General features: G+C 42.6%; 8 protein-coding genes and 1 long non-coding RNA gene across 23 annotated transcripts; 5 read left to right on the top strand and 4 right to left on the bottom strand.

The window, feature by feature from the left end:
- The first annotated feature begins 444 nt into the window (after positions 1-444).
- Positions 445-8,501, top strand: LOC118516473 (protein krueppel-like). Its single transcript, XM_036062391.1, has 2 exons — positions 445-902; positions 2,961-8,501. The coding sequence occupies exons 1-2, from the start codon at positions 863-865 to the stop codon at positions 4,625-4,627; spliced, it is 1,707 nt and encodes a 568-aa protein (XP_035918284.1). The 5' UTR covers positions 445-862; the 3' UTR covers positions 4,628-8,501.
- A 69,641-nt stretch (positions 8,502-78,142) lies between these two features.
- Positions 78,143-79,363, top strand: LOC118516466 (probable E3 ubiquitin-protein ligase makorin-2). Its single transcript, XM_036062369.1, has 2 exons — positions 78,143-78,230; positions 78,316-79,363. The coding sequence occupies exon 2, from the start codon at positions 78,336-78,338 to the stop codon at positions 79,218-79,220; it is 885 nt and encodes a 294-aa protein (XP_035918262.1). The 5' UTR covers positions 78,143-78,230; positions 78,316-78,335; the 3' UTR covers positions 79,221-79,363.
- A 15,380-nt stretch (positions 79,364-94,743) lies between these two features.
- Positions 94,744-102,439, bottom strand: LOC118516468. The gene is made up of 6 exons (XM_036062372.1): positions 101,950-102,439; positions 99,662-101,880; positions 98,730-99,169; positions 98,323-98,601; positions 97,475-98,158; positions 94,744-96,986 (listed from the first exon to the last, which is right to left on the bottom strand). Exons 1-6 carry the CDS (start codon positions 102,275-102,277, stop codon positions 96,878-96,880), a joined length of 4,059 nt encoding a protein of 1,352 aa, XP_035918265.1. The 5' UTR covers positions 102,278-102,439; the 3' UTR covers positions 94,744-96,877.
- A 314-nt stretch (positions 102,440-102,753) lies between these two features.
- On the top strand, positions 102,754-107,459 carry LOC118516469 (possible lysine-specific histone demethylase 1-like). The gene is made up of 2 exons (XM_036062373.1): positions 102,754-104,434; positions 105,676-107,459. The coding sequence occupies exons 1-2, from the start codon at positions 103,075-103,077 to the stop codon at positions 106,968-106,970; spliced, it is 2,655 nt and encodes an 884-aa protein (XP_035918266.1). The 5' UTR covers positions 102,754-103,074; the 3' UTR covers positions 106,971-107,459.
- A 1,871-nt stretch (positions 107,460-109,330) lies between these two features.
- Positions 109,331-142,411, bottom strand: LOC118516470 (sarcolemmal membrane-associated protein-like). Of its 15 annotated transcripts, none has more exons than XM_036062389.1 (12): positions 142,203-142,411; positions 139,712-140,330; positions 133,988-134,016; positions 114,962-115,357; positions 114,721-114,876; positions 114,284-114,633; positions 113,887-114,199; positions 113,658-113,795; positions 113,430-113,582; positions 113,241-113,358; positions 112,640-113,160; positions 109,331-112,564 (listed from the first exon to the last, which is right to left on the bottom strand). In XM_036062389.1, the coding sequence occupies exons 4-12, from the start codon at positions 115,352-115,354 to the stop codon at positions 111,461-111,463; spliced, it is 3,246 nt and encodes a 1,081-aa protein (XP_035918282.1). In that variant the 5' UTR covers positions 115,355-115,357; positions 133,988-134,016; positions 139,712-140,330; positions 142,203-142,411; the 3' UTR covers positions 109,331-111,460. The 15 variants fall into 15 exon arrangements, with proteins under 15 accessions (XP_035918282.1, XP_035918280.1, XP_035918281.1 ...); XM_036062387.1 differs by lacking the exon at positions 142,203-142,411 and adding an exon at positions 141,939-142,190 and having other exon boundaries at positions 139,712-140,335; XM_036062388.1 differs by lacking the exons at positions 133,988-134,016; positions 142,203-142,411 and adding exons at positions 121,380-121,452; positions 141,939-142,190 and having other exon boundaries at positions 139,712-140,335.
- Positions 142,412-143,282: 871 nt separating this feature from the next.
- On the top strand, positions 143,283-145,555 carry LOC118516475. The gene is made up of 6 exons (XR_004907894.1): positions 143,283-143,583; positions 144,108-144,180; positions 144,388-144,501; positions 144,710-144,777; positions 144,998-145,077; positions 145,276-145,555. It is a non-coding gene; the product is annotated as an uncharacterized LOC118516475 (long non-coding RNA).
- Positions 145,543-147,653, bottom strand: LOC118516474 (ATPase WRNIP1-like). Its single transcript, XM_036062392.1, has 3 exons — positions 147,516-147,653; positions 146,370-147,443; positions 145,543-146,306 (listed from the first exon to the last, which is right to left on the bottom strand). The coding sequence occupies exons 2-3, from the start codon at positions 147,434-147,436 to the stop codon at positions 145,598-145,600; spliced, it is 1,776 nt and encodes a 591-aa protein (XP_035918285.1). The 5' UTR covers positions 147,437-147,443; positions 147,516-147,653; the 3' UTR covers positions 145,543-145,597.
- Positions 147,654-150,259: 2,606 nt separating this feature from the next.
- Positions 150,260-151,545, top strand: LOC118516467. Its single transcript, XM_036062371.1, has 2 exons — positions 150,260-150,616; positions 150,680-151,545. Exons 1-2 carry the CDS (start codon positions 150,407-150,409, stop codon positions 151,268-151,270), a joined length of 801 nt encoding a protein of 266 aa, XP_035918264.1. The 5' UTR covers positions 150,260-150,406; the 3' UTR covers positions 151,271-151,545.
- Positions 151,546-163,852: 12,307 nt separating this feature from the next.
- LOC118516472 lies at positions 163,853-220,175 on the bottom strand. Its single transcript, XM_036062390.1, has 7 exons — positions 219,121-220,175; positions 202,215-203,114; positions 191,981-192,116; positions 180,042-180,184; positions 170,814-171,144; positions 167,795-167,909; positions 163,853-165,551 (listed from the first exon to the last, which is right to left on the bottom strand). The coding sequence occupies exons 2-7, from the start codon at positions 202,282-202,284 to the stop codon at positions 165,384-165,386; spliced, it is 963 nt and encodes a 320-aa protein (XP_035918283.1). The 5' UTR covers positions 202,285-203,114; positions 219,121-220,175; the 3' UTR covers positions 163,853-165,383.
- Positions 220,176-242,907: the final 22,732 nt, after the last annotated feature.

Below are 242,907 nucleotides of genomic sequence, written 5' to 3'. Positions count from 1 at the left end.
GGTGTGTGCGTGCACTGTTGCTGGCACCACCGTTTGCTAACGTTCTGATTTCTATTATTTTTCAAAGATCACTCGCGTGCCGCCACTCAAAGCCGACGGTTGCTGTGTGCCGTTTGTGCTTCGATCTCCTACTGGAACAAACGAAAAAACGAACCCACACGCACAAGGGGGCGCCTTTTGCTACCCTTCGTATCCCTTTCGGAGGCATTTTTTTTTTTGCTTCTCCTGTTGTTTGCGGTTCCCGCGAAGGAGCCCATTCTCGAGTGGACAATTGTGTCACATTCCGGCGTGCTCCCGAACGCACCAGCACCAGCAGCATCGTCAGTCGTTCGGTGTCCATCCGCGAATCCGGTCGCACAAATCAGTCGCAGCAGCAGCCACAACAATTCAGGAAGTTGAATGGCCAAGTGTATGCAAATCGTTTGAGCGAATTATGCAGTGAAATAATAGTACAGTGAACGAATTATGCGAACAAATCGAGCGTTTTGTGGTGTGTTAGCTAGGAGCTGAATTCTTGAATTGAATTTTTCACACCGGAACCGAATGTGTCCCTATCCCTGCAAACATTCTAACGATAGTTCCTGCCGCAAGTGACTCAGTGTTTACGTGTTCGGGTGTGTGTGTGTCTGCCGTGTAGTGGTAGCTTTATACGTGGAACGATACTACTTTAGTGTGAAGTTATCAACCCAACCTCAAACAGTGCAGTGTGCAGCGAAGAATTTACCTTGGTGAAGCTTTATGTCGAAGAAGAGCAGCGCGTGATACGAGCAATTCGAAGCATCAGGAAGTGCAGTGCTTGCCACGGGCACATCATACACCGGCAACGGTACACTACGGAACCAGCAAGTGACAAGGCAGTGTTATGGCTTTGTCGCTTCTGCAGGACGCTCAAACAGCAAGAGGTAAGGATCGCCGCACAGTTAACGAGTTAATTTAAAACGCTAGTGAAACACGCGCCCGAAGGGTTAGAATTGCTTTAATTGATTCAATTTAAAGAACCTTGGGAGGTCTGGTGAGATCCGGGGCAGACGGGTTGAATGAAAGTGAAACTTTCGCTTTTGCCCCGTGAATAGGACACATACACACAGCTGAGCCGTTTCCCGCGGCCAGCAGGTTCCCTTTTTTGCCCATAAGACGTTCGCTTATCGCCAGCACACAAACAACCCTGTGTGGCTGCATGCGCAGTACACCGAGGTCCTTCGATTCGGTTCGGTTTATGTAGTATATAAGGGTACACGGTTAGAAGGACATCATCCAGCCGGATCGCTTTCACTTTTCATTCACACTCCGGGAGGTGTTTTTTCACTCTTTTACTTTAAAGTACAACGGGAGAGGAGATCCTTTTAATGTTTTCGTGGTAGACGTCTTTGAAGGACCAAGGATTTTCTTGAACGAAACTTAAGTATAAAGAATTTAATTAAAATTTTTAATTAATAAGCCAAACTCTCTTAAGATTAAAAAGTTCTAAAAAGCTCCTTATAATTTAATGAAAAGCTTTTTTCAGAAGAATTAAATATTTAAAATACATCCTCTGAATAGCTAATAACTTTCATTTTTTAAATTATTTTCTTAACATTGTCTGATTCTTTATAAAGAATATCAACCTGCTTTCACTCTTAAGTGATATAATATTTTACCAGAACTTTTCCTGCTTCGTCCGAATTGTGTCACAACTCTTTCCCAAACACCGACGGCATTTTGGCACGGGTGAAAATTTAATCAAGCACACCCACTGACGCTCGCCCATTCTTTTCTGCTCTCCCAAAAACGATGAAAATGGCAAATAAATAAAACCAGCCCACACTTAGAAACAGGCAACAATGTAAACAAGAATTAATTTCACTTCCTGATCCTGAGTAAATGAAAACGAAAAATGAAGCGAAACAGGAAACTCAATCAAGTAGCGCCACACGTCCAAAAACGAAAGTCGCAACCAGCAAATCCTTCCCGCGAAAGGGGTTTTGTGGCAGTAGAAACCTCATGTTCCTTCACATGTGTGACGGAAGAAGCAAAAAAGTAAATAAAACGGGAAGTTCTCTAATTTTGACGAATGAATGGCGAATGACAAACAAACAAACAAAAAAACGCAAACGTAAACAATCAATACAAGCTTTTCCATTGATGTGAGAGCGAGAGAGAATAAAAGGAGTGTAACCATAAATAAAGGATTAAGTGTAGAAAATAGGTAGCGCGCCAAAAAACCGCCTCCCAAACAAACATACACGCAAACATCAACATGTGTGTGAGCGAAAAATAATAATAATAATCAGGCAACACGACATCCAGCGCCTACTACTTACCAATACTACTCTACTCGCAAGGATATTCCGGGCATGTGCCACGTGAGTGTGCGTATGTGGTTTTGTTGTTACCGGAGCAACACTGCCAACACGCACGCATATTCGCGCGTTTTGCGGCACCCTTTACTCCAGCGAGGGAGCGAGGTGGAGCTTGGGAGCGGAATATTGGGTGGGAAAAACCCATTCAATCCGTCTCGCCACGGGCTCGACGGTGTAGACGACGCAAGGACGAGGACCGCCCCGACGTCGTCAGTGTGTCGTGCGGTGGAGCTTTGTTTTGTTGCTCCACACACATGGTGTCGGTGTGTTATCGTGCTTCCTGCTACGACGGTGTGTGGTTGTATAGGTGTGCTAGTGGAACCAGCGTACGAGTTAAACGCAACTCGTTTCGGTGAGAAGAGAGCGCGAGAGCAAAAGGACCCTTGTGTGTTTTCGGTACGGCAAGCAGGATACGTGCTCACATGGAGCAGCCGGCTTTCGCTTTCATTTGCCGGCGTTTGTCTTACGGGCTAGGAATAGAACTGCGTACTATTTTTAGACGAATTGCGTTTTGGGCGCCTAAAAGTAGACTACACATACCTTATGTTAAGAAACTCCTTTTTTTTTGTTCCATTTTATTTATGGATTTCCATTTCTTTTCTATTACTTTCTCCATCGCAGGATTAGCCGCCGTCCGTACGTTGCAAGGTATGAACCGTGACGAGGAGCGCAGCCTGTCGGTCTCACCGCCCCTCACTGGCCAACGCCAGCAGCACCATCTCAGTATGAACTTCCAGCACACGCCCTCCCTGTACGGTGGGTTCCACCCAGCCACCGCATCCGCCATGGGTATGCTTGCCCCCCAACTGCTGGCCGCCAACCAGACGGCTGCCGCCGCTCTAATGGCCGCCGGACTGCCAATGTCCCTGCGGGCATCGCTCGCTACCGGGCTCTTCCCACCGCATGCCGCACTGTTCGGTGCGTGGGCACCACCAACACCGACCAGCAATAACAGCAGCCCTCCACCACCACAGAGTCCAATCTCGCCCGCGCTCAGCCACAAAAGCTCCAAGTCGCTGAAGCTTAGTGCCGCCGCCGCCAACAACAACAACAACAGCAGTAGCACGAACAACAATCACATCGTGTCCACCACCTCCGAGATAGTGCCACAGACGAAGAAGCTTACCAAGCGGAAGCATCAGGCCGCATCCCGCAAAGAATCGTCCGCCGCCCACCATCACCATCACCTGCACCATCTGATGCGATCGCCGAGCCATACGCACCCGCACCATCTCTCGATCCCGGTCGACATACCGGTAAGTCCGGGACCGATCTCACCACCAACGTCCGGGTCTTCGCCACAGTCGAACGGTAGCGTGGAGCTTCCGACCACGATCACGACCACCAGCACCACCTCGAACAGCATCAACAATTCCTCCTCATCGACGTCCTGCTCCTCGGTTGCGTCACGTGACCCGTCGCGCGATAAGGTGTTCACGTGCAAGATCTGTAGCCGCTCGTTCGGGTACAAGCACGTCCTGCAGAACCACGAGCGAACGCACACCGGCGAGAAACCGTTCGAGTGTCCCGAGTGTCACAAGCGCTTCACGCGCGACCATCACCTCAAGACGCACATGCGGCTGCATACGGGCGAGAAACCGTACTCCTGCACGCACTGCGACCGGCAGTTCGTGCAGGTCGCTAACCTGCGCCGGCATCTGCGCGTGCACACCGGCGAGAAGCCGTACGAGTGCGAGATGTGCGACCAGAAGTTCAGCGACTCGAACCAGCTGAAGGCGCACATGCTTAGCCACAGCGGCCAGAAACCGTTCCACTGTGATAGGTGCAACTCGAGCTACCGGCGGCGGCACCATCTGCTGCACCACAAGTGCGGTCTGCCGAGTCCACCGACACCGGCCGTGAGTCCTGCCGCCAGCGGCGATCACCTGTCCGATCACGCGAAATCGGTGTGCGGTGGGTCCGAGTCGAGTGATCTGTCGTTGGACGGGCTGACGAAGATTCCGACCACACCGGGCATGTTGTTGCACCAGAAGTTCCCTGGGTTAACGCTTCCGCTTAACTTCGGTCCACTGCCGACGGAGGTGACGTCCGATGCGGGTACGGCCGCGATGGATCTGCGTGCATCTAGCAGATCGCGAACACCGCAGCAGATCGCTCACATCAAGAGTGAACTGCCGGAGCAGACGGAACCGGAAGATCTTAGCATGCATTCGCCCCGCTCGCCGGTGTCCATGGAGGAGCTGGACGAGTTGGACGATGCGGCGACACTCTACCTCAAGCAGCGCCAACAGCTGCTCCAGCAGCAACACCACGGGATGGAGCTGTAAGCTAGAGACGGAGATGTACAAGAAAACCACCAAAAAAACACAAACACACAGACAGTCAGACACAACCTCAAGATGCCAATCTATTAAGTAACTAAAGAATTACTGTTAAGCGTCACCTGGTACTACTGCTGGTAGAGCGGTACGGATGGGGTGGCGGTCGCTATACAGCAAACAAGGTTAATATAGGAGAATTTATATTATATACACACCTCCCGAAACCGTAACTGGGAGGGGGAGAATTGAAAATCAAAGTATGTGTGTGTGTGTGTGCGTGTGAGAGAAAGAGGGTGCGAGAGAGAGAGAGAAATGGAGGGAGATCCTTTAAAACCGTACCCCCTTCTAGAGCATTGTATATATAAATGTATGAGCCTTTGAAATCTCGATGTACAAAGTAATCTTAAAACAAGTGTTATACTTTCTCGCGATCACTCCTCAAGATGATCCTCTCTCTCCCACACTCTCTATCTCCCTCTTTCTCTCGAGGATCAACGAGGAACATCACCATTTTTCCAAGTCACAAATCGTTCAGGGAGCTTAACACTAGAGCCAGAGCGGCTCTACGTAAGCGAATTGTTTTATGTTAAATGTGTTAGAGAGGCGAGTGTGTTGGTGTGTAACGAAAAAAAAACACACACAAACTCACAAACAAACAATTGAAAAAAAAACAAACAAAACACATTTGCTCATATTAGTTTCGTTTCGATCAAACCGGACCCCAGACGCACGGTGCTCGTGATCCGTCACGGGGCTACTGTGCAAGGGTACGCGGTTTGTTTTGGTATACAAGTTCCTCCTCAATAGTCGCGCTGAAACAAAGCAAAAGAAGAAAGGACGAATCGTAAGGATGTCCCCCATTATCCCCTCCCCCACCACTCCCACTTTCTTCCCCAAAAACCCACCCCGTTCCCGTTCACACACAGTCCCAAACATTCTTAGCCATACCATCGCTTCTTCGCGTGCGATCGTGATCGCGTGGATCGATCTGGGATCGTTCTCCGAGTGCGTGTCCAAAATGCAGTGCCAAAAACTCCTTTCGCGTTTCGTTGTAGGGCAAACACACGTTAAATGTTTAGGTCAAAGCAAATCGTTTACTTTTTTTCAAAAATGATGGCAGCAAAATCAAAATTCGTTTTTTAGTTGAAATATTTTAGTTATAGTAGATGGGTTCTTTGTGGGGAATTTATATTCTAATTTTGGGGGGGGGGGGGGAGGGGGGGGAGAGAATGAAAAGGTCCGTTTTAGGTTTAGCTAAGTCTAGTGCTAGGCGTGATTAGGCGGGCGGGCGGGGAGTTTTTTTTTATTATTTTGTAACAATGGTCTCCAAAGGTGTTAGTGGGGGTTTAAACAAAACAAGGGTCCAGCAACATTGGTGCGGTTATACTATTAATATTATTTTTATTTCTTTATTTTGAAAATAAAACAAACATATTTAAACGTTTTTTTGTTTCGCTGAAAATCAAGAAAAACGGATATTGAAGACTACTTTGTGTTGTATTATTTTATTTTACCCTTTCAAGGTTTAAGTTTATTTATTTGTCTCCCTTGACCACGGAAGGGTTACCGATAAGCATCAACAGTTGTCCGCCCCACGATTGATCTCGTCCCTCTCGACTGTTTATCCCTCGATTAAGAACACATTTTGTGTTGTTCACTTCCGGAACTTCAGCCGACATTCCCTTTTTTTTGCTGCCGGACATTATAAACAACCCATCCGGACATTCCGAACCCTTCCTAGTCTGTTCGCTAGAAGTTGAGGTGGGGTGGACAAAAAAAAGGACGAGAAAGCCCATAAAATTCCTTGCCAAACCCACCGCCATCGGTCACAGGGTCGATTAGGGACATGTTTTACATACATGCTTGACCTAAACCTTCCCTCGAGGGAGTCTGTCCGTCCGAAGTTTTTTTTTGCCTCGATATTTCAAGTTCCGGCTTTCGGCTAAAGACAGCACAATAAATCCCTTTCGGCCTCGCTCAACCCCGGACTGCAGTGATTTTCATTCAATAAAATAACAATTTGCTGTGGATTTTCGTGAGTGGGACGAAAAAAGGGGTTTTTCACACCAAAAAATATTTCCTCACACCGCATGGAAAGGGTTTTAGCTGGCAGGATGATTTCTTGATAAGGGTGTTGAATTGGGCAACAAGCGGGGCGTAATTTACACCCTTTTCCCGAGCTCGGACACATTCGCACGATTGAATGCAATTAAGCGAGTGGAATTGGAATGTCTTCCTGTCTGGATGGGATATTCATCATAGGAAGAAGGTTTGCAAGCTCGAGGAGCGTGTTGATAAAGGTTAATAATCGTTCAGGATTGATTTTCGATCAACAAGAGCCAGCTTTTTGGTTTTTCAAAATTCTTTCCAGGGACATTGGACTGAGTGTTCTCAGCATGTTTTAGCCAAACACAAAAAGGGCATTACCACTGCCCTTGCAAAATTGTTGCAAACCAAGGCCAGCCTGCCGGCAGACCGTGAACCGATCGACCAAACTAACCTTTCGCATTTGCCAAAAACCCCTGCGAACGCTCCAATTGTGGCCATAAATATCGACAAAATAAACCATAAACCAATCCGTTTTCCCTTCGCCACGCTGGCAATCTTTGGTTGCCAATTTTACTTTCCGTTTTTACAATCCATTGTGAGGCCCCCGTCCTTGAGCCGGTTCTCGTCCCTTTTCTTTTTTTTTGCTTCAGGGTGGTGTAAATAATTACATGCATTTAAACTGGACCGAACGGCCGCACAATTGGTTGCCGGGTTTGGTCACTTGGTGTTGTGTCATCCCACCGGTTCGGGTTGTCCGGTTCAGTTCCCGGGCAGGTAGTGCTGCCGAGTAAGGAAGCGTTGTTTAAATTGTGTTTCTTTTCCGATTCGATCCCGCCGAGGTTTGCGATGGTTTTGCGATGGAGCGCTCCTGTGCTAAGTGCTGTAAATAGGTGTTGCAAAAATTTGAACAAAAACCACATCCTGCTTCATACGTGTCGATGGTATTTTGGTATGGAAAAGAAGAAAGTATCCAGCAAACAACTCAAAACCTCCTTCAGTCACAAAACCGTGTGGGTACAATTTAAGGCTAGATGTGTTGTCAGTGTCCAAAAAGGTCAACGATTTGGAACGGATTATAATTGTTAATGTTAGTATGTAACGCTACTAGGCACAGGCTAGTTCAGTCAGTAAACGAAACAGTAAATGCCAAAAAAACGAAATGAAAACTGTGTCCCTCCTGATGAGAAAATCATTCTACCCGAAGAGATAGATGGAATCGAAAAAGGATGTTAGGTCGGTAAGGAAGGAGTAGGATAAAAATGTGCAATTTTTAACTCTGTTTCTTCCTTCTTTTTCATTTAAACTCAATAATCAAAAATGTAGTAGCTTGTTTTAGTTTTATCTAAGTTGTTGTTAACTTGAACCGATGTAGTAAAAGCTAATTAGGAAAAGAGAAACTTTAAATTTTAATTTAAAAACAAATATTCTAAAGAAGAAAAATTTCCTCGAAAGACCTCACTTCGAAAGCACAAAAACATAGTAAAGAGAAAAGCGGAAGGAGAAAAACAAATTTCCCGTCATATATAAATGTGTATCGTCTTGTATGATTAGGTGTGTTGGTTAGCGATGTTCTTAAGAAAGCATCGAAACTGTTACAAAACATTACACTTACAAAACGAAAGAGGAAAAAATGAAAGCAAAACAACAAAGAAGAAAAATAAGCGAACTCTCCTTTGACCATAGTACAAATTTTTGCTCTAGTGAAAAATGAACGAAAATACTGGAAGGAAAAAAACACTAGATAACCCCAGTAAAGCTCAGCAAAAGCAACAGTGTCATTGTCCTTATCACCGTAAGCCAATTAAATACCTTTTATGCACTTTATGCAAAATGAAACGAAAAAAAAAGACAACCCACAAAACTGATGAAGAAATTGTAACTACCTCAACCACAAAGGAAATCCCACTTGGAACAAGGATAATGTAACTAGGTAAAAGAAAAAGGAAAGAAAGTCACATGTAAAACTATGCAAAACAAAATGTTAAGAGAAGGAACAATATACAGAAAATAAAACTGAAAGTAAATAATTAAATGAATTTTAACAAACGTGAAGAACAAAATAAAACCGTACTCTATAACATATAAAACGGAACAGGGTTTTGATACAAGAAGGAGGAAATTAATTGAGAAAAGAAGTAAAAGTCGTAGAAGCAAATGAGAAAATATGATTCTAAAGTAGCAAATGGACAACGTAATCTTATTAAATCTAAAGAAAAACTCAGAAGAAAAAAATACTTTTCTTTTGCAGCTTTTCATCAAAGACTTCCTATGACTTGCCAGGAGAAAACCCGTATTTAAAGTTCCGGAAGCTGTAACCCCCTTATCACATGGCTGCGAGTGAAGAACAGCCTATCACAGCAAAACTGAGTGTGATTAAAAGCCTGAAAACAAAGAGTGAGCAAAAGGATAATGCCAAAAACACGTCCGTAAATAGGACGAGAAGAAAACGAGGACGAAAAACAAATGCGCGAGCGCGCATTCCAACCGAGTGGCAGCCATTTAATTTTAATGACTGACTGCTCACGCACACCACATCGCCCACCTACCTGTGTGCGTGTCTGTGTTCGCGTTGCAGTGTAAAAGCAAAGGGTCCTTCTTTACATTATCCCTTTTCGTCCTTGCTTGTGGGGGAGTTTTCCGATGCTTTGTATGCCGCTTGTTTCAAATTCCCTTTGTTTACCCGTTGTACCCGTCGTCCTCTTCATTAGTGTGTTGGATAGGACGTACAAACACGCACACCGACACAGCTGCAACCACCGCCGCGACTACGTCAGCGGAATAAAAACAGGATCCAAGCAGGCATTTTCCGAACCGTGGTGAGCAAGTGAAAGTGAAACAGTGTGAGAGTGCCGTTAATGAGATTAACGTTAAGGGGTTTCGGTTGCTCTCAAGTCTCTCGCCTTTCTCACTCACTCGCACGCACGTTGCGAGCATGCTCGTTCCCGCTTCCGTTCTCACGCGCTCGTCATCCTTGCCCGATTATCATCCCTCTGTCTGGTGGCGCGGATGTACGCGTGGTTCTTCGCGCCTTTCCAACTGTCCTTCGCGTGCCATCCTTTGCCGGACTTTTGCAACCGGTTGTTGTACATAAACGAGAGTCCAAGAAACAGCAACGAAAGCAAAAAAATAACATGCCAACCACAACCACTCAATAGCATGTCCGGCACACAAACACACCGACCGAGGGAAATTTATCAATTTCGCGCGCGCACACACAGCGACAGCGCCGCACCACGAAACACAAAGTGAAGGAATTAAAATTGGGCAATCTGTTACATCTTGTTGCCTGTTTTTTTTCGCAACTCTTCTTGTTACATTGCGGCCTTCCTTTCGCTCAATATCCTTCTGCTCTCGTGCCTGTGTGTTGGTGTTTTATCGTCTGTTTTACATTTTAAATGAAAAACTCTTTCTCTTTCACTCGTACTCGCTCGTTTCCCACTTTTTCCTTCATACTTGCTGATAAAATGATACGAAAAAGGCTCCCCTTCTTTACGGGCTTTTTTTCTGGGAAATAGGCGCAGTTTCATCGCTGGCTAATGAAAAGTAAATACACCCCTTTTTCCTGGGGCACAAAGGCCCGACCCACGGCCAGGCACGGTATGGCTCAATTCCCGCGGATATTCGGCGTAATAAAACTCGCGCCACACAGCCACACGCACATAGAGACACGCGTACATAAACAGGACTACGAAAGGAAGAAGGCGACGAGGCCGAAGTGTTACACTACTACTCGCGCAATTACTCGCCGCGCGCTACTTTTGCCATTACGACGGCGGCGGCGGCGGCCCAAGATGTAAATGAGATGAAAACTCTTTCCCGCTTTTCCGGCACCACCTCACCCACCCTTCTTTCCCATCCGCCGCGCTCCCTTCCTATCAACAAAAAAGGAAGGAAAGAAAAGGATGCTTTTGGACGACCATCTTTCTTTCTGAATTCTTTTCTTGCTGTGTTTGTGCGTTGCGAACGGTATCCTTTTGATTTTCCACCCCATCTCCCCTTACCAATTCCACTTCCCCGCTTCCTCCCACCCTCTCCACCACCTACGGGATGCTGCCCCGGCTGTTTTCCGTTTTAAGTCGTTCGTTGTTTCTCCACCTTTCTGCGGGAGCGCGGAATTAAGAAAAGGTTTTTCCTCTGCTGTCGTTTTTCCCCTTTCGAGCGGGTTTTTTTTTTTTTGTTGTCGGTTGCTTTCACTTTGTTTGTGCAACGTTTTCGCTGCCCACCGTAGATGAATACCTTCCCTCATTATGCTGGGTAGTGAGTCTCGTTCCACGGGCGTGTAAGACGCCGGTTTTCTGTCATTGAAACAGTTGGGCCCCGGTTTCGTTCTTTTCCTCCGGGTTCCTGGTTTGGTGAAAAGGTAAAAGGGAAAAACCCGACTGATAGCACAGAGCAGCATATTCAAATTCTTTTCTATCATCCCTCCTGCTTATTCTTTTTTTTTTTTTTTGTTGCCCTGCTTAACTTTCTAGCACCGTATTTTCCTGTGTTTTCCACTCTCCACGTAGCACACCTAGATGGCTTCCCCGAGGAAAGCTCCCCGCTCATTTATACTCCTTTTCCTTCTTTTTTGTATGCACCGTTTTCCCCCGTGAGAGGCTTTAACATGGGGAATCACTAGAAATTACACTCATTAAAACCCTCGTCCCCACCCCGAAGCGCATGGTACACGGAGCAAAGTAACAATTTTCCCTCTTTTCGTATCATTTTTTTTGATTGTCTATTTTGGTGGAGTTGCAGGAAAAATCGATTGCCTTGGAAACGCAAGCACGCCCTTAGTAAACGGGTAAAGCCGCCATTAAGTGAAGAAAGCTGCGTCCCCGAACGGAAGGAGGATAATCCGGAACCCGGTGGACCCGGTAGAAAATTCAATCGTAACGGTGAAACGTTATGTAGAACCGCTTCAGGTGAAAGTGGTGGCAAATTAATCAACGACACGTGAGTGAGTGGGACGAAATGGAGAATTGATGGAATGCAAGCATGGAAGTCATTTAAAGAGAAATTTTAGAGTTTAAAATAGTATTCTGTTCTGATACAACTTTCTACCAAATTTTGAAAACATTTTAAAGTATTGCCTAGATTCGGGCGTTTAATTGATTTAAAACTTTTAAAATTTATTGATTGCCGCTTAATTATTATTACGAAAAAATGATATACTATTTTGAGGGGATTTAAAAGCCTTCAGTAACAATTGAAAACAGAAACAAATTTTCTAATTTCAAATGTTTTTAGATAAATCACTATCTACTTCAAAACAATACCTTTCTTGGAAAAAAATTCTTTATTCAGTTGATAATAGTGTTTTATATTTTTGAATTATTTTTCTTGCTACAAAGAGCTACAAAACCGTTCTTAAACTCAAAATTAATATTTTAACATCGAAACTGTGTATAGACGAAAAAATAAAATGCAATTTTTGCACTTTAAACAATCTTAAGTACAGTGATGGACAAAAGAATAAGACCACTCAGTTAAATCAATTTATAAACGTCAGCTTACATTCATTTTATTGCATCAATCAACGCAATTTTTATACAAAATTTATCAAAAGTAGAAGTAAGCACTTATAAATTCGTCAAAATTAATTTCAGTAATTCCAATGATTTTATTTGAATTGCTTTGAGCATATGCTCTTTACATGTTAATGTCTTAAAACATTTTTGTATTAAGTCATTTTTAAATTTATTTTTTCAGGCTTTTTTAATGCAAACATTAAACATTTCAGAAAAGATGTAATAAAAAGATAGGCTGTTCCTTATGCTTATACATTACAATCCCCATGTTAAGTACTTCCTTACGTTCTTATCCTCAGGTTTTGTTTTTTTTTCGAGTGGTCTTATTTCTATAGAAGCTTTAAAAAAATACATATTGAGCTAGTCTTATTGTTTTGTCGGTCACTGTACATCTTGACCATTTTTTAAGCTTTTGACTTATTTTTTTTTTTTTTTTGATTGACGGTTCAACTGGAAGTTTGAAACAGGATTTCAAAACAAAATTTAAGACTTTTTCCTTGGGACTACAACCTCGGGAGGGTTTACTCCTCAAAGCTCCCTTGATCCATGCCTAATTAGTCAGTCCTTGGTTTCAGGGATTTGAGGCCGATTCTTACCTTAGTCCTTAGACCTTATTTCTAATTACAGAAATTATTATTTACTTCAAATGTACATCAAAACATACATTCCTCGATTATTTATAAAAACAAATACAATTATTATACTGCCCAGCTGTAATAATGTATAAAGTAAATAATAAATACCATTTACTACACAAAATCGAAAAGCATCACAAGATTGCATACATTTAGGCGCTTTAGCGTACATTTTAAATTATTTAAATTATTCCTCAAAACAATTTAGAGCTTGAAAAATCGCTACTCATCATCGTAAAAAAAACCCATTCGTAAATATTTTTCCCCTTCTATGTTGGCACCCATACGGCTAGATACAACCGTCCCTCTTTGATGCTGGATGCTCTCGCGAAACACAACGCATTACCGCGACACCGACAAACGCTTCGCCAAGCAGCGACAGCCTTCCCCCCGAAGGCACCAAACAAAATCTAATCACGCATTCACGTGGAAGCATTAAAAATTTAAATTAAAGAAGTGTGCAAGAGAGAGAGCGAGGTACAGAAGAGCTGTGGCACTAACGAAAAAGAAGGAAACTTCCCAAAAATTACCACCCATTCCCGTGTTGGGTTGTGTGTGCAGGGGGGGGTATCTCTTCGTCCTGTGTCGTCCTATGTCTGTATTAGTTCGGCCCCAGTTTTTTTAGCAGCGCGCGTAATTTGGGCACTGAGCTTGCGGGCACCCGACAGGAAGCTACCGAAAGGGATGAACGACGTTTGATGACGCCGAGCACGGCATTTTACACCCACGGTACCGTCAACCCATTGCCCCCGGTGGCCGTCCTCTTTTATATCTCTGTTCCGCAGGAAGCAGCACCCAGCGCTCCCTGAGGGAAGTTCCACAACACGTCGGCACGAGTCCTGTTCGTTCCATTAGCATCCTTTTTCCAGGGATACTACAAGGGATACTACACACACACACGTACAGTCAACGGTGGAACTCTTTGCAGGCTCCGTTCCTTTCTCTTTCTTTTAATTCGTCTTATCGCGTTTCATTTTTATTAGAATTTTTAATGTATTTCCTACATAAATTAAGGATAACAAAACCGTACCGAACGGGTGGTGCGTCATCATTCCCGGGTGCCGCTCTCCTGAAGTGGTGTCCTTGTTTCGGGCTCTTGCTTCTTCCCTTTTTTCTCGCTACGTTCCAACTTCGAAGCGATTATGTACTTGCACGTTTTAAACCTTCTACGAGGTGCGTTTTTCTGTTTTGCCAACCGCCAAGACAGGGAAAAAAAACTGCACATAGAAAATGCCTAAGAGGGAGGGAGACAGCAAAAAAACAAGAAGCGCGAACATCCAATTTGGAGCTACGCATACCGACGCAGTTTCGCCCGTTTTTTTTCTATGTGGGGTTTACTTCTTCCTCAAACTGGGAGGTGGATGGCTTTTAACTCCGGTTAACAGCAAAGTACATAAGCCTCATCGGAAACATGGCGCTGACGAACCGGCAGAGGGGGGGAGGAAGGTGCGAGGAAAACGCACGGAACTTAAAAGTAACTGCCGAAGAAGAGGTAAGCACGAACGAGGTTGGTGCAAAATAATAAAAGAGAATAAAAGGGGAAGAGGACAGAAAATTAAGCACCCTCAAGGACGGGAAGCTGGCCAGCGAAAGGAACCAAAGAAAACAAAACAAAAAAAAAGTCCCGTTTTTCGCGTGTTGCGCGTTGTGCCCGCTAAGTGTATTGGTCGAACATTTGCTGGCTTAGTAATAGGATCCGGTTCGCGTCTTCAACCAACCCATTTTAGCGCTTAAAAAGTGTTAGCACTAAGGCATAAGCCATGAGCTTTTGTTAACTTTATTTTATCTAAATTATTGCTCAGCTAGATTTACTCATAAACCATAAAAAATTAATATTACTAAAAAAGTCATTTTATAGCATCTTTTTATAGCAAAAATACAAAATTTCTTTATGTACAATATTCACGGTAAAATAGCCCCCTAATACAAGCCGCCCAGTTCATCCTTTCGTTCTAGTCAAGGACTTTTGCCGCACCGCAACCCTCTGTCCATCTCGATCCTGCCGCCAACCGAAAAAACAACATTCCTCAACGTTAAAAACATAACAATTCCAACACAGACCAACAACAACAACATTCACTGGTGTATGTGTGCGTGTGCGTACCACTTACTACCGGACAGTTAAAATGGCAAATGAAAAACTCACAGCGCACACTTTCAACATGGAATTACGCGAAAAGCATCAGCGCCAGCAACAACCCCTTATTTTCCCGGCTTTCGCCGTTTGCCCTCTTCTTCTTGTACACGCCGCTGCCGTTGAATAGCGAGTTGAAGTGCGCAGCATCCGCGAAAATGAAAGCGAAGTGACTGAAATTAAAAGAAAAACCCGTCCCGGCCCGGCCTCACAAAAAAACCCGGACCCGAACGGAGAGATAAATTTGTGCTTTTCCGTTTCATTCGTACGCGTGTGCAGGGTGTAGGAGCAAAGGGATGAAACCACCACCACCAACACCAGCGTCGAAAGGACAAAAAGGGGTGGAAAACGGGTATGCAAATGAGAGGTGGCACATGGCCGAAAAACGCGGAGCGAAGAATAATGCTTGCTGGCCGAACATTTTCGGCCGTAGGGTTCGGATCGCGTTTCTTGCTCAAGATAGCGATGGGAAGGAAAGAGGGGCTGGAGGAAAGGTGGTGAGGAAGGGAGGCCCTTGCCTTTTCCCTCGCGCTTCCCAACCTTTCCCAACCAGGGGAATAAAATTCTACCATCGCGTTGTGATTTGACGTTTAGAGGACACGGCCAGCCGCGGAAAAGCATGGCTCGGAAAATAATTTCATTAAACAAAGCTAAACATGCTTCAAAGTCTAGTGCTACTAATACTACTACCCTTACTACTACTACTGCTACTACTACTTCTACACAACCACCAAAAACAGCAAGAACTTTTTAACACTCCTATTGTAGTGCCTTTTTTCCTGATGCTCTTCTAGTCCGCAACTCTCATGCTATGCGCGAAACGCAACGGAACGCATTCGGAAGAGTGCTGGCCATTTCCGTTTCCTATTGTCTGCCACCGGTCTGTGGGCCACCCTTAGCTCCCTTCCACTCCTCCCATGCTGTCGTCTTTTGTCACCGATCACGAACGAAAACAACTCTCGGAAACCAATTTCGTGTTTTCATTGCTTTTTATTGCTCTCTTCGAATTGGTGTGAATCTTTACCGATTTTTTTTCTATTCGCAGCAGTTATTTTATTTCTTCTCTTTTTGTTTCGCTCCTTTTGTTGCTGTAACGTGGTTGCGACAGTGGCGCGATACGGCAGCTTCACATGCAACAGCGTCATTAAATTGGACGAAGACAATCGAACCCGCAGCCTCCCGCGGGTCTTAACCGGCGTTGCACTGTCGTTTTGATTTTGCACTTGAAAGGAATTCTGTGTTCGCGGGTACCGGGGATGGTCAGGAATCGCCGGAAACAAGCCGATGCGTAGGGCAATGGTTTTTTTAACCATAAAACACAACAGCGTGCAGCAGAGCGTGGCTGTGAGAAAGATGAAAAAGCGTTTTTACGGAAGCATTTTATTAAGATTTGTTCTAGTTTTGCTGTGCGTATTGCATACTTTAAGGATGTATTTAATTTATTTATTCAATATGGTTGAATGTAAGAACGATTAGACGAATGCATAAGTAACTGAGTGATAACGCCTAAAAGTATGCAATAACATACAGTGAGGGACAATAGAGTACTAACAGAGGTTCTTCTTCTGTTCTTGACCTAACGACCGTCTAAGTCACCCAGTAACATAAGTAAGTTTATGGTACAGTTTTTTTTGTTTTGTAAATCGGAGAACAAAGGCTTGGGAAGAAGAGGTTATAATTAAACAAATATAGGAATAAATCTGATTTATTTTTTTGTCATTTGACAATGTTGTACAAAGCAACAGTTTAAATTAGGTTATTTAGGCATTGTATCTAAAACTTTAAATAATTAACACGGGCCAGCTCGGATGGTCTTCACACGGCAAGACCGGTGTTCAAATCCCTTTCGGATCGTCTACCAATACGCAGCGCTGACTACCTTGCTACGTGTAAGTGACAGAAAGCCAGAAATGACAGACCGACACCTTTCGAGGTTGTAGTGTCACCGAAGAAGAAGAAGAAGGACAGATGTAACACAACTTTGTTCGAAAGAGGAAAATATCATTGGAAAAAGAATTTCTCCTGTTTGAAATATTTTATTCGTAGATTGGGTTCTAAACCAGAACTTAATGAAAAGTATTCGGCAATTTTGAAATCTGTTAAGGGTGTAAATCTGGCTCGATCTTTCCTAAATCGGTAAAAGACTCTTTATCTTTTAGAAATCTTTATCGCTCCAGTCATTCGGTACATCTCACCAAGCGAATGATGTCTATGAGACTCATAGCCTCTATAGGTAAATGAAAATAAAAGATACATCTCGCCAACAACGGTCAGGAACTCACATTTCATGGAATAGCTCAAATATCTATGATAATTTAAGCTCTACAGCAGGACCTTTGAATATACGTTGCTTAATGAATGAAAGGTTGTTCGTTAGGATGAGTGTTCTAACCTGACGGGTCAATAATTTATTAACAAAAACAAAACTGATAAAGAAAGTTTGGATGTTGCTTATGATTTTACCATATGCTGGAACGTTTTTACCCCTTATAGGCATCGACAGCATTAGCTTCAGAATTAACTAATATGGTGGTCTTATAACTTTGTCCGTTACTGTAAGTGTAAGAAAGCTATAACGCCTTAAAGTATGCATAAAACGCTTATAATTCGAATTATTTCATAGTTTCAGTGAAAAATTTACGGCACCACCTTCACACGGCAGGACCGGGGCTTAAATCCCATCCAGACCGCCTCCCCGTAAGTAGGACTGACTACTTTACTACGTGTTAAATTAAGTCATAGAAATGACAGGCCAACACCTGACGAGGTTGTTGGTGCCAAGGAAGAAGAAGTTCAAATGTCCATCTGTAGCTAGCTAACTAACTCGTTATCCAAAGATTTTCCCTTTTTTACATATATTCTGCAGTTTTCTTACTCTTTACACCAAATAATTATAATTTCAACTTATTTACATTACTTTTCAAATTTTTCTCTTTATTCCTGCACTTCCAGATTTTATTTAAAAATTACCCATCTTCAAAAAAATCACCACACATAATTACCATGAAGAACAGCGTCCTTCCTATTTCTGGCTCAATGAGTTCCTGATGCTGTTTTCCAAATCTTTTCCCTTAAATACCGCTCCAGAGTCTTCCAGATCCCGCAGTCTATTGATTAAATTTCTCCCTTCGCAAAAAAAACATTTAGCTGGATCTTAATCCTTCAATCCCTCTGTTCCTCGCTCTCCTTTTTCTCCTTCCCTGCCCCTAGCAATACGTTTTGCATATACCAAAACAACGCCAACCTGTCGGGAAGGATTTCGCACCACCACCACCGGCGATGGGCGATGTTTCATTTTGTCTAAATAAACATCGATTTATGCTGCCACCGTGCATGTCACCCGTGTGTTGGGTGGCCCCCGCCAACCAACGATCCATCTCAATCCCTGCGTCAGAGCCTTCCCGGCGGTGTGCGAGAGTACGAGTAAGTCTGCACTGCTTCCTGGTGTTTTCTCTGGTTTTTCCCTGTTTTCCTCCCCGATGTGTGTCTTCTCTTCCGTCTCCGTAACGGGTTCTCTTCTCGCGTTCGCGGCCACAGATAGGCGCAATGGCAAATAACAACTCCTCACCGTCGGTGTACGTCTGCGAGTTGCGTGCCACGGACTGGTTTCGCTCTTCGTTTTTTTTTCTTTATTTAACTGGCAAAATTAATAACCATAAATCTTACTTTTGAAACATTTCAGCATTTCGGCTCCCATGGGGCGGGATGGGACAGGGCTAGTGGTGGTAGTAGCACTCAAGTCAACCGACGTGCCTCCAAAAAAGCGGGGAATATTCTCGCGTGTATGCAAAGTATCACCGAAAGGACGACGATGCTGCTACTTATATTCCACACAAAAAACCCCTTTTTTGGTTGGGCGATGGCAAACGATTTTCTTCTTTTTCCACTCTGTTTCCTCTTGTTTTCCTCTTGTCCTGCATACTTCCAGGCGGTGGAACACTTTTAGCATCATTTAAACGTAAACGTAATCATTCCTTCTGGGCTCTGGAGTCACCGCTCACCGCTCGGTATGCCGTCGGTATGGCAACAGCTTGGAATCTGTACATGTGTGTGTGTGTGTGTTTAAGAAGGCGGCCGTTTTCTTTATTCCGCATCTGGTGTTCTTCATCATCGTCATCTTGGGCGTCATTTATACCCCTTTTGATGTTGGCCCCATTGAGGTAGCCGAGCGCACGGCAATGGATCTGCCTTGATATTTTTATTGTAAAGATATGGTGGTGTTGGTGTAAAATTTGGATACTACACTGAATTTTTCCCCATTTTGTTGAAATAAATTAATGTTTGATGATAGTCTAATAAATTTCTTCCTGTTCTTAACCACATTTTTGCTTAAGTTTTAAATTATTATTTATACAATTTTTTATAGAACTTTTTTCAATATTTTTTTCTTCGATTTTGATTTCTCAAAATTAATTATCTTACTTTACAATTCCTTTTTGTTTCCTGTATTTTTAACCTGCTTGTTTCATTTTGTAACAATTAATAACAATTTTTAAATTATACATACATTCATTCTTATAAATTACTATTTGTTTGTAAATACAAGCTAAAAGGATTGATTAGACTTTCAATTGAAATTTCCTCTTCCTCCTTGGCACTACAACCTCGAAAGGTTTTGCTCTGCGTACGGGGAGATGGTCCGGATAGGATTTGAACCCCGGTCCTGCCGTGTGAAGACCGACTCCGCTTTCTTTTCCCCTACTATACTGCCTCTATTGAAATTTCAGCATATTAAAATATTTTTAAATTATGTTAACAGCAACTTGGCCAAGCCAGTTCATACGAATAAAAAAATACAATATTTTTATCTTAAAAAAAAAGTTTATAACTGTTCTTCATCGATCAATACTACTATCTTCAGCTTTTATAAAGCCCTTTTTTATATTGTACCACAAAAATGAGATAAAAACATTCCTTTTTGTTATTTTGCTTCAATCAATCCCGCACCGTTACCATCACAAGGTGCAAAGCTTACACTTTCTTGCCTAACCTAACGGAATGCATTCGACCATCGTTTCCGGTTTATTTGTTTCCAGCCCGAATGTTCGCAGTTACCCGTTTTACTATAACAAAAATCATCCAATACCACAAAAAATCAAAAATATTTGCTGCGCTAATCCTTCATATCCTGAAACCCAATGACCCGTTGCAGATATATCCCACTAGTTCGGATTGCACACAGAAGGATTAATATTACACCGTGCGTGAACTGCACCCGTCCCGCTCTGTACCAAACAAACATACGAATGTTTGTTGTAAGATGTTCATTTTTTTACCCCTCTTTTAACCACACCACTGTAAGGTACGATCCCGCTCGCTGTTTCCTATCCAACGGTTAACAACAGTTTCCATTCGCTTCTTAAAGGAATTGCTGTTCGAGAGAGAGAAAAAAAAAGGGATTCAACAGATTCCCGTTCATTTTGCATCATGCTCAAACGATAGAGCAAAAAAAAAACGGACGAGAAGAAAAGGATGTTTACGGCACCAGGAGGCATTCAGCCTTCGAACATGTGTTTTGTGCCGAGAGGGAGACTATCACGCTACCGATCATCGCGGCTCGTCGAACGAAAGGTGTCTGTTTGATTTGTGGTTGATTGATTGTCTATCATGGAAGGGATAAGGGAGGATGGAACCTTTTTTTTTGTGTGTGTGCCATTGCCATCGTGGGCTTCGGAAGGATTTGTTAAGGAATAAGGACACGAAACCGGAAAGTGTAAAGAACGGTGGCGGCAAAGTGTTGCAGAACGAAAAAGGGAAGGTTTCTTTTTAACCTCTTTTCTCAAATTTTGTGTGAAATATTATAAAAACATTACACAAACGAGGATGAAAATTTTATAAATCTTTTGTATAAATTTTGCAGTTTGTTTTAGATAAGAAAATAAAACTAAAGCTTTCTCAATTGTTATGACTTCGTTACAAGTATATTGGTTTTATAAATCAAAAGAATGTTTCTATGACCAGTCTTGGTAAGAACGATCCTGTGGACGAGACGATAGTGGTGTTGGTCTCTACACGACATGTCCGAGGTTTAAATCCCATCCAGACCACCTCCCGGTAAGCAGTACTAGCACTCAGGTGATATCAAGTCAGAAAAGACAGGCTGGAAGAAGGCTAAGAGAAAAAAGAAAGATTAAAAACTATATTAACCCCTATTTGTAAAGTTAACATGTGGATCTTACAGTTAGAAAATAATTTAAAGCCGAGAATCAAAACAAAACGGCACAGGCTAAACAATTTACTTTGTTTGATCGATTCAAACTTTGCTATGCCATATTGATATTCAGAATGTCGAATTATTGTTTTGCGGTGGTGAGTTGCATTACGATGATTTGTCAATATTTATTTGTAAAAATCCATTTCAAAAAGGAACAATCACAACAACAGATAAAAAATCTAAAATAAAAAAGAAAAGCAAGCTAATAAAAAATGGTAAGAAGCAATAAAAATAAGTCAAAAAAGTGATCATAAAAAAATCTATAAACAAAACCCAAAAACCATTAAAGCAGTAATCACATTAAAAAGAGCATCAATTCAACAAAAAAACTACTCCCAAGAGCTAAGCTTCATCAACACGCGCCCCAACATCGTTAAACGCTCAAAGCAATGATCATAAATTAATCAAACAGAGTGTCAGATAAAGTTGTTAACCGAGCGTCAACCCTTCGTTTAACCTTTCCCAAAACTAAATAAACACCTCAAAACGCACCCAAAACATGCACCTTAATAGCACCGAATTGCTGGTAGAGAAAAAAAACACAGGCATCACAACCTTTTAAAAAAATCCTCCAGCAATAAAGCTAATCCTAGCGCGTCGATAGCTTTGGCGCGTGGCAAACCCCATTCCTACTTGAAGACGTTCCCATAAATAAAAGGAGCCACACAATCCGATGGCGCCTCAGAAAATTGAAGTAAAAAAATTCTATTACACACGTAAGTGAACTGAGCACCCTTTCGTTCGTTCGTTCGGACCCCTTTCCCAGTTCCGATCCGGACCCACAGCAGAAGGGATAAGAAACAGGAAACATTTCTTCAGATGCATCCGTAAGGAAGGAACCACGAAAAAAGTATCGCCTCATGTAGTTAACCCGACCCGAGACACGAGGGTTAAGGATACCTTTTACCCGGGGGCTGAATGAAAAAAAAAAACCGACTCTTAGATTATAAAAAAGAGGTATCGTAAGAAAAGGGGTCCCAGCGTTAAGCAAAACCCCTGCCGAAGACCCCTGTCGGAAGCGCACCAACGTATGGTAACATAATATCTGTGTAAAGTAACCGCTTAAGTGGCTTTTAAGATGCGGTCGTATACGACCGGCATAATCAACTGGCTAAGGGTTGAGCCTTGGCAAACAATAAACATGACTCCCGGCTGGGGAAGTTGAATGCATTCTTCGCTCACGCTGGAAGAAGAGTTGCATCACGCGGCGGCACGCGACAACCGCGAGGCATCTCTTCGGGCTTAACCGGTGCACGCTGCACCCTTCACGATTCAGACGATCTTCACGATCCCCGAGAAACCCTTACGCCAGATGGTTGATCGCGAGCGTGCGTGATTTGTAGCTTCCCTACTCCGGATCGGTTGGGTGAGTGAGTGATGCGGTTAATTTTACGCTCCACAAGACGCGCCAGGAATTGCGTCAATGCCGAGGGGGGGTTATGGTACAATTTTTCAACCCCGACGTGCGCCACGGTTAATTAGGCGTCACCGCGGTGTACCGAAAAATAAGGTGAAGTGCATCTGGCGTGGGTGCTGCGGGTGATCGTAACCGCGATCACAACTGTCAACATTGTCAGCTTTGGTAGTGTAGTCGAGGGGGAGGTGGAACAGTTTGTCGCTGTCAAAGGGCTTGTTAAGACAATGTTTGTGTCTTTACGTCAAACGTCTAAATAGACTGAGACGGGGGTTTTGTGCTTTAAGTGGATGGGAAAATATTGACGACGGTGTGATTGATTGAATGAAAGGATCGTACGGGAACAACTTTTCCTTGTTGTATATTGAACATGTTAAACTCCTTTTTTTTGTAGGTACTGCAAAATCGTTATGCTGCTCTCTGGTACGATCACTAATGGAATATGCAAATACAGTGTGGTGGGCTTCCTCGATCCGTTCTTTAGCCTGGCTCGAGTCTATTCAACGTAGAGATACGCGCTTCTCCCTACGCTTCTGGGCCCGGTGTCTGCTACTCAGGATGCCACAGCTCGACGAGCGCATTCAACGTGCCTGATTTGCCTTTAATGTTGGAATCCTCAACAGTTTCATAGATTTTCCAGCGCTCCTCTCGTCGGTGGGACTACACGTGTCAGCCAGGTTGCTCAAGACTCGGGCAATGACCCATCCATCTGTATGTGTCGTCTCCTGAACTCATTCGGTGAGGCTTTTGAATCGAGAATGTCTACGGGAGAGACACTGTAGCGAGTAAACGTTCTGAGACAAAACCTTTCTGTTGTGCATGTAAATGTATGTTCCCCCGTTTTTAACTTAAATAAACAAATAAACTACATCATCGTAAAATACCCCTAAAATTAAATAGAATTCGTGATCCTCTTTCAAATACTCCTGCTATCAGTACAACATGGTCGACTACTAAAGCATTCCTAGCCGGTAAGCTAGATAGTACGGTCGGGATACGCACGGCACAACATCACGCTCGTTTCAAGTTCAAATCTTAACTGGACCAGTTTATCTCGCAGAAGCAAAATTGATTATTAGGGTTTCTTCAATACAAGCCAAGATTAAGAATAACCGTAGAACCTTTTTTTTAGGAAAAATGTAAAAAAAAAATAAATAAATAAAAAATAAATAAAGTTTTAAAGGATATCATAATATATCGTTAAAGTTGAAGCTGTTGATTGCTTTACATGCCATATCCAGGTTATAATATGATCATCATCATATTTGAGTCGTCAAAAAAAAGCTCTTGCAAAAGGGATATAACTCTATTCATTATTCTTTTTAACCAGTTTTCCTTAACTCCATTCAATTTTGCTGTCCTGTCTTTTTCGGTCTCATCCTTACCGATGCCACCCAGGACGGTGGACGGTGGTTCACCAAGCCGTGCTGTTTTGTTGCTAATTAGCAAAAGGATTAAGCCTCTTAAAACCCGTCCATGCGTAGCTTGAACTTAACCCTGTCCAGGATTACGTTACCTGCAATCCATAACTGATCCGTTGTGTCTTGTGAGCATTCGACCACGCCATAGACAAGATTTTCGAAATGAAAAAAGAAAATCGTCGAGTAAAAAAAAGGAATAACGGTTGTCTCAGGGAATCTATTCATCAGGCATTTCCAGAAAGTTTTTTTAATGTTGTCAAGAAGTAAAAAATGAAACGCAACCGAAATTGGAAAAGATTCTACCGACACCTGAATCCTTGAAGATTTTTTGCTTCAGACATGCATCCTGTTACTGGATCCTTCCCAGGTAATGCAGCTCAAGGACTCATCGTGAGTTTTCAATGCACAATAAAAAATGAATAGTTTTTTATTGTCGAAATATGGTTTAAACATTTATTTGAGCTAGTGATTGACCACCTGTACTTCGCGCCAGTTTTGTTAGGAATAGCACCTAGCACCAATTTAAGTAACAATATTTGTGACAAACCAAACATTCTCTAAAAACATGTAAAAACTACAACCATTTAACCTTCCAAGCGTTACCCTCCAAATGCACACTAATGGACTCCTAATGGAACGTCATAAACGAGACAGGTAACGCTTCAGACCGGTCAGAAAAGATGTCCTCCAAGTCCTACAATTTACAAAAAAAAACCCACACCACGCGCTCTATCAACGTCACCGTTTATCAGCTTACCCTAAGTGACCGCGCGCGTGAAAAATAAAACCCCACCCGGCCCGGCCAAAATGAACGTTTAAATCGTTGCTAAATTCCTTTCGGGACAAGGAATGGTAAAATCACACAAAACACTCATACCGCACCGTTTTACGGTTGCTTAACGCCCAAACCAAGCTTACTGTCTTTCACACCGCGTGTTAACAACCCGAAAGACATTCATTTTTACAACCCATTAAAGAGGAACGTTTCGGGCTCATCCGGCAGCTGTAGTCGCCGATGTCCTTCACTCCAGTCACTTGAGCAGGAGCTAGAGCAAATGCAAACGAGTTACCGGTTTTACCTTAACTCTTCCGAACGACCAGTCGGGGACCGATTGCATGGGACCGATGGGACCGATGGGTAGTCCTAGCACACCCACAACAACCTCTTCCAAGTGCCAATCGAAACCGGCATCGAATCGGGAACATTGAACCACCAATCTATAAGTTATTGTTGCTCAATTGTAGCGCCCAATCCCTGCAATCGGCTCGCGGGAGGATGCATTCCCCGAGTGGTGGAATGGTGTAACCGATATCGGCAGACGTTGGTTTTTCAAGGGTGAGTCTGCGAGCGCCCAAAAGTGTGTGGCATCCATCGCTGTGGTCGATCATAACCGTAACAGGCGTTTTCTCCAGACGAACATATTTTGCATTCGAGCCGGATCCACCTATGAGGATGTGTTTAGAGGTTTTTTTAAATCTTAAATCTGAATTTCTTTATCGATTTGTTTAAAACAATAATTCCAATCAATTATTTAAATTATCTCGGCACAAATTTAAAGATTCTGTCACATCGCAGTTATCGCATTATGTTATCACATCGTCTTCTCTGCTTCGATAACATTCAAGCGATACTTGCCGAATGTTTGAGATTATTTTATTTGTTTATTTGTTAAATGTGACAGACTTTTATTAAATACAATTTATTCCACTTCAGACTTATTATTTTTCTCCTTACTTCGACTAAGTGTGTCTGACTCTACGACTCTTAGACTTATTCTTTCGCACTGTTGGACATAAACTTTCTTGACTAGGATTTAATAATGAGGCTGGATTTAATTATGTGTCGCACTTCTTCACGGATCACCGGTAGCCTTTTTCATAGAGATGACCTGTTACGAAGTTACATGAGCTCTTATTAATTTTCCTTATTAAGCTACAGGATATGCTATCTTCAATTGACTGCTGTTAATACTTTGCGTTTCTTCTTCTTCCTTGACACTAAAACCTTGAGAGGTTTTTGTTTTAGTTCAACGAGCCGTCAGTGGCCCCTTTGAAGCAAGATTTCACGTTACAAAAACAGAATCTCAAGCTCGGATTGTGTAATTGAAATGGTAACAGGACGCACTGAAGGAATACAATTTTGGAACTGTGGTACAAGACATGGCAGGTTCAAAACGATCACAAACGGCATTAAACTCACGTGAAAATAAACAGATCATAGGAGGAGTTGTTGAGTGTGTCAACTCCAAGAAGTACAGTGCGTCCGGCATAATCCAGCGGCACACTCCAGAATCGCAGCGCAAAGCAGGAGAGTTGTTAATTGTTTATTGTTTATTAACATTATAATTCAACGGGCTATACAGGGCCTCTTCAAGCCTAATTGCTAAGACACTTAACAGTTAAGAGGACGGACGGTTCGAATACAATTTAAAAGCGCTGCGCATAGCATGTCCGGTTGGTGAGGATTACTGGTACAATTATATTTACGGCACATACGGAGAAAGGGATCAAAGGCGCCAAAACCGTTTCGGCGATCCTCTAAGTCAAGCAGCGTCCTTGGGCGAAGCGGCCTGGTTGGCACGTACAGGTTGAGCCCAAAGAGGAGCAAATTGACGCTGTTCGGACTGAAAGTGCACCAACGAGCAAGCAACCAATGACCACCATTCCACACCGGCATATTCCATTACGGAACGCACCATCAAGAACAGTACAGCATTTTGATACAGGCCCGGTCGTTGAAGTCGCTGTCGATTTGCTTCGTCAAGCCAATAAGTTGATTCCCCTTTAGTGAAAACATGCTCCAGCCGGTCGTGGAAGCTCAACTTAGAATCAAGGAGCACTCCAAGCTCTCTGATACAGTTTTTGAGCTCCAGGAAAGTACCGTTTAACGCATAATTGTATGCTTCCTCTCCAATAACTATGCAAATCAATTGTCGCGTTTTTTCTATAGAACTATAAAGTGTTTAAATGAACTTTAACGTCACCCTTGTCCAACAATTCTTCTGTTGTTGGATTCAACGATAAGATTTCAATACTTTTCCTCCAAACGTAACGCAGCGCAACCTTCTTCACATAAGCATCTTTAACACATCATTACGGCAACACCCTCAACATCAATTCAAATAAAGCCACCGCGAAAGGTACCGAACGCGACACCGGCATTTCCACCCAGGAAAAAGGCACACAGAACAAAAAAAAACCACTCACAGCCACGAGATAACGTATGGCACGGTGGTTACACATTTGGGTGGAAAAACTGGGCGAATGTGTAGCAAAATAACCAAATTCGTTCGTCTCGTTCCCCGTTCAACTGGTGTAGGTTGTTTTTTTTCTCTTTGTGGGCTTCGGTTATCCTTCCCACTCTTTCGCGTTTTTTTTTTGAGGACAACCCCCGTTTTCCAGCCCACCATCACCAGGACGTAACGATGCGTCCCATATCAGCATCAAATTTTACGATATCGCTATATAATTTCATCATTCTTGTTTTCCGCCCGCATGGAGATATGTGTCTGTGTGTGTTTTGTTGTCGTTTTGGGGTTTTATTTTCCGGGTGCGGGGTGTGGTGAGCATGCAGTTTGTTTTGTTGCTAAATAAGGTATTTTGAAAACGAAATTTGTTCACTTGAATAAATATTGGCCTTGAAATGAAGGTTAACAACAAATTCCGATCTTAATAAAATAAAATAAACATTCTTTTTAACCGTACAGAAAGGTGAGCCCTTTAATTGTTCACTCGCTTCAATTATCCTTTCAGATTATCCCGTTTGCGATAGTTTCTTCCGGGTTTTTTTTTATCTCGAGTTCCTTTCCGCAAAGGAGGACATCATTGGCTTTGAGACACTTCTTTGCGCTTCTTTGAACGTGAATAGTTTTTGTCAAGCGTAATGCTACCTTGCTTAAGGCTTTAACCTGGATCGTGTCCTGTTCACCTGCATCACAAAAAATGGCTTCGTTTCGGGAGCGATTTTGACAACTGTCAAGCCTTGGGCAGCTTTCTCCCATCTGTCTGCCACGTGCAACAGTCGACTTTTTTTTGCAATGCACAAATAGCTTAAATATAGAAAGTCGAGTGAAAAAGGAAAAACCAGAGCATTCAACATTTTCAATAATGAATGCAAAAGCTGAGTTATAAATTTTATACTAGCCTTGAATACATACAAGTAGCTCGTCACGTTTCTAAGATGTTATTGTCCGCAGTAATTTGGTTTCAAAGTCACTACAGAATAGTGTCAAGGTACGAAAGTTGAGAATTTGAGGTCCAAAAACCTCTATTTGATCGTTCCAAAAGTGTGTTTTAAGCCTTGGTTCCAGAGCATCTCAGGAGATAGTACATTCATTCGAAGGATTTCTAGACTTATGTCTTACCATTTCGCATTGGGTGCTCATCTCGAGCGTGAAGAACAGCTCAACTCCAAAGTATGTTGCTGCGGCCTCAGATACGATGACATAGATTAGCGACCCGCCTTCTTAAACGCAGTGCAAGGCATTGAATGATCCCGAACATTTCAGAATGCTCGGGACCTGCTGAGAGACGCGTATGAGGCCTACCTGCTTGTCCTTCTCTTCCGTAAACTCCTTTTGCTTGTCTTTCTGTTATGTGTAATATCTCGCTTGTACGATTGATAACCAAATAATTGATGAGTGAAAAAAGTATGAATGACTATACGATAAGGCACAGAGGAAATAGCGGCGATTGAGCCTAGTGACGGACAGGTCGGCAAGAAGGGATAATAAGGCCGCGATCGAACAGCGAACTTCAGGATCAAACGCAATCGAAATGGAAAACGGATAAGACCCTCGCAATGTTCCGAACCTCAAAAATGGATTACGGAGCTCTTTGCAATGAAGCGTCCGAATATACCGGCGATAAGGAAACGGTTCGGAGAAATAAACGTCTCCCAACTCAAAAGCACGGACAACTATTTGTATTTGTAGGCATTACGGCTAGGTCATTCGACCAGAATAAAATAAAACTCCTAGGGGCGCTATTTTCCATCAGGAAACATGCAAAGGAGCATGTCATGTCATAGAAACTTGAGGATGGTCCTGGTAGGATGACGTTAAGTTTTAAACTTAAGCTTGGTAGTTCAGGAAAGATTGAAAATGAAGCCTTTTTATTTGCAGTTGTAATTAATGGAAATTGTTGTTGACAATACGGCGTCAATCCGTCATCTTAAAAATATAAATAATGGGAATTTGGGTTTAAAAGGACGACATATTATGCTAAGCGAACACCAACTTCTCTGAAAATCAACGAATCAAGCGCCACATGCACATATCAAATCAAACACAAAAATGAATGATGAGAAACATAACCTTCTTAACTAAAACTTTGTGGTCTCCTTGCTCTCTTAGCCTTTTAAATTAATCTATTTGGTCGTAATGTCAAGACTAAGAATCATCTCACTTTCCCTGAAAACCCCTGTAATCTATTGCAAAACGCAGGTCGATGTCGGTGATCTTACTTTTAAAAACGTGCTCTTGATTAAGGCCCCTTTATATGTAAAAAGCGTTCAAAAACGTTTAAAATTTTAGAAACAATTCTTAACTCTTTCAAATTTTACTTTATTGAAATAAAAAAAAAAACCAATCCCTTTCTTCGCTGCACCAAACAAAAGCTTCCCACAATCGCTATCAGCTTACGGTTCCGGTGCTGCCAAAAATTGTCAACAGCTGCTATTGCCTAATCCAATTTTACCGTTGCGCAGCCACGCTTCCATAATTTCCTTACCGGAAAAATCTTCCAATTGACGCAGCAAAAAACTCAAATTCTACAAAAAAAAAACCATTAAAAAATTTATACAAACAGGCACACACGCTGTTCCAAATCTCCTCTAAGGTCAATTTCTGTTCCCAAAGCTGAAACCAAAAAAACGGGTTGAACATGACTCCGGAAGGACAGCAAGACAAAAAAATCCCCCCACGTTTACAGAAGCAGCAAACTGAGGTGGTTTCGACCAACAACAAAAAAAAACCTAAACCCAACCCCCAGCCAGCATCCAAACAAAGCCAATTCCAATATTTAAACCGTGCCACAGGTTTGGCTCAACTGCACTTAATTAAGCGAAAGCTAACCAAACTCGGATCATCTGTGCTAACAGTGAGCAGCAGCAACAAAAAATACTAAAACCAATAAAAACACAGTCCGTTTGTCACTCGCCTCCGTTTGCTTTATTTCGCCTAATAATTCTTATCCAACTCCTAATGAAGCGGTCGGTCGGTTTGCTTGCTGCGAATAGCTTTCAAGCTTTTCAATGCGACAAATACATCAAAACTGTTGAAAGCAAAAAAAATCGTATTATAAAAAAAGATTAAGTGAGTTTTTATGCACGAGCACCGTTTTTCTTTTTTGCTTCCCTTCATCTGTTAACAATCCCAAACAAGAACCCTTTCAATTCACCCTCCCAGGAAGCGACGAAACGTGAGACTGAGCAAAGTACAGTAAACCGAGTAAACGGGTTAAAAAACGTCCCTAAACTACCCCCCTCGGTTAGGAACATTTTTTTTTTTCATTCATCATAGCAACCGACGGTCGATGTTCCACGTGCCGTGAAATAAATTGAAGCCAAAAAAAAGTCACCCCTTTCGTTGGGTGCAAGTTGACGGTCGGCAAAGATGCATTAAGAACACAGACGCCAGAAGAAACTCAACACACACAGACACACCAAAAAAATAAAAACACCCTTAAAGTGAGGGGTGTAATTTTTTTCTATCCCTTCGAAAATTTCCATTTCAAGGCCTACCGCGGTTTTTATCCTTTCAGGGAGTTTGTGTGTGTGTGTGTGTGCACTGTTTAAAAAAAACCCCAGCATCATTGTGTTTGTGTGTGTTTTTTGTCGGAATATTTGAGCAGAGAAGATGGATTAGCGTGAACGAGCTGAAGTTGAATTTCCAAAAAATGTAAAATGCATCATCCGGTGACACAATGCGACACACACACGGGAGCTTGTTTGCCAGCGAAACACACAAACGAATGCCGGAAAGGATAAAATATGATATCGTTTCGAGGCCGACAATATTTGCACAACAGATGCACTTGTTGTTTGCAGCGGCTTGCAGGAGCTATGGAGATGGAACGCACGTTAAAGGGAAGCAATGTTTGCTTTGCTAAAATACTATCAAATGTTCTGTGCAAACGGGACGCAAAAAGGGTCACAAGAGAGGCGAGATTAATTGAATTGACGGTAGTGGGAAGTGTTTTGTTACAGTTAAAATTTTTTTAAACAAATAACAAAAACTGTCTCTGTTAAAGTTCGGCCTTTTATTGCTCCAAATATTCTTTATGAGTCCTGCAAGTTGATGGTAATATAGATTACGTTTATTTAATGCAATTTTATATGGTCTGTTGAAATTATAGTCGCATCCGAATTTAAAAAGGTCTATCTAGTTAGATGTTACTAAGCTTTAAGAACATTACTGAGAATAATTGCATACTCACAGGCGTTATAATTTTCATCACAACCCAACACAAAATACAAAATTATTGCGATGGCATGATCATCAATCTATTTGCTGGAATCTTGGCTCATTGCTATTTTTCTTCACCCACGGCTTCATCTCATCTCCAACAAGTTCGATCCACTTGGTCCAGCCAACTAGATCGCTGTGCTCCTTTATATCTTAGCTATTAGTCACTAGCGGAAGTAACAACCGTACTTAGGAGGCAGCACTCCTTTACTACATCGAGAACCTGGACATCAACTGATACTCTGCTTCCCTGTTTGGCTCTGTCACGGTCAAGATCTCCGTCATGTGAGATCTCGCTCGCACGCCACTGCTGATATCGGGACCAATTATTTCGATCGCGACCAAAGGTGTAGGAGTAACGGAGAGATTGTGCTGCAGATCACATAACGCCTGCCAGAGCAATGTTTAACAGCAAACCAAAGACAGCCTCGCTGTTCAAAGATTTGTTTCATATCGATTGTTTGACATCACTGATAACATGATCCCTGGATGGCAGGAGAGCCTCGTCATTGCGATGATGGCTGTTATAGTGATACTCATCACTACTTTATACATCTAATTCGGTTTGTTTTGTAACTGCCTATAGCGCCATTTTAGAATATGATCTAACTATAAACTGGTCATCTAATGCTGACCTAATACATAAAGATAACTGACAGAGATGTACCAAAACAGGAGAGTACTATTTTTTTACATTTATCAATAAAAACCTATTCTAGCACAAAATATGTTTAAATGAAACTGAAAACACTGCAACTGAACAACACAATAGATAAAATACTCAGTAAATGACAATAGCAAAAAAATCATCTCCGTACATGAAAACTGCTCAGCTAGTCTAAGTACTTGCATACATGCAGGCGTTTTAAATTTACTGTTTTTATTTATCACAAATAGAAAGCGTTGTTACTCGATTCGCTTTCCAGGATGAATTATAACTCCCCTTCAGGCTTGGTGCCACATCGGGAGATAATTTTCCTACTTTGGATGCAATTCTGAGACGATAGAAAGCAAAACCCAAAACAAATGCTTTATTAATTGAATTAAGATGCTTTCGTTTGCACACACACACACACACACACACACAAAACACCAACGGGCGATATAAATATACAACTAATTAAAAGATGCAACGAAATCACTCCACACACTTTTTGGCCAATCGCAAAGCATTCGACGGACCAATTAAAAGCGAAAACGTTTGCCCAATCTTCGTTCAACTTCCCGGGGGGCAACTCTTCTCGCCAGCAGGATTTTGCGTTTTAATTAGCCAATTTCAGTTTCAGTCCAGCCCTGGCTTCGGCTTTCATGTTTCACCATCATCGCTCGAGTGCAACAAATACAAACAAACGGGGAAAAGCAAAAACAAAACATCATAAGACCCATCCAATCAGTCCGAATCGTCCGAAAAGCGAGTGATTTGAACTGGGGAAAGAGAGAGAGAGAGAGAGAGAGAAAGAGAGAGAGACCAAACTTCTTACCAGCTTTGAGCCCGGGATTTTTTTCGTTTCGCGAAACGTTAAACACCACTAGAAATCGAACGGAGGTTCGACACAGAGTTGAAGAAGTCGAAACAAAATAAACACTACCCCGAAGGCGTGCGCCTTCCATCCTTGCGAAAGGTGAAATCCTCTCAAGTAGGATGTTATTATGCCGAATCGGCCAAAGTGCGAGGTGAACCCACACCAGCCAGCTACGTTCACCAGCTGCACCAGCGCACGAAACGAACCCAATAAGGGAGGCAGCAAACAAAAAGTGAACACCAACACGTAACAGATAAAATAAACCGGGCAAGCTTTTCGAGTTCGGGTGTGCTTGGGCCAAAAAATTCCGTTTTAATTTTCCACGATTTCATTTCAACTTTGTATTAAATGGCCCGACGAAACGCATGGCCAGCGGGCAACTCGGCGAAGGCGGGGGCACCGTTTCCCGGCGATTTCGAGTTAACTTCGGGTTGTGACCTTTACTGCCAGTGAAAAACAACTTCAATGAGTTTTGCTCAGCCCAGTCCACCCGTAGGACCCTACTGCCATTGCCTGATTCCCCTGTCTGTGCCATTACTTGAATCAGGGAATTATAATACTTTTCTTTGACTGTAAAGTCCTACTTTTTTATACCACTCTTTGCCTGTATCGAACGTTCGACAAAATCGTTCGAAATGCGTCCGCGAATCGAAAGTGTGCAGTTTGTGCGTTTTGTAACTGCTTTGCTACGTACCCACCCGGCTCCTGGCAACGGGTGACTTCCGGTGTCCGATTCCAATGCCGCTCCACACACACACACACACACACACACACACACACACACACACACACACACACACACAATCCCATCCCAATGCGTCGCACGACTCTAAGAAGCCACCGCCACCAATACAAACACACACACACAGTGAGTGAGACAAAGTTAAATTACAAAAGTTTTTTAATAGCCAATCAAAGCCCTGTGTGCCGGTGTGGTTCGATTTTCCTTTGAAATATTTTCTATTTTTCCAACCCATTCCCGGGCGCGGTTTTTTTTTGGGCGCGGGTGCGCTATTGCAACTGCGGCACCGGACACGAAGTAGCCTTCTGCCTCATCTTGGAGCTTTGCTTTTTGCTTTTCTTTTAAACAACGCACTCCGTTTTGTCGTCCATGTCCACGTCTCAGGCTCACCAAACACACTTTGATATTTGTCGCCTCCTTACTTAGCGCAAATTTGCTGCTCTGCTTTTGCTCTTGATTTGCTTATTGCAGAGAAGGGGGAGAGCGCACCGAATGATAGTGAGCTAGATGGGAAGTTGAAGGACTTTTTGCTTCTGATGCCGCCTCCGGGCGCGTTGCTTTCAAGTGAAAACGGAAATCGAAACGCCAGAAAAGTGAACGATTCTTCGGGCAATTCTTTAAGCCTTAGCAACAAGACACGGGCACGGTACGAGTGGAAGCGGTAGAATCGGACGGTAATGTGATACGGGAATGATATTTAAAACTATGGCCATGTTTTGCGATCATGGAAGCCGTGAAACATATCATTATAGAGTTGGAATAGTTGATTGAAATTGTGACAATTTCATGTGCGGTGTGTAAATGGAGACGCCTGGTGTTTTGTACAGATTGTACGCAGTGCAACCCTTTGAGCGTTTGAATCGTGAGTTTACCTCGTAATCTTGATCTAAAATCCCTTCCAAAATACATTTACATTTATAATTCAAACAGTGGAATACGTGTCTTATTACTTATACTGAGTATGAGTATCTGCTAATGATTAATATGATAACGCCTGAAAGTATGCAATTCAATACAATTGTTGAGAAGCTCTTCAAAGGACACTAAAATATTTAAAAATTAAAATTTATTGAAAAGATTTAGATCTTAACATAAACAATAGTTTTAATAAAATTTAAAACTAAAATTTAAATTATGTTTTAAAAAACACATATTGATGGCTTGACCCAATTTCATGCATTTGCCGACTGCTTTTGTCTTTAAAAAACTGTAAAATATTAAGCCTTTTTTCTATTTACTTTTCATCATTTTTATTATGGATATTCGAACAGTTTCATATTTACTTTTCTTATGTAATACTCAATCAAACAATAACTTTGTATAAAATTGCATACCTTCAGGCGTTATGATTCGAACTTAATTCAGTGTTGCATTTAAATCTAATTTACTTATAAAACAGCACAATCAAAGTAAAGTAAGCAACAAATCTTAGTAGTTTAAAATTCTATTTTAAACAAATTAAAGGTAAAGTAATTTTTAAATTGCTCAAAAAACCCCTCTGCTCTATAAAGTAATGAACAAAAAGCTTAACTTGAACTGAAAACAGTAAATTTCATCAGTGACTTCAATGATGAAATGATGAAGGCTTTTTTCATCTATTGTTGAACATATTTTCTACTTCTAAGCCCCAGCTTGCCAAACCAAACTACTCCAAAACTTTCTCCACGCACACAGCCCAGTGCATTAAAAACGGTAATAAATCACATCCCCGATCCCGAACCGTTCCACCCGTACCACCCGTACCATGAATCATCGGGGACAAAATCCTTACCTTCAAGCAGGAATCCTGCGCGATAAATTGCTAAGTCCCACTCATCGCCCGGCAAAAAGCTTCAACCCTTTTCACCGTGCCCTGTGCGTTCCATTCCTTCCACGGTTCAGCATAATCTTCCTATCTGTCACCTTACCATGGGGACCGTGAGCACGAGCTAGAGAACGCGACACAAAAAATCTAAATACACCGGTCCGTGACACACACTGGAGAGCCAAAAAAACCGCTTTAGGGTCAGACAGATGTGCACGAAAGAAGCCTGACAGTCAACGACGCATTATTGAGAAGGAACTAGGAAGGAAAAAAAACTACCCCTTTCGTTGTTTTTTGTTCCTACTTTGCCTGCCCTCGATTCTAGACATTCATCTGCCCTTACGGTCAATGTGAAGCGTGCCGTGTTGTTTCGCTGTCAGGAAACTTTCTTCCGATGTGTCCTCGCGCATGGTTTTTTGTACCCTTTTTTTCTGCTTCCTCATCAAATCCTTTCCCGCTCGCACGCGATCCTCCTCATCGGGATAGAAATTTAATTGCAATTATTGTAATTTATAACATCACAGCATAGAAATTTCAATTCCAAACGGTTGGCTTTTATAACAGCTGGGTGAGCGCCGGGGACCGCGACACAGGAAGGCTGGAAAGTGAAGCCGGAATCCGAAACCCAAGTACACACGCACACACACAAAGCACCGGCACATTCCCTGATACCAGATTCCCGAGTGGCACGGATGCAAATAAACCTTCAGGCAATTCCCGAGTACCAAAAGGCATCATGGTTTTAAATTCGTTCGAATTCATTCGAATGTTTTTCCTCTTTTTTTCTCTCTCCGTACATCCTTGTACCGGTTTCCTACTTCTATAATTTATTTTTTTCTTGTTCAACCCCCAGTGTGCCTCACCGTGATAACGAACGTTCGTTTGTAGTACTGGAAAGAATATTAAACGCATCGAACGGGAACCAGAAAAAAATCGCTTCATTCGCGAGGGTAAGCACGTATCTGTGGATGAGAAAACGGTTGAATAGGGCCAGCACAAAAAAAAGCAGGCCCAACTTCACCCTGTCATTTGCATATCGTTTTTTTTTCTCGAATCCTTTCCCTAACTACCACCCCTTTCCAAGCGCCACTTCTTTCCCGTGGGGATTGAGCTGGAAATAAAAAAACGAAGACTTTAAAACATTCCCAGTACTACCACGAGGGATGCAGACAACACACATACGCACCGAAAATCCGGAAAAAAAATCGTACCATCCAGCATCCTGTGTCTGGGTTGCTATCGTTACCCCTATCCGTTTTTTTCTCTCTCGATTTCATTCCACGCACGGTTAAAGGGTTGAAAAGGGGTTGAATGAATGGAAAAAACGCACCCCTCACATTTTTTTTATACTTCGTTCAACCGAACTGACTGCATTGATTCAGTCAGATGCTTGCTGGAAGAGGATTGTTTCGTTCTTTTTAGAGTTTTGAAATCATGTGCTTCTTCTTCGATCGGAAAACACTGCTTGGAAAACGCAAATGATTCTACCCAACAGCCAGGGCAATCCGCTTGTACGGTGACGGTGATAAATGGCATGAGGTTTTCCAGTTAATTTTACAGCATTTGTTCTGGAAGGAATTTTATTTTAAAATTAGACTAATATTTCAAAGAATATGCTTTACCCACCTTTCGGAATTTATTGACTAAGGAACAAGAATACCGCTAATTGAAAAGTAAAACACAAAGAGAAGATTACAATTAACAAAATCTACTTCCAAAGAATTCAGAGAAAGGTTAAAAAGGTAGATAGGGGAACAAAAAAAGTGATAGTGATAAAACAAGTGATAAATCAAAATGATAACTAAAGAAGAAAATTACATAAAAACTCTTTAACAAATCTTGCGAAAATTACGGTGATCAATTCAACCATTTAAAATTAATAGGAACAAAAGCCGAATGCAAATTGTTTCACCAAACAGTATGATCATGCTTTCAATATCGAACAAATATTGCATGGATTTAAAACAAACCTTGTAATAAAAAAGAAGGAAAGAAAAGCCGAGTATATTTAAGCTAGAAATGAAACTTTTTCAATAAATAAGGGAAGAAAAACCATTGAAACCAGCAAAAAACATTTGTAATGTGAGAAAAATAAGGAAAATGATTGTTACATGACATAAAAACCACAAATTGTACAATAATTGTATAAAAAATATTTTTATCAAAAATCACTTTAACTTTGGAAAATAACTATAATTTTTATTTGAAGATAGCAACATTCTATTGCAAGCAATCAAGTATTTATTTATTTAGAGTATGACGGCTCGACGCCGTTTAGTCAACTAGTCGTTTAGTATGTTGACGAACTACAATTTCACAAAAAAAATACAGAAAACAACAGTTAACAAGGAATTTCCTCCCTGTTATTTGCCTTATCCCGGACATACTCGGCTTTGGATGTGTGGCGATTGCGACGTGGTTGTCCAGGTCTATTGTCCAGGGGGGTTGTATTGAAGAGCTATTGGAAAATGTTCGATATTTTGATCCGGTTCTATTGCTCCGGTCTGTGGGTGTGATGGTGGTGCTGTGTATGAAACATACAACATCCTTCCGTGTTCGGTCTGACAAAAGAGAAACAAAAAGAAAACAGTAATGTGGACAGTACAAAAATTTACCTGCGTAAAGCGCTCCTCAAACTGCCCAGCATTGATAGCCCGTGCTCAACCAGGCCAGCACCGAATTCAGGAACTACCGGCGAGATTCATCTCGTAACAGCAGGTTCTCTGCTAATCACGAGGCTGCACTCGCCGACCACCTCCGAACCCAACGCCAATCAATCAAGTAATTACAACTAGAAAAAAATAAACTAATGCAAATGTTACAATATTAATGGAACACATAATTTATTTCTCATAACATGGGATGGTGATGATCAGAAAATAATGAAAGGTTGGATGGAAAAATATAGAGAAAAAACGTTAAGAAGTTAAGTTATATAACAAAGAAAAATAAAAATAAATCAAAGGAATTAACTGAAGAAGGTTTCACGCCTTGGACAAGAAGAACAAAAAATATGGAAACAAAAGTTATGACTAAAATGAATTTGATTACTGTTAAAGGATGAGAAAACATCATGCGTTAAATAGTAAAGAATGTTAAAATTACTCATTTCTTCAACATTTACTAAAATTTGCATTAAAAGAAACGTTATTTCGCAACGTTAAAACACCATTTTCAAAACAGCACTCCACCATCATTGATCGCTCGTTGTGTCTCGTCTAATGGCAACAGCACACACCCAGCAAAAGAGTTAATATTGATCCAAGACGCTCACGAACAGTTCGCTCATCCCCCGCGATGGTTTTATTTTACATTTTAGCCTCACCACGCCAACAGCCACCCACCCACCCGTTTCTTTTTTTTTTATTACACCATCTTACTTTGCATCTTGTTCGATTTTAAGAGGGTGAATTATGTACATAAGAACCGAGCCAACCCATCCATCGACGACTAGAGGGAGGAGGAAGCAGAGGACGGTGTCCTGATGAGAAGGAGAACATACCAAACTCCAAAAGCCAAAAAGACAAGAAACGGCAGAGTGTGGATGCAGGGTAGAAGAAAAAACATCCCAACCACGACACGATGTCGGGTGCTTCCGGTTCTGGCTCTTATTATGTACAGCCATTCCCTCCCACTTTCATCCCCTAGTCAACACTCACCTCATCCCACACCACCACCCGTGATGATGAAGAATGTTTGCGTAGACTTCTTGCGCGTAGTCAAAAATACGCCAAAAAGGAAACCTGTACCGTGCCGCCGTAAACGCAAGACGCAAAGGAAACCCTGGGTAATTTATCCTTAAGAATAATGAGTTACCATGGTAACCCGGGGTACGGTGGCGATGGCTCGGATGTTCGGATGTACGTTTCATTCTTTCTCCGCCGCGCGCTTAACTAGCTGTTTATTACCCACGGTTGCTTTCTACGGGGCTCGTGTTGCCGCTTCAACACTTTCTTTCCGTTCCTTTCGCTCAATCGCATTCTTGTTCGCTCACTTTCGTTTTCCCTGCTCGGCGCAAAGAGTGTCAGGTGAAGGATTGATCCATTTCCTACCTCAGGTGTGCACGTTCCATCCTGTCCCTCGTGCCTTTCCCTTCTTTCCCAAGAAACAGTTCAAAGAATCCTTTCGGCACGCGAGCTCGGAGCTCGAATTTCTGCAGAAGAGTTCTGCTTTTACCAGTGCTTTGTCCCGAAGGCGAAACCATTTGAGATGAGTTTCAGGTGGTCTAAAACTTAAGCAATGGTGCTTTTTTTGGGTGTTTAAAACATTTTCGTGCTACGTGTAATATCGATCGAATACTGTTGGCTGAACTTCGGTGTCGGTAATTTTTAAGGGTAATTCGAAACTGATTTACTCATTTTAATTTAAAATATGCCACAATTTTGATCGGGGATTGTGGTTTTGGCTTTTTATTTTCTTCGGATAAATTTTAAGTAAAATAAAATAAATAGACATTTTTTTCATACTACGCACTTATCGAATCTCCTGGAAGGTATGCAATAATCAGAACAGTTAACTAAATAAATAAGTTTCCCAAAAGAATTAGCTGAATAATTATTACTTCTTTGTTTTATATGAGCTATAAATCGATCAATTCAAAGTAACCGAAAAGTAATTAAAATAGAAAGAAATAAGCAATCAGCAATAAAGCAATCATACTAAGAAATACTCATTTCCCCTAAAGTGTATGCTACGCGCATCACATACAAATTCAAAATTTTAACAAAAATTAATATTTTCAACAAAACGGTTGTTTTAAATTTCTTTATATGATGCAAAACGGGTAAAATACTACTTTCTCCACTTTTTGCGAAAAAAATCTGCACCGTAGAAAGGATTCTCATTAATATTCAAAAATATGCACACGAACGTGTTCGATTCCTCACATCATCACCATCATTATCGTAACCCATACGAACATTACACACTTCAGCGCACACACGCACAAAAAAAAACCCACAGCAATGACTCGTCGTAACTCCAGTTCAATAAAAAAAAATCTCGGCACGGTATGGGACAAGCATGAATAAAAAACGATTCTCGAGTCTAAATGCACCAAGCTCGTCACACACGTCGCATTTCTCTCTCTCTTTTTTTTTTTTGCTTTAGACCGAGCACGAGGTAAAAAATACAGTTATCCCTCATAAAGAAAAAAAACACATACTCACACAAACCTCTTCCATCCAGCAACCCCGTCGTTAAACCCTTTTTTTGAGCTCTCGTTTTAAATATTGTTCGGTCTGTGCGGTGATGATTTCGATTGCGGAACGCGGTTCCGGTATTTCGATTTTTGTCTTCAACCCCTTCGTTTTGACTATGAGTAGAAAAAACCCGATTCAATCCATGGGTACACATGCACGCAACCCGACGGTGCCGAGGTTGAAATGAAAATAATAAAAAATCACCCCTACAACGCTTGCCGACGGGACGCAAAAAAAAGTAAAAACGGCATGAAACAGGATCATAGCTGGCGTAGAAAAAAACCCTTTCCATCCGGTTATGACTCGGTTCTGTGTGCGTCTCCGAATTCTTTTCATGCATATTAAAGAACTTTACCCAAACCGAACTCCACGCGGCACGTGCTCGATCTCGGCCGATCAAGCAAAGACGTCACGGTTGAACACACTGCACACCCCCCAGGAGAAGTCTCGGCGGAACAGGAGGCAAACGGAGTGGAAAAGAATGTAAACATTCCAAAACCATATCAACCGTACCACGTGGTGCTGCTACATGTGCCCGGTGTCTGCACACATGTTACACTCGACAGCTCGTCCACTTTCTTCTCTTGGCTCTCGCTCTCAAGAAAAAGCTCATGCAACAAGCTTACTACTCACACTCACACACACACACAAGCGAAAAACGAATCCTTTCGCCCGCAAACCGACACCCGAAGTGAAAGCCCTGTTTCGGGTCTGTTTTGCTCACACTCACGACCGGGGGCGCTTCACCCGTTCGAGCGAGCCACGTGCCATGCCAGAAAGCCGCGAAAGCCTTCGTCACATATGGTGCGCTTGTGCCTTCAGCGACTTTCCATCCCGCGAAGTCATCCTTTACCGCGTGGCGGGGAGAGAGTGATATGTGCACACTGACAACCTGTACATATGTGTGTGTGTGCGTGTGTTCAAAAGGAAAGGAGAAAAAATCGATGAAAACAAGCTCTCCGCCAAACAGCTGATCGTTTGTTTACACCGCGATGCTGCGGTGTCAGCTGGGGAAGATGTGGGAAAAAAACAGCTCCGGCGCAATCAGCAACACATGTGCAATCCTTCCACCTATATGTGTGCACAAACAAACACATACATGCTGTGTTGAGTTTTTCTCATTCATTCAACATAACGCGCGGGCCGCGTTCGGGAAGAGCAGAGTATATGAACCGAGAGGGAAAAATAAGGAAACTAGGCAAATTAACTCAAGGAAGTTCATTACTTTTATGGGGAAAAAATGCAATAAATTTTTAACTAAAATAAAACAATACATAAAAGAAAAGAGTTTCAATTTCAGTTGAACACTGCCAGAAAAAAACAAAGATGAGATTTACAAAAAATACACTAAAAATAAGCTTCAAAGACAAGTAGAAAAAATATGCAAAAACTTGCTATAATCAATTTAGAATAAAAATAAAATAAAATTAATCCTCCTAAAACACATAGGTGCAAAGTTATAAAACATTAAGCACGAAGTAAAGTGCTAAGAGGTAAACAATTTACATTAAAATATAGTCTGGGCAGCAGCTCTGGGCAAATGCATCAAAATGAATATAATAAAGAATTAAAACTGCAAGCCATATTTTTAGCCAACTTCATGCTTCAAAAAAAAACTTTTTGATAGGTGAAATCGTTTAAAAACGTTGTAAACCATTAAAACAATAATTAAATATAAAATAGCAGAGCAGATAAGCTAGTCGTAGAAAAGGCTAAAAGATGTCAAAACATTAATCTTCTATTTTATTGCACGATAGAAAAATTTAAGTAAAGAGGTTGTACCAAAATTCTATTTTAAAAGATAATAATTAAAAAAAGGATTTACTGCAATAGAAAACCTTGTTAATGCTAAACATAAAAATGATAAGAAATATATAAACACACAACAAAATATAGGAAAGAATAACGTAATCTTTGACAAAGCAATAAGAAAACAGATAAACATGATTAAAAAACAAAACTTAAAAAATGATACATGAAAGCGATAAAATTTTATCTTAGAACAAAGAAGCAGAATGAAATATAGGACCTAACTAAAACATAAACATTAAGAAAGAGGGCTAAGATGATCCGCTGAACAATAATATGAAAACGAAAGGCCAAAATAAAGTAAAAAGCAATTATATTTTAGACAAACTAAACTTTTAAATAATTTATTCTAAAACACTAGCCTAAAAACTTCCCCTCTCTCAATCTGTTTGTGGGAGCTGAAAAATATTGTTTTTTATGAGTTGTTGCTAAACCGATATAGTTGAGTTGGCAGATGCGTTGTAACTTTACAAATTTTTACTTAATTAAGAATTTATGCGGAAATTCGTAGTTACATTCAAATGATTTTTTTTCGTTCAGTATTTGTACAGTAAAGGCTTAATTTTGGGCTTATCGTTCAATACGTTCAGCATGTTTTGGATTAATTGAGCAAATCCACGAAATAAAAGAAAAAGAAACCCCTTTCTCCCTCACTGAGGGTGGTCCAATCGTACCGTTGCGGGAAAACTCACACAATAAATGCCCGATGCACCCTATCGATACCGTGAGATCGGTGCATCAGTTTCAATACGCCTTTTTTCGCCCTTCTTTCCTCCAGTCGAACAGATAAATCGAGGTTCGAACAACAGCTTTCGTTCGGACACAATATTAATGGCTATTAATTATTTATCGATTGTTTCGACGACTAGACAAGCAAGGGAGCTCGGGTAAAGTAAAACAGGAGAAACAGTTAAAACCCTTTTTTGAGGTTTTTATTCGATGAGGTCTAGGAAAAAAAAACACACATGCGATTGAAGGGATCGAAAGCACAAAGGATCATATGGGCGCAGTTGGACAGCTAGAAAGGGGTTCCGGGTGCATCGAACCACAAAGGCAATTGTTTGATTAGCGCTTGGTTTGATGGTAAATTAATTGGAGAATTTATTTGCTGCGGACATTGCTTCCATTTTATTAGATCCTTTTAAAATGAAAAAAGGAATTCGTTTTATTTTATTGAATCTGAAAAAGAGTCTCCATAGCGAAGAGCAATCCTTTTGGATTGTCAAATAAAAAGCATCCAGTTTTGATTTTCGGTCAAAGCACCTTTCAATAACTCAATAAACACCTCCATTAAAAGATCCACCAGTACAGATCACCTTTCAAAACATCCCGACAGCAAACAGCGTGGAAGGATGGTTGTTGCAAAATGTCTTCTAACCGAAAGAATGAAACTCAACTCGTATCACACAGACACAATAAAAGGCAAAGATCAAAAGGGAAACCAGAAAATTGGTTGAATTAAGAAACCTTTTTACCCTTTATCGAACCAACCCCCAAGAAAAGAAAGAATCGTCTTTTGCTCGGTGGGTGCGTGTGTTTTTATGCTCCTTTTACTTGACATCATAAACACGTCCTGCTACACGCCCACCACATTAAGGACGTTCCCCGTGCGGTACCGGGCCGAAACCGAAAAACTCAATTGATCTCACTCGCATCACATGTTGGTCGTGGAAGGGAAAACGATGTTACCGCCGCTTCTCGATGGGGTTGTTGTGATATCGATATATCAAAGGATTGCCCTCTTTAGAGCATCGGAAACGTTGTAGCAGCATCGGTTGCACTGTTGACATTGAAACAAGCGGTGATGGAAGCTTTTGTTTTTGTTATGTCGTAAGAGACAAGTGTAAAGAAAAGACAAGATATGAGAGAACAGTTGTTTTGGCATATTATTGTGTTGAAGAGCGTATCTTATTGTGCTAAAAAAAGACAAAATTAGTTAGTTAGCTATGCGCAGTTCATATCATTCCTTGTTTTATTTGATTTTTTTGCGTTCTCAAATTTTGTTCAATCATCAGTGAATCTACATAACATTTAGTGCTGAACTATGTCTTACCTCTACCTGTAAATATTCCACTTCATCTATCATTATTTTGATTTTATTATACCATATTAGATCTTATTTTGCACCTTCTCCTTACACGCCTTCCAAAATTCTGCCCTATCCCTGTCCCTGTATATTGGACCCTCAGGAGGATGTCTTTCTAGTTCTCAGTTTGAGTTTATGGCTTTTTGTTAAAGCTTTAAGGTGGGCATAGTAATACAAATAAAGATAAAAATGAAGGTAAAGATCAAGTGGAGTCTTAAATCAAATGAAACATTACCATTGTATTTCTTAGTGTCTGTATATTGGGAACAATATATCTAAAAACTTTAACTACAAAAGCTGTTTGCTTAAAGCTTTTTTTGGTACAATAAACCCTTGTCCTTGAAAATGAAGCTCGTTCTGACCACTATTTTGTAGCCTATTCCGCTTCCTTCTATGTGAACAACAAATGGAGATCACCCGAAAGTATCTTCATCTCCCTCACCTAACAACATCTTACTGTCATGACTATCATTTCTGGCTTACAATACTTAGTGATACTACGTAGTTGAATAGTCAGTCCTCACTACGGGGGGAACTCCACACCACTTCCGGCAATATGTGTCGTTGACAACATAGGTAGTAGGGATAAAGTAGAAGATTGCATAATTTTAGGAGTAAACAGGAATACGTAGCTTAACAATCGCTATAAGATCATGCGGCACAACAAAGTACACCTTTAGATAATAACGAAAAAAAGCAAGGTAAACTTCTCTAGAGGAACTTAAAACGGCCTTTCTTTCTTTCTTTCAAACTCCGGGCGCGACAGTATGTAAGATAGTAAAATGCACCAAGTGCTGAAGAAGATATAGGCTTTCCGATCCTTGGATCAAATGCTCAGAGCATATAGTTATGCATACATGGGCACCAGAACCAGCCGAGTACGCAGGTCATTCACTTCCATCGAACCAACCGAACCAACCGAACCGAACCGAATCGATCGACTTCTTTCAGCTGGGTCAGCAGTTTAACTATTTAAAAGTAGGGACGACCAGATAGTTAGGGTCAGTCAGTTTAGGGAATAAGCGAACATTTAGTGTAAATCCTGAATAGAGTTCGTTTTTTTTTTAATTAAACTGCTCTCCAACCTATTATTAAATGTTCATATCGTTAAGAAGATCCTGGACCAAAAAGCGACATCGCTATACAAAGGGTTCCGCAGTGGAACACGTCTGTGACTGTGCAACAGATCATTACCCGGAATGAACTGCTGATAGCACTCGTGAACAATACTTCTCCGAAAATGAGCGCGTCGTCGATCCTTTAAATTCTAAACTCCTCTCAGTTACCCTTTCTTTGTTCCTTCAACGCCGTCAGCGACGTCTTTGAGCCGGAGATTTCAGCAGAAGCATCATATGATGACGATGCATCTAAATCAATCTTTAAACAAATAATCAAGAGTGCTTACTTATACCTTAATAGCTCAATAAATAAACATTTATAGTATCCAATTTTTTTGATAATTTGTTGTAAACCTTCTATGGTTTTTTTTTCCATACCAATTCGACACAAAAATTTATTTTATACTGGATCCTTTATCTTGACGTTACTTGATCTTTAGTATCAGATTGTTAAGTACCAACATAATTTAAGCAATTGCTGTATTTAGAATTGGAATGACAACAAAACTGCAAAAGCAAATAAAATATTGATATGATAATATGTGTTCCAAAAGCTGCCTCTTAAAGACAAGCTACGCCCTGTATCTTTTGAACGCACCGATTCGGTGCCTCAACGATCGTACTGTATTACGCCTAAATGTATGCAACGCAGCAAACATCTCATATTTCAATAGCTTCTTCAACAATTAACACATCTATTTTTCCACTGGCCTATCAATTTGTTTAAAGATTTATCACACGCAGACAATCGAGCAAAAAAAACTGCCGCAGTGCATACGATTATCCCCAAGCGTTTCTGTCACAGAAGCAATCAACCTTGAACCCGGAACCATATTGCACTTGTTCCCGTGCAGCTTGTGCCGGCAGGGTTTCGAAGCGTGCAATTAATTTCTGTCAATGACAAATTTCCCTTTTTCCATCCGAATGAGCATTGCCGGGGAGAATTTGTTTTTCTTCTTTCCAATATGATAGTAGATGGGGAATGGTTGCGTGTTTGAATATATTTTTTTGCACTTATTTCTTAGTACACCATCTTCCTATCTGCTAAGCGACCATCAACAATGTATAGCTGGTTAGAAGTAAGCAAGAGCTAGGAAGCGAACGAAGAAAACGCGTCCTCATTCCACCCTATCCAAACCGCTAACCAATTAAAGCGAGGATAAAAGGAACGCTCAACAAAAACAAGCGAAGAAAGCAGTAAATCGTGTAAATAGATAGCAAAAATTCAGCGTCCAGTGGTTCATTCCGGGGGCCGAGGGAGCAGTACTCGGTAGCCGGCCTACACCTCCCTGTGTGCTGTCATGTGCGTCGATTGAATGCCGATAGTGACAAGGACAGTGGCATGAATTCATTAATTTCCCTTCAAGTAACGCGCGCGTCACCGGCTCATTATCAGTTTGTCAGCAGCAGATTGTTGCAGTGGCCGGTGTATCCTTTTTGTTTCCTTCTTGCTATTTTCCTTGAAGAGCATTTTGCGCTCTTTTGCTCTGACAGACGCGTGACAGGTTTTGCTGAAGAGTGTTTTAATTAATGTAAATTTTCCGATACATTGTTACGCTACATTGTTCGACGGTCCGCGGGACGATAGATGAGTCCTGCCGATTCGGTAAGGGAGCAGGACATAAAAAAAAATTGAACTATCAGTACCGGCACATTAACTCATTTCTCATTATACTTCTCACAAGAAGGCGATTTTTCGTTCGAAAGTGCTTTTTGGAAAATGATCCTCAAAACTGAAGCACTTCAGCACCGTTAAGGTTTTGCGCCTCCAACGGCGCACAGTTCTCCGTTTGCTAAGCTCAAAGCCTGCGGCCACTCATTTCATCCATTTTTGCGGAAACTTTAACGCTTATCTCTTTCGCTTTTTCTCTGTGTTTGTGAGTGTAGGTTTATACCTTTCTCTTTCAAATTTTCCTATTTTTCGTCTCTTTTAACCAACGCTCGAAAAAAAAGATGAAGATTTGCTCTTCAAAAAACATTGATAAACACCTTCGGGCGACCGGTGCCAAGCGCACGAAATTACTTCATCGTCGGCTTCCTGCCAAAGTTCAGACCCTCCACGTCTGGTTATTTGCGTTATTTGCTCCTTTTCAACCACACCCAACTCCCAGGAAGCCGACCACCCAGGAAAGCAAAGTACCTAGTTGGGGAAATTTTAATTTTATTCATCTCTGAATTTTAAACAGCTCTCGACCCAACCCAACGCCGCCAGGTTTTGGGGCCAAAAATGTCGACCAAATATTGCGCTCCAGTTACTAACTGATAAGCTAGCTCCCGTCATAACCTCATCTTCGGGCAGCACGTTTGATGGAATTTCAAACAAGTTAAGGTAAGTGGTGAGTGGAAGAAGCAAAAGAAAAGTCTTAGATGGTCCGAAATGGAGAAACAATCGTGTTTATTTACCCATGGGACTTTGTTTCAATCCCGAGTTGCATTATCTTATCCTTACATTTTATTTTATTTGTGTTTTTTTTATTATTTCTTCTGTGTAATATTTTGTTTCTTTTTCATTAATATTTTTATTTTCTTTAAGTCTACTTTCAGTTCTGTAAGCTTGTACTTTTATTTTAATATATCTTCATGCATCAACTCCACTTTTCTCCATCTTTCTTGCGAGGTTTAAAATGAGAAAAGAGGATGTATAAAATGAGAGCGTCTGTCCTTTTTGAGTTCTTGTGTCTTCTTCATCTTATTCTTCTTTTTCCATAGCACTACAACCTTGAAAAGTCTCGGTCTGCTATTTCTGGCTTTCTGTGAGTTGCTTTTACTCGTAGCATAGTAGGCAGCCCGGTCCGGAAGCCGAGAGGATAACGGCGCCGGTCTTCACACGGCAGGACTGGGGTTCAAATCTCATTCGGACAGCTTCCCTGTACGTAGGGCTGCCTACTTTACTAACGTATAACATCAAGTCACAGAAGAAAGCTAGAAATGGCAGACCGAGACCTCTCGAGGTTGTACTGCCAAGAAAGAAGAATCAGCCCTGCGTGGGATTTGAACCCCGGTCTGGATGTGATTTGAGCCCCGGTCCTGCCACCGGACCACCCCAATCTCTAATTATAAAATGTGTTCTTTAATCATTTTAAATTCTGACCCCAAATTCATAGGTTACTTTCCAGTTTTGGGGCTTTATTATTTTATTTTTTCTATTAACCTATTTAAGCTCTTAATTTTTTACGATTTATGTGTTTTTTTTAATTTGTTTTCTTCCTTGTTCGTTGGTTACTGTTTTTTCTTTTTTTTTCCTATTAATTGATTTAGCTTCCTTGCGTGTTATGATGTATGTATTGATTTAAATTTCTCTCTCTTAATAGTTTCAAAATAATCCAAAATAGACACTTAAACTAGGTTAATATTTCCTCAAGGCGAATTGGCATTAATAATTTAGTTATTTTATATAAAAATTATTTATAGTTTTCTTCCATTTTTTGCTGAGGAGGTCTTCATACGGCAGGTCTGGAGTTCAAGTCCCATCTGAACCGATCTCCTGTACCGTGGAATGTCTTTCCAACTACGAGGTATTATAAAGTCTTGTAAGCTAGAAATGCCAGGCATGCCTTCTAAAACTCAAGTTCTTGAAGCTCCTAACGTTTTGTATGTTTGATGACAACTTTATCAATTATTTCTCTAATTCTTCTTCGACCTATTGACTTCTTAGGTCTGCCATTTCTGGCTAACTTGACTTATTGATTCCACAGTTCGATAGTCAGTACACACTATGGGGGGAACGGCCCAGATAGAATTTGAACCCCGGTCCTAGCGTGTGAAGACCGGCGGTCTACTGTGAAAATCCAGTATCTATCTATTTAGTATTTCATTCTGCTTCGTTTATTTGTTGTTTTTCTCAATTATTTTCATCGTTTATTATACTAGCTTTTTTCATTACATTTTTCCTGTTTTTCCTGCTTTTGTAATTTTTTTTAATAATCCCAGGTCTTCTTACATACTTTAGTACATTAAATTTATTTTATTATCTTGTTTCAAATGATTGTATAATAGATGTTTCACTTGGCTTTCAGTTTAAGAATTTATAATATTTTAAATTTGCAAAAATACGAAGCATAAACAAACCTATCATACAACCATTCCAATAGAACACACACACACACACATTCATTCTCGCTCTTTAACTGTTGGCACATCCTTTAAAACATCAAGAGATGATCTTGCCGGGGCTTCTCTTTTCGCTTTAGAAGAGCAGTGAAACAGAAAACCAGTAAACGCTACGACGCTAAAAACCCCAAAAATGAAAAACGAATATTTGCTCCCCGTCCAAACGGATAAAAAAAGATAACAGGCAGTCGAAATGAATTAGAAATTTATGATTGCTGGAAGAAAAATTGTAAGATTAAATATTTCGCCGCCACCGGCCACCCAGCATTCTCCCTTCGCTTCCCGTACCCTTAGGAAGAAGATGTAGGCTTTCCGATAAAATAATGGCGCTGGTCTTGGGTTTCGAAGCCGTTTCGGTTGCTGCTCCGAAAGAAGGATGGCCACACGGCTAACTGATGCAAAACCCCAACCAACCCTGCGGCTTGGATGGTTTTGTTCTCTGGACGGGTGTAGCTTCTTCCACTGCTGCCGTACCGTTTGACCTCTCTGCACTACCGAGGAAGGGCTGTTGAAGTTAGTGAAACAAAACAACGAATTTACATTTTTGCAGTTAAACATTTCTCTGCTGCGTTTGTCTTTCGCTTTTGCAGACCAAAAAAGAGCTGCCACAACCAACTCATTCCTTTTGGCATCACTAAACAAAGAAATGGGAGGGTAACGAAAAAAAAACGAAAGCCTGTGGAACATTCCACTGCGCTTCCACGCCAAATTCCACGCGGTCAAAGCTAAGCTTCCGAAGTAATTTCACCTTTCACCCGAGGCATTCCCACCCACACGCACACGCACACACACACTCCCGACTGACCAAACGCACTTTACATTCGCGTGTCCTTTCGGTTCTGATTAAAATGGATAATGTCTGTTTTGTTCCCTTTCTCCATCAAAAGCCAGTCCTCCCGTTACGATTGAGGACAAAACCCCAGCTGCAGCACAGCAACCAAAAAAAAAGGAACGAAATCCTTCGCTTTGGGTTAAGGGACCACAAATTCACCGGAGGTTTTTTTTTCCTTTGCCTTACGACTGGGATTAAACAAAGGCCACACCGAGCCCTAAACCAGTGTTTCATGCGACAGTGTTCTGGGCTAAAAATCCCTTTTTTCTCTCTCTTAAATGCTATCCCCCTGCGAATGGTGGATGGAGCGATGCTTTATGGGGTTCCTATATCTGCGTATCGTTCCCGTACCGTTTTCCATGTGTCACACCCGAGCTTACCCCAGTGGCGTTCTGACTAATGGGATCAGGTATGCAGAAAATGTCCGACCGACTGAAATGCAAATTTTTACGGTACGATTTTTTTCCCCTTTCATAAATTTTTGCCGGCCTAGTAGTATTTGCTGCTAGTTTGGTCTGGAATCGGGTCACTTTGCCTGCGAGAAGTTATTTGTGATCGAGATTTAAACAACAAATTTCGAACGGCTAACGGATTAAGCTGAGCATAATTGTGTGTGACCTTGTGGGTGATACACAATCTAGAATTTGCGTTGTGATCTAAAGCAGTATTTATTTGCGTTATCCAAAATAGGCTGAAGCTGGAGATGGTAGGCCAAGGCTACTTGAGCTTGTACTGACAAAGCCGAAGAAGGAAATAATAATAACTAAAAATTGCAATTTAAATATTAAGCCATTTATATCAAGATAAGGAAAAAACAGTGCGTCTAACAATCTTAAGCAACTCCTTGAAGACCCTCCAAATCTCATATGAATAAAATTGAGTAAAAACTACCTGAGTGTGGAAAACATCCTTTGAGTACTATTTTTATAGTTCGTTATAATTACTGTCTACACAGAATTTTTCACTCTGATATTCGCATTCAAACTGGCGGGGCAGCAGCTTCATTTCTACCATCTCTTCATTGATACTAAAGCCACATATGACAGCATAGCCAGGATAAAACTGTACGACGCAATGAGCTCTTTTGGAAGCCCGGCCAAGCTTACCAGGCTTGTAAGAATGACAATGGCCAACATCAGGTGAAGGTGGATGGAAAACTCTCAGGGCCCTTTGCTACCACCAGGCGCCAAGAAGATGGGCTTGCCTGTCTCCTTTTCAATCTGGCGCTAGAGAGAGAGAGAAACTTCGGGGACCATCTTCTATAACTCAATCCAGATCCTGGCATACGTTGATGACATAGACATCATTGATTTTAGACTTTCCTATGACCAAAGAACGAGACGAAACCCAAAATGATGGTGGCACCACCAGCGGCCCTGCTAACAAACACTGATTTACGCAGGGATGATATACAGATAGGTGACCGCACATTCGTAGTCGTCCAAAACTTCACCTATCTGGGGTCAAAAGTCAGCACCGACAACAACATTGATGTTGAGTTACGCGCAAGGGTGCTGGCTGCCAACCGGTCATACAACAGCCTGAGGAAACTTCTCCACTCAAAGTACCTGAGGCGACGGACGAAGCTGGCATTGTATAGAATATTGATAGCCGCAGTACTCACATACGCCTTTGAGACATGGACTCTGTCCAAGACTGACGAAGCCCTCTTAGCCGCGTTCGAGAGGAAGAAGCTCAGAAGGATTTTTGGCCCCGTATGTGTGGAAGGAGGATGGAGGAGCCACTACAATGACGAGCTCTACGAGCTGTTCGATGATCTCACCATCGTGCAGTGAATTAGACTCGCCAGGCTCCGGTGGGCTGGTCATGTCATGGGAATGACGCCGTACGAATTCAAGAAAATAGTTTGAATTCTTAGAGGTGCAAGAAGAAAAATCTAAAATCTCCTTAACACAAGCTAATATATTCAATGATTTATTAAAAAGTCAATTAACCCAAAAAGAGGTTCTTTTCGATGTTCATTCTCATTCATTCAAGCAAAACTATTTCCAAATTAAACTTGAGCCTTGCAGAGCTAAATACTTATACACGTTTACTAGCCTTAAAAGCTACCTAATAAAGGTTCAACATGTGTTTTTATTCGATAGAACTGTCTGAACAGCTTGCATTGTGAGCAACAAAAACCTAACCCTACGTACTGTTCACAAATAAAGGGATAGATTTAAGTCAACATTTCATTTGAACCATAAGTTATATTTTTCTTTAAAAAAAATCTAGAAAACCTCCACAAGAAAAGATATGAAGTAGTTCAACAAAATTGTTAAACAGTCATATTCAATAAATAAATAGATAAATAAATCAATAAAATAGTCGAACAAACATTTCCAAAACTCTTCTCTTTTATCATACCAAATAGGTGTACAGCTCTTCATTACAAATACATTCTCTATTCTACTCAACGGATATACCAAAATGTTGTATCAAGCTGCAGAATCCAAACACCAACCAGATAAATCAGCCACTAATAAACCATCCCATCGGACCAATGGTTGACTCTACCGACGGTTGACAGTTAGGGAAGCAAATATTACATTCCTCCATTAAGCGTCCGCATGATGAAAGTGCGAAAGATGATGAAGGTGCGAAACAATGCACTCATCGCAACCGAAATCCGTACCAGCAAACACCATAAAAACCGGTAGGAAACGGAGAACTTTTCTACCCAAAACAAAAGAAGCAAACTTTTTCCTTCCCAAACGCATCCTTTCCCAGATAAATCCCCACAACATTTGGCTCGCAGTACGGTGCGAAAAGGGCAATAAAAACTTTCACTTTCTTCCACCAGCAACGCGAGCGGTAAAGATTTGTACGCCTGAAACGTATGCAACCGGTCGAACAAAACCGGGGAACCGGCGAACGTATGAATCGGGTTTCTGTCTTTACGTTTTACGTTTCGTTTTATCGAGGTGTTTTGCTGTGTGGCAAACGTCATTCAACCGCACACACACACACACACACGCAGAGAGGCAAGAAGACTTCTTTTTAAAGGAGCTGAGGCAGTACATGTCCTTTTCTCTGCGCTTCCGTTTGCTTCCATCTATTAAGTCATAGAAAGCACTGAACGTTGGTTTATTAGCATACAAATGTGAAAAATTTGTACGTCCTTCACCGGCACGCACTCACACACACCCACACCAGGCCGGTGCTTGTCACCTTCTTTTACTTTGACACTCTCGAACACTCGTCATGAGCTCCGGTTTCCTGGTGGAACATGGTCCGGGGGGTTTTGCAAGGATTTCTCCTCTCCGTGCGGTGGCTATAGGCTTATCAGAAAGCGAAACACTTCATGCCTTTCATGCGGCACTGATTATGACAACAAGGCAAGCGTTGCGAGAGTGCGGTTGCACCGTGTAAGCACTCGTCCGCCCTCCACGGCCAGCCAGCCAAAAGCCCAAAACCATGTTCCTTTCGTAGTGAGTCGCCAACAAAAAAAAAACACACAGAAAACAAAACATGAGATCATAAAATATTTACTACTCGAATCTGGCGCACACTCTGGGAAGCGCACGGCGTTTTGTACCTTGCAGCGGTATCGGTCGTATCCGCTTCGGCCCTGCGCTAATGTAATAATAAAGTTGACTTCTCGCTCGGAAGTGGTGGGCATTATTTTTCGCGTGTGCTCCGTGTAGTGTCTTACCCAACAGTCACCCCGTAAACCTCGTGGTAATGGTTGAACCGTCCCTGCCGTTCCCTGGTAAGCGGAACGCCTCTCATTGGTAATTCCGTGCTCGCTAACACTTTGTCACATTTGGCTCATTTTCCATCCATTTTCAAAAACACATTGCGCCCGGGGGATGGAAGGAATGGAAACGGGGGGGGTAGGTGTAGGCCTTTTTTATGTTCCCGCGTACACCGAGTACAGTGTCATTAAATTTTTAAAAACACCTACCAACACCTTCCCGGGGCGTTGAAACAAAACGTGACAACCAAACGCGTGTGCATTCCGACCGCTTGCCGAAGACTGTAGACTGTGGCTAAAAAGGGCCACGGGCGAGCCTAATGACGTGACTGCAATACTGAGTCCGACCGGCGTCTCGTTACGCGGGTTTGCGGTTCATGTGGGAAGTTTTAAAATGAGTATCCCCATTTTTAAACGACAAGTTACCGATGGAGTGGAGCACGGTTGAAGAAGGTTTTAAGTTTTTGGAATGTATGCGCCTGGAAGGAATACTACACGCACGACACGTTTGTGAGTTTTAGCACCAGTCGCTTGAGTGCGACTGATTAGCGTAACCGGCAAATTGGGTTGGAATTTTCATATTTAGAGCTATGGTTACATTCGATCGTTATGGGAGCGTTTTGGAACTATGGGCAACTGAGGTTGATTGGGTTAATTTTGGTAAGAATTCGAAAAACTCAGATCCTAAAATAATTTTCGCATTTGCGTAGTAAGAAGACTTCATTGTTATACGCTTGGAAGAAGCGGTGTGATCTGTATGGAGAGAAGTCCTCTTTGTTTTTCGTTACAAATGCTTGTCAGAGTGATTTTCAACTTTCTTAAAAAAAAACGAACATTGAATTGAACAAAAATCAAGTGGATATGTTCAACATTTAACTCCATATGGAAAGTTTAAAATTATATTGCAAGCGTCCTGTTCTTAACAGAAAAAACGGATAACAAACCCTCAGTAATTTAATACTAAATAAGAATATATATTCCATACCTATAATCGTTTCAAAACGTTCATCAATATCAGCAAGGAAGTATCTCTGCTTGTTTCTTTACTTCATACATTTCACATTGTTTTGGTAGATTTATTTTCTTGGATTTTTACACAGTATTTTCTTGATTTTTTTATAAAAACTACATAAAAAAGTAAATGAAAGTTATATTACACGTACAATAAGAGATACTGGTTCCAAAACCATCTGTTTATGCTTTTTTTATTCTGATAGAACGGCCTCTATTGATATCTGTTTATGCTTAACAAAACCAATTTTTTTTATATTTCAATGGAAGTTATACAGACACACACTTAGTTTCAAATCAATAAATAACACACACACACCCATGCAAAACATTCAACATTTTGCCAATGAACGGTACGACGTTTGAAGATTTGTCCAATAAGCGCCTGGAAGGTATACTACACGCATGACACGTTTATGTATTTTACCATCAGGGCGCTACGATTTAATTTCTTCCATGAACTACCGTTAATTTGCTAATAAATTAACAAATTTTTACGTGAAATTCAACACTTTTGATAGCTTTTCATAATGTTCACGTTTTGAGGATAAACTAACAATTGTTTTAAATGACGATAAAACGTTTACGCATTATATTTTATACAGGACGAAACCATTTACAAGCAACCGTCGATACGAAACGGTCACGTCTAACCTCAGACACTTGCTTTTTCTCCTGTTACCTCATTTGCTGCTGCTGTTCCTGTGGCTGTTCGGGCAGATGGGTGGATTTAAAATCCCTCCAGGAAGGACTCAACGCTACGCTCGAGTGATGAAACCAATTTTTGAGTTGAAATTAAAAGTGAAACGATAAAGGTAGGCCGGTAAACGGAGGCGGGCCAAGAATTGGACTGCCCGCAGGATGTGTACCATTTCTACGCTTGATGGCCGACATTTGAATACGACGATTCCGCGAAACCGTACCCGTGGTTCGAAGAAGCCGAAGATAACCGATAGATTTACAAACGCGACAAGCAACAGCAGCAAAACATAGGAAACGCCGGGTTGTTTAAGAATCCTGTCCATGTACTTGGCACGGCACGAATATTGTTTTCCCCCTTTTTCTGGAAAGAGCTATGGGAAGAGTAGGAAGAGTGCTGTCTTTAAATTTTAGCACCGTCCAAGCTCGGCGAAAGAAAGGCTCCGATGAAACGGGGACACAAGGGCTTAGAAAGTAGTGTACGGTGCCCTATGTAAGGGGCGATTTTTCTGAAACAATTTTCTCTTCCAGCAAGCTTTTCTTCGGTAGGCAGATTCTCGACTAACGTCTCGCGGGACGGGTGAAGACTTTCCCTTTTTTCCGCTTTTCTTGCAAATGAACAGAGGTGAAAAGCAACAAGAAATGCGAAGGAGATGGTGGTGGTACCGGAATGGAACAGAGAAAATGAGCGTCATCTTGTCGGAAGGGCGCACCGATTGTAAAAAGAAGTTAAAGGAAAGCGAGCAAAGCAAAACTGCACGGACTTTAGCACGCACTGGTCGGGGTGGCCAGTGGGCTCGGGCTGATTGTGAAAGGAAATAAGCGGAAAGAACAACAACAGCTTCTAGCACAAACGAACAGAAGATTGATTTTACGATGGAACGGTTGGGGATGAGCGGAAAGGGTGCAACGGTGGGAAGTAATTTGCTTTAAAACAGTAAAGCGAAGTGATTTAAAATTTTAAAGAAGATCAAAAATATGTTTAATTGGTTTTAAGCAATGAAGAGGAGAAAAATATAAAAATTCTTTAAGAAAGATTTTCAAAAAAGATAAAAATGTCCATAAACTTATGAAAATAATTAAAATAAAGCAATGAAGTTAAAGGAAACTGATATAAAACAAGAAAGGAAACATAAAAATACTAACGGTTTATACAGGCATTTAAAACTGACAACTATTGTAAAAGACCAAATAGAAGACGTGTTCAAAAAAGGAACCAAATGAACGAACACTAATTAAATCAATTTAACAATATGAAATTTAAAAAGAGTAAATCAAACATAAAACAATGAATGAAATAAACAAATAAAAAAATTACAAACAAAGCCATGCAAAGTCAACAAAAGAAATATAAAAATGAGTTGAAAACATAGTAATTATGATAAACTTTTTCAAAAACTCATTATTCCCTTGGTGGATTGGCCGATTGCTTCGACGTCACTGCCTTACAGCCTCCATACCATCGGACGAAAAACATTCATTTCTAATGGCTTCAGTTTAGAGCAACAACCCTTAGCGAATCCGCGGATTCGCCCTCCTTCCATTCCTTCCTTCCCCACCCCAAACCGTCCACCTCTTGCGCCTCCGTCATCGAAGAAAGTAAAATTTTATGTACAATCGGGCCAACAAAAAAAGGGTGGGCTTCGCTAATGGAATCGCTACGCACCGCTTCTCTCGCGCGCTACATCCTGCGCCCCTTCAGTTCCCACCCACATCCCTTTCTTTCACAAACCTTCAACCTTTTCATTTAAAGCATCACATCGTGTCTTCCGAACCCGGTGGTTTTGCATAGCCGCTCCGGCAACTCATTTACGATCGAAGGACGGAAGTAATCTTAGTAGCCCAAGCGAATCGACTAAAATCCGATCCCAGCACCGGTGGGATAGCCGCTGGGATGTCGGGTACGTTTCGGGTTATTTCCTAAAATTCGCTTTAAAAAAACACATCCAAACCATCGCCTCACCGCCTCGGTTCCTGCGCTGCTTGCGAGATAAGCAATACGCGGCCCATTTACTAAAAGCGAGCCGAAAACAAATAGAAAGCCTTCTTCCATCAAACGGGACGCGGAATTAAGCGGAAGCGAGAAAGGGGCAAACGAAAGAGTGCGTATTTATACATAAAGAAGAAAACGCAGGCCCTTTCCTTTTGTGCTTTCCCTTGGGTTTCCTGGAGAGCCGAAAGAAGGCTTCAAATTCGAAATAAACGTCCGCTTGCGGATCACCTCCGCTTCCCTGCACGCGGTACCGTCACGAAGGAGTTGGTCAGCACGGATGGGATCCCATTCCAACTGCTGCAACAGCTTCCTGCGCCTGCTAGCCACACGCAGTACGCCCCGCAAGGTAGGCTACACGCACCACACGCAGCCAAAAATAAAAATCGATTACGCTGGGAAAGTGCGCACAGGCCGTACGGTAACGCAAGCACAACCCATTAATGAGAGAATCTTGCGTATTTAACAAACGAAAATGAAAGAAAAACGGGGGAAAACCGCCAAGGAAGCAGCTATCCCGAGCTCTCGCCTCACCCCCCATCCAACCGTCGTTTAACCCATCCCATCATAACGGTCGTTTGTTTCGCTTCCTTCTAGCGAGATTTTCACTGCTTGCCGAGCCTTACCGGGCACTATTGGGCGGGTGCGGTCAGAAATTCAAAGCAGTCAACTGTTCTGGACAATTTTGTGTCTTATTTATGTTTAACGTTGCAGATTATTGTTAATGATAGTCTTGTTTTTAAAACACAATCCAGCAAAGTAATTAAAGTTATTCGAAATGCATAGTTTTCAGGCGCATTAATCATTGTTAAAAAACTATAGCACTGACAGTTTTTAATAGAACTCGAACCGCGTCTAATTTGAAGGGTTTCCATGTATTTTCGCGAAAAAAATAAATAAAATATAGGACAAAACTAGCAAAATTACGCTATAACTGGAAAGCGGTTTACTTTTTGCACTTCTTATATGAAACACCCTAGAGAGCCAAGACTAGAGAAGGCACTGTGATCTGTTTATTTGTGATGAAAACAATTCGTCAGAAGGTCTTCTTGAATCCTTTGCCCTGACTAGAGTTATTTAAACAGCGTAAAGAAATAATCAGTTCTGCAGACTGGGAAAACTGATCTAAGATTTGATGCCCCGCTAAGGCCGGGCCTCCCGTATCTAATTTTATCTTATAGCGAGAATGCCAAAATATAGCTTTTTATACACCAGCTTTTTATTATTAAACATATGAATTACTTAAATAATAAAAAAATGGAGAACTGGCTGAGAAAGCTCCAAGCATGAATTCGTTCCAAATCACGAGATTGATCTCTAAACTTCCTTATAAAGCTAAAAATAGCCATATAATAAAATAAATAATAATAGCCTGTTCAGTTTGTTTGTTTGATTAAATCTTCTTGTTTGAAAATTAACAGCTTTTAAGCTCAGAGAGCTAGTTCATGATACAAGTGAACGATCTGGGTGGGATTTAAACCAGGTACAAACTAAATACACTTGCTGAAAACTGGCCGCATTGTTATTTAAATTACTTTTTTTTTTGTTATTCATAAGGAACGGTCTGGCCGTATTGCTATTTAAATTACTTTTATTATATATATATATATATATATATATATATATATATATATATATATATATATATATATATATATATATATATATATATAATAACCTTCATAGTCTCAATGTAAAGTCGCAATAATTGTAAAATTAAACTGAACATTTTCATTCGTACAATTTGTCCTACGCCACCCCCATAGTGCTGAGGTTTTTAATGGGCGCAACGGGGGAAAAAAAATAAGCGGAAGCTTAAACGAAAAACCTTTCCCCTTTCTTTCCCAACCACCTCACCTCATTCTTTCTTTTTATCCAAGAGCTTCCCAGCCAACAACCACCCACAAAAATACACGGTAGGCGGACATGCGCTTTCCAGCCAAAGGACCAACAGCAACCGTCGCCGGTTGCGTTAATGTCGCTGTGTTTCTTTCCCGTCTGATTAAAAAACAACGGTTGAAGGGGGTTAAAAGAACACACACACACCAGTACAACGGACGCAGCTGGGATGACTAGCGGTGTCCTCTCATTTGCATACGCACGCGTCGACCCTTCGGTCGAAATGGAAAGCATAGCCCCGGTTTCCTCGGTGCTGCGATGGTAATCCTTTCGTTGTTGCCGAACACACCGGAACACCGGGCACCGAACGGGTTAAACTGGTTTCGTTTTTGTGTTGTTTCTCGCTCGACCAATTAATGAAGGAGTGGAAGGTTATGTGACGGCCATGTTTTTGGAGGAGCATTTTTTGTGATCATTTTTAAAGCGTTCCGATAGGCGTACATCTCCGAGCGTTGGAAAGGGTTACACTATGGTTAACCCTTTTTTGCAAGGTGTTTTATGACGGTCAAGCGCAGTACGGACCGCTGACATCGGTGAAAGAAAATGGCCGGTTTTAATTAATCATTCGGAACGATTGCTTCTACAAAATGGTAGCAGCTCTTTGCGCTTTGAGGAAATAATTTTAAAAATAAATTGTATTTTAAATTATTTTCCTCACAAAGGGAAACACGGAGAAGAATCTAATTTATATTTATCTTTAAAATTAATAATAAAATATTCATGCCATTTCATCCTGAGTGAGTCCCACTCGAGTCCCTTCAACAGGCCGCCCCATCCCATAGTAATCCATCAGCTCGCTAATTCTGTGCTTTGGTCCCCCTCTTCCACACTGTCTTTTAAACCAATCATTTTGTTTTAAACAAAAGAAAAACGCAACCAACATTTCTCCTCGCAAAAACCAAAATAAAAGCAGCAGCCGAGTGTTTTCGTTAATCCTTCAAATTAAGGCCAAATTACAGAAGTGCATAACAAATCGGTCCGTCCTATCGGCGTTGGAAGATGCTGTAATTTCTTTTCACCCAAAACCATCCATATTTCTTCCCAAATTTTTTACCAGCCAACACTCACACTCACTGGCTCGCTCGCTCGTTTTGGCTTTTGTTTCCAGCGCTCTGGATGGGGTATTTGGTAATTTCGTTTTATTCTCGCTTAATCTTCCGTAGCCAACGGCACACGGGCATGCAAACGAGTGCGAGGATGTGCGTTATCTTACAGTAATGTTCAACGAAAAATAGGTGGCAGAAGAAGAAGAAGAAAAAAAACAGGGGAAGAAATTTCAAATAAAGCTTACGAGAAGGATGTAAGTGTAAATTAAAATTTTTGTTGAGAAAAATATTACACGCTAAAGCTAGAAAGAAGAAGGGTGAAAATGAGATTGTTCAACCAAAGCCTAAAAAGTAGGAAAAACTAAATGGAGAAACAGTGTAATGAAAAATCGCGCTCTCCCCAGCCGCGGTTAGGGAAGCGTGTGATGTGCGCTATCTACTCGGGTGAAAAATCACAAGGCGCGCAATAAATCCTAGACACACAAACGAATTACATTACACCAGCCAGCCTCACGATTACAAGGGGTTAATAAGAAGAACGGCGCGAACCGAGTCACTCTCGTTAGGTGTCACGCTTCAAAAGGGCGCCCGATATGGATCGTCAGCGGCTTCCCAAATGCCTTTAACCCAGCCGGGAAAAACTCGGGCAAATGACACAAACTCACACACGCAGCCTGGCTACTGGCAGCCACCGCGAACGCCCGACCCGGTGCTGAATGAGGGTATAAAAAATTTGCATAATGTAACCCCCTCATTTTTTTTTCTTGTTGGTGTCCCTCGGTTCTATCCCGTGTGTGTGTGTGTTTTTGTGTTGCCCTTGCGTCCTTCCACCGGTGCCAGCTGCCTACACCGGAACCGGGCCGTGTGCACGGTTCATTGCCTCGCGAATTGTCTCGGTTTTGCTATTACGTTCCCATTACTGCACTAGCAAACTCCCCCCTCGGGTTTTGAGTTATTTTTTCATTGCCTTCTATCCTTTGCTTCGTTTTTTTTTTTTTTTGTTGTCTCATTTGATTCTGTCGCAAGATGGTGCTATCCTGCGATGAGATGCAAATAAATTTTTAAAAGATCTCTTAAAAACATCGAAACGGTCTTATTATGGAATTGGAATGGGTTAGTTGGGATGAAAGCGGCACATGGTGTTGGTGTGCTACCAATCCCTCGGTAGGACACCAACACCATGTGCCGCTCTGGCTTGCGTTTGCAATGCTACGCAGCACTTGTCATATTTAAAACGAAAAATTAGTTTTCATACTGTGTTTCTAGTTGAGAACAACATGAAGCGTAAAATAGATAATTAAAAATCATATACCAGCATCAAATTGCATACATTTAGGCGCGTTTTTTATTAATATGCAATCCGAGTAAATTTTATCCTACGAGTTGACAGAATCGTAAGGCAATATTTGTCTTCTAAATTTCTTTTAGCTTAGCATTTAGCTCGCGGTCCGGTGGCCGAGGTTCAAATCCCATCCAGACCGCCTCCCCGTTCGAAGAAGTACTGACTATTTTACTTCGGGTAAAATTAAGTCGCAGAAAACCAGAAATGGCAGGCCGAGACCTCTCGAGCGTTGTGTAGTGCCAAGGAAGAAGAAGAAGTTAGCTCAGCAGATTATTTTTATTTTTTTAAAAGTGGTATCTGTAATTATAAATAACGCTAGATTTTCACTGCTTACAAGACTATTGCTATGATCAATTTGACTCGGCTATTTATTCAACTTTATTCGGCTTAATACATTAGTCTTATATCAGAAAATGATTACAAATACACGCAGTAGCACGATAGTGCCTAGACATGTTCACGATAACATGCAAACGTTTACTATATGTCGTATCTTCCATCTGAGCCATATAAATTAAACATTATTCGATAGCTGGAGATGATCCAGAAACCATAACAGATTTCCGATTGGAATGTCCCGATAATATACAAGAAGTGACATCAATTGCGGCCTCGAAAGGTCTCGGCCTGACATTTCTGGCTTTCTGTGACTTGATTTACACGTAGCAACGTAGTGAATCCTGCGTACGGGGAGAAGGTCTCGATGGGATTTGTACCTCAGTCCTGCCGTGTGAAGACCGGCACCGCTGTCACCTCGAAAGACCGATTGGAAATGCTTTGGTAATTTTTTTGTGAATTTTTTGTTTTTTTTTGACATTTGTATTTCGTCAGCACTTGCGGTGCTGACAATACGGCTTCAAGCCGTCATAATTAATAAAAAATAAAACCACTTTTAGCTCCTAGTCAACTTCACAGACGTCCAACAAAAAACCGGCCTCCACTTGAATTATTTCATAGACTATAAAAGAAAAAATAATACTGCAAAAGCCTTCGCTCTGCATCGATCTTCCATTATTTTTAAACATAATTCTCCTTAAAACAAGCTGCTTCATAAACGCTGGACAAAAGAGGAAAGGTTTCCTTTGAAATCTATGTCTTCATAATCCATTCCCAAAACAACAAATCGCTAAAGGATCAGCTTGAAAGCAATCTTACACACAACGCTACTTTACGCCCTTTTTGTTTGTCACGGCTTATCACACAATTGTCTGAACCACTTGAAATTTGCATCGAATTTTATGCCAGCGTTCCAAAGGTAATTTTACAACGGTCTGTTGCGGTCATGAAAGGCTCACAAAACGTCCCGCACGATACTAACGCACATACTGCTCAAAGCTGACGCCCCGGAGCCCGAAATCCTTCTCACGTACGGAGAACAATCTGTCCGCCTGTGTACGAGAAATGTAAAAATGAAACCAACTTCAAACATGTTTTATACGCGAGCCATTCAAATATTTTATGACACACACACACACAAGCATCGTGTGCAAATGGTGGTGCAAATTCCTACCTGTCCTGTTACGCCGCGAAAAGTACTCCCAGCTACATTTGCAAACGCATCAAAAATATCGCATCGACAAGCCGGATGGACTTTGAGCATGAAAGCGTCCGATCGAAATATTCCTCCTGGTCCTGGTATAAGCTTCGAATGAGCAACACGAAACTGTTGGGATTCCGAGTTTTTGAATTTTCGAAGTCAGTGAGGATTTTTTTAAGCATGGCGCGACACGTGGTACGTCCACATATTGCACTTCAATGTCACCATGGTTTACTTACGCGGTATGGAAATGGCGCGATACGTGGACCAAAACACCACATACTTTCACTTACTTTCACCGTTTTCAAACACTCACTTTTCATGATCTCGTTCCTTGGTGTGGTTCCATGATTTCCCCAAGGAACCGGCTAGCCGTTAGAAAGTGTGCGCATTAGTGCGTTATTGCTAACTTGAAAATGGCAAACCAAACAAGACAAAAAAAAGCGGGAATCCTTGACGTCCAATGGGATAGAAACGGTAGGTTGGCTTCAGGGTCCGTCCGTACATACGTTCTCGAGAAACGTAAGTCCGGCGGGAACCATTGGAACCGGACGAACCCATATCGCTACCGGTGACAGTGAGCTCTCGCGAGAAATCTTCTTTCCCGGGGAACGCCGGTCTACCGAGTTTCGACCGTTGATGATGCTGTCAATAAGTCAGAATTAACGCCTTCTTTATATGCATATGTTTCGGGCGCGTAAAAAGGGAGCGACAGAAGAAAAAAAACCCCCCTGCTGACGGCGTACATTGACGAGCACGACACATGGCCGCGCGAAAGTGGCCTTTACATCCCCTACGAGTGATTTGGGTTGAATGACGTCGACGATTGGTAGCGAGTGTCACAAAAAAAAAACAAAATTGATCCAATATTGTGGTTTAATGCATAATGTGCTGAATGTTGGTAGAGCATGGATTGCGATTGAACAGGATAAAAACAATAGCACGTTGAAAACATGTATTGCTTAAACTTGTTCTTTGCTCATTACTGGAATATGAGTTGCTATTATTTTCCTCAATCAAACACCCCACTTCAAATTGACAAGCTTCCCTTCATTTCTTCCAATTATGATCGCTTTGATCTGTCAACGAGAAACCTCAATCGGCTCATTAAAAAGTGTAAGGTTAGACCAAGGGTTAGACAACCTCAAACAACAAACCAAGAGCACTAATAACTAGAATCTATCTATACGAATATTTGGTATTAAATATCGTAAACAGAATTGCAGTTTAAAGAGAATGATCGAATTTACGATAACAGTAACGAAACGTTTTTATATTGCCGTCTTGCAGGGGTAGTTCCACTTGATTTCCTACTATTTAAAATATATATTTTTAGCTATAAATAAGAAGCAAAAAAGAATAAAATTTTTAGGTAAAAATCCTTCTTTCTAAAGGTAAAATTATAAAATTTACTACCTAAAGCAAGACGACCCCAAATCTTTATAAATAACAACATTAAATAATTGGTCTATTTCTGACAGGACGCCGTTCAATCAAAGCATTTCTATTCTATTAATCGGAATTAAATCTTCAATCGACAAACTAATAAAATTTAATCATGAAAATATACAAAAAATTTAAATTAAATAAAATAATATGTAGTATCAACCAAGAAAGAAAATCATTCACGTGTATAAAAGACAACTATTTGCTTCTTCGATTGAGAACAGTGATTTTGTTTTATTTCCCTGTTTCAAAAACCCCTCTATGAGTAAATTAATTATTTGGATTTACCGATCTCTAAACCTAACTAATTGACTAACTTAAATCTTCAGAAGCTTTAAAAAAAATCAAACACAAATAGCATTATGAACTGATTATACCAAGTTAAGGAAAATTAAACCAATCTGTTGTCATTTTTGTTTGATTGCCGTCTTGTAGGCGTAATAATTTTATTAGAAATATGGACCATTTAGGGACTCTAAAAAGGAGCTTTAAAATTTTTAGAATATTTTTCACTAAAACATAACACAATATCAATCGCCAGAGCAATACACTACCTTACACAAAAGCAACCTAAAGTATTTCGATTGCCGTCTTGCAGGGGTAATACTTGCCTGACAGTTTTACACCATAGGGCACAAACTTTTTTTTTTCTTCAAAATAACATTTTAAACTAGGAGTTGGGAAAAGTCTAAACCTACACAAAAAAAACCTGTCAAACTTTTTATCGGTCCAATATAAATGACACACCATTGTTCTAGTCACATTCCCCGGATCCCTTGGAAATCACACCCAACCTGTCAACACCGACATCGGACCAGTTCATTAACCATCAATTGATGCGTGTTCGATTGGAGTGTGAGAGCGATGCGATGGTCGCACACTTATCGCACACCTCGGCGCAATTACCATTGTGTTAGCAACAACTCGCTGTCAACCGTACCGTGTGCCTTCGTCAAAAAGCCATTTAGCCCCTCGATAACTGGCCAAAAAAACACACACACACACACACACACACACACACACACTTTGCGGATGGACATTGGCGGTTCGCGCACGTTGTTTGCTTTTGACGCCCGTTGGCAACAAGAATTATAATAAATTCGCTCCACTCCAACTAAAACAGTGCTTGTGCGCCGTGCCCTATAAACTGCCCACACGTTTACTGCCGAAAATGGCACTTTGGCGGACGATCCCCACCACTCGCTGGATAAGACGAGTCAAGTGACGAGGAAGTGAATGATAAAAGGTAAATTTCTCGCACAAATCCTGCCACTCTCATACGTGGCGTTGGTACTCCGGTGTATGGTCGCCTGGTGAAGAGATATTAAAATTTAAATTTTCATTAAAATATCCTACCCGCCGGGCCCCCCCCCCCTTCACTCCCCCTTATCCCGGCGTCCCACATTGACCGGATCCATTTGATACCTTTCCGGTGCCCGACCAAACGATTAGGGAACGACGACCCACCATCAACTCACCCACTTACTGGAGGCGATTATCCTTGACAAAAAGACCGGGCGGCGACGGTTGAGATGTTTGATCTAGAATGAGTATATCCTGTCAGGGGCCATTTTCGTCGGCCAACAAAACGTCAAAACGGCTGCTGCTTACCGGTTGGAAAATAAAATGAAACAAAACACCGCTCCAAAAAACGCTAAATGGACCATTTAAGCGAATGACTCCACTTCAGCCCATGGACGATGGTGGGTACTTGGCACCAGGTACTCACCATCGCCTTTGTCCATCAGCCAGCACAGCAAGAAGCGGCTACAATGTAAGCAAGAAAACACACACACACAGCACGTTAAAAAGCAACAATTAATATCGTTAAATTTCTCAAATTACGTACGCACCTTACGCAAACACATTCCCGTAAGAGAGAGAGACAGAGGCGAAGAGAAAGCAGATTTTTGGTGTGTTTGTGATTGCACCGCGTCTCATCCGGGCAAAGAGGCAAATTGTTTGCATTTTTATAGATAGTCTAATATCGTCAGCCGTCGGTAAAAACCGAAATGTGCGCTGGCCCAGCCCGGAAGGAAAGATTTCGAACGGTTTTCGCCTCTTTTTTTGTTCTTCTTTCTTTTCGTACGGTCTTATCTGACCGTCGGCTTGGTCACTTTGTTTTTATTTTACGAATACTTATTAAATTACACTCATTAATTATGTTGTTTTCCGGCGCCACCCTACGGCATTAGCGGGAATGGGCGGGGTGTTTGTAGGTGGATCGCGGGAGGATAAGGATGTTTTTTTTTTTGAGCCGGATTGGAAAATGGGCCAAAAATGCTTTTAAAAAGTGGTTTATACCACCAGAATGGAATATTTCGGGGAAATATATGGTTGATGGCTTACTAAAAACTGTTGTAAAAATGTTATTGGTTATTTCGGTGATGCTGTAAAAATACGCTTTACGAGAACAAAATGTGACCTAAAATTAACGCAATTTTATAAATATTTGAGCTAAATAAATATTTGAGATTTCGGTGAACTAAGAGAAATCTGCCATTTAAGCTGTCGAAATGGTTCCAAGAAACAATTACAATAAACACAAAAACAAAAACAGAGTCTCCATCACAAATGAGAGCAGAAATAAAGAAATAAATTAAAATAAATTAAAAATAAATTTAATTTGCAGCTGGCTAAATTTTTTAAACTAACAGAATGAAGAAAAGAGGGATATTAAATAAAAACATAAAGATTACACAATTATAACCAACCAAGCCAACAGAACCAACTTGAAGCGGGTCGATGGCAGGGGCGATAACGGCACCAGTCTTCATACGGCAAAACCGGGGCTCAAATCCCATCCAGACCGCGCCTCCCCGTACGTAGGGCCGACTGACTACTTTACTAAGGGTAAAATTAAGTCACAGAAAAGCCAGAAATGGCTGGCCAAGACCTCTCGAGGTTGTAGTGCCAAGGAACCCAACAGAACATGGTCAACAAAACGTAGTAACGAAAGTGTTTGGACGTATTAAGAAATATTTTATTTATTTATTTTTCAACACGGAATGTGCTAGCGAATAAGAAATTTACAAATTATTACAACAAAATTAACAAAAAAGTAATAATATATTGCCTCCCTGTTGTTTGCCTTATCCCGGGCATGCTCGGCTGTGGATGTGTGGAGAATGCGGTATGGTTGTCCAGGTTTATTGTGGAGTTTGCATTGGAGTAGTTCTTTTTTTTTTGTACGGACGGACTTGAAACAGAGCATCGTCCTTCCGTGTAACAATATAAATAGAAAACAATAATCAGGACAGCACAAACATTACACAGCATACGTACAGTGTTCCTCAATCCGCCCAGCAGTGATAGCCCAGACTCGATCAGGCCAGCACCGAACTCAGAAACTATCGGCGAGTTCCATCGCGTAATAGCAGGGTCTCTGTTTAACACGAGGTTGGACTCGCCGATCACCTACGTTTCAACACAACGCCAGCAAGGCCTTCTACAAGCACAGACAGCCATGCTCTATTTATATTGCCGAGCTGGCTGCTATCTTTTATGCACTTCTAATTGTAAGCGCCCTCCGGATCAGTATTTTATATTAAATTGACAGCTTAAGCGCTGTCGAAGCACTTAAATGCGTAGAGGCATTAAAGAGCTCTGATTACTTTATCCAAAAAATATTGAATATTCTTAGCTCTCTATTCGACAAAGCAGTCAGAATATCGCTTATATGGCTGCCTTCTGGTATTTCCGGTAATGAAAAGGCAGACTCCTTGGCCAAACGAGGTGCCTCCGAAGGCAACTTTTTTGAGAGGTCGATTCCCCCTCACGAGCTCCTCCTTACCCCACAAAAGCTTTGCATGGCCCGCTGGTAGGGCCAGTGGGATGAGGATGAACTTGGGAGGTTCAATCTCACCACAGGTATCTCTGCGACCCTGGTGTCACTGGCTCCCGGTGGATTGTGCGTTTATTTGCATGATGTCTATGTGGCGCATCTTCATCGTGTAAGCAGTGCCGACGGCAAGGTTTGTAGCTGTAGCAACGGCCCACATTGACCACATCCTCTGGTCATGCGTGGAATTCGATGCGGCAAGACCCGGGCTACTGTCAGCCGTTCGGGCATCAGGAAAATTCCCCCGGCGGTGCCAATACGCGACATCCCGGGTCAGAATGACTACGAATACGCGCGGATCCTGTTCGGCTTCGGCAAAGAGATGGGAATCACCCTCTGATTCCTTCCCGCTTCCTTTTGGCCTAAGCTGGTGTCAAAGCTACTCAAAAGACCTGAGGTCGCTATTGGCGGCCATGCTGCCGGCGGACAGTGTGTGTGTCTACTGCCACGATGGTTCAACTAAGCTGTTGTGGTCCTCGAACCCAGACATTCAGCCAGCGGCATGGTCGTCAGTGACGACATCAGCAGGCAATCCGGAACAAACGGTTAGGAGATTCTCAGCTTCATCGAGGTAGTTCGACGCAGAGGACGGTGTCAACAAATTCCCGAAGCGCCAAACCACAAGACTCCCCATCCTCTCCCGAGTTCACCCGCGATAAGGTGCATTCCAACGGCAGGAGAAGAAAATGTCTCCTACGCAAATAACATACATCCATGAATTATTTTGTTAGTATTAAGTATAGTCGATTAGATATACGGCCTGACCGAAACCAAGTAAAATAAAAAAAACTACAGACTTGGGACCACCCTAAACGGTTTGTCTTATCCAGTTCACAGTGGAAGTGACAGCTTAAAATACTTCATATTTAGCTGGGTTCAGTCCAACTACATTTTGTTTCCTCCTTTCATACTCAATCGCCCCGTTCTCATACAATTTCCTTAAAATTTCCAAGAAATCGAAAATTCAAATCGTTTCCCACTATCGGCACAAAAGGTTAAATGGTGAGCCGAAAACCCCCGTATTTCCCATTCAACTACAAAGTGTGTTATCATCGTCAAAAAAAAAGCGGAAGGTAGGGTAACGCACACTAGTCAGTGGTCTGCTTCTGTTCGTGATGTCCAAGTGGACGCAATTCGCACGGGCGCTTTTTTTTGACAAACACAATTCACATCCAATCGGTCGAAAGGATACGCAACAGGAAGTCCGTGCAAAGGCCACACAAAGCGGGAAACATATTAACCCAAAATGAAAAATATTAACCGGCACAACATACAACACACACAAACAAAAAAAGGAAGCGAAAACCGGACGATTTCCATTCGGTCGAATGTCCGTTGCAAAGATCAATTGTCATTTTTGTCGGGGTGAATGATAAGGGATAGAGCGACGGGGAGCAAGGGACGGCTCGAGAGCCTATTTTCTGGACCGGATTATCCTTCGACCCGAGGATGCTTTATCCCGCCACATCATCATCATCATCCTCATCGTTCTCATGTGTGGAAGCAATCGAACCCTGAGAAGGATTTCAATGACCGAACGAAAAGGACACGGCACCCGTTTTGCTTTTTTGAATACCGCTCGTCCGTTATGCCTTCGACAGAAACACCGTGGGCTTTAAGTTCCTGTCGGAAGATACCGGAAGGAAGCGAGAAAGGGGCGCTAACAAAACGAACGAACTTCTTCACGTTTACGGCGTGAGTAGGTGAGAAGTTTGCGGGCTGTTCCTTGCGGCAGTTTCACAACAAACTTCACCGAACGACAAGGATCAAGAGGCTGTGCGTGTCGTTGCGGAGTGCCAAAGGAGAAGGGAATTGAATTTGATTTCGTTTTGATTTGATGACAATCGATTCAGTGATTTAGCGCCAGTTCATGCAAACATCTGTTTGTCAAACGGTTCGACCTAACGTACGGAGGGAAACCCCCCCCCCCCCCCCCCTCGGAAGAACCGTTCTTAGGCATAGCTTTCGTGTCCGGAAACAGATTTCGGTCAGTTTAGATCGGTAGCAGCCGATAAGCATCAAGTGGCGCATTCTATATGTGGTCTGCTTTTGCGTGTGCAATTTTTGTCCTTGTCCCTTATTTTGCTGGGCAATGGTAATGAGGTTTGTAGTTGGTGTGAGTTGGCCGGTAGTTTTGCATGTCCTTACACGTCAGAATCGAGGCTTAAGTCCACTTGAGGTTAATTGTGTTATCAGTGATGCGAAACGCAGGACGGATTACTCTAGGGGAATATTTTAACACATTCCTTGGGATATTTGGTGCAACATTATAAACAGAAAAACTATGCAGTTTAGTATAAAAATCTACCATCTGCCTAGTACAAATCAACTTCTTTCTATTCTTTGAGACTACATCCTAGAGAGGCCTTTGCTGGCTCCCTTGGCCTAAATTACCCGTTGCTATCCATTCAGTTCAGCATCCTGGCTAAACACTCTGCTGCTCAATTAGAATACATTTTACACTTCAACAGGTCGAAAAAATGATGCTCCATCAGCTACCTAATTGGCTTAGCATAAAGGTTTGCAAGGTGTTGTCACACGAAAAGCTGCCAACTCTCATCCGGATATTTGGGAGTCCAGCTGATTATCTAATTTTAGTTAAATTAACCCACTTTACTATACCTAAGCAAACCAGACCATCAGATGATCAGAACGAATCAAATAAACTTTTTAAAAAAACTTAAAAACCTGCCTTGGGCAAATCTGGAAAGCAAATAACAGCATTTTAGTCATGTTTTAATTATGATTTTGAATAATTTTTGATATAATTTAATACATTAATATGGCCAGACTATTTTATCAGAATGAAAAGAATGCTCAGTTTTTGCGCCCAGATTTATGCAATTCATGATACATATCCAAACTTAGGTTCGTAACTTGATTATTACTCAGTTATATCAGTTAAGCTTCTTTTGTTCTTAATAAACTATCATATGTAATGTAATTTATTTAATTTAATATTCATATTGATAGAAATTCGGCCAGGACATGCCTAGTGAATAAAAAGAAATATTCATATTGAAGGCTCCTTTAACATTTTAAATGTTCTTAACATTAAGTATAATTGGTTGACAAATTATTACTTCATAATGGAATAGCTTCGGTATTTTTGTTCAACTTTTAGTTAATTATCCATCCTTCATTCAGATGTTTTCCGTACGTCAACAGTAATTTCATTGCTTCAATTATAATTAAGATTTCACGATGTATCCTTAATTGCATACATTAAGGCGCATTTTTGTGTATGTTTTAGGAAGTGTTGTATGGCCATGGTGACGCAAATTAATAGAACAAGAAAGTTTACAACCAAAAAGTACATTTTTATAAATTCTCACATATTTTTCCTGCATAATTAAATTACCAGGAGAAAAAACATTTTTGAATCCACTTTTTTCTTTTTCTTTAGAAATTTTAGTACACGAGCCTAAAATAAAGATGAATATTATAAATGAAAGATGAAATCTTCTTATATTTTCAAATTAGAAGTTTTAGTGATTTAAAGCATAACTAAAAAGATACAATCTTAAATTTGATTATGCAGCTCGAATTGCATAAATCTGGGCGCATCAAATTAGTACCTTTTCTTCTGTGATAGAACGGCGTGGCCGTAATGCTAAAACAAGCATTTTAAAAATATAAAAAAAATCAAACTAAATACTCTTCATGTGTGTATAAATTGCTCTTTTATCTTAAAAAATGTTTGCATTGAATGACCCACTCATAAAAAAACACTTAACAAATCATTCAGCAACAATTTCCCAACAAACACCTCCCACAGCTGCAAACGGACGCAGGAAAACTTGTTAATAACTTCCAATTGATGGATGCCAATTTGCCATTCAGCGATTTCGAAATGATTTCATCGGCCCAAAATTTCCACCAGCATTCCCCCCTCCCTCAGGATATCATACCGACCCGATCGCAAAAGATCGTTTTGCGGAACGGACCTCATTAAAATTTCTTTGACGTTTTCATCTCCATACCATCGCATCCAATTATTAAAACGGTTGGGAAAATGGACCAAATTTATGAATTTCCGCCTGTGCTTTACATTTTTTTGTTGCTTTCCTGTATCTCATCAAACCAAACACATCCCGGACAAACATATTCCGTCCGGTCCCCGCCGTTGGACGCGCGGAGATGAAACGCAACGTGTTTAAAAGTGATGGGAAATTAATAAACAAAAAAACACCAACAAACACCGTTCGGCCCCCTGCCTCAGGTTCAAGTGCCACTCGCCTGCTTGGTGCTATAATTGTTCGGACAAGAAGCTCCTAACGCCCATCGTCCGGCGCTTCGGTGAGAGAATATTTGTGAAATTTCATAAACATGCCTTCGGAATAAAAAAGAGAAGATAATTTAAAAAAAAAAGTTCAAACAAATGCCCACTCTCACCTTGCTGTAATGGCTCGATCGGAATGCTGCATATTCATTATCTTTCGCGTGTTGGCGAATCAGTCATGGTCTGGATGGACAAAATTCCGTTCGACGGTTTAATGGGATGATAATTAACACCGGCCTCGCGCTCCATGGCGAACGAACTTGTCGGATGATCCAGCACACACGCTGCAGGGTGAGATGCGGAGAGAAGGAGAGGGCAATGAATTTTATTAATTTCGAATAAATAATTTCATCCTGGCCATAGGTTGCGCTTCTCACCGGCGTGTGTAGGGTGCAAAATTTGGAAAATGATCCTTACGCAATGTGACGTGCCGAGAGTGTTTGTTGGTGAGGGGCTGCGATTAAAATGCCAAACAAACTCGGACCCACGGTACGTGGCACTCGACGAACGGAGGTTTTAAGATGAATTAAACATTTTCATAATTATGTCACAGGAAGGAAGAAAAAAGAAACGTTGAACCTCTAACCGAAGTGGGCTGTCAGTTGTGGTTTTTGTACTTCCGGATGCGATAATTTGATTCGAGTGGAAAAGTACTTAGCAATCGCCTAGAATCACGTCCGCTTTGTGAGATAATTATGCGTCGAAAGATATTGAAGTCTTGCAGCGATTATACAATTTATAATCGAACAGATCAAACGCTGATCATGCTGTAACAGGTAAATTAATAGGCCAAATCAACTATCCATTTTGTTGTACCAGAAACGGCTCTAAATACTTTCAAAGCCATTAGTAACAAATTCACAAATAAATCTATGTTGACAAGATAGGAAGGGAGTTCAGGAGGAATGGGCACACCCAGCTAGCATCAAGAGACGAAAACGAATCTTCTCACGATTCGTTTGCAACCGACAGTGTTTATCAAACAAGCAATTGCATACATTTAGGCTCCATTCAAAAAGGATGCAATTCAATCTGCGGTAAAAGACTCGAGAAGGCCCCCCCCTGACAAAATTTGTTAGGCGCTGTAGGATTTACGCCTAAAGGTATGCAATCCGCAGTACACGTTGCGAGAGCTTCACAGTGAGCTTTCAGTGTGCTTTCAGTGTGGTCAAAATTGGTTGAAGAAAGTCGAATAAAATATTGTTATTATTTGATTAAAATCCCCTCTCCGCTAACCCTACCATTCATTTTGGGTTACAGGGGCTTCGCACTTGTTTTCAGTCGCACTAGGGTTGAACAATCGGGCCTAAAACATGCACGGCGTTCTCGGACGGTAACGGAACAGTAATTCGATGATTACTTGTTACATTGCATTGATATTCAGCAAAGGAGGAAACATAAGAATATCATAATCTCAAACCACTTGTTACAATGTATTGTATCAAGTTCTACTCGCTGTCTATTAACAGTATTAAGGAACAATGCACAATGTTTACATCAAATGGGTTTTGACCATACAGAAATCCCACTGTACAACAAAAATGACAGGCCACAGTGCTGCACACAAAAGATTCTAGGGGGGGCCTTCTCGAGTCTTTTACCCAATCTGCTTCTTGTAGTCAATTCAACCTATTCTTATACTAATCAGGCTCAGATTCAAACTCCTTCTAGAATATTTTGGTAGCGCGCAAATAGCTTTACATTTTATTTCTACTCTTAACAAATACTGTTTTGAAATCGTTTTTCGTATTGTACTGCGTTTTGCCTACTTTTAGGCGGTTTTTTCGGTGCTGAACCGAATTTTACTTAAGACCCATTCCATTTCTATATGATACTTTTTTTTATTCATTCAGATGAGTATTCCATACCTCGTGAGATGATCTTATCTTGTTTAATCCTTCAGAAATGGATTAGGTTAAATTTAAAGGACTAGAGAATAATCACGATATCGAAAACGGTCGTGAATAAGGTTTTATAACCGTAACCGTTACATTCTGTCTCATGTTTAAAAGGAAAGGCTATTCTCCCAAATCCAAATCCAAATCTTTCTTCTTCTTTCTGGCTTTCTGTGCCTTCATTTTACCCGTAACAAGGTAGTCAGTCCTGCGTACGAAGAGCTGTATGGGATTCGAGCCCTGGTTCTGCCGTGTGAAGATTAGTGAAGAGCACTTCGGAATTAATTAGGCAGGTTCGTTCCGATTCTCAAAAGGAACGATCGTAAATAAGTTCGACATTTTGAACAGGTCCAGGTCCATAGAAAACAGTACCTGGATTGGACTGGAATCAGCTGGCCAGTTCCGTCCCGTGCCCTTACCTCAACAACCTAGTTCCGCTTCGTTCCTTCTTTACCCGAAACTTCCCAACACTAGTGAAATCCGGCGCCACTATCGTCTTGACCACTGGATCGATCAGTCCTCACGACGGGGGAACGGTCCGGATGGGATTTTAACCTCGATTCTGTCGTATGAAGACCGGCTACGTTATCGCCCCGGCCATCGGACAGCCCCAACTTCAGATGATACCGTGCGATTTGTCTACCCCCAAAAGATATAAAATAATCATCAAAATGAAGCTATTTTATAACCAAAATACAAAACAATTGTGGTGGTTGATCGCAATCAATGTCCAAATATATGTATAGCAATAACAGTAAAAGGTGCTGATTGTGTCCTTCATTCAATATGTTTCTGGATGGCAAGCACCAGTCGTATTGGTTTCAAATTCACTGCTTTCAGCTGACGATCGCATTGTTCTTTAGTGATTTCTTTGCCAGTTTTGCCTAAATGTGATAGCAAATGCTACGAGAACTGTGGAGCAATCATCTTGTGCGATGATCACGTTTCAAGCGTCGTTAGCATTTCCACCAGCGAACCAGCGACTGCTCCTGTCTTCGTTCGAGTGGCCCTTCTAGCGAAGCGTCGTTGAACACGATCGTCTGACTAGCTTCCGGTACTGTCGCTATCCGGTTGGTCTAAATTCTTTAAGCCTTCTGCCAACGATTAGATTGCACGAACTCCTGCTGCATTTATTAACATTGAAATAGTTTCTCGCTTCCGTTGCCAAAGGAAGGAGGGCCTTCACACCTTCTACCCCCGTGTCAAGGCTGTCACACTACCAGAGTAAAGATTTAAAAATATTTTATACTGCGCCAATGTGCCACTTTCATCACATCGGGCAAGCAATTGACCAATGCGGTCATTTCGTTACCCGGGCCCGGTTTTACTGCATCCGTTTTGTGATGCTACTCGTCGGGTCGTAAAATCACCTCCTTCCGCCAAGTGCGCACGTACTTTAGTGGACGGTTCCAAGCGGGAAACCGGACTCGGTAGGAATCTAATTTTCTTTCCACCAAGCGTAAGAATCGCTAGTGAAAGTCTTGAAGCCTTGCTTGTGGCTTCCAACGGTTAAAGGGAGGTCGCATTAAACGTGCAGGGAAATAAAGCCGATAACCCGCGGTCACTGACGGCTACGGTCACGGTGTGGAAATAAAGTTTTTCTTTTCTGTCTTTGTTCACACCTAAAAAAAAAGTGAAGAGAAAATCGACAACCTTCAAACTATGCTTATTCGCAGGGGAGGAGATTTTTGAAAGTGAAAGCACTTTTGGTACTTTGGAGAAAGAAGTGTGATGGTAAGAACTTTATTATCGAGTGCTCGAAGCTAGAAGCAGATCGAGAATCGTACAGAGATGGAATATTGACCTAAAAGAGAAAAAATCACTATTCAATGCTAACTCAAGAGAAAATACAAATGATAAAAGTACAAATATTGGTCCATAAGCTGATTTAATAAAATATAAGCCTTCAATAAGAACAAAAAATTAAAAAAAATCAATTTTAATTTCATTTCTTCTTAGAAAATAAATAAATTTACTCGTCTCGTAGAAAAAGTAAATAAATAAATTGTTTAAAAAGGAAATGAAAATAGCTAAACCGATCGTGTTCCGCTACTCACACACACACACACTTAAACAAACCGCACTAAAATGCCCTTGCGAAGAAGAAACCTAAAGTCTACACCACATTCTACACCACTACCCACCCATACACATGTATCCATCGTAGTCGTCGTTTGTCCTTGAAATGGGGGGGGGGAGGGGAGCGAGCCCTTTAGAGCGATGATGCATGGTGGTCCACACTCACACATTCATTGCGCATCCGTTTGCGACTAAATTTCGTACGGCTAGACCGTGCCGTCCGTAGCCGCAGTTTACTGAGACACCAAATCTACAAAAATTGGCCACACAACGTGCGGCGTTTCAAAAGAAAAAGGAAAAAAACATCATCCACAAGAATCACCCCGCGCAAGGGCTTCACTTTTTTTAAATTGTCAAAGGTAATGTCAATACCGCGCTTATCAAGGCGCCATGTTTGGTTGTCAGTTTGACAACTGGTGTGCAGATTTATTTCGAACCCCAATCAAAATACTCTGATCAAGTGATTGTGAGTAGAATTTGAGTTATTTATAACAAAACATTAATTTTAGATAATTTTGGGTGATTAAAACGAGTAATAAAACCTTTAAACCACGCATTTAAAGCTCTCTTCAAGCTGACGGCAGTTGTCATTTTGCGATCGTACTTGATTCAACTCCCTTTGCCCATGTTTGTCGTTCTGTATGGTCATACCCTTCTTACACTAGATAGGAAGTAGCGTTTTCATCTACGACACACAAGAAAACGGTGATCAGTTGCGGCACGCTTTAGCTACGAATTTTGTGCGTGGCTCGTGATAATCAAGCATTCCTGGTAAGATGTGGAGACGCTGACGCATTTTACTTCCCAAACACAGTGCAGTGTGATTTACTTTCTCCCTTGTGGCACCTTTTCCCAGAAAGTGCTATACGCTAGTGCATGATGGAGGACACAGATGAATCAGCCGGGCCATCGGGTGTTACTAGCAACGAACAAATCAAAGATACGCCTCATCAGGAAGATGATGACTGTGTTTTGGACACGAGCCGCGCACCACCGGAGCCCAGCGGTCCTGATCAACGGGATGATGAAGAAGGGCTTAACACGGACACACTAGAAGATTCCAACGGTATCGAACAAGAAAATAGGACCGACGAAGAAGATCAGGAAGAGGACGATGAAGAAGGCGCGTTTGGCATCAGTTTATCCTCATCTTCATCTTCATCGTTCGTATCATACCTTTGCGAAGATGACGTAGAGTACGAGCCAGGCGATTTGCGTCCCTGTAGCGTGGACGACCCAGATTGCCCTTATGCCGAATGTGACGTGCACAAGGAGCTGTGCGATATCTGCCACACCTACTGCCTCGAACCGGACGACAGTGAGCAGCGTCGATTTCATCGCATCAGATGTAAAAAGGACAACTTCTTCGAAAGACAGTACGCGATCGCAGTGGAACAATCGTGCGACAAGGTGTGCGGCATCTGCATGGAACTTGTCATGGATAAGCGACCGCGCGAACAACGCTTCGGCATACTGCCCAAGTGTATGCACGTGTTCTGTCTGAAGTGCATTCGCAACTGGCGCAAGGTGAGCACGCTGAATCCAGCCGTGCGGCGGGGGTGTCCGATGTGCCGCGTCGTGTCGTACTTTGTCTGTCCGAGCTTCGTGTGGGTGGAGAACAAGAAGGCAAAACGGAAGCTTATCGCCGACTATAAACGATCCTGCCGTTCCATCCCCTGCAAGTATTTGCAGGAGTGCCGCGGTCCCTGTCCATTTGGCAGGGGTTGCTTTTACCAGCATACACGCAATGGGACGAATTGAACCGGGCCACGATCATCAATCTAACGTGGAAACGATAACAATTTATAGTCGATGTTTTATCTCTTAACATCAATCAATCAATCTCTTAATGTTTTTGTTTGGTATTGGTTTTGATAAAGAAATTTGTTATAGAAAAACATTAATCATTTTGTGTATCTTTTGTAGTTTTATAATATTTTTATATTTTTATCTGATTATTAAGTTTCAAGGATGTACCTTAAATTATTATTAATTATTCTCTCGGCATTGTAGCGCCTACTCCATTTGTCCTTCCACACATACGGGGACAAAAATCCTTCTGAGCATCTTCCTCTCGCACGCGGCTAAGAGAGTTTCGTCAGTTTTGGACAGAGTCCATGTCTCGGAAGACGTATGTGAGTATTGGGACTATAATTTCTTTTTAGGATATGATAATTACTTTTTCAGCCTCACAGAACAAAAGATTTAGTTTGCGTTAAATGATTGTGCATATTGCATGAAATCTAACAATAGAAATCAAACAGAAAAATTATGAGCTTTAATATGAGTGATGTCTGCAACCCATGGGTACTCTGTAACGACTACTTACTTTACAAAAAGTGTCCATTAAGCTTTGAGCTTCCGGTAGCAAGAACAGTATCCTCGGATCTTCATCTAAGTTAATGTAGCACTCAATTTAGCTGTTGAAAAGATTAACCCTCCATCTTGAACAGCTCTGTCATCTAGTTAGCTGTTCTGCCAGCTAATCTTAAAAGGGCGGTACGTCATCGAGATGGGTTTCCAGATTTTACTCTACTCTCCGTGGAGACTCTGCAATGCCTTCCAAAATAACCAAAAATAATGAAATCGAACTATCGTGCTGCTCGAGAAAAAACGTACCGCCGCCGAACTTTGAGGCAAGTTAAAAAAATCTTGAACCTTGATGGGACTATGAAGCTTTTCTCCTTGCACTCGGAACTCGATGGAACTATCGGGCTTATTTAAAAACCATGCATAGTGTTCATCCGAACTATACGGCTTATTAGGAAGCATGCGGTACTTCATGGAACTTTATGCCCATTTAAGAGTGAAAGATGTCCCTTCAAGTTGTTTGTTTACAGCATTATCTCAATAGGACATTGCTATCTGCCATGCGTCGTCATAAAAAAAAATTGTGGAAAGATGTGTTGAAAGTGTGTACAAAAATTGGGAAATTGTTTTATAAAGCGCACTTAAATTATGAAAATAAATAGCACATTAACAGCTCGATTTACGTAAGCTGCTTTGGGCCCTGTTAAGAGTACGAGGAACTATGACGCTGCTTATCTACTGCAAAACACGTATTCGATCAGCGATCTTTAGCGTGCTGAAATTGTGGCTGCTTAAGATGATTTGGCTATTTGGATTGAGCCGTTCGTGAGAAGTGTCCTAATTTCCTTTCTAAGTCACTTTGTATTATAGTTCGAACAACCGAGCCTTTTCAACGGCACGCCGATGAAAGCTTTCCACTGCGTTAGAAGTATGCAACACGCATTACAAAGCACCTAAAGTTAAGTAGTTGGCGTAGCAAAATTGGCTCTAGAAATTAATTCTTTTCAGATTTTACCTTCAGAAACCTTCTTTTAGCAAGTTTATTGTTTGCATTTAGCAACATTTTAGATTAACTATCTTTTAGTATTTTTTTGCAACCGTCTCGAAACAAACATGTGCTTTTTTACTACAAGCATTCTCGATGGCAATAAAAAAAAACATTCTGATGCAATCTAATAGCTCCAGCTTGCCATCACCCTACAGAGAGCAAATTAAAATTCATAATTCATTACAAATAAATCATTACACAAAAAAGCTGTATCCCTTTTTTAGCTTCTCCTCAGAGTCACGTTTTTGTTCCTGTTTTCCATTCATTTTCCCCTTTTGCCAGAAAAAAAAACGAAAAGAATTATTCAAAAGTTAATTACAATCAATTAAAGCAAGTGGCAATAAACATTCCAACATTAATTAAAGACATTTCCATCTGCAGTATTTCTCTGCTTGCAAGATCTTGGCTTTTTTTTTTGTTTGTTTGTCTGTTTTCATCCAACTTTTCTTTTGGCCCTTTAAACAACGAGGGACGAGAGGCTATGCTTGTGATTTTTTTTTCTTCTGCTCGATCTCTTTTTTTATCCCAAATCTGCCTATTTTGATTGTCATTTCTTTCGGGGTGAGTGTTTTTTTTTTCGTGTTGAGCTGGTTCTCTGCTCTTCTTAACACCCGTGTCTTTCCTCTTATTAATTCTGGCTCGCGCTCCCTGTTTTTCTTTTTCTCTTCCTCTTTGCTCTCTGTCTTCCCATTTGGCCCACCTCGCACGACGAAAAATCCTTCCAAACAAACTACCGTCATTAAAAATGAACGTAAATTTATGCTATCTTAGCGGCAACTCTTCGACCTGCAGCATCGAGGCAGCAGCCAGCCGCCACACAACCAGGGAGAACACACGGGGGTACACAACCGAATACTCCAAAAAACTTTCCTTTAAAATGCAAATTTCATTTTCCTCCCCCGTTCACCGCTCTTCATCAGCTCGTTGCTCTGAGGCACCCTGGGTGCCCCTGTTGGGGTGACCAAAAAATCCTGTTGCCGGGCCTGGTCGTTTTCCAGTACACACACACACACTCTTTTTATTTTAAGCCATGGGCAACAACTCTCAGAAAGAGGGATAGATGTAAGGAGAGAAGCAACAAAAAAAAAACGCTCGCTCGTCTCCTGATGAAGAGTCCTGTGAAGTGAAAGACAACACAAGCAACTAACACACACACAAACGCAGCCAAAAGCGATAAGCAAAAAGAAGGAAAAGAAAGAATAAAAAACGCCAAGTACAAGGGACACTGGTGCAAACGGTAGCCTTCTAGAAAAAAAGGACTAAAAAGTCGCTGAAAAACCCCCACAAGAAAAAGAGGAAAAACGTGTTGGTGTGCGAGCGGGGTTAAAAAACAGTACAAGGCGTAAAGTACAAAAAATCAACCCCCTCACGGTTAAATATTCTGGAAATTATTTTTCACGTCCCCCCGGCTCTTTTCGCCCCATACACCCCCCCCCCCCTGCCATTTCTTCCCCCTTACCCATGGAGCACCGTCAACCCCACAGCATCTTCGACGCTTACACTTTCGATGCCATCGTCCCTTCCGGTTGTTATCCTTTTTGCTTGCTCCCCCCGACTACAACCCCCCAAGACCCCAACCCCCCTACGACGTTGGAAAATTTGCCATCCTAGCCAGCCGTCAGCCGGAGGGGGCCCAGTTTGCCATTTAATCGCCGACACACGCACCAATACAAGGGCAACACTTTTCCGACGCTGCGACGTCCACCCCGTTGGCAGCCCCAATTTAGACTCCCTTCCCCCTTTCTCGCCCACCTGCTTTTCCACCATCTTCTGAGCCATCGTTTGTTTCTAAGGTTGCCTTCTTTACTCTCTATCTCTCTCTCACTCTTTCACTCGTTCATTCCACTTCCATTTGGCGCTTCGGTTTTAATGTCCCGCCGGCCATGGAGAGTTTTTAAGTGAGAGTGCTTAAAAAGCGGACACAAAAAGTGAGGGGGTGCAAAAAAGCAAGGGAACGCATGGGAGACCACAGGGCAGGGAACTAACAACGGAAAGCCTCTCTAAAATGAAAGCCCCAAAAAATGGCTGAAAGGCTTCGGGCTTGCTTTAGCGAGCAAGAGAGGAAAAAAAAAACACCCCGCCCAAAAGAAGGGTGGTGGGTGGAGATGATTTTTCGCGAACCAAGTGAAAGTGGGGCAGGAAAATCTACCCCTAATTTATCAGGGTCCCCCATACCATCTCCACCCCTCCTCCCCTCCTCCCCCTCCGCGCTTTCCGGTCATGGTTTGGGTGGTTGGGTTTTGCGCTATTGGACGCACCACCTCGCTTCTCGCTCGCTTGCTTTCCCTTTTATGTGTGTTTGTGAGCGAGAGATAGCAATTTGGTATTAAAATGAAATGAAAATCGTTCCCGCGCCGACCTCCACTTCTTGCGCTACCTTCCCCCCCAAAACGTTCGCCTCCTATGTACAGAAAGGAAAGGATGTTTCGGCTTCTCGGGGATGGCAGAAGTCTTCGCGCGTCGGCTTGGCAAAACAGAGACAGAACGAGACCCTTTCGGCCTGAATGAGTTCTCATTTAAAAAGACCAAAAGCCACCTGAGCATATCTTTCGCTTGGATAATGGTTAAATTTTCGGCTAGCATGGGAAGATGGAGAACGGGAAACAGGGAAAAACGAAAGAAGTTGTTTAGAAGATTTGTAGCCTACGGGTGAGGTAAACGGGACGAGCTAGGGAATTGTAATTAAAAGTGGTAGAAAATTTAAAACATTCTTTAAAAATGTGTAAAATGCGGTTAAAAAGCGAATAATATATTAAAAAGAAACAGTTCAGCTAAACTTATGAAACAAAGCGACGGAGAAAAAAAAGATCAATACAACAGATTTGTGTGACTAGTATAAAAAAAAATTGAAAGAAATTAAATGACAAACCGTAAATAGAAGAAACTAAATCAGAAGAAGCAAAACATGAATGAAAAAGATATGAAAAATAAAGAAAAATTAATGCTTCAATGAAGAATCAAATATCCATAAATAAATTAAAAAAGGTAAGACGGTAATCAAAGGTAAAAAAAAATATTACAGGGTTTTTCAGTTTATAAGGCAATAGTATCCATTTTTATGGCAGGCTTCTTAGATGGAATAGCAAACAAAGCTAGTTGATATGGTGATCCTCAGATGATATTCTCATAGTAGCCGTTGATATTGCACGCACCCGAGCGCTGGAAGGACGTGTGCAATATCAACGGCTACTATGACCATATCATCGGAGGATATCGCAATAAAAGGTATTTGATTTCCCTGTCATCTGAAGCCGTTTCCATATCAACTAGCTTTGTTTGCCATTCCATCTAAGAAGCCTGCCACAAAAATGGATGCTACTGCCTTATCAACAGAAAAACCCTGTAACTTCCTACCATTCTCATTTCTTTATTTAATTTATTCGTACCTAATATAGTGCTTTTATTTTATTATAAGAAGCATTCTGGGGGTTGCCCTAGTGTTGGATTGTGCTAGCGATGTATTACAATCAAGTCTATTAAAAAAATATTGCAAGAAACAGTTGACCATTTCGATTTCTCAGCTTTTTGAAGTTTGTTTTTTTCTTTTTTAATAAATTAAAAATCACTTTTCAATCATTTATTTAACTATGTTTTGTATGTATGTTTTTTACTTTATTTTTTGTGTTACATATTTGTTACTTTCTCTTCCTTTTATTACATACTTTCTTACTTAGTTACTATCGTTCTTCCTTATTTTCTTTCTTTCTTTAATGCTTCCCGACTAACTTCCTTCCTTCTTACATTATAGAAAAATGGTTTTTATTATATTGTAAGAAGCACGCTTTTTCATAGAACAGCCTCTCTCAACTGCTTCCAAAACAAATGTAGCGTGAAATTAAATACTGGCTACCATTTACCATCGCCACCCAACAATTGGTTGGTTAAACCAGCTCGTTGTAAATAGACCGAGAAAAAAACCTTCCCACTTCCGTTTCGATCGACAGCCACCATCGCCGATCACCGGGAGCGGCTTACTGGACAAATTTGTACCATTGGTCATGAAGTGGGATCTTTTTAACCATTTTATCTGTCTAGCCTGCCGGCAGTGGCCAGCAGTGTACAGCACTGGAAAAATGTTGTCCACAGTGTAACCGCACAACCGCCACCATTTAATGAATCGCGAACGGCAAATGTGCCGTAACGGGGTGCTGCCACACCGGCGACAATGGCCACCACCACGGTCGAACCGCGACGAGGTGTAATAAATTTGAAGATTTTTCATCAGTCGCTCGACCGAGAAGACCACTGGCCGGTTGCTTGTTCGCCCTCCCTTTGATTGGCGCTGCTGCAAAGCACTTGGATGCTGCGGAGAAGCAAAAAATGATCCCAGAAAAGATTTCATGGCCGGCCTTAGCATTAGCCTGAGATGACATAAATTATTGAATCCTCCCTTGAGCGCGTGGCCAAGCTCCTCCTCCCAACAAGATCCACGCTTATGCACGGAAAGAAGCAAGGCGAAGAATTTGCCCGCCAGAATTTTCTTATCACAGTGTTGTTCGTATTTCTTTATACTTTACACGAGTATCTACCAAACAAAGCAAAAAAAAAGAAGAAAACACGGACACACTTTACATTTCGTAAAAGGGAACCAGAAAAGGTCAACCCCGTTACAGGGTCGCCTCCGGTATGCTGCGCGAGCGCTAGCCGTCGGTTTTGCGTAATTTTATAATTTTTTAATCCCAAAGTAAATAAAACCCGGTCCTCGTTGGTCGAGGTTTGGGAGACCAAAAAAAAATGGGATTTTTATTCATTCGCGTTTCCGTTTGCCCAACGGAACGGCTACAGTCGGTCGGTAGGTTGGTCCGTGTGGCCAAGGGTTGGAATGGGATTTGCTCCGTTTGGATGGGATGCGTTCGCCACACGCTCCTCGCTCAGAGGGGAAAAGGATAAGTACATAACCATAGCAGAAAGGGAGGACAGGTTGAGGTGGTATGTACTGTGCGTTCCCCGATGCACATGGGGAGACAACGGCCAAAATTAAGCAAAAGTAGGCCGAATGAAATGGATGCCCCCTGATGCTTTCCCGAGCAGCTTAGTGGAATGAGTTTAAAATTCGTGGAAAAGGAGGGAAACCGGATTCATTTAAGATGGAAGTCATAATTACGCGGTGAATGTCATCTGAAGTTGAGTTATTTGAATTTTGCGTTGAAATATGTGCCTACGGAATGGTATTCATAATAATGCCTTGTTTGAAATCCAGCTAGAAGGAATTAATTAAATTAAACTCTTTGGCGGTCCGGTGGCCGAAGCGACAGCGGTGCCGGTCTTCGCACGACAGAACCGGAGCTCAAATCCCATTCAGACCACTCTCCCGTTCGCATGGTAAACTACTTTGCTACGGGTAAGATACAGAAAGCAAGTTATGGCAAGTCGAAACCTTTCAAGGTTTAAGTGCCAACGAAGAAGAAGAAAAAACTCTTTCGCTGATTAAGTGCTGCTTAAGTCCCGCAAATAATAGCATTTCATGAAATTTCAAAGTGACTTTACTGCATTGGCTAGGTGAACTAACTTGGACCTGAAGAAGCTGCCAGATCCCCGATAGAATACAACGGCATGTTCAAAACACAACCAAACTTCAAGGAACTTCAAGAGAAGTACAAAAAAATACAGCCTGTTGCATAAAATTTTGTTTGTTTAATTCATTCCATACATCTATTTTAATACATACGTTGTGTGTTGTTCGTCTTTATAAACAACTTTGAACAATTAAATGTTCTAATGAAATAGAAAACAAATGAAGAAGTCTCCAAAGGTGCTTAAAAATAGGCTAGTGTAAAAACATAATTTAATACGCATGCCATACCCGAGTACCTAACCGTACAGTGTTGCTTCTTAAATACTCAGACGATCTTAATACTTCACTGACTTGGGTTGAAGATATATGCTGCCCATTGAAAAAAGGCGAAAATATTAATTTTGACTCATCCGGCGCCAAGAAGCTGCTTAAAAGCTGTTTAGCAGCTCCTTCAATTTATAAGCTGCTTATCTACTGTGAAATACCAACTAATGCTGCGCTTTTCATTACGTTTGGTCGTTGGAGGTCGCCTAAGATGTTTTGAGTATTAAAAACACATTCATCTATAATAATGGACACCAAAAAAAACCCCTCATAAAAGTAAAAAAAAATTCATTTTTAATTGATTTTGCCACCTCCCAACGCATCAAACGTGAAACGTTTGCAAATTTAAATAAGTTTAGAGCACAATCTCTCATAAAACCATACTTGCACCTTCCAAAGAGACATCGATGCGAACTTTATCACCGACCGACTAAAAGCCCTTTAATGCACGGTCAGCAGCAGACTTTTTAATGGCGTGCAACAAATTCCAACCAAAGGATGGTTTTATTACCGCAAAATTTTTCACTTTGCCCATTTCCATACAAACTTACACACTTTCCAAAAAAAAAAAAGAAAAGAAAAACACCCGTTAATGACGTTTTGCAGCACGGGAAAAAAGAAACAACCATTTACCAGTACTACTCCCCCCTTCCAGCTCAAGTGAGATCAGCCGCTCTCCCCGAAAGAAGAAGAAAAAAAGAACAGGAACAACCAAACTTCGGCTGTGGGCAAGGGGCGAGTTAAAACGATAATGGAACCGAAATGATGCCGGTCCTGTGCCAGCTGAGCCACTTCGCCGCCCAGCGCGTGGACTAATTTTTGTAATTTTCCTATCGCAGCCGCCGGTCATATGATGCCAATTTTAATGTTCCATTTGCTTTTATGATCGGATTCTTTTCTTTTCTTTTTTCCAGCTCGAGCTGATTTTGTTCCCAACTTGAACGCTTTCCTTCAGGAGCTAAAAATAAAGGGAATTTTCAGTTTCATAAAGAAAAGGCCACGTCGACAAAGAAAAAAACACAAAATGTTAAACAAATAATGCCATCATCCTTATCCATCCGGTCAGCGTTTGTGAAAGATAATGTGTATCACAGTCCGGGAAGTTGCATCTTTTGACGTACTCAGGTGTAGAGAGCTCAATTGGGCAAATTTTGAATTAAAATGGTCCTTTAAAGCAACTCCTATTGGCCAACCTTCAACAAATCACTTCAATGCTGATTAAAGGGTCACTTAAAGCTCTAGATCAGCTTAAGAGAAAATTGTGCTAGTAGGTTGATATAAAAATTACTTAAATTAACAATTAAACTTTTTTTAAGCTTACTAAATTCCAAAATAAAGGAAGAACACTTCAAATCACACTCGTTTGAACGACACGAGCCATAAAGCACCATCGTTGCTACTACCAACAGTCCCAAGAAATCGCTTCCAAAGATTTACTTTTCTCTTCCCCATTATCCTTACTCCCCCACCGCAAACGTGCGCCGGTGAGAGGATAATTTGCATTTAAGATTTTTGATTTGTTTATTTCATTATTATCTCGAGAGACAGGTGCATCGATGGGCGTCCGAGCTTCATCTCCCTACCCATCGAGGCTACCCATCGCAAGTTGAAAAGATAAGCTGAGCAAATTAACGAATAGAATGTTTGGACGAAATGGCACCGAGAAACAGAGGCCAACGACGACGACAAAAACAGCGTCGAAAATGTATGTCGATACGCGTCGGACATGCTAAAGCAATTGCGAGATCGTTTAACGATGGACGCACAGCAGCAGCAGCAGCAGCAGCAGCAGCAGCAAGCACTTGAGTGGCAGGAAGTATGGCCGATTGCACTGATTGGACATGGCAGGCCAGTAATTTTAGCTGCAAGCCCCTAAAACCGTTCCCATCCGACGGTGGCCAACGCCCAGCCAGGAGAAGCAATTTTAATTTTTGATTACAATCAAAACAAACCGTTAACGGAGGGCTGTGAAATCATGCGTTAAACCGATAGATATGGAGCCCCGGATTCCCGGCGGTGGAGCTGGCTTGAATCGAATTATTCAAAACAGTACAATGATGACGGATAAGTGATCGACAAACATAGAGTGGAGGAAAAACTTTCACTTCCTGCTGAGAGCAGTGAAGGCAAGGTGTAGAGCGACTTTAAGATACAGATCAGACAAAGTAAAGGTGTTGTTAAAATATGAATCAAAAGTTTAAGATGGTACAATGTCTTCAGGATCACATATATTTAGCCATTTTTAAATAGCAAAGGCGTTAAGTTTTTCCTTTCCTTCCGTCGAAGTTATCCAATTAAGTAATTTCTTAGCAATTATTGTCAGACAGAAGCAGCACATTACGTTCAATTAACTCAACGATTCTTGATTCTTGTTAGATTCTTGATATGATCGGAGAACGATAAAGCACAATGATCTTTACTTACTTACTTACTTACTAACTTAACTGGCCTGCTGCAACAATCCTCGATACCGCTCACGGTTTAGCGCCGTCGTCTGCCAATCCGTTATCCCGGCCGTTCTGGCGGACGCATCAACGCCATCACTCCGTCCGTGTGGAAGGCCTAAAAGGACTTTCCGGGCTGGGTGGACCGGTGTCATTTTCATGACATGACCAGCTCACAGGAGACTGGCGAGTCTAATGCGCTGCACGATGGTGATATCATCGAACAGCTCGTAGAGCTCGTCATTGTAGAGGCTACTTCATTGTCCTTCCACACATACGGGGCCAAAACTCCTTCTGAGCATCTTCCTTCAGCATCGTCCGTCGCGACAGGTATTTAGAGTGGAGAAGTTCCCTCCGGCTGTAGTATGAAACCGGTTGGCAGCCAGCACCCTTGCGCGTAACTCAACATCAATGTTGTTGTCGGTGCTGACTTTTGACCCGAGATAGATGAAGTTTTGGACGACTTCGAAGGTGCGGTCACCTATCTGTACACAACCCTGCGTAAATCAGTGTTTGTTAGCAGGGCTGCTTGTGGTGTCACCATCATTTTGGTTTTCGCCTCGTTAATCTCCAACCCGAGGTTCTGTGCCGCACGCACGATCCTTTGATAAGCTTCTTCTACATAGGAGAACCTCAAACCCAATGATGTCTATGTCATCAGCGTATGCTTGGAGCTGGATTGACTTTTAGAAGATGGTCCCCGAAGGTTCCACCTCCGAAGTCGCGGTTAGCTCTCTCTAGCGCCAGGTTGAAAAGGAGACAGGTAAGCCCATTGCTCTGGCGCCTGGTGGTAGCAAAGGCTATATATATGTTGGCCGTTGTCATATTTACAAGCCTGGTAAGCTTAGTCTCTAAATCCTGTTATCATATCTGGCGTGACTATAGTTTTTTTTTTAGACAGATACTGCACACCTGTGTGGCGGATCAAGCTAAGAGCGAAAGGTGCGGCCGCTCGGGGCCTCGCCCGTGAGAAAAATCCTGTTGGTTTTACTCACAAACCAGGTATAATTAGAGGGGCCACAACTGCCGTACCGCTCGGGGCCTCCAAAGAACTTGATCCGCCACTGACCATACTTAATCTCTAGATGAGTTAGCCTCTACAGCCTGAGGAAACTTCTCTACTCAACATACGTGTAGCAACGGACGAAGCAGGGACTCTACAGAACATTTATATTATTTATTTATTATTTATTTAAATATGTTTGCCACTATGGGTACAGTAATGTTTATCTTATTACTAAGGCAGAAGGAGAAAACATTAGGATATAACATATCATAGGGGGGTTAACAAGGATTGTAGAGTCTGGAACGGCAGTGGGAGATAGTCCCAGCACTCACATACGCCTCTGAGACAAGGACTCTGTCTCTTGGTCCCCGTATATGTGCAAGGGCAATAGAGAAATCGCTATAATGGCGGGCTCTACGAACTGTACGGTGATCTCGCCATTGTAAGGCGAATTAAACTCGTCAGGCTTCGGTGGGCTGGTCACGTCATGAGAATGGTACCGGACGACCCTGGCCATAAAGTCCTTTTAGGCCGTCCACATGGACAGAGAAGGCGTGGTTGGCCAACATTGAGATAGAGTGATGGCGTTGATGCGTCCGCCAGAACAGCCGCGATCCGTTTGCAGTGCCCGTTAAGTAAGTAAGCAAGTAAATGTTACAGTCGTTATTCTTGTATTGCTCATCATAGACCGCAGTTCAAGACTCTGTTTCAGTGATGGATGGCAAAGAATTGCAATCAGCTTTGCTCAGAAGATCACATCATAAGATCTTAAAGGTCAAGGGGAATTCTGTGACAATATGTTCTTTAAAATCAAATTACATTCTTAGAACATCCATTTCCGACACATCATCGTCCTTAGGTTCCTTGGATCCGATTCATTGTACCATTACGATGGTAGTAAATCGCGATTCTAGCATATGTTACAGTGTCAACAGAAGTGATGTACTCTGATGTACTCGATAAAGAGGTCATCGTATTAGCAACTCAATATCCTGATGATTCTCCCGTATCGGTCAAAACAGCAGAGAGTCTACCTTGAAGAAACAAGGATCCCTACTCGATACAGGAAGCAGGGATACTTGAAGATATTCAACATCACATAAGGCATGCTAAACTAGTCAGTTCTCAGACAATAATTAATCCAATAATAAGAAGAAAACATAAAATACCCTAAATTAATTTCACCCCAACAAATCTCTCCCGGGGACACAATTATCGGTTACCTCCACACAACACAACACCTTCTGAAAGCACCATCGTTACCATCATCCTTCTTCACTCTTTGCATATCAATCAAACGATTTTCCCGCGAATCCGTAAACAATGCTCTTCACGCTTCGCCACACTTCACTGGAAAACTCCACTGTCTTTCGAGGCGGATTTTACCGAAAACTTTCGGCACCGGCACAAATTTTTGCTGCTATGCACCGCTGATTAGGTTAGGGAACTTGCCATCGTGTGGTCCGAGCGCGCGGGATAAGTTTAAAGCTTGTCGTCCATTTTTTTGACGCCAACAAAAACCGTCACCGGCAGCAGCAGACCCACGCATGCATGCGGCGGGAGGAAACAAATCGAACAACCGACCGGCCAGTGGCCCGTTTCCGGTTGGATGCACCCATCAAAAAACTTCGCCACTGGTTGGCCCGTCAGGAACGTTTGTGCAAATAACCTCCTCAGCGCCATGAGATGAGATGTCAGCTCCAAAAAACCCCGAAAAATGCCCTTCGGATTGGAAAGGATCGCACAGCAATCCCCCTGTATGGGAGGCAGCAACCGTTCGCTTTGCAGGACCGAAAGGATCTGCCGAGGGGAGGAGGGCGAGGTGCTTGAAGCGGCCGGCGCGGGGTGAACACACAGTGAACACACAAAATTGGCCGGTGTAAATAAATTTGTTGTTTACCGAAATCAATTCAAACAGAATTTTTTTTCCCACTGACCGGGTGCCGACGAAACTTTTCCCACCCGAAGCTCTTTTAATTTTCTCTTCCTCGCGCTTAACAACGCGCTCCCGGTGGTTTCTCATCTTGGCACGGATGATTCGGTTCGGCCATTGCGGGTAAGTTTTATTTTTCTGTTATTGCCCCCACCGTGGAAAACGAAAACAGTTCCAACCCCCTTTCTTCAGTCTGCATCATGGTCACCTTCAACACACACACACACGCGCACTTTTCTACAGCCCAGTGGCCAGTGGCAACGGTGAAAAACTTTTCCATTTTCTATCCGCCATTTTTTAACAAACAGCCTACTACGACTGCCAGGGCAATCTCAGCAACACAGCAACCACTCAAAGTGAAGCTTTGGTTGCTATACTAAAGAGGAATTTTTATCCATTCTCTCGTTCCATCTCACTCTCTCTCTCTCCTTCCTTACTTTGCAAATGTTTCGTGAGGGTTGTTGTTTTCCTTTTCTACATCTTCATCCCCATCTTTTTTCTTTTCTTTTTACTTAGACTTTCGCATTTTGTTGCTTACTTTTAACTTTTCGTTGTGCCCGTGCGCTTACTTTACCTTTTGCTGCGTTTTTCTTTCACTCAGTTTCCCTTTGCTTTCTAACCATCAATCTCACCGTACCAACTCATACTACTGCTTCAAGATCAGATTCAGTCTTCTGTGTGTGTGTGTGTTTTTTTTTCTTTCTTTTGCTCTATCTCTCGCTTCAGTTCATAAATCAAATATTTTGATAAGAACTCATTAATTTCTGCTTGCGCAAACTTTCAAGTTTGTTCCTGCAAATGCCAACAACGAGTCTTGGCTGTTTTGCGTGGGACGTTTTCGACCCATTCCATCCTCCCCATAGCTACACGGACTGCGACACGGATAGGTACTGGAGGGTGTTTTTCGGGAGGAAGATTTATTCAAACCATTTCATCATTGCAACACGATCGTATCGTCGCGGTGATCGTGGACATTTAGACACATGTTTGGGACAGTTTTGTGATAAGTAGTTAATACTGCATGGTTGGGTACTCTTTTGGCTTAATATTGAAGTTATCTTTACCTCGACATATTTTAATTTTGAAGGATCCTTTAGGATTTTTAACTAGGATAAGTTTTTATATAATTTTTGATATTTTGCTTAAGAGAGCTTAAATGGTTTCTTAAATGGCTTAAATGTTCGATTGTGTAATGCAGATAAGATCGAGTGTTAAAACTTCCACTTGACTTTCCATAAAAAAACTATCTATAAGGAAAGATATTCCTAGAATTAGCCAGCCTTTATTATTATTCATCTTCTTCCTTGGCACTACAACCTCGAGAGGTATCGGTCTGCCATTTCTGGCTTTCTGTGACTTGATTTCGCCCGTCGCGAAGTGGAACGATCCGAATGGGATTTGAGCACCGGTCCTGCCGTGTGAAGACCGTCGTCGCTGTCGCCTCTGCCACCGGACCGCCCCAAATCACTATTATTATTTACTATTTATTTTTTTACTACAGGTTACCTCGAGGGCTTTACAGTAGCGTCTGATACAATATAATTTTAAAAAAGTTAATAAAATGATCAAGAAAGATACGAGACACATTAGGACAAGGTAGACAAAACACAGGAGCAGAAGCAGCACTGGAGTCGTTTAGGAAGCACCTGATGGCGATTCTTGTTAACTTCCGCTATACCCTCCCCAACCTATCCATAGAGGTGACACCTGCTGGAGACCAAACAACGCTAGTTTAGTCCAAAATAGGACGGACCCAGCAGTAATACAGCGGATCACATGGACCTCAGACGCCATTCGAGTGATGAGGCCCAATAATTTGTTGGCCCACTCGAATACAGAGTTGATATGTGACTCAAAAGACAGTTTGTCATAGAGCCACACACCAAGGTCCTTTACCAGATGGACTCGTGGGATTGGTGAGCTGCAGAGCTGGTAGCTATATAGCTGCTTATCATGAGAGCGGTCGAACGAGATTGCGCAGCATTTTTCTACACAAAGGATGAGCCCGTTAGAGGAACACAAATCCGTAAATGCATCAGCTTTGAAGTAAAAAGGAAGTCTTAAGACGAGCAAACAGGAAGATAGAACTTGACCACGTCGGCATACAACAGACAGACTTTAGTCGAAAAAAGAGTGAAACCGAGACCCTGATGATCGCTTTTGGACTCAGTTCAACACAAACGTAACCAGTTTATGGTTACAGTTTATGGCAGTTATTATGGTCCAGTTGTGATCAGTCTTAAGTTCTTGTTGGTCTTCAATTGCTCTGTCTCGTTAAGTCTTAAGTCGATATGATATTATACGAGATACTCGCTGTTTGAGATTTTCTCACCTAAATTTACAATGCTAAAGAATCTGGCCTAGGTTAACCATTTATTGTACCTAATTCAACTTAAACGACCTGACCGTATTGTTAGTTTAACCAGTTACATATTGACCAGCAGCGGATCAAGGACTTTGGAGGCCCCGAACGGAATGGTAGTTGAGGTCTCCAACAGGATTTCCATCGACGAACAGGCTCTCCTAACCGATGAGGACCTTCGTGATCTTCCTTCCGTTCCTAAGATGATCCACCACCGATATTGACGTTATAGGGACATCTTTCTTTCCACCAAATACTGGAATAGAAGCTTCCTGGCATTTTGAGATAGGCTAGCGCTTCAATACGTATCCTTATAGTTAGATAAATTAAGTACTCAATTCACTGTCAATCTCTTCTTCACATCTCGTACATGTATTTCTTCATCGCTTGGGCACTTACTCTTACTTCTCAAACTCTTCCTGATCATTCCTTATCGTCCGATGGCTGGTTTAGGAAAACTATAGTAATCCTCGAGAAATGATAGCGATTTAAAGAGCGGTTTTTTTAAATGTTGAATCCTTGGTATTCTTGCCATACAAAGCTTGCTTCCTTTTCTTTTGACGTTGGCGACGTATGCGTTTTCAGAACTCCTTACCCTTTTCCAGGAAAAAAAACTAAATCTATTGGAAATATATCCCTTGCTTGATTTCTTTCAATCCGATTCATTGATCACGCTCTTTTCTCAATACCTTCACCGCAATAAACTCAGCCGCACAACAAACGCATCGATCTATTTTACCGTCATCTTCCTTACATGATTTTATTCTTTTTTCTTCGTCTTCATTTTGATTCAGTCTCAACAACAAAAAAAAATAAATCTTCTCCTCTAGTTTTAGTTCGTTCGTTTCGATTTTTGTTCGATTTTTCACTTTGTATCACTTTGTACTGGTTCCCGCAACGTACCGCTCGGAGAGAAGATCCATCCCAAACGGAAGAAGAAGAAAAATAAAAAGTACTACGCACTAGAGCACACCTTAACATAAAGGGAAAGATAGAAATTTTGTACTACACCGAAGAGTACTTAAAGACTTAAAGAGAAGAGTTAAAAACAAAACAAAAGGAATCCGTTCAGAGCAACGGTAGTATCAGCAGTTCGAAATATATGTACACAACGGTCGCTGCTCCAAAACTAGTGTGTGTGTGTTCACACACAACAAACCAAACAAAAACAGAAGTGTTTGAAAGTAATGAAAACCCCAGAAGTTAGATCAATCAACGGCATAATTTAAGTTCATAAATACTCGCTCGCGTTACAAGAGCTCTAGTAAAACAATAGAGAAGTAAACTATAATAAAAGGGAACAGTGAATAATAGACAAAATATATAAACACTCACACACAAACACACTCACACAACAAACACACAAACACCGTTTGAGTTTGCCGTGGTGAATTTCAACGTTTAATTCAAGTGTACTTGGTAGTAAAAGAAAATGAAACAATTTTTCGTGAAGAAACCAAAGCAACAAAAAAGTAAACAATTTAGATTCAAAAATTCTAGAAAAAAGAATTGATTCAAAAATTCATATCCGAAACTCGTGTCTGCTCCAAGTTTCGAATTTCCCCCTACCAAGCTGATGATCGCCCACGTGGGCGATGAAGAAGCATCGGGAAGGACACACACCGGTGCGCAACGACCCACACGAAGTAGTCATAAGAGGCAGCTGGCAGGTTGGTACGTTCTTCTGCGCACCGACTCGGCAGCAGGATCGATCATGCTAAAACTCCTGTAGCAAAACGACACGCGGAACTGTTTTCCCGCACATTGTTTTGCCCCGCGTATTCTCCGACTTTTGCTTTTCACTCGCGTGAACTTTTTAATTGCACCACTAAACTAAACTTCTTCTATGCTTACAGCGTGGCGTGTGTGCTGCCTTGGCGTTGAAAGCTGGTTTCCACTTCGATTGTCCGATTGCACGGCACTATAATCACACGATCGCTCGCCTGCGCTCCACCGCAACAACCCCGACCCGATCGATGGTTTCGACAGTGAACAAACCGAAAACAGAATATCGGAGGGATATCTGGTATAACAACAACTTACCCAATGTGGAACACGACGTTCCATCTCGTACCCGGTCGGTCCGGGAGCCCAACCACCGCTAACAAGCCGCCGTCCGTGTGTGTGTCGCTTCATCATCGGAAGCTTCCTGTGATGCTCGATTCCCCAGGCCATTCGATCTTCTTGCACTTCTTCCACAGGGAACACCAGGGTGTGGGGAGCGGGGCCGGTAGACGTGGAACCAACATACGGGAATCATTTAATGTACACTTTAAACGGTAACTCAACGCAAAACAGGGCATGGCAAACCTACTCTGGAGATGGTTAGCGTCGGGACAGAAACTTGAGTGCGCGAGAAAAAAATGGATTGGGGGGGGGGGGGGTGGGGGCGGGAGAAAAATGCAGGATTCAGGACGAAATCGAAACAAAATGGCGATGGCACTCAGGTTAAGAATCACATAGCAACGCAACGCCGTTACGCCACCGTACGACGCTCACTAAAGTGCTCGTACTTGCAGTCCCGATCAACGCATTGACCTCCGAGCTCAAAGGGACAAAGGATACCGGTGGGAATGTTCTGTGCACTGTTGGAAAGTAGAGAGAGAGAGAGAGAGAGAGAGAGAGAGAGAAAGAAAACAGAATGGAGGAGAAAGGTGGGGAAAGGGACAATGTACGGGGACAGCGTGTGTATGGGTATGGTGATGATGATATTACACAAAACGGCACATCATTTCGTCGCGAGGTAATGTGTTTGAGGGCGGAACACAGGATCATGATGTGTTGGAAAACATAAATGCAGGATCTCATCACGTGCGGGAGCAACAGTCACACCAGTAAAATGATGGAATAATTAGTAATCGACACGATTCGACAAATGATTTTGTAAATGAGTCAGTCATCGGAAGGGTAGGAAAGACACACAAAAAAAGGGGGGGGGGGGGAAGGAAAGAGGGGGAAAAATGGAAAAAGGATATTGAGTTCAATTTTTATCGTTGCTGAATTGAAGTAAGGACCGATTGCTGATCAAGCGCGATCATCATCCAAATGAGATGGTGTTTAAACTTTAACTTACCCTTGCTTCAAGGACATCAGCGGTGACGTGTACTTTTCTATTCGGAACGTTTCGCCTGGAACGATTCCTTCTTCGCCGCACTGCATCGAGCCAGTGTCTTCCGGTCGGATCAAACCCGGTGACGGGTCTTGCATTGGCATTGGCTCAACATCATTTGGTATCTCCTGCTCCTGCACGATGACGTCAGCCGCAATCGAAGCCTCATCCGTCTGCGCTACAGTATGTACAGTTGCTGCTGGCTCAGTTTCGGCCACACGCTCATCCTCCTCACACGTCGGATGAGGTTCACCCTCTTCTACAACTTGTTCTGATTGCTCTTTCACAGCAGGAGCCTCCACGGGAAGACAGGACTCCTCAGGAACTGGTTCCTCGTCCCGATTAATCGCTTCACACGTATTCATCTGCTCGCGCTCGGCTACAGCGTCTCCGTCCTCGTCCTCACGCTGAGCTCCCACCTCATTCGATCGCCCCTCGTCACACTCCTCATTGTCGTACGTGACCGTTTTCCAGTAACCGGGCTGATCGTCCGTGCTGCTCGCCGCCAACCGTCGCCTGTGGTTGGCGATCATCTCATCCTTAAACTCTTGCAGCGTCGGTTTGCGAATGTTGCGCAGCTCCCGCGTTTCGGCGATCAAAATGCGCAACTGTTGCTGCACCACGGTTCCGCTCGACGTTGCCGGCAGTCTGGAAGAAAGCGTTAGTGTGACTAAGACCCTGTTTCCAACCCGCTGTTTGGCGGCCAACTTGCGCGGGACACTCTTCCGTCAAATCTGCCCCCGTATTCCCCCTCTCCACTTCTTGTGCTGTGTCTACTGTGTGTCTGTGTGTGTTCAACAATTCCAACTTACTGATACGTTTCCCCCTTAATGGTACGCCCGATCTGGTAGCACATGCGTTCCAGCTCACCGGAACGCTTGCGACTGAGCAGGATCTTCTTGCGCGTCGCCTGCAGGCTGCTAATCGTGTCGTACGATCGGTGCCGCCGCTTTTCGTACACGCTCTCGAGCAGCGCCAGCTTTTCCTTCAGCAGCTCGATGCGACTCTCGAGATGGAACAGCTCCCGGCGTGCCTGCTGTGCCTCCAGTATCGTCGCGTTATGCCGCTCGAGCTCACTCATAAACGCACCGCTGCAGGAGTTTGTACGAGGTTTCGTCGGATCGAACAAGAAGAAGAATATGTGGTGAAACGTGGGTTGTGGGGACGCTGGGCGAAACAATGAGGCCAAGGGCCAAACGTGCCTCTGGTGCTGCTTTACCTGTGCTTTTCGAGCTGTTTCTCCGCGGTCAGAAGCAACCGGTTACGGGACGCTTCCGATAGGTTCGGCAAACTTGATCGTATCTGTTGCAACTTTCGTTCGATCGGATCTTGCGTGGCAGTGGCGGCCAGCTGCTCCTCTATAGCTTCTGCTGTGGTGGCGGTAGTGGCCGTTGTTAGCTGGGAAGCGGCAATACTTAACGATTGCTTCCGTTTGCCAGGACTGCGGGCAGGTCTTGGTTCGGCCGACTTTTGCTCTACGACTGAACCACTGTTGGCTACTTTTTGGGTGTCTGGTTTAGGAACTGAGTTATCTTTCGCGGTGCTGCTAGGAGCCTGTGCGGAATTTTGGCGTGCAAGCTTATCGCGCTCTAATTGTGCCATACGGGCAACCAGTCTCATGTACTCCATCTGTGCCGATTTCGAAAGGTGTCTCACAGCCTGCAGAGCAAAGGGTAAATAAGTGACACAAAGGTTGAACGTATGTATCAAACAAAATGGACTGATTTCAGCGATTGTTTAAGCAAAAGCCCCTGCCGATTCGACCAACGAATGCATCAGGACCACTGGTGGTGTGTACAGCCAGAACGTTTGACTGCGTTATCAGCTGATTGGAAACCGTGTTTGACAAACTAGCCAAAGGAACTACGCTCGCAGGTTCGTGGTCGCGTTATCAGTTCCAGGCTGTGAGCAAAGTAGGTGCAAATCGAGAGTTGCCATGGCAACGATTGGCTATATCGGATTCAGCTTTCAGTCTTCAGGAAGGGCATGAAGCCTTCTCTCCCATAGTGAGGACTGACTATTCAACTATACGGTATCAACATGTCTAGTAAGCCAGAAATGACAGACATGACCTAAGATGTCGTTAGGCCAAAGAGAAAGAAGAGCAAGAAAGATATGCAATAATAAAATAGAAATAAAACAAACTCTCACCGTCGGCGTCGCCACAGCATTACTACCACCACCACCACTACTGCTCGTTGGAAGTTTCTTTGCCGCATTTCTTGACTGCTGATGCTGCCTCGTTCCCGATAAGCTCTTCTCGCTGGAAGCCACGCGCTCGCCAACATTCCCGGAATGTTCCGCCAACTCTTTGGCACCATCTTCTTGGTTGGTTGTCGGTGCGGTCGTGCTTTTGCTTCGTACACTTTTCAAAAACTTATCCAACTGCTCCTCAAACCGTACCGCCGTCGTCGTCGTCGTGCCTGACGCCACAACGGGCACCACCGGACCGACACCACTGTCCGCCGCATCATCCTTTTTCTCCGGAGACGAAGCGCTGAAATCTACTTCCGAATCAGAATCGGAATGGCCAAGCTGTATCACGAGCTTCGCTACTGGTCGTGAAACAAACGTATCGACGGTAGTTAGTTCCTTGGGTGATTCTGTCCTGGTCACGGTCGTAAGATGCAGCGGAGGCGATGGTGCAGACACAGCAGTTCGATTCAGATTGATCAGCTTGTTCGGGTTGTTGACGAGCTTTTGCGTGTGAACGACGGAAGCCGGTTTGGCCGGTTCTTGTTGCTGTGGTTGGTGCGGCCGGACCTCAGGTGGCAGTTGAATGGCAGGGGTAACGTCTGTGGCGGTTGGTTGCTCCACCGGAACATTAGCACTATTCGAGAGTGATTTTTTCTTTCGCTTTCGCTGTGTTCTCCGATCGAGGATGGTAATCAAGTTGGTGTTTTCGTTGCTCGTCGGATAGATAGCATCCGTTTCCTGTTCTAGTTCTTGCGCCCGCGCCGGTAACTCTTGCTCTTTCTCTTCACACTGCACCACGGGGTCATGTTCGTTCTGGACGGTTTCCATCGGTTCCTGCTCTTTCGGTTCCACCACCTTCTTCGATGGTGGGTCAACCACTTCCTGCTGTTTGCTTTGCTTTTGGCGCATTTTCGTTAGCAGCAGATGGCGCAACGCTTCCGCTTCCGCTTCCTCCATCGAGTCGGGTGTAACGGAAGGGCTTGCCGGTGCCAAATCTCCCCTCCGATGGAACAGTGCAGAATCGCAAGAATCGGTCCCCGCGAGAAGCAACCTTTGCTCGATCGCATTACCACTGTACGCAGGCGATGGGGCACTCCCGATACTGTCGCTACTGGCCAGCTCCATATCGATGGGTTGCTGCGAATCTTCCTCCATATCATCCGGCCCGTTAGCACCCCGTTCGGACGTCGGACTGCCCAGTGGGCTAATCTCCATATCGTTTCCATTATCGTCCGAATCGACAAGGTCGATCTGTACGTATTGTGGTTCCACGATCTGCACATCGTCCGCATCGTCCTCGATCATTTCCACCGAATCGTGCCCATCGCTGTACACACCATTGTCGTAAACGGGAGGTACCTCCCGGACGGGCGAAAGCATGATATCGTCGCTCGGCGAGTACGGTTGCTCATTGTCCAGCTCGCGGCGCTTCTTTCGCGATGCGTGCTTCTTCAGTACGGCCGTTTTAAGCGCGATCAGGCGCAACTCTTGCTCTTCCGCTGATACCGCGTCGGACACACGATCTTCCGCCTGGTTTATCGTGGGCGGTGGCGGCGGTGATGGTATCTGAAATTCGGAAATAATCTCTCCAAGTCCCGCTTCCCGCACGATCGGCTTCGTGCTGAGTGCTAGCAACCGGAGCTGCAACTCTTCTTCCTCTTCCTCCTCGTCCGCATCGTCCTCTATCACGACCGCATCGGATTCGTCCGACTCTTCCACCACTGGTGTCTTCTTAACCTCGGATTTTCTTTTTCGCTTCGCGGTTTGCAGCAAAAGTTTCTTTTTTAGCGGGTTCCTCGTACTGGAATGCCGCTGGCTTCTGCCATTGCCAATACCCAACGCAAGCTTCAGATACTCCCGATCGACGGCCGCTTCCGGTTCGGAATCCGACGAGTGTGGATGCCGTTCGGCGGGTGCCGGCGACCGGGAAGCGTACCGTCGCCTTTTATGGCGTGAACGGTGCGAGGACCGTTTCGAACCTTTTTCTTTTGTCTTTTCAGCGTTCCGTTTCGTTGCAACCGAGCGCGTATGTTTGCCGTCGGCGTAGCGATTGTCCTCTTTGCTTGTGGTGCTTGCTTTGTATGGCTTATGGGTACGATGTGGCGGGTGCTGATGTTGCGGGTAGTAATAATAATTTTCCTTCCCGTTCATAACCTCCTCGACGTCTAGGTAGTCTGTAAAAACAAGAGTCTCGATGTAAGCAATTGTTTCTGCATCGTAAAACTAGCACACCGCTTCCGTACCGTATTTGCTGTGCTTGGCAAATTTGCGCTTCATCATGCCAACCTTCTTGTCCATCGCTTCCAGCGCTGCCATGCGCTCCCGGATAGTTGATTCCTCCTCCGAGCTGATGTCCTCGAGCTCTTGCTGCTGGCCCTCGTCATCTTCGTCCTGTATTTCGCCCTCCTCATGATCCTCATCCTCGTCCGGACCTTCGCTTCCACTGCTCACCAGCACCAAGCCTTCCGGAAGGTCACCGCTTACGGGCGACGGCAGTTGTTGCTTCTCGTCGTCCGCCGGATTCTCCATGGTGCATGGGGAAAGCGTGCCCTCGACCAACGATGCAGGCATGCACGGTGGAGCGCATTCGACGGTGTGGCTCTCTGGTGCTAGTGCGGATGCTTCTGTCCCTGAAAAAACACTGTTAAAAACTCCCTACACTTGCGGTACGCTTGTGAAATTCTTTGTAAAACACAGCTGAATTCCTTCCTTTCATAACTTGCTGTTTTCGCGTTTACTGCGACTGAAAAACTCATGTGACAGTTGTCAAGCAGCTGCAAGACGCACAAGGTTGCTAGAGCGAGATGGCTCATCCTGTGCATGCAATTTTATTTTTGATACCTTAAAAAATATGTTTTTTTGTTTCTTAATTTTTGAGGTGAAAAATCGCATAAAACCATTGCTGCTGATTACCGAAACGAATCGTGCAAATTTGTTTTTCATTCAATTTGCAACACAGCTTCCTCGCAAAAGCTAATAACCACCCTGTGCGCAGCTGAAAATTTGTGCTTTGGGGCAGTTCATGTTTTTCCAAACAAATCGGTATCTGTCAAATCCCAAAACCAAAAAAGGAGGACAAACAGTTTTTCTGTGCATGCAACAACGAAAAAAAAAAGTTGTATTCGCGCTCCTCGATGACCCTCTGGTGACCTGCTGGAGTATTCGGGTTTGAATCAAACAGTAGAACGGCAAGCACAAGCCACCAAAACCCCGCCAGCAAGCCAGCAGAAAAAGGAAAGTCTCAAGCACAAGGGTCATCAGGTTTCCCGGGCGTTTTTCGCTGGTAAAACAATAAGAAAATGGTGCCATAGACAGAAGGGCAGGAGAGAAGCGGTGAATCTTATTGGAACGGCGCGGCGAAGGCGAATATGAACGGTACGGCGGCCGCAGGACAAACGCGGGACGATACCGGACCGACCATGGATGCGGTCGAAACGGTAACGCTGATCAGCGACGATTCGGACGTAGAAATGACCGACATCTCCGTGAAGCGTCCTAGCAAATCCGAATCCGACGAAGGACGACGTACGAGCCGCCGGAAAAAGGTGAAGGTAGAGTACGGGGATAATGGTGCAAAAACGAACGCTGGCGCTGGCCGTCCCGGGAGTGCCTGTGAGGGAGCCGATGCGACCGGCGATCGTAAGCACGAGCCGGGACCGAAACCGGATCCTCCCACGCCGAAATCGAAGAAACGTGAGCTGGAAGAAAAATCAGCTACCGGCCCGGATCCGAACCCGTACCAGGAGTTGATGACGGGGTTGGAGGGTGCCGCCTTTCAGTCGCGACTTCCGGTCGATAAGATGACGGCTGCGGAAGCGGTCTGCTTTCCACACATCATCAAACACGGACTGGTTACGCAGCGCATGTTTCTGAACGTGCGCAACCGCATCCTGCAGATGTGGATCGAGGAACCGACGGTACAGCTAACGCCCGAGAACGCCCTGAAGAAGATGGAATCACCGTTCGACAGTGATCCGGCGCTCGTGCGCAAGGTGCACGCCTTTCTCGAGCGGCATGGGTTCATAAATTTCGGCATTTTCGAGCGGCTTAAACCACTGCCGGTGAAAAAGCACGCGAAGGTGATCGTCATCGGGGCGGGCATTTCGGGCCTGGCCGCCGCCCGCCAGTTGCAGCAGTTTGGGTTCGATGTGATCGTGCTGGAGGCAAGGGATCGTGTTGGCGGGCGTATTGCGACCTTCCGGAAGAATGCTTACACGGCGGACCTTGGTGCGATGGTAGTGACCGGCATCTGGGGCAACCCGCTAACGATACTGAGCAAACAGACCGGCATGGAGATGTGTCCAATCAAGAGCACGTGTCCGCTGTACGGGGCGGGCGGGAAACCGGTGCCGAAGCACAAGGACGATATGGTGGAGCGGGAGTTTAACCGACTGCTGGAAGCCACCAGCTACCTTTCGCACCAGCTGGACTTTAACTACGCCGGCAATCATCCGGTTTCGCTCGGTCAGGCGCTCGAATGGATTATCAAGCTGCAGGAGAAGCACGTGAAGGAGAAACAGGTTCAGCATCTGGGCGGCATCATCGGCTGGCAGCAGAAGCTGCTGGCGAATCAGCAGCAGCTCGTGGAAACGCTTGCCAGGATAAGGGATCTGAAGGCGAAAGCGCAACATTTGAACGATACCAAGCCACCGAAACCACCGCCACCGGTCAAGGAGGGTAGTGGTGGAGGTAGTGGTGGCGGAGGAGCGACACACGATGCCTCAGGAGGTAAGTCAACACTAAAAATCCTTTTCTTGCTCAAGAAGTTCCTTCAGCTGTGCTTACGATCGAGCGCCTGTCGGGCTTCAACAACCGCATCCGCAACCGCGAACAAGCTTGTTAATGACTCCTGTTAATTTGTCAGCTTCAACACAATTTTTGGGTCGTCTGGTGTCATTTTCTGTACATGATCGGGACTCCGTTTCGCTGCACAATATTAAGGCACCTCATTCGAGAACCTCGGATCAAAGTTGCCAACGGATAGGTGGTGCACCCCGCATATGAAAAGCTGATTCCTGAAACCTCAGCCCCAATAACCGAGGCTCTTCTTCTTCTTCTTTCTTGGTTCAACGACCTCTTAGGTCATGCCTGCCATTTTTGGCTTACTTCTTCTATCTTGGCCTGCTCCTATGGAGGAGCACGTCTAAAAGACATGGCCTGATGTCCAATTCGTTTTCAAGAAATTCGGTCTATGGCTGCACTCCTCCATCCCCCGCTTGTTACTGATCTCCCTCAAGCCTGACTCCATTTGATCCTGCCAACGAGCTCGCTGTGCTCCTTTTTGTCTCGTTCCGAACGAGCCACTGGTCAGCACTTTCCTGGTACGGCATGAGTCCGGCGTCCTTCCAACGTGCCCTAAGCAGCGTATCCTTCCGACTTTGGTCAGACCATCAGAATGTCTGCAATGAAAACCGGCTCAGCTAGCTCGTGGTTCATGCTTCCTCTCCACACGCCCCGCTCGCACACACCACCAAAGATAGTCCGTAACACTCGCCACTCGAAAATGACGAGTGCATTGGAATCCTCCGCCAGCATAGTCCAGGAGTCGGGCCCGTAGAGGACACCACCGGCCGTATCAGTGTACGATATATTTCGCATTTCGAGCGTTGTAGTAAAAGTTTGGCTTACTAGACTTATTGATACCGCATAGTTGGAAAGTCAGTCCTCACTATGGGGGAACGACCCAGATGAGACTTGAACCCCGGTCCTGCCGTGTGAAGGTCGGCGCCGTTATCGCCTCGGCCACAGGACCGCGATTAGGTTAACCCAGGCTCTTATGTACTATTATTTCCCAAGTCTTTTCCGTCACTTTCAGACACATTCCTCAAAGACTCCAAGTTTAAGGTCCTTTTAGGTCCTAAACCAGTATTTTGACCAAAACCAATTTTACAATTACCGGCTAATACCTATCTGCAATTATAATTGTAATCATTGGCTGTAATAAATTTTTACCTTTTGTACACCTTCAGGTGACAGCGCAGCAACAAAGTACTTCGAGGTCGAGTTTCAGCTGCGTGTGACCGCGCGCGAGGAGCAACTGGCCTGGAAAGAGGTGGAACGGTTACAGGCGTACCAGACCGAGCTAGAGACAAAAGTGCGCGAGCTAGAAAACGAACAAGTGTCCGAGGTGTACCTTTCCTCCAAGGATCGCCAGATCCTCGACTGGCACTTTGCGAACCTGGAGTTTGCGAACGCAACTCCGCTCAGCAATCTTTCCCTGAAGCACTGGGACCAGGACGATGATTTCGAGTTTATCGGTAGCCACACGACGGTAAAGAATGGATACTCCTGCGTACCGATCGCGCTCACCGAGAATCTGGACGTGCGAGTCAACACGGCCGTCACCTGCATCCGGTACCGGCCCGGCGGTGTCGAAGTGACGGCGGATCTCAAATCAAACAACTCCACCGTTTGCTATCGGGCGGATCTCGTTCTCTGCACGCTCACGCTCGGCATCCTAAAGCTTGCCATCGCCGACGAATCGAAGCAGCTGAACACGGTCCGGTTCGATCCACCACTGCCCGAGTGGAAGCAGTCCGCCATCCGGCGGCTTGGCTTCGGCAACCTCAACAAGGTCGTGCTCTGTTTCGACCGCATCTTCTGGGATCCGAACACGAACCTGTTCGGGCACGTCGGCAGTACCACGGCCAGCCGCGGCGAGCTGTTCCTGTTCTGGAACATCTCGCAATCGCCAGTACTGCTGGCGCTAGTCGCCGGTCAATCGGCTGCCATCATGGAGAACGTATCGGACGACGTAATCGTGGGCAGGTGCATCGCGGTGCTGAAAGGTATCTTCGGCAATTCGGCCGTCCCACAGCCGAAGGAGACGGTCGTCACGCGATGGCGAGCGGATCCTTGGGCCCGTGGGTCGTACAGCTTCGTATCGGTCGGATCGTCGGGCAGCGACTACGATCTGCTGGCCGCGCCGGTCACACCGAAAGCCCCCGAAGGAGAGGCACGTGCGAAACAACCTCCTCCACCTCCACCTCCTCCGCCACAGCAACAACAACAACAGCAACAAGCACAGCAACGCCATGACAAAAACGGTGAAAAGAACGAGCCTGAGGACGATGATGACGTCGACAGCAATCCGATTGACATTCCACGGCTATTCTTTGCCGGCGAGCACACGATCCGCAACTATCCGGCCACGGTGCACGGTGCACTGCTGAGCGGGTTGCGGGAGGCGGGCCGGATTGCCGATTACTATCTCGGCTTTCCCAACTGCTACCCGGAAGCGCCCAAGGAAGAAACGAAAAAGTGATCCTCGTCGCAGTAAAAGACGCTCTTGCCGCACAAAAAGCACACACAGCAAAGGGGGTGGCGGAGAGGGGGGGGGGGAGTTCGGCCATTTTTTTTCTTACTCAGTGCACCTTGAGACACATTTACATATTACACAACACCACACATTCTCTCAAACATGCGTACACATCACCATTTATCCCACCCCTCCGTTCGTGAAAGCTCCCAACCAAATCTCCATACCAATGCTCCTCCTCCTCTCTCCAGGCAATCCTGCCGAGTTTTTTTGTTGTAGAAATTAACACCGGAACAATTTTAGTAAATATTGGCAATCACGATCACAACATTCGCTGCTCTGTGTGTTTGTATTGCGTGTGTGTAATGTGTGACCGAATTGTTTAAGTGCACTCCCGGAGTACAACGGTATTACACCTAGTATGGTTCATTATTTCCGTCTGCCATGTTCAATAATGTAGATAAATAAAAATCGACAAATCGCAACGTAATGTAACTTTTGTGTGTTTTTCTTTGTCGCCATGTTCTTCTTCTTCTTCCTTGGCACTACAAGCTCGAGGGGTCTCGTGGCCTGCCATTTCTGGCTTTCTGTGACCTTAATTTTACCCGTAGTTAAGTAGCCTTACGTACGGGAAGGCGGTCTGGATGGGATTTGAACCCTGGTGCTGCCGTGTGAAGACCGGCGCCGCTATCGCAACTGCCGTCGGACCGCCCCGCCATGTTCAGTGCCCAATAAAATGACGTGATGTACGATCCTTGCTGAAGAGGTCGAACGTCTTAAGAAGAGCTTATAGTGTCATGGAAGTCCTGCAGAACTGTATATGATATGTTGATCCATCCACTTCCGAGAGCGTTATGAGACAACTCACTCATCTTCGAAACAGGAACTCTCTAAAATGCTTTGAAGAGTTGTGAACATGAAAGGGCCTTCCATATGAAATCCCATCCTCGGAGACCTAACTATCTAACTCCGAGTAAACTAAGGCAGGTTTGTAGTTGCCGAGAAATGTGACGAAGGACAACGGAAGAGCTCAATTTTGATGCGCCGGACTAATGGTGGGAAACAGGAATCCCAGTGGGGATTCAGATCTTCGAATCCCAGTCTTAATAGATATTCGAATCTCAAAATCTGAACCCGAATCTCTCCCAGCAAACGAAAGCAAACGACAGTATTATTCCAAACCAGTTTCCCTTATCCAATGTCTATCAAATCCCGGGTAAAAGACTCGAGAAGGCCCCCCCTAGAATCATTTGTGTGCAGCACTGTGGCCTGTCATTTTTGTTGTACAGTGGGATTTCTGTATGGCCAAAACCCATTTGATGTAAACATTGTGCATTGTTCTATTAATAGACAGCGAGTAGAACTTGATACAATACATTTTAACAAGTGGTTTGAGATTATGATATTCTTATGTTTCCTCCTTTGCTGAATATCAATGCAAGGTAACAAGTATTCATTGAATTACTGTTCCGTTACCGTCCGAGAACGCCGTGCATGTTTTAGGCCAGATTGTTCACCCCTAGTGCGACTGAAAACTAGTACGAAGCTCCTGTAACCCAAAATGAATGGTAGAGTTAGCGGAGAGGGGATTTTAATCAAATAATAACAATATTTTATTCGACTTTCTTCAACCAATTTTGACCACACTGAAAGCACACTAAAAGCTCACTGTGAAGCTCTCGCAACGTGTACTGCGGATTGCATACCTTTAGGCGTAAATCCTACAGCGCCTAACAAATTTTGTCAGGGGGGGGGCCTTCTCGAGTCTCGACGGCCCAAATCCGAAACGAATTCGAATCCGTCATTTAGGATTCTATCCGATTCGAATCTTTCTGGGGATTGAATCTTCGAATCAGTCTCCCTTATCCAATGTCTATCAAATCCCGATCAAAACCCAATTGAATCCTTATTGAATCTTAATCGAATCCCAATCGACACCCTATCGAATCCCAATGAAATCGTAAACGAATCCCAATCGATTGAATTCGAATCGGATTCGCATCCCTATGGAATCAGAATCAGTTTCAGACCCCTATCAAATCCGAAACGAATACGAATCTGTCATTTAGGATTCTATCCGATTCGAATCTTTCTGGGGATTGAATCTTCGAATCTTTCGATTACCGAATCTCCCACCACTGCCCACTGGACATAAGAGACAAGACATCTCTCGATAATAAGTTGCTCGTTAGTCACATGATCTTTGTGAAAATTTACAAATTCATATCGGTGTGGAACACTTCTTCAAAAAGGAACTGCGGTGGGGATGAACTGCAGCACTTGGATCATCCGATATGATCCTTTCCAGTTTTCTGTTCGTGATATTATAGCACTCCCGCCCGTGCACTTCAAACTTCGTCCATATATTATTATATTATAATTATATCGCTTTTTTTCATCTTTATTATTTACGTTCTTATTCGTCGTCAGCTTCTTTGCCTTGCTGTTCCTCTACATCAGGCTTTCTCGTTCTACTGCCCATCGTCTTCGAGTTTCGACAGTTTTGCGATCCACCCCACTCCTTTTTGTTCGCACACTTTCAATATAATACACACTATAAACTCAAGCGTTACTGTGTCCTCCAAATGAGAGAGAGAGAGAGAGAGAGAGAGAGAGAGAGAGAATGTGTGTGCCGTTCAAATCGAAATCTCGAATCTGCGTAGTATTATATCAATATTTCCTAGTCAGCTACTACCTTCCAGGACCTCGTCGATCGGTGCTCACAATCACTATGTTCCTTCGTCGTTTGCCCCTCGAACCGTTCGAAAACTCCTCAAGCTGCTACTGTACTGTGGCGACTATTGATTTATTGCATTTCTTAGCCCTGCTTTTTGTGCCCTTTTCGATACCACCAACAGGATAAAACACCATCAAAGCCATTTTCCCGCATTCACGACACTGTGCTGCTCTGTTGCACATTCGTTTATGCAGTTATTTTTCGTTTTTGTACTTTGCATTTCCAATGGCCACAGCAACCCAAACCATGCTTTTTTCAATCTCTCCCTCTCTCTCTCTCTCTCTCTCTCTCTCTCTCTCTGTCTCTTTATTTGCCACCAATAATTCTACTCTTCAGAGAAATGCATCCAGTCAAGTAGTAGTGCCTCCTGTTCGATTGCTTCGTAAATGTCCATATTTATATATATATGTGTGTGTGTGTAGTGTTGTGTGTGTGGTAGTTGAGTCTCTCACTAGTAGCAGCGGTAGTAGTAATAGTAGTAGTATTAGTAGGTGTGGTAGCGTATTGAACGTACTGTTACGGTCTATATAGATTCTTACAAAAGCTAGCCTATTCCGAACGATCGTGTACGAGTTAGTAGAAGACTAAATATCGATGATCCTCATCGCTTGTTGTGGCTACTAACCTCCACCGCCGGAAGGTGATACATTTGGCCTTGCGGGACTTCAAGCATTTTCAACGGGGAACAAGACAAAATGAAGCCCTACAAGGGAGACAGAGTGCAGCGCGGCACTACTTACCCAAAGCGACGACACCCGCACTCTTCACTACCAAATTCGTTCGTAAGCTGACACACAAACACACACGTTCATCATTCGGGACCAAGTGGACATCGCTGGACATCGAATGTGCAATCATACAGGCTTCTTCCATACACACACACTCACACACGCACAGTTTTCCTACACCACACTCCTATTGCTCATCGTAACATCCGGTATTACCACCATTCGGACTCCTTCAGCTCGTTCTCCTCTTCTCATCCGCCATAATGCTATTGATATACGCACACACTCGCAGCCCCCCCCCCCCCCCCACCTTTCACTATTAGTGCATTAAACCTTATGATTATAATTATTGATTTTTCTTCAGTATTCAGTGTTCTGTAGGCGGCTGCTGGTGTCAATAAAATTAGCATCAGATTAATCGGTTAATAAATACAGTGCTGTAGCGATTATATGAATGTACAGCCGAACATGATCTCGGTTTGTGGTGTGTGAGTGAGTGAGTGTCGCGATTTGTGAGATTTTTTCGTTTGGAACTCGCTTTCAGCAGGAACACATGATGCACAGCGGAGCCGAGACAAACACACACACACACACTTGTGCTGGGGTGGACAGGATTCGCAATAAAACAAAAAATTATAATAATAAATAATATCCATAAACAACAGTAAAGTGAGAAGAAAACGAAAAACACAAACCTATACCTTCGTTGCGTTTCCTTCGCTTTCCGTTTTCTACACAAACACTACACGGTACGGTGTGATAACGAGATAATTTTTTGTCCCTTTTCGCTTCGCCTTACAAGACTTGGTTGCACATCAACAAAATATAGTATTAATAAAAAAAATAATAGAATTAAAGAACATTACTAAGCAACACTTCCGTTTCCACAAATTTCCCTACACATCTCGCTTGCTTGCTCCCTCTCTCGCTCTCTCTCTCTGTCTCTGCTTCCTGGCCAGGCGCGGCTAGCAACGACCGACGATCGCTAATGCCCTCTTGCTGCAGTCGGCAACCGGGAACCGCAGGTCCCATTACGAGCGTGCACCTGTCAGCATGTAGAAGAAGATGGCCATCACCGGAACGATGCAGGCGGCGATCTGGAGTGCGAACCACTGCCGCGATTGGCTCATATCGTTCGTCAGCTGCTGTAGCTTCTGGTTGAGCCGTACGTTTTCCTCGCTCAGATGGGAGTACTTCTCCTTGAAGGCAACCAATTCCTCCTCACGCTGCACATCCGGATGGTTGATCATGGCCAGCTCATAGTCGATGGTGGTGGTGGCCGTCCCGGACAGGACCGCTCCATTGCCGGTGGTATCGTCCAGGGTCGTGAGGAGTGAAGTACCACCATTATTACTACTATTACCGTTGCTACCGTCACACAGTTTATCGTCGTCCTCTACGCTACTAACACCGCTCGGTGCACCGATCGTGTTCCGCAACAGGTCCAGCGCAGGATGGTCCGCATTGTACATTGCGGTCGTTTCAATGGTTTCCGTCTTCTCGTCATCGTCGTCGTCGTCGTCATCCAGATCGTCCAGATTGGAGCAGATCGACATATCGCCACCATCGCTCGTATCGGTGGTGCTGGATGTGACGGCTAGAGGTAGAACTGGTACTGGCATACAAGCTGACGACGGCTCCTCCCCAACAGCAGGCACATCCGGAAGTGTATCGGTTTGCGTTTCCACGTCCACCATCGGCACGGTGGGTATTAGCACCGGCGAGGGCATTTCCGCCATCGGAGCACTGTCCGTCACAACCAGCAACGTCGTCGGCATCATCATCAGCTCCTGTTGCGTTTGCCGCTCGACCTCGCCACCCTTGGCCGTCGTTTCCGTTTCCGTCGGTTCTTGCTCCTCCTTACCCACGATCGAAACGTTTTCGGTGGACTCCTCCTCAGCAGCGGCGGCCGCCGCCATTGCACTGATCTTTTCGTTCTCGATGTTTTTCTGCTTCAGCAGCTCAACCTCCATACGCTCCATCTCGAGCTGGCAGCGATCGTTCAGCGTACGCAGCTCGTCCACCTCGTGCCGTAGATGGGAAAGACTTTCGGTGAGGCTATCGCACAGCTGCTGCTTCTGGTCCAGCTCATCCTGCTTCGGTCGGCTTTCGAGTTCCGCCTTAAATGCCAACAGCTGCGAAAGACATGAAGTTTGTTCGCACCAGTCGTTCCTCTGTAGCGCGTTGGTCCCCGTTTCCCCGTTACTTACCTCCGTTTCCAGCTCTTCATACTTCGCCTTCTGGATAATTTGCTCCGATTGCTTCTGCGCTATCGTACGCTCGACTTGCCGCAGCAGCGTCGTACAGTCGTTCTTGATCAACCGAAGATTACGCTTGAGCACGTTCTTGTTCATCTGATCCGTTGCTCCTTGGCCGTACGGTGGTGCAGCATTGGAAGCCGGTACCGTGCCGCTATCTCCGTCCGACGTTTGCTGCTGCGAATCCTGATCAACGCCGGCGCGCACTTCCATCGGTATAGTGCCGTTGTCTTCGCTACCATCTCCACCACCGTTGCGATTCATGGGCGTAGTGGTGCTGTTTACATCGTTCTGATTGCCATCGCATTCTACCTGCAGCGTTGGTGGTCCATTCTCGTCTCCTTCTGCAGCGCTAGCGTCCCCGACGAGCTCATCCATTTTGGATTGTGCACCGGCGGTTGTCGTTGTTACGTTGTTGGCTGTGCTCGTCAGCACGATCGGTACCGTGGCATCGTTATCTAGATCGTCCGTTTCTACGGCGAGACAGAGTAGCAGAGGGAACAATTTAAACAACGATTCGTTGCCCAATGTCGCTGTGTGCGAGTGTGCTTACCATTTTCCGATTTCAGATCTGCTCCGAACAACAGGGTGAAATTTTTCTCAAACGTATTGATACGTCGTTGAAGCTTTGTCAGTCCTTCCGTGTAATCACTACCGGTAATCTCGTTTTCCTATTGCATGAAAAGTAGCAAAAAAGGACAGTTAGAATTGTTCATACCATTACTTCGAACACAGTACTTACAGTATCATTACAAATGGCCTTAATTATGTCTTCAGATCCTTCCAGTTTCTTAATATCTGAGTTCTTCAGCCAGTTTGACATGGCCGAACTGTGTATGTGGTGTTGCTGTTGCTGCTGCTGCTGCTGCTGCTGTTCGTCATCAGATGATCCAATCTGGGAACAATCGAATATAAGCCATGGTTAGTATCTGCGACCACTAAACACTCCTCCCAAGGCAAACACACTTACAGCATACACGTCAACAAAATGATCCAGCTTGTGCGTGAGACTCGTAATTTCGGACTCCTTTGCCTTCAGCTGCTCTTCGCTCGAAGCGACCTTCTCATCGTACTGATTCTTCAGCGTATCCATACAGATGGTCATTTCCTGTAGTTAGGACATTAAGCACCACCATTAAGATACCACCAACCGCTAAATGCCAATCCGGTAAAATATGAATCATTTATCATTTCCCTACCTGTAACTGTTGTTTCGTTTTGTTAAGCTGCTCCCGCAACAACGAACATTCGTCCTCGCTGGTGCAGAGCGCCTTCTCGAGCGAAATCTGCTTGTGCACCGCTTCGTGCCGCTCCTGGTACAGTTTGTACATAGCCTCTTTGGCCGCGTTCTGATACTCTTCCTTTTCCTGCACCAGCTTCATCAGCTCGTCGTGCAGCTTGTCCGCGGTGATGTTTTTCTGGCAGTACTGTAGCTTCTTTTCCAGCATTTCGATACGGCTGAGCAATCGATCCTCGTCGATCATTGCCTGCCAGCCGAGGAAGGAATTTTGCCTGTAAACCGAAACGGAAACGACACATCACGTTACTGTGTTTCCCTTTTTTCATCTCTCATCTAATATCTCCCGGGGGACTCACTTTGTCGATTCGACCATCTTCTGGAGACTAATCAGCTTCGTTTCGAGTATCTGCTCCCGTTGGTTCGCCTCCTGGATGTACTGATTCAATCGGTACAGATCGACCGGCGGTATGATGGCGCTCTGCCCTCCAATGCCCACCTTCTGGCTGGCCTTCGTTTCCCGACCGTCCGGCAGGAAGAGCTTGAGCGTGGCCGTAATGCAACCGTGCGTTTCGCGCCGCGTATTCTCCATAACGTCCACGCCGAACTGCACGATATCGCCGGAGCTGATTTCGTACGGTTCCGACTCGGAACACGTCTGACTGAGGCGAAAGTTGTTGATGAACGTGCCATTACTGCTGCCCGTATCCTTAAAAAAAACGCAAAAGAAGAAGAAAACCATTCAACTTCCCTCTGTCCAAGAGAGGCGCACCATCCTCCAGCGCTCGTTCCATACCTTGATGAAGAAACGGCCATCTTTGTACCACAGCACGGCATGGTTCCGAGACAGGACCTTGCAGTCGAAAATTGCATTGTTTTCCGACACGCGAATCCTCGCAACCGACCGTCCTACCTTAGCTTGGGCACCCGGCTCAAGGTAAAGTGTCCGGTTCTGGAATGTGTGGAGCACGGGAAGAGATAGTTAACTCTAGCTCGAATACCTGCATGGCATGTACAGTGCCTTCCACGATACTCACGTTAAAGGGATGCGAGTTTGGACGACAGATGAGCAGTGCCCGGGCAACTTGCGGCTGACCATTGTTGTTGATGCTGTTGTTGTTGTTTATGTTGTTGTTAACATTCAGTGTCCCGCAGGACCCGCTCACGCTGATGCTGTTGTTGTTGATGAGGGTGTTGTTGTTGTTATTGTTAGTGGTGGTGTTGTTATTGTTAACGTTGCCAAGCTGCTGTTGTTGTTGCTGCTGTTGCTGCTGCTGCTGCTGTTGTTGTTGCTGCTGCACCTGTGCGGCAACGTCTCGAGTGAGTGTCGTAGTGTTCGTCGTCACGTTGTTAACCAAAGGAGTTTGCATTCTTACTCCTGGCGCTTTCAGGAATGGTAAATACTCATCTCTGTTATTTATAAAAACCATGACCTGCGCGAGAAATTAAAGTAGGCAGAAAGAAGGAACAGTTTTAACAAACGATCGTAATAGGACGCCATCTTTAGATCGCATCTCTCATCGCCATCTTCCACTGCTGTTTGACGGCTGGCGTGTTTGGCAATACAGCGGATAAATAGTAGTATAAATTAAGAGCAACGAACCGGTTCGCCAAGGTTGCAACCAATACACACACACCCTCATCCTCAACTTGAACGTACTAACTCATCCTTCCTTCCGTTTCTCTCATGCCGGGTCAGCATCGTTTAAACCACGTTTTACATTGGCTTCTTCGTTGCGTTTTCTCTGGGAAGTTTAGTACTCCACATCTCATACGTACGTTTGAAAGGAAGGCGAATATGAAGTAAGCCACAGATGAGCAACAGACTTCCGCCGTAGAAGGAAACCGGACCGAACCGACGCGCCCTTAACCCAGTGAGCTTTTTGAGTCATAACGACGCTTGATGTGCAGAGGAATCATTAAAACGGCACCGAAACTCATTACGGAAAGTGAGTTGCATACATTACGTAGTGAGATTGTAGCTAAATGGTTAACCTACACGTTTTGAGTTTTCACTTTGTCCAGAAAAGGAGCTACCAAACGGTTACACAAGTAGAGAATATTTAACAAAAAGTCGAATGAATATGTTGGGTTGCTCCAGCAGCTTCCAAAACATGAAACCTTACAGCATGAAATATGAATACACTATCGTTCTACATCTTAGGTGTGCATTGTCAAGGTAATGGAGAACTCTTCAAGAAGAGTGCACGCACCGGTGCACTCGCACACGTAAAACTATATTCTGAAGCTAACGGATCATGCAAGTAGCAGCCCGCAAGCTTTACCACGTGTCTTCCATCCATCGTAGCCGGGGCGAAGAAGTAACGCACGTACTCTCTAGCCCAGAATGTTCATCGAATACGATATGAAACATTCCATTGACCCCACCTTAAAACGGGCGGACGGTAGATCTGCATTACATGCATGAAGGGGTTGGCAAGAATCGTTAGAACTTCCTGGAATTAGCTCCAGCACCTTCTCCTCATTTCTTTACCCCTTTACCTTCACATTCGAAGGGTCGCGTCTTGGAACATAGCTCACCGATATGCAACTTCAACTTTAAGAACTTGGTGAGGTAAAATCGGCTTTAAGTTGATTGCTTTTTGATTAGTATTTTCCATACACAGGCGCTCACACACGTTTAGCCCTTTATATTGTCCAAAAAAGGGAGAGAAGATCGCACCACAGGGTGAGTGATAAAAACGGGAGAAACGAATATGGACAATCGACCAGATGCGTGCGGTAGATTATCTCCCCAAAAACAGAGCTTAAATATTTCCGCATGAACTGTATGCTTTTGACTTTACCGACAGCGGACGACGGTGACAACGATTTAGCCGCCATGCGATTAAGCCCGGCTGATTTATATTTAAAGACACACACTCGTGGATGGCGTTCTGAAGTTCAGTTATGGACTTGTGATGGGTGTGGAGAATAATATAAACATCTAGATTCAACGACCACCCCCTACCGCTCTATTTTATTGTGCGATGTCGTCTTCACCAAGTTATCTTTGTCTTTCAGACCACACGATCGAATAAGTTCCGCTTGGAAGCATTACCGCTATATCGGAACGCTTAGACAACGCAGCAGACATCAAAATATCACAAAAAGTAGAGAGAAAAAAAAAACGGTAACAGTATGTACTTGAAAAGAAGGCGAGGTCTAGAGACGAAAAACAACGTTTGCTCTCCTGTTAACGTTATCGACCGTACCATAACCTCCTAGTTCGTATGCCACGACGGTACTCTTCGGTTCCCGGTGATCAACCGGATAATGATGGCCATAGCTATGGCGATGAAGTGTTGCATTCCTTTCATGCTTCCTTTGCACTACCAGCGTTGGATTTTTTCTTCTTTCCATTTGGGGGATGAAATTGTGGACAAGAAGTACAAACGCTCCACTTTTGCCAGAGACACAATCAACACAAGAAACATGAGGCTCCGGAGCAACAAACAGCACGCTAATAATTAGCAGTGCACCGGGTTGGAGTGAAAAACAGATTAATTTCAAAAGTACGCGCGGGACTTGCGCAGCCAGTTATCAAAGGCATCACTACCAACCGTAGACCACACTAATTAACATGTTATGGCACACTCTTATTAAGACGTATATTTCTTCTGCTGATGCTACTAATTGTTGTTTTGCCAGATAGTGGGTTAGGCCATATAGCGACAAAAATGCCGAGTAAGGCGAAAAGAACAATTAGGCGATTCATTTGTAACGCCTTGTAACGCTTTGTAACGCATATTTGGATATAGTCCTGTGTGAGACGAAATATGTTTGTTTACTTAATCAAATTAGTTTTAGGGGATAAATTAGGGCGATTTTTTTGCAATACAAAAAAACGCAAAAAAGCAAGAAAAAAAAGAGTATCACCAATGACAATTTTTGATCAATTTTCTTCTATCGTTTTTTACCATCTAGCTATGGTCTTGATCTTTAAAACCCCACTGCCAACAATCCATCAGTACCAGATTTTGAAAGATTTCATAATTTAATGCATTATTTAGGACGATATTAATGTTGCCGCATTAACACCGGTGTGTCTAGTTCACCTGATGCCTTGCCCGAGACACGCCGAGGGCTTTTTTCACCATTAATAATAAAAAAGCCTGCCACAGATGTAGAACACATTCTGCATACTGCAGTGTCATAATTTAATGGAGGTTCAGCAAACGAAGAAAAAAAAAAGAACCAAAAGGGAACCATAATGCTCGTTGCGTTCTGCAAAGGAAGGTTAACGTACGCGGTTCGGTTTCGTTTCGCCACCGGAGCTAACGGCTCTCGAACCGTGTCGGCAGTCAGCTGGGAGTGTTTTGAAAATGGCATTAGTTTAACAACGTCACATGAGGCAGAAGGAGAAATCCGAGCTATCGGAGGGAAGGGGACAGAAGTAAAGGACAAACACAAAGCTCTTCCAATGTCGACACACATTCAGCAGTGTTTCTTTTCGGAAAAGCTTGGCTTGATTTTTGCGTTTTTCCATCAGGTCGAACAAGTCGTCGTCGGAAATGGTAGCGATACTTTAAATCAATAATTTCTTTTCTCGTTTTAGTAACGTTGTTATTGGCTTATCCGCTGGAACCGACGCACAAAGGATCTTTTCTTCGAGCGACACGAAATGTGCGCCTGAGTGGTATGCAAACAGCATACACGCACAGTGCGACACCGAGAGATATAGTGTGTGAGGATGTGAAAGGACGTTAAGAACGTATAAAAAAACGAACGGTAATTCGATACCCTGGGACAGTATCATGTGTGGCTAAATTGAATGATGTTGACAGTCGCAATTAATGGAGAATGAGAAATTTGCGCCGACCTCTAGGAAGTGATTACGATATTATTTAAGGAGATTTAATTAACGCGCACCTCACATTCGAGCTCATTATTCTGATGCAAGGAACGGTGTACCGTACCACCCGAGAATGACCCGGAATGAGGAAGTTGACGCAAATGCCACGCAAATGATGATGGTAACGCGTTGATGCTGCTGCTGCTGCTGACAGACCAGTGAGACATGCGATTGCGGTGCTGGTAGTGTCCCAGGTGCCAGGCAGTGTTCGCGCTACAGCCGTTTGCTATTATTAGCCATAATACACACGAGGCGCGATGCGAAAGCCGTAATCGTAAAAAATTTTGATTGATAAATCCGCACCACACCCGCGGTTTATCGGATGGGGGAGTCCCACATCGGAGTAGCGAAAACGGTGAGGAAGGGTGAACCATCGTACAACAACTCGGTTACCCGGTTATGGAGGCACGGACCATACGAAAGCAATGCTCGTTGGAAACGATGGCAGGACTAAGACCACAGACAGACAGAGACACACACACACAGAAAGCAGAGACCCTGCCCCGCTGCTGCCGGACGAGAAATGACTGACAGACGGACTGGATATGACCATGAACAGCTGAGTGGTGCGTTGGAATGCCGATACAAGTGTGGTTTTGTTGGCTATGGAACGATTTGATGATGATTTTACACCGCACGTTCCGTGTGTCTGGGCGTAAAACTTGGAACGCGGTGTGTTTGTGTTTCTGCTACATGGCACAGACCGTTACTTGATTGCTGCTAAAATCGAACGAGTTGGAAAACGCGGTGCATAATTTTATATCCGGTGGTATTTTCGGAAAATATCGACTATTAAACCCAATGACAGATGGGAGCGCGAAAATTGTGCCAATAGGAAGTATGGGATGGGATGGTAATCTCTTCACGTTTCCCCGTTATTACGGGTTAAGTTTATAGTCATTTCGTAATATCTTATAAACTAACAAGACACCGAAGGAGGGAGATTTATGGCGGCCATTTTTCCAGTCACCGAGCCCCTAACTAAGATCATCAAATGGTACAGTGATGGTTGAATGAATAAGACTATATAATATATACAAGGGTGACTGCAACTTTGAAGTTCACCACCGAAAAACTTCACCTAGCTTGATTTGAAAGTCAGTACGCATAGCTACATTGAAGTTGAGTTAGACGTAAGGCTACTGTTTGCCAACTGGTCATACTACAGCATGAGGAAGTTTCTCCATTCAAATTGCCTTTCGAGACGGTCGACGCTGGGACTGTATCATTTATCAGATCATTTATAGCCGCAGCATTCGCATACGCCTATGAGGTATAAATTCTATCCAAAACTGATGAAACCCTCTTAGCCTCGTTCGAGAGTAAGATGCTTATAAAGATATTTGACTACGTATGTGTCCAAGGACAATGAAGGAGCCCCTACAATAAAGAGATGTAGAGTGACCTCACCATCAAACAGCGAATTAGACTCTTCAGGCTACCAGCTTGGCTCCGTCAAAGCTACAGCCCGTAAATTCCTTTTAGGCCGTCCACATGGACAGAGGAGGCGCTGTAGATCTTTATACTATCCGCCAGAATGGCCGGGATACTCGATTGCCAGACAACGGCACTATACTGTGAGTGGCATCGAGGACTTTATCTCATATTTATCTGAAATTCGGTATCGTAAATTTTGGACAGCATCTACCATAAAACTGAAATATATTCTATAGTGAAACAGTTTCTATAATTCTATATGTCTATATTACTTGTAAAAATTCTTCCTAAGCTTCCTTCCTAACATCAATTTGCCAGATTCTCACGTCTTAACCAATCTTAACGATGTGCTAACTCTCCTCATGCAATTTATTTGCTAGCTAACAACGGCTATCATCTTAGATTTCTGCAGCACTTATTCATTGCAAACACTATTAGCAGGAGCACGAGCAGGAGACACATCACCTTGGATTTGCGTCTACGCTGAACGTTCGGGCGGTCGTGACTCAACCGTCCAGAAAACGATAATAACTACACACAATGACGGAAGATACGGGATGTGCATCTGTACGCGTCTAAGACCCGGCCGCACACAAAAGGCGCGTCTAAGCTTGCCTGCTGCCTTCTCTATTATCGCGTACGTTCTGCCACTTGCGCGTTTAATTATATGGAGATGAGCTGAAAATGCAACGTCTGACAGAACAGAGCCCGCACACAACAGCAGTCATCAGTTGCACGCCGCGAATCGGTGAGTTTTGTGTTACAGCAATCGTAACAGCAAAACTTAACACGGCGCGCATTCCACCGCGGTGGAACACGAAACCAACCCAACTTCCCATCAGCTTGTGCACGCGTGTGATCCGCTCGCTACAGCGCCGTCAATACCCGGCCGGTTTGGTGTGTCTGGTGCCCTCACTCATGCTTTCGATGTACATGAGAACGCAGCCAAACTACAGCAATTGGGAGTGAATGCAACTGAATTGGCTTGAAGCACAATATGTCGACCTCATCAAGTATCGCGCGCAACAGCGAGTGCATTGCTACACAATTTTGCTGATCTTAGCTCAATTTAATTTTCGTACTGACAAAAACTTGGCCACGAATCCGTTTGCACGGGTGTATGTGGGTTGAGGAAATAAATTTCAAAACGAATTCATGCTTACCACAGCCACATCGAACGCAAATAATAATTACATCCATAAGTGGGAGGGCGCTCCGTTTTTCTGCCACGATCAGCTACGGTAAAGGTTGGAGAAAACAAGAATGTTTAGATCAATTTATGCTAATTGAACGATTGCAACCACACACACACAGAGCAACTTGTGACGACGGCTCGCGGCCAATTACACCCAATTGCGCTATACAAGAGCTCCACAATCATCTTCTCGAAGACTCGGCTGTAGTAAAGCGAAAAAAAAACCTTCTCGCGAGCTGTACACAACAAGGCTGCAGCGCAACTGCAACACGGTTGCACATTGTGATTCATACTCCATCGTCAGTGCGCTGCCTGTTCCTCCTCCAGTTTTCTTGAGCACGATCGAATCCATTCGAGTGCGACACAAACCAGAGCGCGGACCCTCGCCCCAGCGTCTTGTAACACATTGCAGAGCAGGAAGTACAGCTGTGGGGCCTTGTTCTACGTTCTGGGTAGTTGATTATCCATTCCGGCTCCAAACAAAGTACGCTAAGCCTCTGGACAAGAAAGTGTGGACGCCAACATACTAGAAGCGGCGAGTGTGGATCAAAACTCCGAAACGAAATGGATTCTGATTCCCCACGCTACACGCGTAATCAACCACCAAAACCTAAAGTGGGTACATCGTCAGAGGATCGCAGCTCTACTTCTTCTTCGACGGCAGTACTGAATGATGATGCTCTGCTAAATCCATTTAAACGGTTTTCTAAATAAAGTTAGTCATTCCGGCGTTCTCGCCGGACCGGAAAGCACGGGAAGGAAGCAGGCAACCCAGAGCACACGCACATTAAAACGACTTGATTTACTAACGATCATTACATTCTCCTACGATCGGGGGCGAGTCGTAGCGCGTCTGGGAAGCAACTACATGATGATCAGCTTGTCTCGAGCGAAAAAAAAACGCGAGCTCACATACACACACACTCGCTTGAACTACGCACTAATGAATCCGGCAAATACCAGAACACAGCTGAGCATTGATTCATGCCGAGAGTGGTTGCGCTGCTAGGTTGCTGATTTCGTATTTATTGACGAAAGAAATCGACAGACATGGCGTCACCCCGTGGCACACCGCTATGTCGAAACAGGTTGCCGAGGGTTAACGGTTGATTCGCATTAGTAAATGATGTTTAAATTAATAAAGCACCATCATTAGCGCACGAAATGGAAGGAAAAAAAACACTAACTGCAAAGTATTTAATCTTGTTCGTTTTACATCGTCACGTAATCGGGCATTTCATCCAGCTTGAAATCGTGTAACGTTCTTCTTCTAGCATAAACCGTATGGTTTTTCAGCTACGGAGACATTAAGTGTGCTTCAGTGATCAGTTCAAGAAGAGATTTAAAAACAAGAAGGGACCAGTATTGAATTGCCTCTTCTGAGCTGTTGGGAAATAATTAGAACTCTTTAAAGGAGCGGAACTCATAAATTTATATCGGAATTTTAGATGCATTTTGTAACAGGTTTGTGGAACAAATAAAATAAAATTTAGTTTAAAACAAATCTTATCTAGAAATGGCTTAGAGAAGCAATACGGAAAGGCCATTCCTATTGAATTAAAAAAATGGTCAAGAGAGAAAACAGTTTGGTGGGATCAGTATAAAATTGTCTACTCTGAGCTGCTGGGATGAAATGAATGCACTTCCAATATTTATTATGGCATATTCATCACATAACATTCAATGGATTTGATAGAATTGAGGACATAAAATCTACGAAAATCAATTTAAAATATAACTGAACCAAACGAATTCTAGTTAGGTTTCTAATTACCAGTGTTTAATTATTAACTCGTTTGATCGTTATAAGCAACGGAAAAGTTTAATATAATTCACATTTTTAAGTGCTCTAGTGTTGTTTTTATGTTATTTTATTCTAATAGACTGGCCCGGTTGTATAACTATTTATTTATAATTAAAACCAAAACGTTATTTTGCAAAGAAACGTTTCTTCCAGCCATAAACAATACATGGTGGGATCATTATTAAATTGTCTATTTTGAGCTGTAGTACTGATGATAACGTTTATTGTTATTCATTAGGGTCTGCATGTGATGTTTGCGGTGAAATTGAGGTATGTTACTGCTTAATACTGAAATAAATAGCAATACGGCCAGGCCGTTTCTCATGAATAAAAAATACTAAATTAAATATAGAATAAAACTTCAAGCAAAAATATTTATGTTCACAACTGACTATCCTACTGAGTATAATCAAGTCAAAGAAACCAGGCCAAACCGATGTGTTTGGAATCGTTAGGATTCTCCAAGAAACTTCCTCATTCATCAGAAGAAATCAGAAAGTATCCAAAAATGATGTCACTCTCCGTCCATAATATTCCACCAATACAAAAGACTGAAAACAGATGTCTCATACCAATAGGGCACCGCGTAAATTATGTTTTATCCCAAAGCAAATTACGTTACTTTGTCCAGTTTGTTTTGTTGAGCGGCTCAGTTTTTTTTTTTTTCACCAAAGCGAGGTATCTCATCCATTTGTCATTACCAGCGTTTCATCCAAGATAAGCAGCAGACGACCAGAGACCAGAAAACCACCCCCGAGAAGGTGACAAATGAACCAACCCCTCCCCAGAGCATGAAATTTGAAAACAAATTGTCATCCAAGGGAATACCCGAAGCCAAACAAAAGCACCACATACACCTGATGGCCGGGGTGATGGTCACTTTCACTCCAATTTTCACCTGCCACGGCACCGGCATCTTTCCGCTCGGTGGCGGATCGTGGAGTCGGCCGGGACTGTACACCCGGTCAATGGCCCCCGATAATGAAGTATCCATCAGATAATAAAGCAACGTTTGGCAGGCGGGAAAAGGCCTGGCCCCATTGGTAGTGGGCCTAATTTAATCCACAATTAACATTGTTCGATCGTGGTGTGTTTCCTTTACTGATGACCACCACCACCAACACTGCCCGAGTTCGATTGGTTCCTTATGGGGAAGCTATGAAGCTAGATCCCATTTCATTAGACACACCCGACACACACACAGAGTGAATTGTGGAGTTCACGTTCGAACGTATCAATTTCCCGGCTATGTTTTCATCAAGAGAGAATTGGAAAACAGGAAAACAACAAACTTTCCACTCAGCAATGACATCATCGTTCGTTTGGAAGCAATTATACCAGCCCGGGGCGCTGTATCTCGATCTACAAGTAGTTGATTAAGAATTTACTATTGTGGGCAATAATTACTCAGAGGAAGAAGAATCTTATTTGCAGATTGAAATGAAAAGTTTCTTAATTTGTCATCATCTTAATTAGAATTGATTTGCTACGATTTCACGATCAACAGTTGTAGGAAAAATCATTTTCAACTCTTTACAATTTACAAAATGTAAAAAAAAAAATCACCCGGAAGAGAAAGCCTTTACTTCCTGTCGGCACAAAATCAACCACTATCGTTTGTAGAAATAACAAAAAAAAAACCTACTGAAAACAACCCTAAATGCAACACGTCTTGCGGCTGCGGGTTTTGGGTGTTTTTCTTTTGCTTGGTTTCTTTTTTCTCATGTTGGGTGTGTGAAAATTCAGTAATGGAGGAGGATAATTTTAGGCATGGTCGAACGGTGGTCCTTCGTCCATCCATCGCTTCACACACAAACGTACGTCGGAAGGGCAGCTGTGCCGGGGGGTAGGTGTGGAAATGGAAGCGGGGGAAAAGCGAACCTGGCGCTGACGCCAACAGAAAGCGCTGGTGCCTAGGACCGTAGTAGAAGTGGTGGCGGCCAAACCGTTGCTGTGCGATAAATTTAGAATCCGATTTGCCTTCCTGTTGCCCAATGTACATGTGTGCATGTGTGCTTGTGTGTGCACTCAGCCGGCCTGGCCTGTACATGCTTTACACTACACATTCTGGGGTACACGAAACGTGTTGTTATTTATTTTTTCCACTCATTTTACTACACGCTTCTTTTCCTGCATTGTACGTATTTGTTTGCTTTTGTTCCTTTGCTTAAATTCAACACGAGTGCAGTTTTGAATTTACACATTTGAATGATTTTCCATCGAAGAAAACCTTTACTTTTCCATAAGACACACGCTTTATATCTCCATACGCGCTGATAAGACAACCACATCTCGGCAGAGAGTGAAGCAATAAAAAAGGAAGATTTTTTATCATCATGCAGTATTAATTTACCATTTTCTGCACGCGAAAGAGCACGTGCGAGCTGGGTTAATGCAGTAGTAGCGGAGTGTGTGTTCATCGCCACCGGAATCATCATTTTACAATACGTACGCCCGATAAGAATATACAGCGATGTGAAGATGCCTAGCTCTTGTGCGGATTGCGCGTTGCCTTGCTCTTGAACGATCTTACGACCGTGCTTCTCAAGAAAGCTGATGGTGGCGCTTGAAACCGTCAGTCAAGTGCACCACACTCGTGGCGGCAGCATCTGTAATCAGTTGGACGGTGCTTGTGCGAGTTGATACGACGTATAGTCATCAAAGGATTGTTGAGTATACGTCTGTTGCGTAGGCATTATTATAAGCTCTACAATGATAATAAACAAATAAATAAAATAGTGTTATTAATTAAAGAAATAAAACTGAACCAATAAATATTTAAATTCTGCGCCAACAGTGCTGGTCGAAAAATGGAATCGAATCGTAACATTAAAAATTCAAGTAAATAACAGTGATGATCAAAAAAAAATGAATGCCTTTTTATCCAGCGTTGAAAAATTTTAACAAAAAAAATTAAAATTTGTTAACGAAAAAAAAAATAAATTTTTTTCGATTTTGAATTTCTGTTTTTTAACTAATATCAAAATTTATATAAAAACATTGGATGAAAAAATACTGTTGAAAAATACTGAAAAAATTGTTGCAAGACAAAACTAAAATCAACGAAATGTCAATGAATAAAACCTATACCTCTTTAAGTAGGAGGATTATAATGATCAATTCCACAATTTACTAGTTAAAATATTAATTAAATTTTGAATCAATTGTCCTCCGACATATTGTTTTTTCTTTCAATTTAAAAACCAGCCAGGCCTTATAACTACGGGCTGTCATTAATATTGTTTTGGATCAGTAGTATATCAGATCGGATCTCATCCGGACCGTTCCCCCGAAAGTGAAGATTGAACATCCAAACAAGAGGTATTAAGAAGTCTGGTAAGCCATTAGATTGCCGATATCAGTACACTTTTGTACTATTTTGTTCTCCTTTTTTTGGCAGAGAAGAAGAAAGATCAATTTAAATAATTAGTAGGAATCATCAGAACCCTCTAAGCATTTTACGAGCAAATGGCCTTATACTTATGACTACCACTGTACAAAATAACGCTCATTTATGTAAAAAGCGCCCGAATGAAATGCCATTCGCATTGAAAATTAATCACAAGGTTCACATAATCACAAATAAGTGCTTAGTTTTCAACTAGCAACAATCGCAACTTGGTTGAACCTCATCGGTTACGATATCGGCACTGCGCAAAAGCTACAAATAAGTGATGGCTTTATACAAAATAGGCGATGGAAAATTAAAAATAAATGGAACCATTCAGATCATTCAGGCTGAGCAACAAGCAGATCAAAAAATAAAAGCATCCCAGAGCAAATCATTACAAAACAAACCCAGCGCAAACGGGCTATAACGATACCATAATAGATCAAAAAACAAAACGTGACATTAATTGAATTGTACGCACAAAAAAGCATAAACAACAACCCAAACTTTAACATCATCTGTTCAGGAAAGAATTGCTCGCGTTGCGTTCGATGCCGTTTGCTGTTGGCAATGTTTCGGTAAGTTATTGCTTTATGGTATAATGTGTTTTACAATAAGCAATCATTCCGCCACTAATAACAGGTGTTTTCAGTTTCAAATTAATCACCCATCTTTCCACCTCTCCTGCATTCAAGAGAGCTCTCCATATCGCCAACCATAACGACGGGCCAAAAACCATAAATCACACGCACAAACAAGAGAGATAAACCGTGGTCGAGGCGGCGGCCACTTTTGGGATGGTGTTGTTTGGAGCCAAACTTTGTTGAAATTATGCACATCGAATAAGCCAGCAGCAGCAGTGCCGGCTTCTTTTTGCGAGATGGAAAACGCATCCAAAGCTGTTCAAGCGCTGCGCATACCGTTTGATAATGATAATGTTTCGGAGTAGTAATTGCTCACCTTCTCCTCACAGCATCCAAATGCCCCCTCACCTTCTACACTCTCGATCACGAACCCAATTAAACGATCCATTAGCGGAAAGATTCGTCCGCTAATTTGTTCGTGGCTTCCAATCGGCGCCTTCCGCGAAACAAGCGAATTTTAGATTTATTTCCGGTGAAAGTAAACTGAGCTTACTGAACGAGCAGAAGAAGCTGCGCAAAAATATTCTCTTTGTGTTTCTTCGCAGTTACTGGGAGTCGTTACGCTAACGGCAGAGCGTTGTGTCATGCGGTCGTAAACATTTTGCACCTAATTTACGCTCATAACCACACCTTCGTTATGATTGCTACCCCTAAACTGACGTTTATTAGCATCCCGAAACAGTTACAACCCCTTCAAGGTTTCTTTTTCGCCTTCAGCGTGCCATTTTATTCGCTTATATATTAATTGCAAATGACACACGACTCTGCATTTGGCCACGGCTGAGCAAAACGAGTGAGCAAAACTCAGCATCATCTTGACATTGGCAGTGGGCCACACCACGGATACACAAACTCCAGAAGTTGCCGGCCCGACTGCTGTGTATGTTAATTTAGAGAGATAGAGCCGGTACAAAATAAAACCGGGTATCAATTAGCTGCAAGCTGTTAAATTCAACACCTGGCACAGTTTTACTGCACCGGTTTCAGTAGATTATCGTACGTTTAATTAGATAGCTAGCTTCTGCAGCGTGGGGTTGATTTTGCAATCCCGGAAATTAGCAAAATCTCTACCCTTTTCCGAGCTACAAAGCAAGCAACAACACGCTAGGTTTATTCAGACGGAAGAAACATGAGAAAGCACTTTGACAGTTTATGTGCATCATAAAATATTCTTAAGAAGCATCAGAAGCTTTGTAGAGCTCTTTACTTTAACAAATAAATAACTATTTACTTAAATTGTGTAGGATGTATTGGCGAGCTTCTAAGGAAAATATCAACGAAGTAATTGCCATCACTATTAGCTTTATTTCATATTTAGGTAGAAGTTTACGTTATTAAGTACATCAAGCCAAGGATAAAATCAGGTCAAGGAAGCCAGAATTTGCAAATCAATATTTCTTTACATTATAGAGCCAGAAAAGAAAAAGAATAATTGTTTTAGGGAACGAGAACGAGATGATGTCCGGTGGAAGAGGCAAGGCGGCCTCGGACTTCATACATCAGGACCGGGGATCAAATTCCATCAAGACCGTCCCTCCGTAGTGAGGGCTGACAATTCCAAACTACGTATCAAGTCCAGTAAGCCAGAAATAGCAGATATGACCGAAGAGGTCGCTAAGCCAAGAAAAAGAAAAGGAAAACAAAAGAACACAAACGAAGTGCCTTGTTTCATAGGTTTGGATACATGATATAAACATCAGAAGTATAGAACCAGTGTGTCTGTGAGCGAAAACTCTTTAGTTGAACTTTCAAGGGTGGAATTTAGTTACTGTTCAAGGTTCAAGGCTGTAAACGCGACTAATCACGTCACGTGATAAGAGTGACATCAAGTGTTCCAAGTATAGTAGATTCAAATCGAAAAGGCTTGATCACTTTGATCGGTGTTTCTCAGAATATTCGTACTATTGAATCCAACGATTAATCGTGATTGGGCCTTAGTCACCAGACAGAGTTGGAAAGAAAAAAGATCTGACTGGTCAAAATCAACAAACACATTCGGAATACCAAACATTATTCACTATCATTTAACAAAAAAAATTAATTACATTCCCTGTGTATATACCACGCTCGGATGAGCGACTATGACCGATGGTTTATCAGCGAGTTATTTTATGTCTTTTCTATTAATGCAGTAATATTTTTTTTTAAATCTTACGCTTTTTTATTTGTTTCATATTTGGTGACATCCAACAAATATTGGCTACATACCATATAATAAATATTCACTTAAGGCTAAGAAAACGTCTATTAATTAAATAATCATCAATAAGGAGCATGGATCAACCGTGAAAAAAGTTGTCCTAAACTATTTGTAAGTTCTAAAAATCCATGATAGAAATTGTTTACGTTGTATTAATCTAAAGTCCTATCAAATAGCTAGTCATATGAGATTAAATATGGACCGTATATGTGACAGCGGCGCCGGCTTTCTCACAATAGGACCGGGGTTCAAATCCCTTCTGGGCCGTGCCCCCATAGTGAGGACTGACTATCCAACTATGTGGAATCAATAAGTCTAGTAAGCCAGAAAAGGCAGGCATGTCCTATAAGAGGTCGTTAGGCCAAGAAAGAAGAAGAATAGACTATATATAACAATTTATCAGAAAACTAATTTCGTCTTCATTGAGTCAACATGAAAATAGAAATACCACTCAAATGTGTCTTGCTCAAAAAGCAATATTATTATTCCATCAAAACACCGCGATGTCTTTAGATGAACTTCTGGTACGAATGAGATAATCGTAAAAATGTATATTAACATTTTTTCAGAATTTTATTACTTCATTTATTACATTCCGACAGCATACAAATGCAATCAAAATACATTACGACAACGAAGGAAAGGCAAAACTGGGCCAGCTAGAAATGCAGTCTAAACAAACACAATTGGCATGCAGAAAACGACGAAAACCGAAAGCCTCACCAGACCGGACCAGAGTTCATCACATCCGGATGGCATTCCGCCAGCCGTAACTCTTTTTTTTTCTCCATTTCATTTCACTTTTCACCCAACCTCGGTGCTTCCACATTTTCATCTACTCGTCACATCAATCAAGGAAATTTATTTATTCCGACAACAAGCAAAAAACTAAATAAAGAAAACACCGACGCGGAACCATTCTAGCCTCCCCAGAAGACCCGGACCACAACGCAGCTGTCGGAATTCTTCATCATCTGACGCAACGAGATGGAATGGGCAGCGATGAGGAACTTCTTTAGCCGTCTAGGGATTGCACTGTGAAATGCATCCATCGCGCATAAATTCACCGAAAACATTGGCGAGCGTAAGTGAGCACGTGTTAAAGGATTTTTGGATGAGAATATGGATTTTTTGTTGTATAATTTTCGACAGGTTGGTAAATGGCGAACTTTAAGCAAAGTGCAACCATTGAACCTGTTGATTCGGACGGCCGCACTGCTGCACCCTGACACGGTGTGCATATGAGCAAGTGTCACTAATACCCGGACGTCACTCGACATCACAGTTTGGTGCGCTTGATGACGGGAAATTGAATTTTCTCATTTACCTCACATGTTTCGGGGAGCATAGAGATATGGCACACAGCAACATGATTGACATGTTACGGGAATATAACACCACTATATCGGAAGACTAATTTCGATAGAAAATTGAATTTTAAACTACAAAAACCCGTCAGCTGGAATGAAGTTCAAACAAACGTATTTTTGCTGCAGGCCGTGTGGATGTTGAAACAAAAGGTAGAACGAGAGAATAATCCGCTTACAGCATTAACAAACTTACAAAAGGCATACGTTTTCATTTTAAACCTCTAACAAGATTTTGCTTTCTGTATCTGTAGCGATATAGAGAGAGAACATCGTAGCTGCCCAACACTGCAGAGCCTTCGGTAGATTGAATAAAATATGTATCCCACCATACCGAAGCAGCACACATCCCGGTGTCCCCACAACCGAAATGGAGAATTAACTTGACACTGACAAAGTTCCTCAAGAAACGGTGCGACAAAAAAAACCCGGACGGATGAAATGAGTTTTGCAGACGTAGCTTCCCTGCTTCCAGCTGAGCGGACGAAATGCGTGGTGACCCAGTGTAGTGTGTTGTGGTGTTTTTATGCTAACCCTGAGCTCGAAGTACGTGCCCGGAAAGCTAACCGAATATCCCATCCCAACACACACACACACGACGGAAAAGGACCGGATGAAGTTGCATCATCAAACGCTGTGCGAATTTTGGTACGTAGCAGAGATGTAGGATGGTATAGGAAGGTTTGGTTGTTGATTGTCCACAAACTCGCTCGTAACGGATTGTTCGTTGTATATTAACAATGTTCACACCGACCACGTATTACACCAAACCTGAAGTGGAGCACTTCAAAACGGTCAAAACAAACGTCCAATAGGGGCATTAGTTGGTGGTAGAGATCGTGTGTCGAATGCACTAATGTATCTACAAAGATCCACGGATAGAGAACCAAATCTGTTCCATCATAAACGGTTAAGATGGAAATTGACATTCTCGTAAACGGGTAACTTCAATTTTGCGACACGTGACCTATTGATTATTATCAACTTAACCCACTATCCATTGCATTAAAGTAAAGCTAAAAAACATATCTTACATGAGATGATTAACACACGATTAGTCATCGTTTCAAACCTTTTAGTCAGAAGAAGAAGACAGTTTGCGCCGAAGGAGTTGCCCATGCGCTGGACATTTTAATTCCCGAGGTCAATTAGCTCAATTGCATGTATGTGAGTCGTCGCTTCATTCGATTCACGGTGACCTCTTGCCACTTTTGTTCCCGGTCCAATTGACGGGTTGAACATAATAATCATGAGAGTGTACTGGAGCAAATCGACCAGAACAAACTTCAAGGGCTTCCACTTAAGCGTTCAAAAGAAAGAATAAAGCTGAACTCTTCATAAAAAAAAATTAACAGTCTCTGATGATAAACAAGAATTTATTACATTAATATTTATCATTATTAGCAGGACTAGCGTCCGGACCGAGGATTAACTCCCATGCGGACCGTTCGTCCGTAGTGAGCACTGGCTATTCGACTACGTGATACCAATAAGTCTAGTAAGCCATTAAATGACCGGCGTATCATAGTAGATCGATATACTATTAAGAAGAAATATTATTTTATTTTTTATTTATTTATTTATTATTACGGACTGATGCCGTATTGTCACCACCGCGTGTGGTGACTGTGAATTAAATTCGCGAAAACAAACAATGAAAGAAAATTGACTAGGCATTTCCTCCTAGTCATTTGCCATATCCCGGGCATGCTCGGTTGTGTAGTGAAGATGAGTGGTTGTTGTCCATTTCTATTGTTTGTGCGTGTGTGTGTGTTGTAGATTTTTTGGTCCGGTTCTATTGCTGTGGCTATGGCTTCGAAGGGGGTTGGTTTGGTCCGGTTGTCTATTATGGGTCTGGACTGAAACAAACAAGCACAGTTATTTGCACAGTACAAACATGAATTTTTCTGCGTGCAATGTTCTCCAAGCAGCCCAGCAATGACACAGCCCGTGATCAACCAAGTCAACATCGAACTCAAAAAAGATCGGCGGATTCCATCTCGCAACAGCTGGAGTGACTCCACTGTTTACGAGGCTGTACCCGCCGACCACTCCCGAGCCCAACGCCAACCCAGGCGACCCCGCTGTTCCAAAGCTGGACTGACTTGGAGCACACTACTACAGACAAAAAAAAAAACACACAAGCCTGCCTCCTTTTAACGGCAGTAAGAAAATTGCCCTCGAATGTAATTGCTCCGTCAACAGATCACACATTGCACAACATAAAACATTTACCACAAAGACAACACAACATATAACAAAAGGAGTGGCGGATGTGGATTGGAAGGATAATAGGGATGCGGAATCAAAGGATGAGACCGTTGTCTCTGGCGAATCGGTAGATGAGCCTCATGTAGGCGAGGTCCCTAGTTGCCAACACTTCTCTTATTTCTATACCCGGTCGTCTGCCGATGCTCTCAACTGCGCTTAACAAGGAGGGTCTTGCAGTTTCAAACTCCACGCAGGACCACAGAAGGTGATCCACATCGTGAAATCCGTCACCGCAGCCACACACCTTCGTCTGAGCCAGAGTTATACGCTGAAGATGAGCATTCAACGCGAAATGATTCGACATAAGTCGAGACATCATGCGTATGAATGCCCGGTCAACAGAGAGCCCACCGAACCAAGGCCGCAGGGACACTTGCGGAGAGATCGAGAAAAGGAATCGCCCGAGATCATCTGCCTCCCACATGCTCTGCCAGCGAGACAGGAAAAGTTGCTGTGGTAGGCGAAGAAACTCTCGGGCCGAGATCGGACGGTCGTAAAAGGCGCCTTGTTGGACGCCTGTTTTGGCCAGTGAGTCTGCCTTCTCGTTGCCGGGAATTCCACAATGAGAAGGTACCCAAATTAGCGAAATCCTGAACGCCTTGTCGAACAAGGAAGAAATATTAGATACAAATTTATTTTAAACAAGAATTTCCTCCAGAATGCTGGAGGATCACTGGCTCTACTACCTATGAAGGAACACAAGTAGAACACGCTCCAAGAACGGACGGGATATGATGTCTACCTTTAAGACACTGAAACACGATACAGTACTTAATTGTTACTTTAATGAATTGTTAATATAATCTGTGACTGTAAGCATTGTTTTAACATGCGAAAAGAGAAGAGTCATCAGAGTACCCCTTGTTAAATTCTGTTTTGATTACATCTTCTGTACTCACAGTTCATCTAGCTCAAGCAGTGAGGCACTCTGTTAGAAATTAAAAAATAAGATTTTTTAAAAAAGGTAATGCAATATTTAATAAATATGTACGTAGCTTAATGCGCAGCGAAAAGTGATGTTCGCAGAACACACCAATCCGATTGTAACGATTAAAGATAAAGTTATATAAGGATAAAGATCAAGAGATCGGTCAGTACGTTTAGTTATTTAGCTTTCCCAAGAATGACATTAGTGCTATTTGTTTAAATCGATCTTTTAATCTTCAAGTGATTCCAATCAAACGAAGACATTCAAATAATCTAATTTTTATTTTCCCAAAGTTCAATAATTCAATCAATCGTTTTACCACATTCCTTTCGCCTGAAAAAAGCAACCTATACTAATCCAAAACATCAAAGACAGACAACCTTAATGTTCTAGGTCAAACTGGGTAGAGAATGTGCAGGAAAGAAAACACAACGAACGGAGCACGTCGGCTTCCGTACTTAATTTGATTTAAAACATAGCCATAACGGATGGAAACAAGTTCTTTCTAGCGGTCACGACCTTGTCCCCTACCTCGGAAGGAACTCGTTAGGTTTCGTTTTACCATCACGCCAACGATTAGACGAATTAAACTTGTAGTCATGCAAAAATGGCTCCATAGACACGGCACCACAAGTATCCCACACCATTGACGCGTTCCCTCCGATATCACAGTGGACCTGACCGCCGATATCACACACGCAAAAGTCACATTTCTCTGGCAAGCGTGTCGTCGCAAAAATGTAAAAGTAAAAGATAAACATAATAAATCGTCAAAAGAGCACAAATAAATTAGATACACACTTAAACAAAAACATAAAACCCTTAAACATTGGCAAAACCGACACCAAAACGGGACAACAAATGCACAATAAAAAAAACGCACCGTTTAAGAAATCAACAGACATCAAATTCCAAAACACACAACGACCGCCCGGAAAAAGGGCAATGGAATGCGCGATGGTGGGGTGACACAAGAAGCGGGGCAAAAAGAAAAGCCGCCGGTGGAAAACTTCGGAATGAAAGCGCACAAAATTGCACACATCCGCCGACGAGAGAGGCAATTGTGTGTGGTGGAATGTTTCTCCAAAATTTTCTTCTCCACACTTTCGACTCGTAACACGAAAATATGGTTTCGAAGGAAATCAGTCGATCTGGTTTGATCACGATGACAATGGCATTCCATCCTACTAATGCTACAGCTTATCATTTAGCGTGCTGTAGTTTTAAATTTGACACGTTTTAAGGTGACGTTTAATCTACAATCCATCAAAAAAGCAATCACCGCACATTGATAATGGGAGGTGTTGCATCTATTACGGCGCTTGATCAGGGGAAAGGAAATTTATTTTTCACACATGAAGGAATTTTTTTTTTATTCAAGAGGAAATTATGTAGAAAAGGGGGGCGGATATAATGAAGAGATGACTTTTCTTTTTAATAAATAAACAACCATATAATTTGATTGACCAACAATTTATCATCAAACGAGACGAGATTAAATTAAAAAATTAAATTAAAAAAATATTCCTTATTTCATTTTAATTTTGACAGATGTCAAAAATTTTAGTATCGTAACTGACATATTGTATGCAGGAGAGGGTACATATTTTAGCTATTCATTTATTCTACTTTAGTTTATTTTTAAGAGATTTCTTATAGAAAACACTAAAGAGATTTGTCTAATTTGATTAAATTCTTAGCCTGACAAATGTTCCCCGACTTTTGACATCTGTCAAAAAAAAAACTTTGGAATTTTAGATATACATCAAAATGATTGGCATAAAATTGGAGCAACTTTGCAAAATAACTAAATTAAACCATCATATGTTGCACAATAGTACAGTCGATAAGCTAGCTCTATTTCTTATTGTAATAAAAAAAAACCCCAGCTTCACGATGATTCCCACACCACTCTCGGCGTAATCATCCCCTATTACATAAACGATCCCCAACACTGGGATAGAGTGGATGAGAGCAGTGTACGGCTGAAATACCAGCTTCTCATCACATGTAATGCTCGTTTTAGAGATCAAAATTAGTCTACGGCACTTGAACTCCTCTCAACGGGCAAAAACAGGCAAACCAACAACCCCAAAAAAAAACGCAACGAGACGCGCGAATCAGCGAACGGCCTTGCACAAAATTTTTGACTCAAGCAAAAACAACCGCGGAACCTGTTCGTTTGGTGATTTAGGGATATTTGGGAAAACCGGGTGACCGAGGTTAAGAATGGTGGAAAGCCGCCCCTGTGGTTTTACGCCCCTTATAGACTAACTTAACTTCTCGACCGTTTGCCACCGACCACGGCCGTACACGTGTGGCACAGGATTGTTTATAGAGGTTGTGCTATTTTAACGCATAATTGCGAGGCGATACACACGCACACACAAAAACCCCTGTTTTTCAAAATGAGAAACGTTGCCGAACCGGTGTAATGGATCGGAAAAATGGACGAGTGGAAAATTTTTAATCTTCGACAACGATTATCGATGGTACCTGGTTCAGAGTACAAGGCAGGTAAGTAGAATATTGATTATCGCAGACATTCCAACTGGTAAGATGTAAGGAAGGTATATTTTACGTTATAAAATTTAAATTTTAACATTTTCATATTCATCTTTTATGAAATTAAAATTGCACAAGTTGTGCAATGTTTCAAAATATTGGAAAAAATACTGAAGCTTAATTAAAAAAAAGGAAAATGTTAACTGATTTAAGTTGGAAATTCTAAATTCTAGAAAGGGATTTTTGATAGCCGAGTAGCTATCAGCTTTAGCCTTTTAAACGGTGCAACAAAGTATCGAATTCCACTCGGTCCACTCTACACCGTTGAAATTCTAACATCAAATCTAAATGTTATGGAACTCCCCAAACACACAAGGCGATAGTATGCACCAACAACATGCTTGTTATGGATTTAAATCTTGACCAATCAATGCCCTTCATACACTAGGCTTGATTATTCGGCTTTGTGTAATTTAAATCGCAGATAAGCGTCTGCCATTAAAATACTTGGATTGCAGAACAGGCCATTAAAGAAGAGGCTATTCCGGCAAAGTTGAAGATAAAAAAAGAGAAAATCAGAATCTGGAATCACAGACAGCAGTTGCAAAGATTTGAAGACCGTTCAAACAAAATACCAACGTACCAACCAATCTTCTTCTTCTTCTTCTTTGGCACTACAACCTCGAGGGGTCTCGGCCTACCATTTTTGGATTTCTGTGACTTAATTTTATCCGTAGTAAAGTAGTCAGTCCTACGTACGGGAAGGCGGTCTGGATGGGAATTGAAACTCCGGTCCTGCCGTGTGAAGACCGGCGCCGTTATCGTCTCGGACACTGGACCGCCCCAACCCATCAGTCAACCACATTTTCTGGTATATTTTATTAATTTTGAACCAGTTCCAGTTGTACGTAAAATCATGGTAAAAATCGATTAACAAACAGCCGAATTCGATAAAAGATTGAAATGTTGTCATTTTTAACAGACGGTTCCATTTTATAGCATTTACGAGTGGAAGATAAAACATCATAATTAAAAAAAATATCACAAAGGTGTCACAAAAGATTTTGATTTAAAAACATAATAAAATCAAATTACGCATAATAAACAATAATTCCAAAATATGGCAGATAAAAATATGTTTAAATATCAAAACGCCGGTCACACATAGTCATAACACCGTTCAAAAGTCATAACATCATCCAAAACGAAAACAATTTGCTTTAATCCACAAGATAAGAAAAAAAACGTAAATAAAGCAGGCAAGCAAAGACTGCGCAAGTCAATGACCAGTTCCCAATCCCTTAGACCGCCACTCGTTGATGATCGTCCGAGATAAGATGCCTGCACAACCCTAAACAACCACAACAAACTGCACCATTCAACGGCCACAACATCATCGGTAGACTGTCATTCTGGACAAGCATACGCATGCAGACGAAGCAAACCAAACAAAAAAGGAGCGTGTCTGAAGTAAAAGACAAATTGCCACATTAATCGATCCTCCTCCCTTTGGCAGATATGTTTTTTAATGTAATGATATGTTTTTTTGTTGAAACCACTCGAATAATCAATTGCCAACTGATAAGAACGTGCCAGCCCTGAAGGTAAGTCTTGTTGAAATGCACATGGTTGGATGCTCCGTTGCAAAACACAACACAAACAGTGTTTCGATGCAAATACGACAACGGAGGGGCGGGATTTTGGGTTTGATGAATTATTTTCATTTATAAATCATTTGTCATACACATGCGAGGGAAGTCCAAGGTTGGTTGTGTTGGTTGGTTAATTGAATCTTTTTTTCCGAACACGCCCAATTATAACCTAGTCGAAGCTTGATTACGGTGGTGGTTGGCTTTACAAAGCGAGCAAATATTTGCAGTTATCATTTATTTGGTGATGCCTTTTTTGTATTTGCAAATTGACCTACATATGTGAAGCGAATGACACATCTCACCGTCAACAAGAAGATCAATCATCTGGTTGATCTTGATGATATTGGGACCACACCAGATATATAGGTAACGATCGTAACTTTAAATCGTGCACATCAATTAAATATATCACAGGTTAACCAAAACCATACAGACCATAGAAAAGAAAGCGTTTAAAAATCTTAAGATCGTTACAGCCTACAGTATTCTAAAACATTACAAGATAGACCATTTCCAGTCGTTGAAGCGATATTTGAAAGCTCTCTCAGTAGTCTTGCATATGAAAGAAGGTTCGAATGGGAATTTCATACGCGATCTTGTAGCTCTCCGAACCCTGCTAACACCAAGCCCTGTGCAAGGATGATAGGATGAGCTGTCTACTCATAGATCTTAAGCTAGAAAGAGCTATCAGACATTCGGAGAATTTAGACTACAGATTTATTATGATCCTGGCATACGACGGTGACATCATTGTTTGTAGCTCTTCTGTTTAACTGAAGGCTCTTTGAAGACGTCTAAAGCTTCACCTAGCTGGAATGAAATGCGAATAGCTCGAACCGCAGCCTGACGAAACTACAGTCTCCCTCAGAGAAACCTGTCTCAATGACAACCTGGAGTCTGTCAAAAAATTTACGAAATGCTCTTAGTCACGTCAGGAAGATCATGCCATGGGAATGGATCTTCCGGATGACCCAACCCGATAAGTTTTTAAGGTCGCTCCTCGACTTGTGCAAAGCAAGCTTCACTTCTTCTTTCTTGGCCTATCGACCTCCTATAGATCAAACCTGCCATTTCTGGTTTACTAGACTTTTTGATAAAATATAGTTGGATAGTCAGTCCTCACTACGGAGGAACGGCCCCAGATGGGATTTGTTCCGGTCCTGCCGTGTGAAAACCGGTGAGGCTGTCGCATCTACCACCGGGCCGCTCCAATACTTGGTAGGCTTTTCCATATTGAGGAAAATTGATGAAACCAATACGTTCACTAGAATAGTTGGGATAATGAGCGGATTAAAGGACCTCCGAAGCTGACCAAAACCGCAAAGGGGTTGTAGCGAAGGATAACTACCCATTTTTGTGAATTTGTGACGCTATCCAGATAATTGGCTTTAGGGTAGGCAACCCTCAAACTTTGCTCATCACCAAAAATTTTATTAGAATATTTTAAATTCATACAACAAAATGGTCAAAAGTAGGACGACGACCATTTTTCTCATTAGTTGAAAATCTGATCAATATCAAATAAATTGTCAACCTACCTGAACTGATCACTGCGGAGAGCCGTTATGCTGATCGTAGGGGAAGCGAGCGGGGACAAATTCGGAACTTGGTTGAAGGTTCGGGAAAAACAAAAATAAAGCCGGAAATCCTTTGGACGGTGGTGTGGCAAATCAATTTTTGAAATTCTTCAGCAGCAGCTAATCTATCGCCAGATCCGTCGAAACATTCCCGAGGCAGATCTAGGATGGTGCAAATTATTCACGCGAAGAAAACTTGAGACGTTAATTTTCAACACTTGTCGTTATCATTGGTCGCACATGCCCGCAGTGACACACACAAACACTTCACTTGTTATTTTCTATTGCTTCTCTTTATACTTCGGATTCGAATCGATTGAATTTTTACTTCACTTTTCCAACAATCGCACACAGAACACACTCATGGAGAGCAACACTTTCGCAGAGAGGAAAATTTCGATTTTTCTTTTTTCCACTTTTTTTTACGGTGCACTTCGGTAACCACGGTAACAACTGCTTTCGTTCGCGGCAGAGCACTTTGATTTTCGCTTAAAAATCGTCTTTTTCCTGTTGTTTGTTTTCGAACTTCATAACGTGCTGATGATGGCGCGCGCGGTGATTGGCTTTTCGACGCTCAGATCTGCACTGCCAACCGTGGGAAAAGCGGGTTTCGGGGAGGAAAAGAAGAGAGACGATTGTTTAATCAGCCTTGTGGGAGTAATAATCCTTCAAGGAAAGTGTGATGTATCTCTTTCAAACGGGAAAGAACACACGGAACGGATGGTTCCGCTATCAACAGACCAATGGAATCGATTTAATTTTTGAGTGCTATTTTGAACAGTTTTTAAATAGAAAACACAAACTTCTTGGTAGAAATATCACCTTCAAAACCAGGACTGACAGCCAAGCAATCGAAGCTGAACCGGTCGTTGCAAGATTTGAATCCTTAAGCATGGTGTTGATTTACATTAAAATATAGTACTCTAATAACAAACTATAGCTCTAATAACTAGGTGTCTGAAAACATCGACCTTCAAATAAATCTAGGACATTGTTTTTGGTGCGGAAAAATTTAAATAAAGATCTAAATTTTAATACTAAAGAATAAAGCAAAATAAGAGCTGCATAAAAATTGTCCCTGTTAAGAATCTGTTTTACGATTGCCTCGCAAATGATTTTTTTTAAATTAAAATTAATTTAAATTGTGTAAGCCATATTATGTAATCGTATTACAATTGGGCGTTAAGTTGACGATAAAGAAACCAGCAACAAAATAAGAAACGATGTACGATTTAGCACCGCCACTATAGTCCTTTTCTAATGATTTGCCTCATGTGTTCTAGCTATATCTTCAACAAAAATACTAACTCTAAATCTCCTTGCAGTACCGTACGATAAATTGTTCGTTATGTTATCCTACGTAAATAAGTAGGAACGTAGGATTCCGATTTAGTTCTCAGCATTTTTTGTTATTTAATTTTGCCATTAGTGCTATCAACGCATTGATACATCCAAACTCAGTTTTGAGACTCTAAGCAAGCTCTGGAGGCTCTTGTTTTCTACAGCCTACGGTGTAATATTCGCCTCCGTGAGTGCAGCGACTACAGGAGACGGAAATTCTGCATTCGCCGCGTACTTTTGCAGCGGAATAAATACAAAGATGCACCTTTTTTTTTCTTTTTTTTTGCTTTAACACACTTTGGTGCGCCGTGCATTATGTGCCGTCTCTGCCAAATCCTCCCGTTTCTTCCCGTTGCTACCGTCAACCCCATCTACACCTGTGTGTCCAACGTTTCCTTTTTCCGGTTCCGATATGCGACACTAAACCGAACACACACACAAAGGGGGCGCGCGCGCACTGACACACACACACACACACACACAGACGTAATGGTTTTTGGTAGTAGAGTGGAGCGACGGGAGAAAAAAAAACATTCTTCCTCACGGAGAAGACCTCGCCCCACCTCGCATTACTCCTACTGATGGGTAGGGGGTTGTCCCCTAGTGATGGGTATGTCTGTGTGTGTGTGTATGTGTTTGGTAACGGGGTTTTTTTTTGTACCGAATGATCCGTGTTCCGACACACACTGACCAATTTCCTGTGCGGTTCCTTTCAGATTGGAGACGTTCTTCTGCTACGTCCGGTGGTAGCGAAAGTGGGAGCTAAATTTTCACGCACAAAAATACTTTAAATATAAGCACACACACACATGTACACGCCCGCACAAGAAAAGGAGTGAAGGGATACCTGTACACGGAAAACGGAGGTGCGAGTTTCGGCCCTGTGGGAACGTGTTCGAGCCCTACTTTTTCTTAACCACCAGGCAAAAGGAACGGCGAACACCAAATAAAAACGCACACTCGGACCCTCTCGTTCACAACTGGCTGCTTCGATCGGTGGAGCTACAAAACAGGGAAGTTTTGTTCTCACACACGCACCCGCACGTATCTCGCCCTTTCCTTTTCCTGACCGAACAGAACGGTTTCGTGCGGATTTTGCTTTCACCTTTACCAGTGAGCTTGAACGATTCCCGGTGCCTCTCCGGGTCTGGGCTTCACGGTTCTACTTCACGAATATCTTGTGCACGCACGGTAGCACCCGAGGGGGAGAATCGACCAGTGAGCCTGCGTTTTCCAAAAATGCGAACAGTCGCGAGTGAATTCAGTGGAAAACAACAAAAAGCAGTTTTCTTCTTCGTCGTCTCGCAGTACAGTGGGTGGGTGCTGAGGTCAACGTGAATAACGCAATCGCATCATTAACCTTTGTGTGAGAAATTGTGCAAGTAACAAGGCTAGTGGCACAAGACCAATAGGAATATTTTCAAAATTTTTAACAACAAATTAAAACGCTAGAAAGTTATAAAAACCCGTAAATGCTTGATAGAAAAATTAATTTTTGAGTACGGAACTTGGTGCTGTAAACGCGTTTGACACGTTCGAATTCTGTTTTAGAACATTGCTTTGTGTGCTAAAATAACGTTTTAGTACTCTTTACAGAAAATGAGCAGTGAACCGCTGCCACGAATGGGTGTAAAAAAACAGTAAAATAATTTGTTTTTAACTATCCGTTGTATTAAATGTACATTTTTACATTTCATTGCATTTTTGAATATCTTTCCGCTATTTCGAGAGCTGCGCAGAGTTCATTTTCGATTTCGAAACCGTTGACACATGCTCGGCTATCTTCGGCACCTTTTCGGCTTCGGATCAAGGTATGTAGATATAGAAGGTAGAGTTGTTTAGAGCAAATTGACATTTCTCGACCTGACATAACAGTTCCGAGGTGATCGAGGGGAAGGGTATTGAGAAGAGTGATGGCAGCGTCGGAGGAGGCGCCGGTGGTGGTATCGCTTGCGATTTTTTGACGAAAAATGCAACCAAATATCGTCAATCTTCTGTGGAACAACATTTGATATGCGAAGAACACCCATAAATCAGCGAAATTGCTCAAGGGATTGAGAATCGAGGCTGTTTGTTCATGTTTGTTCCCCATACCATATGATTTTGTAAACAAACTCTGACATAACTCGACTAAAATGTCGCCCTGTCAAATCGATAAAAATCCACCTTCTAAATACATACACCTTGCTTCGGATTCGTTTCCCGCACCGGTTTGGAAGGGTTGTCAACGATTTAGGTAAATTCTTTCTGAACGTGCGCTCGAAGTGGAAGGTTGAATTTGTCGTAAATCAAAGAAAAGTTGTCCTTACAGCGATGAACAAATTAATATATGTTTGTGTAGTTTACATAAGTATTAATCCGGATTGACCAGTACGTTCTGAGTGTGTATAAATTTACTGAAATCATGCGTTGAAATTCCGATATTGGCGGCAATCGTCGTCTTGGTCGTGGCTGAGTCGCGTGGTATGCCACCGCACATGTAGCTATCATGGGTAAGTTAACCTATTTGCTGATTAAATCAAATTCAATGCTGCTGGTTAAGCTTGGAACGAACCATTCCGATATGGGATGACCGAAAATGTCGAAATTTCCATAATAAGAGTGCGTGTACGAACGCTACGGTTTGTTAGGTTATGTTTCCCTAACCATGCGTTTTCAGCGCTGCTTCGAATTTTGCCATAGTCCCACTCTTCTTCACTCCTTCTAGCTTATCTGAGGAGATGCATATGGTGAATTTTGCTAAACAATTAGCAAAGAGGAGTTATGGACCTCGCTAGCGTAACAAATCTTTTTCTCGCTCTCGGCTCCCAGTGAGTCGCCACATGTCACGAGCGGTTGCAAACGCGCTGCTAAGACTGAATCGACTTACCATGTCTTAAATGATGATTATGACCACCAAACCCATTAAATGAAGCTCTCATGTTTCCAAATTGTCATGCACCACTCTGACTTAATTACGAATAGCAAACGTTCTCGATAATACGCTAACACCAATCGCTTCTTTTATTTTTTGCAGATGAATGGAAACCGTTGGCCCTCATTCCACAATGTCCCGACTCGACATAACTTGAACCGTCCTCCTACAAAAGGTAAGATTGAATGAATATATTTATCAAAAGTAAAATTGTACCAGAGAGTGTTTTTAATGATGAAAAAAATCCTTAATTTCATTTGATGTTATAATGATATTTATCGATAACATGCACTACTAACTGAACATGTATCCCATAAAGGGCGATTTATACTTGTCCCGAACGTTGGAACTTTAGTAAATAATATCTTATTTCTCATTTCAGGTTGCTTTCCCTCATGGCTTGGGTAAAAAAGGTAGAAGATGGTTGGATGGAAAAAGGGGTTCTTCCTAATCGTCCCTAACGAGTTTCCCGTTGATCTACTGCTGCTTCGATTGTGTAAGTATGTCCTGCATTAAAATTGATTGAATGCGAATGTGTTTTTTTTTCTAAATGATGATTATGACCTAACCTATTAAATGAACCACTAATGATTCATATTTGTCATGCACCACTCTGACGAAAATAAGATGGAATTTAATGCTTTTTAAAGCAATTTTTTTCGATAATACGCGCTAACCAATTGCTTTCTATTTATCTTTACCAGGCACCTGCTGATCGAATCTTCCAACAAACCAGTGTTGACATCCCAATTGATAGGAATAGCCTTCAACGGTGAGTGTCATTCCAGTAATGTCCCATTAATACCTACGGGCATGTAACCTAGCAACGCATGAAATGATGAACAAAAAATCTTCCTTCTCTTATTATATGAATTCCGTTGATTCTACAAACTATGCTTAACACTGATGCGCTCCAGTTCTTCTACTCTAATACAAAAATCCATAACACCGATTGTAAATTATATTTTTGTTTATATCTGTTTTTATTGCAGTTGGTGTTTGGAAAACTCTCCTGTCATCCTCGGTTTCCGGTTAAACATGCGAGGGGATTGGCTTGGTGACACCCGGCAAGGTAACTATCAGAGTTAGCTTGAACGAAAGTACTTCCATATGGAATTTGATGAAATAATAGTATAATTTTGTTGAGATATAATGATAGCATGGGTTCAGATTGTCTCCATCCTGAAATGTTGTTTCTATTCAACAAACATCACTTCTCTGAGAGATCAAGTCTGATGATTTTCACTTTATTTTATTTGCTCCTTACTAGGGCGGGGGGACATTCCCAAAAGGCAATGAGAGGGGGAAAAGGCGGAACCTTCTTCCTGGACAGTAGGCAGCAACCTCGGGGGTCTGTTTTCCTATTCCCGGCTTCCTTGACTTGATTTTACCCGTACGTAGGAATGCAACAGATTGGGATGATTGGTTGTTGTCAGTCGTGTCCTGCCTGGCTAGCGGAAAGGTGGCTGAGTGACATCGTTGATGTCGTACCTTGAACTCATATTGGAATCCTGTTACTTGAATAAAAAGGCGTCGATTAAGAAGGAAAACTCGGTTTATTTACTCATTCTTCAATGCCACTGCCGCTCTTCCTATTCCGAAAAGTAGTTCTCGTCCTCCAATCCTTCCGGCATGTAGCTCAAGCCGGACTGATCCTTGTGCAGCAAGTTGTAACCCGCACCGTACTGCAGATCCTTCATCAGCTTCGTCGGTGCATTGCGCAGATGGAGCGGCACGGCCGGCATCGGCCCTCGCCGCCATTCGTCGATCGACACCCGGCAGCGACGGTACGCATCGTACAGTTGGCGGCTTTTCGGTGCGCGGGCCAGGTAGACGGCACAGTGCGCAATGATGCAGTCCGCTTCCGGCAAACCGACCGACTGCACGGCGGTCAGCGTTGCGGTCGCTACCTGCAGCGCATTCGTGTCCGCCAGACCGATGTCCTCGCTCGCCATGCGTATCATCCGGCGGCAGATGTAGCGTGGATCTTCGCCGGACGCGATCATACGCGTCGCCCAGTACAGGGCCGCATTATCGTCCGAAGCGCGGATGGATTTGTGCAGGGCGGATACGATGTCGTAGTGTTGGTCGCCTTTACGATCGTACAGTAGGTGCGATTTCTTTATACCCTCGCGGACGTCCTGCAGCGTGACGGTTTTCGGTGGATCGTAAGCGTTACTGCCGTTCAACGGTTCGGCAGCACCACCGGACAGAGCTAGCTGCAAACTGTTCAGTCCGATACGGGCATCTCCGTCGCAGGTTTCCGCGAGCCAGCGCACCGTTTCCTCGTGGATTATCGTGCTGAAAAGCGTTTCACAAGCATTATTGCCAACCATACCCCCCAACCCTTCCAAACCTTCTTACCGTGGGATGAACGGCAGCTTGCTAAAGTCGGGCACCTTATCCACATTATTGTTCACGCACTCCGGTACCATGACGGTTTCGTACTCGGGCAGCGCACGGGTCAGTATCTGCATCATGCTGTCCACCGTATGCTTCTCCAGCACGATCACCCGGCACCGGCTGAGCAGGGCCGAGTTAAGGCTGAACGATGGATTTTCCGTCGTCGCACCGATCAGCGTGATCGTGCCGGATTCTACGTGCGGCAGAAAGATGTCCTGCTGCAGCTTGTTAAACCGATGTATCTCGTCCATAAACAGCATCGTACGCCGGTTGTACTTGAGATCGGCTTTGGCGGCCTTTACCACCTCCTTCACCTCTGCCACACCCGCCATCGTGGCGGAAAGCTTCACAAATCGTAACGTGGCTGTATCGCGCTTGCAGCGACCGGCAATAATGTTCGCCAGTGTCGTTTTACCACAGCCCGGCGGGCCCCACAGTATCAGGCTCGGTATGGTGCCGCTATCGAGCAGTTTGCGAAGGATTGTGTTCCGGCCGATTATTTGATCCTGCCCGACGTAGTGTTCGATTTCCGTTGGGCGCATCAGCTCGGCGAGTGGTGGTAACGGTTGTTTGCTTTGGGGTGGTGCTTTTGTCTGCGTCGGAGCGGTTCTCGACTTCTTCGCGCTTTGCTGCTCTGCAGCCGTTTGCTCTTCTTCACCGTCGGAATGTATGTCTATTACGGCGCTCGATACTGTGTGGTTAGGTGGGTGGGGTGATGCATCGTCGTTGCGTGCCCGCTTAGCTGGTTTTGGGCTGCGTTCAAAAATGCTAAAGTTGCGTCTCGCTTTCCCGTCAACAGGTTGCCGCGTGCGTGTTGTTTCGGTGGTCGGTGTTTTGGAACTTGTGGTGCCGTCATTTACGGTGCTGGATGTCGGTTGTTCTTCGGCGTGTTCACTCTGGTTAAGACAATCATCTACGTGCTGTTCGATCTCGGCCTTCGGGATCCATTTATCGCACACCGGGCAAACCGTTTTGGGAATGCTGGTCGAGGGTTGTGCATCGTCGAGCTCATGGAGAACGTGTGCCATTTTGCATCTACAACGTGTAAACAGAACGACATTATTTCACAAATCTTGTTTTGATAAGGAAAAGGAAAGAAACGCATACCACAAGCTCTACACCACCACTTGCTTTTATTTTGAAAAAAATCGGCGGCAAGCAGGAACGAACGCGGTTTGTCATGTTTCGCGGAAACACAAACAATGCGCAAATCTTGGCTTTGCAACGAAATGTCAGTTGGGCCGCTCCCAAGCAACAAACCCAAGTAACAAAACGAACGTGGGACGTGCAGGCTGCCCAGGAGCGATGCAAATACACAACACACACGAAACACAAATAACCTGAAATAAAACTCTGAACTGAAGTAAAAATTGAGTCACTAATTATCTTTGAAGATATAAGTGAATACAGCAGTATTTGATAGAACATTGAAGATTCTGTATACATGCACAATATTCAGTGGAACTGTGTAGCTCGTTAGTAGAAGCTGTACAGTGCTCGATACGCTCTACGGTACTTGTTAAGAGCATTATGGAACTCTTAGGCTACGATTTAAGAAAGACGGACGATCCTAATGGTAATGAATAGATTTTAAGATTTCTCTAACTTGTCATGCATTTGGCGAACTCTAATTACAGTTCTAGTTCATACAATTGCTATGCGCATCATCTAAAGACAGAAGAAAAAGCGAAACAAGGGTGATGTTTATCCTAGTTAACCCAAATAGCCAAATTGCCTTAAGCAGCCACAATTTCAGCACGCTAAAGATCGCTGATCTAATACATGTTTTGCAGTAGATAAGCAGCGTCATAGTTCCTCGTACTTTTAACCGGGCCTTAAGCAGCTTTCGTAAATCGAGCTGCTAAAGAAAGTTTTTATGTGCTATTCATTTTCATGCAAGGCATCTGTTTCGGGATTTTGAATCTGGTGATCATCTTCCGAACTAGAATTGTCGGATGTATCGATAGGAATATCGATTATCTCGCAGTCGTCTTCGTTCTCAAATATTTTACGCATAATTTAATTGCGCTTTATATAAAATTTTCCCAATTTTTTCACACACTTTCAACACATCTTTCCACACAATGTTTTTCTGACGACGCATGGCAGATAGCAAAGTCCTATTGAGATAATGCTCTAAACAAACAACTTGAAGGGCCATCTTTCACTCTTACATGGGCATAAAGTTCTATGAAGTACCGCCTGCTTCTTAATAGGCCGCATAGTTCGGATGAACACAATGCATGGTTTATAAATAAGCCCGATAGTTCCATTGAATTCCGAGTGCAAGTAGTAAAGCTTCATAGTTCCATCAAGTTCCACGGTCTTTTTAACTTGCCTCCAAGTTGTACGTTTTTTCTTAAAGAAGTACGAAAAATCGAATTATTTATTTTTGGGAAGACTTCAGTCCTCTATACAAATTACTGAGCCACAGTTTTCAGTACGAAGCTTTGATGCTGCTCAAGAGCAGGTTAAAATCTTGAAAAACAAAAGATGTATTGAGGCAGCGATCTTTGCCATGGTAAAATTTGCAACTATAGAACGCTTGGCTATTTTGCTACGTAAACCGAAATTTTTCAGCGTAGAACCTGATTTTTTAAACACAAACATAAACGATACATGAAGCTTTTCAAAGCGGTGTTGAAGATGTAACAAGCGTTGCGTACCGTGAAGTATAATGATTTTGCTATTCAAAACAATTTAACACCCTTCAAAATATTCAATTGTTTGAGCAAATGTTTACCGTATTTGTTTTTAGCATTTGAGCTGAGTTAGCAAATTAACATTTCAGGTGTTTCTAACTCCTGTTAGATTCAACCGTAGATGGAGTCTAATTACGAAAGCTTCCAACCAGCGTTTATTGTTCGGTACGGTGCACAATACAATTCGAAAAGCTATCAGAAATCACATCAAACGTTTCTGTAAGTTTTTGTTTTCATCCAAAGCTCATAGAATCCCGGCCCTTCTGGTGGACGCTAAAACGCCATCATTCCATACCAGTTTGAGTCTACTACGCCTCTTTTGTCCACGTGGACAGGAAAAAAAGGACCCGTTAAAAGGACTTAACGAGCTGGGTCGTCCGGTCTCATTCTCATGGCATGACCAGCCCACCGGAGCCTGGCGGGTCTAATTCGCTGCACGGTGGTGAGATTATCCTATAGCTCGAAGAGCTCGTCATTGTAGCGGCTCCTCCATTATCCTAAAAAATAGAATAAGTTATAAAACTTATCCTCGTAGTGAGGACGGACTGTCCAACAAAGTGGTATTTTTAAGTCTAGTAAGTCAGAAATGCCTAGGATGTCGTTATGCCCAGAAGAGAAAGGGAAAGAGAGAGAGAGAACGAGAGGGAGGTTTTAAAACTACACGAATATTTAGTAAACTGGTGATCACAACAGTTCAGTTTACTCAGCAAATACAACCAAACAGAAAGGAAACCTCCTTTCTCCTCCAGAATCGCTCGTTTCGCGTGTCAACGACTTAATAATGAGGAAAGAAAATGATACCATACCGGGCCAACGGTTTCCCACACCAAAAGCGTACGCGTGGAGTGGGATATCGTGTTGTCGTAGGTTGTCACTCGTCCGTACAACCCCAAACGGCACCCGAAACCTACCAGCTGGAGAAGGAAAAACTATCTACTCATCACCTTTCAGCGCAACACGACCGTAACCCTATACGGTGGTCCGCTTTGCCGGTGATTCTTTGTTTGATTGGCAATAAACGAGCACCTAGGGCACAATGGGCACGAGCAAAATGGCCAACGGGGCGCGTGCACAACGCGTGCTGAAATGTAGTGCAAGGGGAATGTCAAGTTTATCATTTCGCGATGCTTCAGGAATTCGGCACAGCTATCCCTCCGTTCCCTTTGCGGGGTCAACGATGCCTATCGATCCAACAACATGCCGGTGCACCCCCCGAAGGCTGGCTGGCACAAAACTGGGTCCAGTTAGCATCGGCACACCGGCACATCGGCAAACGTACGGTTCCAGTGCACCGGAATGGACGATTATCCGATCACGAGCGAAGATCCGGATGTACGCCAACAGTTTGCGGAAAACATCTTCCAAATATTGCGTCCGCTGTCCGCGTCGGAGATGCCTCCGCGCAGTAACCGGCCACAGGATGAGGATTCGTCCGAATGCAGTGCCCTGTCCGACCCGTTCTCCGATCTGGACGAATCGTACATACTGTTGGATCAGCGGAAAAAGGTTCGTTGTTGCTCTATGCACACTGAACTCGGAAGTGCTTAACCGTGTGTTTACCTTTCCCAGAAACCCGGAGTGGACGAAACCGATGAGTTGCTGCTGATGAATCAATTTACACCCGAGTTCCGGAACGCTTACGATGAGCTGATGGGTGCAAACCGGCTCCGGAAGCCGGAAGATGCGGTACAGGTGGAACCGGGTCCGAGCGATTCCTGTGCCGGTTGTCCGGATATGCAGACGGCCACCGATTTCAGTCCCAAGTTCCGGTCGTTCATAGACGAGATGCTGCGCAAGTGCGATCTGCAGCATCACCAGGAGGAGAAGAAACGTCGCGAACAGCAACAGTTGCTGCAGCAGCGCAAGAAAGGCCGTGTCCGGGCGATCGTGTCGGAAGAATCGTTCTGTGGGCTGGAAACGGATTCCATGTCCGGGATGTGGCGCATGCTGGACGCGATGTCGGAAAACGAGCGGGAACTGTTTCCTACCTCCGGTCCGCACTACGATCTGTACTACGATCGGCGGTTCGATTGGATGACGCGGGACGAAGTACCGTGGGAACAGATCGAAACGTCCAAGAAGAAGTGTGAACAGTGGTTGAAGATACCGTGCCCAACGGAGGTGCCCGAAAGTGCTAGGCCGGTGAAACAGAATCTATAACCTATTGGGATGGTATACTGGTGCTTCGAAGAGGTAGTTTTTTAAATTGGTTTGAGAGAAATTTTTGCATTTTGCGCCTGAAAGTATGTAATTTCATTGAGAAGAACGTTTGCTACGTGAGATAATACGTCTTTTTATAATATATTTATCCTAGTCCTAGCCTGAGTGATTCTTTGAAGTAGTGCCGATTATTAACACGTCAGGAGATGGTATTGTATTGTATATTGCATACTTCTAGGCGCTCTTTAGCTAAAGCATGAACCAGCAGCAATGAAGCGTCGTGAGTGCATACACACGTACACCAGTAAATGCATTTCTTTTTCTAAAGAGTGTAACGTTGCATTTGGAATTGAATAAAACTTTATGACTTTAAGTGGGGTTTGCTTAAAAGCTTATCTTCTGAGCCTTTGCTCTTGTTTCAGAAAGTTCGCACCTGAAAGTATGCAATTTGTTTAAAAATGAATCGCTTTGTGACTGCCGTTAGTTTTAAGAAATTCTAGACTGTTGTAAAATTGCCACCTAACTCGCATTCACACGGCTGCGGGCCACTATCTGTCATTAAGCATCCACAGCTCATATTAAGAGAGATTGTTGATAGGACGGTTTAAAGCTTTTTACATTTGGAGGCTTTTTTGGTGGTATCTGTTTGATTGAAATATTGATCATATTTTAAATTTTTAACACTTACCGTTCAAACCTTCTTTAGAAGTAAATTATCATCTAAACCCCTTTCTCTCTTCCTGCTCTCGTTACTTTGGTGTCTAAAAGACCGTATTTTGGATTGGTTTTTCTTGGTTAGTAGAAGTTCAGGTGGACCAGTGCTGCTCTATCTTGCTTTCGTTGCGGTTTTTTTTAATCCGTGGACTGGACTGTTGCTTTCTCATTATCATTGATGGGTTTATTCTATATTTTTAACAAAATGCATACTTTCAGGCGTTCGTAGTAAATATAGGCAGAGGAGAGTAATAATGCTGTCTGAAAGATGCTCCTTACAATTTATAGCAATAAAATGTAAGGTAAAAGACTCGAGAAGGCCCCCCTAGAATCTTTTGTGTGCAGCACTGTGGCCTGTTATTTTTGTTGTACAGTGGGATTTCTGTATGGTCAAAACCCATTTGATATAAACATTGTGCATTGTTCCTTAATACTTTTAATAGACAGCGAGTAGAACTTGATACAATACATTTTAACAAGTGGTTTGAGATTATGATATTCTTATGTTTTCTCCTTTGCTGAATATCAATGCAAGGTAACAAGTATTCATCGAATTACTGTTCCGTTACCGTCCGAGAACGCCGTGCATGTTTTAGGCCCGATTGTTCACCCTTAGTGCGACTGAAAACTAGTACGAAGCCCCTGTAACCCAAAATGAATGGTAGGGTTAGCGGAGAGGGGATTTTAATCAAATAATAACAATATTTTATTCGACTTTCTTCAACCAATTTTGACCACACTGAAAGCACACTGAAAGCTCACTGTGAAGCTCTCGCAACGTGTACTGCGGATTGCATACCTTTAGGCGTAAATCCTACAGCGCCTAACAAATTTTGTCAGAGGGGGGCCTTCTCGAGTCTTTTACCTTTCTCAAACGTTTACACAACAAGAGAATTCCATGAGCAAACCTTCAAGAAATTATTTTTCCATTTTCAGTATTAGCTGCATTATTTTAGTTAGGATTGTTTATTTATGGGCTAATAATATTAAAAGAATAGAAACTCTCAAGAATTCGTAAAAAAAACACATTAAAATCCTTTAATACGTGTAATTTCTAGCCAAAATTCATTTATTTTTGCGCCTGAAAGTATACAATTTGAGTGTCAGAAATACATAATACTTACCATCTTTGAACGGCTCCTTTGATGCATACGAAATAGAAATTCTATCACAGAAACGTTTAATAAATGAATTTTAAATCATTTTTATTAAGTGCAACAAAATGGGAGCTTCATGCATCGCTTCCCTGCCAACATGGCTAATGTCCACCGGCAGTAATTGATCCCTTTGTTCGGGTGCACCTTCGACAAGTACCTTCAATAACACTCAAATAAATCTCGCTTTCCGGAGGTACAGGGTACACATGCACCATCCTGGCTTGTTTGCTTGGGTAGCAGCCACCCGTACGGCCCAACCCAACCCATCGAGCAATGTTTTATCCACACCGATCCATAACGCACCCGACCGATTGGATAGCCTCGAGATGGATTCCCGTTTTTCCGGATCTCCGGATCTTCGGTGCAAATAATTGCGCTCATAATGCGTACCGAAATGCACCGGGTGGTCGGGCTCCGTAGGCGTTCGTCCAGCGCTGGGCGAAAATTGAATATTATCCATTTGGGTAAACAGAAGGGGTAATATGCACGCACTACTCCACACTTATGGCCGTTTGACCACAGTGAAAAGCGGGATGGGTTTTTCCTAGAATGTTATTGCTCACTATCAGTGAAGTTGCAACCTTTTGCCTGCCACACATGCTCGACAGGGCCGTTGTGTTTGGTTGAAAGTGGTTGAAAATGGCCGTGAATAAATGATGGAGCTGGTCTGGTTAATTTTAATTTTCATTACCATTCTCGGAATGGGTCGTGCGGGCCGGCAAGGAACGTAGCCATCCTGCCGTATGCTGGTCCGGATGGCAGTGTTTCTTGGCTGGTGGGGTGACTCCCCGGGAATCGTAGCCGGAGGCTTAAAAAGTTCGTTCTCACCTTGCCCGTGGACCACCCGTACATGATCTTTCACTCACACATTTCATTCGTTTGCATCCGCTGCGGGGACAAAGAACAATGCTGAAACGATAATTCCCATCTGGGAGGGTGAAACCGTGGTCCGAAGCAGGTGCGTGTGTACGCCCGGAACGAACCGGAAGGTGTTCAAGCGCAACTTACCCATCAAAGAGCAAATAAAACAGGGAGGAAACAAAAAATAAAAACATAATAATTAATTTATGATCCAAACAGCAACCCATCCTTGTGTGTTTTGGTTTTTATTCCCTCGTTTTTTTAACCCCACCACACCGGATGCTCTTTATCCTGCTCCGGTCTATTACTTCCTGTTTTTGCTTCTCTCGGTACGTATGGTTGGCACGAGGAATGATTTAATTTGCTCATTTTTCTGCTCCGATGGGAGTGTTTTCTCGCACCAACCTTCCATCTAAATGGGTCCCGTTTTTTTGCGGGTTAGTTATAAGGTAAAAGAAAACGATCGAGGAAAAGGAACACCTTAAACTCGGGCAAATCGACACGTGGCGAAAGGCGATTTGTTTACCACCAAGTGACTGCTACACTCGAAGACGGCCCGAAAGGATAACTCAACGAGTCCGTGTCGAGTTAGGTTAGTTCTTTTTGGCTGGTTTTGTTGTTTGTTTCATGATAAGGATTCCGTCGCATAAATCAAAGCCACGGGATGAGAAAGAGGCTTGAGAACGTGTTGCATACAGTGAGTGGCATAAATATATAACATGGATTGTAATAAAAACTGGTTTATTTTATTTGATAATTTTAATTTTGTTATCAGTATTCAATAGGAGGATTGCCAGAGGTTGTGACTTTTTTTAACTGGTTCATCTGTTCTGCAGCAAATAATGTCAATGATTAAGTACACATATGTACCGGAAGCGGTGTAAATATCCTGCACTTATACCCATTCAACCCGTTCGGTGCGAGGCTTAGAGAAACACTGCAAGCTTGATGGTGGGATCAGGTGGAGTCGGATGCAGCCGTGGTTCAAGAACTGCAGCCTTGGACATAGTTTCCAGGAAATGGATTGGTTTAATCTTCTTCTGCCTTGGCACTACAACCTCGAGAGGACTCGACCTGCCATCGCTGGGTTTCTGTGACTTGAATTTACCCGTAAGCAAAGTAGTTAGCCTTACGTACGGAGCAGGAGACGATCTGGATGGAATTTGCACCCCGGTCTTTTCGTGTGAAGACCGGCGGATATTTAATAGACATGTTTAACCCTAAGCAGGTCAAGAAGAAGAAGATACTGGCAATCAGATGAATAAGCTGAGTATGAATATTGGTGCAATCTGATACTCGCCATGGAAAACTTCATGAAAAAAACACCAAACAATAAACCACTTGTTCACCGAGCTTGACCCGGGATAAGGCAAAACACTAGCAGGAAATGCCTTCGGATTATTGTACAACATCAGGACAAGGCAATTTTAACGCTGCAAATACGGCATTAAGTCGTCGTACTGAATTATGAATAAATATATAAAATACTACTGAATTTTCAACCATTTTTCATAGAGATGGAAGAAGTTGGCTTGTAATCTGCGTTCGTATAGTTAAGAAAAAAAATGTTTCCAGAGCTCAACCTACAGAAAATTTGGTGATGCATTACTGCATGATAAATTGGTCGACTTGTATGGCAACACTTATTGTATAAACTCAAAACAATTGTAAATAAAATCGGTAAATCGGACCGTCTTATTTAATAAATAAATAAATAAATACATTCATTTTTGTGAGACAGATTTTGATAATTAAAATAAAGTACCGTGCAGCAACCTATTAGGCATGGCCCGCCAACGCCAGCATGGCAGCTATAAACTCATTCCATATGAAACAAATATTCTTCAACATATACTTACTCCCAGCACTGTACCGGCATACGTTTCGCTTGGTTTATTGTCCAATTTGTCGGCACCTTTTTTTATTTTTTTGCTTAACTCCACAACATCATTACGCTCTCATCCATGCTGACCCAAAACCTTGTCATCACCTGCCGAAACCTATCGGCGTGTAAAGCGCCCTCACACACCCAAAAAAGGCGCCAAAAAGGATACCGTTTACACTTTTAATTACCTTATCAAACAATACGCTCACGGGGTTGTTTTTTTTTTTTGTTTGTACCAGCTTTCATACAAAATCTTTTATCCAGGCAAAAGGGATGGAGGCTACTAGCATAACGGACGGTTGAGTTTTTTTTTGCATGGGAAGGATAATTATTCTTGTGAATTTGTTCAGATAGGATAAAAGCGTGAAAACCCTGTTCCTCGGGCTAATAAGAACTAACCTAGCAACGGGATGCTTTGATGTGAAGAGGGGGTTTTATCATTACACCGCGTGCCCGTTTTTGTCTCAGCAACCAGAACTGAATGGTGATTATTTTAATGATTGCAATGAGAAAATGTATTTAAAATTATGTTTAATACTTTACGTGCGTTTATTGCTTATTATCCGCAATTTTTATGTCGTTGTGCTAATAATTAAATAATTTAAAAACAAAATATAATAACTAACCCCTACAAGTATGCAATGCGCCAAACGTCGTTCATTTAATTAGTGTAAAGTTGTGGAGTTTTACTTTAATTTTTATTTTGAAAACAATTTTCCCTGAAAAAAAAAACTGCACTACCAGGTGCATGTCATGCACAACTTGGAGCACCGCATTTTATATAATGTCGTACCATCAAAGAAATCTTCCATTCTATACGTAGACGACACGGGTGCCAATGTTTCTGCACACGTGCTGTGTCGGTGGTGGTGGTGGTTTCGTTTTTAAAATTCCTTCCAAAACTCGCTGCGGGTCGCAAAATGCCGTCATTTTCTCCAGCTACGAAAGACACGAAAGAAAAGAAGAGCGGACAGCACACAAAAACACTGGGTAAAACTACGTGAAAACGCTCTAACTAAGGGCTTTCCGGAGTGCGACCGGAATTCCTGTTTGTATCGTTCTCTTCCCCTCCCTCCCCCCCACAATATCCGGCGTGCCTTTTTTCCAATTTATATGCATTTTATTTTTATCGCGGTGCATCAGGTATGTCTGATTTCCTCTCTCCCACTTTTTGTATGTGTGTTTTATTGCAAAAGAAATGCATCTACGGGCGTGGGATAAGGGAAGCTCTTTCATCATCACTTCGTCGCTGTAGCTTTGTGCACGTTGTTTATTTTTTTTTTTTATCCTTTTCGATTGAATGTACACCGGACGTGCCCGAACCTACGACCGTTACCATCGATCCACCGATCAAGTGCATCCCATAGTTCGACTCTTTTTTTTTCTCGATTGTTGTGTTGCGTCTGTTGGACAGGCTACACACTCAATCAGTGTGTGCCACGTTTCGGTCACGACATGGAACGAGCTCTTTATTGAATCAAAACATCCGAACGGGGCAGCAGTGAGTGGTTTCGTGATTCGAAACGAGCAACGCTTCGCAAGGCGATGTCGGTTCGAGCGTGAGCCAATTTCGGGTGGTCATTGAGCGCTGAATGGTGTGGTACGCTTCTTCAGTGGAGCTTCGTTTCGAACTGCAAATCTGGCAATGAAAGTGTTTTTTTTTTTGGGGTGACAAACTGAGCCGACTGTTGTTTCACTGTGTTTTATTTCTTAAACGTTGTGAGTTTGGTTTGGTCCTCGAAAATACGGCCAATAAACCATACGTGTCATCGAAAACAAGGTAATAATCAACCAATAAGCACCCGAAATCGTACAAAACATGTGCTGGAAACAGAATGAAATAGACAGTGCTGTCTTTTAAAAGTTCAGGCGATGAATTACTACATTTTGGCTCCATTTAAAGTTAAAAGTACACATCATCCATTTAAATTTTTATTTCAAATTTTTGGTATAAATAAAGCTGTCTTTCAACGCAACTCAAAACCTGACGTCCAATTTCTTTAAAGAGCTTTGAGAGTCCCCCTACTCAAGGTAAGGCCTCGATCTTGTCACTACCGGAAGGAAACCCGTAAGTAGGGTGCGGCACAAATCGCATATGCGTCGCAGGTACGAAAAGTTTCGTCTTGGAAAAAGACCGATCTTTTCATGATTTTTAGTACTAAAATACAGATATTGTTCAGATATGTTGTGTAGAGTGATTGTTGGCCAAAGCAAAGCACAATGAAAATAATTAACCATCACCTTAAAATCCTTGACGTTTAACGTATTTCAGGGTTTCATGGTACAAAAAATATCTGTTTAACAAAGCTTAAATCATAAACTTCATTATTGTGAAGTTAAATAATCATACACATCAATTGAGATATTAAAAATTTTCAATTGATTGAATAACACCAACTTAAACTCTTTCTAAAATAAGCATAATTTTTTTTTCTTCAACTGACATCCATCATTAGAACAGAATCAACCTGGTTAATAGACTCATAAGTTCATATGGGATAATGAAATAATCAAGCAATAAATAATAGCAACAAAAAATAATTAAGTGAAATTAAATGAAAAATTTGTATTATAATTAATCGCCAGAGCAATGCAACTGCTATTGAAGCAACGGATTGCATACCTTTAGGCGTTTTCGACAATAGTTAAATTATTCGTGAATCATTACCTTCAGGCGCTTTTGAATTTTCAGCCTCAGATTTCTATCTTACTTCTAACCCAAATTACCAAAGCGTTAACTCATTTTCTCCACTCTTTTTACGTAGCACTGATATTTAGAAAAAAAAAAACAAACCTGAAAAGCTGCAACTAGCAAAGCGGTATCACATTACCCAGTCTGGTCACATTACATCTCCATTCAAGCGCCCGTGTGGTAAATCAAGACCACGCCGCGCTCGTTAAGCACTCATCACACGTACGCACCTGCTCAATCCGTGTAATCGCGAGTGTACGCCGTTGTTGTATGCTGTGAACCAGCAAGTCAGAACACATTTTCCATCTCACCAACTCGCAGTCGGTAGTAAATAAATGAGAAGAATGGGTTTCCACGCGCGAGTGTGTATGTGTGTGTGTGTGCTTTTTAAGAGTACACCAAAACAGGAACAGAGAAAACAAACACAAAACAAACAAGAACTCGAGCAGCTCGAGACTGCTGTCAACTGGCGAAGGCAGGTATGTTAAATGAGACAGGAAACCCCAATCGAAGCACAACCCGTGCTAGAACGTAGAACGTGTGGGATTTTTTTACGTCCTTTTATTTAAAAATCACAAGAGCTTAGCAATCGAGTGTGCTAAACTGTCGGTGAGAAGAAGGATCAAACTCTTCCCCATCCTTGCTGACAAATGGTTCCGAAGAGTATCCCTTCTCTTTTCTGGCAAGCTGAGTTTGTTTAGTTTACACTTTTGGTTCGGAAGAACTAACCGCCCGCTCGGTATTTGTACAGCGCAGAGCTTAAATGGTAGTTAAAATGTGTGCCGTTGATCGTCTTCAGCACACTGTTCGTCGGGGAAAAGTGCTAGTCTAAACACAAGCTTTAAATTTTGCATCCTTAGCTAAACAAATACAGCAAGTTTGGGGGTTTTGTGTTGTTTGTCTTTTCTGCTGTACAAACTTTCCCGTCTTCTTGCCTCAATTTACTCGCACTCACTCTCTCTCTCTCTCTATCTACTAGCTACTTCACTCTGGACAAGCATTCTTTTCATTCGGGTTCGTGAGACTCTGTCCATCAATGGAAGGTAAGCTGATATGGCTTCATTTCACACTCACCATAAAATTCACACTCTGACCCGAGCGCGTGTTTGAAGCAGGGGATGATACAAAGTTTTCAAAAACAATTAAGAGGAGACTGTTTACCTAGCTTCTCACACACCTAACTCTACAACGGCTCCCTTGCTCCTTCACTTCAGATGGAGACGCCTGGTTGTATGTGGAGTTATGTAGTTTGCCTTTCTACGGTCCGGTGTTTCCGAGTCTTATCGAATTAAATCACTTTGATCCATTTCCTAGCCCTCCTAATGTGTGTTGCTCTCTTTTAGTTGAATCAACAGCTGCATATTTGAAGGTAAGTTAAGCGAAAAAAAAAATCGGTGCAAAACAAAAACAAAACTCAACCGAACGATAAATGGAGGCGCCCAGTGCCCGGTACGTATCGGATGTGATTGAATGCAAAAGTTTCAAAAAACCGCACAGGTCCGTGGGTCAGTCAGGTCGGGGCGTGTGTGTGTGTGTGTGTGTGTGTGTGTTCAAAACGAGGTTGCATTATGTTGCAATCAGCCGCAGCAAAACCAACTCGTTAGGTTCGGTTAGGTTTTGCGTTTGTTCCTGTGTTGTCAGTTGGTTCGTTTGTTCGATGTTTGTTTTGTTTGTTTGGTTGTTTGTTTGTTTGCTGGCTGGTTGGCTGGATGGCTGGGTCGGTTTGTTTTAGAAACTGTTGAGTGCACATCCCACCCTCTCTTTTTGTTAGGGCATTCGTGCCTGGTGGGGCGTTCCGTTCCCACGGTGGGTAATTTATTTTCCACTAGCACGCTTTGTGTTGCTTTGTCTCATGTTTTTTCTTCTAGCGTAGCTGCTTGCCACCACAATAACAGGAAAAAAGCTCACATATTATATCACCTCTGGCTGTTTTTGTTGTTTGTTTTATTCGATTCCGTTTTGTTTTAGCTGTGCCGTTACATTCCACTTTCACTTCATATTGGTTCCATTAGTTTGTGTTCCCGTAATAAATTGCACCCTTATGCACCCGTTAGGCACTCGTGCTCGCGATCGAAGCTAAACATTGTGCACAATTGAACGTTACCCGATAGCAAACCAAAACCAAAAAAAAAAACGAGTTGATACATTTTGATATTATTTTCGGTTGAGAATGTGTGTTTGTTGTGATTCATTTGTTGATTGGATTTGGAATCAATGTTTTCGGTGGATGATGGTGATTGCCGGTGAGATAATATTTAAATAACGGAACCAAAGGAAATAAATAAATTGACTGAAATTGGGGGAACAGGACCATAATACAAACAGTAGTGTTGTACGCAAAACAAACATACATGAAATTTGATACAATAAGTCGGAGTGAGTGAGAAGGTTGATTTATATAAGGTCCAAGTTTACAACCTTTTTAGGCCTCAGAAGTTTTAAAGTGATCACCCATTTCCTTGCGCCTAAATGTATGCAATTCGTAACTTCTTTTGAGAAGCTTTTTTCTCTGATTGTTAGTCTGCATGGCGTGAGGAAACTGATTGTAAAAACATCAATCTTTTTAAGTTAATTTGAATTAGTTTTTTTTGCTATATAACAGTTGCTTTAGGACAGGTCTTCTATGTTGGCTGGCTTCCAGTGACTTGATTATACCTGTAGCTGGATAGTCAGGCTAGTTGGAGGTTGACGAGGCGATAACCAAGATGATGGTGACACCACAATCAGCCATGCTAAAAACACTGATTCACGCAGGGATGTACAGATAGGTGATTGCGCCTTCGAAGTCGTCCAAAACTTCACCTATCTGGGATCAAAAGTCAGCACCGACAACAACATGTTGAGTTACGCGCAAGGGTGCTGGCTGCCAACCGGTCATACTACAGACTGAGGAAACTTCTCCACTCTAAATACCTGTCGCGACGGACGAAGCTGGGACTGTACAGAACATTTATAGTCCCAGTACTCACATACATCTCTGAGATGTGGACTCTGTCCTGCAAAACTGACGAAACCCTCTTATATCACCATCGTATAGTGAATTAGACTCACCAGGCTCCGGTAGGCTGGTCACGTCATGAGAATGACACCGGACGACCCAGCCCGTAAAGTCCTTTTAGGTCGTCCACACGAGGCCAGAGGAGGCGTGGTAGGCCCAAATTGAGATGGAGTGATGGCGTTGATGCGTCCGCCAGAGCGGCCGGGTTAATAGATTGGCAGTCGACGGCGCTAAACCGTGAGTAGTATCGAAGTTTATTGCAGCAGACCATGACCGTGAAGCAGCCGCAGCGCCTGATAACTAAGGATAAGGATAGTCAGTCCTACGTACGAGGGTGCGGTCTGGATAGGATTTGACCTTTAGCACTTCCATCTGAAGATCGAGACCGGATCCCTCGTCCACTGGACCACGCAAAATAACATTTAAACAAACCCAGAATCGGTTTACAATAACGAAAGGTCATTAAAACAATTCAAAATTTTCATCATTCTATTATTATATGGTTATTACAAGTTTTAATTATTTAAAATAAAACCAAAAGTATTACAATCCCATCCAGAATGCCTCCCTGTAAGCAGGACTACTGGTAAAATTAAGTCACAGAAAGCCTTAAGCAACAGTCCAATATAGCAGACGTAAATAATCAAATTTAACTAATCACAAAAGTACATTCTGATGTTTTAAATCTATTACTTTCAAACAGGTCCTTTCGTTGCATACTCTCCCTTTAAAACAAAACGACAAACGGCTCTCTTGTGGAGCAAAAGTAAACCTCTTGTTGCTTTTATTTACTCCAAAGTATCATTACAGTTTTACTATTTTTTTAACTGTGAGAGATAAAAACACAACCAAACCTTTTTTTCCCCCACCAATTGGATGGCTTCAATATCAAAAGCATCCAATTGCACGGACACCAAAGGCGGGGTTGCGTCGAAAAGCGAGCCGGCGGTATTAATTAAGACAGTTATGTGGTTTGTAATTGAAATAACCAATAAATAACGAGAATTTGCACAAAAACTAACAAGCTCAAGCCAATTGCGATGCTGGGAATGGAGATGAACCCTCGTGGGGGCCACATTTTTTATATTTGTTGTATCGAAACAAAACCTCACACTAGCCAAATCTTTACAGGAGTGTGTTCGTTTGGGTACTTTTTTTTATTGAGCGCATGTATGTGTGTGAGCAGGATTTCTGTGATTCAATATGGAGCTCACATTTGTTTTCACCCCTTTCACTCAGCCTATTGAACTAGTGTGTTGTTATTAATCATTTTACATACATATGTACGCAAAGGGTGATTGGAATCGAAAGGAGGGCAAGGGGGGGGTGGGGGAGAGGTTGAAAAAGAGGAGGGCGAGGAAAAGTGTTTGCTGACGCTGTGCAAATCGGTATTCGGTCGGGCGCAAGCTAAAATGGGAAATAATCCATGCGTTATGAGTAAAATATTGGGTTTTGCCCGGCGTTCATTGCATTGGTTTCGCGACGTGTGTGTGTGTGTCTGTTTGCTTTTTTCGCTTTCTCTTTTCCTTTTTCCTCCTCGTTTTTTTTTACCTCACTGTTCACCCTTTCTATTAATACCCGCAACGATTTTCCGTTATCACCGCGCAGCGCTATCCCTTTCCGTCCACCGCTTGTTGGCTGGCATCCCCAGGTGTTTCCGTCGGGAGATGCAACGGCACCCAATGATATGTATGCGGCAGTAGTCTATATGCACTCGGTCGCTTTCATGTTTGTCATTATTTTAAATTGATTTACGGGGATAGGGTCTTGTTGATATAATTACGCCATAATTGGAGAATACGCGAGCAAGCGAATGGGGTTGTCCCGTCCCGGACCAGCCCTGGCCGGTGAAGCGTTTACCCAGCATAAAATGCTGATTCAATGCTGACTGCACATGCTGTAAACAAAACAAAGCGAAATAAAAGAGGTCCATCACTTAGCAGCATCTCATTTGCTGTGCTCCCGCTCGTTTTTTTTGTTGTTGTTGTTCGCTTATTAATTTCTTTCATAACACCATCGTTTGATGTATTTTTGATTTATTGCGCGTGCATTATATTATCACAATCTGGCGCATTTAAATCGGGTCGCATCTAATCACGCCATCCGATTAAAGCATCGATCGTGCGCGAAGAAGTAATTGAGATAGAGAGAGAGAGAGAGTTGCTATTAAATGGGAGAATGGAATGCCCGGCTCATTAATAAGCTTATTAAACATTCCAACCAACCAACACCAAAATGGCTTGTGTAAATAAAACAACTTACCAACGAGGTTTCGTATCGGTTTTCATAGTGTACAGGTTTTTTTTGATACTTTTATTCAATGTTTTTTTCTTTATGCGTTCGCTGCCTGCCTTCCGAGTTTCGTATCGCTTGTTTCATGTTAATCATGCTAGTTAGTCCGTTTGCCACGTTTTCCTATCGCTCTTTACTCACACTTTACAAACAGTTTCATCCGCATCTACCCTTCACACCATATATCTACATACAAATCCAACTCGACTGCACTCTTGCATCCCAATGGCTACATCCCTTTTGTCCCGTTCTCTAAAAGCCCAACAGTTTCCTTCGTTTTATATATTTTTCATATAGGTTTTCCTCGCTGTTGTTGCTGCTGCTTGTTTTTTCCCTTTCGAAGGACAAGAAGTAACAGATTGTTCGACAGCAGCTGGGAGAAAAAAGCAAAAACCGAAACAGCACGCTAAGCTTTAGGGGAGGGCGATGTTTTGTTTAAGTGTAAAAGGTTAAAGGTTTTTGAAGCGTTTTCCCATGGGTGGGTTACGAAATGGCGATTGGTGAGACCCTAGTTTTAATAATGAGTTGCTTGTTTGTTATTAGCTTTCCTATCCTTCGCTTGTTCTCTTCATTTTCTTTTGCTACTTACTAAATAGTTGTTAGGAAGGAGCGTTGAGCGTAACTGAAAACGTGGAGCAGAATAATGGCAAGCAAGATTTTGATCCTTTTCCTTTTCGTTTTTAGTCCACGCTTGTTCCATTTTCTTTCAGTTTAATTTTACTTATATTCCTTTGAGCTTTTAGCTGCTTCTTTTTAATAGTTTTGTGCATGTGCTGCTTTTGCTTCCCTATTTTTCTCCTTTCTGGTTTTCCATCCACCGCTTTCCTTTTTGTTTTTTTTTTCCCGGGGAGAAGAAACATTTCTAGTGAAGGCAGTATTTATAAGGAATAATCAATTAATATAGTAACAATCGTTAATAATAAAAGTCCTTCTTTGTTTAACTCTCTTTTATGTGTTTTCCTCTTTTTTATAGTCATCGTTTTCCTGTTCTGTTCTGTCTAGCTGTAAACTTAAAACAAATTAATACACCTGGGCCAGACATGATCGCCAGCAGAAGACAATAGACCGTTCGTATCCTGGTCGCGGCACCAGTTCCAGTTTTGCGGTATATTCCACACAACAGAGGAGGGAACAACTTTTTAGCTTCTTTTTCATTCCTGTGATGTAGCCAGAACAAGCTCACACTGTGCCATGCCATTCTGTACCACTCTGTTACACAATGTGGCACTTTTGTGTGCTGTTTTTGTTACCTTTTCTCTCTCCCTTTCTGCGTATGTTTCTCTCACAAAACTCACTTTTGTTTTTTTTTTTGTGTGACTAAACTATTTTACTGTTTTGAGCGTTTTTGTTTTTCATCCTCTATTTTGCCTGTTCAACCCTTTTTTCCACTCAATTTACAGCCCTTCCATGGCCGGCGATTAGCTCCAGCAGCATCCTCTCGCCGCTCACCGTCATCGAGATCGTACCGGGTGCGATCGGGCAGCACCGATCGGCGTCACTGTCGTCACTGGCGATTAAATAAGCGTTCCCAGCCGCGCTGCACGTACGACCGCAAGCACCGTCACGAGGGCGAGTGTGGCCATATTTGATGAACTCCACCACACTAAACCCGGCCGGGTTGCGCTTGAGCTGAAGTAATCCCGGCATTTTCCACTTTCCGGCGTGTAATCGACGCAGTGCATCTGTTTCCGGTTTACGTTTGTGTTGACCGCAAGCGGTGCGGGTGGGTGTGAGCGAGTGAGAGAAAGAACAATAAAAATCAATAGTGTTAGGGATGGACAAAATGGGTTTTCAATGGGGTGTTGGGGTGAGAATCGGGATTGGGTGAGTTAGAAGAGTAACATGGTTTGTTGCCTAAAATTTTGGTCATGCACCCCCGGTGGAGAACATCCCTCTTTACTCGCATTGGTGGGGCTAGGGACACGCTGGTGCATCGAAACGGTGCATGTGTTTATTTCTGGTTCGACAAAACCGATGGAACAGTTTTCATTGTCACTCAGTAAACGGGGGCAGCATAAATCATGGCCTACTGTTTCCTTTCCCAACTTCACCGCCGTGTGCCCGTCACCATGAAAACATAGCGCGCGGGACAGTGAATGGAGGCTTGCTCTAGTTTTAAACGGGTGCAAACCCCGATGCAATATGCATGAACTGGCCTGTAGAAGCAGTATTTATGTTCCGGCCGAAAAACGGATCCAACTAGATAGGAACGAAGTAGAACAAAACAAAAAATCGCACACACACACGCACACATAAAACCCTGACCTGAGTATTTAAAACAGCAACGCCTACCATTACAATGGGTTACTGCACTGGCCACCGTTCGAAAGGTTAAGCGTTTGAATTTAGTGTGTGTTGTTTTCACGCACAACTAAGTGTACGGTGAAATAGGACCCACTGTCTGTTGCCGGTATTTACCCGTGATGCGGCTATACCTCTGTGTGTGTGTATGTGTGCTGGGCCATGTTTTATTCATCACAATGTACCATCGTACCGCGGAGGTGACGAGACGTTCTGATGAGCGTATTGTGTTTGTAAAAAAGTTGTACAACGTTGTTAAGTTCGTCAATAAAAACCGGGGGGGGGGGGGGGTGTGGATTGATCTGCTGGCTACCGCATATGCAGATCCCAAGCTAGCTTAAACGATTTGCTAAAAGAGGATCAGGGGGTGGCAAGAACGGTGTGAGGTGGATTTGGGCATACAAATTGGTTTAATAGGTTGCGCTAAGAGGTGTGTTAAGGTGTACAAATGGCAGAGGATTTAGCAGAACTTGTTTATTGCTGAGTTGGGGCGTTGGGTAATTGAAGCATATGACTTGGAATAACACGATTTAATTTAAGGAAGGTGGCTGATTATTGCTTCAGGTTAATCTTTTCCATGGTTTGGTGTGACATGTGAATTTAATTTATAATTTCCATTTATTTTCCTGGTAATCTAACGAGATTAAATTATTTCAATTTAAAATAAATAATTTTCTCACATAAAAATTATTAAACAAAATTTTGAATTGTTATTTGACTGGTAATTCTTTTATCAAACATCACAAAATAATTTGTTCTCGCAAAACTCATGGAGGCGCCTAGTACCTCACGTTTTCTGCGACTTAAGTTCAATAACAATGCTTTAACCTTGTTTAGAAAAAAGCAAACTTGTTGATGAAGAATTTATAAATATATAGAGGGTTATATATTAGTTTGTATTGGCACTTAAACTAAGACGGTTTTTATTTGTAAAAATCCAAAAGATAAACTTTGCCAAATATGTCACTCTCATATTCAACACAATATATTCATCCTCAATAATGTGTTTATTCTCCTTTAATAATTTGAATATTTTAGCTTCAAAACAATATGATGATGATTCCATTAAACACCTCCAAATTGTACCTTGACACTTTCCCCTAAGCCAAAAGGTTAAAAGGCATTTCTTTGATGGTGTTGATCAAAGATTACGCAGCATCCATCACACCATCCGACCCGAAGAACCGTCCGGAACAAAAGGCTAACGCATGCCTGATTGCGTTTAACATCGTTACAATGTCTTTGCTAATAGAACAATTACCAGTCCCTAATTAGCTCCCACTTTGTCACACCATTGTCACACCATTGCGGATGAAGCTGAACCGTAAAGTGGACCAGAAAACGGACCGAAAGACGAACCTCCGACCGATTGATGTTTGTTCTAGCGAGTATACACACACACACACACACACACAGACGAGCGCCCACACCTTCCCAAAGCCACAGCACATCAATAAACAAAACTCCAACATTCCAAGAAACAGGACACCAAACCCCGTTTTGCCACACCAATCAAAGTCAACACCAAACGGACCGGCGTCCAGGTGGGGGAAGGTTACGCTATCCTGTTCGGCGCACAACGGGTATACACACCGGGCGCTTCCGGTCGAGTACACACACTTACCCGCATCAGCGTGTTGGACATCTTGTCGAGGAATTTGCGCGTGAAAAGCGCCGTCTCGTCGCCGCAGGCATGCCGCACCGTAAACTCCGAACACTGCATGTACTTCTGGAAGGCACTGTTGAGTGGGAGAGGGAAAAGAGAGCAGAGAGTGGTGGTTAGTCGAGGAGACAGCGAACGGAGGGAAACGCAACACGATGGGATTCGAACGACTTAGCGCTCCGTGGGCCGTCTTAGGCCTTCAGAATGATAGATAAATACACTCCAGACACACACACACGTTGAAGAAGACTTTGTGCCGCTAGTGTAGCGTGTAATCGGTGTGAAATTGACGGGAAATGCACTCGATGCAATTGACGGGAAAGTGGTGATACTGACTTGTAGCGTAAGACGCCCGAGGAGAAGGCGCACTGTCTTTATGTCTCGCAAGACGCTAAGATGGTAAGAAGCTCAGCTTGCTGATGATGCCACCGGTTACATTTATGAGCGTATGTAGTGACATCAAATGATGGCTAAATCGGTTGAATCTTGCCCGTGGTGGATGGCTGAGCACGGCTTTAAATTGTGGCGAAATTGTACGCTGTAAGGCGCCTTAAGGTATGCAATCTGCTTGACAAATCTTTAAATTTATTTTACTAAAACCATTTCAACTTGATTAAGCTTGAATGCTATTAATTCCAATACATTTTTCTACTTAACCCACTTTTTATAAAAGTGAAAACCACCATCACTCGCATCAACCAAGCACCAGAACTCCTGTTATCGATCCGATGGCAATTTGATGAGTTTCCAATTCCCGGTACTTGGAACGAACGTAATGGGCACTAAATGTGACCGAGAAAGACAATGAAATGGAGCAAACGTTTACCCCGGTCAGCCCTACCGGGGGTTTGTGTAAATGAATCGCCATTTTATCGGCCATGACACTTAGCCAGAGGTCAACCTCAAAAACCTAATTTGTTGTCCGGTTTCGGTTTCCCTGTCCTTCGTTTCATTGGCTAACTGACTGACATCATCTTTTGTTGCGGAACGAAGGCATAAGAAACAGTACAATAAAAGCGAACCGTTTCCGGTCGGTACATCTCGGGCGAAATTGAATGGTCATTGGCAGGCTGACTTTTGCTGTCTCAGCTCCGTGGGCTAGCTTCAATTTCATCTGTCGCAAGAGGGCAAAGAGAAAAACAACCAGCAAACAACCTCAACCCACAAAACCACAAGATGGTGTAAACGAGATCTGTGTCCGCGTCCAGGAAATAGTGCACCGTCACACAGCAACCTCACCCGGCCGCCTGTCAGCTTACGTGTGAAACAATAAATTTGATTGGTCTGGGCTGTGTGTGTGTGTGTGCGGATCACCCTACTACAACTACCCGGCCCCCTGGTAGGCGCTAATGGTAGTTAGTTACTGTTTATGAAATGGCAATCGTTCGCTGGCTTTTATTTGATGCGCACCGGGGCACCATCATCCATTGCTGTGCTGTTGGGATGTAATCGAAAGGCAATGGCGATTACTCTGGTAGGTTTGGTAGCTATTGGAATGATTTGGGGGATTTTTTTGTCTTCGTGCGAGAAAAAAGCTTTCAGTTTTTACAACAAGATTGGTTTCCTGTCGATCTTTATATGAGAAAGACAATGATTTGAAAGTTTTTAGTCGGATTGGAATCCGATTCATCGTAGGTTTGACAGTTTCTAGCAACGACATGACAAGCTTAATCATGCTTTTAAGATGAAAAATGTAATGAATGTTGATAAGTTGATCTTTGATATGACACAAAACTATTTATAAAAAAGATCCAGATCAAAAAGGTTTTTAAAATAATCTCAAAGGTGGTTTCTTGATGGTAAAGAAACAAGTAGTTTATATCAGAAACCGACTTTTCATATGCGAAATGTTACGCCAGTGGCAAAATCCGAAGGGTTTCCTGCTTATTGTCACAGGTGGTTACAGGAATCGATCCTTTTCTAAAGTCCTAAACTCAAAACACAATAAGGACCCTCTGTTTGTCTCGGTCAAAGATCGATGGCTCAAATAATTCGAGTTTGTGGAAACTGTGTGATTCATTGCGAACTAGTTAAACCAGGACCACCATCACATTTATCGCAGTTGATTAGATCAACAACAGCCCTTATTTATTTGAGGAACTTCCCTTCTTCATTGCCTAACAGGCTCTTATAATGAGGTCATGCCTGTCATTTCTGGCTCACTAGACTTAATGATATCACGTAGTTGGATAGGGCGAACCGGTTCCCGAGGTGATAACGGCGCCGGGGCTCAAATCCCATCCAGATCGCCTCCCCGTACGTAGGGCTGACTACTTTAGTACAGGTAAAATTAAGTCACAGAAAGTCTGCAACGGCAGGCCGAGAATAAAGTGCCTAGGAAGAACAAGTTGGATAGTCAATCCTCACTTCGGGAGAATGATCCGTAAGGGGTTCTCCGGTCCTGCCGTATGAAGACCGACACTTTAGTAAGAGCATTTAGATAAGTCGTTCTAACTAGTATAAAACAGCTCATTATTTATAACCTTTGCTCCATATTCGCTTTTCTTCGGTGGACAATTTTACAGTAAAGATCAGTTGAGATCGTTCGGTGAAATTTTGGTCACAGCTTTCCTCTTGGTTTCCGAGATCCAGTTTAAGGTCTCTATTTGACGGATAGCTTTGTATGTATAAATAAATAAAATAATGAACTCTGCAAAAACTGACCGAAATGATTAGTAGATTTCGTTGCGTATTAGCTGCCACCAATGTTTCGATGTTATTGTTTGAAAAATTTAAATTCTGGTTTGGCTACAGAAAATTCATAAAATAAATTCACAAACCATACGTCACTAATTTTGAAAGAAAAACAGCTTACCAGCTCTCAAAAAAGCTTTAAAATCAATATTTAAAGTTCTTTTGGTCTTTGGGCGTCTTTTATAGTTTCTCTCCGCATGTGTCCAACGGAAGGACACGATTCATGTTTACAAAACTCTCCCTTTGCCCGTAGGCATCTTTAAATACTTCTTCCCGGAACACTTACCAGCAAACCGTTTTCAGCCGCTCCTCCTCGGCATCCTCGATCGACTTGGTGCTGTTCGGATGGCTTCTGCCCGGATGTTCGTGCTGCTGTCTGTGATGGTGATGCTGATGCTGACTCATGTCACCGCTGTGGTATTGCCCACCGCTACCACTGCTCAGGACAGCTGCCGGATGTGTGGCCATTGTTGGATAGGCGTGTGAGGCTGCTACCGTGGTGGTGGTTGTCGTCGCCACCGTTTGCCCAATCTTCGCCATGGTGCTCTGGTACCGGGCCGCACACACCTCGTAGTCTTTTTTCACGTGCCGCATGCACGGTGCATGTCTAAGAAAGTCTGTTTAGGCGGGGGTTCGAAGGGGTTAAACGCCAGTGTCCAAACACGCCCGAAACCGCACCCGAAAACATTCCGTTGTGACCGATCCGGATCCCGGTGAGGTGGTTGGAATGGAAGAAGAAAAAAGCAGAAAAAGATAAGGTTAGTTTTTGTCTGGCTCTTTGCCTTATGTTGTGCATGTCAATTCAATTTTGGTTGGTCTCCTTTCTTTTCTCTCCGGTCTTGCCGTTTAGTGTCATTGTCGTTCGGGGTACGTCCTGTCGTTGACATTCGCTTGCCCCGTACACGATCAACGACTCTAGCGGTGAAGAGACAGTGAAGCTAGCGAAAGAAAATGGGTAACGAAAACGATACGGTTTATGTCCATGACTAGTGATTAGATGAAAAAGTATGGGAAAGAATAGCATGAAATCATACCAGGCACATGAACGGAGTACAAAACCAGATGAGAAAAACAAACATCCCTCTAAACAATCTCAAAAGCAAGAAGATAGCTCACAGAAGAAAGTTTTCCCAATAGCTCATAATAGCTTTACCTTCCGTTTGAAATGATACTGACCGGAAGAACAAAATTGCACAAGCCTTTACCTACCCTAGATCTGACAACACAATTTCCATTTCCAAGCTTCCCACAAACGCAAACACTACGAGACTAAGAGCTTATAGTGTGGTTTCTTCGAACCGCATTGGTTTTGGTTTGTGGATAATGTTGTAGTTGACGATGGAGCAGTTGGTGAGTTGGTGAGCAACACGGCAAATGGATCATTAAGTATGAGAGTAAATTGCTCAATTATCGATATCCGATGGAGAGTTGAGCGCTTGGAAGGGACAGGAGCAGGCGTGTTAAACACGATGGAGGTTGACCTCTAACGCATTTCTACACAGATGAATTAAATTGAAGCTCGACTTTAGGGTTTGACTTTAAACAATTCCTCGTATTTCTTGGGCTTAATAATTCACTTTATAATGCTACTGTCAGTTTTATTCGAGATTCGGTTGGTCCAAGGTCCGCTAGAACACCATTATAATTAATTCAGTCATTTCCAGATTCTACGTAATAAGTTGATAACTGTGTAACAAGAAGTGGTCGTTCTGCTTGCGGAAAAGAAACTGTTGAAAAGATGTGTTCAACCTGAAGACTATAATCAATGCGGACATCCTAAAGTAGAAACCGTGACCTATTCTTGCGACTGTTCGTTCTGGGAACGTTTGTGACAACGGTGCCCATTTGTGTTCAAATAGGAATTAAAGCGATCTTAATTTTGTAATGCGTTAAAGATAACTGTTGTACAATGAAAAATCGACGCCATTAATTGTTTCACTCCAATAATATATATTGTAGGGGTACTTAAATTTTAAAGAAATATATTTAACTTTTTAATAATCTCTTCTTCTTTTTCATTCTTGGCCAAACGATCTCCAAGGTCATGCCTGCCATTTCTGACTTACTAGACTCATTCATACCGCATATGGTTGAATAGCCAGTCCTCACTGTGGGGGAACGGCCCAGACGGGATTGGAACCCCGGTCCTATCGTTTGAAAACCGGCGCCGTTGGATTTGACAATCAGAAACTGTAATTTTCAAAAATTTGCACAGTTAAAACAATAGCTTTTGGGCACTAAAGCTACTATTGCTAAAGGAATTTGATGGCAAGTAAGTTGAACATTCTTCACACACCTTTAACGATAATGTTTATTGTATTATTTTCAACAAAAAAATCTGAGTTAAAGGAAGAAATTTATTAGACTTACAAAGAAAAGGAGAAATTAAAACTTATAAGGCAGTTTAAAAGTGAAGTTAGTTAAGCTCACATTGAAGAGGATTCGACTACGTATTTTTTTATTTTAATAATATTTTCTTCATTTTTCTTCCAGAATTCTGGGTCAAATTGTATTGTATTGTGATTCCTAAATATTTTAGGCCGTGGTCAAGGGCTTTCAATTAATCACATAACTTCATTCGATGAATTCTGTAAATGCTATAAGCTTTTGTATATTTAAAGAACTTTTAGACTTAATTTGACCTTTTGACTGTGCTAAAACTAGTCAAAGCAAACGCTGTCGCATACGAGGAAGAAGAGATGAATGGCTTGAAAATTTTTCACTTTTAACAAACGATCCTTGCCACTCTATGAGAACTATGCTCGATACAATGACGTTTTAAAAGTGTTTTCCAATGCTGTTCAAGCTTTCCCGTCACATTTTCCCCAAAAGAAACATTGTTGCAATATCTCTTCAGAGAGGCTCAAAAATCATAAATTTTGGAAAGTTGTTCATCTTTTCTGTGTTGAATTTTTTTGAATTTCAATTTACAAGTGTTCTCATGTATTGTAGGAATAGATTTGTATTTAAATAACTACTCAAATAATAATAACATATAGAATTCCATGCGTATATTCTCCCGTCTGTGGTACTTGCTTAAATTACTGTTTTACAGATTGCATACTTTAAGGCGTTCTCGCTGCATAAATATGCAAAACTGAAGATCGGTTTGTATGGGTTTGTAACACTTTTAAGTGCGATTATTTGTCACATTTTTCCACAAAGTAAAGCATCAAGCTTGAATTAACCTCGTTCATCTGTATTTGGTAGTTGAGCTATGCACTACATTGTACCCATCTCCGAAAGCCTTATTCTGATGTGTTCCGTTGTTGTACCACGAAAAAGACAACCCCTACGTCGTACCTCCAATATCTCTTAAACGATAATAATGTAAACAACGTACTTGAGGAGTATTTCTGCCTCAAACCGCAGCACAAGCTGCAGAAGCACACTCTAACACAAGCTAACCATTATCCGTTAAGTAGCAAATTCAGCCACAACTAACTGGAGCGAAATTTGCTGAAGCTGTGCAATTCCATATCCATTCTCCCGACTGTGCTCTACACTCGCAGTCAGGTGTTTGCTTGCTACCAAAAAGGCAAAAACCCCGAAGCACAGCAATCGCTACTAATTAGCAGCGTACAAGAAGCCAGTACCTTTCCCAGCCGCCAGACAAATAATGAATTACCCGCCGGAGGAACATTCTTTTTCAGCTTTCCTTGTGGGAAGTTCTTTTTAACAAAATTTCACCCCCTGAAGAGCAAAACCTGGGTCATAATTAAATGGGATAATTCCACTTCACTACCCGGTGTCGGATATTGGAACCGGATGGGTGTGTTCTTAAGAGTGTGTGGATTTTCTCCCTAACTGCTCATGTGCGATTTTTCACATATGACCCGAGGTTAGGCAGCACTGACTTCCGCAATGCGCAATGTGGGTAAAACATTGCGTACATCTCGGTGCTGAGATTGAAGTCGAGCCTCGTTTTTTCTTCGGCCTTCTCATTACTGAATCAAGCGATTTTTGGCTTCTTCTCATCACACCATGCTCAACGGGAGATCATTAGCTATCGACTGCCCGATGACTCGTTAGCATGGGTAGCTCGGAGGTGATGTTTCGAGGAACAAACAAACACACTCCGCCACGCCACGCTTAGCATAATTTTCAACTCAGCAAACTTTCGTTCATTCAACTTGACTGCTAATTGACGATTTACCACGCACCTCACTCCACGAACGTCCTCCTCGTGCGTCCGAAAAGTGCAGGAACCTGTGGTGTGGAAAACTTTTTCCTTCACATCATTGACGTGCCCAATCACGGACCAAATGAGATGGAAATGGGGAAGTTGCCTTCGGCTTTCCGCTGCAAAAAAGGGGAGCAAAATCTCAGACGATCAGGTTAAGACGCGCCACGCTTATCGTGTGAGCCTGTGGGAAAACATTAAAATGTGGCCAGCTTTCTTCATGAGTTTTCAGCATGTTGAAACAATTTTTTGAATGGTTTCTTTTCCGGGCACAAACACAAGGTGTAAGTTTATTTCGTTCCACATCAACGGAAGCAGGCAAACGGCGTTATGTTTTTGAATGGTTTGGTAACTTTTTTGTTGTTCCGGGACGCTTTGTACCACCTGGAGCGTGAATTGTACGCTTTGATTTTAGTTTGGCGTTTTGTTTTTGTTGCTTTTCCAGGCTGGAGGGATAGGTACATCCTGTTGCTGCAGTTGAGAGCAGCTGGGGTTTAGCTTTGATCACGTACGCAGTAGAGCATAAGTCAACGTTATTGGGCAATTTTTTGAAATTATTGCTAAGATCCTGCATTTAAAAGTGGACTAATGAAAGGTTGCGATTTATGCTTAAAATACTAAGAGTACGTTTGTATTTAATTAAGTACTCAAATTACCCTAACATTTTAAATGGAAAGCAAATACACGCACGCATGTGATATTTATTTAAATGATTGTTTTACAGATTGCATACTTTAAGGCGTTTTCGTTGAATTGAACAGAAAAACTTAAGGTTTTGCAAGCCAGATGCGTTTTAAACTCTTTTTAATGCGATCATTTGTCGCATTTACGTAAAAAGTAATATGGTAAGCTGCAATTAAAATATTGTTTCTCTTATTGAAAGTATTTCATACTTAGCTAAACATCTGGAAAAAAATTAACAAACAGTAATTCATGTCACAAGCAATACGGCCAGGCCGTTCTTTATGAATAAAAAAAAAAAAAATTCATGTCACAAAAAATGTCTTCAATTGTTTAAGACGAACCATTTTAGATTTAATAATACGACCAAATTGTTCCCCCCGAATCGTTGAAATAGTAGCTCAAATATTGTTATTTCAAAAGTAAATCCGTGAAGTCCGAATGACACCGCCATGCTATCTCATTAAGCTCATAACCCTGATTGAAGTACAGATTGGGGAGCTACTTCATCTGTAGCTCCAACACATATTCCCAAACCTATCATACCAACACGTACACCGAAGTTCAGTACATTATGGAATATTTGTGGTTCTTTATCTCGTTGGTGATTTCGACCAACCTAACGAACCGCGACGTGTCTGAGAAAGGTGCAGTCTACTCTTCACAGTAGACCTCGACAGCAACCCAACCCTTCTCGTCCATCTAGAACCACAGGCGCGTCATAATGATTGACGATACCGATACGACCGAAAGCACAACCCATTATAGCACGAATGGCTCGCAAAACGTGCGAGCGAAAAGCGTCCAAAGCTTTCGTGATAGATACAGAAGAATTCCATCATCGCGTGGTGACCAGCGCGTCAGCGAACGGTGCCTACATTTAGGCGCTACCACGCTCCGTTTCGAAAGCGTAACGGAAATAGAATATGTGGCGCACGTACGTCCGTAAGCAGGTCCGGTACGGGGACCGTTCGGACATCAGGCCCGTTAGACGAATGAACAATGCATTGATTCAGCGTACCCGTATGCCTGACAGTTTGAAAGATTGGTATCATATTATTGGTTCGATGCATATAAATCCAGTTTAAAGGTGCCGACGTAAATCGGATTGCATTGGTGGATGCACCTCCACATGTGCTGCTACTTAGACTGGCGAGTGGGAAGTATGAAAGTACGAAAAAGCTTTCCCTCGTTTAGTTCTTTTTCTTCGCATCCTTCCCGCCCGAGTTGCATCCTGTGCTGTACGAACCCTTTCCGATGTTTCGGACAACATCGGTCATCGTTAGAGATGCATCTCCGGAATCCTTTCTATCTCTCACCCACACACACACACACACACACACATCACAGCATTCATTTTGAAGTCATCGTCGTTTTGATGCATGAGCGGACGTGTGATATTGGGTACGTGACACTGCTCCAATTGGAGGATATCATCAGTCAGAGGAAAATTGATAAGATTTCCTTCCAACCACCACGAAGGTCCATACGACGTCGGCGTCGGTCTCTTTGTTGTCCTTCCTACGAAACCGTCCGTGTGCTGATTCCATAACCGAAGGTACTGCTTTTGTATCGTCGGGCCACCCGACGGTAGCGCTGGGGCACGTTTATCCTTTTGAAGGTAGGACGCCGTCCGAGCGCCGCCATCGTCAACGAACCGGGCATACTTTCAGGCGCATGGTTATTGTGCTTTTAGCTAACCATTGTCCTCGGTGTTGCCGGCCTGCCTTCCACGTCTGACTGACTGACTGAATGACTCCCGGGCAGAAGGACCCGAGTTGTGGACGTTCGAAATGCTTCCTGTCACCTACCACACTAGAGGACGCCCAGGTCAGTAGTGATGATCGGACTCGAATGGTCTCCGGTCCTGTTTGTCCTACCGCAGTCCAACCGAGAGCAAAAAGGAAAGGCCCGGGAAATAGAATAATACTCAGCAAGGGGGCTTATCGATAAGGCATTGCATCCGTTTGAAGTTACAGCTTCTCCAGAACCGTGTTCCCCATACCGGCTGGGTGGGTTTTCGTGTCAGAGTGTCATAACACCTGCTAAGATGTTGGTGCGGACACGAGTGAGAAAAACAATTTTACAAAATTTATTGCATTTCATCAATCTGGTATGCAGTTTCGTTCGAATTGTCCAATGTTTGAAAACAGATCTCAACATGTCGGATTAAATATGACGCATATGGTGATTTGAAGCGTTAACCGCACAACGCGTAAAACACCAGGCGCCTCCATGTACTTTTCGAGATGAGTTTTTTTGTGTTGATTTGCCTCCCTTTTTGTGCTGGGTTCTGACCTAAATTAAAAACCTCCAACTTTCTCCACGTTATACAAGATCATGTAAAATTTAAAGTTGTCAAAAAAGGACTTCAGTATGCTCTCCTTTTTAGAACATGTTACCCCGTTACTAAGAATCATTGTACGAACCAATTAGAATTTGAATTCCTCGACAGTTTTCTCAGTAGCTGCTCTTAATCAATTAATATCACTGTCTTTAAACCGGGCAAAAATAAATTGAACAGATGAAAAATCCACAGGGTGACAAAATTACAGAATGGAAAATGGGTAAAACGATTGTACTTTTTAATATATCGGGCATTCAAACGTAGCATAAATTTTAATAATTAATTCTACATAAGTGAAGTGATTAAAAGTGAATCTTTCTCCTTCATAATATTATTTCGATCGTCTTGCAAGAAGATGTACCCTTTACAATTTAAAATCGACCTCAATTTTCAAGCTCGAAAGTTGCTAGCATTTCCCTCTTAGGTAATTGTTTCTATGCTAGTGTACTGTACTGTACTATACTATGCGACTAACTACACCTTCCAAACGTTTCTCCAAACTAGCGATGCAAACCACCGTAAGCGACCATCAAATAAAAGGCGTGAAGAAACCGTAACTCATTTACGTCCGCTGTACATTAGCTTTCCCACGGCGAGTGTTGCCCGACGCGTTAGCTAAACGGTGAGCCGGGTTGGCGATGGACCTACTCCATCGAGAACCGTCCGAGCCTGATCCTACCATCCCATAGACTGCACGCTGCCTAACACTTGCACGCCGGCAATTTGTTGATGGGAAGTAAAACTTTTCTCGTTAAGCCAAACACCGGGCTCAGGCCGGTTCGGTTCGCTTCCAGGTGCATTCAATCTAGACACACACACACACCGATAAAAGAGCAACAGTGCAATAGCGAGCAGAAAGGGGGGGAAATAGTTGTGCGGTTTTAGAAGCATTACCGTCAACGGGAAAACCCATTGAGAAGGCAATTTTCATCTCGTCCCACAATTGCTTCCCGTGGTGTTCCGCGATGATCGCGAAACGATGGTCACCCGTGGGCGAGTGGTCTGGGGTAAGGGTGGGTTGCGTTTAAGCTACTTGAATATGAAAACGGATCAATTACAGCTAATTAAGACACAACAGCAAACCACCGGCCAAAACAAAAACAACGGCCGGAAAAAGAGAAAATGGTGGCGAAAAGATTCTTTGGTCAGCGTTCGCTCGTGGAAACGTGCTGTAATGCTGAGGACTAATTTTATATCCCAGCGAGGAGTTCGAAGAGGGGCAAACGGTAGTGGAAAAGTGGGAAAGTTGTTCGTTTTTTTTCATATTATGCTGTTTTCCTTTTTTTCTTGTTTGGCTGATGATAATGCACCCTTCACCGGTAGAACCGATCAGGCGTAGCGAGATGGAAAAAAAGTGATACGACCAGCAAAAACCAACCTGAGAATCTGAGTGGTAAAGTTTTACCGACAGGATAATCAGCGTAATTTCCTCTCAATGGCCAGCTGGTACCCTAATGGGTGGCACGGTGGATGCACGGGCGGTGCGAAAGCGTTTGATTGTTAAGGACGTGGATGAGAGGCTGTTAATGATCACCTTACCATCTCGAAAGGCACTGATTGCTGGTAATCGGAGAATGGGAAAGGTTTTGTCTTTTTTTTGTTTGGTCGCAAATGAACTGCCACCAACTCTGGAGCAACTCTTGATCAACCACGGTGCGTACAAGCAATGGCAATTTATTTTTGCGTTAGCTGCTAAGCGGAATAATTATAATGTTTTCCACTTTACGATCAAAGTTGTAATACTTTCTGGATTTATTGGTTGAATTTTGTGATTCTACTCCTCAATGTATGCAATTTGTGATAAGTAACAATATGGGGAAAAAACTATAAACAAACGCCAAAAGGTATGCAATAAGCAACACAAATTATTTTTGAAATTTTGTTAACTTCTAAATGTATGCAAACATTGAGCAAAATTTAACATTCACTATCTTTCCAACCTTCCTCGCTCAATAGTAGTGAACTAATTTCAACCGTACTACACCGTTTTAATTGTTCTCCCATCACTGTACGACAAATTATATCTCCCGAGCGTATGGCCATCGGAAACGAACAATAGCCTGTAACGGTGAGGACACCTTCATGTACACGCACGAGTTACGTGCTGACGCAGACTAACCGCAAGACACACACACACACACGAGCCACCTCTATAAGCTACGGCAGACACAATACAACACAAAAAAAACCCGGGGTTGGAGCGATTCAATGGAGCATGGGACGAAGAGGGGTTTGAAGCAAATGAAAGAATGAACGGAACAGAGATGAAACACATTGATATAATTATTACAATACGTACGTGCCTTCCTGATATGGGCCTTCCTCGCAGAGCTCGTGTATCACTTCATTAGTGCCGTGGTAGAGTTTGTTAAAGTGGTCCCGCTGATGAATATTCATGCAGCGTCGGGTGTAGCTTCGTATGCAGTGCAGTCCGGTGTGGAGATCGCTGTGGAAGGAAAGGAGTGTAAGAGGGTTAGAGCTATCACCAATGTTTTGCCAGTACTTATCACTATGATTTAGATGATTGAATGTTGCTGGAGGATGATAAAAGGTTTTATTGTTTGGCTGTGGTGTGATAGAAAATATATAAACATTTTCCAATATGTTTACCCAGCAAGAGTTGGTCGAACAAGGCGCAGTTTTCTCTCGTCTAGCGGCTTACGGTTTACACAAACACTCGTGCCCTAGCCTTTCCTGCAACGAACCATCTATTTGTTATGACAATCACACAACTTTTACGACCGGCACTGTAACAACCCGTCACACAAGCTGAGACAAAAAAGCATGCCCTCATGTTTTTGCTGAATGCTCTAATGAAGCGCAGGATTTTTGGCAGCATCAGATCACCCCAGAGAGTAGTAGGTCAAAACGAGCAGGACTAAACGCCTTTTTAGCTCAGCTTCCGTTTGCCGTTTCGCGACGACAATGCGATGCGTTGCGTGCGTGTCCTCATTTTCGGTATCCTTTTCCGTAGCACCGTAGAAACTGGGTCGAAGTTGGTTCGTTGTCATGGATCGTGGCGCTGCCTGGGTGGCGCTAGCTTGGTCGCCACAAGGATGCTGTGGCGCAGACAGCGAGTCGGCGCTTGATTGAGTTGATTTACTGTATAATGAGCGTTGGCTAGCCATGATGTCGCCATCGAACCAGCTGGGCTGGCGCCAGATTTTCGGTTAGGTTGGTTTAATGGTTGGCGGGACAAAAAGGACCGGAAGAAACAAAACCGCATTTCCACGTCTCGGATGGTAAGTAGTTGCTTGGGATTTTGAGATCGAGGAGGATAAAACAATAAGGTTGGGTAAGTCAAAGATGGAGGGAAAGGCAAAGGCTCTTTAGAGTTTGGTGTGAGTATGTCAAGGGCTGAAAATGATGCTGACCTTGCTGATGTACATAATGGTACATTATGTACATAACGTACATAATGGTTATTTAAACAGTACATAATGGTTATTTTTAAAGTATACCGTTCACTACCATACACTGAGGGATTTGGGTTTTGATTTTGAACTCTGATATTTTATTTTTGATCAGCAAAATATTCAATTGTTTAGATTTTTTAGTAAAAGATTGCTCATTTGGAATGTTTTTCTTGTTTAAAATATGTAAAATGCAAATCTGCTTGGTGAACAGAAAATTGATACGAGCCTACAGTCTCTCAAATCCTGCAAAAAGATCGAAAATTTCTTGAAAGATTTCTTTTTCAATCATCTATGAATCTATAACCTTTGGTGATATTGGTCTATCATGTCTAGTAGCAAGGTTTAAGTGACTATAGTTTCCCACAATCAATCATTCTGTTGAAAGAAATGGGAGAGTGCTCTTATCGAAATTCAGACCTCAAACTTTTTTTGCTGGCATAAAAACGAATAAACATTTTTTATATTTATTTGAGTTACCTTTTATGAAAAGCAATAAAGACAGGCCGCCCTTCAATTGGGAAGAGATTTGATCATATAGAAATCACACTGTGAAACAAAAATGACAGGCCTCAGTGCTGCACAAAACATTCTAGGGGGACGTTCTCGAGTCTTTTACCGTAATTCGCACTTCCAAGGTCACTTCGAGCAATAAATGTGTTGTTTACTCCGATGCTAACGATGTGTAACTGCGAGTTGATCCATCATCTTTAAAGCATTCCATTCAATAAATTTGAACTCCAACTCTCCTTGTTATTGCTACCCACACATTCAAAAGCGCCAGCCACGCAAAAACAAAAGGCGCGTGGGATGCATTTCAAAAGTTGATGTTCTGATGAGCTGATGGCCTCCACCGTGGCCCTAATCCTATCGATTCGCCAAACCACACGGTACCTCCATCCCCGTACTGCCCTTCCTTTCATCTTGATCACAGGGTAGCGTCGCGCTAAAAGCCCTAGCCCACCCCAACCGGAATAGAATGAACCAACCAACCGTTCATCAAATGTCCCACGGTTGTCGGCACAGGCTTAAATCCACGCCACCTATCATCAAACCTATCATCTTCAGCTGTAAAATTACACTTGCACACTCGCCTGTGAACGCACGCCACAACCCGGATGGTTGTGTGTTTTTGTAAACAATTATTGATTTACACACAGCTAATTATGTCGCACACACACACGCGGAGTGTCGGTATTTATGGCGTTCCACCATACCACCCCCCTCCCCACCCCCCCCCCCCCGCACGAATTTCCCACCCATTTGAAGGCACATTTTACAGTTCATGATCTGATAACGAGCCATAAAAATGAGCCATATCACCCTCGTGCCCCCGGGGGCGCTCTCTTCCGGTTCCGGATGGTGTGTTTATTTGGTTGTTATTCATTAGACCCAGTGGCAGGAAGGTGGAGGACGGTGATGATATTTGGAGCTGACACTCATATCCTACGCGATAAAACATCTCGCTCCCACACACCTTCCTGAAACAGCGAGTAATAAAAAAGCGATGGGTGGAGGGGGAAAGGAGAAATTCCGAACGGAAGGAAGGCACTGAAAATGATGGTGTAATTTGTCTCAACATATCTTCTTCTGACATTTCCGGATGATGCAGAGCGCTGGAAAGGTGTGGAAAAGTGAGGCCCGGATGATACGTATACGTACACATTTCGTACATTTGGCATGGTAATGATTTTGTGGCCATAACCCGTTTTTCCGTATCGGAGGGTGAATGTGGTGACTTTGGGCGATTACCGGCAGTCCTTCTTTTCCACGGCAGTGCTTTCGCTTATCAGTAGCCAAGTAAGGGTAGCAGCAGCAGCAGCCAGTCCACACACAGACAGTAGTACGAAACATACTCGGGTTTTACGGGCTCGTTTCGTTCGCATAATTGCCAACCCATTTCCGGTTCCGGCACCGGACCGGACGCACGGGTAAAAGGGGAGGGTTTGGTAAATTACTCCCTTTAAATTGAGTTAATTTCATTAGGAAAATTTTCATAAATTGAATCCCTTCCTCCCCCGTTTTCCCAGTGTTTCATTCATTTCGATACACAACCACCGCTGGAATGAGGTTTTGGCTACACGGTACCAGCCAGCCAGTGAGGTTAGATGTTGTTAGAATCCCCATTTCTTTACTCGCACGGCAGACAGACATACCGAGTGCTATGTGTGTGTGTGTTTGCTTGAAATAGGCTTCGAAACTTTGCTCCCGACACGTGCAGCCAGTTGTTGGGTTTTTTTGTTTGAGTAACAACTTTTCGAAAAAAAAATGCGTGTGTGTTTCGACCCCTCTTCCATGGGAAACCCATTGCGCGACAGTCATTATTCATTCTGCACGTCGCACATCTGTGTGTGTGTGTCCGTAGGGGGAATGTCAACCAAGCTGCTGCGGTGGCCACCGTCATACTTTTGAATGGGCCAACGGCTGCTAACCTCCATTTTGCCACCGCTAGCTTTCGAGTTGGAGTCGAAATTATGTCGTCAACACCGTACCGAAGACAAACGCATCCGTGGAGGATACGAGTTGTTAGTACGATGCGGCACGTACACAAACACACACACACACACACACACACACACAAACAGGATGCGTGTTTTGTTCGGTACCTCCAATTTTTGGCTAGAGCTCGTCGAAAAGACACACTGACCGAATGACTGACGGGATACGTAAAGCAGCAACGCCAGCGTAGTCAGATAATTTAAAGGGAAAAACAAACCCCCCCCCCCCCCCTCAAGCACACACACAAACAGATATCTGTGTCAGCCAGCCTGATAAAAGGAGGGTAAAAAAGGGAACTAAAACAGTAGCCCACCAACGCGCAACAACAGTTGAAACCGAAACTGAAGACGACCAGCTTTTGTCATAAATTTTAATTACGTACCACATGTGTATGTGTGTGTCGGCGGGCGTATAGTTTTGTGCTGCCATTGCGTCGTGTCGCACGTTTTGTGATTTGTTTTAGATGTTTGTTTTGTGTATGCGAAAGCCCCGAAAGATGTCACAAGGTGGCACATTGAAAGCTACCGGTTTTGTAGAAGGGTTTTTATAAAAGTTTAGCAAAAGCGGCATGGGCAGGCAAATTGTGTTTACGGGGATTTATATGCGCCTTTCGTTATGCAATTTAATGTTCACACGCTGTTGAATCAAACAGGAGGCTAGGATTTAATACAGCAGATTGCATAACTTTGGGCGCTCTTACTCTCAATTGCTATATTAGGTGAATGTACTAAAATAATAATTACTTTTACAATGAAAATCAGATAATACAGCATTTTTCGAGAATATTCTTAATTATTTTTAACCTTCCTTTTATGTTCTACAGTGAATTGTAAATTAAATAACCAGAATCTTCAAAGTTAAAAGCTGTCGCTTGTTTTGTGCCCCTTTCAGAACACTTAAAACAAAATCCTTTAACGGCCAGACATTGCCCAGGCAGGTGGCTCGCCAGTACTAAAAAAAGCCATTTGTCAGTTTTAGCTGTCATTAAAAAGAAACACAGTGCTGAAACAACAACTGGAGCAATGGTAGAGCTGCACTGGTCTACCACCACACGGTGGCCACGAAGTCTGAATGAGCAATTTTGTTTTTGTTTGTGTGTGTGTGTTTTAGCTGCCACGTACGTGTTGTACGTGGGTTTGATTTGTAGAAGATTTGCAAAGGTGACAAAAAGTTTCGCTTTTCGTCTGGTGGGAGATAATTAGACTTGGGCTCTGATTAAGTTGTGTTCTGTGGGGTTGGGTGCGTTTAGAGGTGACATTGTGCTTCGTTATGTTTGTAGAAACCCTCGAGAAGGAAGGTGATTTTATTTATTTCAGTTTTTCTTAATAAAATTCGATTGTGTTAGAAAAAATTTCTTAGTATCTTTAGAGTCTATAAGTTGTTCTTAAAACCTACAAGGACAACAGTGTGTCACTTTTATTTTCAATGAAGCTTTACATTTCAATTTAAATTTTACATGGCTTCAAAAACACATTCTCCTCTCGCAAAGCCACTGAACACAGCTCAATCCAATGCAGCTGTACAAAAGATCCCCCCTTCCAAAGTTCTATCTTAAATCTGTGTCCATTTCCGAAGCGACACTAAGCTTCGTTCTTCATCCTCCGCCCGAAAGAAGCAACTATTCGAGTGTGTAATTGAGTGTTTGTTTGTGGGACCGTGTTCTATTTCACGCTGCCTCCATCCATTGCATCCTGCCCTGACCATCTATAGTTATCGAACTTCCCGGTTGAATACATGTCTTGCTTCCGATGGTTCGAAAGGACCAACAACGACGACGACGATTACACACCTAAACCCCTACCATTTCTTTCACACTTCTTCAAGAACTTGTGAAAAAGGGTTGTGAAAGATTAATCCCTTTCGTTTTTCTTGGACGATCCCTTTCGTACGGGATTCTCCTGCTCCGCTCTTGCACGAGCTCTTTGCCTTGAGCGTGTGTGTGTGTTCAAGTCACGGGACGACGTGTGACATGCATGAATCCGATAAACGGACGGACTCCCAACGAACAGCCGGTCGTTGAATTGAGGTTCTGACACATTTGCCTTACTGACACTCTCGGTCGAACAACGATGACTGGTTCGTGCCGAAGGGGGATTCGGTCCGGTCCGGTCGGTGATGTCCAACTCGTACAAACTTTACAATATACATACACATACTCGTTACTGTTATTCCCGGAGTGCAGCAGCAGCAGCACTTTGTACCTTGTGGGGACGGGAACCATTCCGTAGAACGGCTTCCAGAGCAAGACTGTGCGAGCTTTATCTCAATCCCCGTTTCTCCATTTCCGGTCACTTTGTTACGATAACAACTGTATCCTTTCCCAGACGCACCAGCGTCTAGGGTCCGGTGTATTTGCTTAAGTCGATTTGCTTTTCCCTTCTACTACCAGCATTTCTGCATAATCGTCATTCGAGTGAGGTTTGACCGGACCCGTCTACGGGCGCAAGGGTGACATGGCACGAACCCGGGTTAGCTTTTTGGTATTTACTAAGTACATCTGTTTGTTGCCACACTGTTTGGGAAGAGGTTGGATTTGCGAGCGAGCTTTGCCCGGAACTTTGTTGGCTCACACTTCCGCAAAGGGGACCGGGCAAGCTTTCCCTTATCGAAGCCCACGTAAACTGGGCCTGTGGAGCGCGACGAACCTCCTTCTTCTTTGATCGTTCAAAGGTGGCCAGTGCTGCTAGTTCATTTATATTTCATCTGATTTGATATGTGAACTTTTTGGCAGATGACTAAGCCCCGGCCTGCGTGTAAAGCTAGTGTGTCCCACACTGTCCACTGTGGATGGACAGTTGAAGTTGTACCCGAGAGTCCTCGTGCTCCACCGAAATGGGGAACAGATGCACGTTACTACTATCGTGTGTCTTTGCACGCATTCATACCCAGCTCTTGGGGCAAAATAGGGTTCCATTCTGCCAGGGCAAAAACCCTACAGTCGTCCACAAACGCTCAAGCAATGTTTATTTATGTTGAAATACATGTTTTATTTGTGCCGAGCAAATAGCAATAGTTTCGTTGTAACGACTGCAGCGCGCGAACGTACTTCATGGGGCGTACACTGATGGTTGGAAAGATTGGACACCGTTTGGGAAGCAAATGGAGCAAAGAAATGTTTTGCCTTTGGTGGGCGAGTTTTCTCTGGGATAGGTCATTCGGAAAGGAAATTGCTAGGTTTAACCCCTGGTATGGTATGATGGAGTTGCGAGCAATTGCATTCAATTTCTAGCCGCTTTCTCAGAATGGCCGCTTGCTTCCGAAAACGAGGCTGTGGGACAATATAGTCGGCCAGCTACTATCGCTGTGCATCGGTCGGGAGGGTTTGAATTATTTGCAATATCCTTCGCCGAACGGGAATGCAGTTTTCTTATTGAATTTTTCGTACAAAACCTTATGTATCGAGGGCATATCGTGTTGTGCTGGGAATGAGATTCTCTAATCCGGGTTTTCCCCTGTACGATAGGATCACCGTTCGTGCGTGCTCTAAAAGGGACGTTGGTGTTATTGAATGCAACATTCAGGTGAAATCGATCAGGGAAAATCATGCTGAAATCTATTGCATTCCCGTTTCCCCATTGTGGATGTTGCGTTGGATAAGAATAAAGTTAATGAAAGGTTTCCCCGTTTGGTGTTATGATGTACGATGAACTACACTTGTAATACTACCGATGAGGAATGCCACAGGAGTAAGCCATTTTGGAGAATAATAAACGCAGCGTGTGTGCAATGTAATATCTTGATTTCGAAGCGATTTGCAATAGAGAAATAGCTCGCCGCTAAGGAGTTTGTACTGATATTGGAAAGGTTTGAGACATTGTTAGCGAGGAGCCTTAAACTATTATTGTGATTGATAGAATCAGCTGCTCGGGAAGATTATTCTGATATTGGAATATTTCGAGATATTTTTCAAAATAATTATTTCCTAATCTTGTAGCGTTTTATAAATTTTTTTTTCGCTTGCAACATAATTAAGCTGCCGTCGTTTCAAATTGGAAATTTTTTTTTTTCATTTCTTCAAGGGTAATTGAACTCAGCAATGCTATGGCGAGTTTCTGAAACCACCAATTGATAAAAAATGGACAAAACACTCTTCTAACGATCGCAGGTCTTCGAATATTGAATCGATTAAACAATTTCTTGCATACTTTCAGGGACTATAAGTCTTTGTTCATGCCTAAAAATTTCCAGTAAAATTATTTGATTAATTTGTTAGCAAATTGTAAAAAAATACAAAATTATTCTATGCCTTGACATTCTCTATACAAAGGTGACATGTTGACGAAACTCCCAAAAGTATGAAATTTGTTACTCCTAAGCTTATGATTTAAAATCGTGCGTAACACTGTTTGTTTCCCATTCCTCATTTATTTATTAATCTTCATGGAAATATTTGAAATAATTTAAACATTTTCAAGTGTCCTTATTTACTATTTGTACTAGCTTTTAGATCGTGTAACATGATTTTAATGAAAATGCATGCTTTTTCACTGTCAACATATTCCAAATTACCAACTGTGATAGGCATCACTTTGGTCAATACGTTAATGCTCCCTAAGAAGCGTTGAGAAACAAGTTGTTCTGCTGTATAGAATGCATGCCATAGAAAATGGAAAGCAATCAAATTCATCAATAAATTTGCCTAATTTACAGCACCACAATCCCAAATGAACGGTTCAAATTAGATTTCTTTGAGCGGTTGTTGGTGTTTGAAATTATTCGGAAAATTGGAAACCAAACCTACGCCACTTCTAGCCACAAACTTTTCCCATCGAACATCGAATAGCTCATTTCGCAGCCACTGGGACTGAGTTTTCTTGAACCGGCACCAGCTCCAACCGTTGCGATTGACAGACGTCGTCTTCGTTGGCTCGACCGCCACGATGATCGTTGTTCGGGATGCGGGAGCTTTTCCGATGGTCGAATTCCACACTGGTTGATACTGGTTGAAGGTTCAACTACCCGAAGGTGGTTTCGAATCATCACTTCGTGCACACAGGATGCACACACTCACTTGTCAACCTTTTTGCAATCTAGACCCCTTTTCTGAGAGGGCGAGCCCTTTTTGGGAGGAGAATGCTCTGCGAAACCGGATTCTATGCAGCTAGAATTCGAATTTGCAGCCAGCGCTTTTCACGTCAACCCTCGTCTTCGGTCCACCCCCTTCGGTCCCCTTCGTCTTCGGTCCACCGGAAATGTGTTAAAACGTTAAATTATAAAAGTTTCTCACTTCTAATTATTCGCCCGACTCGAGTCTCGAATATTATCACGACACTTTCCCCGGTACGGTGTAGAATAGTTGGCCCGTATAGTGTCTACGTGTGTGTGTGTGCCCGGTTGTGAATGAACTCGACGACAACCCGAAAATAGTTTGACGCCTTCCGTTTTCGACCCTCCGATGCCCGGATTTGACTTTCCGCGTGGCCCTGCGTTAGTTCGCATTGTTTGCCCCATCCGGTCAACCGGACGTATATGGCGGTGGATACTCGGGTTTTGGTACAGCCCAACCCGATCGTTTTGTTGTTCCGGCGGTTGTTTTGAGGTTTCGTACCGGCTGTACATGCTCGCATGGGAGTCACTTTTCCGAAGTTTCACAGCTGCTTCCGGTGGGCAGCGATAGGGGGGAAGCAACTGAGGGTCTTTGTGGGACGTGTCTGTGAACGCAGTACACAACAGCATGTAGCATGTGGTTCAACCGAACTTCAACTGCATCCGACCGGATCGTTCTGTGGTTTTGTGTCGGTAGGGCTAGCTGACTCCAACAATCCCACCAACACCACCTTCCACGACCACTGTGGACAGGGCACGAGTACGAGTGCCCCTATTAGTGTTAAAGATGGGGTTGGCGTGGGTTAATAATTCGCCCGCTTGGAAACGGCTAGCAGACGGAGTGAACTCGCTTTACTCAAACGAGGTAGGATAATAAACCAGTGTTAGGGCAATGTGTATGTGGCATGACTTGAATGAATGAAGGTCTTTCTAACCTGTGTCCGTCTAAGTAGAACTCTTGCTCTCAGAAGCGTTTGTGAGAGGAATGCAGATTGACCTATTGCACCGGTTAGTAAAATATGTTCCCATGAAGTACACCTGATTGCCTACTTTCAGACGTTTTTTTATCTAATGAAGGTTATTTTCACACCTCCGCCGTGAAGTTTTAACACACTAGCACTAACTAACCTGGGGGAAAAAATCCTACAGTAGCAGGTTTTTATGATGCTTAACTTTAACTTTGAAGGCTTCCTAAGATGCAATTCCTCAAAAATCGAGATCGAAAGTGCAATCGATTTTCTAAAAAAATAAGCTTTATGGGATTTTAAAAATAGTTCAATATTTTTTTGCTTAAAAGAAAGTTTTTAACTAAAACTTCAACTTATTTTTATATAAAAAGGGATCTTTTAAACAATATCTTTAATGAAATGAAATACTATTACTAGGAATGTGTTTCTTCTTCTTCTTCTGCTTCTACTTCCTTGGCGCTACAACCTCGAGAGGTCTCAGCCTACCTTTTCTGGATTTCTGTGGCCAAATTTTACTTTTAGTAAAGTAGACAGCCCTAAGGGCGGTCCGGTGACCGAGGTGACAGCGGCGCCGGTCTTCACACGGCAGGGCCGGGGTTCAAATCCCATTCAGACCGCCTCACCGTACGAAAGGCTGACTACTTTTCTACGGGTAAAATTAAGTCACAGAAAGCCAGAAATGGCAGGCCGAGACCTCTCGAGGTTGTAGTGCCACAGAAGAAGAAGAAGAAAACAGCCCTACGTACGGGGAGACGGTCTGTATGGGATTTGATCCCCGGTCCTGCCGTGCGAAGACCGTTGTTGCCACGGCCACAGGACCACCGTCAAATTTGTTTCCTCTCGTAGTAAAAAAAATTAAATATTGATCTATTCTTGTATGTTTCACACTCCATTTCTTCAAAATAATTTTTTCATGAATTCCTGTGTGAAAGTTTTGGCCTGTTTTCATGTAATGTAAATGCCAATGGCTCATGTCTGTAGATGGCGACGCCCAGTACCTTACTTAAAGAAACGTCACGTCATGAAAATATATTTATAATAAATGCTAATATTGTTACTTGTGCGTAATTCTAACATTAAAAGTTACAAAAGGGGTAGCCTAGAGGTTGAGGCGACTCTTTTCACACGACAGGACGGGTGTTCAGATTTTACCTGGAAAGTCCTACGGAGTAAGGACTGACTATTCATCTACGTGGTATCCAGGAGTGGTCGTTTAGCCAAACAGAAGTTTGCATCTTTTTTAAAGTATGAGGTTTAGGAACTGAATAAGTAAAGAAAGATCTTTAATTTTGATATTTTTTTAATCAAATATTTCAACTGAAAAACTATACAAACTTTAAATTGAACTACGTGTGTAATATGTTTTCATAATGCTTACATTAAACGCAACTTATATCACTCTATATCGTGTCCGTATGGCATGCACACTATCTGCAAATGGAGACGCCTAGTACTTTACTAAAATAAGTAAAGTTCAATAAATGAATTTTTATAAATGAGTTCATCGAAAATTTTGAAACGGTTTTATCGAACTTTTAGTGATTTAAAAATGAATGTGCTCATAACCGTTGCATAGAATAAATTTTGCAGTGCATAATGAATATACTTCCCGGTTTCCAGCTAAACAGACAACTAACAAACAAAAAATCTGACTGCGATTTGTTCTACTCCGTCCCATAGTGACCTCTAATCAGCACCATTACAGGTAAATGCACCAGAAGGGGAGTCACATTTTTACACACAGTGTAGCCCCATTTAAGGGGCACTATATCAATATCAATCTCACCGTAATCCCCTTGCTAAAGTCAATTTATCTATCCGTTCCGTTTAGCAATGGAGCGTAAAAGTGATTACAGTGCATCGGTGCATCGGTGCCAAAGGTTAATAAGAAGAAAACCCCCAAAAACCTATGCATTGATTGTCCATCAAACGATGACGACCCAGACCACAGGACCGTTACATAGGTCCTCCTAGTGCGTGGAGGGGTTTGTCCACCGTAACCCCAACCCAGTATGAAATCAATACGGTCGTGCAAAATCTCGCCCCCGAATGTTGAACGTACGTGTACGAGGGTACGTGATTACCGAGCTACCGGCTCAAAATTGACCAACGACACGACCAACCGGTACCCTGTTCGGGGTGTCCCGGCTGGGATAAGGGATAAAGTTTCGAGAGAAAGCCACCAGAAACGAGCTGCTAGATTCAATGAATATATTGCGGAAGATGTGCCGGTGTGCCAGTGTGCTGTTGATGAGGTTATCCCGGAGCATCAGCGTATAAAAAAAAAAAGAGATGGTGAGGCGAAGGTTTACTCACGGGCAAAGTTTGTCCAGCTCCTCCTTCTTGGTCACGAACGATAGCTCCGATGTGGCGGACAGGACCTGTAGGGGTCTCGTGCACTGTACCAGCTCCTCCTGTCCACAGTCCTCCGTAATAACCTGTCGCACGAGCGCTGCAAGAACGTGGGAGAAATTGTGCAAAAAAGAAGGCAAAAAGTTAGACAAGAACGTGCAACGATGCATCGGATCCGTTGGATGCACTGGCAATGGATGTCCGTAGCGGCCAGGGTAACGATCCAAACCTCCTTCTTCCTGTGTGTGTGTGTATATGCGTGGGTGTGCGGGGGCGATTAGGACAATTTCAATCATGATACGGTGCTACCAACCCGCGCGAAGAAAGCGACCAAAACTGATGACCCCAAAGAAACGGTTTCCCTAGCACCGAAAGTGATGCAACTCCGGCGGTGCGATACATGTGGCGCTTTATGCGCTCGCCTCGGTGTGAGTCCACGAATGGTTGCGATATTCCCGGGATCAGTGCAAAATGTCCCCGGTGGCGATTCCGATCAACCGTTAACATTGATAGGTTAATCGGCCGGTGGCTTAGTAAGCGAGTTTTGGTGCATTTTTGCACAAAAAAAACATCGCTTTGCAAACGGTGGATTAGAACGTCGAACGCTGCTCGAGTCGAGTGTCGCTGGACGATATTCATCTCATGACTCTAAAAATCTCATTTAATAACAGCGAGCTGTGCAGTGGCTTTTTGGACTCGTGCTGTGAGCTGTTTAATTTTGTTACACATTATGTGAAACGATTTAATAAACAAGCAGGATTAAATGTTTCTTTAAAATTCGTGTTAACTTGTTGAAAATTATTCATTCTTGGTAAAGGCTCATCATGGTGGTCCATTACTGAAGCCCATAGTTTATTTTAAAATTAATAACTTATTCGATGAAAATCCTATCCAGCGCACCCTGGTGGGATCGATTGCAGGTCACAGTGAGTTCAGGTCAGCTCCTATCAGCGTCCGGATTGCTTCGCTCAAGCATGTTAAAACTGCAAATTTACTACGCCACTCCACATCGACTAATCTCTTCCATTATTTAGCTACGCCATTTCAATCAATCTATCCCGGGCGCACTCATCCCTTTTTCCCAGCTAGGTTGGGGGCAACGGGGTACAATGGGGACGGTGCAAGCAAGAAGTACATCTCAATTAAGTCCATCTCAAACATGGCCCAACCCGGACCGTTCCCCACCCCCAGATTGTCCCAGGCTGCTTGTTGGGAGGAATCTCGATGAGATGTTAAAGCTCCGTAGAAAGATATTTCTAAGCTGAGCTATTTTCTGGAGCTAAAGGATAGACGGGTGCATGTATCCTTCTGACATTCTACTGCCCTGCTGCTGGTAGGTTAACTTATAAGGCTTCCACCATACCAACGCGAGAGATCACCCGAGTGTCCGTATGTGTGTGTGTGTGCAGCGTTATGGTCTATAATAATTATCGTCCCAAAAACCCATGCTTTGCTAAACGCTTACGAGCCGTTTCACTGAGTAGGTAATTGATTTCAAACTTAAATTTAATACTCGCCTTCTGGAGTTGGGAACCATTCCATTTGGGAGTTTTGGAACCTATGCACACATATACACACACACACATACGTGATAAGTGCTTATCGTGCGATGGTGGGAATCGTTTAAAAGAGGCACCCATTAAAAGCGTTCCTTGGTGCGATGGAGGGGCCCGGTGGTTCACGATTGCAAAAGATGATATTCAAATGCGATTATGCCCACAGCGGAAACAACATTTTCGATCTATTTTAGATTACTGGCGGGTGCGTGAATTAGTCGATAACTGATCGGTGGACAGAAGGGCTTTTTTTTTTCGCTGTGTTCGTTTTGGAATAGCAAAGCTCTGCCGGGCTTGAGCTATAAGAGAACCATTGTATATTTATTGGTAGTTTTAAAGGTGCATGTGTGTGAAAATGAAGCTGATTCAAGTGTGTGATAACTGAAGGATACTAGAAGGAATAAGCTGTAATTTATTCATAGAACAGCGAAGATGAATTTCCGGAAAAAGATTTTATCTGGTCGGATACTTCTCTATTTGTATTAAATTACAGATTCATATTTTGTATCAACAAGCCAATCATACACATTGGCAACTGTTCATCATACCAGGAAATAATAAGCTGCAACAAATTAATATTACCATATAATTGGCAAACTCGCGCATGGCACACAAAAAAACATCCCAAAAGTAAAATTTTATTTTCAAGCGCCTGAAAGTATGCAATGATCATAACAAATGGTAGTTCATGGATAACATGGATGATTATTTTCAGCAATTTTGCTTCACGCTTTTACACTTTTAACTACCCAAGAACAATATTATTTTAAGAAAAAAAAGCACTCACAAATGTCCAAAATAATTTGTGTCCTGCCTAAAACTATCGCCAGCTCGTTATCCAAAAAAGGTAGTTAAGCCTCATCGAGCTTGCAACGACAGTGCCCAGTTTTTGATGCAATCGCATTCAACTAGTTGCTCATTAGATAGGCGGCTGTGCTCTCTCTCTCTCTCGCTAGAGAATAGCTCCATCGACTGAACCGACAAGTTCGAGCATGTTCACGTACGTACGTCAACCCGTTAAAGTTTTGCACGAGGCCCTGAAGCGTTCTTTCCAATCAACCGGTACCGTACCTCTGGCCTTAGGGCAGAGATCGAGACCACCATACCACTCATAGCAAACCGACCAAACTGCCGATGATGGGAAATAAATTAATTTATTTAATTATGTATTCATTTTTCATGCCCGCACGAGGTGACCGCTCGCTCTAGTCTTCCGGCTACGGTCGACGCTTACCGAATCGAATCGCCAGCCCCGGTAAGCTCGCTAAGCGCACACATCCGGTGCGCATCCGTGTCGGTAAGCCGAACATTGTTGTCACGGTGCGACTAATTACCGGAAGATTATGAACTCGAAGGCACCCGTCGATGGCAGCGATGCACCGCGCGTTCGTTGCATGACGGGCATATTTTGTGCGTGTGCAATAAAATATCGAACGAAACGGACAGGGGTAATGCGTCTAATATTTTTCGAACCTTTCGGTGCTCGTGTGCTTGCTCGGAAATGGTAAGAGATTTTAATTACAACTACTCACAACCACGATCCCCGTTTCCGCATACCTGGCCACGCACAAAACTGCCTACTTATGCCTGCATAAATTGTCCACGGCTACCGGGCTTTTAGACGAAACGATTGTATTGCTACCGACGGTTGCCAATCGCTCTAATAAGTAGATACATTTGCAGTGCAAGGGGCATCCCATCCCCATTGTTGGGATGGGACGAGGATAAAATAAAATACTGCCCCAACATCATTGTTACGTCACTCGAGTCGGCACAAGCACGACTAATCCCTTAGTAACGTGCACATTTCGGTGGCCAGATGAACTTTTGCTCGTGCAAGTTATGTTGGGGAGGAAACACACGCACACACACGCATACACAAATGAGCTTAGTGAAGGGAATGCGCTTAGGTGTGGTTGTTATTAGATTTTACAAAATTACATTCAATGTTGTAGCTTTCAAGCCGCTTCGAATCAAATTAAATTCCATCGAAACCGTAATGTGCGGGATGATTTTAAAAAGTAGTTTGAACGATGTGTTTACAGCAGAGACGTAAATAGGCTTGGATCAATTTGGTGCCGTTTATTCATTTTGATAAGTACTCCCTAAATAATCTTGCAGTTTCCTTAAAAGTTTAAATTTATCGTTGAAAAAGGTTCGGGCAGCAAAACGCGCCTAAAATTATGCAATGTACATACATGACCGAAATTGGAAGTTAAAAAATTGCAGCATGTTTTTAAACCTCAACAATGCTCCTGGCTTTATTTTACTTATTTACAGATCTTTTCAATAAATAAGATACACATTTGTGTAAACTCAAATTGCAAATAATTGATTCCATACATTAATTGCAGCAATACGCCCAGCCCGTTGTGTATTGACGAAATAAGCATTCTACAAATGAGAAAAGGACAGAAGAAGAGCTCATAAAACTCATAAAAAACTCATAATAGAACATACATGTATCAAGCTGTTTTACAGAAATATCACACTTCAATGCACAATAAAACGAGAGAAGATAACAATTAAATAAGAATGAAAACATCAAATAAAACGATTCAAAACACACCTCCAATCAAAACAAATACATGAGAAAACAATAATATGCTGATATCGGGGAAAGCGGTGCCCGATAAAACAGAACAACAGTCTGTTGAAAATAAAGTCTAATTAAATGTACGCTTCACGCTCCTCGTCAAATCAAAATCACGCTAATGAAGTACACAAAAACCGGAATCAAAAACAACATTGCCTAATCAAGTAAGCCAACCGCCTGTGCTTGGTTCTTGTGTTTATGTTCAATCTATTAACTACTTCGGGCTTGTTTTTTTCTTCTTCGTGTGTTTCTATCTACACTTTTCCACATCCTCATGATAGTCAGTGGTTGCAGATGAAGTTGCAAACTATCTGTCTGTTCCCTTCTGCTCGGTTTTATCGTTCTTTCCACCTTTTTTTTTTGCCCATTTATTACCCCTGTCTGTGTTTGGCCTGGTAGTTAAATTAAGCTAGTGAGTGTGTGCCGCGAAGTTCCGGGAAATGGCATGATCGATTTACTGCAACTTCCCGCTCCATTTTGCCCGGCTGTTTGAAAGGGTCAGGGAAGCTACACAGCTACCTGGGTTCGTTCGAACAGCTTCTTTTTTTACGTGTGCTTCCTTCCTTTAACCGGTCACAGGATAAAGTTCGAGGACAGGGTGAATTTTAATTAAATGTGCACAGTGCATAGAGTTCGTTCTATAGCTGTTTTTTTTTTGCTGCCCTCTCCGCTCATAACGCATTTCTGTCGCTGTCTGGCTCGCTCGACTGAGTGCTTGGCTAGTGGCTGTTTATAGTTATATTTTGGTGCGATGTTTTAACGCTCCAACAACTCTTCGGAGGGTAGGTGTGTGTGAAGGGGAGGACTGTGAAGTGGGGGGGGGGGGGTGGGAAAATATTGCAATCACAATTGTGCCCTGGCAAGGCTACACTTTGGCAGCACGCGCAGCACGTAGTAGTTTTGTGGGTGATTGGTTGGTGGTTGTTCGGTTTGCTGGATTCGGCATTTGTCTTTCGACCAATATCCTGACCCGGGCGATATTGGATGAGGGCAGCCCTCGTGTCAGCCATAATTGTCCGCAACCCATTCACCCAGGCCCTCGTCCCTTCCTGAGCCCTCGCTTCCCCTTTCTCATCCACCACCTTCCATCCCACCGGGCATCCCTTAGTCCCTGGTCACCGGACGGCGCATAGCGTAGGGTCTTTTGTTTTAAAATTTTATTTGATTATTTAACAACAGATGAAATCGTTAATGAATAACGAGCCGGTACACATGGGACAGCACGCACAGGGACGGCGAAACGTATAAAATGGAAGCATTTGACCCCGGATCGGCGCATGTGATGGAGCAAAGCGGAGACCGATGTATCCGAGTCCGACCGAACCGGATGAAATATTCCTCACAACCCACAATTTCGTTCCGTACAGCTTGTTGCCATTTTATGCTCGATTCGTTTTTAACCCAACGCCCAACTATACTGTACTGTGTGCCGTGGAAAAATCATCGAAAGAGTTGGGGATGATTGCCCAATCGTGTGCAAGATGCATTTGAGAATTTGACCCAGGCACGGTACGGTTGTGGGTTCCGTGCTCGCGCTGTTTAATGGGGTTTCGCGAGACACAAGGACGGGATTGGGTTTATTTCGGGTTTCGATTAAAGCCTTCACAAATGGGAGTGGAAAGAATATAATAAGGGGTACGTGATGGGAAGGCTGTTACGCGGGCACCGGTGTGGGCCGGTTTCAGCTGAGTGCTCTCTCAAGGGAAGATCACGGTGACGCATGTTGTCGCCATTATGAAACGCGTGTCCCTTGGCTACCATTTTCAAGTACATGTTCGCAGCTGAACGTGATGTTGCAGTGAGGCGATCATTATTGGCACTTTAAGCGGAGAGCAGAACATGGTGGTTTAATTTCGATTATTGGATGTTTTTCGATTGTGAAATTATTGTAAATAAATTATTCAACTCTCAATCTAAAGGACTGTTTGGATGCATTCAAGCATCCTTGACTTGACTGACTTCAAAAATTTTTCAGTCGTTGGTTCTCCATTTCAACATTTCACTCAAACGTATTTTTTTTGTATAAAGTGTACAATAAATATATTAAAGCGTTACCAGCTGATTTTAAGCTATGGATGTGGCCAAAACCGTCAAAAAGTTGGAGCTGTATCTTGAGCTAAAAAGGTTGGAAATGGTAAGGGACTTCCTAATGATCGATTGAACATGTTACTATGAATTCAAAAAATATTTATTTATTTTTTAGAAAAAGACGATAAAACCTAGGAATGGACCCCCTGCCAACAGTATTGAAGTATTTTTAATGCATAGAGGATTTGGATCTTCAAGACCACATTCACCTGTACAGTATTCGCACAGTAGACTTATGCTAGGGCCCCAAGGATTAAATGTATCGAGGTTGAACCGTTGGGCAACTTGGTTCCTGGAGTAAAAAAATCCTTCTCCATGGTGTAGAATGGACGAGACGGACAAGATAAACTTTACTTCGGAAAACGCACAGGTCATATCTGAGATGTAGCTCATGAGACAAGTCTTACAATTATCAAAGAGCATTTCATCGATCAGGAATACTTCCAACTGATCCCATCAGAGAACAGGTTTTTTCGAAGTTCGAAGTCCTCTCCTGGAGGACTTTATTTAATCATATGTCCCCCAGTATGAAGAAGCAAACGATCATGAAGAACGAGAATGAACTGAAAAGATTCAAATATTATTTTAGAAGAAAAACATTGAGTAATTTAATTGGCGTTGAACCGCTACGAACCAGGAAGAAATAAATTTGTAACACATTTCTTGAAACTATGGCTCAATGTTCTTGTATTAGTTCTAATTGAAACGCTCTATAAATATCGTGAAGGATTTCAAAATTGCTCGACATTCTATGATTGCATACTTTTAGGCGTTATTGTTAAATTTTGATATCGAAAATCTTTGTCAGGTTGAGCAACTAGCTTTGCGAAAAAAATGCAAACAAATCTTAGGGATAAAACCGTTGATCATCAAACATTCGAGATAAAAAATCCAGTAAATTCATTTCGGCCTTAAAACAACACCAGCGAAATGAAATATACATTCATCATTTTTTACAAATCTTTCCCTTCCTCACCATACCGCCCTGCACCGATCGATTTTGATGAAGCGGCGTACCAAAGCTCTTCCCGTTAAAATTCGATTTTGATGTTAACAATAACACACGCACACACATACACGAGAGAAAAAAAAAGAAGCGTCGCATCACGATATTTCCACCGGAATTCACAACCGGTATCGATTTCTCTTTCATCCGAACGTGCACTCGCCAAATTGAAACACCGCGAACATTGTGGCAATTGCATTTGCGTGTAAGTATGATTGCTTTATGCAACGATCCAATGCACACCAAAAGCGTCGCACAATTTTCGAGAACTGCACACAAACACACGCACAACAGGCCCTTCCCTCGCCACCGGCCGGTCGGTCGGTTTCGTTTTAATTGATTTTGTTAACAACAAACCCGTCGACTGGACACTGTCCACGGCACTGTCGCGAGCGTCTGATGAGCGTGTGGCCACAACGCCCCAAATGGGAACACTGGTCTAGGCTGTGCTGACCCACCAATCCCCGGTCCGATCATCCGATTAGCAGGTGCCCTCTGCACAAAACCCTCCTGCACATCCCGGTCCACGTTTCATCCGCATTGGGTATCGTTCGGTGAGGTGGGAAAAGTTCGTTAAGCAGCACAAAACCCGGCCCGTTAGTATATTAGCTTTGGTACTGCGGTCTGCTTTACTGCTGCGATCGAATGTTGGGTTTTCGTTAGCAGAACAGCGCCCGAGTCGCTGCGCCCTTTCATCATGTTCTAGCCCCGTTTCTCGGAGCGTGTCTGTCCCCAGTCAAAGCGGGAGCTTAACTGACCTAAGGTTGGAACGTGTTTTTCGTCCTTCTTGCTCCTCATCCTCTCGCCACCGCACCGAAACCCCCGGCCATTCTTCCCTCCTCGAAATCCCCGGGACATGTAAATAAATGTAATTTGCCGAAATCGGCCCCCCGGGGAAGGTGAGATAAGCGTGGAAACTGCGGGAAAATCGGAAACTGCTGCACCGGGAGCAGCATCCGCGTTCAATGCACGGATAATGGTGTACGATTTTGCAGAACCGGGCAGACGAAAAACACTAGCGGCAGCACTTAAAGGATGCGTTTTTGTTGGCAAACTCGCGCACACAGCGCAAACGGAAGTCGGAGCGTGGTTGGACCGGTTTTTGCTTGCGTACACGGTTCTTGCCTGGTGGCTTCGGAAGTCGGACACATTGTGTGGTGCAGCAGTGCTAAGGAGCATTTTCTTTTTGTGTTTCTTGCTACCCCATGGGCATCTTTTCCGTTTTCCAGGGTTTGCGTTGGTGAAATGTGAGCAACATTGGTGCCCCGTTTGAGTGATTCACACCAGGGGAATCATTAACCAGCTGGTGGATGCTATCGTTTTGCTTGTTCGGGGGTAAGTCTGCCAACTTCGACTCTGCATCCGATCTTGCATGATGGTAAAATGATTTGCAGAGGACATTATGAAATGCATCATTTAGGGAATGCTCATGAGTATTACAATATTTGTTTATCTAGTCAAATGAAAAACGGATTATTATCCTTAGTTTGGTATCTGTTTACTTCTTTTCCAATGTTGACAATGTAAGTTTAGCCAGTTTTTTTGCCTCTAGATTCATTTTTTAGAGAAAAGTCTCCTGAATGTTCAGCTTTAATGAACCATTCGATGAATTAAGCTCTCATTAAAACTACCCCTTAAAGTATGCAAATGTGTAGCTTTTAAAGACTTATTAGTTTTGAAAGTACATTTGATCATGTGAGCACTGGCAAATTTGAACTTTTTATTTTGGACTTAAATGCGTTTTTTATGCTTTGTTCATGTCTCACTAACATCACTAAACAACACCAAATTTTACCTAATTTTACCCCTAGTAAAGTAGTCAACCCTACGACGACGAGAAGGCGGTCTAGATGGGATTTGAACCCTGGTCCTCCCGTTTGAAGACCGGTACCGTTATCGCCTCGGTCACCGGACCGTCCCATTACAGACAGATTAGTCTCTTTTATAATTCAGGGTGGTTGTTAAAAATTGTGACTCAATTCATGGTTAGAACAGAATAAATCATAAGATATTATAATACTATTTTTTGCATATCTACCTCTCTAAATTTGTACCACAGTTATATGCATCCGCAAATTAACAAAAATTTTAGTTTTAAAACTCTCGTAAATCATTGGCCAAAATAATCAACAGCTTTAGTTGATCCGTAGGCTCATGAACAAGTCAAGGAAGCCAAACATAACAAGCCAAGACCTTAAGAGGATGCAGAATGGTTGGGACACCAATACCATCCCTACTAAACTAAACTAAAATTAAAAATAAAGTAACTCTGTTTTTTGCTTGTTTCAAAAATATAGCAATCAACTTAATAATTTTACATTACTTTCATTACAGTAGTTGAAATTCCCAGCAAAAAAAAGACTTTTAGAAAAGCGTTACGAAGCATTACATTCGTGTGCTTACTGGTTTTGCTTCAGTTGTCATATTACAGGGAACCATCACATGTTCCCGAACATCAAGGAATAAATTATCAATTGAACCATAATGAGGAAAATTTTTGTGATATCATTTTTTTACGTTAAAATAAATAATAAAAGCTCATTTTTTTACATATCTTCTTTGGTTGTGATATTGAAATGAACAAACAAACAAACACACCCCAAGCGATCATATCAAAGAATACATCTGTATTCTTGGAAAAATGTGTTTTACACACCTTTTTCCCGGACAAAAAAACACTAGAAAAAGGTCAAAGGCTGCCTGAATAACGTTGCACAGCCCAGAGGACCTCCACGAGTGTGATTAATCGTACGCACAGTGTTTGCTCTTCGTTTTTGCTGGCATTGTTCAAAAGAAACGGAAACGGATTTGCCACGTGTTAACAATACCTTCCCGGGTGTTGCAAAGGTGTTAGAAAAGTCAAGCCAAAGAAAAGTTCACACACACACACGCACCCAAAACATACACACACACACACACGACTGTGGAAGGCTTATGCTAGGCAGTACTTACCTGCCATAGTGACGAGCGCCAGATGAAAGACACTGCCATTGCTAATATTCACACTCCTCCTAATCCTCATCCTGTTTGAGTGTGTGTGTTTGATGATGAATTGTTCGTCACGGTCACGGCCTTCGGGGTGGATTTTTCGCTCCTCAACGTACTCGTACTCGGGGTGGGACTGAAGGAAGGATTTCTGTCACCCCGTTTAGTGGAAAATTTAATTCCCGCTTTGTTACCGTGCTTCGTTAGACTACTCGGTCAATCTTTGGCGCTCTCGGTCAGGAAAAGCGACTTATACCACCCTACGTTTAACCTCGTTTCGTATTACACACACGTGATAAGAATGCTTTCAAAAAATAAAAATACAAGGATGATAGCACCTCCTTTTTGTCTGCTCGTTCTCATGCACGAACGCCTTCGTTCGTTCACTTTCTCCTTTCTGACCGTGGAAACTTTTCGTAGCGTCTACTTGCGTTGAGGTTTTTCGGTTGACCTCGTCACCGCTCGAAGCATATCTGTCGCCAGTCCGGGCTTTTCCTTTCCTTTTTTCTCACGTTACCTTTTTCTTGTCTCCCGACAAACTTTTCTTCTCTTGCGGTTAGGGTGAGCTACTAGGGTGGTTTATTTTTCCCACCGTGCCACCTACTGTTCCAACTTTTCCCCGTTTCCAACTCGGGAGAACGGGAGAGGAAGTATATTTTTCTCCAACTCCAAACACCGGTGTGGGAGCCAACCGATGTGTCTCGGTTGGAAGAATTTTCGGAATATTTGCTTTTGATGCCCACTTACTCTCGGAGGACTCGGCCTTCCGGTTACGAATAGTGTGAACGCGCTGGATGGTTGGAGCAGGCAGAAACCGAAAAAAAAGCGCTGCCGGGGGATGTTTATTGTTTGTTGACGCCTTGTAACCTGTTGAGTTGAGAAAGAAAGAAGCAGAAAAAATATGGTCAGTGGTGGAAATGTTTTTTTTGTTTTGCTTGATTCATACTAGGGTGGGAAAGCTTCTTTTTTTTCTCCCCATCGAGAGCGCGTGTGGACAGTTGAGCCGTTTATTTGTTTTCCCCTTTTATGCTAAGTGAAGCTCGCTTGTCTGTGTTTATTCTGCTTTGTTAAGCGGTGTAGCTATTATTTAATCGAATGCAGGAAAAAAAACCGAGGGGGAAACTTTTCTTTCTTGCGTGTTCTGTTCGCATAATGAAACCGTTTAGAGACGTTTGACAACTTTTGATAAGCATTTTTCGACAATAAATTGCCAAATATCCTTCCTGACCGTTTTGGACACCGCTTCCGCAACGAGACAACTCTTTTGTCGTGCTTTTACTTGTTGCCCCGAGGCACACAGATGATGGTGTAAGATAATTGAAATGACAAAGTTGGAAAGCTTTGATGTTGGTCCTTCATTTTCCTTCCGGGACGCAAGAAACGCACGCAAACGCAGAACGGCCGAAGCGAGTGAAACTGAGTGAGTCCAACAAAACGATGACACTTGTAATAAACGGTCCCCATAAACATTAGGGTGTTCATTTGCGTATCTTTTTATATTTGATTTTGTGCATTTTTTGTTTGCTCATTCTGCCGTGAAAGTTTTTCCTCCAGGCCACTAGCTGGCACGCCGGTGGGAAACGGTGGAGTTTTTGTAGGGCAATTTCTTTCTGCCTCCGGAAACTTCAAACATCTTCAATTTACGCCCTCTCACCCATAAGTTTCGTCCCATCTAATACATTTCATATTGCAACCATGCCCGCGAGGCTTATTTTGTAAGGCGTTCGTTTCTTTCCCCTGTGCGTGTTTGGGTGCCCGTGATACCCATAACCCGGCAAACAACTTTGAACCTGTGACTTTGTGTGCGTTGTACGCGCGATGGTTGCGAGTGGTTTTTTTTTTCGTGTGGCCACCCGTGGGCAGAAAGTTTTCTTATAAATTTCACGAATGAAATAATATAAATCATCGGGACAGTCGGGGTGCGAGTGAGTGAGTGTACGGTCACTAACCTCGCTTGAAGGGGCTGCCACTCTATTTCGGAGATGGGATATGAAAAAAACGAGATAGAAAAAGCTCACTTGATTGACAATTTAAAAGCTCTAAGCTACAATTTGGACAGATATACGTAAGAACGATATTATCGTTATAATATTTAATAGTAAAGCTTGAAGGAGAAATGCATCTATTAGACAGGATTTTAAATAAAAGCTATCAAAAATTAATTACAAATTAACATCATTTGCAAAATTCTATAGTGAAAACTGTAAGCAATTAACAATAGCTTTATACTTTTATACTTTAAGTTTTACAGATTGCTTTGATATGAAAAATTAAGCCTAAAAGTATGCAATACGCATTGCTACCCTTCTTGTTCGCTTGGCTTCGAGATTCTCGTGTTGAAAAATAAATTTGTATGCCTCTTTTCATTAAATTTATTCTTCTACAGTAGTATAAAAACACATAAAAATCAATTATGCAAGTTTAAAACCCTTTTTCCTTGTATGGCGCCCTGGAATAATCCGAATGGGTTTCGATGCACAGCCCTACCGATTGAAAATCGGTGCCGCTACTGCCTTGACCTCCGGACTGCTTCATTTTAAAACACTTTTTAATGTAAAACTACAAGCGTAATTTAATAGTTGAAAGCTTACGGAAAAGTAATATCCAAACATTTCATTGCTTTCGACTAGATATCTTATTTGAAACTCCTAAAAGTAGCCAATAGACACAACATCGTTTCCTTCGTAGATCGTGTTTTTGCTGTTCATATTTCTTTTCAAACTTCTTTCTTGGGTTATGGTCATGCTTGCCATAATTGGTTTACTAGACTTAATGATAATGAGATAGTCAGTCCTCACTATGGTGGAACGGCCCAGATGAGACTTGAACCCCGGTCCTGCCATATGAAAACCGACGGCCGTTGTCAACTCTGTCATACGGCCGCCCCCCGTATCTCTTTGATGCATCGATCATCGATAATAATCCTTTTGATACCACTATTTTAAAATCCCTGTACCAATTTCTCAATTGGCAATTTGGTCAGTAGGTTGCCTTTCAAGCTTTTTCCTGCTCTTAACCTGTATCTTGCCTTCTGGAGCAAGTTATAACAACTCTCCATGGATCACACGTGTCCGTTGAACAAATATCTTTTTTTTACTTTTGAACGGCCGCACCTTGGTCACTAAGCCAACGGACTATCATGTACTAATTCTGCAGGGACCAAAGGCATGAGAAGTAATCCTCCCGAAATTTTGGAGTAAGCCCACAATTGATATTTACAAATTTTTCAAGACATTCTTGACGTTAGTGATCAGGTGATCTTTAGCGTTGACAATGAAATTATTTGATCAGGTCTTCTTTTTTCATGGTCTAACGGTCATACCTGCCATTTCTGGCTAACTATACTTATTGTTACCGCCTGGTTGGATAGTCAATCCTCACCATGGGGGAACAGCCCAGATGAGACTTGAATAATATAATTTATTATAATGATTCAAAAAATCTTTTTCGTTGGTGGACATTGATTATGATCTATTTTAAAGCTTTTAAAACAATCAATGGACTTTTTGAATTATAGTATAAAAATAAAGCATTAAATGAGCTTTTCAATACTTGCTATTAACAACATGAAGAAAAGATATTCGTTTTTCCTTGTTAAGGACAACATATCCAACCCTCATTACTTATTACTTCTCAAGCAAATTCATTAAACAATTTGTGTGCTTCGTTTCACATTTGTCTATATTTGTTGTATTGAATTACGTATAATTATACAAATAAATCAAGTCCTGATTAAAACATCGCTCTTGCTTTGTTCATGATTAAATGTGATCGAAAAAAAGGAAGTTTTTTATAGATTTACGTACAGAAAAAAATCATAAAAAACTATAGTTTTTTGTTAATAAAACTAAACTTCTAATTATAGAACAATCATAAACTTCCAATGGCGTCAAATCAAGAGATAAGCAAGAAATCGTAAAGATCTTTACCCTAACCTCCTTTCTCTCCCAATGACGTAAAAACCGCTCGGCGCATGTCATAAATTCTACCGAAAAATTAAGTGATAAGAGTACTTTTTAAGTGAAAATCTGACCACGTCTAATTGGTATGTGCGTCTTTGTGTAGAATAATATCAATTTCGAGCAGTGTTGTTTGTTTTATTTTGCAGTAACATAATTCAACTGATCATGCGTTTCAACATGCCGAGACCGGCAAGACCTTTGCCTCTTGTTCCATTATCACGCAGTTCCCTTGTATCACCGTAGCCTCACAATTAATCATCTCAGATTGATCCAGACACATTGGTCAGACCACCGTTACTGTGGGCACACATCCGGCCCGCAGTCTATCAGTGGACGGCAACAAACCAGCTCGGTTGAAACCAGTATGATTCCAACAGTGACCTGATTGGGTTTCGGTAAACCACACCCGTGCGATGAGTCGTCACCGGGTGCCGGACAAGCGGCGCGATAATACACAATCATGAAGATTCCCCCAAAATTCGTCTTGGAACATTCCCGGCGCTTTCGTTCGCAAGTCCATCTGAACCTTTGAACCGTATACATGCAGTGAAAGACGCGGCCGATGGCGTTTAGCATGTGGTTTTTCGCTTTCGGAACCGAAAGTTCGAGGTCCAACATGGGTGATAATGCCGTAACCACCAACTCTGGGTCGAGTTCTGGGGCTTTTTTGGGGTGTGGTTGGCTAATGAGAGGGTTGTCAAAAATAAAACTAAACTATTATGCTTAAATGACAACATTTAACAAAAACTTTACCCTTCCATTATCAACTCCGTAAACTCCGAGACACACGCTCCCTATGCCACGCGGGGTTCAACCCCTTGCTCTGTGTTGTTGTGTTCGTGGAAATTTAAAGGCAAGCTGCCTCCTCAAAACTTTGCCAGTTAATGAAGGGAATCGAAGAACTTTCCACGATCCGAACCTCCACAAACTAGCATTCATCCTCGTAATGTCCAACTTGTACGCTTGGACGGGTTTTCGTGGAGGATATGCGCGGTTGCGGACGAAAACCGGGAACCACGATGAAGGGCACGATTTACCGGAGGAAGCACCTTCATTAAGCCTTCTCTCAACTCCGGTTTAATACATCCGTTTTGTCAATACAGCTATTCTTTAGCGCATCGGAAAGCATCGATAGCTCTTGCTTCATCCGCTAGAACGAACTATTGAAGATTTCATTAGAGAGAGCGAAGGAAGAAAAAAAAAACCCCACCAACAACTACAAGATAACGTCGCTTAACTCGTCGTAAGGAAGTTGAGGAAAACAATACCGAAAACTTTCCACATCGTACACGGTGAAGTTCTTTTTGACGACCTATCGAATGGTTCTACGCCATCCCGGTTGGTAAGCGGCCAACGGGGACGAACTTTTTGATAAACAGTGTACTGATTTAATTTTATTCATAATAAATTGAAAACTTGGACGTGGACTAGCTGTAATTCTGAGTCATGTCCTGCGTTGCCGGGGAGAGACCGCTTGCTCCGGGGAGTACGGAAGTCAGAGTTGCAAAAGTCGGCAGCATAAAGCGAACGCTGGTATGACTTTCCTAAGAAACTGATACTTGGTCTATTGTTTTGCTGCGAAGTTTGGCTTAAGTTACCCATTGAGATTAACCGGAGCGAGCTGGGTACTGGATAATCAGAATCTTCCCGCTGAGAGTATAGTAAGGGAAACTAAATGAACTATCAAGTTCGTGGAAGAGAAAACTCGTTGCACGTTGTTCTCCTAAAATTTCATGAGAGAGCTGTCAAATTGTTTTGCTTGACACATAGAACGAAATTTGACAGTTTTTCCAGAGAATTGACAGTGTGCTATATCATCAGCAGCATCTAAGACCTTCATTCGAGAAACACTAATTGTTCTTATTTAATTAGAAAAATCACTTAAAATCAAGAAAACCCTTGAGAATTTTTTTTAATCAAAAATCTTTAATTGTATAGGTCACGACTTGTAAACACGAAATAAATCTGGTAACCGACGATGCACTACAAACAGCTTAGGTCACGTCAGATGCTCTTATCATCAAAAGTGTGCCGTGCACGGTAAAAACAGCTGACTCGAGAACAGCTTTTGCTTTCGCTTGCCTACAACTTTTCTTCCCAAGAATCTCAGTTTGTTTTCCCTTTCCGTAATCTTAATCTTTGTCCGGCTATGATACACTCAAGAAGGGAAAAAGGGATACTGCAACGAGAAAACAAAAACGGATGCACTTGTGTGCTCCGAAGCAGAAAGAAGCGTGTTTGAAGGAGGTATAATACGGAAAACCGGAATACTTAGCAAGTGGTAGTAAAAAACGTAAACTGCTTTTCTTCACTTTCAAACATTCTGGGAATATGATTGCTTGGCCAGTGTCCCAACAGTATCGTCCGTCAATTGAGTGAACCAACGCTAACACAAAATCAATGAGGCGCAGCAGACTTTTTCCATTAATTTTCTCCCTATCTTCTTTCGTATTCTACGAGGTTTCGAGTCTCTTCACAAGAGATGTTGGCAAAACGATCACAATCTTAGGGTAAAAAAAATCTTCACAACCTCTTAACAGCACTTAGACCACCGATCCAAGATTTCTATTTAGCACGACGCCCTCGGAGATCCGGCTTTTGTTTTTTTTTTGTCTCACCTTCTACCCATGTGCCATTACGAACCCAATGAATGATACCACCATCTCGCGTTATTAATATCGCAACTTTCCCTCAGCTCAATGGCTATCGGTGTAGAGCAAAGCAATTAAAATCTTACATCGTTCTCGGGTGCAAACCCTCGCACGAGGAGCTCGCGTATACGACGCCACTACTTCACGGGCATTCAAAACTTTCCACCAGCATCCGTGGTTGCAGTTCAGTTAGTTCAAAGCTTTCCGATTTCGGGAGGGGGGGGGGGGGGGCACAGGTTCACTGTCTTTCATCCACACCGGGCCGGGGTTCCAGTTTCCGAGAGGGGGCCCCCACCGTTTGCGTTTGGCATGTGAGCAGGAAATAAGAGCTGCACCGTGTCCTGGCAATTCCCACCGGCACGATGTCGATGTCCCGAGAGGATGGCTTCGCGGATCGTAAAGTTTCAATGTTTCGTGGTAGTTTTTCGGGTGGTAAAGTTTGCGGTTATTTTGGCACCGTGTAGCGTAGTGGTTAGTGCCGCTCAAAAGGGGGAACGTTCGTCCATGGGAGGAGTTGCTTCCCAGTGCCAAGTGGAGCAACAACTGAAGCCTGAGAAGGGCAGAGAGGATGGGAGTATTATGGAGTGCTTAAACAACGAAATAGACTCATCTTGTGGTGTAAGTCGGGAAGAGTAAGATTTTGGTTGTATGCGGGAAAGTTTGGCATTTTTTTTCTTTCATTTTAAGCTGAATGTTATTGTTTAGACGGAAGTTCTTAAAGGGGTTTAAAGAGCTTAGCAATGTTTGTTTGTTTGGGTGGCATAATAACTGTAGGGTAAATAATTATTACAATCAAACGTTTTGAGTACAATACGGCATCAGTCCGTAATAATAAATAAATAATAATAATAATAACAAACGTTTTGAGCAAATATGCTTTAAAGTTCTTGAACAAAACATCCCTAATTAGTACGTTTTAGTGATTTTGAACCGTTTGCTATTTGAAGCGCCTAAAGTTATGCAATTTAAAAGCATCGCCTAGGCTAATGGATCGATATACAATTTTATTATGTGTTTATGCTGGTGAAGAGGCTTATATTGATAGAGATAAATATTAACAAAAAATAAAAAAAATCGTTCGAAATTATTAGAATCCAAATGAAAAGCATAAAAACTCCAAATTACTCAAAAAATCTCAAATAAAACAAACTCGTCCTACAGGTGTCAAGTAACATGTTCTAGAAATCTGTCATCATTCCTTTCAGCCCACCCGAAGCATTCCAACATTATTAACCCTTTTCCATAAGATTATCCCTTTTTCGGTGAGTTTCAAATTTCATCCGCATCAATTTCCGTTGACCAACCTTTATCGGTTTAACAACTTTTCTGCTCTTCAACCCCTGGAAAACAAAAAAACAGAAGACCGGATCAAGTTTGCGTTCTTTCTTGCTCCTTCCCATTCCAATTATTACTTGCCTCAGTTCTACACTCACCATCCGGTCAACGGGCCACAGCGTAAAAAGTGTGTAACTCATTTGCTAATTTCACTGCCCAGTTTCACTCAGGCACACAGCTGGCACGAGCGTCCAATTTAAAAAGGGATCCCACGGACAAGGGTACATTCTGTGGGATTCTTATTGGCGGATGGGTTTTTTTTTGTTCTTTCTTCTCTATTTCGCTTTCTTTTCCAAGCTTCACTGTTCTGCCTTTTTGTGGAGTTTTAATTTTCCATCGTGAGCTTCTGTACCAATTTCGCTGCTCCGGTTAGGATGCTAGAGTGAAGCCAGCGAATGCGATTTCCATGTGGAAAATCTTTGTCTCTCCGCAGCGAACCTCCTCTCCATCTGTACAACTCCAGTTCGTCGTTCAGCCGAGATAAAGATACTTTCCACCATTTAACAGATGGCAATTGGAGAGATCCGAAAGTACGCGGCGTAGGCGAAGACCGACAGTAAGGCAACAGAAAAAAAAATGGAAAGCTTCGCATGAGATAATGCGAAGAGAAAGGCAAATAAAGTTATAATTTAATTCCCGCAACTGGACAAGAGTGGAACTTCCCATCCTTCGCCTGCAGCTAGCTCGGGAAGGAATAATGCTTATGATTACTCTTCTAACCATCCATTACGGGATTGGCATCGGGATTATTCGACACCGTGCACGATAACGATCGTCACGGTTACGTTGGGTTGTGGTAAGAATTTTTCCACGTTTTACAATTCATCAGCTACAGAGCGGCAACGGAGAGCGGCGGAGAACAGCGTACCGACGGGAGCAGTAATATCAGATTTATACGCTTCCCACACTCGCGTTCTTTTCCCACTTTCCGAACTATACTCCCAGCTTTGAATTTAAGTTGTGAAAATTAGTTTCCACCACGACAAGAAAATTTAACACGGAGAAAATGTAAGTGCTCTGTAAGAAAAAGGAGGAGGAAAAAAGTGAGCGAAAACTCAAGACGCGATGTATAATCATTTTACAATTCCTTCCCTCCTTGGCTTTCTCTCTCTCTCTCTCTCTTTTCCTTAGCGACCCGCGAGACTGTATTCTTTGCCGATTCTGGAAGCATGATTATAATTTAATAATATTATTTTAATGCAAGTTTTAATTTTCAATTTTCACACTCCACCCTTCTTCGGCTTCGGAAAAGCTCGAGTGAAAAGAAACAGCTGTGGCTCGTGAGAAGGCCACAAGAAGTGTTCCGATGCTGGCGAAGCGATACCAACCTTTCCTTTTTTGTGGGAAAATGGAATGAGAACGTGGCAGTGAAACGAATAAAATACACCATATTGGTCGTTTTCGGACCATAAGAAGCGCAGAGGCATGTATCAAACGAAACGAAACCGTTTTCCCGGGGCTGAAAGTTAGTATGCATTCCTGACACTTTCCCGTGCTGAAGTTAAGCTTTCGGGCGGGTGAAGTGATTCCTCTTGCCGGGCTGGAGTTCGTAGCGAACGGTGTGTCTAATTAGGAGAAAAGTATTGTAATGAAAATTTTCCACTAACCGATGCGCGGTGTACTGGGCTCGTCCTCGGCAGGAGACGAGATTTGCCTGTCTCGAGAATGAATGTGGCAGCCGTGTACAAGGCATTCTTGAAACCGAGACAAACAAAAATGCAAAACATTGCTCTGTGCTGGTTGGCCGTTAAAACATCTGCGAGATTTAATTAGTGCTAAGCAGTGCTGTAATGCAGCTGGAAATTGAAGTTTAAGACCGTGGCGAATGCAGCACGGCAGACACTTTGATTGCCATTTATGCAGCATATCTTTTTGTGGGGCAATCAAAAGGAAGAAAAACTTTGAATAACAATATTACTTTAGTTGGGAAACAATCAGTACGATTCCTATACTTCTGTTGTTCTTACTAGTTGCTAGATTCTTATACAAGCTGTTGTTAAATTGTCGTACTAAACATAGTATTCATAATAACGTAAAAGTGTTTATAAGAGCTGAACTATTTGCCTAATTAAACACTCAAAGTATTTGCTCAGAACATGATATTTTAGAAGAAACACTCTTTCAAAATAAACTGAATCCTGTAGTGCTTATAAATCGTCCACAAAAAAAATGAAGACTTTGTAAGTTTCTGATGACACGAATGCACCATGAAATCAATTAAACTGTTTTTTTTTTTATAAATAGCACGTAACTGATAATTTTTTATTTCGGTCAGGATTTGTTTCATAGCACCTAAATGTATGCAATTGCTAAACAGGCTCAATTTTTGAGGAGCTCAGCGCAATTTTAACACATTTAAACGGCGGTTCCATCAAAGGAACAAGTCATTTTGTTCCAGTTGCATTTCATATTTCTAAATGAAAATATAATTAAAAAAACATATTGCATACTATCAGGCGTTCATTTATAATATTAAATGTCAAAATGTTTTGCAACTGAAAATATATGCCGCCTGGGAGAGGCACATGACATTTTAGTTTCTTCTTCTTCTTCTTCTTTGGCACTACAACCTCAACAGGGTTTGGCCTGGCGTTTCTGGCTATCTGTGACTTGCTTTTACCCGTAGCACAGTAGTCAGCCCTGCGTACGGGGAGGTGGTCTGGATGGGATTTGAACCTCGGTCCTGCGTCCTTGAGCTTACAGTTGTTTTTAATCATAATGATAACATTAGTAATACGGCCAAGCCGTCCTTGTGCATAAAATAAAAATAATCGTAACATTGAAGATGATTACAATGCATCTTTACAACGTTTAGAGTATTTTTTTTTTAATTCATTTTAATAGTTCTTTGAAGGCAGGTGACTTTCTTCTTATTGAGTATCTCTTTAACACCTAAACATTTTTTTTTATTCTGAACAGGTAGCACGTCTATTAGACATAGCCAAGCCACCAATCCTTTACCAGAGAAATCAGGTCCTAATCTGTATTCCTCTACATCTACAGCAGGGTCAACTTCACTTGCTCCAGCCAACGAGCTCGCTGTGCTACTCTACGCCTCGTACTAAAAATATTCTGGCATCAGTAAAAAAATCCTTACCATCGTACCCTTCCGGCTAGAACAGTTTTTATAAACATCAAAAATAGATCCAAAATCTAACTGCCGAATTTATTTTCGGTCATTATTTTGCTAGTTCTCATCAATGATGATCAATTGATCATACTGAGGTAATCAACAAATCATGAGTCTCGCCTCTTAAAAATGATACACATATCGTGTGCTTGAGCAGTACTACGCTCTCAAACCACAGTGAATAAACAGCCATCGATAGATAAACCTAACTAGATATGGGGAAAAAACTGTACAGGAGCATACCGGGTACAGGGTTTTAACCGGTATTCAAACGGCGGGACCAAGGTTCAAAACTACGGGGTATCATTAAGTTTAGCAAGCCAGAAACGGCAGGCATGACCTAAGAGGTCGTTAGGGTCAAGAAGAGAGAGTTTCACTGGTACTACCTAAAAATTAATGAAACCTCAATGTGAAATATAAACTCGTAACGCCCAGATGTGCTTTCCCATTTTGATTACTTTTAAACCTGCCCAGCTTCTAGAATTCTATAATTACATCCCGGTAGTTTGAAACAAACTGTTCCTTCTTAAAATTCATTAAACAAGTCGGAACGAACGGCATTAATAATTTGACGTCGGCAAATCAAAATATTCCACCAAGAATATGGATTATTACTAGTTAACCACTGCACGAAAACCTAGAAATTGCATAATTTCAACCACGATGTGTCTCATACACAATTTATCAGAATCGTACAGCAAGGCACACTCTTTCATATTTCACCATCAACCACACAACCAAAACAGTTTGCAAAATGCTCCACCTCCACCGCATCTCGCACCGGCATACATCGGAACACGATTGCAGGAAGCAACGAGCCGCTGTGATAAATGGAAACTGTTCAATTAAACATTTTTCATCGATTCTGCTGTGCGGTTTGCCGTGTGTACGCTCGTGGAACAACGAAACCGTCCATCCAGTGGACAGTAATTGGAACAATCATGCTACGGGACGGGGCAAGGTTAAGCATGTTGTAAAAACGACCTCGGACGCGCTGGATAGGTGTAATGTTATCTGGATGTTTTCCTTTCATTCTGTGTGTGCTTTTTAAATCCTGTCGTTCACGTTCACGTTTTGACTTTCTGATCGAATGCCGTTCTGACCAAACAAAAAATAAAAAATAAACTGAAAATAAATCGCACACAGCCTCCGGGAAAAGCGAAGCGCTTCTTGCGAAACATTCTGGCATCAAGCATCAGAATTCAGCAGCAACCAGAATCCGGCCGTTTGCTAGCGGTGGTAGTACACGAGATGGCACGCGTTGGCGAATGAAGCAATTAATATTCATTCTGATAAATGAATTCGTAAACGAGGCGCCCACTTTTTGCTCTGTTGCTTTAACATCACTGCATCGGACAAGGAGGAAGGTGGGGAGGGGTTTTTGCTACATTTGGGGGGTTCAACATTACCTTCCTTCCCGTTTGAAGCCTTCCAAATCAGAGAATGATATGCACACCACCACTCGCGGCAGCAGCAGCAGCAGCAATAGCAACAGCAACATTCAGTAATTATTGTGGCGAAGCATCATTTGCTCTGCACTGACAGTAAACCCGGTACGGGCTCATGAGTCAGAATTGGAAATCGCTCAATTCATTGGGATGGTACAACGACGAACCGGTTTCCCCATGTGTGTCTGTGTGTCATCCACCTCAGAAAAAAGAGAACTGCAAAGCGCAGAAGAACAATCGAACATTTCACGTGTTTCGGTAACAGGCGCCTGAATGTATGCAATGCGATGTATTTTTTTGTTGTTGCATTTTAATAGGAAACCTTGTTGAAACCAGTCCCTCAAATCGTTTGTAATTGATGCTTCCTGGCAGCCGGTAAATCTTCTTACGTCCCATCATAATGGAGGAGGGTTATTAAATTGTAATTTTTCACTGTTAATAATCTTTTCAGCATGAGCTGTGACATTGATGGCAACCGTACAAAATAAAGTGTTCGAGCTTAGAAGCGCTGCAACAATGAGTTGAACGGCGTTTGCTAAAAATAAAACCAATTCAATGCAAGCCGTACAAATGAGTGCATCAAAGTTAAAGATTATTTTTAACAAACGAGGCGTCGTTTAAACCGAATCACATCTGTTTGTCATATTTTTGATCTGGAAGATCTAGTTCTTCCTCATCCAGAAGGGTTGATTCAAAGTGTTTGCAGCTCCAGTAATGTGGCAACGTGATTTTTGAACAATCATCCTTCTCTGAAATGCTCAAAATGAACTTACGGTCAATCGAAACGGATGCTTGCTCAAGAACGCTGGAAGTCAAAATCAAATTCACCACTCCAGCCGAAGTAGCTAAAAACACGTGGCCAGCTGTAAAGTGTTCGTCTACAAAACTCTACCAAGGAATGCACTTTTGGAGTAGCTTTTCTCGCCCGGTAATGGCTGGGCGTACGTGTGTTGTTACAGACTGGATAATCCAGTCCCAAACGCCCGAATCAATTCAATGATGAAACTCAGCGTTGTAAAATCGTTCAAAATAGTTTGTGCCAGCTGGTACGAGTTTTTCGGACCGCTTAGCATGGTGTTTGCCGTTTGTTTGCATTGCAATTGACGCCAACATGGCACGAAACGTTGGCTACATAATGCACGAAGAACTCGTGGAAAGACTGTTAGAAGCGAAGGCTACTCATGCAGGAAAAAGGCTACATTTTCTCTCGCAACGAGCATCACCCAAGTAAGGATAATCGTGTATAACAGATTGTGTTATACAACTGGCCTGATACATATGGAGATTGAAAAATCATGCTAAATGTCTCCTGGTCTGGAGCGGAAACTGTATGGAATCAAGTTTTTTTTCCCATTTTCCTATTGGCTTCCTCTGTTAAAAAAACCCCGGAACATCTGGCACACAGCTTTCCGATACGGTTGCCGTTGAAAGTGCAGATGACTGGCACGGCCGCGAAAAGGTTGCCACGGTCGCGAACCGTGATGATGCAGAAAGAAATGCAGGTGCCGGTCAACATTTTTTCTCCCTGCTGTGTGCCGGGAAATAAAATACACAAAACAACGCAAAAGGTAATGCAAACCTCGTTCAACTCTGCATGACGGTGTCACATCTTGTTTGTAGACTTGATCGTCGCCCGTCAACTGTATGACAACAGCGATGCAAGCGCCATCCACCTGCATCTTTCAACCACCCCGGGTGTGCAGCCCATCCCGGTCAGGCTTTTAGATAATTCACTTTGCCTTTATTGCTTTGGGTGCGTCTTCGCGCAGCAACGTATTTCACACGCTTCATATTAGATGATGCCTCAACGCAGCTCAACTGACCCGCCGAGAAAGATGTACCGTGGGCCTGAAGTCTGATTCAATTAAATCTCTTCCCGGTGCTTGGATGTTTCCCAGAACCAAACACAAGTGCATGCTCGGCTCAAAAGGGGGAAAAATCGACAGTTTCTGACTACGGCATCCGGCAGGCAAGTGTTTGTGTGTGTGTCAATAGTAGGGCAGACCGGAATGCAGGACCTGCATTTGCTTCCTGGCAAATTGGTAGCTAAACAATCGTCTCGCAAACGAAATAAAAACGGGCAGCACAAGTCTTTCGCGAATGCCGCAAATCGTATTTTCGACCGACCCGTTGGCCATTTTCGGCCACCATTGAACGGTGGTTGACGGTGGTGGTTTAATTAAATGCAAACGGAACGTGTGATTTGATGTTCCCGGTACGGTCACATCCTTGCAAGCACGTCCGGCCGGGGACTTTAAATTGGTAGCCCACGGGCACCCCACCCCCGGAATACGGGTGGTTGACACAGTGCCCAAAAGTTGCCGCCAGCAGTTTCGCAACACACTTCGCCCGTGTCGTGGACAGATCTTTACTTAATTGATCGACATCGGGCGTCATCGTCGTCCTTGGTGGTGTCTGCCAAGCTCCAAAAGTCACCAAACTTTCGCTCACCCACCGAATGGGACATAGAAAAAGTGGGTAAAACTTTTCAACTCTTTCGCCACGTTTTGGGTGACGAGAGAACTCTCTGCCAAATCGGCACCAATTTTCCAATTGAAGCTTTTCCGCAATCATCGTGCCCGTCCGCCCTGAAACCTGACACTGCCCGAAGCGTTTGTTGGGAGCGTCACCAGCAGCTCGATGCTCGTGCAATTCTGGTCATTATTTGAAGTGGAACCGTGAACAGTGAAAGGCGCACCGGCACGGTTGATAACAGGTGCGGATATTTTAGTAATTAGCCAAATTAAGGTGAAATAATCAAACGCTAGGCAAAGTCAAAATGTGTGTGCAATGGTTAGCAGCAATGTTTATTTAATGAGGGAAGGCATGCTATTTTTGTTTGTAATGGTGAAATGGAGCTGTACAATGTGTTAACTAACTGCGAGAGATACAGTTTAAATTGCTACAATGATCAATTTTAATACGAAAAACGGAACAAATTAGCATTGAGCTTATTGGTTTTGTGGTGAAGCTTATTAAAAATTGACAAGAATGCAACAATGCACGTTGCTAATTTAACTACCATTTCAAATGACTTTTTCAGATAAATAACCAGTGTAAATTGCTACCCAATGATACCAATTTCATTCACCATAGTTTTCAAAGCTGACTAGTTTGTTAAAATAAGTTAAAAAAGGGCAATTTCCTAGTTCGATTTGCACGCGCCTAAATGTAGGCAAGCATGTACGAAAGCACCAATAGTGAACAAATTAGAGCTGTTTATTATTTTTATCTTGTTTACGTTTAAACATAAAATGTGACACGAAAGTAATTGCTTCATTTTGTTATAAAATTTTAAGAAAGATTCTAAATTCATATTTTAAAAAAAATTTAAAATTATTCAAATTTTTAATAAAAAAAATTAACATCATTTAAAAGTTGTTTATGTTTAAAATTGATCTTACACTATGCATTGAAAAAATAAAAATAAAAATACTGCATGCAAAAGTGTACAACTAGCATATTGCTTAAAATATAATGCAAAAATTTGCAAAAAATTATATAATTTTACTTTAAATTAAATTTAATTAAACAACTGATGATTGAAAAGCATAAAAATATGCAGATAAGTTTGTTTAAACATTAAACAAATTGTTTGAGCTTAATTATAAAACTTGAATACAAAAAATCTAATAAATATTTGATAACACAATGAACTATAGTTATAACGAAGCTTATGAATCATTTAAAAATAAAATAAAAATATTGCAATAGATTTAAAAGGTTATGAAAATATAAGCAAAACACACACAAGAGTTAAATAAAAAAATGGAAATATAAAAGAGTTAGAAAAACAGAAGATAAAAAAAATGACAAACTGATTTCGAAAAAATCTAATCAACTGCCTTATAGCATTACAAACTTAATAAAAAAAAATACTTATCAAAATCATAAATAATCACCTAGAGTAAATAATCAATTAACAGAATTCATACGAAGTGCAATCGAAGAGCTGGTGCAGCGGACCAAAAAAAAACTTTAAACACATGCTCCATACCGAGCCCACTGTGGTCTACTGATGACCAGATAACCATTCTTCGATGCAGCCTTCACCCGCGAAGGTAATCAAGGCTACTTAGTTGCTTTAAAAAGCATTCTTCACTAGACGCTTCCACAGGTGCAACGGCCAATTCCATAACTAGTTTCTTGCACACTTGTGACTACCGTGCAGCAAGTACCTTATCGTACTGGCCGGCCCCTATCAAAGCATTCGATCATAAACACACACACACTCTCGAGGATAAAAAACAGAACAATCACCTTCACACAGTGTCAGTGATCGCATCGCGCACCCTGCACAAGGCCGTCGGGAATGCATTGCATGGGTACGCCGCTTATTGTACCTACCTTGCACCGAGGCTTCGGACCCCAACCAAAAGGCACGGGAACCGGTCCGAAAGGTGTAACGGATGAAATGCCACGCAGCACAGTACAGCTGCAACACGATCAACCCCACTCGGCACGATCGATAGGTAAACGATGCGATGAACTAATTTTCCTCTCCAAACACGAACCACTTAAGAAGGTGCCCACCGGGTGCCAACCGGGACAGCAATCCGTGCCGGGCAACCTTTCTAAGCCGTACGTCACACCCCGTTGCACGCGGACACAACAACAAGAAATTCGTTCACTCACTCGCAAATGATAATCACTTCCCACTTCACTTGTAACCTTTCCTTTCGCTGTGAACTTGTACAGAGTCGTTTTTTGGGCTTCGGAAGATCTTGCTCTAGTGATACGAGGCCGCTACAGTTCTTGCGGATAATGTCCTTACATGCGAAACGGGCATCTACCCATCTACGGGATGGAGTGCTTCCGGCGGTCCTTTTTCCCACCAAACCGTGCGCTTAATTACGCTCGGCACTGGTTGTTGCACGAATTTATTGCGGTTTAATGGTCAAATCGTCCAATTAAGGATATTGCTACCGTACGCGTTCAATTGCTGCTTTGAAGAAAATTTGGAAGGGTGGACCTAGGTGCACTGGAACGTGGATAAATTATGACCACCTACTAGAAGCGCTTCAATAAACACGTGTTTGAAGGCAAACGACTGCTTTGCAAGGAATTTATGCACATGAGGCTTTGAATTTTGAAGACGACACGCACGCAAAACAGAAACCAGAGCAGAAAGGCGGCTACGGCTACGCTTTCTTTCTTTGTAACGGATTTTTGCTCCGCAATTCAAACTCCACGCTCACACACGTGCACGGATCGGTATTCGGATTTTCGCGCCAAACAAAACGAAATTCGTTTCCACCTTGTCGCTTCCACGGTTTCGACCGCGAACTCGACGAAGTGCGTTTGCTCTGTTTTCCAACTCAACAGCTGCTCGCGCGAGAGCTCTGAAAACGACTAAACGCTGCTCGCCGTTCAATCTTCACCGGAACCGAACGGCGCCATTGGACGTGGGCCGTGGTTCGTATCAGTGCAAGAGCTGCAGCACTAGCGCAAACCGTCGTCGTCGTCGTCGTCGTCGTTCGGATGGATTGTTTTGGTTGTTCGTTCGTGTTTCGTTTGGCATCTCGCTGTCGACATCGTCTTCCGAACGGCCAAACGCCAGCATCCTTTCGTGACGGGTTCGGTTCGGGAAAGGCTTCCTTTCGTGCGCTGGTTCGTACATCGGCTGGGGCGGGAAATTGCAACGTGTTTCCTACGGAAATTCTCACCCTCCGCTGCCACCAATCCCCCCCCGGGATTGCGGGAAACGTGCGGTAAGCCCTGTGATGGTTGTCTGAAATTGTCACACTGTTGTTCCGGGTGGCGTTTTACCGGGAAAAAGGATCTCGCTGTCAATTTCGCTCATCGTCAGATTTGTGCCATCCTTCCCCATTCCACCCGCGATGGGAAGATTTTGTGGAAGGCTTTGATTATCCGCGTAGCAGGCAGCGTTTGGTGGGAGTGATAGTTTGCCGGAACCGGTCGGATGCATCCTCAAGGTTGATGTTGGGTTTTTGGTGGCTTCTCATCGAAATTTAACGGTACCAAGTACTTAGCAGGAAGTAATACGTAAATCAGGTTAGTGTTTTCAATCGGACACGGATGATGCAAAAGGAACGATAAAAATTAGAATGATTTGAGAATTTAAAGAATGGGAACAGTTAATGAGGTGTTCTGTCACATTTACAATGCTTAGTTCAAAAGTATTCGATGATTCGATTCGTTTATGTATGATATATTTCACTGAATTATCTTTTTGATTTTATCAAGCTTCTTCTTTTTCGTTCTTCCCAGGCACTACAACCTCGAGAGGTCTCGGCCTGCCATTTCTGGCTTTCTGTGACTTGATTTTACCCGAAGTAAAGAAGTCAGCCCAACATACGGGGAGGTGGTCTAGATGGTATTTGAACCCAGGTCCTGCCGTGTGAAGCCTCAGCTCCGTTATCACCTCGGTCACCGGACCGCCCTAAGCTTCTTACTTCTTTTCAATAGTTGTATTTTCTGCTTAACGTCTCTTGTTTATATTTTTTGCATCTTTCTCTCTTATATTATTTTTTTCAAAACTTAGTTTTATTTTTAAGCCAAACATTAGTGCATTATCTTCTATTCTATCTTTACCAAAATATCTATAAAATAAAAAGATATATAAAGCCAGCTCAGTGTTGTCGTTTAAAGTTTTATTTTAACTTGTTTGAGAAGCAGTTGAATTCGTATATTTTTTTAAACCAACGTGTTATAGTAATAGTATGATTTTAAATGAAAAATCAGCTCGTATAATATAAGGAGCAAAATATTAAATATAGAAACTAATAGAAAAGTAAATAGAAATTTTAAAATTATACAGTCCTAAACACAACTGTAAGACCACCTATTTTTAAAGAATAAAAGAAGATCAAGAAGAGTGAGCATAAATTAATGTTCTAGTATGTTGTACAGAATTGCAAAACACACTCTCTCTAAAAGAATACTTTCTTTTATACTTCCTTTTTTTAACGTTTTCTAGTTCGGCTCTCATTCTTAAAAAACAGGTGTTCGTATAGTTGTGGTAAGGACTGTATAAATTTATGTTTTCGCAATACGGCTAGGACGTTTCTAATTAATGTAAAACAAGATAGATAAATGTACTATTAAAGAATACATAAAAAAAGTTTACAACACAATAAACACATGATGACCGGGAGTTCTTACATCCAAAAAGATATAGCAGTAATGATAGAAATATAGCATGAAAAGGGGGTCACAAAATAAAATGGTGCGTAAACTCGTAAGAAATGAAGATTGTTTGCTCAAAATCTAATGAGAATGAAAAATACCCATGTTATTATGACACTATTAACAAACAAATCAATTTAAAATAACTTTTAACAAATCATGCCCTATTGCATGTACCATAATCTAGATCATGCTGTAAAGTAATGCAATTTGAATCTGCTAATCATCGTTCTGGGATGTCAAAACAATTATACAGTTCATCCGTGTTTTTCATGCTAAACAAGCAGAACTCTTTCGATTCACACTTGTGCGGCCCATGAAGCACAAAAAGCGTATGCTTCCGTGTTAGGTATAACACACGCCATAGAAACACATACCTCCTACAGCCTTTTCTAGCCGCAAAAGCATGTCCATCTATATTTAAAACTTTTTTTTTCTTCACATAACTCCCGCTATCAGTAACGGGGACAAGCGTTCGGACAAAAACTGTCAAAACAAAAAGGAAAACAACGGGCACGGTCAAATCTTCTTGCACGGCGGCACGTCTGACGTTCGGATCTTCCCGCGGGCTTCAAACACACAGATTAGCGAGCGTAGATTATTAATCGTCGGATTTTGATTAAAATTGATTAAACCATGTTCAGCGCTTAATCGCGGGCGCCTTCGTGCCACAGCGGAGGTCGGGGTGATGTTTGCGTCGGGGAACAGGAATCCACCACCCGGGACAGTTGCTTTTCCCCGTTGCGGAAGTCACAGTGTCGCCGTGACGTCACGGCCTCAAGGTGTTTGTGCCCTGCGCGCATGCAAGTGTCACTGATCCGTGCCCTTGTCGTAAAAATTATGAAAGCGCAACATGGGGGATTTGTGGGTGCCGGTGAATTCGGTAATCCGGCTTATTTTAGTGGTGGCAGTTATGAGGCGTCGTACCGTGACCATCCTCCGGTCAGCAGCGCTGTCAGTGCTCGTAATCGCTGCGTGTTGGTGGGCAAATCCAGCCGCCATGGTTCAATCTGCTTGCCTTCGAAAAATCTCAATTGGTGTAAATTGAATTATATCCAGTGTTTCGTAACCTTGTTCTGGGGAAAGTCGATTAGGCATATTTCGTATGGGGCGAGAGTTCTGCTTTTCAGCACGGAAAATGTGTCTAAATCACGGTAAAAGTTCGTTTGGTAGGCTAATTAACTTATGACAGTTAAATTCTGTGGCGGTTGACTGTTTGACTGCAAAAGAAGACCTTGTTCTGGAGTTCCAGGTAGTGATAATCGGACTTTTTGCCCTATTTCCCGTACAAATCTGGAAATGATTTATACATTGAATTGAGCATCAGTTTAATTAGTTTAACTGGAAAGGCAGTTTAGTAGAATAAATCTTATTAATTTGCTGGTAGAAATTAGAGGGTTTCGTATTTTGTGTCATGCATGCCTTCCTGTTAATATTCTCAGACTATTTTCCTTGAAGATATTCCTTTGTGGAGAAATTAAGTTGTTTTAAAACTGACAACTGCTATTTTATAACTGTTTCCTATAAGAAAATATTGCTTTCAATATTTAAAAAGCTAAAAAGAAGCTACTCAGCTGTATTAGTCGGTATTTAATTTTCATAATGTAAAGAGAAGATGCTGAAAACATTAGTATTAAATTGTTTTAAATCATCGATATGATGAATGGTCTCATTGTATGACCTCACGTACTTGGACTATACTTGACCTTAAGAGGTCATTAGACCAAGAAAGAAGAAAAAAAGTCTTGTTTTTCAAAGATATTCAACTAAATTTTATTTAAAAAAAAACTCCGTTCGTTCATCAGAACAACACTTCTACAAAATTAGGTGATCTTATTCTATTGGCCATCGGCAAATTAAAAAAAGAGGTTAAAACCTGTTTTTGTTTTTCATTGATTTTATAAAATTCAGGTATGTTGTGGTAAGCCATGTCAGCTTGTAATAAAATTGAAATTAATTTTGTTAGTTTTGCAAAGAAGCTAACATTTAAAATTGTTTTTACAAGCGTGACAAAGCGTTACAAAACGTTATATCTCTAATTATGCGCATTGATCCAAGTCTATAGGCTGAGAAGCGATAAACAGCATTATATTGTAGTAATCAAATTTTGTTCTGCTTTCTTTTTGCTGTGTGAACGGGATTTTTTCGCGATTTATTAAATAATCGCTTATATTAAATATAGTACTTTTAATACCATTGCTCCTAAGTTTCTCTAGCAAGAGATCATATTGCTCCAGCTATTGCTTTTTGTAACTGACAGTGCACAGTTTCTTCTAAGATAATAACTGCCTCTTCCAAGATAATTAAAACACATGATCATTAATTAGCTCTAATTAAAGCATGCAAAACAGCACGCAACGCTCATGCATTTAGACAGCTTTCTTGCAGCGGAAAAGCGTGCTCCCATTCATCGTGCGCGGTTGCTATCGCTCCATCCAAAGCCTACTTTGTTCTTGTCATTTCGGGAGCGAGTTATGCACACTGTAGACATTGTAGGATCACAGCCCATCCCATCACATTTCATTGGGAGTGTTCAAAAGTAGGATGAGAGAAAAAAAAACGAGCTGAAACAGGGCGCACCCGAAGTGTTAAAGAGCCTGTGGCTTGGTGGCTGAACCCGAGGGTCGGATCGAGAAAGCTAACGGAACGAGCGAACGAACTCGCTGAAACTTCGTTATACAATTTTAATAAATTTTATTTCGTTTCTTATTCATATGCATTAAATTTATTTTTGCATGCTCCCTCACTCTCAGGACCTGCAACCTGCCGACACACCGGGTATATGGCATCACCCCACGGCTCACCTGATGGTGATAGTGTTTGTCGAACTTTTTGGTGGTCATGATTTTTAATACGCTTTAATTAACTTCACTCTTAATTCATTCGCACAAACAACCGAAATGTGCCGCACCGGGACCACTGGAACCGGGCGACCGGTGGAGGAGGGTTTATAATGGTCATCCAGATAAATTATGCTCGTACCACTCTGGTCGGGCTTCCCGTTTCCTTTCGACCCCACCCGGCGGGTGCAAAGCAATTTATTTCAATCTCAAACCAATGGGAAAAGGAGCGTCGAAACCGTGAAGCTCGGAAAAGGAGAACTTTTCCAACCATTGCCTACATCTCAGGCGCAACAAATTCAATCATCGACCCGTGGTCACTGCAACAACCACGGGGCGCGTCCCGAAGTTTAACATTAGCATACGCTCTAGTTTCGCGAGATGAGTTCATCTTTCGGGATGCTTAGTTGTCTGGTCGTCCCACTACCATTACCTTGATCATCATATCCATATTCATACATGACGCTGATGGTGTGACGTACTGACGGAAGTGTCATTGATGAAGCGCCTACCAAGCGCCATGGTACGCGACAGCGTTTGATCGCATTTGGCGTGACTGCGGTGTGATAATGAACTGGCACTGCACCAGAGGCACAGTTTTTGCTGACAATGAAAGGAGCCACCCGGTTGATGATGTAAAGCGAGGACCGGGAATGTACGATTGATTTGAATTAACATTCGTTTCGGTTTTAGTGTATTTCATGCAGATTTTTCTACTCGGGTGTGCGGGTGGATGTGTGTGTGTTTTTTTTTGTTTCGCCACTCTCCCGATTTGCATAATTTATATGATTAAAGGGACTGCATATGAATCATATGTATGCAACCCCTTTGGAGCGCAATGCATCAATATGCGAACCAATAAGCGCACAGTTTAACACGCTTCTCTATGTCTCGTCTAATAAAAACTTTAGCCTCTTCGGCCGCAGTTCTCATCAAACTTCGTGCATGTATCGCATGGGACGATTACGATCAACTGCAGCTATTAATTAATGACTTCAAAGCCCCCTAGACCCAAAGACACACTAAGCAGCACCTTCCGGCATCGATCTTGCTAGAGAGAACGGGCTCTCGCTACAGCCAAAGCCAAAACCATCCATCAAACCATAGCGTCACCCTTAGCTCACGCCCTTCGACAAGAAAGGGTCGCTCTGGTACCGGTTGGGAATGGCTTACCTCCCTCAAGCAAAGCAATTTAGTGTGGTTTTAGTTTTTGATGTTAATTGAAATCAATTGAATTTTAAATTACGCATAACCGTACCCTGCACACACACGCGCGCTAATATGGCAGACGACTGTTGCGTCAGACAGCAAGTACGGCTCACTCCCTCCGCTTTGCGTGACATTAGTGGCGGAGGCGTCAATTATAATTCCCGGCGGTGGTGTTGTGCGTGTATGAGGATAAAAGAAGCGGTGCAAGGAAATGGTATGTATTTAGGTTGGGTCGAGATGTTCGTCGTCGGAAGCGATAAGAAAGCCGGGCTAGATTTGCGTCTCGCTGGTGAATACGGTTATGGGGAATTGAATGAGAAGTAGTTTGGAACTGCAGGGAAATGAAGCGTTATGAAACATTCTCGTTTGAGGTAATTTAATTGTTTTATTACTCTTTTCGATGGTTCCGTGAGAAAGTTTGTGATTGAAAAGAATTCAAAAAATCTTTGATAAAGACCGGTAAAAGAACGTTTTTAATGCTAATTGCATACTGTAAGGCTCACTGATTTTATTTTTCGGCTGTAAGCAGAACAAAAAATATTTAAAAAATACTTTTCAAGCATCAATAGTAAATTTGACAATACATTGTATTGGTGAACATTAACAAGACTAGAGTATTTAAAATATTACATAAAAAGCATGATTTTTTTATCAAATTGCATGCTTAAAGGCTTATCACCGCTGTCAAAATATAAATAAAGTTAATTTTTTTTATTCATAAAGAACGGCCTGGCCGTATTACTTAAAGCTAAATTACAAAAATAAGTACAATTCACGATGGTTTGGAAACATTTCCTTCTCCAAACCGTGAAAGGGCAACCGTAAAGGCATCTCGGTTGCTAAAGTTAATTTATATATAATTTATATATAATATTGAAATGTTGTACGGGGTTCGGGAAATATGCAATCAATTGAGTGGATACCAATTGCATACTTTCAGGCTGACTGATTTGTTTTAGAAGAGATGAAAGTATTTATTTTTATTTTCTTGTCTTTTCCACTAAAGCGCTATTACTTCGAAAGCTTTACTGTTGAACTTGATCCAACCTATGTAATGCGAATCTGCGACAAATTATGACATTTAGCTATCCTTTACGTGTTTGCACGTTACATCCACCCGTTTAATGTATAGCAAGCCATTCAGAATAAGGTCAAACCAAACCCGTTCCAGATGGTCGAAAATCCTTCCATCAATTTGAGCGGCTTTTCACGATCTTCTCGGCAATTCCCTACCAAACCCCAAAGCAAAAAAGTTCCTCCTCAAAAACAATTGAACGCAAACCCCACGCCATATGTTCCGCCCAGTAATCCGGGCGGACATCCGGCCTGTCGCCGAACCATTCAAGACAGCAGCGACGTCGTCCGTCATGAGCGTATCGTAAATTAATAACATAAACTCAGCACAAATGCACATTAAGGCCTCATTCAGCGGGTCGTTCTTTGACTCGGCTCAAAACCCGGGTGCAACGCCACTGAAAATTGCCACCAACGGGAGTCCAACGCTGTCCCGATGAACGGGATGCATACCAAAAACATTTTGTTCCCCAGTGTCATCACCACCGCGGTGATCCTGGTTCGATGCTGTGTGTGAAGCGAACTGATGATCACGGTGGTGGCGGTCCCCATTGTGATGCATCACCGGGAACGTGGTAAAGGTTTGCCGTTGCCGTTGAGCAGGGAAAACACGAACCGTTGAACCGTTCCGTTCCCGTGATGAGTGATGGGTGGATCAAACTGGACAGCAGCCTACCAGGGCAGGGCTTATGGGTCGCCTGCGCTTTACAGTAATCTTCCACTGAATGGCATTGTGCCAACATATCGTCACACGTTTCGCCTTTCTCGCTAAAATTACGGCTCGCCATCGCTCTCGGACATAGAAAGAGCAAGCGGAGCGCGTTTTAAAATATTCATCCCATTTAGACCCCGGGACCGGGGGCCATTGCTATTGTGAGGCAAGAATCGGTTCTTTTTTCGCTTGCTTCTAATCGGCCGCTGAACGTGTACCCGCTTTATGTTACAGGACTGGGCAGGACATTCATCCTTCCGGCCAAAGGAACACATAGCGTGACAGTGGGAACTGGTGCAACACCAGTTATCCTTTGCAGCGGGTACGCTGTGAGTGGATGCACAAAATGCGCTTTTGGAAGGCCACACAGAGACTGATCAGCGTGTGGACAGATGCCAAAAAGGAAGCTCTTCCCGGTGGTAGTGAATAGGATCCATCATTTGGGTAAATTTTTCGTGAAATGTTGATGAATGCTTAGCAGCTAGTGTGGTGCAAAGATGGCAAAACTTTAATGATGCTCATTTTCAAAAGTAATATTTGCTTTACTATAAATAATAAATTTTCTACCGTTTTTCTTTTTTAATACATCATCCAAAATGGGAGCTGTATGTAAACTACCATATCATAATATAAGAACGATGTGTATATTCCACTAATTGCATACTGTTTGGCGTTACCAAGTTGATTGCGTTTTAATGCAGGTCTATTTGCTAAAGTTTAATTAAAATCCCATATTAAACACACATCCACCAAACTCAGACAAATGATAAGATTGTGCCAAAACCGATGTGCATTATCTGTAATACAAGGATTAACAAAAGTTAGCGTATCCACCTAGCAGCTAAAATTATTATCAACAGGTTGTTCATCGCGATAAATTGGCTTAATCAGTCTCGAGAGTTTGACCAAAATGGCTTAGCTAGAATTAAGATAAAAATCTGTTACCACCGATCAAGGGCAAACAAGTTTTGAAGATATCTAATAACACTAAAATAACTTAAATAACTTAGACCTCGTCGCGTGCATAATACTTGTCTTAGATGTTTTCACTTTTAATAGTGTTATCCAATCGAAATAACGTTGTTTTGAGTAAAGTGAAAGCCTAAAGTTATGCAATGCATAATGAAAAGCTTCAAATGGTTGGCAAGCTTAACGAAAATAAAAATTAAACTATTGATTGCATACTTTTAGGCGACACACACTTAATCTCTGTCGTTGTGATAGTTTTATTATTAAAAGTATAATTATTTAATTGTACAAATGCTTCTATTCAACCCCGATCCACTGCAACAATTGCACCAAACAGCTTAAAGCGCAATAAATTTAGAAAATTTCGCTTCATTTAAAATACGCTTTCCGGTACGCACGTTCGCCCGCTCAAACAACTTCACAGCTGCTACCATTTGCAATAGTTTGTTTCAACATGTCATGACCATAACCTCAACAACAACTGGCATCAGCTTCACTACAAAATAGCGCCAGATACGGATGAGGCAATCACTTGAACAGTAGCAGCAGCAGCCGCTCAACGAGGGAGACAACAAAAAATTTGCACGGAAAAAACTGCCAGTCACTAAAATGTTTCCACATGCAAAATGTTGCAGTAGGCAAACCCGACCTAACCCGGCATATGTATGTTGTGCCGGTAGAAATGTATGTGATGTTCCAACGCGAAAAGTTGGTCGTAATAGCGCAACAACACGGAGCGAAGAAAAAAACTCAAAAAGTGAAGGTTTTCCTACTTCCTAGCAAACTAGAGTAAAAAGTGGGCTTCTTCTTTTAACCAACGGTTCTATCGTCTTCTTCACAGCATCCAACCGACGAACAGAATTGCCTGGCAGCGGCCAACTACAAAGTTATGAATTCAATCAATTTTATTCGACTGGAAGACATGACTTCCAGGTCGGCAGTCGCTTCTCGCACAGTTTCGTTCCAGGCACGGGCGTTAGGGTTTGAACTTTAGATTTCTTTCCACCCCATTCAATACGTGACGCCGCTCCCATCCGACGACGCCGATGGAAGAGTTGCTAACGATCTTTGGATCGTTGGATTCCGATCGGTTCCGGTTTCCGCCGTTTGCCGTCTCATCCGTTCTAAGCATCCCCTGGTCACGATGCTGGTGGCAGCAAATCTGAATATCGCACCAGACACCGACGAGGAAATCGTCCGCGAACTCGAACCCCGTTATCATCCCTCATTCGCGGGATGTTTTATACAATGTCTAAACGAGCTTCCCAACGTGCGCTCTCACTGTGCGAAAGCTAGACGGGCACGATACAAACATCTTGCAACCTTTTAGGGATGGTTTCGTCTTGAGGTTAGCCGTTCGGTTCGAGGAAATCTAGCGCGTTCGTTCTCCAAAAAAAAAAAACCAAACTCTGGATCGAACCTGACCGACAACAACCGGTTCCCGATTCATCATATTTCCAATCTCTAGTACTCGCGCGCTCTCTCACTCTCCATCTCTCTTTCTTTTCCTCCCCATCGGCGGGCACAACTTTGGCACAAGCTAATAAATCATCAACATTTTTATTGAAAATTTATGCTTTTCTTTCTTTGCGCAAGGTTTGTGTGTGTGGGTACTTGTATTTTAGAAATTCGAATAAACTTTTGAACCTCACTTTTTTCCATTCTTTATCATCTTAGGCGAACGATTTGCTATGTGCTCGGGTTTGATTTGATTGGCTGTGAGAGTGGATACTTTAACACCGGGCTTGCATTTATGTTTCCCTCTTAAATTTTTAAACTGATATAAACCAGCAACATGTACACATATCACAATAACTACTTCCCACTGTCAGCCCACAAAAACGCATCCATTCTTGTCACTACTTGACAAACCATATTAAATGTGTGGTTTATTTTTTACTTTGTTCAAGCTCATCACTACCCCTCTGTGTGTTGGATGAATCCTATCAAAAGCAATTCATGACACATTGTTACCACTAAGTAGTGCCACAAAAATGCTCTCATCACAGCTTGATATAATAATGTGCTTTTACCACAGCACAAATTGAGTGGATTCATTTTTTTCATGCATCCGCTGTATCATTTTCCCTTTCGATAACCTAGAACTTCATCAGCTTATGGGGAAATGGGGGTAGCCCTGATTTTTTTTCTAATTTTCTCTATGCTTCATTTTAATAGGGTTTAGGAAACGAGCTCTTCAATTTGTGCCTTATTCTATCTAGTTTTTTATTCCAGGATCGAATGCATCTACGCCTGAAATTATGCAATAGACTTTTTTTTTATTCTTACGATCGATTATGTCGGACAAATTTCTATCTTCTTGTGTTATCTACAATGCTTCTGAGGCAATTATATAGTTAAGATAGAGTAAAAAACAACAATGAACATCATTAAACAGTGTTGCGAAATTATTTTGAAGTTACTGAAAACGGCGTCGAGGCGACAGCGGCGCCGGTCTTCACACGGTAGGGCCGGGGTTCAAATCCCATCCGAACCGCCTCTCCCTACGTAAGGCTGACTACTTTACTACGGGTAAAATTAAGTCACAGAAAGCCAGAAATGGCAGGCCGAGACCTCTCGAGGTTGTAGTGCCAAGGAAGAAGAAACCCGGTGCACGGAACAAGCACTAGCTTACGAATCGATGTAAAATAATCTAAATGAAGCTAGATGAATAATTTAAAACATTTTTATGTTTTGTGCATTATAAAATTACATTAAAACTGGCAGAGCAACATTCGACTAATATAGTACCTTTCATCAAAAGACCTATGACTGTTGTGTTGCATACTTTTAGGCGTAAACATTTGAGAATTTAAGGATGACGTGTTTATAAACGCAAGTTTAGACAGGTAAATAAAAACTCCAAAAGAGATCAATGAGAATTGACCTTAAAAGCGCTATTACCTTCAATTTAACAAAAACAAACTAACACCACTTTCAAGTGTGTGTCAAACTCAAGGAATCGTTCGCTCAAAGCTACCACAGCAAAAGAAAACTAGAATCCTGCTGCGTGACCTGTAAAACTGCATCCGCCACCGACCTGCATTGTTCATCTGTTACCTCTTTAGTTATCAATCTTTCTCAACACCAACCGTCCACAAACCACCATACGATTTAACACTTCACGACGTGTCGAACGCACCGAACCTGACACACATGATGGAAACCCCAATGCCAACTGAGACTTCTCTACTTGCTGTACTTTTACGTTTTTGTTTACGTCTGTTCATTCGTCGCTTGCAGGCAAGGCATAAAGATTGGCAAGCTCTGGATGTCGAACGTTGGTCGGTCCCTTCAAACCGGATGTAAAACGCCGCGTACGGATAGAAGTGACACTCTCCACCTTCCTGCCCGGTACAACCTAACGCACTCAACGAAACAGTCGTGAAATTCAATTCCAACGCCCGAAAGGCGTACGAAGCGACGGGGCAGCATGTGTGCAACCACGGAGAAACATAAATTCTAAATAAATTTGTTGACAATCGAACATCTGTATTCGAAGAGACAGTGTGCGTTGCTGTGTCTGTTGTTGGTTCCCATTGTGGTCACACTGGAGAATGGAAAAAGTCACAGAAAAGCTGGTGCGAAGCGACCAGCGCCTGTCGATTGGATCAGCTCAGACGACGACACCGATAACACGGCAGAACTTTGCTCCAGGAAAATGGCATCCGGGAAGCTCGGCGACAGCCAGCAAAACCAACACAGACTGTCGTAGGAGACAGATAAATTTATGGCCTTGGGCTATTTCAGCTTCAATCTAAACTTCGCACTCCGACAGCTCTTCCGGCTCGTGCGTGGCGAAGCTCGGTCCGACTTGCCCGACCAGATCGAGCCAGTCAGCGTCGGTGGCGAAAAGGGGACCATGGTTGTTTGCTTTGTTTCATAAATTTTGGCCGGATTGTGGTGAAAATGACGATTTGAAATATGTCTGATCGAACCTCCTGGTGCTGGTGACATACGTCCGTGTGGGTGCCCCGTAGTCGTTTTTTTTTCGCCGAGTATAAAACGATAAAATGGCTGTTATGGCAGAGTTTTTTTCGTTTTTCTCCCTCTACAAACATCCAGAATGTGATTCACGCAAAGGTGCGAGAGTGATTCGCTGAAACATAAATATTATGAACCAAGCGGGATTGTGCAATACCGATTTGATAGGTTTTGCGACTGTGATCACTTTAATGGTAACAGTTTCGATTGAAAATGGCCACCCGCAAGCACGACACGTTTAAGAGGGAATAATTCAATTTGTGTGCAGAGCTCGGGAATAGCGTTTATGTTTCTGCTTCCGGTGCGATTAGATGGCTATTTAAGGCTTGGGCTGTAACCCATCGCATTCAATCTGTTCTGTGCCCATAAAGGATATCTATTTTTCCGAACTCCTCACTCCACACGCACGCCTATTTGTAATGGTGTTAGCGAGGGTTTAGAAGGTGCTATTTACACTGTGCGGGATATGTTACGAGGAATTGAGGGAACATTTAACCGTGCTTCAATGTGTTTAACCATGTGTCCTCAAAAAATCATTGGAAATAAAATATATAATTCACTTAAAGGTTTTTATGTTATCGAACTGGACGAGATCAACGCTTGGCAGAGTTTTTTGAGCTAGAAGCGCCTAAAGGTATGCAACCATTATATATAACAATTTATAGCGTGTTTACATTTTTAAACCCTGTTGTTGAGATTTCCTAGAATTTACAATTGTAAATGAAATGCAATCTAGAGCTGAAATTCATATTGCATACTCACAGGCGTTATGGGTGGGTATCGGCCTTGCCTGAGCTTTTTTAAGGTTTCTGATTTATTATTTTTATTTTTTTTAATTGTGATTTTTTTTTTCTAGACCTAGATTTTTATTTTAGAATTAACTAAAAACTTCCTTTAAAACATAGTTTAATTTGATTTTATTCCACTCAAGTGATAAAACGCATATAATTTATTATATTTTTGAACTCGCAATAAAAACGCGGTCCACCATCTGTTTCAAATTGTATCCCGCAACGCAAGAAACTTCATATTTGAACATTACCAACCCGACACCGTTTGTGAGTTGATTGGCCTGGTAGAAAGGCAAGTTATTCCTGTTCCCTACAAATCAATCAAATCAAATCGACCGAAAGCAGGAACAGAATTCGACACGTTCCACCAAACTCTCCTGCAATAACACACACACACACACACACTCAAAATAAAGCAAATCAAAACAATCGACTTATCCCCATTCCCATCTCAGGGCCTATCCCGAGCCGTTCAAATATTCTGGCGAAAATCGGTGACGGTTGGAAAAATTTACATTTTCCATTTGCACATCGTTACGTCTCGGTGCGCCGGCTGTCTGGCAGTTACTACCCAATTGCGCTAGCCGTAGAAGGAGGTGTTGGAAAAATTTCGCATTCCATCTCTTCGGGAGGGGGAAAAAAGCGCCAGCGTACAGCTAGGTTTAGCAGCGTCCTGCCGTAACCGTACCGTACTGAGCAGCTGATTTTTGCTTCATCGTAGCGTGAAATTTGCTCCACATATGGGCGAGCTTTTGAGTTTTGGGGGTTCCCGTTCGCGCTGTAGTGCAGTTTACTATTTTTCTATCACACACACACAGGTTCGGGAAGGAATGCAAAGGCAAAGTTTATTATAGGTGATGAGGTTGATTGAAATTTGGGCAATGTGTTACCTCCTTTATGGGCGCATAAACCTAGGCGAGTTGAACTGGAACTTCCGTATTAGTTGAAGGTGTTGGAGCGTTTCAGTGGGGTTTTTTGTTTAAGCTAATTCATGTGACTTTTTTAAACAAAGGGAAATCCAAATAGCTAACAGTAGTTGATAGTGCTGGGATGTCTTAATTTTCCTAAAGGCTGAAAAACATTTAGTTAGTTTACTAACTTTACTATACTGCTACAATTGCATAACTTTAGGCGTTTATTCAAGGCTCATTCGTAAATGCTTTATTTGTCATTAGTTTTCGAATTGCAATAACTAAACCTTAGTTTTATAATATAAAATATCAAAACAATGCATCCTCAACTGTTGAAACACCATTGTTGGTCATGTCCATTCATTGAAACAATCCAACGCAACACAAATGAAGTCCGCAGCCTGCAATGGTTCCTGGTCCTGTAGTCACTTCTCATAGCCAAACCCATGACGCAGTAATGAAAATATTTTCCCAGTGCGCTGCAGCAAGAATGTCCTCTAAACTGCAGTCGAAGCGCAAACGAGGACACGGTCAAGCGTTAACAGGAGACAACAACGCATAACATGAGTTCGCTACGAATATTTATTGCGTTGCAGTTATGTGGCAAGGCGCTAAGCAAAAATTTAATGACCTTTTCTAGGTTTTTTTATGTTATTGCTAGTATGTAAAATGGAATGTGAATTAAATGCGAAAATGAAGCAAGAAAGCAATTATTTGGAATAAGTTGTAAGAATAAATCATTTTTAAAATGAGCCTAAACATCTCGAAGTGTAGACTGTATTATTGGGTTAATCAAAAAGAATTAGTGGATTAGATTTTCTCAGCTTAACAAATCTTAATCGAGCTTAATAACAAAAAATGGTTAAATAACAACGGTAATTTCTTATACAAATTGTGTTTAAAGAAATTTGTCAAGCAAATTGCATACCTTCAGGCGTTCATATGATTTAACATTCTTCTAGAAACGTTTGTAACTAAATCAAAGCGCAATTGTATACAATTTCTGTAAAAAAGAAAATTCTAATAAATAAACAATAAACTAATAAATGATGAAACATCCCTCACACACAAACTTCGATATTGGTGGCAATCTACTGTATTTGGATCATATCACATTATTGTTAAAAGACATGATTATGGTGCCATATCAATGAGATTAAGTAAACTGATTCGGATTTTATTTGGCACCATCGTTCGATCGCTGGCATGACTTCTAGCCTCCTGCCGTACCACATAAACAATGAACAATGCTCATCCGATCACGGCAGCTCCGTCAGCCAACGAGACCAATTTGTGGTGGCGCGTGATACGATATATCTTCCTGCCCACCTGCTTCCTTCCTTTCCTTTCTTTCCCTCAAGCGATCGTCAGTTTTTTTTTGGCTCTGTATCCTCTTCACGAAAACTCGATGTACGCCCCCCATTTTCCGAATGCGGATGACAACAGCCAACAGCAACAATACCTTTTGGCCCGTTCTGCACCATTTTCATCAGCGTGCGACACGAACGCACATCGCACATTCGTACAGCCGGCACCACACGGTGGCCACCCATAAACTTTTATCGTGCCCGATAATACAATCGTGTTGAACACCATCAATAGCTCGATTGGATCGATTCGAGCTCGATCGATTGGACCCTGGTTCGCCACTCCTGCCCTCGCCACGCGCCATCGGCTGGAGAGCGTTCTCGATTGCGATCTATTTTATTTTTATTTTATTTCATTTATATGGTAATAAAATTAATAGAATTTTCTTTATTTTCGCATGCTCAGCCCGTCAGCCGGAATTGCTTTTCCGGGGTGGTAGTTTGCTGTGTTAAGCGACGAGCTTTGGTAGTCGATTTTTTTTTCGGGGGGTGCCATGGCCACTTGCTTTGTTCCAGGTGGAACAACCTCCTTTTTGGGAGGGATGTTACTTCCGACTGTCTTAATGGTGAGTTTCTGCGAGAGAAGTAGCGCGTCATTGCGATTAATTCGAAACTGAACACTTTAAAGGCTTGTTGCTTTAGTTGAGCTGATCAAACACGAGGAATGCTAAACGGAAAACAGCTAGTTTCTTGTATAATGTATAATTTGCACTTATGGTTGCAGAGTACTTTGCATGTCTAAAAATAAATAGTATCTGCATCGTACCTTACAGTAATAGCAGGTTGCACTCTTCCATCAGCGAAATAATGAGAATGCTGATGGAAAGTGTATAAAATTAATCACCGGTTGCTGTAGCATCTCAATGATGCTTTTCCCGAGCTTCAGTACACTCAGCTTAACATGTCTCGACGGCAGCAAGATGAGATTTTATTATGATGCTGCCGTCACCGACGTCGTGCTTGCCCTTGCCATTGTTTAAAAAAAATGTAAGCTAAAACTGAAGCAATATTCACAAATTGTTATATAAAAGTGTTTAACTAGGTGGAATAAAGTAATGATGGTAACCTTAATTTAATTTTTAATAAGTAGCAATTTAACAAGCGCTATTAAACCTACGATCAAAACAACGACAAAATCGAGCAATTGTGTCATGCGGATTGCATACCGTCAGGCGCATTGCCTCGACCTAAATTCATTTCGCAGCATTGAGGTTTCACCGAGCGGAAAATTAGAACAATTAATTTAATCAATGCACCCAGTACACTCAGTCAATCAAATTACTAACAGATTTATGTTGATTTATGCCTCCCCTAACACCCGCCGTTTTCCACCCCAAAAAAATTCGTCCCCCCAACGGGTCGCTTCATCAACAAAAACGACAAGAAAGCAAGACTTTCTTCGCTTCAATTTCAACTCTCTCGCCACGAACAAATGGCTTAACCTTAGCCGAGCTTCCCTTTTGCCACCACGGTGAAGTGCTGCCCACGTGGAGGTACAAACACCCGCGAAGAAAACATCGTTATGGGAGGAAAATAAATTCATTACACTTCCTACGCTTCCCGGGAACGGAAAGCAGGTCCGGATATCGGGGGGTGCTACCTGGGGTGCCTGTAAACACAATCCTTCTGCTTTCACGTTGTTTGAAAATATGACACAACAACAGTCTATCATGTTGTTCGCTTCTCCCTCGCTGAGCCACGGGAACGGGTGTGAAATTGAAAATTGAAAGACACTGACAGGAGCAACGATGGGCGGGTTGAAGGAGGAGCGAGGCAGGTTTTGAGGTGGCTTTGAGGTTTGAGGGAAATAAATTTGTTAACACAATAGATGATGCAGCGCACACGTCACGGAAAATCGTATAAAATCATTTCACAACCAAGCGCGCGATAGAGGTTATGATGGTTGGTTGGTGCAGGACCGTTCATCTTCAGACGTTGCTAGACGAACATGGGAGATGAACGTGCTGTAGCAACGTGTCGGAAAGGACAATAACACGCGGGTGTGATGTTTGGGGTTGAAATGTTTTCCCTCATTGACGACAACAGATTAGATTTCGAATGGAGTATCGCGTTCCTTTGTGAACATTTGTACTGTATTGTAAGAGAATATTTTCGTCCAAGTTTATAAGTCCAAGATACTAAAATACTAAAAGCAATTAAGAAGAAACGTTCCAGAAGTACACTAGTACGATACAAAGTTCCTGAAGTTCATATCACACTATAAAATTGTAGTCCACCTTTTTAATGAACGTTTTAAATTCAGCCAGTGCTGAGGTACTGAAATAATCTTAGCTACGGATTTGCTAAGATACCTCTGGACTGGGGCTCAAATCTCATCTGGATCGTTTTCCCATAATGAATGTGTGTACTGATTATCTCAATATACGGTATCAATAAGGCTGGTAGGCCATAAATAGCAGGCATGACCTTAAAATGTTGTTAGATCAAGAAAACACAAGGGAGACATCTGTCACATCTGTCAAATTTATTTTTATAGTACCTCAAGGCTGCTTAGAGGGATCTCGCCTACTAAGAGATCTTCTTCATTACGAAGCTTTATCGCCTAAGGACCTCATCGTCCATATTTACAAAAGGCTTTGTCGTCCAAGAGACTCAAAAGGTTTTAAATACAGTACGTCAATCAGGGCCTTGTGATACTTTTTTTTCGTTTATTTATAGAGGCTTTGGGTCTTTGAGACTTCATTCGCCTCTAGGGCCTTGTGATACGTCACTAGAAGAGAAGATATTTGAATCAATTGAACTAGAAATATATATAAAAGTTTAAGTTTCAGTTTTTAGCTATGATATGTTGTATGTTCTCATTTCATCTTGGGTTTTTTGTCAATTCACTATAATAATACTAGTTGCCTACAAACTCTCATACTTTGACAGATGTCAACAACGTCAAAACATTGAGTTACCATGGACACTCTTCACAGCTAAACCCACTTTAAGCACTACGACGCGCAACCCCCGTCAAACAAAGCAAGTACCGCGAAGAAGGGATAAATTATGCTCGCCCGAATTCGTCTTTCGCTCGTTCACACCACACCGCACACGGATGCGGCTTGCCGTCGGCATGATTATGTAGCCTCCCCGAATGGACGTTAAAATTAAGACAAATCAACCGAATAAAATAAGTAGGCAGTGTAGTGTCACCCACCTTGTCCCACTGCGAGATCAACCTGTTCCCAAAGGATGCAGCCAAACTGTGGTGCGGTGAAAGAAGCTTGCCGGCCGGCCCCGAAATGGATATGAATGACTTACGGTGAAAATGAAGGCAAACAACCGAACCGTGACGCCTGCGAGGCACGTACACCGAGAGTTCCGAGTTGATAAATGACTTCGAAATCTCACCGGTCGTCAAACGGGGGGCAGAAGGAGGTGTCAAACGAAGCGGATCACACTTCAGGTCACACTTCATCGTTGCCGAATGTGTGAAAGAGAGGGACAGACAGAGAGTGAGGGAGAGAGTCCTTTTGTGAAGGACGAAGATTATAGCCCTAGTGACTTCTTCTCGCCGTCCAACGGACGAAACGGTTTAACCTTTTTATTTTCGTGGGTTACGGGTGGGCTGACATTGAATGTGACCAGGCAAAGGATGGAAGGAGTTGGTTGGGGGTGGTGACCACAAACTGGCCCAGACTTTGAACTTTCGATTTCGTTTGCAACACGCAAAAGGTGCCCGTCACCCTGGGCTTTAAATTGTTAACTTAAAACGGAACCATATGCTTGTGGTTGAAATTGAGGTGGAGAGCTAAAAATATGGCGGCTTACCTTACCATTTCGTGACCCTTAGATATAGGTTAGTTTACCATTATTGATTTGGTCTGTTAAAGGACCAACTCGGTAAAATTTCTGAGGCGAAAAACAGCATTTTTACATCGTTAATAAATTCCAGAAAAAGCTCATTTAAATAGATTTAGAAATTTAAAGCTCTAGAACATTACTGTCAGAATTAGAATGCAATCCAACACCACAACCCAGCGCTGTAAACCGGCATTGTTGTTAATAGCTTAAAATAAGCGCAACATTCCGAATCCGATCGCTTCGAAAGCCTTTACCCTTATTTACCTTTTCGGTCACGAATTTTGGCTTCAGCAAAGCAAAGGAATGCAGTTTTGTGGTTTGCGGGCCATTTTTCTCGTTCCAACTGTGCTCGAAGCGATGGTAAGTTCTAGTACGAATATACTAGAACCAGCTCACCGTATGCGACAGAAGCGAATCGGCCAACTGGCCAAGGTTCGTAAGGGAGGAGGATAATAAATCGCCCCTAAAGAGTCACACTCGCACCACCAAGGGGTACTTGCAGCAAGACACTCATCCGCCTCCACCGGAAGCTCCGAGAGCTCCCGGAGTAACAATACCTTGACTTATGCGAGTGTAAGTGTCTCCCGTATGTGTGCTCATGTTTTGGTAACAAAATACACAGCACAGTTCGAGGCTCGCTTTTTATTATCCCTTTTTCTGTCTCGGCGCAGTGTGAGTAATGGGAACACACCCCAGCACACGGTATGAATTCGCAATTCGGCATCGAATAGCAGCATCGTGTGTCGAGCGTTCCCTGCTCCAGGATCAGTGGAATCTGTTAAATCGTTCGGTTAAATTAACCCAGAAAAGCACAGTGGGCTAAATAGGACTGCTGTGCTAGGGAATGCCAGTTTGCTGCTTCTAAATGGTGTCATGGCGTAGTGCAATTCGGGTCTGAGAGACGAGAGCACAAGAACGGGGAAGATATTAGTATGGGCCTGTATTCATGCCCCCGGTACCAACCACAAACCAGTGGACAGTAAAAATCCTCTTTGCCAGAAATTAGACGCCGTCGTACTTAGTGCTGTGGCGCGAACGTGATGCGTGCTTGCAATGCTGAAAATCACAGTTCCTGGCCAACCAGCCCGAGGAACCCCGATCCGCCCATCCTTAAACTGTTACCCGGCTAAGTGAACATCACGAAGTCACTCGGAACTGTGTTTCGAGGAAAACAAAGAACACCGGTTCATGCCTCGGCAAAGCGGCCATCAAAAGCCATCGATGACGAATGCTAGCTTTGTTTGGGCCGCCTGAACAGGCCCAACATTCGTCATTACGAGTGCGAGCATGTGACACACTGCGCTAAAACATCCGCAATCGCAAGAACCCCTTCTCTGTAGACATAATCGGCCACGGAGACGTAAGTACCGTAGCTCGGAAGGAGGACATCAGGAGCTTGTTTCCACGTACGATGATTGCCTTTTTGCGCTGCTCTGTTTGCAGCTTCAAATGAGGCCCAGCCTTCGTTGGATTACGGCGGTCTTCTGTGCCGTTAACTACGGAAGCACGTCAAAGCCTACGCCATGCTGGAAACGTTTTCGGTGTAAGGATATTTGCCGCGTGATTGGAATGTAATGACCGACTGTTGGTGTGTGTGCATGTGTGACGACAATCCGTTAGTCCGGTTGGCCTACGGGGACTGTTTTGAGAGGAAGATCGAATAGTTTCTACAGGCTTCACCTAAGGGCAATCTGCCTGTCTGCCTCGCCACCACAGCTAATGACAATCCATTTGGGATCGGCACTATCAATCACGATTCCTCAGCCGCAAGCCCCCCCCCGGAACGGCTTTGACTGGAAAGTCGTGCTCCGTATGGACAAAACGACTTCGTTTCCGTTCGAGCCGCTAGTTCGTTATCCTTTTCTCCGAGGGCTGGCAACTTAAATCCCGTCAGAGACTTTTAGACGGGGAGATGGTGGAGTTCTCAATCGATCCAAAATTATTGGTCGATGGATTTTTGATTTTTATTGACTGAAGCGACTTTCATTCTTCGGCTGGAATGACAATAATGCGAGAAGAAATTCCACGCTTCGGAATGGGAGGCCCTTGATGTCCTTAAGAAAGCCAAACAGCGAGCAAAAACAAATCTCCTGTTCTTTGTTTTTCCCCGAGTCCACAGCAGAGACACAAGCTATGGGCACGCTGGATCTCAGCTTCCGGCGCGCGTTGATGTTTCGTATGATTTATGAGCCAAGCGTCCTTAGTGCGTCACTGTACCGTGGACTTTACGCTCGAAGGAGACAAATCCATCACGAGGCTGGAGCATTGTGACCGTAGGAATCGTCCAGCTTCTTGTTGTAATTCGAAGAACGGCACTTTATTGCAACGCCATCCTTCCACCAGTGTCCGCACTGCTTCCGGCGATGTGTGCGTAGGGAATTTTTTAATTTTTAAACTCCTCTTCCGATGATACGGGGCCAAGATCCTGGTGGAATGCGTAATCAACTTACACACCCACCGAGGAGGTGAGCCATCACTTTCCGGTTCGCAGACTGACGGGGGAAAAGGATGGACGGATGAATTATCCTACTGTTGCATCGTCTCCATTAAGCAAAGTGTGCCAACCATGGTCACCGGCTACATTAATCTTATTTTTCAATATATTGTGGGGTGCGGTGGGGTGAGACTTCCGTTTTAGGGTGGTACAGTAGTTTGTATCTTTTATTGCTGTAAGACGAATTTAATTTCCAGGCGTACTTGGCATACCGCCAGCTGCAGTCAGCAGTCACGAGAAGACACTAATGGTAACCTATAAAATTACAGAAGAGCATCGAAATTGGAGAGCTGTAAGTACATGATGTTTTATATAAAAAAATAGGAAAATAATCATGGATTTGATGAAGAAAAGCAAAGTATCTAATACGATAAAAAAAAAACAACGAACCACCTATCCTTGAAATGTGATGCAACAATAAAAACGGCTAAAGGTATTTAGCTCCTGAAGGTATGCAATCACAATTTTAAATTTCTTTTTCCAACAGTGATTGTTCTTGGAGAGTGTTAAGATTTTTGTTTGCAGAACCGCACACAATACGCAATACTGAAATCTTTGTTTACAAAATGTTTATAAACAAAATATACTTTTATTGCATAGCTTCAGGCGCTTGCACTCAAAATACTCAAACAAGCGAGGATTTTCAAATCAATATCGTTTGCATACTCGGTGAACGTGGTTCAGTTATTTGATTTTTCTATGTGTTACATTTAGCTAATGATTTACATTTAATAATGAAATCAGGAGATTTAAACTAAGCAAATAGCGCCAAATGGCCCTGTTACCGTTGCATTTTTATTAGAGCAACTATAATTTATGTTGAC

Source organism: Anopheles stephensi, unplaced genomic scaffold, assembly GCF_013141755.1.
Source record: "Anopheles stephensi strain Indian unplaced genomic scaffold, UCI_ANSTEP_V1.0 ucontig30, whole genome shotgun sequence".
NCBI lineage: Eukaryota > Metazoa > Arthropoda > Insecta > Diptera > Culicidae > Anopheles > Anopheles stephensi.
The sequence above is the reverse complement of the archived record's forward strand: the minus strand, read 5'-3'. Positions and strand labels throughout refer to the sequence as shown.

Coding starts and splice junctions, on each gene's coding strand:
- LOC118516473 (XM_036062391.1), top strand. CDS start 863: ATGGCTTTGTCGCTTCTGCAGGACGCTCAAACAGCAAGAG. Junction 903..2,960: donor GGACGCTCAAACAGCAAGAG/GTAAGGATCGCC, acceptor TCTCCATCGCAG/GATTAGCCGCCGTCCGTACG.
- LOC118516466 (XM_036062369.1), top strand. CDS start 78,336: ATGATGGAGGACACAGATGAATCAGCCGGGCCATCGGGTGTTACTAGC.
- LOC118516468 (XM_036062372.1), bottom strand. CDS start 102,277: ATGCCTGCATCGTTGGTCGAGGGCACGCTTTCCCCATGCACCATGGAG. Junction 98,602..98,729: donor AAACAGCTCGAAAAGCACAG/GTAAAGCAGCAC, acceptor AAACTCCTGCAG/CGGTGCGTTTATGAGTGAGC. Junction 96,987..97,474: donor CTGATGTCCTTGAAGCAAGG/GTAAGTTAAAGT, acceptor ACTTTCCAACAG/TGCACAGAACATTCCCACCG.
- LOC118516469 (XM_036062373.1), top strand. CDS start 103,075: ATGAACGGTACGGCGGCCGCAGGACAAACGCGGGACGATACCGGACCG. Junction 104,435..105,675: donor GACACACGATGCCTCAGGAG/GTAAGTCAACAC, acceptor GTACACCTTCAG/GTGACAGCGCAGCAACAAAG.
- LOC118516470 (XM_036062377.1), bottom strand. CDS start 115,354: ATGGTTTTTATAAATAACAGAGATGAGTATTTACCATTCCTGAAAGCG. Junction 114,877..114,961: donor CAAACTCGCATCCCTTTAAC/GTGAGTATCGTG, acceptor CACACATTCCAG/AACCGGACACTTTACCTTGA. Junction 113,796..113,886: donor AAACGAAACAACAGTTACAG/GTAGGGAAATGA, acceptor TCCTAACTACAG/GAAATGACCATCTGTATGGA.
- LOC118516474 (XM_036062392.1), bottom strand. CDS start 147,436: ATGGCACACGTTCTCCATGAGCTCGACGATGCACAACCCTCGACCAGC. Junction 146,307..146,369: donor AAGCTGCCGTTCATCCCACG/GTAAGAAGGTTT, acceptor AACGCTTTTCAG/CACGATAATCCACGAGGAAA.
- LOC118516467 (XM_036062371.1), top strand. CDS start 150,407: ATGGACGATTATCCGATCACGAGCGAAGATCCGGATGTACGCCAACAG. Junction 150,617..150,679: donor TGTTGGATCAGCGGAAAAAG/GTTCGTTGTTGC, acceptor TACCTTTCCCAG/AAACCCGGAGTGGACGAAAC.
- LOC118516472 (XM_036062390.1), bottom strand. CDS start 202,284: ATGAGGATTAGGAGGAGTGTGAATATTAGCAATGGCAGTGTCTTTCAT. Junction 180,185..191,980: donor GAGCTGGACAAACTTTGCCC/GTGAGTAAACCT, acceptor TTCCTTCCACAG/CGATCTCCACACCGGACTGC. Junction 165,552..167,794: donor TGTCCAACACGCTGATGCGG/GTAAGTGTGTGT, acceptor AACCGGAAACAG/ATGCACTGCGTCGATTACAC.